Source organism: Sturnira hondurensis, unplaced genomic scaffold (genome assembly GCF_014824575.4).
Source record: "Sturnira hondurensis isolate 20B ecotype Veracruz unplaced genomic scaffold, ASM1482457v3 Scaffold0013063, whole genome shotgun sequence".
In the NCBI taxonomy this organism is placed as follows: Eukaryota; Metazoa; Chordata; class Mammalia; order Chiroptera; family Phyllostomidae; genus Sturnira; species Sturnira hondurensis.
In genome coordinates, this window is record NW_028085694.1 from 63 (window position 1) to 258,977 (window position 258,915).

At 39.7% G+C, this 258,915-nt stretch overlaps 6 protein-coding genes, 1 long non-coding RNA gene and 2 pseudogenes across 13 annotated transcripts; 8 read left to right on the forward strand and 1 right to left on the reverse strand.

The window, feature by feature from the left end:
* The first annotated feature begins 1,751 nt into the window (after nucleotides 1–1,751).
* On the forward strand, nucleotides 1,752–19,902 carry LOC118997330 (guanylate-binding protein 2-like). 2 transcript variants are annotated; one of them, XM_037060905.1, is made up of 11 exons: nucleotides 1,752–1,992; nucleotides 5,921–6,129; nucleotides 6,678–6,805; nucleotides 7,763–7,872; nucleotides 10,169–10,365; nucleotides 10,708–10,950; nucleotides 13,025–13,305; nucleotides 14,853–15,065; nucleotides 17,755–17,857; nucleotides 18,146–18,339; nucleotides 19,604–19,902. In XM_037060905.1, exons 2-11 carry the CDS (start codon nucleotides 5,940–5,942, stop codon nucleotides 19,718–19,720), a joined length of 1,776 nt encoding a protein of 591 aa, XP_036916800.1. In that variant the 5' UTR covers nucleotides 1,752–1,992; nucleotides 5,921–5,939; the 3' UTR covers nucleotides 19,721–19,902. The 2 variants fall into 2 exon arrangements, with proteins under 2 accessions (XP_036916800.1, XP_036916801.1); XM_037060906.1 differs by lacking the exon at nucleotides 1,752–1,992 and adding an exon at nucleotides 2,891–3,164.
* A 6,754-nt stretch (nucleotides 19,903–26,656) lies between these two features.
* LOC118997375 (cleavage and polyadenylation specificity factor subunit 5-like) lies at nucleotides 26,657–29,686 on the forward strand (annotated as a pseudogene).
* A 1,404-nt stretch (nucleotides 29,687–31,090) lies between these two features.
* LOC118997376 (guanylate-binding protein 7-like) lies at nucleotides 31,091–50,961 on the forward strand. Its single transcript, XM_037061010.1, is given in 15 exon segments — nucleotides 31,091–31,134; nucleotides 33,559–33,705; nucleotides 33,925–34,077; nucleotides 34,079–34,116; nucleotides 37,510–37,755; nucleotides 38,586–38,720; nucleotides 38,723–38,835; nucleotides 42,604–42,675; nucleotides 42,678–42,821; nucleotides 43,924–44,026; nucleotides 44,307–44,375; nucleotides 44,378–44,499; nucleotides 46,145–46,235; nucleotides 48,483–48,608; nucleotides 50,858–50,961. Coding segments are annotated over 15 exon segments (1,707 nt in total).
* LOC118997328 (guanylate-binding protein 7-like) lies at nucleotides 48,521–81,509 on the forward strand. Its single transcript, XM_037060904.1, has 11 exons — nucleotides 48,521–48,608; nucleotides 52,537–52,732; nucleotides 57,049–57,176; nucleotides 65,910–66,019; nucleotides 66,239–66,435; nucleotides 67,808–68,053; nucleotides 68,945–69,225; nucleotides 76,555–76,767; nucleotides 79,775–79,877; nucleotides 80,174–80,367; nucleotides 81,255–81,509. The coding sequence occupies exons 2-11, from the start codon at nucleotides 52,543–52,545 to the stop codon at nucleotides 81,426–81,428; spliced, it is 1,836 nt and encodes a 611-aa protein (XP_036916799.1). The 5' UTR covers nucleotides 48,521–48,608; nucleotides 52,537–52,542; the 3' UTR covers nucleotides 81,429–81,509.
* Nucleotides 59,235–60,175, forward strand: LOC118997333 (cleavage and polyadenylation specificity factor subunit 5-like; annotated as a pseudogene).
* Nucleotides 81,510–90,786: 9,277 nt separating the features above from the next.
* Nucleotides 90,787–111,194, forward strand: LOC118997331 (guanylate-binding protein 1-like). Of its 2 annotated transcripts, none has more exons than XM_037060908.1 (12): nucleotides 90,787–91,422; nucleotides 93,557–93,765; nucleotides 95,200–95,327; nucleotides 96,241–96,350; nucleotides 96,608–96,804; nucleotides 99,317–99,559; nucleotides 100,419–100,699; nucleotides 101,479–101,691; nucleotides 102,082–102,184; nucleotides 102,418–102,611; nucleotides 103,870–104,025; nucleotides 104,599–104,691. In XM_037060908.1, exons 2-11 carry the CDS (start codon nucleotides 93,576–93,578, stop codon nucleotides 103,981–103,983), a joined length of 1,773 nt encoding a protein of 590 aa, XP_036916803.1. In that variant the 5' UTR covers nucleotides 90,787–91,422; nucleotides 93,557–93,575; the 3' UTR covers nucleotides 103,984–104,025; nucleotides 104,599–104,691. The 2 variants fall into 2 exon arrangements, with proteins under 2 accessions (XP_036916803.1, XP_036916802.1); XM_037060907.1 differs by lacking the exon at nucleotides 104,599–104,691 and adding an exon at nucleotides 110,631–111,194 and having other exon boundaries at nucleotides 90,788–91,422; nucleotides 103,870–103,987.
* On the reverse strand, nucleotides 95,225–112,574 carry LOC118997334 (uncharacterized). Of its 2 annotated transcripts, none has more exons than XR_005068648.1 (3): nucleotides 112,488–112,574; nucleotides 108,266–108,398; nucleotides 95,225–95,309 (listed from the first exon to the last, which is right to left on the reverse strand). It is a non-coding gene; the product is annotated as an uncharacterized LOC118997334 (long non-coding RNA). The 2 variants fall into 2 exon arrangements; XR_005068649.1 differs by lacking the exon at nucleotides 95,225–95,309 and adding an exon at nucleotides 107,891–108,152.
* On the forward strand, nucleotides 100,292–171,139 carry KYAT3 (kynurenine aminotransferase 3). 4 transcript variants are annotated; one of them, XM_037060910.1, is made up of 15 exons: nucleotides 100,292–100,296; nucleotides 112,541–112,594; nucleotides 116,325–116,424; nucleotides 140,187–140,245; nucleotides 140,827–140,971; nucleotides 145,267–145,416; nucleotides 148,825–148,911; nucleotides 149,859–149,984; nucleotides 150,085–150,205; nucleotides 157,559–157,635; nucleotides 158,604–158,693; nucleotides 162,267–162,453; nucleotides 166,150–166,226; nucleotides 166,490–166,576; nucleotides 170,744–171,139. In XM_037060910.1, exons 3-15 carry the CDS (start codon nucleotides 116,326–116,328, stop codon nucleotides 170,804–170,806), a joined length of 1,368 nt encoding a protein of 455 aa, XP_036916805.1. In that variant the 5' UTR covers nucleotides 100,292–100,296; nucleotides 112,541–112,594; nucleotide 116,325; the 3' UTR covers nucleotides 170,807–171,139. The 4 variants fall into 4 exon arrangements, with proteins under 4 accessions (XP_036916805.1, XP_036916807.1, XP_036916804.1 ...); XM_037060909.1 differs by lacking the exons at nucleotides 100,292–100,296; nucleotides 112,541–112,594 and adding an exon at nucleotides 112,781–112,890; XM_037060911.1 differs by lacking the exons at nucleotides 100,292–100,296; nucleotides 112,541–112,594 and adding an exon at nucleotides 114,702–114,711.
* Nucleotides 171,140–194,308: 23,169 nt separating this feature from the next.
* Nucleotides 194,309–222,529, forward strand: GTF2B (general transcription factor IIB). The gene is made up of 7 exons (XM_037060913.1): nucleotides 194,309–194,446; nucleotides 198,894–199,000; nucleotides 214,054–214,187; nucleotides 218,371–218,517; nucleotides 218,650–218,779; nucleotides 220,082–220,363; nucleotides 222,313–222,529. The coding sequence occupies exons 1-7, from the start codon at nucleotides 194,430–194,432 to the stop codon at nucleotides 222,444–222,446; spliced, it is 951 nt and encodes a 316-aa protein (XP_036916808.1). The 5' UTR covers nucleotides 194,309–194,429; the 3' UTR covers nucleotides 222,447–222,529.
* The last annotated feature ends 36,386 nt before the right edge of the window (nucleotides 222,530–258,915 follow it).

The window sequence follows — 258,915 nt, forward strand, 5'->3', positions numbered from 1 at the left end:
TTCACTTTTATTTACCTTTGCATTTTACACAATTCACAGGAAGATCCAAATGTTCCTGGAATTATTTTTTGTTGGCTAAAATAAACAATAGACTTCATTGGTCAGAAAAAGAAGCACCTGATTTCTCAGTATGAACCCTATTTCAAAGTAGCCGTGCCTTACTCTCACTTTTGATTTCCTACTAACAGAAAGTGAAGTTTCAAATTGAACAGAATTTTACATTCATGAAAAAGATGGGAATGAACTATAGACTTTATCACTGACCGAATATTAATCAGACAGACTAAACTGGAGAAGGCAAAGAGACAGGAAGAATTGGTGCATCTTTGTCCAATTTCTCTCCAATTAGGTTTAAAATAACCCTGAACTCTATCCACACACTCACTGGCTATTTCAGAACATGAGTCTACACTTTCTGGAAGTGTGAGTCATTTTGGATCAGACTTTCAATTTCCTAATTATTTCACAAAGGGCTCAAAATATCATCAGCTGTCCACGGCTTCGGAGAAGAAGCAGTGCAAGGCATGTTCACTGTGTTTTTCGTTCTATTGGGGAGAACACATGCATGATTATAGCCCAGATGGCCTTTTTATTAGTGCAAAGACTGCTCCAATAAGACTAATTTTTTGAAAATAATATATGTGCAATATGAGTAAAAAATTGCTTAAATCAAATATAAGCAGTAGATGAAATATCACAAAATGAACACAACCCTGAGTAGGTAAGATATCAACATTTGGGACTAGCAGTATTGCTAATTTAAGCCATTTTAGTAGGTGAGCACTACAATATCAGAGTGGTGTTCACTCGCATTTCTTTCCTGATCCATGTTAGATCCTTTTCTAGTGTTTATGGCCATTCAGATATATTCTTTCCTAAGGGCCTAAGTTCATACCCATTTTTCCACTGAGTGTTCTGTCTTTGTGGAAGTTATTTATATTTTCTGTATATGGGTCATTTGTCTTTTTATGCTTTCTCACATATATAGCTTGCCCTTTTCTTTATTAATGGTGTCTTGTGATAAAAAAAATATCTTAATATAGTCAATTTGTTGGTCTTTACAATTGTGTTTAGTACATTTTGTGTCCTAACAATTTTTTTCCTATTTTCAAATACTTAAAAACATTCTTCCAAGTTATTTTCCAAAGGTTTTATGGTTTTGCTTTTTATATTTAATTCTACAATCCTTCCAGAATTGCTATTTGTGCACGGTGTAAGCAAGGAGTCATTTTCTTGTTTTTCCTAAGGATAGCTGATTCACCCAGGTCTACTCATCTAAAAGATCATCATTTCTGCCTATAATGGTTTTAAGTGATCACCCCTGGCCCGCTATTTCCTATATAGGCGAATGACATTAGATAATGTTTTAAACCAGCATCTAACAAAGCTTTAGTATTACAATTTGTTTAGTTCACTCGCTGATTTCAATTCTCTCAGTACACTATATGTAACTTTTTCTTCAAATGAAGACTCGGTATTATTTAAGGTAAAGATTATTTTTATTCATATTTGTATTATAAATATAAACATTTGCACCTAAGGGGAATCACACAGTTCAAACCAATGTTGTTCAATGGTCAATTCTATATTAATTTTTCCAATGGGCCTTTTATTTGTATTGCAGGTAGTCTCTAGTGATAAACTTTGTGGATTCCAGTTGACACATCATATCAAACCCTCTCACTGGCCAAGCTCTCAGCAGATGTTTTCCTGAGTGGCTGACTGATCTCGTCTCAGCATTTTCAGTTTCATTTTCATCTATTTAATTGCTGAGATTTGATAGTTTGGGTTTGTAGCCACTAGGTCTCTGAAGGAAGAGCAGAAAGCTCTAGGATATCGAAGGGGTAAAATTAAAAGGACAAATTGCCAGTGAGAGAGAAAAGTGAGAGAAACCAGTACAGTAAAACTCAGAAGAAAAGAGAAGAGGCGAGGCACTTATAACTTTCTCATTGAAGCTTCTGTCTTCTCAGCTCCAAAGGATCTCTTCTCCTGGTAAGAGTGAGGCAGGGTGGGAAGAGATTTGCAAGGGTCCGTCAATGTGTCTGAAAGAACCACTCCAGCGACAGGCTGCAGCTGGAATCCTGACCCTGGCAGGCAGCAGGGTGTCTGCTCAGGGCACCGCCGCTCCAGCTCTGTGTTCAGTGAGGTTCCAGCAGAGGGAGCGCCCACATCGAGTCAGGAGTGCTCTGAGATTATCTCTTTTTTGACACTGAAATTACATTTATCTCTGCTAAAACCCACTTACTAAAGCTCAGACTCCATTTCATTCTTTATTATAAACTTTTATATGCCAGGTAAGTAAGAGTTGGGCAACTTGGAGTCTGCAAAAAGAAGTAACAAGTTTTTGTAATTCAGAAGCTGACAAAATCTTTGTACAGCCACTATTTTTCTGAGGCAGTTATTGAGTGATTCTCATTTAATGGAATTATGTCTCACATTATAAAATCTGACAGAACATCCGCTTGTCGGCAGTCCCTGTGGGCTATCGTTGTAAGAGAAAATGGGTCCTAATCATATGAAAAACTAATATAATGTTGTATATTAACTATATTTCATTTTTAAAAAGCCTTTCTTTGCATCTTCCCCTGGAGAGATAGGAAGCCAGAGAGCAGTCAAGACTGGCATTCTAATAGATGTGAGCCTTCCGCAAGAGTAAATCAGAGGTAACCAACTTTAAAATAGGACTTTTCGCTCCTTTTAATTTTATAAAATTATTAAAATTATCAAATAATCAAGCTCTGGTCATGTCTATAATTGTTTGAATAAATTATGTAGAGCAGAGTTTAGAGAAAAAACAAACTTTGATTTATAAAGTAATGTTTCATAATTGTAGCTTTGTTCCCTAAAATAATTAAAAGCGTTATGCAAACAGATAGGTGGAAACAGGGAAGAATCAACCTGAAAACAAAGGGAGTCAGAGTCTATAACAAAACTGAGTAAAAAAATCGACAGAATAAGGGTGAGGTCTAAGATATCAAGTCTTGGGTGAAAAAAGTGTAAAGGCAGATGCAAAGCAAAGATGAAGAACCAGTGAGTGGGTAACCAGAACGAGCTGGGGCAGCTGCGGGGCCTCCAGCACAGTGGGAGCAGGGAGCCGCTGGGGAGTCTGAGTCCCTCCATTGGACCCAGACGCTGCCCAGGAACAGCCCTGGGAGAAAGAGCAGGTAAGCCTGGGTTAGGGCACTATCTGTGTTTCAAGGCACAGGCATATGCTTTACACAAATTTATCCAGATGCTCCATACAGGGGCTCAGAAATCCCCCATTCATTCCATTTAAACATCTAAATGTGAAAGTAAAAAGCTTTGAAAGGAAGTTTTGTAAGAAAGTCAGAAGATAAGAGGCATGATAAAAATCTCCATTTTCTGGAAAATGAGGTACAAGAAGAGCTGGTGGGAAGGCAATCTGGTGCACCCTTCCAGAAAGGAATTTGGCAACATATAACAAAAGGGTGTGTTCTTACTTTGGATGCAACAATCCCACCTCTAGGAGTCTCTATTGAAGAAAGAGCTAAAATGCAAAATAAAATATAAACAGGTTAGCAGAGTTATTCATTGCAGCACTGCCTGTAATTTTAAAACATTTTGGAAGCAATTTAAATGCCCTTACATAGGAGATTGGTTGAGTAAACTGTGGCCTATAGGCATAGCGGAGTAGGAGTGTCATAGAGAATGAGAAAGCTTTCTATGAAGTGACGTGGGGTGATTTCCAAATATCTACACCATTTGATCTTTCATGTCAGAAAATGTGCATCAGGTAACAGACATGCATTTGTTCATTTGTGAAAAAGACATCTAGGAAGTACAAACAAGAAATTAATGGGATCGGGGACTATGGGGGAGGAATAAAGGGGGGATAAAAATAGAAAGAATGGTAAAAATGAGGATGGTGTACTAAATGAAGGAGAAGTGATATTTCTCTGAGTACACTTTTTTGGAAATTTCTGACTCTTAGAAACATGTAATGTTTCACACACTCAAAGAGTAAATACACATTTAAAATCAGCCAAGATGTTGGGGGTGCTGAAATGAAAAACAAACAGTAACAAATGAACCTGGCTGCATTACAAGTGAAGAAATTTTTGAATACAGTGTTCTGACTGTATACATAAGGTTAAAGACACAAAGAACTGCATACTAATAATGTACTCTAGTTAGTAGATTTATTTGTCACAGAAGTATGAATTTAGAATTTAGAAATTTCTTTTCATGTATACTAGAATGGAGTAAATAATGAAATTTATTACAGATATTGAGAACCAGAGCTCTCATAGTAAGAGAAAGGAGTAAAAAAAAAAAAGGAGAAAAGCTTGAATAAATTGTGTTGTGTTAGATTAGAATTAGAAATATAAACAGGAAGTCAAAGTTGTGTATAAAAATGGATAGATGAAGAAACAGATGTTTGTATACCTGTGTTAGTATATATACATACATACATATATACACCATATTTTAACCTTGCCCTTGAGAAGCCTAAAAATGATGTATACACCTAGTATGACATCTTGACATCTAAGTACTAAATCAGAGACAATACTAGGTAGGATACCTTGTGGGCCCAGAAAGAAGGAAATGATCAGAATACAGTGGGTTCATGCCAAAAGGACATGGGAGCCAGCCTTAAAAAGTATCAATAAAATTTATGGAGCAAATTAAGCAACAAAATAAATAATGACAGTAAAGTATTTAAATCCATAGAATAAAGTAAATAACTATGAATTTATACAGATACAACTAAATAATTGAATGACTAAATAAATAAAGTGAGGAGAAAGGACAGTTCCTCTTTATAGTAGAACTCAAATTAATAAATGTTGAAGGAATGGTGAGAATACAAAATGAACCATAGGCAAACACTACGGTAATAAACTACTAAGGGCAAGAATCATTGTCAGTGGATGCTAAAATTAGCATTGAAAATGACAGGAAAGTATGGTGAGAATATAATTTCACAGTCTCAAAAATATCTTCCCAAATGGTACTTTGTAATCACAAAGAGGTGAGTAGGAACTTTACAATAGAAAAACCTGGCAGACACAACCTGGAGTAAGTGATTAGAGTTAACATCAAAGTGCCAGTGTCATACTGACATCATGAATCCCATGATGCAATGCACTGAGCCTGGCAGAACCCCATTTGGATGGCATTACTGAAAAGGTATGACCTCAATATAATTATGAGGAACTGCCAAAAAAGTCCCCAAACTGAGGGATATTCTACAAACTAAAAGGCCAGTTCTCTCCTAAAATATCAAGGTTATGAAAGACAAAATAAAAAATGAGGACCTATCGAAAATGACAGAAGGCTAAGGAAACAATGACAGCGATGAGATCCTGGATTGGGCTGTGGATCAGAAAAAGACATCAGTGGCGCCCTGGCTGGTGTAGCTCCGTGGATTGAGTGCAGGCCTGCGAACCACATGATCGCGGGTCCATTCCCAGTCAGGGCACATGCCTGGGTTGCAGGCCAGTTCCCAGCAGGGGACTCACGAGAGGCAACCATACATTGCTACTTCTCTCCTTCCCTTCCTCTCTAAAGATAAACAAATAAAATCTTTTAAAAAAACTAAAAAAAAAAAAGACATCAGTGGCAAAAATGGTGAAATGTGAAAAAAGTATGCACGTTAGTTAACAGTATCGTAGCAACATGAAGTTTTGTATAAAGCATTTACATTACAGATGCTGTGGAAGTTGTATATGAAAACTATTCAAACCTGTTGTACATACAAATTGTTTCAAAATGTATTTATTTGTAAAGAGAACCAGTAGACTAATCTATAGGGCAACTTTAAATGGGCCAGAGGATTTTTAAAAACACATAGGGAACAAAGATCAAAGACAGAAAATATAGTTTCAGTTCATTTGCAAGTTCTTACTCAGCTTTTGACTAGAAATTGTTATCTATTCTGTTTCCTCTCTTGCAGACACAACTGCACCCTGGACATGGCCTCAGAGACCCACATGCCAGGCCCCGTGTGCCTCATTGAGAACACTAACGGGACACTAGCAGTCAATCCGGAAGCTTTGAAGATCCTGTCTGCCATCACCCAGCCTCTTGTCGTGGTGGCCATTGTGGGCCTCTACCGCACAGGCAAATCCTACCTGATGAACAAGCTGGCTGGGAAGAGCAAGGGTGAGCGTGCCTACAGAGATGTGAGGAGAGAGAGTTAGAGAGGGAAAGAAATATCGAAAACTAACTTTTCAATATTTTCCTGGTGAGCTCCCTACATTTACTCCGTTCCAGAGGATCTGAGTCACCTCACTCTTCTCATTTCCCCTTCATTTCCTCTTTTAAACTATAATGTGTCTTTCTGGGAAGAATAAGGTCGTGATAAATATAATCAACATACATAATAATAAAGTATAAAACAATGACTAAAATGTTTGGGTATTAATAACAAGCTTGCACTGTTCTTTATTTTTCTTTTTGTGGTGTTTTGTTGGAAATTTATGTTTTGTTTTTGTCATCCCTTTTAAAGCTTTCATTAATCTTTAAAGTAAAATAAATGTTTCACTTTGTATTGGATACTCTAACCCCTTTTTCTGGTTATAATTAAGGTTAACATTGATTGTGGTTTCATTTATCTTTTTAACTTTTGATTTCATTAACTTTGATCTCCATGTCCACAACCATTCAATATTAGAAATCCAAGTCCTGTTACCTCCTCTCCCCCTTGGCAGGCTTCTCTCTGGGCTCCACGGTGCAGTCTCACACCAAGGGAATCTGGATGTGGTGTGTGCCTCATCCTGAGAAGGCAGACCACACCCTCGTTCTGCTGGACACCGAGGGCCTGGGAGATGTAGAGAAGGTAAAACATGAATTTTTAAGTCTTATTTATGTTAGGTCACTAGCCCCCTTTTACCTCCTCCCCCACTCCTTGATGTAGGCTTCCAGCATATCATATCAACATATTATACCTTTCATTTACTTAGTAGTGGTAAACATCTGACCTTGAATCCAGTCTGAATCCAACCAAAGTAAGATTTATGTAAGGAAAGTGAACATAAATTATGACACTAACAAGCTCATTGAAGAGTCGTCGCATGCTTTAAACACTGAGCTTCACCTGGCCACATTCCATCCATGAGCATTGAGAGTGGACACTAGGTCTGTTGATGGGTTATACAACCTGTAAATAATGGCCGATGACAGTTTAAGTTATTTTTCTTTAATATCATAGAAAAAATGTTTTGGTGAAGCTGTGAAGATGCCTTTAAACCTGACTAGATACTTTATAAACTTGTCTGACTTTTCACAATGGGAATCCTGAAAGCTGGTAAATATGGTCTTATCCACAGCTGTGCTATTTACGAGAGAAGCAAAGGATAAGATTTGATGTCAATGTCCTTGTTCAGAAAGGGTTATGCATTATCACTCTCACAAATCCTAGACCTATAAAACTCTTATCAAAGGAGCACATGTTAACTGCTGAGAAGTTCCTTACCATTGTATGTAAGTTCCTTACAAATGTAATAGGATCACAGTCTAACTTCAGGAGGCCTGTTTGAAACGTACTAAGTGATCATAATACTTATTACTATCACTCTCCTACGCACTTATATGCATTGCCTTCTCTAAATTTCATGACACTCTGAATTTAATGTTCATAAATTCATCGTATAGATGAGAAAAATTTGCATTGGGAAATGACTAACCTAAGTTTCCACAGATAAAGAGAAACAGAGGTGGTTCAGACTCTATCTACCTGAATTGAAAGCATGGCGCTTTTACTGTCTATTTTGTGTGGCTCTACAATGATGTTTAGGGAGACAACCAGAATGACTCCTGGATCTTTGCCTTGGCCATCCTCCTGAGCAGCACCTTTGTCTACAACAGCATGGGAACCATCAACCAAATGGCCATGGACCAGCTGCAGTATCCTTTTTGTGGTCCAGAAAAACTTAAATCCAGAAAGTCACAGCTCCGTGTTTTCACCAGGTAGAGTGGTGGGCAACGGCAGAAGAATTTATAAGTGCCCTCCTTAATGAATCTCATTATGCTCAATATCCAAATTCAGTTCAACCAGCCCCAGAAAGCCATGCCTTTCTTGTGTCTCAGATATTATTTTTGTTTACTTGTTTATCATCTGTGTCCCTCAGTAGAATGAGATTACCATTAGACATTATCCTAGACACTTAGCTGCACAAGGCTCTGTATATCCCCCATCTGAGTTAATCTCCCCTCCCTTGCCTAACCCTCAACATCCTCTAAAATTCATGCTCTCATTCAGCAAATCTCTATATCCTTATCATCTCCTCCAAATATTTCCTTCTAACTGAGTTCTGTCTATACTTTGTGGACATTGTTTCCCCAACAGGCCTCTTCAGTGATTTTAGTGGTGATTTTTTTTCTCCTATAAGTCTCCTTGCCTAAGTCCCAGAAAATTTAGGTAACCTCCTTGCTCCTTATGACAGCTTCCAGATACTTCCCCATTCTTCTCCCATTAAAAAGAGAAAGTCCTTTGAATGACATGCACTGAACGACAGCATCCCTCGTTGTTGCAGTCATCCACCAACCTCCCTGTGAACAAACCAACCTCCCTGTGAACAAACCCTTCCTATGTTAAAACTTCTAGCTCTTAGTTCACTGTATTTTTAGAAATGTTAACAACCAACACACATCCTTTTAGCACTCTGATCTCTCCGTTTCATCACCTTCTCATACCTTACCCTGTACTCTCCTTCATTCCTAGTTTTGGTCATTATCAACGACTTCAACATTTCTATAACTTACCTTCAACCATTGTCATACATTAGCGTTTGTAAAGATTTACCTTCATGGTCTTCCATCTAATGGATACTTCTCATACTCTTTGACTTCACGATAGCATTTGATAGTTGATGTTTTCCTCTTTTCTGAAACAGTTGGTTCTTTTAGTGTCTAGAATGTCAATGCATCTTAATATTCCACTTTCCTAATTGTTCCATGTTCTTGGTTTCTAAATATTATTGCTATTTAATTCTTGGCCATGTTCTAGTCTTCCTCTATTGTCAATCCTTAAGTGATCTCAACCAGACTGAAGGCTTTTAGTAGCATCTGTATGTGGATTACCACAGCAGTTGTATGTGCAATCATGACTGCTGTTCTCAGGTACAATCTTGTGTATGTAGACACTCACACAGTTTCTTCATTTGGAGGGTAAGAGACATCTCAAACAGCAAGTAAAATGAGCAGAACTTTTAATTTTTCTGTTCAATAGCACTGCTTCACTATCACAGTAAATTCCCGCAGCATTTACACAGGTCCTTCAATCAAACACTTCGAATTCATCCTGGATGACTTCTTTCCTCATATCTTAGAAACTACTAGTTGGAGAGTTTTGTCAGCTGCACTGTCATAGGTATTGGCCCATGCTGACCAATTCTCACCACTTCCTGCACCATAATTGTAGCTGAAGCTTCCATCTTCTCTCATCTGTGTTACCTCCTTAACTACCTAACCCCTCTCTCTGCTTACACTCCTGCCCCTCACAGATGCAACACCAACCAGAATGATCTCTTAAAAACCAGTATCAGGTCATATCACCCCTGAGCTTAAAACTTCCCAATAGCTTCCCATTAAATTTAGGTCAAAATTCAAACTCTTTCTGTAGCTTACATGGTCTGGACCCTATCTATTCTAGGACTTTGGCCCTAGCCACACTGGCCTGCTTGCTATTTATCAGACACACTTAGTAATTTTATGTCTAAGTGTTTGCAAGTGCTATTTTCTCCTTCTAAAATGTTCCTACATTGGATTTGTGCAGAGTTGACTCCTACAATTCATTCAGATCTCTGCTCAGACAACCTCAGAGAGAATTCAGCTGAACAACCACACTAACCAGCACCACATGCAGACATAGTTATTCTCTAACCTTCAGCATGGTTCACTTTTCTTTGAGATCATTATTATTAATATCTCAAATTTTATTATATTTTTGTTTACATATTTATCTGTCTCTCTGACTAGAATGTAAACTTTATGATACCAGTATTATCTCATTTACTGCAGTATTCTTAGTCCCTAGAACAGTGCCTGGTTCATAGTAGGTGCTTAATAGATATTTGTGGAATGAACAAAAAATGAATGATTGAGCTAATTAAGAGAAAAAAAATTTCAGCTGAGCTTTGGGAGAAAGTACTACATAAAAAGTGCTCTTCTTTTCTGCAGTTTTCCTATGTTAGCATCTCAGTTATGTAACAGAGCTGACTGAACGAATCAGGGCAAAACCCTCACCTGTTAATGGCGGAGTTGAAGACTCAGCCGACTTTGTGAGCTTCTTTCCAGCCTTTGTGTGGACGCTGAGAGATTTCTCCCTGGAGCTAGAAGTCAATGGAGAACCCATCACTCCTGATGAGTATTTGGAGTTGTCCCTGAAACTAAAGAAAGGTGATTGGGACTTACCATTGGGTGACAAATAAAGAGAAAACAATATTTAAATGACCACTTGTGTGTAGATGTTAAAATTATAATTTTGTAACTGTGATTCTGACTGTTCTATTATAGGATAGGAATGAAAACATTCCTTGGCTGAACTGATGGATCTAATTTAAGATATCTTTCTCGGAGAAAGAAATTTTCTCTACTCTTCAATTTCTTAAAAATTCCTGATCCATCATGAGTTTATTTTTGTCTCTTTCCATAGGATTTGTGCACATTATGAAGTTGAAGTATCATATATTTGAGACAGTTAGTGTAATGTTGTACTATTTCTAATTTTCACTTCTCTAGGTACCGATAAAAAAACTAAAAGCTTTAATGAGCCTCGGTTGTGCATCCGAAAATTCTTTCCAAAGAAGAAGTGCTTCATCTTTGATCGTCCTGCTCGAAGGAAGTATCTTGTCCACCTGGAGCAGCTACAGGAGGAAGACCTGGACTCTGACTTCAGAGAACAAGTAGTGGAATTCTGCTCCTACATCTTCAAATATTCTGAAGCCAAGACTCTCACAGGCGGCATCATAGTCACTGGGCCTCGTGAGTTCTTCTCACTCCCCACTTCTTACCTGAACTTTCCTTCTGTCCATTGAAGAAAAGAAAAGAGGGAGATATAAGTGTACTTACGACAAACACATAGTCTAATGATGCTCAGGAAAACATACCACGAGGATCACATTGTGAACTTTATGTGACAAGTAAAACTATTTCTGGTGTTATCTAATATTTATATGAGCAAGATTAATAGAGGAAAACTTGAGTCCCTTTTTTGCAGTAATTTCCCCACAAATTATCAGCTCCCTATTTATGAAAGATTCTCCTAATAGATCTATATAGATTGACAAAGTCTAGAGAAGGCAAATACCCCAATGCTGCTGACCTTGGCACCAGCCCCTTATTCAGCAATTCAGGAACAGGGAAATTGACTAGAAGAAACTCGTGAAACGCACCAATGACTGGGTATAATGGTAGATAGAAAATATTTTATTTCTATCCTTGTTTCAGCACCACAGGAGTGAAGGTACTTAAATTTTTAAAATTATGATGATAAATAGTGAAAAGCACAATAAATTGAAATAGTAGGCTGCTATGAGAAATTAAGGAGTGTATGCACGTAGGAGATAATTTGGAGTCAAAGACAGAGAATGTTTGTCTCTGAAAGTGACATGAAAGATGATCACTTACTGAGAGTGCATCAAGCAGGAGACTAGAGAGAATGCTTTGCAGACAAAGACGGTATCATGCGGAAAGGTCTGAGACAGGAAGTAACTCTGTAATTTCAACAAAGGAAAAGAAAGAGGGCGTGTTAAATAGCAGTAGAAAGCGCAAGAGTGGGATCACAACTGGAGAAGTACATAGGGGCCAGTACTTGAAAGGATCACAGATGACTTTAAGGAGAATAGAGTTTAAATTCAATGGGACAGTCTTGAAGAATTTTAGACAGAGAAGTAAAGTTATCCCATTTATATTTAAAATGATCTTCCCGCATGTTTTGTAGATGTGATGGAGGGATATAAAGAAGACAATGAGAAGATAGACAATATTTACCAGGTTTTAGTAATAAAGGGGGATTTTGTTAGGCTAAGATTATGATAAATGGTCAAAATGGACAGGATCCCCACATCTTTTGAACGTTAAATCCATAAGGCACAATGATGGATGTAAGCAGGGAATTAGAAGGACTCCAGGGTTCTGAAATTAAGCAACTGCTTGAATGGGTGTCAATTACTGTGAGGGATATCTGAAGGAAAAGTAGTTTTTCAGAGTAGATGAAGTTATTTAGATTTAGATTATTTAATATTAGTTTTACTCTGATGTGTAAAAGAAGACGTAACATGCAGATATTCAAATATACAAATATAAAGCTTAAACATCAAGTCAAAGCAGAAAATACAGTTCACTAGTATCCATATAGATATTATTTAAAACTGTAGAAACAGAAGGGAAGGCCCAGGATCGAGTCCTAAAGAACTGTTGCTTGTTGGGTAACCAACCACTCCATTTTCCCAAGGCTGGGATTTCCTGGGATGTAAGATGTTCTATGCCAAAACCAGCAAAACTCTGCACAAACCTGGATGAGTCGGTCACTCTGCAAGTAGCTCAGATAAGGCAGTATCTAGGAAGATTCCGTATCTAGGCCAAACAGGACTAGTGGCCTATAGCAGATACACACACACACTCACACTCACACACTTGCACACATAAGCAAGCTAAGTTTTCTCCTTCGCCTTTTTCAAAAATTAGAACTAAAGAAGGAAAAAAGAAGGCAGAATAAAGGGAGATGTAGAATGGTTGAGAAAAGATCAAGACCTAATATCTTAACTACAAAATATCCTTTTCTGATCCACTCACTGCACCATCTTTCTTTTGGAGGAGGAAAAGAGAAAGAGAAATGTAAACTTCTCTAGAGATAATCAAAATATTCCATCACTACTCTCCCTCAGAAAATTCCTAAACTATTGTTTGTGGTATTAGAAAAGCATTACAAATGTTCTAGCCCTTGATTCTAAAAAAATAAATAATTAAATTCATATTCTCAGGACTAAACAGTTGATGGTTTGTTCCTCTCTTCCACCAACTGATAATTGCTATTTTGTTAAATTCTCTTTTGCAGGCCTGGAGAACCTGGTGCTGACCTACGTCAATGCCATCAGCAGTGGGGATCTGCCCTGCATGGAAAACGCAGTCCTGGCCTTGGCTGAGATAGAGAACTCAGCTGCAGTGAAAAAGGCCATTGCCCACTATGACCAGCAGATGGCCCAGAAGGTGAAGCTGCCCACGGAAACCCTCCAGGAGCTGCTGGACCTGCACAGGGCCACTGAGAAAGAGGCCATCGAAGTTTTCATGAACAGTTCCTTCAAGGATGTGGACCAAAAGTTCCAGAAGAAATTAGCGGTATGTGTGCTATTCTAGATAACAAGAGGCAGAAAAACCTGGGCTTTTCTGGATGTGAGTAGTTCTTCCTAGATCCAAAGACAGAAGCACTCAGTGAATGCATATTCATTTGCAATCATTACTAAAAAATAGAATGAATACTCCTAGCCTCAGCCCTACAGACCGTGGCACCACAACCAACTATGTTTATTACAGTTACTCTCTTCTGTAGTCCCTTTCTGGATGCCATATTTGAAGTAAATAAGTAAATTGTAAAACTGTATTTATATAAGATAATTTAAATTTATTTTCCTTTTAAAGTGAATCAGAGGCACAACACTTTCATGTTGCCTGTAAATAACCTGATAGGATATGATTCTTTGTGAAAACACTAAAAATGCTTTGTCTTTATTGTAAAGCACTGGTAGAATTTTTTAGAAAACCAAGAAAGTCAAACCAATCATAAGAATGCTGTTTGAGAATGTTTCTAAGTCTGTGTCTTTACGAATTAGGGGAGGGTTGTTGTCTGACCATCACTGGACAAGTCAAAATCCCTTCCTTGGCTTGCAAGGCAGGATTTTACAAACGTCACCTCCCTGCACTTAAAGGTTCTGATGAAATTAGATAGTCAAGGTCAGCAGACAATGGACATCCTTCTGGACTAATGTAAAAGTTTGATATGTAAGTTCTCCTGAATGACTTAACATAGGTAAATAAATAAGATCCAGCAAAAAATAATACCACCTTTTTATTACAAAATCATAAGCATGTAACTCTGTAACATAACAATATTACAGTCAAGCACACCATTTGACATTTTAGGTGAAGTGTTTAAATTAAAACTATAAATTATCACAGCCATATTAATACCCTACCAATCACACTTAAGCAGGCCTTACTTCTGCCAGACTCTATATTTTTGTTAGGTTTTCTCAATACTCAAAATACCTGGGATACAATCTTCATTATCTTCCTTAGCCTTGGATTGAGAAAATCTGCAAAAATATTCTCATCCAAAGTGTTGTATCAATAATCATTGACGGTTTACTGAGCAGTTGTAGAAAAGTCACTGAGGTTGATACTTTATACCACTCCATCTAATCCTGACATAAAATCTATGAAATGGATATAATTTCCCCTGTTTTACCAATAAGAAGACCTCAATTCACAGAGGTTGGGTGTCACAAATCCACAAAGGGGTGGCCCCAGGAACACAAAGGGGTACATCCACCTAGGCCTTCCTAACTCCACAGGTTGTACTCCAAGCTCTTCTGAAATTGGACTTCAAAGGAGGAGTTTCCCATGGGACACTGTCTGTGCTTTGGAATCATTCTCCGTAGCAGGAAAAGTAGAGAAAAGAGCTTCAGATAATCACAGCCAGAAAGATAGATGTAGTTTTTGTCAATCTGCACCCTTCTTCTAGACATTCTAGAGCCTCACAAGGTGATGGTGTGGCCCAGGTTATATACCACAGTCTCTGGAGGAGAAGCATTTCTCCATAGTCTATGTGTGGTGAACATCCTCCTCATGGCTGACTGTACCATCTGTGCTATTTTGTCACTTCACAGGAATGTTTGCTAGCAAAACGAGATGACTTTTGTAAGCAGAATGCGAAAGCATCATCAGAGTGTTGCATTGCCTTACTTCAGGACATTTTCAGTCCTCTGGACAAAGATGTGAAGGAGGGGACATTTTCTAAACCAGGAGGCTATCATCTCTTTATTCAGAAGCAACAGAAGCTGAAGAATGAGTACCACAAGATTCCCAGAAAGGGGACAGAGGTAAATACCTACTGAGTACTATTTCTGAGGACTTGCTCAGATGACTCTTTCAAACTACAGTGGGGATAACCAGAATGGGATTGGGACAGTTGCCTCTGCCTCTCACTCATCCACTCACTGACTCATTTAGGAGAGAGACTGCCAGGGGATCCAGTGCATATGCCCCCTGGGAATTACAGGAGAAGCCCTCAAAAATGTATAATTAATTCATTAATTTAGTCATCCAGTGATCCAAGAGTGATCTATTCAGGCCTAACGATATGTCAGGTCTCGTCAAGTTTCTGGGACTAAGGCAATTTAAAAAAAAAATTTCGCACAAAGCACTAACCAGAAATAAACAAATTATATAGCTTACAGACAAAAACAGTACCAGTTAACACATATAGACCTTGTTGTGCTTCGGGAAGTAGATGGGCTTAACTCATTCAATTCTCAAAACAACCCTAAAAAGTACATGTTGTTCCTATCCCCAGTTTATAAATAAGAAAATTGAGACACAAGAAGTGAAAGAACACCCAAGAACATATAGGTAATGAGTGGTACAGCTGGCATGCTAATCTCAATAGCAGGCTGTTCTCTTAATTACCCCTTTATGCTGGTGTACTCAGTTTGTGTCAGTTAGAATTAGGCTTGGGTAAATATTATTTTAAAGATTTTTTATTTATTTATTTATCTTTAGAGGGGAAGGAGAGAGGGAGAGAAACATCAATGTATGGTTGCCTTTTTAAAAAAAATATTTATTTATTTATTTATTTTTAGAGGGGAAGGGAAGGAGAGGAAGAGAAAAATCAATGTATGGTTGCTTCTCATGCATCCCCTGCTGGGAAATGGTCCCTGCCCGGAACTGGCCTGCAACCCAAGCATGTGCCCTGACTGGGAATCGAACCGCGATCGTCTGGTTCGCAGGCCCGCGCTCAATCCACTGAGCTACACCAGCCAGGCCTTATGGTTGCCTTTTTTGTGCGTCCCCTGCTGGTAGTTAGCCTGCAAGGAACCAGCCTGCAACCCAGGCATGTGCCCTGACTGGGAATCGAACCGTGATCGTCTGGTTCGCAGGCCCGAGCTCAATCCACTGAGCTACGCCAGCCAGGGCGGCTTGGGTAAATATTATTTTAAAAGAAGTGGCTTAGAAAAGACAAACGTTTCTCTCTTGCGTGCAAGAAGTGATGAAGAGGCCCTGACTGGTGTGGCTCAGCTGGCTGGGCTTCCTTCCGCAAAGTCGGGGTCTGCCAGTTAGACCCCTGGTCAGGGCACACGTGAGGTTCCACTGATCGATGTTTCTCTCTTACATCCGTGTTTCTCCCCCTCCCTTCCTTCCTATCTCTCTAAAAAATTAATAAAATGTTTTTTAAAAAGAGAAGTGATGAAGAGGGGGTGCAGGTTGGTAATGGAACTCCATGATAACCTTGTTCACAGGCCTGTTCCTTTGTTCTGCTCTAGCATCCCAGCACAGACTCTCTCTTCATGGTCAATTTGTGACCTGAGCTGGCTCCTAGAGTTTCATCCACTAGTTCCACATTACAGGTGGAGGGAAGAGGGAAAACAGAAGTTAAACGGGTTGACTCTCTTTAAGGTGATTTCCAAGAAGCACCATAGGCCTCTGCTTAAGTGCTATCGGTGCTAATGAATTTCATCATTACGGGCACTGAGCTACCAGGGATGTTGAACAGAAAATACAAAGTTTTATCCTGGTCCACAACCTGTCCAGGTGAACTTAGTTCTGTTACTAGGAACAAAGGGGAGAATAATATTAGGATGATTCTAACAGTCAAAAACTGCCCTGAAGAAAAAGGAAAGTAGGATATAGGTATAGAAGAGAAATGAAATGTGATGCTATTTTACGTGTTCTTAGAGAAAGAAGGCTTTTGTCATGAAGTAATGTTTCAGCACAGTCTTCAAAGAAGTGAGAAAGTGAACCAAATGGGCATCCAGGGGAACAAAATTTCAAAGCAGAAAACTCAAAGTATAAATTGGTTTATACCCTAGGAATCGCAAGAAATGTGGCAGGAGGGAACTGGGCAAAGGAGGAGGTGGTAGGAGACGATGTCAAAGGGGTGTTTAAAGGCCACAAGCCAGACAAGGTAGTACCTTGTACCTTGGAGGCCACTAAGAAACTTTGAATGGTATTTGGAAAGAGTAAGAAAATGAGTAGAAGATTTTGTGCATAACAGTGAGCTGATATTTCTTAAGTCATAGAGCATAAACATTAGGTACCCTGAGAAGAATGGCCTGTAGGGGAGCAAGAATGAAAGTAGGCAGACCAATTCTGAAGCTAATGCAATCGTCCACACAAGAAGTAATGATGCATTGGACCAAAGCATATGGGAGGAGCTGGTGACAAGTGATGGGTTCTGGTTAGTTTTATGTGAAGACGGAGCAAAAACCATGAGCTGATGATTGCATGTGGGATGTGTGAAAAAAAGAGATATTGACTGTAACTGTTAATGCTATTAACCCATAACAGTTAGAAAACCAGAGTTATTAATTAAATTACTAAAATTGAGGTGATAGGGAATGAAATAGGTTTGAGAGATAACCCAAAGTTGGCTTTTAGAGCAGTTAAGTTTGATCTGCTACTTGAATCCTACAAGGGTTGTTATATGCATGATAAAATTAACACATGTGTTGCTGGATTTTGCCCTAACTCATAGTCTCCATTTCTTAATTCTAACTTCCTCTGTATCACCAGGCAGAAGAGACACTGAGGAAATACTTGGAGTCCAAGGAGGCTGTGGCTAATGCCATTCTACAGACTGACCAGTCACTCACAGAGAAGGAAAAGGAGATTGAAGGTGAGAACAGGTGCAAACACTCTGGATAGGTGGAAAGCCCTAGAAATGTTCAGATTAGCCACATTAGTCCACCTGAAACATTATTGTAGAGCAAAGAATAATAAGTATAGTTCATAGTTCCACCAGATCTTTTTAACTGTTAGTTTTGGCCAGCTTTTGGTTACTCATTGCAAAAATTATCACAAAAGCTTTCTCTATGGCATATGAATAAAAAAGGTGGGGATTAAAAGCAAAATAAGGCTCTAACAATGTAATCTTCACATTTCTCTGCTCATTTTTCTTCCTTAGTGGAACGTACAAAGGCTGAATCTGCAGAAGCAGCACAAAATATGTTGAAGGAAATGCAAAAAAAGACTCAGCAGATGATGGAAGAGAAAGAAAAGAGTCATCAGGAACATTTGAAACAACTGACTGACAAGATGGAGGAGGAGAGGGCCCAGTTAAAGGCAGAGCATGAGAGGGTTCTCAATCTTAAACTTCAGGTATCCTGTTCTGTCATCACCATTTTATCTGCCACAGCACTGAGCCAAAAACATGGCTTAGACGGTAGAGCTTTATGTCAGATTAAGGGCTTTTCTAGCCCAAACACTAGTAGACATTTCATTTTCTTACTGCTTCTGTCTGTAATCATCTCTGGTTAATTAATGGTATTTACTTGCAGGATAAAATCTCATGGAATCTTTTTATTAAATCACTAACAATATTTAGTGTTAGTGATTTAATATTAAATCATATTTGTGATTGTTAGTGATTTAATATTAAATATTTAATATTAACATTTAGTATTAAATATTTGGTATTAAAATTTAATATTAAATATTAATGTTAATATTTAATATTAATATTTAGAATCACAAACAATAGCCATTTACTGACCGGCTCTGAATGTTGGTTTTATAGTCATTCTGTAACCAAATCCTCATGTATGTTGTAGGTGCTATTATATTCTAATTTTCAAATAAGGAAGTTCTAATTTCATGAGAGTTAACTGATATTTCTGACTCTTATTGTGTGGAAGAATACCTAGCCTGTCTACCTTACTGAGTGGAGTTCACAGTGATTTCATTTCTGCCATACCTCGTACAACTTTATCCCTGCAGGCACCCTGTGAGCGGGAAGACTCCCTGACCATCTAAATAATTAATCATGTCATTAAATACCCAGGCTGCCTGTATCTTCCTCTTTTCCAGGCTCTATTCTGAGTCATTGTTGAGTCCAGATGTTCACCCAGAAATAAAGTATGGTCCAGTGCAGACCCTGATCTCTTCAACTTATTTCTGTCACCTTGTCACCAAGTTTTGGAAAGTTGTACTAAGTGCCCTCATCAAACACCTGCCATGATTCTGAATCATGTAGTAACTTTCCATTGCAATTCATCTCTCTTCCCTTTTTAGATGTATATTTGTGAGCCCACACTAACTGCATCACAGTTGAAGGGAAAACACGGTAGATTTTCCAGAGACACTGTGTTGCATGTGGATGAAGAGGGACAAGAATATGATTCTGCTTCACTAATGTTTTAGAAACCATAAGAGAAGTTTCATGTAGCTAAATAAATCCCAGAAAAATTATTGCCAGCCATGGAAAATTCCAAAGAGGGTGATTTAATAGAAGTTAAGAAAGGCACAAATTTAAAAAATAAGTTTCGAAAACTCATGAAGGATGAGGTATGGACAGGGGAAATAATTTGGCAAATGTGGGAAATGTTTTAGATTGTGTGAGTTCAGTCTACGCTTTCCCTTTCAGGAACATGAACGGCTTCTCAAGGAGGGATTCCAAGAACAGAGCAGGAAACTTCAAAAAGAGATACAGGATTTGAAGAGGAGACACAGTGAAGAATCCTCATCATGTAACATACTCTAAAAATCCAAGGAGCAGCATTTCCTCACCTGCTCCCCTCCCCTCCACCAGGAAACCTTGAACGAGCAACTTCAGAATGTCGAACAATTGCCCCTACATTAAAATGAAAATCATGATATTTTGCCATGTTATTGCCATAAAGTTTGCAAAGACTGAAATAAAGTGCAAAGGCAATGTTTTCTTTACAGAGTGATTCAATTCATGCTTAATTATAGTAATAATGATAAGTATGATTCTTAACTGGATCCTGTATTTGAAACCATATTGAATCAAGAGATACTTGAAAGTGTATAATGAGGAGAAATCAGGATGGTTCTGTTCAGAGTAGAATTGCTTTCCCCTCACATACATCACACTTCTAAATATCCTAAGCCCCATTCTGTTGCTCAAAAGCTTACTTTGGTCTTGGGATAGAATCAGAGTGTTGTGAACATAGGGCAAAGCTGAAGGAAGTGAACAGTTGATCAATTCCATGGGGTGCAGTTAATCGTCGCTCCTGCCAAGTTGTCATGCTCGTGGTCTGGCTGCAAATACAAAAGACCCGGGACAATTGACTGCAAGGTGCACACAGTGTACAGTTCTTTACTGGATGGCAGCTGCATGGCCTGTGGACACAGGTGGGATTCTGGGAAAATGGTAGAAGAAGTGCTTGCCTCCGTTGCAAAATGAATTTGTGTGTGGATGCTTTATTTTCCCTGTCTACAAAATTCTTCTAGATAATTACTCTCTTGTTTATAGGCCACCCTACCTCTCTCCTATTCTTCTTTCCCTAGTCCTTTCCCTCCCACAGTTCAGAGAATAACTTCTAGAGTCAAAAACAGAAGATATTAACACAAAACTGAGATAAATTTATTTCCATTCCTCTTAGAATCATACCTATAATTCTACAAAACATTAAACTGGGTTCTATTTTTCTCCATGCCTTTGTGCTTTTGTTTTGGAGCAAATACCATGAAGAAGAAAAAGAACATTGACCCTCCATTCACACCATATACAAAAATAAATTTAAGCTGAATCATAGTCTAAAATGTTAAAACTAATATCATAAAGCTTTCAAAAAGAAAACATAGAAGAACATTTTTATAATTTTCAGGTATGTAAAGATTTCTTAAATGGGCTATTAAAACACACTATATGCACAAGAACAAAATACTAAATTACACTTCATTGGAATTAACATGTCCCGCAGCTGTTATCAACAACACCGGAGATAACAAATGCTGCTGAAGCGGGAAGCCTAGTGCTCTGTTGGTGGGACTGAAATGGATGCAGCCACTATAAAAACAGTGCGTAGAAACCTCAAAAATGGAAAATAGAGCTACCACATGACCCAGTGATTCTACTTCTGGGTATGTATCCAAAGAAAACAAAACCTGGACTCAGAAAGATGTATGTACTCCCGTGTTGGCCACAGCATTATATACACAGTTTGTCCAAGAGGTAACCAGCCATGTACTATGAAACATAGTGACATTTATTGAGGAAGACACAAGATACAAAGAACATTATGCATAGGACAATGACACCTCAGTCCCCTTCACAGTAGGCACCTTGGGACCTCACACACTTCTCCTAGCATCTCTTCTACTGTTCATAGTACTCTGCAAAATCTTTTGTTGGAATCACCATCATCTTCCCTGTTGTATTTTCCTGAAACTCATCAATGGTCTGAAATTTCTTCTTTTTCAAAGGTGATTTTAGTTTCAGGAAAAGCCAGAAGTCACAGGGCTCTAAATCTGCAGTATACAGGGACAGAATCACCTGGGTGATTTGATGTTTCACCAAAATACTATGCACGAGCAGTGATACACGAGCAAGTGCATTATCATGATGAAGCTGTCAATCACCAGTTGCCCTTTGCGCCTTTTGAATCATCCAGATAGTTTCCATGGAGGAATGCTCAAGCTCGATACAAAATTTCATGCAGATTTGTTGCTCTACTCACTCAGTCATTTTGAATGTAATGGCCACACAGTACACGTGTTCACTCAATCGTGCCTATGCCCCAGCTGACTACTACAGTGAAGTCATCATTGTTCACACATGCTCATTCCAGTCCATTGTCCTTGGCTGCCAGGTTACAGTGATGTTGTGCAAACCTTTCTCATTATATTAACAATGGCTGCACTCTTTCTAGACAGAGCTCATATATGTGATGGAATATTACTCAGCCATAACAAAGAGGGAAGTCTTCTCATGTGCAATTATATGGATGGACCTTAAGAGCATATGCTAAGTTAAATAAGCCAGAATAGAGAAAAACAAATACCTTATAATATTACTTATATGTGGACTCAAAAATAATGAGCCCATATATAAAGAGAACAGATCAGTGGTTGCCAGAGGTAGGGGGTGGAAAGTGGGAGAACTGGGTAAAGAAAGTCTAAAGGTAAAACTTTACAGTTACAAAGTAAGTCATGAGGATGTAATATACAGCATGGCCACTACAGTTAATTATCCTGTATTGCATACTTAAAGTTGCTAAGAAAGTGAATCTTAAAAGTTCTCATCACACAAAAAAACATTCTGTAACTATGCATGATGATGGATGTTAACTAGGCTTATTATGGTGGTCATTTTGCAATATATGCTAATATCAAATCATTGTGCTGTACACCTAAAACCAACATGCTGTATGTCAATTATAACTCAGTAAAAAAGTTAAAGTATTCTACTCATTAAAATATGTCATAATAATAGCAATAACAAGTCAGCAAACAGGAGGAAATATTTACAATGTAAATATCAATCAAGGACTCATATCCAGATTATATAAAAAATTTCCTTTAAATCAGTGATTTTCAACCTTTTCATTTTCTCATGGCACACTTAAACTGAACCCTAAGGGAGAAGAGAGGTCAGAGCCCCCCTTTTTCCTTAGCAAGTAGTTGATGTGTGCCATGAGAGGAAAATGGTTTGAAAATCACTGCCTTAAATCAATCTTATATACTGAAACTTTGTGCCCTTTAATCACACCTCCGGGTTAAACTGCCAGCCCCTGTCAACCACCAATCTCCTCTCTGCTGCACTGAGTTTTGTCTTTTCAAATTCTTCATATGACAAGTGGTATCTTATAATATGTATGTCTGGCTTATTTTATTTAGAATAATGTATCCCAAGTTCACAAAATCATAGGATTTTTGTAAGGCTGAATTATAGTCCATTGTATGTAAATACCAGGCTTTATATTATCCGGTCTTCCTTCAAAAGATATTGAGGTTGCTTTCACATCTTCTTCATTGTGCATAAAGCTTTGGCCAACAAAGGTGTGCAGATTACTCTTTGAGATACTGTTTTCATTTGCTTTGGGTATGTTCTAAGAAGCGGGGTGCAAGATCATATGGTAGTTTGTTTTGCTTTGTTTTTTTTTTTGAAGCAACTTCATACTGTTTTCTACAGTGGCTCCACCAATTATCATTCCCACCAAGAGCGCACAAGGATTTGCTTTTTACCACATTGTTACCAGCATTTGTTTCCTTTTTCTTTTGTTTTTTAATGCACAGTCTGGAAAATGTGAGGTGATATTTCATTGCTGTTTTCATTTGCATTTCCCTGCTGATTAGTAACATTCGGAATCTGTTCATGTACCTACTGGTATCTTTTATGTCTTCTTTGGAGAAATGTCTATTCAGTTGCTTTGTTCATATTTTAAATTGGTGTATTTGGGTTTTTGCCATCGAGTTATAGAAGTCTTTATATATTCTGATTATTAGCCCTTTATTAGATGCATGGTTTGCAACTATTTTCTCCCATTCCATAGGCTGCATTTTCACTTATTGATTGTATCCTTTGATGTGAAAAAGGTTTTTATTTTGAATTAATCCTAATTGCCTACTTTCCTTTAGTTGCCTGTGGTTTGGGTGTCAGGTCAAAAAAATCATTGCCAAGGCCAATGTCAAGAAGCTTTCCCCCTATGTTTTCTTCTAGCATTTTAAAAATTCAACTCCTACATAAGTATTCAGTTCATTCTGAATAGTTTTGGTGTATGATGTACAATAAGGGTTTTTAATCTTTTTCATGCAGATGTCTAACTTTCCCAGGCCCATTTGTTGAAGAGGCTATTCTTTTCCCATTGTATATTCTTGACAACTTTGTCAAAAATCAGTTGACAATATATGTATGGGTTTATTTCTGTGGTCTGTATTCTGTTCCACTGATCTGTCTGTTTTTATGCCAGTACCATACTGTTTTGATTATCATGGCTTTGTAATGTATTTTGAAATCAGAAGGTGTTATGCCTCAAGCTTTGTTCTTCTTGCTTACAATTGCTTTGGCTATTCAGGGTATTTTGTGGATCTATATAAATTTTAAATTTCGTTTTATTTTGGTGAAAAAATGTCATTAGGATTTTGACAAGGATTACATCAAAACTTTAGATTGTTTGGGGACGTATGGACATTTCAATAATATTAATTGTTCTAATCTATGAATGCAAAATGTCCTTCCATTTATTTGTGTCTGCTTTAATTTCTTTCATCAGTGTGATAGTTTTCAGCCAACAAAACTTTCATCTCCTTGATTAAATTTAATACTAAGTATTTTGTTCTTTTTGATGCCACTGTAACCGAATTATTTTCCTAGTTTCCCTTAGTGGAGTTTGTTTTTAGTGTATAAAAATGCAAAAGTCTTTTGTATGTTGGTTTTGTATCCTGAGACTCCATTGAATTCATGTATTAATTAGTTCTAACTGTTTCATGTTAAGTCTTTAAGATTTTCCATGTATATTGGCATGGGCTACCATTCTCTCCCCTTGTAATTATTAGTCACAGCTCTTTCTTGAGCTACTTCATGATGGACTTACTTTACTAGGATCACCTGTTCAAGCAAAAATATTTCTCTAACTGAAATATGATATCTAAACTGTATACTCTCCTCAAAGGGAAAGTATCTGAAGAAACGATTTTCGTAATTTTTCTGCTTACATTTGACTGGTTTGCAAGGGCAAGCTAAAGTCATGCTGAGTCATGCTTCCTCCCAGCATGACTAGTAAAGGCATGCAAGGGGATCTCTCCCTTTGGGGATGGTAACCCAATTGAGAGAGAGCTGTTGTAAGTTTCCGATAACACACTCAAATTCAGGACTATGTAAAGAACACTTCTGAGTGTAGTAGTTTTATTGAAAATATAGGTGGAGGAAGATCTCTTTATTCCTGTTTTCCTTTTTTCCTTAGCACGACTTTGAGAGAACTGCAAGCCATTAACTCCACAGTAACCCAGCCCAGACTTACTCAATCCTCCTGAATCGCTTCTGTCTTCTCCAGTATTGTAATTTTCTCTTCTATGACAATTTCACTTTTAAAATCAAACAAAATTATTTTAAGAAATAAATTCAGTCATCTTGTGCCACTTGTGTTTTGTTGATACTTAGATTTCAGTCACCCTAGTGCTCCAATAGCCCTTTCAAAGTATTTTTTAAAAACATATGTTTCTCTCACTCTCAAAGAGTTTGGGGGCCAGATATTAAAGCAATAAATTTTGTGTTACTTTTTAATACAATATCCCAGTAGCTAAAAGTGAGAAGAGGCTGTGTGTAAAAACTGTAAGAACTGCAAGTATGCACTGAATAATAACCCTGCTTAGAACTTAGAGCATCATGTCAGATTAAGGACTTTTCTAATCCTAACACTGGTAGACATTTCATTCTCTTGCTGCTTGTACCTGTGACTGTCTCTGGTTAATTAACAGCTTTCACTTGCAGGATAAAATATCACAGAGTCCATTAGAATTAAGTCACTAAAAAACAATAGCTATTCACTGCCAGGCATTGCCCAATGGCCTTAGTCGTATTGTGACCAAATCCTTAAACCCTCACGTTATGTTGTAGGTACTATTATATTCTCATTTTCATAGGAAGAAATTCTAATTTCCTAAGGGATAAGTAACTTTTCTGAGTCCTACCTTGTGAAAGAATATCTGGTTTGTCTCTTCTACTTCTCCCCGGAGTTCATGGTGATTTTGTTTCTGCCACACCTGGTACAACTTTATTTTCACAGGCACCTTAGTAAATAGGAAGACTCCATGACCATCTATCTACAAAATAAATCATGTAATTAAATACCCAGGCTACCTATATCTTCCTCTTCTCCAGGCTCTATTCTGAGTCATTGTTGAGTCCAGATGTTCCCCCAGAAACACAGTACAAGACCAGTGCAGACCCCAATCTCTTCACTTATTTCTGTCACTTTGCCACCAAATTCTAGAAAGTTGTACTAAGTTTCCTTATCAAACACTTGTTATGACTTCACATAATGTAGTTTCTTTTCCATTGTGATTTATTCATCCTTCTTACCTCCTTAGCCTCTTACCTTCTTACCTCCATTTGAGAGTCCACACCACCTAGATCAGAGTTGGTGGGAAAAATGGTGTATTTTCCAGAAAGACTGTTGCTGCATGTGGGTGAAGAGGACCATGAACAGGATTCTGTGTCACTACTATCTTAGAAGCTATAAGAGAAGAACATTCTAATTGCAATATACCATCACTATCACTTATTACTTACTGTTTTCTTGAGTATAGACATCCTGGTGGTGTAACAGTGCGCATGCAGCCAACTCCCCACCCAGAGAGGGCATTGAAATGGAGTCCAGAACTTGGAGTGTCCTAGAAAATATAGGATGGTCCCTGCCCACCCCTCCCCCCACCACCACATAAGTTTGGCTGGGGATGGGACCTGGAGCAGGGCCATTGAGAGTTACTTTGTTTATCAATAGCAGCAATCTGGCTTCATACCTCATATGCAAAAATGGTTATTTTACATACCAATAACAGCTGGCTAGCTTCATAGATATGTTAAGTGGCTATAGGTCATGCTTGGAGCCAGGGAGAAAGGATTGACTGTGACCCCTGGTGTAGCTGGGAGGCACCTCCCCTTACAGTGCCTGTGGGAGAATTTGGAGATGGTTTGCTCCATGTCCTGGGGCCATGCCTGCCCAGACTAACTATGGCAGCCAAGAAGGGCCGAAAATACAAGAATGATGGCAGGTATTGTCAGTTGTGGGAGGAGTCGGAAATGGGGTTACAGAGGAAGATTCCCACCCCACCAGTATTTAAACCCAGGCCTGGCAGCCATGCTGGAGTAGAACCACACAAGTTTGGGAGCAGAGAGGGGGCTCCCTTGACCACACATCTTAGGAAGCAGGAAAGCAAGATGTAGCAAACATGCAGAGCTCTCTCTTAGCGGTTTGAAAGAATATAGAGAAATGGGGAGACAATGGGCGGGGAGACAATGCGAGACCATGGCTAAAAGGACTGTTGCTGGTGGGCCATGAAGATGTGCCACATAGTTTTGAATTAAGAGCTGGAGATCTCAGAGGTGACACAGCTGATGTCTTTGGGGACTGCAGATGACCTGCCCAGCTGAGCATGGATTACTGGAAGGAACCAGAATTCTAACTGAGCTAAGGACTGCTATTTCTTTTTCCTGAGATATGGTACCCAGAAACTATCCCAACTAGACAAAGGGAAGGCAGGACTGTATGTGTTTGTGGGTGTTTTGAAGGGACTTTGGGATTTTAATGGCAATATTCTGCCATCACTCTAAACCTGTATAGCTTTTGAATAAATAGTTCCTTTCCTTTTCACTAACCTCTGGCACTGAGAGTCACAATTCCTAACACCTGGGAATGATGAACTCACAGTGACAGAGAGACCCCCAGGGAGGGTGCTTGTTTCGATAACAGTGTCTGGGTTCTCTCTCTTCCCCATGGGTTAGTTCGGTAACAGTAGGAGTGAAACTGGAAAAGCCGGCCTTCATGCTGCCTGTCACATACCAAACCCAATGAGCAGAGACAGAGATTGAATCTTTATGGGAACTTTATTCAGATGGCCAGTGATCTCAGAAGACGGAGGGTGTGTACCCTAACAGACCATCTTACGTCTCCTTCTAAGCCAGCCTTTTTATAACCGAGAACAAAGTGGGGTAAGGGGTTTTGAAATTGAGGGAAAATTAGATTAAACAACTGCAGGTTCTTGCCCTGGGTGGTTAGCTATCCCAGGTAGTGGTCCTTAGCCTCCTCCCCAGGAGGTTGGCTGCCTTTCCCAGGAGTGGTGAGCTGTCCCTTCAGTTCCTGAAACAGTAGCTTTAACATATGCACCACCTACTAGGCTTGTTAACTACTTACCTTAAACTAAAAAATTTCCAACTCTTGAGTCCCCTATCAGGAATCAAGGACTGTTGTGTCGTGGCTTAAATTTGTAATTCCCTAGTGGCTACTAACATTAAGCAACTTTTCATGTGCTTCCTGGCAACTTGTTGTCTTTGATTTTCTAGACATATATGTCAAAGGACAAAAATTTTGATAATGTTTAATGTATTGTTTTTTATTTTGATACTTGTGTTTTTCTGTCGTATCTAAGGGACTACTGCTTAATTCAGGATATAAAGATCTACCTGTATGGTTTTTCTAACATCGTGGTGGTTTAGCCTTCACAGTTCTGTCTTAGATTAGTTCTGAGTTATTCTTTTGCATAAGTGTAAGGTAAAGATTCAAATGCATTCTTTTGCACATTAGCTCTCAGGGCTGATACAAAAAAAAAAAAAAGATCGCTAACTTGGTGGTTTAAAAGAGTGAGATTTACTGTTTAACAGTTCTTGAAGCCTGAAGTTCAAAATCAAGATGTCACCCGGGCTATCCCCCATCCAGAAGCTCCGGGAAAGATTCCATTCCAGGCCTGCCTCAGCGTCCAGTGGCCGTCAGCATTCCCTTGTCTGTGGCTGCTGACCCCAGGCTCAGTTTCATCTTTACGTGACCACCTACTCAGAGTCTACCATGTTTCTTCTTTCTCTTGTAAGGACACTTATTGTATTTGTTCTCATCACCTGTAAAATAGGATAATCTTATCTCAAGATTGTGAAATTAATTATATCCGTGAAGACCTTTTTTCTAAATAAGTTCATACTCAGAAGTTTTAAGTGTTAGAACACAAACATATTTGGAGGGTACTGCCATTAAACTCACTAAAATATAGTTCTGCTTTATTTTATCTGTCATATTTTTTTATTTTCTAAATTCTCATGCACCTCTTGAACTTTTAGTTCTTTTCTCTGTTCATTAGTGTGAAATGAATACTTTTAGTTTAAAATTTAGTTCCTTTAATGACTCTTTCACCATACTTTGTTCTTATTTTCTTAGTGAAAATAATTAAAGCTCTGAGCTTACCATACACATTTCAGCTTAACTGAATTTACATCATATTTATAGGAAATTTTTTTTCAGTGAGAGACGTAAGTCCTGTAATTCTAATAGTTTCTTTTTGTGGCATTGTTCTTACATCTATGGTGTGGGAATTTGGTTGCACATAAAACCGCATCTGCTCAAAAGCTGAGGGAGCCTAGAAATAAAGGGTCCCTGTCGAGGCGCTCCAAGCGCCTCACCTCTGAGCACACCATCAACCTGGACCTTCTCACCAAGAATACTTTTGCTACAAAAGAGCCCCTCTATGAGAAGAATGGCTCAGTTGCAGCCGGATATCAGCATAGAAGGGAGGAATTTGATAAAATTACATGAGGACTGTAGAAGGGGTTTGATTGAACATGAGCACTAGCTATATTCCATGTGTTACTCCTACAGCTGAGAACAAGGTTCTTAAAACTACCTGGGGGTGAAATTAACCCAGGAACAGATGATGTTGAAGGTCTGAAACGCTTAATGATAGAGACACTGGGTAGGTGGATAGAGTCCTGAAAGACTGGGTCATGGATGATCATGTTGGCAACTGGCTGAGAACAAATTTTGAACCTCCTCAGTATCCATCTGTTCCTGCACATGTTACCAAACCTAAGGAACATAAGTTGTTTTGGATTCAAATTCAAGAGAAAGCCTTGTTTGCAGCCCCTAAAAATTGCAAGCTGCTAACCGGACCATCTTTTGAATTACATGACAAAGCACCAGGATAGGGACCCTTTATTTCTAGGCTCCCTCCGCTTTTGAGCAGATGCGGTTTTATGTGCAACCAAATTCCCACACCATAGAGAAGTAGAAGAAGTGGTCTCTGTGAGTACAGCTCTACCCGGTATAAAATAAACTTGGTAGAAAATGTTGTTTTTGGTTTATTTCCTTTCCAAGTCCCTAAATTGCCACTTGCTTTTTATTGTTTAATAATAAAGTTAACATGAAGGACTAGTGTGTGATATAAATATTCATGATAATGTTTAATTTGCTTTCGTCCACTCACATGCTTTTGTGACACATTAAATAAAGTAGACTTCCTTCTGGTTTTTTTTCTTTTTTCTTTTTTAATTTCACATTAAACTTGTAAAATTCTTACAAGCAAAGATCACTTTTTTCTCTTCCACAGGCTGGTGATGTTAAAAGACAATGCGGGTTTAGGTCAGTTCCGTTTGTGGGGCCCTGGCTCTGGCACCATTCTTGGCGGTTACACTCCAGCACTGTGTATGTTCCAGATCTTTGTGATGAGGATCTTCTGTTACTTTTGGGAACTTTGTTTGCCTGAATGAGTCAAAGGTGCCATTCCTTCATCAAATTTTACCCTCTGATGAGATGTATTACAGCAGAATCCCCAGGGCATTACTGACTGGTACTTTTTATCCTGGTAGAGCCGAACGTCAGTTCATAAGCAACAGACCTGAAATATATGGGGATTAACTACAATGGATTAGGTCATGGAAAGTCATGGGAAATGGGTAGCAACTAATCCAAAGCTCATCTAGAGTTTTTTCTTCACAGAATGGATATTAATTATCTGTGCTGTTGTGAAATCGTGTCTTAGTTACTTTTAAGACAATGGTAAAATGGTGGTCTGTTAAAGGGTTCCCAAATTAGGTCTGTTAACTTTTGAACTCTTGGGTTGCAAAGTTAGCTTTTTCAATTAACTTGAAGTATGTCCACAGAGATACATATTTTATTTTAGCAAATGACACAAAGCTTTTTCAAACCATGTTTGAATAATCTGAAATCTAAGGACAGGATAAGGGATGCATTTTATCAGCCTAATAGAAAAATAGGAAATTTTTAAAAACTTTCAAAAATAATGGTAAAAATTATTATTAAATTTGGAAGAAGAAAAAAAGAATCATAGGGTAAATATGTTTGCTGAATGGTCACAGCACACTGTGTATGCCTTATTACAGACTTGCTGACTGTGGGCTAAATGTAAAGGAACTCTTGTAAAGTACAGTTCTCTAAAGAAAAGAGATTGGTGTGGCTAAGTTTTTAATAGATAAATAGATAAAAATGAACATTTGAGTAGCTCTTACATCTTTATAGTACTGATCACAGGACTAATGCCCTGAGTATTGGGTGATCTGAAAGTTATGCATTTTCCCCTGTTTAGACCTGAGAAAAACAGATCAAGAGAGGCTGAACAACTGTATTCATAAACACTCAAGTTAGTTAAGGTCCTGTCACACCTTCACATGGTGAGGAATCCAGTAGTGACGGTAACCGTGCCTGTGCTCAAGTAGGTGAACACTGGTCCCCAGGATCAAACATGACCAGTGATTTCCTTTGAAAAAGCCATTCGTTCTGTGGATAGTCATTTTTACCTCAAGGCTCGCAGTCCTGCTCTCTGGTTTACAGTAGCATATTTCTAATTTACTACAATTTTACTGGTGAGCTCACTGATTATTTCGGTCTAAAAGGTTGGGGAAGGCAGAGATGGAGATGGCTTGATCCAGCCCACCTTCCGGGATTGCTTCTGGCAGCCAAGTGAAAAGCTACGGAGACCACGTTTCCAACGTGTTAGCTCTAGCCATTTGGGGAGGGTGGGAAGAGGTGGACGTTTTCCTAGTGGCAGGTATAAAGTGCTGTTAGCAAAGGAGTACTGCAGTCGAAGAGTGATCTGATTCAAGGCCACTCGTGTGGCGAGTAACTTAAGCTCTGACCCAGAAATGCCTTCTTGGTCAGCCTTCCCATTATAACTAGTACTGAGTCAGTCATCTCCACACTGTGGCCTAGGTGAGAAAGTCCTTTGATTTAAGCTGGCTGGGTTACTAACCTTGGAATGCAGGAGATAATTTTCAATGTAAAATTCATAACACACAAACCAACTTTTAAAACTGTGTTTGAACTGGTCAGTTGTAGTTATATCTCAATACTCTATCTGTGGTTTATTGAGAAAAAAAATAGAAATCAGGAAATTCAAATCTGATATATTCCTACAGCATTAGAAGAAGGTACAGGGGCATTCTTAATATGAGGTCTTTTGATAAATAAATTTTAATTACATTTCTTCAAGAACTAACCGTCTTTAATTGTGCATTCCAATCCTCTATATACTAAATACTGAATAGTTTTTTTTATTTTTTTAAAGATTTTATTTATCTATCTTTAGAGGGGAAGGGAAGGACAGGAGAGAAATATCAATGTATGGTTGCCTCTCGTGCGTCCCCTGCTGGGAACTGGCCTGCAACCCAGGCATGTGCCCTGACTGGGAATTGAACCGAGATCATCTGCTTTGCAGGCCCGCGCTCAACCCACTGAGCTATACCAGCCAGGGCTAAACACTGAATAGTTTTTAAATGAGCTCTTTGGTGACATATTTCTGACTTCCTTCTATGTTCCAGGTTTGCTTATAAATGAGAGACTCTTCAGTATTGTATAACTGCAATGTTTGCCATGTTAATTTCCCAGAGTGATCCAAATCGTGCCTTATCCTATAAAAAACTACTAAATGGCACTGGAAAATATTTAGTAGATTGAGGAAACAATGAAAATAAGTTCTACTCAAATGTTTTCAATCAAATTTAGCATTGGCATCACCTTGAAGACAAAGAAAAGTTGTTTTTTTCCTAAGTGATGAAGACTTGTGATTTTTTAAAAGGAAGGTAGTACTTAAAATGACCTTATGATGATTCTGTATATGAGTCTGTACTTTTCACAGCAGGTCGGGATTGTTATCATCATCTTACCTTGTGTCTAGCATGTGTGGTTCAGTTGTTACTTTGGATATTTAGTCATTTCATGAAGTTAGCATTTTATTTGGATAGAACAGCTGAATTAGCCAGTCTCTTTTTCCTTCCATGCCTGATTAGAAGTAAAAAGTAAAATCCCCTACATTCAGCACACCAGCAAGCAGTTGGTTTATAATTCCCTTTCTTAAATGATGTGGCTTTATGGTCTCAGGTTTTTAATGAATTTGTTCTTTAAGTACCTGCTTAATCTACTTGAGATGAAATGCTTGATGTAGATTTTCCACATTGGAGTTTCCTCAAACATAATGTTTTCACTCATTCATAGTATTTGGGGCATTATGTGCCGATTGCTAAGGCTGTTTCAGAGAGGGTACAGCTTAGTCCATCACATGGCCAGGGAAGGCTTAGTGGTTTCTGACTGTTAGGCAAGTCGGCTTCTGTAGCACAGGTTTCATTGACCATGATCGTTTCACTTGTTGTATATCACTTATTAAACAGGACTCGTGTCACTTTTATTTTTCTTGTTTAAGTATATGATGAGAAGCATAATACTGTAATATGGCTTGAGCCATACAGCAAACTTTAACATTAGCTTATATTGCATTTATCAAGCTTGATTGCAGGAAAAACAGGCTAAAACCTGAGTCAGTCTAGAGTAAGCCAGTTTAGCTATGATTTGTACTTTAGTGATAGATTATATCATAAGATGAGAGACAACTTGGGAAAATATATCTGTTGAGAGAAAGATCAGGGCATTTGTAAAGTTAAACTTTGGGTTACTCTGTTTGCATGTTAGAGTGCAGGCATCACATAAATTTGGCTTTGAGAATTTTTGTGTATTAAACTTATAGTAAAATGATTAAAAACTGTCATTTTTATATTTGTAAAGTAAAAGTTCAATGAAAATTGTAGTTTCAAAATTTTATTTTACTGTCATTTCGATTTTAACACTTTAAAACAAATAAAAACAGTAAATACCTGAGATGCCTGCTGTTCTGCACTTCCTTGGGTGGCCCTAAGAATGACTCGTGGATCTTTGCCCTGGCCGTGCTTCTGAGCAGCATGTTCGTCTACAACAGCATGGGCACCATCAACCACCAGGCCCTGGAGCAGCTGCAGTATCCTTCCAGGGACCACTCCACCATGGGTCCTGGGGTCTGGGGGAATGGAACTGAGACTGTTTTTGTTGTTGTTCTTGTTTTTTCCTTGTGTCCATAATCATCATGGTTGAGGAGATAGGGGTCACAGGGCTAATGGGAATAGTTATCAAACTTGTTTCTGGGTGACACACGGAAGTGTTTCCGTGGGGCACTTCTCATTCCTTAGCTGGAGCCCAGCTATGTGACTGAACTGACACAGCTAATCAGGACAAAATCCTCTCCCAGCCCTGGTGAGGAAGATGACTCAGCCGAGTTCATGAGTTTCTTTCCAGATCTTGTTTGGGCCGTGCGTGATTTTACGCTGGAGCTGGAGATGGACGCCCCGTCGCTGCAATGAGTGCCTGCAGAATGCCTTGAAGTTGGTTCCAGGTATCAGAGAGGGGTCTGGGTAGTGAAAGGGTTTACTAGGATCGGCTGAGCTTTGTGATTCAGCACTTAAGATCATTCTTTATTTCTGATCACATTGAGGCCCTTGCTAATGATGTGATGCATATAACAGGTGGGTATGGTTTCAGTTGTTATTACTGAAAAATCTCTAGTGACCAGAATTTAAGCTGGCTGAGAATATATACAATTTAATGTTGGACCAAATGATTTTAGGAAAACTGGTGCTGTGAAAAAAATGAGAGGACTACAAGCAGTCCAAATCTTAAATATTTGTGTTTCTGATTAATTTCAGAGCTCCTCCATTTCTTTTTAGAGAAAAATGCCCATTAGTATAGAAAATGGTAAACACAGAATCACAAATATATGAAATTATTTTGCTTTTGGAATATGTATCATGTAGTCTATTTAAATAGCTTGCATAATTATATCCTTCATATAAAGGATATTTATATACTAAATGTTTCCTGAAAAAAACACTGACATATTCTTCCAGCAAGAATATCAAATCCTTTATTATTTGTTTTTTATAGCATTACTCCTTTCATTCTATATCTTCCTACAATATGTTACTATGTTGCTATAATAAATTCAATACACAAGTACATTTAGCAGAGAGGATAATAGGTGGTACCTAAGAGCATATTCATTTTTGGTTATTTAATTATGTATTTATTTGTACAAGAATCATTTATTAAACAGATGATATACGGCCAGAATCCCTCTGTGTGACATTGTCACATTCAAAATAATCTAATATAGGAAACAAGGGAGATTTCTAAGTGGAAATAGCTTAAAGGTGTCTGCTAAAAAAATTTAAAAAAAATCTCTGAACATATTTATACTGTGTGTATTTGTTTACTCTACTTTTTAGAAGTTCTTCTTTTTTAAGTGCACTTTATTGATTCTGCTATTACAGTTGTCCCATGTTTTTCTCCCTTTTATCCCCTCCACCCTGCACCCTCCTCCCACCAGCATTTCCCCCCCATTTAGTTCATGTCCATGGGTCGTACATATAAGTTCTTTGGCTTCACCATTTCCCATACTATTTTTAACCTCACCCTATTTTGTACTTATCATTTATGCTTCTTATTCTCTTTACCTTTTCCCCCATTCTCTCCCATCCACCTCCCCACCTCCACATGATCTCGATTTCTGTGATTCTGTTCCTGTTCTAATTGTTTGTTTAGTTTTGCTTTTTCAGTTGTTGATAGTTGTGAGTTTGTTGCCATTTTACAGTTCATATTTTTTACCTTCTTTTTCTTAAATAAGTCTCTTTAACATGTCATATAATAAGGGCTTGGTGATGATGAACTTCTTTAACTTGGCCTTATCTGGGAAGCACTTTATCTGCCCTTCCATTCTAAATGATAGCTTTGCTGGATAGAGCAATCTTGGATGTAGGACCTTGCTGTTCATGACTTGGAATACTTCTTTCTAGCCCCTTCTGGCCTGTAAGGTCTCTCCTGAGAAATCAGCTGACAGTCTTATGGGAACTCCTTTGTAGGTGACTGTCCCCTTATCTCTTGATGCTTCTAGGATTCTCTCCTTATATATAATCTTAAGTAATTTAATTATGTTTCTTGGTGTGTTCCTCCTTGGGTCCAGGTTCTTTGGGACTCTCTGAACTTCCTGGACTTCCTAGAACTCTGTTTCCTTTGACAGATTGGGGAAGTTTTCTTTCATTGTTTTTTCAAGTAAGTTTTCAATTTCTTGCTCTTCCTCTTCTCCTTCTGACTTCCCTATGATTTGGATGTTTGAACATTTAAAGTTCTCCCTGAGGTTCCTAAACCTCTCATATTTCTGAATTCTTGTTTCTTCATTCTGTTCTGGTTGGATGCTTATTTCTTCCTTTTGTTCCAAATCATTGATTTGAGATTTGGTTTCCTTCCGTTCACTGTTGGTCCTCTATATATTTTTCTTTATTTCACTTTGTGTAGCCTTCACTTCTTCTATTTTGTGACCATACTCAGTCATTTCTGTGAGCATCCTGATCACCAGTATTTTGAACTCTGCATCTGATAGGTTGGTTATTTGCACATTGTTTAGTTCGTTTTCTGGAGTTTTGATCTGTTCTTTCATTCGGGCCATATTTCTTTTTCTCAATGTGCCTGTTACATTGTATGGGGCAGAACCTTAGGTATTTTCCAGGGTGGGGCAATCCAGTTTGCTGAGTTGTGGCAGTGTATGTGAGGGAGGACTTAGAGACAGAACAATGCCACTTACTCAGCTGGCTTTCAGTCATTTACTCTGCTTCCCACTAGCAAATTGTGCCCTTTTAGTGCTGATTCCTAGGTTTGCGTACATTTTAGGACCCCATGGGTCCCTCCAGCAGACTCTCCAGTGAGGCTAGGAGTTTCTCCTACCACCACAACTGCCACAGGTTTTTACAGTCAGTGGTTTTGAGGTCTTAGTTTTCCACACTGGAACCTTGGATTGCATGCCTGTCTGCATGGTATGTCTTGCTCCTCAGTTGTTCCTCTCAGTTTATCAGCACAGAAATGTGGGACCACCAGCCACCACCTGGCCCATCTAGTCCTCTAGTTGCCAAATTGCTGTGTGTACTCTCTGCCCCGGCTGCCCATCTCTGCCCTTCTTACCAGTCTGTATAATTTTTTTTAACTCCTCAGTTGTCAGACTTTCATACATTTTTATTTTCTTGCAATTTTGGTTGTTTTTTGTTTTTATATTTGTTGTCTTTATTTTGGTTGTGCAAGGAGGCAAAGCATATCTACCTATGCCTCCACCTTTGCCGAAAGTCTAGAAGTTTTTCTTTATTGTTCTCAGTGTTCTCTGTCCTTCACATGATATTTTCCCTAGAAATATCATAAATGTTTTTATGTCTACCAGGAAATTATTTGTCCTTATTTTAGAGCTCAAATTTGACTTTTTTATTAATATTTAATTTGTTACTGTATTTTTGTTCATTGCCATGTAGTCCCCTTGAACTCCCCTACCCCCACCACACAGTTGTTCATATTAATGAAGAGCTCAAATTTTATTTCTGACATGAGGATTTAATAGAAAATATATTTCTGATAGTTTGGTGGATTAAGCTCTCATTTACAAAAAGTCTAATAATCATGTCACTAAACACTGTGGAATGGCTAAGGAAAATAATCACGAGTGTTTTCAGTTGGAATAGATGCCTCTGCTTCTTCTCCAAAAGTACTTCTTTTACTTTTGGCTCTGGCAAAAAAGAAATACGTATAATTTCTATGTTTGGGTAGATTAGCCCTAGGCTGCTTTGCATGATTAAATAAAAGAAGACTAACAGTCATCAGTGTTAAAGTGTTGCAAAGATCCCTTGAAATGAAAGTCTTCAATCTCCTTGTCTGCAGACTGTCTCATCAATGATTGCTCTTTTTCTTTTTGCAGGTGAGGATCCTCAAATCAAGAAATCCAATATGCCTAAATTGTGTATCAAAAAATTATTTCCAAGGCAGAAGTGCTTTGTTTTTGACTGGCCTACTAATGACAAAACATTATAACGCCATATGGAGGAGGTGTCAGAAAACCAACTAGATTTGAATTTTCAGGAGCAATCCAAAATATTCTGTGGCTATATCCTCACACACTCAAAAGCCAAAACCATAAGAGAGGAAGTAATTGTCACTGGAAATGGTGAGTCTTGTTACAGCGTGTTCTTGGTGGTGTGATGTGTATGACTGTACTCTGAGTTTGTTGATAATTTTGTTTCCTCCTCTATGTGATTTATATGAAGGATAATTGAACCTTACTGTGTCTCCTGAGACTAATATACTGATAACATAAGCACAAGGTGCTATAAAAGGTAGGAATCTACTTCATAAAGAGAAGACCAATGAGATGGGTATGTGTTGGTGAAAATGCACAAAATATTTTGTGAATTTATATCAGTTAGAAAACATGTAGCAAAATATTATCCTCTGAAAGTTCATGAAGAGTTTGAGAAGCAAATTCCACAGCCTTATGTACAGGGTTACATTCACTGGTATGCCACCTGGGCAGACACACATACCTGGGGCTGAGATGGGCCCACTCTTGGTTTAATATTTGTGTCACTGTCCTGTGATTCTTGATGATTTTTAAAGGACCCCATTCATTTTGGAGTAATGCCCACATTATCTACTTTACTTACCTATAAAATAAATGGATTTTTTTACATTTCAATGGGAAAGTATTCTAGGATATCCTTGAACACATTGAGATTACTATTTTAATATTAAAACATGATGAATTCATGAATCAAAATAGAGTGAATAATGTGCACAATGATGTTATCATTAGAAAGTGAACACATAAAAAAAGGAGGAAGAGACAAGGCACAAAGAACATGGGGAGAAGAAAAAAGAGAAAACCAAAAACTTCATTTCAATAAAATTGTTGTGATTTTTAGAAAGCTGATCACTAAAACTTGTAAAACAATGAGTGAGAAGTTTCTGTTTATTTCCTAAATATCACATGCAATGCAGGGCTGGGGACTGTGGCAAAGGCCTATGTGGACACCACCAACAGTGGAGCAGTGCCTTGTTTGGAGAATGCGGTGACCATGCAGAGGGCAGCCGACCACTACAGCGAGCAGATGGCCCAGCGAGTGAGGTTCCCCACAGCTCCCTACAGGAGCTGCTGGACCTGCACTCAGCCTGTGAGAGGGAAGCCATTGTGATCTTCACTGAGCTCTCCTTCAAGGATGACAAGCACCTGTTCCAGGGGAAGTTAATGGTAATATGGCTTATCCTACATACTTCCTGAAAACTATCCTTCTAAAATGATTACCTTTTTGTGACTCTACAGTTTACGTGTTTCTCATTGTAGAATGAGCACAGATTTTCCTGAGTGATGGAGCTCTATAGGCTATGGTCCCTGCTTTTTCTAAAAGATTAGTTCTTTATGTTCTATTATTGCAAAGTAAAACTGTGTGCTTCACAGCTTTAAACAACACACGTGTATTAGCTCACAGTTCTTCAGGTCAGATTCAAGGGCAAGGTAAGTATGCCTTGTACCACAAGCTGAAAACAAGTTTCACATGGGCTTGTATTATCAGTGGAGGTTCTGGAAAACTCCCCTCCATCTTTAAGCCAGCAATGGTGCAACTATCCTTGTACTGTTTCTGTATTTGTGTGACTACCTTCTGTGCCATCAACTGGAGAAAACTGCTTTTAAAGGGCTCATTTAGTTAGGTGATGCCCACCTGGAAATTTCCATCCTAAAGTCATGTGAACTATATAACATAATCTGATCATAAGATTGATATTCATCATGTTCACAGGCCCAAGGGCTGTGTAGAGAGTGGACACAAGGGGAGAGAACTCATAGAAAACATCATAATTCTACTTACTATAGGCACCTTTACTGCATTTGTCTGTGAGTCTGTCTTTGACTATCATACAAGTTACAAAAATCTCTTCAGTACATAAAGAGGAAAATCAACTTCATTAAAATGAAATAACAGCGAATAAAATTTGTTTCTATATTTTTTCTCAATTAAGCCCTCATTGAAAAAAGTTAATAACTGGTTCAAAACTCTCTTCAGAGACCACTTAACTCATTAGTGGGCAATTGATTTGCTATGTATGTATTTTTATCCATAGCATCGCAAGATTGCAGAGGAAATGTATACCGAACTTTCCATTGCTTGTTGTCAGTTAAACCTGCTACTGATAAAGGAGCCATGTGTGTAACACTGGGTTGCATATTTGGAAGTTGCTAGAGAGTGAATCTTACAACCTCTCACACACAAAAAATAAATATTTGTAACTATGCAAGGTAAGGGATGTTAACTAGAATTATTATGGTGATCAGTTCACAATGTGTACAAGTATGGATTCACTAAGTTGTGTACCTGAAACTAATATGTCAATTAAATATTGGAGGAAAAAAGCACCATGGAGTTTGGGTCTACCAGCTCCATCACTTCACAGGTGTTAATCCTGAGCCAAAGGGAATATGGGACTTTCCACATGATGCCTGGTCAGTTCAGTTCCCAGTCCACCTTCATGCCATCAGACTGCTTCTTTTTTTTTTAAATTACAGTTGACATATAATATTATACTAGTTTCAGACATACAACATAGCGGTTAGGCATTTAGGTAGCTTCCAGGGCGATCACCCTGATAAGTCTGGTACCCATCTGACACCAGACAAAGTCATTACCGTATAAATGATTATATTCCCTATGCTGTACTTTACATCCTCATGACTCTTTTTACAATGGGTAATTTGCTCTTTTTAATCACTTCCTTCTTTCACCAATCCCTCCAAACTGCCTTTCATTGGGCACCCATCAATTTCTTCCCTATAGCTATGAATTTGCTTCCTTTATGTCTTTATGTTTATTTTGTATTTTAAATTCCACAGATAAGTGAAATCATATTGTATATGTCTTTCTCTCTGTGACTTGTTTCATTTAGTATAATACCCTCTCAATCTATCCATGTTGTCATGAATAGCAAGGTTTCATTCTTTTATATGAATCAGTAATATTTCAGTGTATATATACCACTTCTTTACCAAGTGTCTATTGACGGACCCCTTAGTTGCTCTCACATCTGGGCTATTGTAAATAATGCTTCAATACATTATTTACAATATGATATGTCTTCTCAAATTAGTGTTCTGGATTTTTTTCAGATAAACACCCAACAGTGGAACAGTAGGGTCATACAATAGTAATATTTTTAATTTTTTGAGGAATTTTCTTCCTATGTTCCATGGTGGCTACACTATCTTAAAATCCCACCAACAGTGCACAGTGGTTCCCAGTTCCTCCAAATCCTGGTCCACATTTGTGTGTTTTTTTATTTATTGGTGGTAGCCATTCTGATAGGTGTGAGGTATATCTTATTGTGTTTAATTTACATTTCTCTGATGATTAGCGATATTGAACATCTTTTTCTGTCTTTTGGCCATCTGTATGTCTTCTTTTCTTATTGTGTTTTTAATTGTATTTGTGTGTGTGTGTTAAGTTGTATGAGTTTCTTGCCCTGGCTGGTGTAGCTCAGTGGATTGAGCGCGGGCCTGTGAATCAGAGGATCTCGGTTCGATTCCCAGTCAGGGCACATGCCTGGGTTGCAGGCCAGTTCCCTGCAGGCCAACTCTCAGCATGGGACGCACGAAAGGCAGCCATACATTGATGTTTCTCTCCTTCTCTCCTTCCCTTCCCCTGTAAAGATAAATAAATAAAATCTTAAAAAAAAGTTGTATAAGTTTCCTTTCTATGTCAGATATTAACCCATTATTAGATGTAGTGTTGGTGAAAATCTCCTATTCACAGTTTTTTTTTCATTTTGTTGATGGTTTTCTTCACTTTGCAAAAACACTTAAGATTGATGTAGTCTCATTTGTTTAATTTTTCTTTTGTTTCCCTTGCATGAGGAGACGTATTAAAAAATATTACTAAGGCCCTGGCTGGCGTAGCTCAGTGGATTGAGTGCGGGCCTTCGAACCAGAGGATCGCAATTTGATTCCCAGTCAGGGCACATGTCTGGGTTGCAAGCCAGTTAGTTCCCAGCAGGGGACACACGAGAGGCAACCATACATTGATATTTCTCTCCCTCTCTCCTTCCCTTCCCTTCTAAAGATAAATAAATAAAAAGTTTTAAAAAATAAAAATAAAAAATATTACTAAGAGTGATGTCAAAGAGTTTACTGCTTATATTTTCTTCAAGCTTTATGGCTTTAGGAATTAAATTTAAGTCTGTAATTCATTTTGTGTTTGTCTTCTATCTGTCTGTCCAGTTTTTTTCAATACAATTTACTGAGAAGACTGTCATTACCTCCTGTGCCTGCTGGTTGGAGGGGGAAGGGTTCACCCAAAGAACAATGGTGTCTGCCTCCTTGCTCATCCCCCCAAAAAAGCCACCCTGAAATCTAAACCTCCCCTGTAGCCCTGAAGCTAGTCATTTAAATTCCTCACTGTATATCCCTGGAGTCTTTCAGGCTCCTGCCCTGCAGTGTCACAGCAAGCGAGTTTGAGAGCAAGTGGGTTCTTTCCCAGGTCCCTCACAAAGAATGCTTGACAGTCTTGAAGCCTTCCTTCTTATTCATTCATAATTCTTTCAGGTTTTCACAGATGTGTGGGAACTTGTCTTCAAGACACTGGTGTCTTGGGCTGGGGATCCCAGTGCAGGCTGGGACCCATCGTTACACAGTAGGGGCTCAGCAGCTGAGATACCCCTCCCAAACCCTAGTTGCCTAGTAGACGTTGGACCTGCTTGTACATCTCTGCCCCTCCTACCAGTCTTATTGTGGCTTCTTCATTATGTCCTTACTGGTAGAATTTCTGTTCAGCGAGTCCACAGGTAATTCACAATGATGGTTGTTCTATAATTTAGTTGTAAATCTGATGTGGTCATGTGAGGAGGCAAGCACAGCATTTATCACCTTTGTCATCTTGACTGCAAGTCACACTGCATCTTCCAAGAGGATGACAGCTGGACCTTCCCTTCTAATGGCTTATGTTCTTTGGGTTTCTCCACATTTACCTGGCAGGAAACTATAGGGAGGAGGAAGGAAGGTTTCTTGCAACAGAATGAACATTCATCTGTCAAATATTGCCAGGCTCAGAGCAATTTAAGCAATTTACAGAGCCCCCGATGGAAAGCATTTCAAAAGGAACTTTCTCTGTGCCTAAAGGATATAATATCTACTTAGAAGCAATGGACAAGGTTGAACAGTCTTATAACCTGGCGCTCAGGAAAGGAATTAAGGCAAGAAATAGAAAGAAGAGAGAAAATAGCAGGTTAGGGTCAAAGAGTCTTTGTGGTTTCTTTTCAAATCCAATACCACACCCCACCATTTGTGGAAACAAAGCAGAGTGTGGTGAGTCCTACATTTTTAGCTTTTATATCCATAATTACCTAGATACTTGTAAATGAACCAGAAATATTTATACCCAAATGTAGGATTTATTATCAGAAACCTAGATAAAAGAGAACACTTGTTTTATTTAACAGTTTAATAGTTTTTTTGTGCTAAGTATCAGAGAAACAACACTCTCAAAAAGCTTATGCTCTTAACAAAAAAAAGGACATATATATATATATATATATATATATATACACNTCTTAACAAAAAAAAAGGACATATATATATATATATTCTCAATTGGATATGATGGGATATGATGCGATATGGTTATCATACAAGTATACACTGACAATATCATGCTGATGATGGCTAACATATTTTGAACCCTCACTTTCTATTACAGGCATGATATTAGGTGCTGTGCTTAGATTATAAATTTAATTCTTTGGTTAGTACGAATGTAGTTGCCACTGCCATCCTATTATATAATTGAGAACTGTGATGCACTGAGAAGCTAATCAGTTGCCTAAGAACACACAGTCAGCAATCAGTAGAGGTGGTTAGACAGGTCTGCAAACCTGACATTCATTCAGATTTCAGAAGAAAGCTTAGCAAAGCTTCCTGGAAGGGGAGATAGAAACTATAAGTTGAGGTATCAATAAATGATATCCAAGTAAAGAAAGGGTTAGCGATATATAGTCAGAAGAAGAAGAATGTGCATCAGATACAATGAAGGGTTAGTGTTTGTGGGACGGCACATGAACCTGGTTGTCTGTGTCCTAGGGTGGGTGATGCCTGTCCTCATTAGGATAGGAAGCTGGGAGGTTGCTATAGAGGGTATTTTTTTCTAGAGAGGTTGGATTGTTTTTTGTTGTGGCCAGTAAAGAAAGGGAACTACTGTGGGATACTTGTCAGGATGAAGAATTTGCAGGGTCTAATTTGTAGTTTTATTGAATAACATTATTTCAGCAAGGCTCTTTGCTCCCTCTTTTTGTTTTTCAGGCAAATGAGGTCCTCCAGGGCTTCCTGCAGGCACAGGCTGTAACAAAAGAATCCATCCTGCAGGCAGACAGAGCCCTCACTGCTGGGGAGAAGGATCTGGCAGGTACAGGGAAGGGCTCTGATCACAGAGGGGAGGGGAGGTTCCTGCATGGTCCTGCAACAAGTTTGAGAGCAAATCTGTCCTAAAACAAAGTGCTTCTGTCTTTCTTTTCAACAACTCTAGTAAATGAAGAATAATTCATTCAGACAATTGATGTTTTTCTATCACATTCTGAAGCAGAGATTTATTGTTAACATTTTGAACTCATTTTAGACTCTGAAAGGTGAAGTGTACAGCTCAGCATAACTTATACTCTTTCCTGTGTAAAACCCTTGGGGAACAGCTGAGCATGCCAAAAAACTGGAGGCTGAGAAGATACAGGAGCTGTTCAGGTGGCAACTTAATGAAAAGCAGGGAAAATGAAGGCTCAAGAGAAAAGCTTCAAGGCAAACATGGCTCAGCTGAAGAATAAGTTAGAGAGAGATCACGAGAACAGACTGAGGGAGCAGGAAGAAGGACTGGAGAAGAAGCTCAAGGTGAGTCTGTGTGGGGCCTGACTCAGGCCCACACAGAGTGGGGCAGAGCCCAAAGGACAATCAATAACAGGGTTCTTCATAAATGAAAGAACAAAAATTTTATCTAAAGTTACATACCCTGAAGAAAATCTAAAGGTATATGATTCAGTGAAATGTGGAATTAATAGGATCATTCTAAAGCCCTAAGATGTAATACTCAGCACTTTCTTTACTATTAAAGACAGCAGAGTAGAAATAACATGCCCCAGGCTCCTGAATTTCTGTTTATGGAGACAATAGGGTGTCATCTTGCCCCCAAGTAAATAGGACCTCAATCCTGTAGTCCTGGGGTGTTTGCTACAACCATCAAAGGGACAATGTAGATCCATCTGGTTGAAAATATCAGATGTGCCTGATGTGATGTATAGGATCCTGAAAGCTCTACAGTTTGTGCATTTGTTTCCAGATCTGCCTGATTTATTCTCTACACCCAGAGTACAGTTTGTTCCTTGCCCTAACAGGAGTGTATAACCAGTATTCTCTCGAGAGTTAGAGGTTCCCATTATGTGTTACAGGTGTGTAGTTATCCTACTGTTATTAATGGAAAATGAGTTCCTGCAGTGTCGAGAGGGAATTTCCTAAGACCTGCAAGAGAGGATGGGGCTCTGTGGTAAACTTCACTGATGATATAAAATGAAGGGGGTACCCCCTTGACTTCCCAATGTCCCCTTTCCTTCTGTCTTGCCATGGAAAAAGCCCAATCCTGTCTTTAGTGGGGCCACTATATAGGCCACTGCCCAGAGTTTCCGCTCCATATTACAGTCCAGTATCCAGCCAGCTTAGCTTGTGTCCTCAGCTGCAGTTCATTACTGTGATGGCTTTCTCCCCAAGTCTTCATGCAGAGCCCACATAGGCATAGGCCAGGTGGCTTCTAAGGCCACATGGCTATGGCAAGAGGACATGTGGGTGCACGGGGTGAGTGTGAGTCACCTGGATGAGAGAAGGAGAGTTTCTTTCCTTCCCTGGGATTATATAAATTTAGACGTGGAAAGACAAAAATTGTTTTCAAAATGAGCAATCCACTTCCCACGTTTCTGTGTCCTCTTGACAGGTCTATATACACTAGTTCGACTGACAGGCCTCTATGGCCCAGCACCTCCCTCTGTGCCCTCCAACAATCTGGTTACAGATAGGAACAGCAGGAGTGTTAATCCCCTGGGTGAAGTAATGCTATTATTCCCTGGAGTGTGAAAATCAGTAGCTTCCTGGTGAAGTAAACAGGCTTATGCTTCCCAGTTTATTAAGGTCAATGCTTAATTCCGTTTTGCTCCCCATTCCCATCAATAATTAACTAAATACCCAAGGCAACATTACATCAATGAAATTAAGAAATAATTAGAATTAAACTTTCATCCTTCCCAAAGAGCATCCTTTAGACTGAAACACATTCCTGACATAGTTCTCAGTCCTGTCCCAGCCCAACTCCTCCCCAGCCCCTGTTGATGTGTTGAGAGAATTTAGGAAGGTATAAACCATGGGTACTACCACTACCAAGAGCAAAGTTTGGAAAATTTTCACAAACACATCAAAGAGCTTTTAAATTAATTGAGCAATAGATATGGGCTGATAATCTAGAATTTTCAAAATGGAACTTTCTTTTTTACAGCTCCATACAGAACTATGTATTATAGCTTATAAAGAGGAAACTAAGAAGATGATGAAAGAGATAAGACAACGTAAAGAAGAGATTAAAAATGGTAAAGAAGATTGGTGTCAACTACTGAAAGACATTTGTACTGGGGCAGGTTGTGTATTACTTGCAAGAGACGCTTCTATGGCTGCTTCAGTGGTGAAAATGAACCCATTACTGAATAGACTTAGTAAATTTGGGCAAATATATTTAAAAGGCTTCTTATGTGATAATAGCATAATATTGTAGATCATTTTTGAAGTATGTGTATCATGTTAGTTTCTTCCAAGACGAGTTTAAAAATAAAGAGTGTGTACCAAAGAATATCAGGGCCTGATACACCAAAAAACAAGATTTTACTGCCATGTTTTTTGTATGACTTTTATTTTGGGGGGTTCAACATTTTAGTCTTAAACCCATTTTGAATTTATTCTCATGTATGGTGTAGGTGGTGGTCTAATTTCACTTTTCTTCATATATCTGCCCAATTTTCCCAACACCATTATGAATAAACTGTCTTTAGCCCATTACATGTACTCATTCTTCAGTCAAATGTTAGGTGTCCATTAAGGTGTGGGTTTATTTCTGGGCTCTCTATTTTGTTCCATTGATCCATGTCTGTTTTTATGCCAGTACCATGCTGTTTTGATTACTATGACCTTGTAGTATAGTTTGATATTAGGTAGTATGATTCCTGCAGCTTTATTATTCTTTCTCAGGATTGCTGTTGCAATGTGGGGCCTTTTCCAGTTCCACATAATTTTTAAAAAATATTTGTTCTAGTTCTGTGAGGTACAACATTGGAATCTTGATAGGCACTGCATGGAATCTATAGATTGCTTTGGGTAGTATAGACATTTTAAGGATGTTAATTCTTTCTATCCATGAACACAGTATGGATTGAGCACAGTCCTGCAAACCAAAGGATCGCGTTTTGATTCCCAGTCAGGGCACATGTCTGGGTTATAGGCCAGTTCCCAGCAGTGGGCACATGAGAGGCAACCATAAATTTATATTTCTCTCCCTCTCTCCTTCTGTTCTGCTCTAAAGATAAATAAATAAAGTCTTTAAAAAATAAATAGAATAGTAAAGAAAAAAGTAGCATTTTGCAGCCTCATTTGTACCATAATTTTTCAATGTGTTTAAGGTACTTCAGTAAATGAATGGATACAAAAGCTGTGGTATGCATATACAACAGAATACTACTCAGCCATTAAAAGAATGAAATCTTACCATTTGCAACAAGATGGATGGACCTGGAGGGTATTATGCTAAGTGAAATAAGTCAGTCAGAGAAACACAAATATGATATGATTTCCCTTACATGTGGAATCTAAAGAACAAAATAAATGAGCAAAGAAAATTGAAACTGACTTAAAATGAAGTCTCTACAACTGATTTTTTGTATTTATCACTGTTATTATCAAAGAACCTATCTCACAGAAATATATGGACTAATATACAATAGACACTCAATGCTATTTTTGTTCTGTAGTTAAGTACAATAGAATGCAATTTTTAAATTGAATTAAATTTCTTCAGGTATGCCACTAAAAAATATATGCCAGCATTCTGGCTTACACTGAAATTCAAATATGATAGGAGTAGCTGAACAGAAAGTAAGCAAAATGATAAGACAAAATATTTGTAGCATTTGTCTCATTTGTAGCATTTGTCAGCTTTTTAAAACTGTTGCTACATGGTTTTGGCCATTTTGAATATTCATTTATTAATTTCTATTCTTCTGGTTTTTTATATGAAGTAGACTCTCAAATTATATTCAGTCATCAATCCCTTGCCCACTAAATCCAATCCACTCTCCTATAAGCAAGAAACAACTGTAAGTATATGCAACAAAATAATAATGAATTCATCTGGGCTATAAAATCAGGAAATTTATGTACACTCACACCGGTATTTTTGATGCTAATGAAACAAGAACACATTGAATGTAAAATACTCTGAAAAAGGATAGAGAATAACAAGTAAAAAATTTAAGGAAAAGAAAATAATAGTAACGAAACCTTTCCTCACAGAACTACGCCTGCTGTTCTTTGGCTCACATTCAGCCTGCTGCTGGGTAATCCTTGTGGGTGCAGGGAACACAGCCAATGGAGGAGAGACCAACCCTGGGTTCTGAAGGCAGGTGTGGAGCAACCATGACGTTCCTCCCACCTCGCCTGCCTCAGCTGAAAAAAAAAAGAAAAAGAAAAAAAAAAGGGACGGGGGCACCCAATGATTCACTTCTCAAAAAAACACATGTCCTTTCCATCTGGGCTCTTATCAGCCTGAGCCATAACTGCTTGCCCATAAGAGCTGGCACGTGTTCAGCTCCTGAAGAGAACAGTCAGTATCCGGAGGAGCCAGACGCTGGAGGAGCACGCGTGGAAAGAGCGAGGGCAGCTAAGAACGTGTCCCCTGTCTGCAGGTCCCGAGACAGGTAAGTTAGCTTCTAGACTTGGTTTTCCATAGCATGTTCTCATATTCCTTAAACATCGCCAGTAACAACATGGGCCCAAAGGTGCATCCCGCACCAGAAGAGCAGGGTGGGCACTGGCTGGCAGGGAGGCAGTGGGAGGCTACTGCTGGGGCCAGGCTCCCAGCTGCTCAGCATCTCTGTTTGAATCAGAGGCCCCTGTGAGGTGACCAGCCCACAAGTACCTTGTCACCAGGATGAGCTGCTCTTCTGACACTCACCTAGTGCTAGACGAATAGCCCCGCATGGGAGGAGGAGGAACGCATCCTGCCTCAAATGTCAGAAGGGGCTCAAGTCCTCCCTGGCGCTGACCTAGTAAATCCCATCAGCTTGCAGAGATGCTCCATGGAGTCCTCCCGCATCCGGCTCCCTCCTCTCTCCTCAGACTGTCTCTGCTTCCCACGCCCCCACCACACCCCCCGACCCCCACCTCCACTTCCAACCATTGGGGAAACTGAGGGAAAAGAGGGTTCTTGATATACAGACAATTGAAATCCTGAAAGATGGACTCTGCTTATTTTTGCATAACAATACTTAATATCCCAAAGATAGTACAAAGCTGCATCATATAGAATAATTCAATCCCATGCTCACTGATCAAGTGTTAAACATAATTATAAGATCAAGTAGTGTTTGTTCACGATGCCTTGTTTCTAATGTGTGGTCCACACGAGAAACTGTGTCAGAGCGCACTGTGACACTTGCTGACACGCCAGGGCTTGGGGCAGTTCTCACCACCACTGCAGATGACTGACTCTCCTGAAGAGTAAACTTTGGAAACCAACTGCACACAGTAGCACTATTTCATTTTACTTGTCTGTTTGAAGTTAATAGTTTCTGGCTTGGATATTCCAGTATACTCACATTTTTTTAAAGTTTTGTTAATGCATCTATTCCTACCCCAAAGTTTGAATGTTCAGTCCAACAAATAAGCTCTGCAAGTCCTCCTGATCATTATACAGCAATAAACGACTCATGTTTTACTCCCAAATTCTGCTCCCAATTGCCTAGAGAAAAGTAGGGAAATGGTAAAAAGGATGTCTGTTAAACAAATACATGTTATTTTCTGACAAGATTTTAGACACCTTATTATATCTTGGCAATTTGTAGTGCACCGAATATATCAACACATTTTAATGCATTGCTTAACTTGCTCGTTGTTAAAATGCTACACTAACTCTGGAAAATTTCTCAATTTATTGAAACCCTGTGTGGTACATACCAGCCTGTAAAAGAAAGAATCAGGCAGGAATCCTTCCTTTATCTCTAACACTGGTGAGAAAATGGAGGCTCACACAGGTAAGTTCCCTTTTCAAGGTCTCACTGACAGGAAGTGATTGGAACCCTAGGGTTTGAATCCAGCAGCCACTCCAGAATCTGTGCTCTGACACCCCAGGACCGCCCTGGGCTCTCCCACAGGACTCATCCTCCCTCACTGTCCCTGCTTCTAGCTGTCCTGCTGGTCCTGTCCTGCCTGCTCATCCCTGTGATGGGATGCGTCCCCCCACCTGCTTGTAACTGGGAACGGAAGTGTCACTGTTTCAGTCCAAAGTCAATCCTTCACCTTCTTTTTAGAACCTACCCTCCCTGCTCTCTAAGAGTCTCAATTTCTCATCAGTACTTACGTAGGATTCAGTATGTAGCACATCATTTTAACAGCATTATAAATTTATCATATATTTAATCTTCCTAATGACCCTAAGGACCAATTCATTGTTATTTTTAGTGTTGCCATTTTATGGAAGAACAAACTGAGGCACAGAGAAGTTAATCTTTCTAATGGTCACACAGCTGGGAAAGTATGGGTATGCCTGAAAGTTGGTTAGAATTGTCTTTGAGAAAATAAAGGGACAGTCAAAGCATGTCACTGCTCTCTGTCCCTTGATTTCATGAAATACCCACTGTAACGAAAACATTCAAGTAGGGCCTCACCCAGCTGTGGGGCTCTGGCAGGTCTGGACTCACCCCGAAACACCCTGGCCTCTCTTTCCTGTCAGCACACAAATAGGAAATGGCCTTTTATTACAGTTAAATAAATGAATTCTTGCCCTCATAACTTTAAGTCCTATAAAGGTCTGTCCCATGGTGTTTTGAGAACAAGTCACATTCTTTCTTCTTCTTCTTCTTCTTCCTCCTCTTCTTCTTCTTCTTCTTCTTCTTCTTCTTCTTCTTCTTCTTCTTCTTCTTCTTCTTCTTCTTCTTCTTCTTTTCAGAGTCTCCCCTCCTCCAGCTGCTCTACTCCCACAATTCCCTAAGCCTGCCCTGCTCAAGGTCACAGGTCACATTCATTTCTCTACCCCCTGAGAGCACTCTCTGACCACCGTCTATACAATTCAGCCCCACACTCCCTGTCACAGTCCCTGCTTATTTTCCTGGGGAGCACTTCCCATCATCTAATACACATACAACATGCATGTTGCTCATTTGCTTTACTCAGCACCTGTCTCCTCCCACTAGACTAGAGCTCCTTCCGACAGGAATTTGTATCCCTTTTGTTCACTACTTGATAAGAGTACCTAGAACAGTGCCCGGCACATAGTAAAAACAGAAAATGCATGCAGTTAATGAGAAACCAAATCATTCTGGAACTCCAGGTTCTCTGGTCACCCCTCATCTCCTGCATGTCCCTTTCTGCCTCTACTTACCCCTAATGTGTTAGTGTTCTCAAGGCACCATCATTAGTGCTTTGCCTTTCTCTCTGTTCCTTTTATCCATTAGATAAGCACGGTTGTTTTGTCACTGGACAAGGATGGGGCCCAGAGTGGGTCTTTCTCAGGCCAGCCTGTGGTGTGTGGGTTGTGACTTTGAGCAGAAAAGATTTCATAACAGGAGTCCAGGTGATTTTGAGAGAACGTTTATTAAAGCTGCAGACAGTGAAACAAAGGAAGGACTTCGGGTAGAAGAAGCAACAGGGAGAGACTAAGCAGTGCTCTGCTTTCACTCTCTAGAGACATTATCAGAAAGAAGTGAGCTGAGGTGGGGCTGCTGTTAGCTCACTGGAAAGTCAGAGAAAAGGGGGGACTTGGAGACAGGATCGCGAGGAAAGATCGGGACAAGGAGCCCACTGCTCCCCTGATTGTAAGTCTCTTGGGACCCTTAGAGTTTAGGAAGAAGGCACTAAAAAGCTCATGCCCTAGAAAGGGCATGGGCATGCTCTAGAGTGAGCCCACACTGGTACCCTTTGTCTTGAAGGTTATTTCTCACTTTTGTGGGCAAGAATCTTAAAGGGGGCTTTCAACAGAATAGTCAACAGCTTTCCAGATGTGTTTTCAATATACTGATGCTTCCAAATGAGCATATAGGAAGTTCTGGATTATTCTATGATCTGCTCTGCTGTTTTACTTTTATCTTGGATCCGTCTGGCTTAATTGAGATTTTGTTATTTGTTCCTCGACTTCATCTGTTTTGGCATCCAACTAGAACACATGGCATTAACTGACTCTGTTCTCCATTTCCCCAACCAGGGTGATTAAAGCTATGTATCTATGGTTAGGGAGGAGAGACCTGAACCATTCACTTTCAAGTGTCCTTGGTTAGGGAAGATAAGGTCTTCCAATTCACTAGCTAACTGTAAGTTGTTCGAGTTGTTTGGCCTTATTTGATTTTCTTGTCTTAGTTTCCAAATTCCATTTGCACAGGAATTTTTCTAACTTCTTACTATCCTGCCTTAGTTTGAAGGTTCATTTATGGATTGATTTGATAATGTACATAAAGTATCTCTACCAGGCCTTGACACACTAGGCTAAAAACTTATCTTTTAAAAACACACAAAATGTAGGAAGCTGACATATAAGCTCCAGTAGCAGAAAGTTGATAATGCAAGTGACTTCTGTAACCATTAGATATGACGCTGGGATCTTGCATTTGACTGAGTTCTTCCTCTGGGTTACAGCTTACCATGGCGTCTGGATCCACGACAATGAACCTCATCTGCCTGGTGGAAAACCAGAAAAATCAACTGAGATTAAATCCAAAAGCACTGGAGATTCTTGACAAGATCTCTCAGCCTGTGGTGGTGGTGGCCATTGCAGGGCCACACCAGACGGGAAAATCCTACCTAATGAACCGCCTGGCAGGGACTAACCCTGGTGAGTGTTGCTTTGGGACATTTGCTTGGAAACAGTGATAACACAGGCTGACCACACCTCCTTCATAGTCATCTTAGGGAAAAACCTAACTCCTCCCATTGAAGAAAAATTAAATTTTCATTGAAAAAATGTATAACTTTAACTTCATCTGTCCATAAAAATCTCACTAATTTGTCCAGGAATTAAGAGATCCCCCAACTTATCAAAGATACACCCTGCAAGTCGTCTTCAGGGCAGCTCAGCTCAAGAAATTATTCTTTTCCTTTCCCCCACATCACTTCAACCCTAAGCTATACGGAAATTTCAGTTACAACCAAATAGCTTTCAATATTTCCTATTTTTTAAAAAGGGTAGGAAGCAGAATAAACAGCAGTATAGTCTGTGTACTTTATATCTCAATGGGGATACTGCCTAATTGCTTCATTTCAAGCAAAACTTTGATGCATTATTATACCTCTCTCTCTCTCTTCTTCTCCCTCCCAAGTCTCTTTTAATATGTGAACTGTGACACATGTAGAAAAGTACATGCCATGTACATATACAATAAGACTAATAAATGTAAAAATAAACACCTGTGTAATCACTGCCAAGATCAAGAAGTAAAACATCATCAACACCCAAAAGCTCAAGCCGTGCCCTCACACACCTCACTGCAGTTCAGCAATGTTTTGATTTTCATGGTTCTCTCTCTGTCTCTCTCTTTCTTTACACCTCTCTCCCTCTCCCCCTTCCCTTCTTTCTTCCTCTTTTCTTTTTGCTTCTTAATATCCCTTTGAGTTTTAACAAAAAAATTTGTCTTTGTATTTCTTTTAGAGGAATTCTTAACCACCAATCAGGGGAGGACACTTTTCCTTGCATTGCCTGAATTAATTATAGAGGTTTTAGTTGTTGTTGTTGTTTTTTTTGAGTGATTAAAGGTTAAGAACTCAGAGAGAGATTAGTCAAGTGGTTTCAACAGTGTCTTTTTTCTTCTACGTAAGATGACATCAGGTGGGAACCAGGTGATTTCCCATTGCTGAGGAAGTTTCTACCCTTAAAATATGTTAACATCCAAACTGTGCTTGTACCACCCCACTCATATCACAGGAAGAACAAAAAGAAAGAGATTTGCATCCAGTCAAGTTCTATGAGCATGACCAGGTCCCTACTCTCTCTCTCTGTTCATGACTTGCTTTGTATGTTGTTTACCTCTCATAACTGAGAGCAATAACCTCCAAATACACATTGCCTTTCCTCACTAGGGGAATAGGAACTTCAAATTACTTTGTACTAGTCAGAAAGCAAACAAACAGTATCACATGTAAAAGACTGCTGACCATATCAGGCTTTGTATCCTCTTTATGGACTACACCCTGAATGTGGAAATTGAATGGCCTGAGCCGTGATGTATCAACCTCTCCTAGATATTTTGTTACGTTAATTTCTATTCTTCATTGAAGGAAACATTGACATATGGCAGATGGTCAAAATCCTGGACTGTAGAACAAGATACATCGTCAGCAGGTTTCTGGGAGTATATCTCACATCCGCTCCCACTGTGTATTTAATTTTAGCTTTTGGAAAGAGGATCTAGAAAATTTCACAGGTCTTTTCTGCTTTCTCTTTCATTTTATCCCCACCGGAGGCAGTGAGCAATGAACTCATTATTTGTTTCAAAAAAGACTTCTAGTCAAGATGGTGGTTTAGGTATACATGACTCGCCTCCTCCCACAATCACATCAAAATTACAACTAAATTATAGAATAACCATCACTCAGAACCAGCAAAAATCAAGTTGAGTGGAAGTCAGACAACTACAGAATTACAGAAACCACATCCATCCAGACTGGTAGGAGGGGAATAGACAAGGAACAGGCTGGTCCCATATCCACATGTGGTGGATAAAAATTTGGAAGAGATATCTCCAGAACTAGGAGTCCCAACCCTACACCAGGCCCCCAAGCCTAGGCTTCCAGTGCAGGAAGATAAGTCCCCATAGCCTCTTGCTGCAAAAACCTGTGGGAATAGAGTTGATGAAAGAAACTGCTGGAGCCCTAAGCAGTGCCTCTTAAAGAACTCTCACATGAACTTACTCAAACTCACTCCCTTTGTGATCCATCACGGGCTAGCAGCTTGGAAGGCACCACTGGCAGACAGGTAGGAACTGAAGCATCTGGCATCAAGGCAAGAGCTGGGAGACAGCTTTCTCCCATACAGAAAAGCAACCAGAGCCACAGAACCAGCAGACGGGTGCCATATCAGAGTCTCCATCAACCTAGCTAACACTGCCCCACTCTGGAAATTCCCTGAGGTTCATGCTTCCCAAGTTCCTAAATCCTTTCAGACAAACAACAGCTGGTCTCAGTGAACTCTCAGGCCCTATATCTCTTGCTAAGTAGCCCCAGGCACAAGACTAACAGCAGTCAGCCCAGATTCACAGCTTGGCTTCATCTGGAAATCTCCAAGTCCAGCACAAGTAGCAGCCATCTCAGATTGCTCTGAAGTTCAGGAAGGGTGGTCCTGGGCAAAACACAGGTAGGGACTGACCTTGGCCTGTACCAACCAGGAAAGCCCAAAGCCTGTGCACCCAGTGGACAGCTACATACCACATCGGAGTACCACCACCCTGCCCCTACACAGCTGATCCTTTATGGAGGGTGGTAGTTGGTGGTCAATGGTCAAAGCCAAGCCTTGCAACTGGCTGGCCTGGGTAAATCCCTCCTACTGATCTGCTAACAGCAACCAATGCTCGAGCAACCAAGGGAAGAGGGCTCTTATGTTGAGCCCATAAGAAGGGCACCCCTTGAGTGCCCAGCTTGGGTGATAGGGGAGGCTGTCCCACTGGACTATACTGGACATCTACTACGTTAGGCCATGATACCAAGACAGGGAGTCATAGCAGCTCTACCTAATACATGGAAACAAACACAGGGAGGTTGTCAAAATGAAGAGATAAATAAACATGGCCCAAAAGAAAAAAACAGATCAAAACTCTACAAAAAGAACTCAATGAAGATAAGCAACCTATCAGGTGCATTTTGAAACACTGGTTATAGGGATGCTCAAGGAACTTAGCGAGGACCTCAACAATATAAGAAGATCCAGTCAGAAATAAAGGATACATGAATTGAAATAAAGAACAATTTACAGACAAATGACAGTAGTGTGAATGAAGCAAAAAATCAAATCAATGATTTGGAACTTATGGTAGCAAAAAACAACCAATTAGTACAAGAAGAAAATGGAATCCAAAAAAATGAAGATTGTATAAGCATCCTCTGAGACAACTTCAAGCATTCTAATATTTGCATCATAGGGGTGTCATAAGGAGAGAAGAAAGAGCAAGAAATTGGAAATCTGTTTGAACAGAATAATGAAAGGCAACTTCCTTAATTTGGGGAAGGAAACAGACATGCAAGTCCAGGAAGCACAAAGAGTCCCAAACAAAGAGGCCCACTCCAAGACACATCATAATTAAAATACCAACAGTTAAAGATAAAGAAAAAATCTTAAAGCAACAAGAGAAAAGAAGTTAGTCATTTACAGGGGAGTTCTATAAGACTGTCAGCTGGTTTCTCAAAAGAAACTTTGCAGGCTAGAAGGTTTTGGTAGGAAATATTCAAAGTCATGAAAAGCAGGGACCTACAGCCAAGATAGCTCTACTCAGCAAAGCTATCATTTAGGAGTAAAGGGCAGATAAATAACTTCCCCGACAAGAAAAAACTAAAGGAGTTCATCATCACCAAACCATTATTATATGAAATGTTAAAGGGACTTATTTCAGAAAAAGAAGAAGACCAAAACTGTGCACAGTAAAATGGCAATAAATACATACTTATCAAGAGCTGATTCTAAAAAAATGAACTAAGCAAAGTACAGAGACACAATCATGGATATGGAGAGCATTTTGATGGTGGCCATATGGGACGGGGTGTGGGGCAATGGGTGAAGAAGTGAGGGAATTAAGAACTACAAATAGGAACTTATGGAATAGCCATGGGATGTAAAGTACAGTATAGGAAATCGAGTAGCCAAAGAACTTACACACATGACCTATGTACATGAACATTAGTGTGAGGTATGCCTGAGGGAGTGAGGGATGCTGGGTGGAAGGGGTTAAAGGGGGAAAATTGGGACAACTGTAACAGCATATTCAATAAACTATAATTAAAAAAAGAAAAAATGAGGAACATACAAGAATGAAGGGGAGGAAAAAATTCCAACAAAAGCTGCTCTATTGTATGCATCCCAGCAGGACACAAATGACCCACACAGAGCCTGGACTATCTGCTGCTACTGTACATTACTATCTGCTGCTCCCTCCTCTTCTTTCGCAGATTTCCCTCTGGGGTTCATGATGAAGTCTGAAACCAAGGGCGTCTGGATGTGGTGTGTACCCCACCCCTCAAAGCCAAACCACACTCTGGTCCTTCTGGACACGGAGGGCTTGGGCAATGTGGAAAAGGTGAGGCAGAAAACCTTCTTTCTTCTTGGCACCCTACTTACATTTTAATTTGCTATCTCAGTTCGAATTTTATGACACATTCCTCTAAAATACAAATTCAGTTATGAACAATGAGGCTAACTTCTGTTGCATTGAATTAAATATCTTGGTAAACTCAACACTTTGATTAGGAATAGATCTTTTTTTTTTTACACTGCAAATAACACATATCAAATACTTATTGGGCAGCTGCAGTTAAGGATTTGTGTTAAGCACTGCAGCTATGACAGTGAATGAAGTGAAGACCCACAGCCTAGTTGAGGAGATAGATAATATGCTGTATTATCAGAGCAGGGTATCGTGGATACAAAAATTGAGAACCTAATCCAGTCATCCTTAAAGGAAGTTGTAACCCATGGGATCTACTTAGTTAAGATATGTGGGATTAATGTGGTTGGAGGTAGGACCCATGAAAATGGGTTGCAGTAAAATAATCTACTTAAATAATCTCCAAAAACGCTTCAGCTATACCAGGGATATTTATTATTTGAAGATGAATTCTGCACTGACTTCTATAAAAGCATGAGTTAGACCTACCAAAAGCACTATTAGGGGATAGTATAATAAAGTATTTTGTATTTATAGTGATCCTTGCAAATATTTTCTCATTATTTATATTAGTGTACATCTAAGTTGAAAGTTGCACCAGTGAATCTCCGGCTTCCATTTTTTACTGCAAAAAAAAAAACTTTTATTTTTTTTAAAAGAGGGAGGGAATAAATTTAGAAAAGTATGAGTGTAAAAAATTCTCAGTAATCAGCTCAACATAAACCCATGATGGTCTACTGATGTCTAACAGATTGTAGTTTGCATAAACCTTCTTTTTTTACCTAATCACATTTGTCAAGGAAACAAGACATATTAAATAGAACTGCTAGAAGCAGAAATACATGCTGTCCTTACAACTCTAGTGTATTTCCATAGTATCTAACTCTATTGCAGAGTCATTCATGACTTGCCCTGAATCTTGTTTTTAGCCTCGTCATCTACTCCCACCAACCACACACATAACCACCACTTCAATCAAATGAAATAACCTGTAATGCCTTTAAATGGCCACACTTCTGACAATTCTGACTGGCTTCTGTTGGTCCTATCGTCTGCATGGTCTCTTTCTCTTCACAGTTCCACATTCTGTTTTCAACCTAATGGGATTGTACTGCATTCAGACATAATCACTTCTTGCCCTGAAATCACAGAGTACTTTTCTGGATTTTTCATCCCCTTTGTCTTTTATGGTATAATGCTGGGTTTCACCCCTGGCAGAGTTTATCACCTTGGATGCATTTACATGCTGCCTTGTACATCTGACCTTCCAGCAAGACATCTCTGGAGGTCAGGGCCTACCCTATGGAACCGTATATCCACAGAAGCAAATGCAGTAGCTGGCATTTTTTAGATGCACAATGAATAGTTTGATGAATTTAATGGAATAGCGTTTTTGTCCCCAATAAGCCTGTGATTGAGAAAAATTTGCAAAGCTATCATTGCCCAAAGCAAGCAATATTTATTGTAACAAGCATATCAGTAATTAGTTTAGAGAAAAAGGGATTATAACAGGGGAGGGAGACAGTCTGGGCTTCTAAAGACATTTATAATGTCTCTTCCTTGGTGGTTAGATGAGCGTTTGCTTTATGATGTGTTAATTTATATATTTATGTTTTATATGCCTTTTTATGTACTATGATGCTAGTGAAAAACATTAAAAAAGAAAAATCGAGAAAAAGAGAGAAATTATTAGCCAATTATTATAGCATACCTCTATGTTTTAGGCACTGTATTACACTTGACACATTTTTTTGCTTACTTCCTGTGATTTACTTCTGTTCATAGCTAAACAAACTCGGGCCACAAGGGTGGTCAATGTAACTATCCAAAATGAGGCTGGAATTCAGCATTGTCTTCAGCATTGCTGGTACTCAGCATTGTTATTGCAACAATTCAGCATTGTTGTTATTCACTCCACTATTCAGTCAGAGTAGAGCTGGAACAACTGAATGAGTGGATGAGGAGTAGACACTTAACTCAGTTCTGGCATTCATACACCTCCTCTTGCACTCTCAAATTGATGATGGGCAATGGCTGCTGAGTGGAATAGAGATAACTGCTTCCCTCACCAGGAAAGTCTCCCTGCCACCCCCTTCCCGCTGGCTGTCAGTGCTCACGAGGCATGTCCCACTGCCACCAAATTGCTGGCAGATGATTTGGCTTGGCATGGTGGTGGTCAGTAACAAGTACATCTAGCTGACCAAGCGCCTCACCTGGGAGCACACCAACAACCTAGGCCTTCTCACCAAGTATAGTTTTGCTACAAAAGAGACCCCTGTGAGAAGAACGGCTCTGTCACAGCCAGATTTCAGCCCGTGAAGGAGGAATTTGATAAAATTAGATGATGACTATAGAAGGGGTTCTGATGTATGTGAGCATTGGCTACTCCATATGTTACTGCCGCAGCTGGGAACAATTTCCTTCAAACTACCTCATAGTGAACTAAACCTCGGAGAAGATGAAGTTGAAGGACTGAAATGCTTAATATCAGAGATACCAGGTGGTCAGATGGAGTCCTGAAAGACTGGGTCATGGATGACCACACTGGTAACTGGCTGAGAACAAATTTTGAACCTCCTCAGGATCCATAAATGCCTAATCATACCAGCAAACCTAAGGAACATAAGTTGTTTGGGGTTCAAATTGAAGAGAAAGCCTTAAATGCAGTCGGTCCCTAAAAATTACGAGCTGGTAACTGTGCCATTGTTTGTATTGCATGACAATCCACCAGGATAGGGACACTTGGTTTCTAGGCTCCCTCAGCTTTGAAACAGGTCCAGTTTTATATACCACTGAGTTCCCGTCCCCTGAAGAAGTAAAAGCAGCTGACACTGTGAGCACAGCTCTACACTGTGAATGACAAACATGGCAGAATGGCTTGTTTTTGTTTCCGTCTCTTTCCCAGTCCCTAAATTGCCACCTGCTTTCTATTGTTTAATAGTAAAGTTAATATGAAGGACTAGATAGTGGTGCAAACAAATGTGATAATGTTCAGTTTCACATTTGTTTCTTCTCACATGTTTTTGTGAAACATTAAAGAAAGTAAATAAAGAAAGTAGACTTCCTTCTATTTGTATTTTATTTTAAAGTTCACATTAAACTTGTAAAATTCTTATAGGCGAGGATCATTTTTTTCTCCTCCCCAGGCTGGTTTAGAGACAATGATAACTGTAGGTGAGTTGAGTTTATGGGACCCTGGCTCTGGCACCGTTCTTGGGGGTCACGCTCCAGCACTGTATATGTTCCAGATCTTTGTGATGAGGATCTTCTATCACTTTTGGGAACTTCCTACAGATTTGCTCGAACAAAGCCAAGGCACAATTCCATTATCAAATATTACCCTCTGATGCGATGTATTACAGCAGAACCCCCAGGGTATTACTGACTGGTACTTTTTATCCTGGTAGAGCTGGACATCAGTTCATAAGCAACAGACCTTAAACACATCGGAATTCATTAAAATATTAGGTCAGAGAAAGTCATGGGAAATGGTAGAAAAAGAGACTAATCTAAAGCTCATTTAGAGCTTTTTCTTCACATAATAGGTGTATTAATTATTAGGTGCTGTTTTGAAATTAGGTCTTAACTATTCTTAGGGCCATGGTAAAATGGTGATCCATGGATCGGGCCTGCATAGCTTGGTTGATTGGAGTGTCCTCTGTTGCTGGTTCGATTTCTGGTCCCCGTACATGCCCAGGTTGCTGTTTGATCCCAGGTTTCCAGCTCCATCCCAGACTGGAGTACATGCAGGAGGCAGCCAATCACTGCTCTCTCTTCCATCGATGTTTCTCTCTCCCTTCCCTGCAACCTCGAATGAGAATAAAATAAGGCTTTAAAAAAATAGTGACCTAGGAAGGAAGTTTCTAAAAATGGGTCTCAGGTTATGAACTCAGGTTACAAAGTTAGAGGGTTTTTTGTTCGTTTGTTTGTTTTTAGCAAATGAAGGCTTTTAAAAAAATTGTATTTATTTATTTTTAGAGGGAGGAGAAGGGAAGGAGAAAGAGAGGGAGAGAAACATCAATGTGTGGTTGCCTCTCATGTGTCCTCCATTGGGGACCTGGCCTGCAACCCAGGCATGTGCCCTGACTGGGAATTGAACCAGCGACTCTTTAGATTGCAGCCTGCACTCAATCCACTGAGCTACACCAACCAGGGCAAAGTTAGGTTTTTAAAATTAACTTTAGAGGGAGGTGGGGAGCACTGGGGGGTGAGCTGGGTTGGGAGTAAAAGACAAAAAACTGTACTTGAACAACAATTAAAATAATATATATGTGTATATATAATTAACTTTAAGTTATACTCGCAGAGATGAAAATTCTATTGTAGCAAGTGACACAAAGCTTCTTCAAAAATGTATTTCAATAATCTGAAATCTAAGGACAGGATATGGGATACATTGTGTCAGCCTGATAGAAAAATAGGAAATCAAAAAAACTTTTTTTTCTTTTTTAAAAATTTTAATTGTTGTTCAAGTACAGTTTTCTACCTTTTACTCCCAGCCCCGTCCACCACCACCCCCAGCCTTCCCCACCTTCCTCCCATTTAAAAAAGTTTTAAAAATACTGATGATTCATGTTCAAATTTGAGAGACTAAAAAAAGAATCTTAGTGCACAGGTGTTTGCTGGCTGTGTCATCACTGAATGGTCACAGTACACTGCGTATCCCTTATTACGGACTTGCTGACTGTGGGCTAAATGTCAAGGAACTCTTGTAAAGTACAGCTCTTTAAAGAAAAGAGATGGGTGTGGCTAAGTTTTTAATAGATAGATAGATAAAAATGAATGTTTGAGTAGCTCTTACATCTTTATAGTACTGATCACAGGGCTAATGCCCTGAGTATTGGATGATCTGAAAGTTATGCATTTTCCCCTGCTTAGACCTGAGAAAAACAGATCAAGAGAGGCTGAACAACTGTATTCATAAACACTCAAGTTAGTTAAGGTCCTGTCACACCTTCACATGGTGAGGAATCCAGTAGTGACGGTAACCGTGCCTGTGCTCAAGTAGGTGAACCCTGGTCCCCAGGATCAAACATGAACAGTGATTTCCTTTGAAAAAGCCATTCGTTCTGTGAATAGTCATTTTTACCTCAAGGCTCACAGTCCTGTGCTCTAGTTTACAGTAGCATATTTCTAATTTACTACGATTTTACTGGTGAGCTCACTGATTATCTCGGTCTAAAAGGTTGGGGAAGGCAGAGATGGAGATGGCTTGATCCAGCCCACCTTCCGGGATTGCTTCTGGCAGCCAAGTGAAAAGCTACGGAGACCACGTTTCCAACGTGTTAGCTCTAGCCATTTGGGGAGGGTGGGAAGAGGTGGACGTTTTCCTAGTGGCGGGTATAAAGTGCTGTTAGCAAAGGAGTACTGCAGTCGAAGAGTGATCTGATTCAAGGCCACTCGTGTGGCGAGTAACTTAAGCTCTGACCCAGAAATGCCTTCTTGGTCAGCCTTCCCATTATAACTAGTACTGAGTCAGTCATCCCCACACTGCAGCCTAGGTGAGAAAATCCTTTGATTTAAGCTGGCTGGGTTACTAATCTTGGCATGTGAGAGGTATGATTTTTGAATGTAGAATTCATATTACACAAAACAACTTTTAAAATTGTGCTCAAACTAGTCACTTGTAGCTGTATCTTGTTGTGGCTTCTTGAAGCAAAGAGTAGACCTAAGGACACTCAAATCAGATGTACTCCTACAGCATTAAAAGTGGGTACAAAGGCATTCTTAACACTAGATCTTTTGATGAAAAAGTGTCTTTCAGAGATCTTCAAGAACTAGTAGTCTTCAGTTGTGCATTCCAATTCTCTACATACTAAATACTGAATACTTTTCAAATGAGCTCTTACCAGATATATTTGTGACTGCCTTCTATGTTCCAGGTTTGCTTATAAATGAGAGCCCTCTGTGATCGTGGATAACTTCAATATTTTCCATGTTACTTTCCCCAAGTAACCCAAGTAGTGCATATTGTATATAAAACTACTAAATGGCACTGGAGAGTATTTAGCAGGTGGAGGAAAAAATGAAAAAAGTTCTACTCAAATGTTTTCAGTCATATTTAACATTGATATTTCTTTGAAGACAAGGAAAAGTTGTTTTTTTCTAAGTGATGAAGACTTGTGATTTTTTAAAAGGCAGGTAATACTTAAAATGGCCTTATGATGACTCTGTATATGAGTCTGTACTTTTCACAGCAGGTCAGGATTGTTATCATCATCTTACCTCGTGTCTAGCATGTGTGGTTCAGTTGCTACTCTGGATACCATATTTTTCGGACTATAAGATGCACTTTCCCCACCCCAGATTTGGGAGAAAAAGGGGGTGAGTCTTATAGTCTGAATGTAGCTTACTGGCTTGCTGTGGGGGGTGGGGTGCGGTGGCCTATGTTTTTTATGTTATTAAATATTTTACCACATTTTACTTCAAAAATTTTTTAAATATTTTCCTCCTCTAAAACCTAGGTGTGTCTTATGGTCCGGTGCATCTTACAGTCCAAAAAATTCAGTATTTAGTGGTCTCATTAAGTTAGCATTTTATTTGGATAAAACAGCCAAGTTAGCCAGTCTCTTTTTTTCCATCGATGCCTGATTAGAAGCGAAATGTAGAGTCATCCTACATTCAGCACACTAGCAAGCAGTCAGTTTAAAAAGTCCCTTTCTTAAGAAGCTCCTACCCTTCATGACAGCATGGATAAAACTGGAGATCATTATGCTAAATGAAATAAGCCAGGTGGTGAAAGAAAAATACCTATGATCTCACATTTAACTAGAACCTAATCAACAAAACGAACAAGCAAGCAAAATATAAGCAAAGACATTGAAATCAAGAACAGGTTGACAGTGACCAGAGAGGAGAGGAGAGGGGATAATGGGGGGAAAGGGTAAAGGGTTTGCAGGAACAACTAGAAAGGACACATGGACAATAACAAGGGGCGGGTGGTGGAAATAAGGGAAGGAGGTGAAGAGGGCTTGGGTGATGGGGAGGGGTGGAGGGAAAAGGCAGAAAACTGTACTTGGACAACAATTTTTTAAAAGTACCAAATAATAGAAAAAAAGAATAAAACAATATTTTTTAAAATTCCTTTCTTAAATGACACAGTTCTTATTGTGTTAGGTTTTTAATGAGTTTATTTTTTAAGTGTCTGCTCGGTCACTTGAGATGAAATGCTTAGAGGAGCTTTTCCACATTGGAGTTCCTCAAACATAACATTTTTCCTTGTTCACTGGGTTTGGGGCATACGTGCCCACCACTGTGACTGTTTGAGAGAGGGTGCGGTTTTGTCCATCAAAACGGCCAGAAAAGACTCAGTGGTTTCTGACTAAAATGCAAGTCTGCTTCTGTAGTGGAATGTTTCATTTGCCATTGTTGTTCCACTTGTTTTATATCACTTATTATATGGGACTCACTTCAGTTTTCCTTCATGTTTAAATGTGTGATGAGACACTAATACTGCAAAATGACCTGAGCCATAAAATACATTGTAATATTAACTCCTATTTATCAAGCTTGTTTTTGTGGAAAAAAAATAAACTAACACCTAAGTAAGTCTAGATCAAGCCAGTTTGCGTATAATTTGTATCTTAGTGATAGATTATATTGTAAGATGAAAGACAAATTTGGAAAATGTATCTGTTGAGAGAAAAATCAATGCATTTGCAAACTTAAATTTTTGGTCACTTGTGTTCACATCTTAGAATTCAGGTATCAATTATAATTTGGTTTTGAAAAATTTTCTCATATTAAGTTTATAGTAAATATAGAAAAAACTGACAGTTTCATTATATTTTTGAAATCATTTTTTAATTTTCAATTACAGTTGACATACATTATCATATTAGTTTCTGGGGCACCCTGAGTGATTAGATATTACATAACTAAGTGATAATCCTGATAAACCTCCCACCCATGAGATGCCATACATTTCTGGTTATTAAAATATTATTAACTATATTTTCTTTTTTTTAATATTTATTTATTTATCTTTAGAGGGGAAGGGAAGGAGAGAGGAAGAGAAACATCAATGTATGGTTGCTTCTCGTGCATCCCCTGCAACCCAGGCATGTGCCCTGACTGGGAATCGAACCGCGATCGTGTGGTTCACAGGCCCGCGCTCAATCCACTGAGCTATACCAGCCAGGGCTTATATTTTCTTTTTTAAAGATTTTATTTCTTTATTTTTAGACATAGGAGAAGGGAGGGAGAGAGGGAAAGAAACGTCAATGTGTGGTTGCCTCTCACATGCCTCCTACTGGGGACCTGGCCCTCAACCCAGGCATGTGCCCTGACTAGGAATTGAACCAGCAACCTTTTGGGTTGCAGGCCGGCGATCAATCCACTGAGCCACACCAGCCAGGGAAAAAATATTATTAACTATATTTTCTAGGCCATACTTTACATCCCCCTCACCATTCCCTAACAACCAATTTGCACTTCTTAATCTCTTTATCTTCCTCACTTATCCTCCGAATTGCCCTCCATCTGGCAACCATTAAAATGTTCTCTGTATCTATGACTCTGTTCTGTTCTGCTTGTAAAGTAAATGTTTAATTAAAATAGTAGTTTTTTATTTTATTTCTTGTCATTTCAATTTAACACTTTAAAACAAATAAAAACAGTAGTTGCCTGCTGTCCTGCACTTCCTAGGGTGACCCTAAGAATGACTCATGGATCTTTGCCCTGGCCCTGCTTCTGAGCAGCATGTTCGTCTACAACAGCATGGGCGCCATCAACCACCAGGCCCTGGAGCAGCTGCAGTATCCTTCCAGGGACCACTCCACCATGGGTCCTGGGGTCTGGGGGAATGGAACTGAGACTGTTTTTGTTGTTGTTCTTGTTTTTTCCTTGTGTCCATAATCATCATGGTTGAGGAGATAGAGATCATAGGGCTAATGGGAATAGTTATCAAACTTGTTTCTGGGTGACACACGGAAGTGTTTCCGTGGGGCACTTCTCATTCCTTAGCTGGAGCCCAGCTATGTGACTGAACTGACACAGCTAATCAGGACAAAATCCTCTCCCAGCCCCGGTGAGGAAGATGACTCAGCCGAGTTCATGAGTTTCTTTCCAGATCTTGTTTGGGCTGTGCGTGATTTCACGCTGGAGCTGGAGATGGACGGACGCCCCATCACTGCAGATGAGTACCTGCAGAATGCCTTGAAGTTGGTTCCAGGTATCAGAGCCGGGTCTGGGTGGTGGAAGTTCTAGTAAGAGTAAATGAGCCCTATGACTCAGCACTTAAGGTCATTCTTTATTTTTGATCACATTGAGGCCCTTGCTAATGATAATATGTGTATAACAGGTGGGTATGGTTTCATTTGTTATTATTATTGAAAAAACTCCAGTGACTGGAATTTGGCTGAGAAAATGCAATATCAAATATTAGACCAAATAATTTTTAAAAATTGACATCATGAATAAACTTAGAGAATTACAACTGTTGCTAAAACTTCCTAAGGCTCAAAGTTTTGTGTTACTATTAAGTTCAGAGCTTCTCTATATCTATTCAGAGAAAAAAACCCATTAATATGGAAGATGTTAAACACAGACTCACAAACATATCAAAAAAATTTTTAATATATTTTTATAGTCTATATCACTAGCCTGCATAATTATATCCTTCATATAAAGGGTGTTTATACACTAAGTATTTTTTAAAAAATTATTGACATATCCTTCCAGTAAGACTTTCAAATCATTTATTATCTTTTTTATGGTATTATTTTCTTTATTCTATATCCTAATATAATATGTTACCATGTTGAAATAATGAATTTATTACACAGCGTACATTTAGCAGAGAATAATAGGCAGTCCCTAGAAACATTTTTGTTTATTTAATAATTTATTTATTCATACAAGAATAATTTATTGAAGAGCTAATATATGCCCAGAATCCCTCTGTGTGACATTGTCACATTCAATATAATCTGGTATAGAGAACAGGTAAGAAAGCCTCCAAGTGGCTTTAGGTTAACCTTACTTTTTGATGGCATCTGCTAAAAAAAAATTCTCTGAACATTTTATATTGTGGTTTTTTTTACTCATTTTTAGAAGTTTTTCTTTACTGTTCATTGTATTGTCTGTCCTTCACATGATATTTTTCCCAGAAGTATCATAAATATCTTTATTTATACCAGGAAACAACTTACTCTTACTTGAGACACATTTTATTTTTGACATGAAGACTGTAATGTCAAAAGTATTTCTGACAATTTTGGCGATTATCATTCAGAAAAAGTGCCTAGTAAATAGTCAAGCCACAGAGCACCATGGCAGAGCCAAGGAAAATAGTCATTAGATTCTTCACATGGGATGGCGCCCCTCTCCAGAAGTAATTCCTTTACTCCTGGCCCTGGACAAAAATAAATCAATAAAATGTCTATGTTTTGGGTAGATTGGCCTTAGGCTGCTTTGCATGATTAAATAAAAGGAGACTTATAGGCATCAGTGTTAAAATGATGTAAAGATCCCTGTAAATGGAAGTCTTCAGTCTCCTTGTCTGCAGACTGTCTCATTGACAATTGCTCTTTTTCTTTCTACAGGTGAGGATCCTCAAATCCAGGAATCCAACGTGCCTAGAGAGTTTATCAGGAAGTTCTTTCCAAGGAAGAATTGCTTTGTCCTTGACCAGCCTACAAATGACAAAAGGTTATTGCAGCATATGGAAGATGTGTCAGAAAACCAACTAGATTTTAATTTCCAGGAGGAATCCAAAAATTTCTGTCAATATATCTTCACACATGCAAAACCCAAGACCATAAGAGAGGAAATAATTATCACTGGAAACGGTGGGTCTTCTTTGCAACAGCCTGTCTGCCTGCACTTCAGTGTGTGTGACTGCACTGTGGGTTTGCTGGTACTTGTGTTTCTGAATCTCTGTGTGATGTGGAAAAGCAGAAATTCACACCCCACATAGGGGTGCATGTTTTTTCATTCAAGTTTCTCTATATGAAGGATGCATCTCATGAAACGAATACAATAATGACATAAGCAGAAGATACTGATAAGGATAAGAATCAGCATGATGATAAGACTATGAATTCAATGTGCCTTGGTAGCATACGCTAGATATTTAGTGAACTTACACCATTAAGAAAATATATAACAAAATATGAGCCTCGAAGCTCACTAGAGTCTGAGAAGCAAATTTAACCATAGCCTTATGTACAGGGCACCATTCACGGATATGCCACCTGGGCAGACACAGTGCCCTGTGCTGAGATGGGCCCATGCTCGGTTTAATGCTTGTGTCACTGTCCCAGAATTCTTGATGATTTTTTAAAGGGGTCCCACATTTATTTTGGAATAGTGCCCACAAATTCTCTACTTTACTTACCTATAAAATAAACAATTTTTAAAATTTTAATGGGAAAAGTGTTCTAGGAAACCCTTGAACATATTTGTTGAAATTATTATTTTAATATAATGATGTGATGAATTCATAAATCAATACAGAGTGAATAGAATATATAGTAATGTTATTATTAGAAAGTGAACACATAAAAAAAAGGAAGATGAGTCAAGGATGAAGACAAAAATGGACATGAGAAGAAGAAAGAGAAAACTGAAAACTTTATTTCAATAAAATCGTTGTGATTTTTTAAATGCTGCTCTCTAAAGCTTGTGAAACAATGAGTGAAAACTTCCTGTCCATTTTCTAAATACCACATGTCATTCAGGGCTGGGGACTCTGGCAAAGGCCTATGTGGACACCATCAACAGTGGAGCAGTGCCTTGTTTGGAGAATGCGGTGACAACTCTGGCTGAGCATGAGAACTCAGCGGCCGTGCAGAAGGCAGCCGACCACTACAGCGAGCAGATGGCCCAGCGAGTGACGTTCCCCACAGACACGCTCCAGGAGCTGCTGGACCTGCATGTGGCCTGTGAGAGGGAAGCCATTAAAGTGTTTATGGAGAACTCCTTCAAGGATGACAACCAGGTGTTCCAGAAGAAGCTTATGGTAATATGTCCTAGCCTCCATCCTTCCTGAAAACTATCCTAAAATGATTCCCTTTTTGTGACTCCACAGTTCGTGTATTTCTCATTGTAGAACGAGCATGGCTCTTCTGAGTGACGGGGCTCTACAGCCTATAGCCCCTGCTTTTTCTAAAAGATTAGTTCTTTATGTTCTATTATTGCAAAGTAAAACACTGTGTGCTTTGCAGCTTAAAACAACACACGTTTATTAGCTCACAGTTCTTCAGGTCAGATTCAAGCACAAGCTATGGATGCCCTTGTATCACAAGCTGAAAACAAGTTTCACATGAGCTTGTATTATCAGTAGAGGTTCTGGGAAACTCCCCTCCGTCTACATGCCACCAATGGTGCATCATGTCCTTGTATTGTTTCTCCATCTGTCTGACTATCTCCTGTGGCATCAGCTAGAGAAAATTGCTTTTAAAGGGCTCATGTAGTTAGGTGATGCCCACCTGGAAATTTCCATCCTAGAGTCATGTGAACTGTAAAACATACAGGATATTCATCATGTTCAGAGGCCCAAGGACTGTGTAGAGAGTGGACAACAGGGGAGAGAACTCCTAGAAAACACCATAATTCTACTTACTGTAGGCACCTTCACTGAAAGGTTGCCTTTGAGTTTGTCTTTGTTTAACTGGCAGGTTCCAAAAACCTCCCAGATCATATAGAAGAAAACCACCTAAATTAAAATGTATGAATGCAACAAATAAATTTTGTTTCTACATTTCTGCACAATCAAACCCTCGCTGAAAAAAATTCATGGTAGTTTTGCCCTGGCTGGTGTAGCTCAGTGGATTGAGCGCAGGCCTGCAAACCACACAATCGCAGTTCGATTCCCAGTCAGGGCACATGCCTGGGTTGCAGGCCAGTTCCCAGCAGGGGACTCACGAGAGGCAACCATACATTGATATTCTCTCCTTCTCTCCTTCCCTTCCTCTCTAAAGATAAATAAATAAAATCCTTTAAAAAATCATGGTAGTTTAAAACTCTGTTCAGAGATCACTTAACTCATTATTGGGTGTGTGATTTCTGATGTATATATTTTTACCCAAGTTTGCAGAGGGAAGTCACATTGAACTTTCCATTGTACATTGCTGATTAATCCAAGTACTGATAAAGGAACCATGAGCAATACCGGATTGCATATTTGAAAGTTTCTAGAGAGCTAATATTACAAATCATCAAAAAAATATTTGTAACTATGTAAGGTGAGAGATGTTACTAGACTTGTGATCATTTCACAATATATACAAATATCAATTCATTAAGTTGTACACCTGAAACTATTACAATGTTATACTTCAGTTACACATGAGTTGGGGAGGAAAACACACCATGGACTTCATGTATACCAGCCCCGTCATTTCACAGGCGTTGGTGAAATTTGGCCTGAGCCAAAGAAATAAGAGATTTTCACAGTGATGCCTGATCACTCCAATCCCCAGACCACTCTGATGCTGTCAGACTGCTTTGTTTATTTTTCTTTTTATTTTTTAAATTATAATTGACGTACAATATTATATTAGTTTCAAGCATACAACATAGTGGCTAGACATTTATATAACTTGTAGAATGATCACTCCTTATTTATTTATTGAGGAGATCACCACTATTTATTGAGGAGACTGTCTCTACCCCATTGTATATTCTTTTCTCCTTTTTCATAGATTAATTGACCACATAGGCAGAGATTTATGTCAGGGATCTCTCTTCTCTTCTAGGGACCTATGTGTCTGTTTTTATGCTATTACCATGCTATTTTGATTACTATAGCTTGTTCTATACCTTTATATCAAGTAGCACGGTACTTGATATGAAGGTATAGAAGAACTTTGTTCTTCTTTCTCAATGTTGATTTGCCTCTTCAGTGTCTTTTATGGTTCTGTATAAATTTTAGGATTATTAGCCTTTTGAAAAATGTCATTGGTATTTTGATAGGAATTGCACTAAATCTGTAGATTGCTTTGGATATTATGGACATTTTAATGATGTTAATTCTTCTGATTTATGAGCACAGTATATCCTTTCATTTGTAAGTAACTTCTTTAATTTCTTTTGTAAATGTCTTACAGTTTTCCAAGTATAGATCTTTTACTTCATTGGTTAAATTTATTTCTATGTATTTTATTCTCTGTGATGCAATCACAAATGGGGTTGTTTTCTTAATTTATCTTCCTGAGATTTAATTATTAATGTATAAACATGCAATTGATTTCTCAATATTTGTTTTGTGTCTTGGTACTTTCTTGAATTTATTTATTAATCTAATAGTTTTTTTGTGGGATCCTTGGGGTTCTCTTTATATAATATCATGTTATCGGCAATTAGTGACAATTTTGCTTCTTCCTTTTCAATTTAGATGCCTTTTATTTCTTTTTGTCTGATTGTTGTGACTAGGATTTCCAATACTGTGTTGAATGACAGTGGTGAAAGTGGACATGCTTGTCTTTTCCTGATCTTAAAGAAAAGCATTCAACTTTTCACCATTGAGTATGATGTTAGCTATGGATTTGTCATGTATGCCCTTTATTGAGTTGAGGTATGTAATCTCTATTCTGAATTTGCTGAGAGTTTTTATCATAAATGAATGTTGGGTATTTTCCATTGCTTTTTCTGCATTAATTAATATGACCATATAGTTTTTATCTTTCATTTTGTTTATGTGGTGTATCACATTAATTGATTTGCAAATAATTGAACTGGCCTTGCATCCCAGGAATAAATTCCACTTGATCATAGTGTAGAAAGTTTTTAATGTATTGCTGAATTTGGTTGCTAATATTTGTTTAGGATTTTTGCATCTATATTCATCAGGGACTAAGGCCTATTTGGATACCATCAATATTCTATTTTTGTTTAGTTTTGATATTAGAGTGATACTGGCTTTTTAAAATGTGTCTTGGTGTCTTTACTCCTCTTCAATTTTTTGGAATAATTTGAGAAGGATAGGTATTAATTCTTCTTTGAATGTTGGCTATATTCACCTCTGAAGTTAACTGGTTCAAGGCTTTAGTTATGAGTTTTTTTATTATTGATTCAATTTCATTAGCAGTCATCAATCTGTTCATATTTTCTATTTCTTCCTGATTCATCTTTGGAAGATTTTATGTTTCTGGGGATTTCTTCAAGGTAGTTCAAATTATTAGCATATGATTATTCATAGTATTTGCTTATTATAATCTTGTGTATTTCTATTGTATCACTTCTCTGCTTTCATTATTTTATTTTATTTTATTGGGTCCTTTCTCTTTTCTTCCTAATGAGTCTGGTTACAGTTTTATCAATTCTATATATCTTTTCAAAGAATTTGCTCTTGATTTCACTAATCTTATCTATTGGCTTATTAGATTCACATTTATTTCCATTCTGATCTCTTTTATTTCCTTTCTTCCATGCACTTTGGGCACTCTTTGTTGTTCTTTTTCTAGTTTCTGTAGTGTGATGATAATTTGTTTATTTTAGATTTTTCTTGTTTCTTGAGGTATGCATTTATTCCTATAAATTTCCCTCTTAGAACTCCATTGTCTGTATTTCATAGATTTGGGGTAGTTGTGTTTTTATTTCCATTTGTCCAAGGTATCTTTTTATTTGTTTTTCTTTGATCTAGTTGTTAACCTTTTTATTGTACGGTAACATGATTTTTGCCCTCCACACATTTGTGTTTTTCAGTTTTCTTCTTGTAATTCACTTCTTGTTTCATACCATTGTCATCATAGAAGGTGCTTGGAGTGAATTCAATCTTCTTTAAGAGAAATGTCCTAAAAATATCAAATTAGTCCACCTGGCCTAATGTGTTACTCAAGGTTGCTGTTTCCTTGCTTATTTTCTTTCTGGAAATCTTCCTTTGATGTCAATGGCATGTTAAAGTCCCCTACTATAACTGTATACTGCCAATGTCTCCTTTTATGTCTATTAATACTTGCTTTATGCACTTGGTTTCTCCTACTTTGGGTGCATAGATGCTTATGAGAGTTATATCCTCTTGCCTGATTGATCCTTTATCATAATTAAATGCCCTTCTTTCTCTTGTTACAGCCTGTGTTTTAAAGTCTATTTTGTCTGATATAAGTATTGCTACTGCAGGTTTTTAATCTTGTTTGCATGAAGTATCTTTTTCCATCCCTTTATCCTCAGTTTGTATGTGTCTTTCTATCTGAAGTGGGTCACTTATAGGCACGATATGTACAAGTGTTGTGTTTTTATCCATTCACTACCCTGTGATTTTTTATTGGAACATTTAGTCTGTTTACACTCAAAGTAATTATTGATGAGCATATAGTTATTGCCATTTTATTGTTTACTGATTGTAGTCTTTTTCTGTTCCTTTCTTGTTCCCTTGGCCTCTCCCTTGTCTCTTAATAACTTTCAAGAGTGTCGTGTTTGCATTCCTTTCTCTTTAATTCTTGTATATCTCTTATAGACATTTGGTTTGTGGTTACCATGTGCTCCATATATACCAAACGATGCTCATACCAGTCCACTTTTAGTTGAGCTGCTTAACTTCTAACACATTCCCAAACACATAATCTTCCTACTTTTGCATTTTAACCTTTGTACTAGCTTTATATTTGGCCAATGCACTGCTTTTACTAAGTGTTTGTAATTGCCAGTGAGATTTATTTTCTTTCCTATATTTCCTTACTCATATTTTTCATGTATTCTTTTCCAGTAAAAGAAATCCCTTGAACAATTTTGGAATACTGCCTTGTTGATGATGGACTTCTTTAGTTTTTTCTTGTCAGTAAAACTCTATCTTGTTCAAGTCTAAATGAAAATATTGCTGGGTAGAGTAATATTAATTTAGGTCTTCACTTTTCCACTTTGACTATTTCATGCTAATTGCCACTAGCCTGCAAAGTTTGTGTTGATAAATCAGTTGACAATCTTATGGAGCTCTTTTGCATGCAGCTAACAGCTTTTCTCTGGTTGCTTTAAAATTTTCCCTTTATCGCTTACCTTGGGCATTTTATTGTAATTATGCTATATCTTAGTGCAGGCCTATATTGTTTCCTCTTGCTTGGGACTGCATGCACTTCCTGGACTTGTATGTCTATTTTTTTCACCAGGTCAAGGAAGTTTTCAGTCATTATTTAATTACATACGTTTTCAATATCTTGCTTTCTCTTTTCCTACTGGTACTCCCATGACGCAAATATCAGTGTGTTTGATGCTTTCTCTGAGGTCACTAAAATTATCCTCATTTTTGTAATTTAATTTTTTTGGTATTCATATGGGAGTTTTCTGCTACCTTGTGCTCCAGATCAGTGATGTGATCCTCTGTTTAACCTAAATGGCTTTTGATTTCCTTTCATGTATTCTTCATTTCATTTACTGTATTCTTCACTTTCCATTGTTTTTTTTATGTTTTCTATCCCCATTTTTATGTTTCTTATCTCTTTGTGTCATTTCTCACTGAGTTCATCTACTCCTTCCTTAAGTTCATTAAGCATCCTTATAAACAGTGTTTTGAATGCTGTACCTGGTAGATTGCTTGTCTCCATTTCATTCAGATCTTTTTCTTTCTTTTGGGATATATTTCTTTGTCTCTTCATTTGTGCTGACTCTCTGTATTTGTTTCTATATATGAAGTAGATCCTCTACATCTTCCAGTCTTGGCACAGTGGCCTCAGGTAGTAGGTGTCCTGCAGGGTCCAATGGCACAGTCCTCCTGCTGACCTCAGTTGGCGGTTCCAGGGAGATACATTGAGGGTTGTGTGTGCCCATCTTTTGTAGTTGAGCCTTGATTGCTGTTGGCACATCAGTGGGTGGAATGGACCCTTAGGCTGACTAGCTACAAGGGCTGCATGTAACTACAGGAAATGAGGTGTTGTATGAACACTGTTCTCACAGTACAGAAGTCTCATTAACAGGGCTCTGGTGGCAGCCAAATCTGCCCCTTCAGATGTGTCTTTTTTGGAGCTATTGGGTGGTACTCTGGTGTGATCTGAGCACCAGAGTTACCAGGTGTATTGCTTCTGAAGTCTTTTAGAAATTCCAATGCAGGTCAAGGTCAACTGTCATTTGTACTTGGTTTGGGGTCTTCTGGTGGAAGTTAAAAAGTGATCTGCAATTGCTTTCTACTTATACTGAGCTTGGAGATTCTGTGAATAGGTCAGCTGCCACTACTTCCAGGCTTGGAACACTTTGGTGAGCACCATAATGTGAACTGAGGCCTGCCACCAGTTTGCTGGGCTTATGGCTGCTTAGTTGAAGCTAACTTTTAAATCATCAATAGCCACAGCTTATGCCAGTCTTGGTGGCACCTGATGGGAGTTACATGTAAGTTGACACTGGTCTCTGCTTATGCCACACGGGGAGCTGCTTAGCCAGGGGTACGGGGCATGCCAAGTCAAGCCACTGCTTTTTGGAGGTTTCTGGGCCTTTCAGAGATTTTTATGAAGCTATAAAGTGTGAATTGAGAACACCTGTTTGTGTGTAAAACCTGATGGAAGCAATCAGTCCAGGTACAAATTAGTTGTGGTAGTGCATCAAAAAATTACCAGCATGGTATAAACTGTGCTGGATTATTTGAGAGCTCAAATTGGTTGCACACATGTGACTGCTGGCAGTCAGGGTGAGAAGGCCTCATTAAAGGAGTAATGGCACCTGCCCGCACTTCTCATCCCAGAGAGAGCCACACTGACATCAGCTTCTCCACCCTACCCCCAACAGTAGTCAAGTAAGTTCCTCCCTGTATATTCATGTAGCCTTTTACGCTGCTGCCCAAACAAGGTTAGGGAAAGTAAGTTTGTGAGTGAGTCCTTATCCACTACCCAGGCCCCTTAGGAAGAACACCTGGCACCCAGCAGCCCTCCTCATTCACTCATAATCCCTTCAGGTTTTCACAGACATTGTGGGAAGTCCTCTTCCTGGCACTTGTTCCTTTGGCTGGGGAGACCAGTATGAGCTAGGGCCCATCATTCCTCAGGGTGGGGAACTTAGCAGCTGAGATATCCTTCCTTGCTCTTAATGGCCACACTGTGGGTGTGGGACCTGCCTACTCCACATTTCTGTCCCTCCTACCAGTCTTGTCGTGGCTTTTTTTCCTATCCTTAGTTGTAGTACTTCTATTCAGCTAGTCTACAGATGGTGTCCTGCAGGGTCACAAAGATGACCCTACAGATGGTTCTCAAAGATGGTCATTCTATATTTTAGTTGTAAATCTTATGTGGTCCTGGAAAGAAGTTAGCACAGTATTTACATGCTTTGCCATCTTGACCACAAGTCAGACTGCTTCTTTCAAGAGGATTATCATTGAGTCTTTTCTTCTAACAGCTTCTTTCCTTTGGGTTTCTCCACATTTCCCTGACAGGAAACCATAGAGATAAGGAAGGAAGATTTCTTGCTGCACAATGAAGAGGAATCTGTCAAATATTGCCAGGTACAGCTTAAGCAGCTTTCAGAGCCCTTAATGGAAAAGATCTCAAGAGGAACATTCTCTGTACCTGGAGGATACAATCTGTACTTAGAAGGAATGGACAGCATTGAACAATCCTATAATCTGGTGCCCAGGAAAGGAATTAAGGTGAGAAAAAAAAGAGGGTAGGACTGGTATGGCTCAGTTGGTTGGAACATTGTCCTATAGCCCAAAAGATCATGGGTTCAATTCCCAGTCAAGGCACATGCCCAGGGTATGGGCATGATCCATGGAAGGACATGTACAAGAAGACAGTGTATCAATGTTTCTCTCTTTCTCCCTTTCTCTCTCTCTAAAAGCAATGAAAAAATGGAGAGTTCAAGCCAAGATGGAAGCATAGGTAGATACGCTTCACCTCCTTATACAACCAAAAGAAAGAAACAACCAATTTAAAAACAACAACAGAAAAACAGAACTGCCAGAAAACTGAACTATATGGAGGTCTGACAATGAAGGAGTTAAAGAAGAAACATTCATACATCCTGGTAGGAGGGGCAGAGACAGGCAGCCAGGGCCCAAGACATGCACAATAAGGTGGCAGCTAGTGCACCAGGCAGCCCCACATTTGCATGCAGATAAGAGGAACAATTTGGGAGCAGGACAGACCATACAACCCAGGGTTCCAGCGCAAAGAAAATAGTCTCAGAACCTCTGGCTATGAAAATCCGTCCAGATTGTGGTGGTGGGAAAAACAGCCAGTCTCTTGAGAGCTGGGTGAGAGATGAGCAAGCAGCATTGTTCCCTTTCTGACCCCTCCCCCACATACAGCAACACAACTAGGCAAAGTAGGTTGTTCCACCCTGGCAAATACCTAAGGTTCTGCCCCTTACAATGTAAAAGATGCATCAAGACAGAGATATGTGGCCCAAATGAAAGAACAGATCAAAACTCCAGAAAAACAACTAAGCAACAAGGAGATAGCCAACCTATCACATGCAGAGTTCAAAACACTGATAATTAGTATGCTCACAGAAATGATTGAGTATGGCCACAAAATAAAGAAAGAAGTGAAGGCTATACAAAGTGAAATAAAGGAAAACATACAGGGGACCAACAGTAAAAGGAAGAAAACTGGGGCTCAAATCAACAATTTGGAACAAAAGGAAGAAATAAACATTCAATCAGAATAGAATAAAGAAACAAGAATTCAAAAAAATGAGAGGCTTAGGAACTTCAGGGACAACTTTAAACATTTTAACATCTGAATCATAGTGGTGCAAGAAGAAGAGCAAGAGCAAGAAATTGAAAACTTATTTGAAAAAATAATGAAAGAAAACTTCCCCAATCTTGCAAAGGAAATAGACATACAAGTCTAGGAAGCTCAGAGAAGCTGAAGTTGGGCCGAAAGAGGAACACATCAAGACATACCATAAGTAAATTGCCTAAGATTAAAGATAAGGAATCTTAAAAGCAGCAAGAGAAGAAGAGAGTTGCCTACAAAGGAGTTCTCATAAGACTGTCAGCTGATTTCTCAAAAGAAACCTTGCAGGCAGGAAGGGGCTAGAAAGAAGTTTTCATAGTCATGAAAAGCAAGGATCTACATCAAAAATTACTCTACCCAGCAAAGCTGTCATTTAGAATGGAAGGGCAGATAAAGTGCTTCCCAGATAAGGTAAATGAGTCCATCATCACCAAGTCCTTATTGTATGAAATGTTAAAGAAACTTGTCCAAGAAAAAAGAAGATCAAAACTATAAATAGTAAAATGACAACAAACTCACAACTATCAACAACTGAACTAAAAGAAAAAAAACTGAGCAAACAACTAGAACAGGAACAAAATTACAGAAATGGAGTTCACCTGGAGGAGGATTACTGGGAAGGAAAAAGGGGGAGATTGGGGCAAAGGTACAGGGAATAAGAAGCATAATTGGTAGGTACAAAATAGACAGGGGGAGGTTAAGAATAGTGTAAGAAACAGAGAAGTCAAAGAAGTTATATGTATGACCCACGGAAATGAACTAAGGGGCGGAATGCTGGAGGGAATGGAGCTACAAGGTGGAGGGATATAAAGGGAAGAAAAATGAATGGGACAATTATAATAACATAATGAATAAAGTATATTGCAAAATAAAAACAATTTAAAAATGCCCTCACATGAGGATTTAAAAAAGAGGGGGGAAGAGTAGCAGATTAGGGTCAGAGTCTTTGTTGTTTTCTTTTAAAAATCTAAGAACACACTGCATCATTTATGAAGTTAAAGCAGAGCACGGTGGGTCCTACATTTTTAGCTTTTATATCCACAATTAGTTAGACACTTCTAAATAAATCAGCAATATTTCTTCTGAAATATATGATTTATTATCAGATATCTAGATGAAAGAGAGCATTCTTTAATTTAACCAACAGTGTGATAGTTTTTTTGCTAAGTATAAGAGATAATTGAAGAAACAACATTCTTAAAAAGCTTATGATCTCACTGACAAAAGACATAAATAGTCAATTGGATATTATGGGATATATGATGGCAATGATAATAATGGCAGTGATAGGTAACATATATTGAGCACTCACTTTCTATTACAGATATCATCTTAGGTGCTGTGTTTGGATTATCAATTTAAATCTTAGAATATGATTTAGATGCTACTGTCATCTCCATATACAACTGAGAAATGTGATCCAATGAGAGGCTAACAAGTTACCTAAAAAACACACAGCCAACAAGTGGTAGAGCTGGTAAGGCAGGTCTGTGTACCAAGCATCCATTGAATTCTCAGAAGAATATTTAGCAAAACTTTCTGGAAGAAGAAGTAGAAGCTACTAGTTGAGGTACCAGTAAACTATATCTGAGTAAAGGAAGGGTAGACAAGTATCCAGTCAGAAGATAAAGAATGTGCAGATATTACAAACCACGGAGGAGGAATGTTAGAACTGCGCATAAACCTGGTTGTCTGCAACGTGGGTGGCTGGTGGCTGACACCATTAGGACAGGAAGCTGGAAAGTTGAGGAAGAGGTTGCCAAAGAGGGTTTTATTTTAACTGAAGAGGTTAGATTTTTTTTAGTTGTGGCCATGGAAGGAAGGGAACCACTGTGGGGTCCTAAGCAGTACAAAAATGTAGAGTCAAATTGGTAGTTTTGTTGAACGAGAGCCTTTGATTTATTTGTTTTTCAGGCAAATGAAGTCCTCCAGAGCTTCTTGCAGGCACAGGCTGCAACAAAGGAATCCATCCTGCAAGCAGACAAAGCCCTCACTGCTGAGGAGAAAGATCTAGCAGGTACGGGGAAGGGGTCTGATCACAGAGGAGAGGGGAGGTGCCGGCATGGTCCTGTAACAGGTATGAAAGCAAAACGTTCCTGGAACAGGCACTTCCTGTCTTTTCTGGCCAACACTCCACTAAACTGAAAATAACTATGGGAATTCTAGTAGCTTATTCAGCCAATTAATGCCTTTCCATCACATTTCTGAAACAGAGATTTCTCCTTACCATTTTAAAGTGATTTTAATTTCAGCTCAAGAGGTACAGCTCGGCATAATGTATATTCTTTCCTCTGTGAAACTCTTGGGGAACAGCTGAGCGTGCCAAAAACTGGGAAGCTGAGAAGCAACAGGAGCTGGTAAGGCAGAAACAAAAGGAACAGGAGGAAAAATCGGAGGCTCAAGAGAAAAGCTTCCAGGAGAACTTAATCCAGCTGAAAGAGAAGATGAAGAGAGAAAGCGAGAATCGACTAAGGGTGCTGGGAGGAACACTGGAGCACAAGCTGAAGGTCAGTCTGGCTGGGGCCTGGGCAAGCCTAAAGGCAAGTAACCTGGTTCCTCATGAAGGGAAGAAAAAGTTTTAACTGAAGTAATAAACCCTGAAGAAAATGCAAAGGCGTGATTCAGTGAACTGTCAAATTAATCTGAATCATTCTAAAGCCCTAAATCTTCAGAACTCAGCACCTTTTGTAGTGTTAGAGTTTGCAGAGAACAAATAACATGCCCCAGGCTCTGGAACCAGTCTGTGTTGACAATAGGGTTTCATTTCATCCACAAATGAATTGGGATCTCAGCCCTATAGTCCTAGGATGCTTGCCACAACCATCAAAGAGACTCAATGTAGATCCATCTGGTTGAAAACATCAGATTGTGCCTGGTATGATATATAGGATGCTGAAAGCTCTACGATTTGCTGAATCAGTTTCCAGATCTGCCTGAGTTACACTGAACACCTAGGGTACAATGCATTCTTGGTCTCAGCGGGAGTTTGATAGCTGGTGTTCTCTAAAGCGTCGCCAGTTCCCATTATGTGTTGCATGTGTGTGTGGTCATCCTATTTTAGTGGAACCGAAAATAATTATTAGTTAATAATTTTACACCTCCATTCTTCCTAAACAGCATCCTTAGAACTGGAACACATCTTCGGCATAGTTGTCAGGGCTGACCCAGCCCAAGTCCTCCCCACTCCCAGTGAGGTCATGCTGAGGCATCTTAGGAAGGTGCAAATCATGGATACTCCCACTACCAAGTCCAAATGTCTGGAAATTTTGGACAAACACATCAAGGAGCAACTAAGTTAGTAGAGATATAGAACATGTACTTACCTGCTACGGCTGTTAAATACAATGTGCCAATAAGTGGGACTTTCAAAAGGGAACTCTCTCCTTTTTTACAGATTCAAGAAGAACTACGCATTGAGGGATTTGAAGAGGAATCTGAGAAGATGAGGAAAGAGATAAACCAACTAAAACAGGAGATTGAAGAAACCGAAAACTTTTGGCCCTCAATATTTATAGAGCTCTTTTGTCTGGCAGCCGGTGTACTGCTGGGGCCCTCCACGTTCCAATGAAGAAAGGAGGCAGAATTTTTTTCACGTTGGCTGAGAATTTTTAGTGAATATGTTATAAAAGGATATATGTTATAATAGCATCACACTGTAGCTCATTTTTAAAGTATGTGCGTCATGCTGATTTCGTCCAAGAAAAGTTTAAAAATAAAGAGTGATAGAAGATAACAATTTATTCATGCTCACAGTATAAGGAAAGCAAAAAGACAAACGGGTCCATGAGGGAAACACTGGTGATCTGCGTCACAGTCTCAGAGATGATTTCCTCATCTACACGGTCCCCAGGAATCTGGGCGCAGAGAACCACCACCACATGTTTTAAATGGGTGTAAATATAAGAAGAGATGAAAACATTTAACGTTACTGATTATAAAAGATGTACAAAGTAAAACTAGGAGGTACCTGTGTCGCCTGACAGACGGTCTAGAAATAACAGTTTGGGTGGGAGGCTGGGTTGGCAAAGGCGTCAGGAAACTGGCGGCCACTCCTATTTGCTAGTGAGAAATATAAACTGAGGCAAATACATTTCAAAATGTCAAATGCAAATACCATTGCTCCAGCGAGTCCACATTTAGGAATAAACCTTAAGATTTATTTACTCAAGTTGAAAATGACATATGTAGTATGGTATCTGTGGCAGGATTGCTGCAATTCCAAAAGACAGAAAACAACTTCAAATTTCTTCTCAGATTAGTTAAGTAAATCTTGAGACAGACTGACAAAGGACTCCATAGTCACTAAAATGAAAACAGCAGCTTTATTTTTTGCTAACATGAAGAAATCTACACAATTTATCATAAATGAAAAAAGATGCAGAATGTATGTATAGATGTACCAACAAATTTAGAAAATAATATGTGCATTTATGATCATCTGTCTGGAAAAATATAAAAGAAGACAGTATCCATGAACACAAAAGAAATGAATGTGCATAGTTGAAGTTAGATATGAGAGAAGAGCTAACCTTACATTATATATTTTTCTGTGCCTTTTATGTCTTGTATAAATTATTACCTATTTAAACATAAATAAATATAATTAATAGATTAAAATAAAATAAAAATACATGGAAAGGGAACCTTCCCATGACAGGATCAAAGTAGAAATACCATACGTCAGCTCAACAGGAAGGGTCTACTTATCACAGCAGGAAACAGAAACTGCAAGATGTGTATCTTAACCTTGTCGCCTTTTGGGCCTCTCAGTAAGACCCTGAAATTCTAGTACCAAATTTAGGTTCAGATATAAAGTCTACTGGAGTGTCAACTGGAATAATCTCCAAATTCCTGCCCCATATTTATAAAGAAGGTGAATTAGAGGAAAATTTTTTCAGAGTCAGCTCCACATTTTAAGAATTCTTTTTAGCAATGTAAGGCTTAAGACTCTTGTGGTTAGAATGAGTTGCTTGTAATTCCACACACCGTGTGTATTCTGTTGACTCTGGACATTTGCACACAGGACACAGATCTCCTCAGACACCTTGGCTGCTTGCCCCCTGTCCTTCATTTGCATTCTTCTGTTTCTCCTTACCCTCTGCTATTTCCTGATTTCCCAAGAGTGCATAAGATTTCTTCCTTGGGCTCTTATTGTTCTGTGACATCCCTGCTAACACAGCACTTTTAGAATAATTGCGAAATTGAAATGACCCCTTTACAGCAGTCCCCTTAACTGCCTCATGATCTCATCTACTTGGTGATCTTCATCATCGTCTCTTTGGCTCCCATCACAAAGCGCACCCTGTGAACACCAGGTGTGCAACACATAGTGGTGAATATATGAGCTGCCATCTAACGGGGCCCCTGCTAGCACTTTCTTACTATACTAACTGCTCCATTTAGGTCCTCAAAATAAAGAACACAGTTTTAAGAACTAGTGCATCAGGGACTTGCTGGGGCAGAAAGGAAACATGCCTGTCTCCACCCGCTGCCCTGTTCCGTCTGAGGATCGGGACACTCCAAGTGCTCTGGGTTCTCCAAGCTTCTCCCCCAAGACATTTACCCAGCATGAGGTCACCACCTTTGCCTTGCAGTGCAATTATATTTAAAGTAGCAAGGAAAGACTCAGTATTTTTGCACCCTCGTTTTATCCATAATTGTTCTATGCATTCAGGGTGTTTCAGCTGAAAGAAAACTATGCTTTTGCTATGAAATTCTCACTGAACATTCCAACAGAGAGGTGGAATCAACAGCACAGCTCTTTCTTCTTGAGGATTGTGAGATAATGCTCAATGGCCTTTCATTTTCCTCATTCAAAGCCCCACACCTGGTCCAGTCTCCAAACCCACCGGGACCACCAGGGGAGCTGTCTGAACACTGCACACCTGGATGGTGTGTATGGGGACGAGGGGCAGTGGCGAGTTCTCCCTCTGTATCAAGTCTCTCCAACACGCGTGGCCAGCAACACAAATGAGAAAGAGTTACCACAAGAATGCTGACATAAAATGATCCTCACGTAGAGAAAGGAAGTTCAGGAGTGAGGTAAAGGACGATGAAGGCAGAGAAAAACACCTTCATGCACTTTACAGTTCCACCAGAAACCACCATCTCCTGGAAGAAGTTTACACAATTCTCAAGATTAGGCTTCAGGGAAAGGCCTCTGCTCCACTCAAAAATTAATCATTATTAAGTTACTGAAAGAATCAAAGGTCCATCAGAGACATTTCCAACAATCGTGGGAGAAGGCAGTTTCACACGTATGCTTCCGCATTCTGAGAAGTGAGCCGCTTGGACGTGTCTGTATATATTCCTTTCCCTAGTTCCTCAGATCTGTAGCCTGCCTCACCAGTGCTGCTCTCTCACCTGCTACTGGTGCTGCACTTATTTATCATGGAAAGTCTCCAGTGTTGCAAAGGGGATAAGATACAGGAACTCATTAGAAACACAAAGAAAACTAGAGGAGTGTTTTTTCCCACAACATAGGAAAAGGCGTAACAAAGCAGGAAGGCTGACAAAACAGTGTTAGGTGGTTTCTTCTACACTCTGCAGTCTCAGGCTAAACACTGCCAGTGACTGTACACAGAATATAACAAAGAGCAAAAACATTAAACAATGTCTGCAGCCTGGAGAAGTTCTTTTCTGTACAACACAGGCTCACTCCATCATGGATGTAGGAGCTTCCATGGCAGGTTCTCTGGCCTTGAACTTACTATATCAGGGGTTAAGTTTTCTCTGGAATGCAGAGAAGCAGGGCAGCAGGTGCAAGCTCTGGACCACGCACAGCTGACAGGAGCTACTGGGCCTGCGTACCCATGACTCGTTCACATCAGAGTATTGGGAACTGACCAGTTCTCCCAACCCATCGCATATTTTAAGCCCCACTGATTTCATCACCTACTGACTCTTAGGCCAATTAACAAATTCTTTCTGTTAATTTAGAAAAGAATAATTCCTGTACTAAATCACCAAATACAAGCGAATTTTTCTACGTTTGGCCAGTTCCCAAGCCTGTGAACCATCCCACGGCTGTGACTGGAGTCAGCATGGAAACATACCCAGCACCGTGTGCGTCCTAAACTCGATGAAACTACTTCCCAGACAAAACAGTTTTACCTAGTTGCAAACTGCTTTTGCCTGAGCCGTGTCTCCTTATTTCCTCACCAGGATAAAACACGTTTATTGGATCCTGCAACCTGCAACGTTATCAATTGCCCACAGTTCCTCTCCAGACCAAGCAGACTAGGAAAAAATCATTATCGCAAGTCTCCTTTTCTATCTCATATGCGCTAATATAACTGATCTGTGCACTGTTGAACATTGTGAATACATGACTGACTGTATACATCATCATGGATTACTAAATACTTGTCCAAGAAATGAACGAACAATAAATCACAATACACAATACATAGCAGAGAATGTTTCCTGATGAACGCTTTTTGTTTTTTAGAAGAAAATGTAAAAAAAAAAAAAAGAAAATGTACTTTACTGTTGTGCATTTGTTTTTTTATTATTTCAAAATAATTTACAATCAATAAAAAGGTTCACAATACACAGAAAAGTAGAAAATAAAAAAGACACATAATAATGCCAGTGAATGAGAAATGCTGTTGACAAAAATGCTTTCATAAATAGAATAATACTGTACCCATCACGGATTGAATTGTTCTTAACAAGGATGTCAATTTATGTGCTTTGTTCATTTTCAAAAGAATTTGAAGCATTGGCAGGAAATTTATTTCTTCATATTTTTTCGTGAGTTAAAAGTCTTAACAAAGAAATTCTTCTCCACAGCAATGTAAAAAAGAAAGAAATATCTTTAATTTTGAATAAGCAATACCAAGTATATCCCTATAGGTAGACAGAAAGTGACTACCAAATCGGGATAAAATTTCACATTATTTACATATTAAAACTGATTAGATCTTTTTACACTGCACAAATTTTAGCAAGTATATGTCTTCTTAGGATGAAGAATACCCTGTTTTACCATAACAGGACTGGACAGCACAATTTCCTGTTACAGCCTGAACTTTCTGTACCCTCCTTCATTGACTGCACCCTACACTTGCTTGGAAAATATAGTAGCCATTGTTTGGTTAACTGCCTTCATCTGAAATAAATCCAAATTCTTCCATCTTCCTGAGAAGAAATGGATACACCAGGATAGAACCCAGATTCAGCCCCCAACATGTCAGGGAGCTGGGAGCTCTAGCTTCTGGGGGTGTTCACATTTCAAAACGATGGAGCCCAGAGACTTGGAGACAACTCTGGATTATACATCTGCCAATATTTGATTAGTCCTGTACATTTCTATTGCCATTTAATATTTTAGAAATAGGACTCTTGCCCACTTGTTCCAACAAAACACTCTAAAAAATAGATAGGGAAATGGGCTTTTTTCTGCATATACATTTATAAAGAGTTCATCTTTTTTACCTTTCCATTATATATAATTCACCAAAAAATTCAATTGTCCCTGGAATCACTTTGATTCCCCCACAGAAACAATACAGTTTACTGGTCAGGAGAATACGCAGCCGACAGCATAGCATTGACCCTATTTCAAAGTAACCCTGCCCTACTTCCACTTTTGTAACTGGAAAAGACACGGGCATTCAGGCCAGTTCACTACCAAACCCAACAAGCAATGACAGCCATTGAATTTTTTTTTAATATATATTTTATTGATTACACCATTATAGTTGTCCCCCTTCCCCCCTTCAGTCCTCTCCACTCTGCACACCCCCACTCCACCACTCCCCCCCTTTTGTTTATGTCCATGTGTCACAAGTTTTTTAGATTCTATATTTCCCCTACTATTCTTGTCCTTCCCCCCCCACACACACCGTCTATTTTCTGCCTACCATCTATGCTACTTATTCTCTGTAACTCTGTAATTCTCTCTAGGGTAGGGTCAAGCTGCTTTGATACGTAGGCAACTGGGCAGCGTGCTGGGCCTACCGGTTGAGCTAAGACTCCCACTACAATTCTCTGTCTCTCGTCTGTAAACAGATGGAAAGGACGGGAGGGTTTGGGAAGACTCAGGGAGGGCGCCTGTAACAGCATGTCCCGCAGGACAGTAAAGGCTTTTTGCACTTGGGGGATGTGAGGGGGCCAGTAGGAGTGTCTTTGGCTGCTTCATACAGCGGCTTGGCGAGTAGGGCAAAGTTGGGGACCCAGTGTCTGAAAAATCCAACTAGCCCCAAGAAAGATAGAATTTGATCTCCTGTTGTAGGTGGTTGGAGATTGCGGAGTTGCTGAGCGCGGTCCACTGTGAGACTACGTGAGGTAGTCGAAAGGGTGAGACTTAAGTAGGTGACTTGTTGGCTTGACAACAGCCTTGTCAGGGGAGACTCGGTATCCTTTTTGGGCAAGGAAGTTAAGGAGATCTCCAGTATGTTGTCTAGAGTCCCATAAAGTGGGGCTGCAGAGAAGGAGGTCATCTACATATTGGAGGACTTTGCTGGAACCTAGGTCACAGGAAGCTAAGTCCCAAGCTAAAGCCTGACCAAATAAATGGGGGCTATCTCTAAACCCCTGTGGCAAGACTGTCACGTGAGCTGTTGTGATAGAGCAGTGTCAGGGTCTGTCCATGTGAAGGTGAAAAGAAACTGGGACTCTGGGTGTAGGGGGATAGTGAAGAAGGCATCTTTGAGGTCTAGAACTGAGAAATGGGTTGTATTAGGAGGAATGTGAGAGAGAATAGTATAGGGGTTAGGAACTACTGGGTGATAGGGATGACTGCTTCATTGATGAGTCTAAGGTCCTGGACCAGGCGGTAGGCTCCGGACAATTTTTTAACTGGGAGGATGGGAGTGTTGCAGGGAGAATTAACAGGAACACGAAGTTGATGATAGGCTGTAATCCTTTTAAGTTCATGTGGGAAATAGGAAATTGGGGTCGAGATGGGAAAACGTCTGGTCGTTTCAGGCGAATGACAACCGGGGGGTGATGAGAAGACACAGTTGGGATAGAAGTGTCCCATACTTGTGGGTTGACAAGGGAAGGGGAAATGGGCGGAGCTGAAGGAGGAGTTGGATTTCCTAACAGCAGGAGGATAAAGGGGGAGGAAGCAGTTGGGTTTTGCATGATCTGAAGAGTGGTACCTAATAATTGCAGAACATCTCATCCTAGGAGCAGAATAGGGCAGGAGATTATGACAAGGAATGAATGGGAAAAGGAAAAGCCATCCAGACTGCAGCTAAGTGGGGGGGTTCGCCACAGGCTAGACGGGGTCCCATCAACCCCCATGACCAAGATCTGGGAAGGAGTAAGAGGTCCTGAAAAGGATGGTAAAACAGAGAAGGTAGCCCCCGTGTCCACTAGGAAAGAAATGGACTTACCCTCTACCTGTAGCATTACCCTGGGCTCAGTGAGGGTGATAGGGGTCTTCGAATCCAGGCTGCTTCAGTCACCTAGGAGTCCAAGAAGACCCAGAGCGACCAGGGAAGAGTCCACACCTTGATCAGCTGGTCCTCCATGTGGAGACACTGGGGATGAACCTCTAAGGGGACAGGCATCCCTCCAGTGGCCAAGCTGCTGGCAATCGGGGCAAGGCTTCCTTGGTGGCTGGGGTGAGGACACTGAGAGCCCAGTGCCCTTTTTTGCCACACTTGAAACAGGCCCCCCGGTGGGGTGTTCTTTGGCCTGGACTTAGGCTTCACCCCCGCGCCGGTGTTTGTCGCTGGCCACAGGGCCGCTAGTATGGCCTGGGTTTGCAGGGCTACTTTTTGCTGTAGGTGAGCCTGGTGGGCAGCCTCAGCCTCTGCTTCCCAGTTATTGAAAACCTTAAATGCCATATTTACCAGATCTCGGATGGGGGTTTGGGGGCCATCCTCGGCCTTTTTCAGTTCTCTTCTAATATCTGGGGTCAACTGGGAGATAAAGTGAGTAGCTAAGACAGGGCCCCAGCGTTAGAAGTCGGGTCAAGGCCAGTATGGAGCACCAATGCCTCATTTAATCTGTTGAGAAACAGTGCTGGATTTTTTCCAGGGCCCTGGGTGACCTCTCTGAGCTTATCGTAATTGACTGCTTTCTGGGCAGACTGGTGCATACCTGCTATCAGGAACTTGACCATTTGGTTGCGGCGTCTCCAACCCGCCTGTCCTACGTGGTAGCCCCAGCCTGGTTCTGCCTCTGGCACGGCTTCAGCCCCTACTGGCATGAGAGGATTGGTGGTGTGGGTTTGGTCTGCATGAGCCCTAGCTGCAGTCCAGACACAGTTGCACTCGTCCGGGGTCATAATGGAAATTAAAATGATGTGCAGGTCATGCCATGTGAGGTCATAAGCCTGGACTAGGTACTGGAATTCCTTGATAAAATTGGTAGGGTTAGTGGAGAATGAGCCTAGGCGTTTTTCAGTTGAAGAGAGGTCAGCTAGTGAAAAGGGAACATGGACCCAAACTACACCTTCTGCTCCCACCACTTCCTGGAGGCGGCAAATGCAGGAGTCTAGGGGCTCTAGATTCAGGTGGGAGCGAGTATGTGAGCTGACAGGGGAAGAAAGGTCTTCAGGGGGAGGGGGAGAATCCAGTTGAGAAGGGGGAGCCAGGACTGAAGTAGCTGATGGCAGGGACTGATAAGGAGGAGGAGGAGGAGGAACAGCAAGGCCTTCAGGGGGAGGGGGAGAAACTGGTTGAGAAGGGAGGGCCCGGGGCTGTAGTGGCTGCTAGCAGAGAGCTGATGAGGAGGAGGGGTAGCAAGGTCTTCAGGCGAGTCAGAAAAGGGGGAGGAAAGCTCTGGGGCAGCAGGCTTAGGAGGCTGGACGGGGTCAGGTTTCGCTACGGCAAGGGAACTTGCCGGGGAGCTGGGCAGGAGCGCAAGGCCCAAAAGCTCTGAATGTGGGGGACCTCAGACCATTTGCTAGTCCGTCTGCAAAAATTATTTAGGTCAGTCAGGGTAACGAAATTAAAAGTGCCTTTAGGAGGCCATGTCTCACGATTGTTGAGCTGATATAACAGCCAGGCCGTAGTGGATAGAAAAATCAGCCATTTTCACTTGAGGCCAAGATCAATTACTTTCAAATTTTTCAGAAGGCACCCTAGAGGTGATTCAGGATCTGGCTTGGACTCCTGCCCCCCCATTTCTGGTCCCACGAGGAGCAGCAGATGGGAATCGGCGTCCCTCAACCCAATCTGCTGATTCGGTCGGTAAAAATGAGCATCCAGGCCCAGGGACGTCTCCTTCAGTGCCTGGGGCCTCTCAGCGGAGGGGAGAGCAGCCTCTCCTGGAAGGGTCACCCCAACGCAGCGCTGCAATTTGGTGGAGACTCTCCAGCAGACGGGGGCCTGGAATCAGTGTTTGGGGACCAGAAACTTAAGGGCAGTGGCACTTACCCTGGTTCTTCGTCCAGACTGGTGGGGTGGCCATGAGGCTTTCTCAGGGAGTAGGGAGAGGAGCGGTCTTCAGCAGACAACCCCTCCCCGGTTTCGGCACCAAATGAGAGGTTTTCTTAGGCTCCTCCAAGAAAGAAATGCCAATCAGCCATAAAGCAGGCAATAAAGAGCTTTATTGGGGTTTGTGCACCCGGGTGAGGTTCCCCAGTCTGCAGAGTGGGGCCAGGGAAGTCATGCCCAAGCAGGGAATGTAGTGGGGTTTTATTTTCATTGGCTCCCCGTGGGAGCTGGGGATTGGTGCCCTCTGAACAAAGCAGCAATATAGCATTGGTGATCTCTTCCTCGGACTCAGGTTACTGTGAGGATGTCGGTCTTGGCAAAGTCCAGCCGGAGATTCCTCCTATTCCTGCCCACCCTAACAATACTATCTTTTATAATTAAATAATTCCCTAACTGGTGTTCTTTGTTTTCCTAGATGATTTTGTATTGCCATCTGGGATCACTTGCTTCCCTCCTGAAAACATGTTTTTGCATTTTTTGTAAGGTCAATTTGCTAGAAATAAAGTTTCTCCAAGCCCCACACCCTGAAGCCAATCTCTGTGTTTATGGACTGCCTCTCTCCCCCGACAAAAGTCTCTGAACCACTGCTCCTCTCCTCTGGTCTTCCCCACTTTCTCACCCAGTGTGAAGCTCCATCCTACAAGTGAGCCACAGAAGGGTGGCCAGACCAGGCGACCTCAGCCTGCTCTGCATCAGACACAGCCTTCACTCTGTGTGGGGGGCTGGGTGGGGAATGGGAGGCCCCAGCCCCTGGTCATTCAAGCCAGGAATTTAGTCTCTGCAACTCAGTGTCTGAGGGGATTTGGCCTGCCCCTCCCAGTAACCTAGCTTACCCTGATTAAAAGACGAGGAAAGGGGAAGCCACACCTTACCCACCAAAAAGAGTGGAGTTTATTGTCAAAATGAACTAGTTGAGAAATCGTGTGAAACCCATGCACCCTCCCATCTGTGCAGCTTTGGGAAGTTCCTTGTTTGCCAAGTCACAGCTCTGTACTCAGTGCTTTCAGTTTCACATTACTCTAAATCCTTCACTTAAAATTCACGGTCTTTAGGAAATCCAGAAAGCCTCATGACACCAGACGGGTCACTTGAAAGTCCAACCATCCAGTGAAAGACAGACAAGTGACAGAAACCACTCCAACCTAAACAGAGGAGCAAAAACAGGTAAGAACTTTACTTTCTCATTAAAGCAGCTTTCTCTCCAGCCCTAAAGGACCTGTAGTCTGAGAAAGGGAGCCCAGGATAAGGTCGGGGCAGGGATGGGAAGGGATTTACAAGGGCCGGGTTGTTTTCTAAAAAAAGGCCAGCATGAAGATAGGCTTCCACTGAGGCCAACATGGGACATGAGGTCAGGAGAATTCCTGGCGATATCAGGTGGCGGCACGTCCCTGAGCGTCCCCTCTGGGATGGTGTGGGATTAGGCACCAGCAGACATGAGGCTAAACAGTCTGAAGTGCATTAGGATCGTCTTTCTCTTTGCCAACACCGTCTGTGTTGGCTGAGGACACAGTTAATTTACCAATGTCTTTGACAAACCTGCTCAGTTCTGATTACACTGCAGCTAAGTCACTGAAAGGGCTACAAGTATGTTATTTTCATGAGAAAGAAAGAAGAGTAAATGACATGCAGTGTCAAACAGCTACCTGACACTTAAAGACAAAAGAAAAAGAAAACCCTGAAACCCAGAATAAAAGATGAAGATTCACAAAAACACCATATTTTTGAATCATATGTATGAGCTTTGTTTAAAAGTAGATTACTCATCTTAGATGTAACCCAGGTTCTGGGTGCCAGATGGGATGGGGGATGGGCGAAAAAGGAGAAAGGATTAAGAAGTACGAATCAGCAGTTACAGAACAGTCACAGGGATGTAAAGTACAGCACAGGGGACATAGTCAATAATACTGTACAGTTGTGAATGCTGCCAGGTGGGTACTCGACCTATCGGGGGGATCACTTCTTAAGTTATATAAATTTCTAACCACTATGCTGTACATCTGAAACTAATAGAACACTGAATGTCAACGGTAATTGAAAAATAAACTTAAAGAAAATAAAAACACTTCAAGTTCACTAAATTCAATTTCTTAGTGCCAACTACCTTTTTACCCCTTACAAGTAGAATTTGGCCCCACTACTTTACTAAGAGGTTTTCTCTTTAAAAAATCTGCTGTGGTCATCACTGAAGCCAACATTTGGTTCACCTGACCCCTCTGTGCTCTCAAGCAATTTTGTTCTTGCTTTCCAGAAACTCTGCCTCTGAATTCCTGGGCGTGGCTGGAGCGTCACTGGTCACCTACCTGTCCAACAGCTGTCTCTCTTCTTTCCTCTCCTTCCTCCCTTTTCTCTCCCCATCCAGCCCCTCTCCCGTTCCGCCTCCTCTCCTCTTCCTGTTTCTCCTCCTCTCACACCAAATGGGAAAACAGGAAAACCAGAAGTGTATGGGTGAAAGTATATTTTCATTGAACAACCTCCTCTCCAGCTCTCCTGATCTGCTGCCTGATCTTTTAACCTATATGTAATAGTCTTTAGTTCCCTTACACACACGCGCACACACACGGATACAGAAACATGGTTTTTAGCAACACTTAGTTGGAGGCTTATTGTGAAGCTAATGATGTTGAGCTAGCAGGACCTCTTGCTTACACAAGCCCACACCTAGGCTTTGGGAAGGTCTGTAGTCACGTGTTTCATATGGTCATACATTTTTATAAAATGTGCAAACGTTAAGTCATATTGGTTCCACTTCTGGAATAGCAGTGCAAAAAGTTCTACAAGCCCTCATTTCAGAAGAAATAAATACAAATAATAGAAAAAACACACATTTAAAATCTGTGAAAATTATCCAAAGACTATATATCAAATGATAAAACCTTTATTCACAAGTCTTCATAATAGAATTAATGCATAAATACATTAATATTGAACTGCTTACTTATAGCCAGGATGCAAAATACATTCTAAACCCTACTCTACTTTACATTTAATGTCTAGCGTAAAAATTTTAATGAAAATCCAAAAGGAAAGCTTTCTATAGAAAATTAAAGATTTTGTTAACAAAGTGCTTCAACGTCGATGTCACTGTCGTACCAATATTTTTTAGTGGGCTACTTCGATTACATTTCTGTAAGTTTCTAAAATAATGCAGATCTTCCTCTCCTCTATCTCACTACTAACACAAAATTTTTGGCCATATTGGGGAATTCTGACTCCACTTTCCGAATGCAAAATAACCTGCTGAAAGATCTTCATCTACTGAGACTGGAAATTCTAATGCAACCCATCTCCTCTCTTGCAGACAAAACTGCACCCTGGACATGGCCTCAGAGACCCACATGCCAGGCCCCGTGTGCCTCATTGAGAACACTAACGGGACACTAGCAGTTAATCCGGAAGCTTTGAAGATCCTGTCTGCCATCACCCAGCCTCTTGTCGTGGTGGCCATTGTGGGCCTCTACCGCACAGGCAAATCCTACCTGATGAACAAGCTGGCTGGGAAGAAAAAAGGTGAGGGGCCTCAACAAAGCTCTGCCAGATCCCTTCTGTCCACACACACTCTCAGCACTGAGTATGGCGTTGCAAGGAGAGAAAATTGGAGATGGGAGGAATACTGAAAACTAACTTTCAATCTATAGTTCTGCTCTTATCTGAATCTGAAAGAGTCAACTCACTGTCTCTTCTTACTTTGTCTTAATTTCTCTTTTTAAAAGCACAAACTTTTATTCCTTTCCTAGAAGTATATGCTTTAATTTTTAAAGGAAATCACCATATCATTTTCCCTGGCAATTACAGCATTTTATACTTCTCCCAGAAATGCACAGAATTCTAATTTCTCCACATTTTGGCCAATACCTGTTATTTTGCTTTTTGGTATTGGTCATTCTAATGGGTGTGAAATAGTATCTCACTGTGGTTTTGATTTGAATTTCCCTAATGGCTAGTGGTGTTAATCAACTTTTTATGTGTTCATTGATTATTTGTATATTTTCTTTTGAGGAATCTTTATTCAAGTCCTTTGCTCATTTTTAATTGCAAAAAATTTTAATTGGGTTGTTTGTTTTCTGGGGTTGCACTTTAAGATTTCTTTTTTTAACTTAGTATTGTTATTATTCTTTTTTAAATGTTGTTTAAGTACAGTTGTCTCCATTTTCACCCCACCTCAGCCCCAGCCCCACCCATCCCCGATTCTCACCCTCAAACCTACCCACTCTGTCTTTGTCATGTGTCCTTCATACGTGTTTCTTGGTGGACCTTCCCCTATTTTCCCCCATTATCCCTCTTACCACTCCCCTCTGGTAACTGTCAGTTTGTTCTTTGATTCAATGTTTCTGGTTATATTTTGCTTACTTGTGTATTCTCAATATCAATCCCTGAACAGATTCATGAGTAAGAAACATTTTTCCTCGTTCTATAGGATACCTATTAAACTCTGTTGATCCACAGAAGTTTTAATTCTGAAGTCCAGCTTACCTACTTTCTCTTGTTGTTTACGCTTTTGCTGTCATATCCACGACATCATTGGCAAATACAATATCATGAAACTTTTTCCGTATTTTTTCTTCTAGGAGTTTTATAGTTTTGGCTCTTACATGTAGCTCTTTGAACTGCTTTGGTTAATTTTTATAAAAGGAAAGCTTTCTGCATTTCACCATTGAGTGCGATGTTGGCTGAACATTCTTCATACATGGCCTTTACTATGTTGAATTAGTTTCCTTCCAGTCCTGGGTTTGTTTGTTTTTTAATTATAAAAAGGTGTTGAATGTTTTCATATATTGGATATTCAAATTCCCCTATTTCTTTAATTATAAGTAAGATTCAGATTAATAATGGTTGTGATCTTACTTCTCTCTCCTTGCCTTGAATATGTTAACTTTCATCCCAATTTCAACACACATCTGCTATTAAAACTCTCCTCCATCTTGTTTCCTCTCCGGCCGGCAGGCTTCTCTCTGGGCTCCACGGTGCAGTCTCACACCAAGGGAATCTGGGTGTGGTGTGTGCCTCATCCTGAGAAGGCAGACCACACCCTCGTTCTGCTGGACACTGAGGGCCTGGGAGATGTAGAGAAGGTAAGTATTAAAGATTCAGTTTGGGGACAAGCCTCTCATCTTTGGATATCCTCTACACTATTTAACTTTTATTCAAATATGAGTTTGCACTGAACCAAAATATGTTTTTTTTCATTTCTGTTTATGTTTTATGAGACCAAGTTTTGCAATCATGGGTCAGAAAAATATTCATAAGGCGGAATCCCAGAAGAAGCACATAGTTGTCAATAGACAGTGGTCTAGTTATTAACAACAAGCTATAAGCTAAGCCAGTTAATCCATATGTATAAAGGCAGTATCAAAAAAATCAATGCCATGAGTCTTATCCTGCAGAGAGCTTTAGTTAAAGATTTATGTTCAGAAGTCCTATACTGTTTAAACTTAAAGTCTGCCATTAACACAGTTGCCCTAATGAATTACAGTATTTTACCTCTTAACCTCAGCTTTCTTATCCATAAAACAGATGTAAATAATCTATATCTGCCTCATAACATTGTTTGGAATATGTGAATATTTAATAAGAATGGGAAGTGTTAGGTACATAATAATTCCTCAATAAAACAGCTATAAGTGTTATTGCTATTATATGTGTATTCTGCTGTAAAATAGAGAAAATTCAATAAAATTATACTTAAGGCCTAGAGCACCTATCAACCTTGACTATTATTTTGCAATTATCTGCCAATGATCATAAGAGGACCTAGTGAAAATCAGTGTAAACCAACAACAGTAATCAGAAAAGTATTCAAAGTCCAAGTCCAATTAACAGTCATTTTCATTTGGATTTGGTTTTCTCTTACAGGTCATCAATCTAAACACACACACACACACACACATACACACTCATTAAATGAGCATCTTTTTACTACTGCTGATCTGGAAAGTGCCAGGAGAATGAAACATAATCCTGGCCCAAATGTGTTCTGATTTCTAGGGTGACAACCAGAATGACTCCTGGATCTTTGCCCTGGCAATACTGCTGAGCAGCACCTTTGTCTACAACAGCATGGGGACCATCAACCAGCAGGCCATGGACCAGCTGCAGTATCCTTTTTGTGGTTAAGAACAGCATCAAAATCAGAAGGAGACCTGTTAAAAACAAGCTACCTAAATGTGAATCCTAGTGAATCATGCACAAAAAGAGAACATATAAAGAAATAACTCAAGTGCAAAAGAAAGATCCTATGTGCCTACTGAAGAATTGACTCTTGAGTTAGAAACAAAAGTTTTGAATATGTGGGACTAATATGGGATGAGTGGCAATATTCTTTTATACCAGTTTTCCTTAGTTTGCTACTCAGCTACGTGACAGAGCTGACAGATCGAATACAGGCAAAATCTTCAGCTGATGCAAATGAGGCTGAGAATTCTGCTGATTTTGTGAGCTTCTTTCCAGATTTTGTGTGGACACTGAGGGATTTTTCCCTAAGCTTGGAAGCAAATGGACAACCCATCACAGCAGATGAGTACCTGGAGAATTCATTGAAACTTAAGAAAGGTAAAGGGGACTTAGAATTGGTTATTGGGAATGACAAGATATTAGAAACTATCACTTTTAAAAAATTTTTTCTACTTAGTTTTCCAGTATTTATAATTTTCTACTTTTTCTCAGCTGGATATTACTGAAATTAATGCTTGCCTATTTAATATCTGAATTAGTTGATTTGACACTGAATTGACTCTTTCCTCTTCTAAGAACAAGTTTCTCTTTATTTCAGCTCTCTCTGTGCTGTGATAAAATTAATTTTATCTCCCTGCTTAGAGCTTGTAATGCTGTAATTAACCAATGAATATGAAGAACAGTGAGCATTTATTTAAAGAAAATAGATTAGGCTTCTGGCCAGGATGGAGGTATAAATACACTTTACTTCCTCAAACAACCAAAAGAAGGATAAAAAACAATGTAAAAACAGAAAACAACCAGAACTGCCAGAAAATTGAACTGTATGGAAGTCCGACAACCAAGGAGTTAAAGACACATTCACCCAGATGGGTAGGAGGGGCAGAGACGGGCACCCAGCAGAGAGGACAGCAGCAAGGCAGCAGCTGGCAGACCCAGACATCCCATGTATATATGTGGCTAAGCCGGGAGGAACAACTCGGGAGGGAGACAGACCACACAACCCAGGGTTCCAGGGCAGGAAACTAAAGCCTCAAGACCTCTGGCTGTAAAAACCTATGGGTGTTGCAATGGTGGGAGAAACTGTCAATCTCACAGGAAAGTCCATTTGAGGGGCCCACAGGATCCTAGAATGTACACAAGCCCACCCTTCCAGAAATCAGCACCTGAAAGGGCCCAATCTGTTTGTGGAAAGCAAAGGAAGTGACTGAAAGTGGGGTGAGAGCCAAGCAAGTAACATTGTTCCCTCTCCGATCCCTTCCCCAGAGACAGCCACAATGCAGCGAAGGGGGTTGCCTGGCCCTGGTGAATACCTAAGGTTTTGTCCCTTACAATGTAACAGGTGCACAGAGACAAAGAAATACAGCCCAAATGAAAGAACAGATCAAAACTCCAGAAAAACAACTGAGCGATGAGGAGACAGCCAACCTATTAGACGCAGAGTTCAAAACACTGGTAATCAGGATGCTCACAGAAATGATTGAGTACAGCCACAAAATAAAGGAAGAAGTATAGGCTATACTAAGTGAAATAAAGCAAAATATACAGGGAATCAACAGTGAAAGGAAGGAAACTGGACTCAAATCAATGATTTGGAGCAGAAGGAAGAAATAAACATTCAACCAGAATAGAATGAAGAAACAAAATTCAAAAAAATGAGGACATGCTTTGGAACCTCTGGGACAACTTCAAACATTTCAACATCTGAATCACAGGAGTGCCAGAAAGAGAAGAGGAAGAACAAGAAATTGAAAACTTTTAAAAAAAATTAATGAAGCAAAACTTTCCCAATTTGGTGACAGAACTAGAAATGCAAGTCCAGGAAGCTCAGAGAGTCCAAAAGAAGTTGGATCCAAGGAGAAACACACCAAGACACATCACAATTAAACTATCCAAGATTGAAGATAAGGAGAGAACCGTAAAAGCAGCAAGAGAAATGGAGACAGTTACCTACAAAGGAGTTTACATAAAACTATCAGCTGATTTCTCAAAAGGAATCTTCCAGGCAAGAAGGGGCTGGAAAGACGTCCTCAAAGTCATGAAAAGCAAGGGCCTATAACTTAGATTATTCTATCCATCAAAGCAATTATTTGAATGGAAGGGCAGATAAAGTGCTTCTCAGATAAGGTCACATTAAGGGAGTTCATCATTACCAACCCCTTATTATAAGAAATGTTAAAGGGACTTATTTAAGAAAAAGAAGATTAAAACTATGAACAGTAAAATGACCTCAAACTCACAACTATAAACAATTGCACCTAAAAATAAAAACAAACTAAGCAAACAACTAGAACAGGAACAGAATCAGAAATGGAGAACCCATGGAGGGTTATCAGCAGGGAATGGGAGGGGAAAGAATGGGAGCAAAAGGTACAGAGAATAAGAAGCATAAATGGTAGGCACAAAATAGACAGGGGGAAGTTAAGAACAGTATAGAAAATGGAGAAGCCAAAGAACTTATATGGATGACCCATGGACATAAACTAAGGCGGGGGGGGATGCTGGAAGGAGGGGGTGCAGGGCAGAGGGGGATAAAGGGGAGTAAAAAATGGAACAACTGTAATAGCATAATCAGAAAAATATACTTAAAAAGAGGAAACAGATTAAAGCATAAACAGTGAACTAGTCCAGTGATTGGCAAACTGTGGCCACAGGCAAATGATGGACAATACAGCCTGCCAGCTATCTCATAAATAAGTTTTATTGGACTAATGCTCTGCCCATTCACTTGTACATTGTCTATGGCTGCTTTCATGCTCTAATAGCCAAATTAAATACTTGGAAAACAGACCTTCTGACCTTCAAAGCTTAATATATTTACTCTTTGGTCCTTTATAGAAAAAGTTTCCAAGCCCCTATATTAAGCAAAGTCCTTTTTGTCTTTTTCCAGTTACCAGTCAAAAGGATACAAATTTTAATCTTCCTCGACTCTGCATCCGGAAGTTCTTCCCAAAGAAGAAATGCTTTATCTTTGACAGGCCCACTCACCGGAAGAAGCTAGACCAGCTTGAGACGCTACATGATGATGAGCTGGACTCCGAATTCGTGCAACAAGTTACAGACTTCTGCTCCTACATCTTCCACAGTTCCAAAGTCAAAACGCTTCCAGGAGACATCAAGGTCAACGGACCTCGTGAGTCCTCTTCCCAGTCTTCACTCTCACTGTTAGGACTAAAGGGAGGTGAAATAACATCCACCTAGCATCAGCTATGAAAAGTGCAAATCTACTACTACATCTGTGGTACATTCTAGATGGCACCACATTTCTAATAGATTTTATTAGTCAAATTTCTTGGGTGAGGAAAGATAGGAAAGGACAAAGAAAAAAGCTCTATTGCTTAAAATCGCTTTATTGCCTAGTAAACTGGGCCTGTACAATCCACTAAGGTAGCTATTGGACAAGTGTGGCTACCTAAATTTAAATGTAGATTAATTAAAATTAAAGAAAAATTAAAAGTTCTGATTACACAGCTATATTTCAAGGGCTCATACCTACAAAGGGCTAGTGCCTACACTATCGGACAGCATGTATAGAACACACCCATCATCACAGAAAGTTCTCTTGGACAGTGTTCTGTTAGAGTAAATAACATGAAGGACTCCTTTTTCATGGTTTCACAAATAATGATTTCACAATTGCTTGCCATGGCCAGGACTGATGATAGAGACATAAATGAGAGACATTTCCTGTCCTAATGGGGCTTGGCAATAAATCCCATATACTTAATAAACACAGGTCTATAGTATCCAGAACAGAAGTTCTCACCCTTTGATACGTGTTCACATCACACAGCGATCTTGCCGGAGGAGGGTCTAATTCAGCTGATCTGGGACAGAGGCTGAGAGTGGGCATTTCTAGCCAGCTTCCAGGTGAGGCTGAGGACACTGATGCTGTGAGGCAAATGAGTGGCAAAAGAGTATCATCAGATTGACACAGAAGAGACTGTTTCCTCACCCCAACTACAGCCGTTATCATTTGTTCTCTTTTGCAGGCCTGGAGAACCTGGTGCTGACCTACATCAATGCCATCGGCAGTGGGGATCTGCCCTGCATGGAGAACGCAGTCCTGGCCTTGGCGCAGATAGAGAACTCAGCTGCAGTGAAAAAGGCCATTGCCCACTATGACCAGCAGATGGCCCAGAAGGTGCAGCTGCCCACAGAAACCCTCCAGGAGCTGCTGGACCTGCACAGTGCCATTGAGAAAGAGGCCATCGAAGTCTTCATCAAGAACTCATTCAAGGATGTGGACCATTTATTCCAAAAGGAATTAGCGGTAATTTTTTTCTTGTGTTTATATGAATTAGGGTCTCAGAAAGTGAAATATAACTAGAACATAAAATGGGTATTTGTTATGAGAAGGAATTTTTACTAGACTTTAAAATGATAAGAACCACTATTATTATTATAAGAACCAATTTTACTATGATTGACTCAAAGTCTTGAAACTTTTTTCATTCAAAAACTGATATTCTTTCTCTAATTTAATTAAGTGCACATAGGTAATGATCAGAGCTCCTAATCAAATTACATACTTGCTGATATCAGACTGATTTAATGTTATAGCCAAAAGCAAAGGAATGTGTAGTCTTAGTTATCTTAAGCAGGCTTATATTGAGCCACATTTATTCCATATGCAATCATTGGTCCAATTTGAAAAGCAGAAGTTTATTTCTGAAGGTGTATTTGTAGGACTACAGAGCCTAGTGCTGACCTATGTCAATGCCATCAGCTGTGGGAATTTGCCCTGCATGGAGAATGCGGTCCTGGCCTTGGCCCAGATCAAGAATGCGGCTGCAGTGCAAAAGGCCATAGCCCATGATGATCAGCAGATACAAAGCATAAATGCTAACATAAGGATAGCAATCTCTGCCATAAACTTTACCTCCAAGTGGAAAGGGACTTCACTAGAAACACAGGGTCAGGAGGAAGGATGTGGTCCTGTGAGTTTATATAGGCGCACGGACTTTGTTTTTTGAGAAGCTTTTCCAAAAGTTCTGAGGTCAAGCTAACATTTTCTCTCCATAATTTTTACTTCCTACTTTCACATTAAAGACCGAGCTAGAAAAAAAGCAAGAAGACTTTTGTAAACAGAATATGAAAGCATCATCAGATCGTTGCTCAGTTTTACTTAAGGATATCTTCAATCCTCTGGAAGAAGATATAAAACAGGGGATTTATTCTAAACCAGGAGGATATCGTCTTTTTATCCAGAAGATGCAGGAGCTAAAGAAAAAATACCTTCAGGAGCCCAGGAAGGGAATACAGGTAACCAACACTTATCTACCTGTCTGTTGCTCCTTGAAACCTCACACTTCCCTCTCTCCATTCCCCCTCCACCTCTTTTCCTTAGATCTGCGTTCTCCACGGTGGGTTCATTTCCTAGCAAGCTCACCCCATACTGGACCACAGCACCAACAGCTCCAAAATTAGAGTCCTCACTCAAAGAACAGAGACTCTCCATCCACATTTATCAGTCTCTTAAAAGGAATCTGCTTTGTAGAGTGCAATGCTTGGATGACCTGGAGCATATGCATCTTGACCACCAGACACATCAGGACCAAGGGAAGCAATTTCCAGAGGAAAAGATGGTAGGCAAATAGGAATAGGCACTTACAGATATTTCCTGTTACTAGCTCCATCTTCTCTGGGTCTTAGAGTGAAGAAATTCTTCAGACATACTTGGAGTCCAAGGAGGCTGTGACTGAAGCAATTCTACAGACAGACCAGACTCTCACAGAGAAGGAAAAGGATATTGAAGGTGAGGAGCAAAAGACCAGATTGCCTCAAAAGCTTTTAAAATTTCAAATAATTTTGCTGGATGAACCTGGGATCCTTAAACAGCAGCAAAATGAGCAAAGATGCCTCTCACTAGCTGAAGGGAGCTCTGACTAGGGCAGATGGCAGCCAGGAGCAACAGCAACAGGTAAGTGTAGAGAAAAAAAAAGCAATGTGGTCGCAGATGAGCTTTTCTTCTTCCTTTCCTCCTGACAGAGCAACGTATGAAAGCTGAGTCTGCAGAGGCTGCCAAAAAAATGTTGGAGGAGATGCAGACACAGAATCAGAAGATGATGGAGCAGAGAGAAAAGAGTTATCAGGAACATGTGAAACAACTGACTGAGAAGATAGAGAAGGAGAGGGCCCAGTTAGTGGCAGAACGAGAGAGAGATCTCGCTCTTAAACTTCAGGTATTGAATTGCATCACCTTGAGGTTTCTCTTCTTGTGTTCCCTGCACTCTCCCTGAGCCCTCTGTGGGGCTGTTAGACCATGAAGCCCTGAAGAACCTTTCTTACCCACTTACATGTTTCAACCCCTGTCTGTCTGCCTGTCCTAGCCCTGCCTATGTCTGGTTATTAAAAATTGTATTTGAATTTATATCACATCTACTCATTTATCAGTATAGTCTTCAATCAGTGGTAGCTATTATCTGCTAGGCATTATAAAAAATGTCTTATCTGTATCTTTTGCTTAATATTATACGAAGCAAGGACTATGTTTCATGACTTAGCAGAACAAATAGGGGTTCAGAAAAGAGTAAATAACTTTTATAGGGTCACACAGCTTGGTAAGATACTCGAATCACCTTCACCATTCAAAGGAATCCACAATGACTGTTTTTCTGTCACATGTGGTACGACTTTAGTTCTAAGAGAACCTGTGAGCAGAAAGACTCCTTAACTCTCACCCCAGCATCAGTCCGCCACTCCTGTTTCCTCTGCCCTATTCCCAGTCTGTGCAGTGAGCGACATGCAGAAACCCCACATGGTCAGTTTCTGGCCTGGATTCCCTTTTTTATATTCTGCTACCTTTGCCCCCAATCTGTAAGGCCTAAATCCAATTCACTGACCTAAAATTCAAACACTTCATTTGATTTTGAGAATTTATTTATTTTTTTAATATAATTTTTCTATTTAATTCTTGTTCAAGTACAGGTTTCTGTCTTATATTCCCAACCCTGCCTGCCCCCCACCCCATGCTCCCCCCCTCCCTCCCCTTTACGCCCCCCACCCTTAGTTACTGTCCATGTGTCCTTTATACTTGTTCATGTGATTTTGAGAATTTATGTGTATGTTACATGTGTGTATATAAGAGTCCCTGTGTGTGTGTGTGTATAAAAGTATATAATGCACAGGGAAGATTTGAAAACAAACATATGATTAAGATTGCCTACAAATGCTGTATAGAATTAATGGGATAAAAGACCAAGACTTGAGATTTAAGCTTATCGATATATCAGAAAGTAAAAGCCAAAAATCTTTCTCAGCTAAAGGAGGCTCAGGAAAAATAGCCACGAGGCTGGGATGCCCAAGAGAAAGTACAATAAAAATTAATGGAGAAAAGTTCAAGAAGAAATTAAATACTAAAAAAATCTATGAATGTGAAAAATAGAAAGAAGTTAGGGATTTGCTTGCTGCTACACTTTATTCACGATTTGTCCTTTTTAGGAACAAGCCCGGTTACTGCAGGAAGGATTCAAACAGGAGAGTGAACAACTTCGTAAAGAAGTAGAGAATCTCCGGAATAACATGAGAAGAAGGAACAAATGTATCTTAAGCTAAGAACTTAAGGAATAGAGGTTTCCTGTTTACTCTCTGGCAAAGGCATTGTAGGGAACCAGATTGTCTTGGCCTGGCAAATGTGACTCAGCTCTGTATGGAAAACCTACAGATGCGAAGTGGTGGGCAGGAGCCAGATCTTCAAACCAAGTTTTCCTGTGGGAATCAGGCCTAGAAAATGCATACAGACTGTTATGGCTTGCTCTTGCTAAACTCCATCACCCTGGTCTAAAACAACAAATGTGTACTGTCTATCTTCAAGGTAATATCCAAAGCCTGTATAAATTTTCCCAAGGACAGAGCTAATTAGCTCATCGCCATTCCCCTCTGCATGTTATTTTCATTTCCTTGATTGTACTGAAAATGGAGACAATAATGTTCTATGTGATAGATAATCTTTCTATGATGTAAGACCCCAGGAAAACAATAAAAGCCTGTCTAGGCAGGGGTCGGGGCACTCCCCTCTTGAGGGAGTGGCCAAGGCACCCATAGGCACTGTCCCCTTGAGAGAGTAGTCGTGCCTGTTCCCTTTTTCCACACAGGATTGTTGTCCCCTGTGCACTGATTCTCGTCGTCAGCCACAACAGGCAGACTCTGCTGGACAGGGTCTGCCACAAGGCATAACGCAAGCAGTTTTAGAATTTGGAAAAATGTCACTACACTTAAGAAAAAGTGACCTCTTTAAGTTGATAAAAGGAATCTACAAAAAAACCCTTCACCTAACATATTTAATGAGGAAAAATTGAATGCTTTGCCCTTAACTCAGGAACAAAGCAAGTATATCTAGTCTCTCCAGTCCTATTAAACATTATACTAATAGGGTTAGTACAATATGGGGGAAAAAGGAATAAAGGCATATATATCAGAAATGATAAAATAGCCCTGGCTGGTGTAGTTCAGTGGATTGAGCGCAGGCCTGCGAACCACACGATCGTGGTTTGATTCCCAGTCAGGGCACATGCCTGGGTTGCAGGCCAGTTCCCAGCAGGGGACTCACGAGGGGCAACCACACATTGATATTTCTCTTCTTCTCTCCTTCGCTTCCTCTCTAAAGATAAATAAATAAAGTCTTTTAAAAAAAGAAATGATAAAATAAAGCTGTCTTTATTCACAGGCATTATTATTATCCATATAGGAAAATATCAGGAATCTAAAAATTAAAAATAAAACCTCTTGGAATAAATAAGTGAGTTTAACAAGGTTGTAAGACAAAAGACAAGGTTGTAACACAAAAACCAATTTTCGACTGTATTTCTTTTTTTTAAAGATTTTATTTCTTTACCTTTAGAGGGAAAGGGAAGGAGAGAAGGAGAGAAATATCAATATATGGTTGCCTCTCGTGTGTCCCCCACTGGGAACTGGCCTGCAACCCAGGCATGTGCCCTGACTGGGAATCAAACCGCTATCCTTTGATTCACAGGCCCGTGCTCAATCCAATGAGCTACACTAGCCCGGGCTTAACTGTATTTCTACATAAAAGCAATGACCAATTGGAAACCAAAGTTTAAAAATGATATCACTTACAATGGCGGACTTTTTAAAAATGAAAAAGGAAGAAATCTAACAACACATTCACAGGATCTCTGTGTGGAAACCACTCTAAGACCAAGGGGTTATGGAATCAAACACAGCCCATGAATCTCCTTAGATTCCAACTCCCTTGCAGTTTTTATGATGTTCCTTTTACTCGTTGTAGAAGATTTACGAACCTTCTTTAAAGAGTTAGCGCTGACAAAGCATATTCATTAAGTGCCCAATATTCATTAAGTTCCACTGAGCACTAAAAATATTAAAACACACATTGTGTGTGTCAGGCTTTTATCTAAACAGAAAGAGGAAAAAATATGGCCCAGAACTCAGAGTGCCACATAATATACCTACTATACACATGCACACACACAAGCACACAAACACACAAGCACATCCCACCCTTCCCACTGAGAGTTCTTTGACAGACAGGATTTCATAGAACACAAGACAGCCAAACTTACCCAGTTTTTATTGTGGAGATTTTTCCCCACTTAACTCCAAAACGGAGTCCCTAAAGAATTAGATGACTCTACCTTATAGCCTAATTGTTTGGGCTGTAAGGATCATTCATTCAAAAAATATTCATTGAGGGTCTATCACATACTCTTCCAAGGAGTGGGAACATAGTTGTAGTCCCTCTCTTAAGGAAATATTCTGTGGTGAATACAGAGATTAAACAAATAAGTACAGAAAACTAAATTCCCAAGAAATTGAGGGGAGAAGATTTCTAATTTAGGAAGGAGTTGATCTACCCGCCTTGCCACAAGATATCTCAGAGGCCTCCTTGGTATGTCTTAACCATATTCCCCTTATCAGTCAATCAGTAAAAAAAAAGAAGAAGAAAAGAAATTAAGTTGAGAGGGGGAGACTGGAAGAGAGAGAGCACCCAACACCTGGCCCAAAATACAACTTCGATAGTGTATCATGCTCAAGGCACCTCTGTATTAGAGTGGACTGGTAAGTGAAAGAAATGAAGAGAGCAATGAGCTCCATCTAGTGGCCAATAGTTTTATTTCTCTTCACAGTATTTTATCACAACATTTTATCACCTGAGTTTGTTCTTATTCATTGCCTGTCTCCCCCACTGGACTCTGAGCTCCACCTGGGCAGGAACATTACCTATTTTGTTCATCACAGACACAGGCAGAAGGGTTCAGAGCACATGATAAACCATAAACAAATATTTTTAAACATACAAGTGAACATCTTACATGAATGGTTTATCATCCCAGCACCATTCTTGATACTTCTCCCTGAAAGTTTAACATTTGATGATTTAATACTCTATTGAACATTACAAGAATTTTATAGTTATTTAAATTTCTGTACTATTTAGAGTAGAATAGTCTCCCCTTCCCTCACCAAAAATGATTTCATCATTACCCCTTCTTTGCAAACCTAGAGAACCTGGTGTTGATTTACATTCCCACCACTGCTCAGAGGATCCACCTGACATAAAGCACATTGTGCGGACCAGTGGCAGCGCCAAAGGGCATTGCACACTGCGACACGCTGAAGGAGCAAAGGGCAGTCCCCACTGAAACCCTCCAGGAGCTGAGAACCTGCATCGAACCTGCAGGAGCCTCTAAAAGCTTAAGAGCTCCATCATGAACGCAAACCAGGAACTCCAGGGGCACAGCCAGACTGAGAAAGGGAGCCTCACACCTTCCTCAGCAGAGCAATGCCCACCAGGGTCCAGCAGAGTGATACTCACTTATATAGTGACATTTTCTGATACTGTTGGTCAGAAGCCACACACTCAGTCCATGTCTTGAAGGACACAATACTCGCCAAAGTTTCCACAAGGTCAATTTTTATTATTATATCCTATACATGGACCTGATGTTTTGAGTAATTTTTTTCTACCAATTTGATTTGTAACATCAAAATTCATTTTCCTTTTAGAAATTGTTCAAAAACTATGAAAAATTTCTCTTAAGTGACTCAAGTAACCAGTGCTAAAATTAGACTGCTATAAATCCAGCATATAAATGTGCATGTGGATAGACAAACAGGTGGCAGACCCGAAGATAAACAGATACATAGTCACCCTGAGCAGCCTTTCTATGGGTAAATATACAATTTCTCTTATGATTTTTTAAATATTTAAACTAGTGGTTGTACAGATATTAGTATCTGACTGGAAAGCATTTACTTTAATAATACATACACACATAAATCTTGTATTTAAAATAGCTACATGGGGCTGAAAACTGGACATAACTCTTGACAAATGTAACTGTACATATTTAAAGTGTACAATGTGCTGATTTTATACACATATACATTGTGGAATGACTTCCAAGATCAACATGATTACCACAACCATCATCTCACACAGTTAACAGTTAACTTGTGTGTGTGTGTGTGTAAAGAGAATTATAGCAGGAATGTAATGTGGGAAAGGCTTTGGGAACGTCAAACCCAGACTGAATCGCCTTTTTTTCCTAGGGCAGGTATTTCTTAGTACAGCTCTAGGTTATAAGATAAAGGAAAAACGCCCTGCCTGCCTCATTCTTGCATCCTTAGTACCCAGAAGTGAGAGCCACCTCTTGAGAGGCATGTCCAGAGGACGAGGCATTGCCAACATCTTCCACCTTCATCTCCTCCCTGTCACTTGTCTACTGTCGCCTGGAAGGCCCCTGTAAAAGTAAAGGGGGATGCCTTTGCTCAGCAAACTAAAAGAGTCACTAAACTATCACAGCCATACCATGACCACATATCCAAAAAAACCATACAAATAAGTTAAACCAACCTGATTTCCCTCTCATGTAAATACAGTCCAGGGCTGGAGCGGTGGCTCCGTGACATTAGGGCTCAGGCTCCTGCTCTGCCATCTTCAGTTTGCCGATTCTTCCCGCAGTTCAAGGCGGCTACGGTCATCATGTCTGCAACAGCACAGAAAACCCGGGAACTGATAAAGGCGTACTCTAACCCTTTAACACATTTCCCGGATGCAGCATGTCCAGCTTCCACTTATGTTCTATGGGCCAGAATTTGATCTTATGGCCGACCAAGCTACAAGGGAGGCTAGAAATGTAGTCTTTCTACCAAACGCCCGTGTGCTCTGATGAAGTTTGGAGGTTCTATTATTACTGGACAAGGGAAAACTGAATACTGGAGAATAACCAGCCCCCCTCCTTAAGATTCTCTTCCTTTTTCTTAAAAAACAACTTTATAGCACTTACTAAGAAGCAAGTACAGCTCTACGTGTTTCCAGGTCTGTGAAATCAACTAACAGCAGCATAAGTAAGGTTCTAGTATCCACATTTTACAGCCGGGGAAACTGCAGCACAGATAAACGAAGCAGCTGGCACAAAGTCACTCAGCTAGAAAACTGCGGAGTTGGGATCCGAACCAGAGGGTTTGGCTTACCCACTACCCTACACTGTCCTCTCTCTGCTGTATTTCAGAATAGCTTTAGTATTTTACAAGACATAATGGAAAAGCTTTCATCTATCTATGAGATAAAGCCTTTTATCTTACTGATAAAAAGATAGTATTTTGTTTTTATTCAGAATAGAAATCAGGAGAAGATATAAGGGAAACACATTTACCAGTTATTAATTCTAGGGAGTCACTTATATTTCCCGTTACACACCAACATGAGTATAGAGATAACACAAGGCTTAGCACATGAACAAAGCATGCAGATGCCCAGCATTTGGTCAATCCGTCATGTAACGAACATGTGTGTAAACCAGTAACAAGAGATGGCAAATTAGACATGTTTACATTCTCTCTCTACTTAAGTCCCACTAGTATAACAGTAAGGAGATTCTTTTAAGTCCCATGAGAAAAAAAACAAGAAGCAAAACACAGTGGCAACAAAATCATAGAACTTCTAAAGCAAATGGGCAGGTGATACCTGACAGCAGATTTAAACAAGCTGAATCCTAGACCGGTCATGAAGAAAGCCAAAAAGCCAACTCAGTTCACCCCCACAGAACTCTCCAAAGGCCCAGGAGTATATCCAGGAGAATCATTTAAAGGCCTCTCTAAGAAACAAGCATCTCCGCCCCTGGTCTGCTGTGGCCCCACCGATAGGCCCATCTCCACCTCAGCAGATCAGCAGTTCACTGGTAGACTCTGGAGAGGGTAAACAGTGTCTGAATTTGGGAGAAGGCGGTGGTAAAGACAAACTGGGACTTTGAGCAAACATCATCAGTTGGAGGCAGGGGGTCTCTGGGAAGAACTAGAACTTAAGGTAGTTCTCACACGCTCCTGTAGTGGGAAGAACCACACACGTGAGAACCCTAGAGGAAAAACTATGTTTCTAGTAAAGCTCTATGGTTCTAACTTTCTCTGCCTTTAACTTCCTTTCCCTTTTTTTAAATACCCCTGCATCTTGGCATTCAGGCCAATGAGTACAGGCCTGAATCTTTTTTCAGACTCAGTCCTTTTTGGTGACAAAACACCTGGTCAATTATTATCTTTCAGTTGACACCAGGTACAGGTGATAGCTGAAGTGCTGAAATCAAGGAAATAAGTGCATGTCACCGTAAAAATGTTGAGATTTTTAGCCCTCTTTCCCTCCACTGCCAGCACCTGAGCCACCAGCCTCATCTCTCACTCTAACAAACAGATCTTCTTACTCCTACTCTTGCCAACCCACAAATCTCACCTCCAAGGCAGCTAGACTATCGTTTTTAACTTGAATTACGATCCCATTATTCCTCTGCCTAAGATTTTCCAATGGCTGCTTCAGCATAAAATCCAAACTCCTTTCTGTGGTCTTCAAGACTCTGCAAGACCTAGCCCTGCCCTCCCCTCCACCCTAATCTGGAAGCACTTCCTTCTGCATCACTGTTTTAGACACACTGGTCTCTCTTATTCCTCAAACATGCCAAGTTTGCTCCGATCTAAGGGCCTTTTCAGCTGCCATTTCCCTTTCCAGAATATTCTTTGTAGGCCTGATTCCTCACCATTCAATTCTGGGTTTAAATATCAGGAAAAAAACAGTAATAAGCCTTTCCTGATCATCCTATACAAACTACCTGCTGTTTTTACCCCCCATTGCTTCTTTATAGTACTTATCACCTTCTGAAGTCAGTGTGTATCTCTATCGTTTCTCCTCCTCAAAGGTTTAAGACACACTTTCTCTGCCTCATTTTCCCCAGAAGCCTCAGCACCTGTCTACTCAAGTCATTTTTGTTCAATGTAAGAAAAAGAAAGGTGGCAGCTGGCATTGGGAAGGGAATGGCACCTTTATGGCTGGTGTTGTTAGGAACTAGCTATGGCGTGTCCCTGTAAAACACAACCTCATACAACCCCTGCATCGGACAGGGTCACGCTGTGATCCTGATGGAGTGAGACGACAGCCAAGATCACTTCATAACCTTGCCTAAACACAGATAAAAACAAGGTCACTCTGCAACTGCAAAAATATTAAACTTCCTCCTCTCCCACCTGGTAAAACTGTTGCTTTTTTACCAATTACAGATTTTGCCTTGCAATTCTCCTGCCTTCTTCCTCATAAGCTGTATTATGATACCCAATCTTACAAGTACCCCACATCTTGACAGCACCCAAAACAGATTGAATCTTCGTTTCCTTGAATCCCACCCCCAAATCATCCAAATCCTATAAGTCATTCTAATACTGTCATTAAAATGACCCACATTTGCCCAAGGTGTGTGTTCACCCTCATTGCAAGGACAAATAAACCCAACTTTCTGACTACAGGTGTGTTCCTGGTGTTTTTTTTGTCTGGGGATTATTGAGTAATGAATGCCTCTCACAACAACTCAAAACCTAAGAGTACATTATGTAGTGCACACAATGATTTCTCCATTCACTTACCATCTTCTGAACCTCCTTTAAGCTAGGTGAACAGTATATTTCTTCAACCAAAGATGATCTTTATTCTTTCCTCCAGGCCTGAAAAACAATGGTACTGCCAGGCCCACACCACCTACCCTCTTAACTTCTTAAAATAGGAGGGGAAGAAAATGTAATTATGAAACTTTTTTCCCATTATTTACACTGTTACAGATGTTCCCCCGTTTTCCCCTCCTTTGTCCCTCTCCAGCGGCCCCCTCCCCCTGGCCTTCACCACATGGTTGTCTGTATCCATGGGCTACGTATATACGTTCTTTGGCTAATTTCTTGGAGTCCTCGCCCGGCCTTCCCCTCTGAAATCTGTCAGGCTGTTCCACATATCCATGCCTCTGGTTTTATTTGGTTCAACAGATTCCATATATAAGTGAGATCATATGGTGTTCGTCTTTCTCTGGCTGTCTTATTTCACTTAGCATAATAATTGGAACTATTATCCTTTGCAAGGATGGATGAAAACTCCTTTCTTAACAGAAGCTCTCCTTTCGATAACAACGCCTTCCCCAAAGGAGTAATCACGGCATTCCTTTCCTCCTAGACGATTTGCATTTTTCATTTTAAAGTGTTATGTAAGTTGGGCAGTCTCACACCTTCCTTTCATTTTCAGTTCTCTGATGAAACTCATTTCTGCCTTTTTTCTTCATCCTTATCACGGGTGATAAAAACAACTTTTTTGCACTCTCTCTAGCCTTGCCCTCTCCCCGGCAACATTATTCTAACTACAATCCTCCACTTGCCTAAACCCGGTGGCCTCGGAGCTTGCCTTTCTTCCCAATCAATCCTCCGCAAATAACCTGCCCAGCCCAGTCAGTCACACACAACCAATCAGTGGCCTGAGTCGAAATTTTGTACCCAATCCCGAACCACATGTAAGTCCCGCCCCACCCCTTCACTTTGACTCGCCTTAATCACGCGGACCTAAATCCGCCCAAAACCTCTACCCTCCCCGCCCAGTCTTCACAGCCCGAGTACAGACCCCATAAGCTAGCCCTTGGCCGCAACCAGGTACACCTTCATCCCTACCCCCGTACTCCCTCCGGCCCTGCATCTTTCACCGCCTCCCAGCCCATTCCCGTCCAGTTCCATCCAGTCCGCGGTCCCGGCCGCCTTCAGCCAATCCGCACTCGTACTCCATTCACCTGCGTCATCCCCGCCCAGGCTTCGTCTCCACCTCCGAATTCCGCCCCACGAGGCCCTGGATCCCTGGTGGAACTAGTTCTAGAAGCAGGGTTGTCGCGCGAAGGAGGTAAGTGGGCCGCGAGAAATTCCGGTATGCAGTGAAGCTAGCGTCCGGGCGAGTGGTGCCCTGCGGAGCCAGGCCAGAAGGAGGGCGTCGGGCGCCGGAGGCAGGAAGGAAGAGCCAGTCTGGATTTCCTTAAGGAATCGGACTCTCCTGAGCTGGAAATGCCCAGACCTGCGCACGGGTCCGGGTTCCAGATCCCGGCTCTGGCGGACCTCAGGGGAGGCTGCAGAGGGGCAGCGCTGGGATTAACGGAGTTTCCTCTGGAAGAGGGATGGCACCAAGATGACTGGCCTTTTAGGGTGAGGGATTTGAACCCGGGTTATCGATTGCCCTTTTTGCTGTTGATTTTGCACTTTGGGTGTTCTGAAAACAGCGTGGCATGGATAACATCGACTCTAGTTTATCCATAACCGGTATTTCTAATAAAATGAAAACAAAGGCTATTAACCTGTCATATAAGTGAATCTGAAGTTTTTAGTTAAAAGAGAAAAGCAGTCCAGTCTGTCACTTTTGGAATCTGAGCAACTCTGGAACGGGGGGCCCCGCACCCAGTATAAAACCATTCCTCCACCCCCGCCTAGTTACCTGAAGTAAGAACTGAGACTGCTTGCTCACGTCCACACCAGGCACCAACGGTGCAGATCAGCCATTATGAAAACTCTATTTTCACAGAACAGCCCGTTCAGCAGTCTCAAGGTCACGTCTTCTTAAGTATTGTGCCACCTAAATATAGTTAATATTTTCCACCCTTGTTCCAGTGGCTTAACTTTTGAGTCTTGTCCCCATTGCACCTTGTTCACCTCCTGCATGCCCTCTGTTGCGTCACTGCACTTTATAAACGTTCTAGCAGCGGATAAACAGGTAGGGCCCGACGTGCACATGATCTTTCCTTTGGTCAGACTTTTAAAAGCACAAACCTTTTTTGCAGTCACATAAAATCTTTCTTGAGCTTGCAGTTAACCTGAATGTTCTTGTTTATGTCAAATTAACGAATTCTCTTCCTACCTCTCATTCCCATATACAGAGTGGTTATAAGTTGATCATTTGGATCCAAGTGCAGAGCTTTTATCTTTTCCCAATTCATTTTGACTACCTTGCTTACATTTTAGCTCTTAATTCTGCCCTCCCCATATTTACCAACCTTCTCAGCTTTAGGTCACCGCTAAATCTGCCACACATACTTTCTATACCTTCATTTTATACAATTGACTCCAATGATGATAGTTAAATTTTCTATTAGCCATGCATATTTGAATATGGAGTTTAACTTATATGTAATATGTCATATTCAGGTTTTCTAGATCACCCTGATTCACAATTGCCTGGTGTTCTTTACAGAACATTGTTTTAAAAGGAAAAAACTAGGAAAAAATACAGTGAAAATATTGTTCAGACTTAAAGCTGTATGCCTTATTTTCTGCCTTTTTCAAGGCCATCCAAACTTATTTATTCATTCATTCATTATTTATTTAGCATACATGTTGAATGGTAATTGCATTAGAAAAGCGCTGCTTAAAATGTGTTTATTTAAAGTGCAGAGGAAAAATAGCTTCAGAAGTTCTGAATCTGCATCAGCCTGCTTAGATTTTGGAACCATTTTTTCCCCCATCACCCTCACAATTCCCTCCACAATGAGATTACCTAGTGAGATGAGAGCCCAGATCTGTATATTGAGGAATTGCATCATTTCATAGGTTGGGGACAGGTAGGAGGAAAATGAAAGGTGATCCTATGTCAAGAGCTAAAGGAACATGGTGTTTCTGGAAGGAGACGTGGCTTGACTAGCAGTACTGAGGCCTTGCCGCCAGAGGGCAGGGCTCACCACCTGGGGTGAAATCTCGCAACAGCTGCAGTCTGAGCTCAGTCAGGCACGATCAGCCAGGAACTCACCTTCTGAGGTTACCTTCAAACCAAGGATTCATTTATTCATTTGTTTTGAAATATGGAAAAACGGAGGCCCAACAAGAGTCAGTGACTGTCTAACAGTAGTAGACCCCAACCCTTTTTAAAATAGAATAAGGATTAGAAGACAGCTGTCCTGATTCCTGGTCCTGTTCACACACACACACACACACACACCCCACACACTCCCCCACCCCCGCCCGTTTTATCTCAAGACGGTAAAAGAGGTTTCCCTCATTTGTCTACTTGCAAGAAAACATTTTGCTTATACTTTGCTTAATATCAAAGAAATTAGGCTGAATTTAAATGACTGGATGTTTATTTGCTGGAAAAAAAGTCCTAAATCAAGTAAGTCCATGATACTGAAGGAAGATTGCTTCTGTTGTTTGATAAGTTTTTGTAAAACTCTACTGCCTAACCCAGTTAATATTTTACTGTTGATCAGAACAACTAATGACACAAGAATAGGCATGGGGTTTTTAAAAAGATTTTATTTATTTTTTAGATAGGTGAAGAGAAATATTAATATGTGGTTGCCTGGCACGCGCCCCCTACTGGGCACCTGGCCCACAACCCAAGCGTGTGCCCTACACTGGGAATCAATCCACTGAGCCACACCAGCCAGGGCAGCATATCTTGATATAAGAGAACCTGATTGTTGACTTGAAAGGCATAAAACACAAGGGATGATTATATACTTTGCAAAAAGAATCAATATCTTGTAACAGGACATATAAATGTCCATTTAAATTATTAATTTATAATGTGATTTTATGTATTCATTCAGTCATTTAATACTTTTATTTATCAAATACCTACTATATACCAGAGAATACAGTAGTGAACTATACTATTACAAATTTGTGAATGAGTGGCCAGCCACACAAACACACACAAAAAGTGCAGAGAATTAAAGTAGTCTGATATGATATAGACTGGCTAAGAGACTCCTATTTAAGCTGAGATTTTAATCACACGACGGTCAGGATTTTATAGTCCTATTTTTAAGAAACATCCAGTATATTACTTTTTTACATCTAAAGCTTTCTATAGCCTTAACATTTGGTAGCTTCAATGTTCTTTTGAATTCTTAGAGTCTCTTTTTATAAAAATTTGATCAGAGATAGAGGAAATGCCATCCTGATTCAGACCTCATGAGAAATGTCTGTTTGGCTTAATGTCTTTAGAAAGCTGAGTTTTCTCCCACTTCTAAATGGCAGTATAACAGAATTTCATTTTGCTTTCATCTCCCTCCCCATAATTGATAATGATGTCCTACAGGTGTAGAAGTAACTTAGAATGCATGCTGGTTATGCAACTGGAAACTCCTGAAATGACTCGCTAGTTATGGAATTGTTGAGGGAAGTACCATCTGAGAAAATAACCTAAGAATCATTCATATATTTATATTTATCAGGAACCAGATATGATCCTTTCTAAATAACATGTTTTTAGTAACCTTACTGTTATAGATTGTGCTTTTACTAGTAACTTATTCAAACAAGTAGGTTTTAGACTGAAATATTCTAGATTTTATAGCTACTAGAAATGGAACTTTTACTTAATGCTCTTGACTAAGTTGGGGCCCTATATTTTTAATGCACAATATCCTTGCAGATGTCCAGCTTAAAATAACATGCATACATTTGTGTATGAGGATTTTATTAGAATGATTAGATTGATTCCAGTAGTAAGAAATTATATCATAGAGAAAAAACTATCAAAACTTTATATATATATTTGATATAAACTTATGGTCTTCCAGTTAACTTAACTGTCTGATAGCAATGTAAACAGCACTCTCTTTAAAAGTTTTTCTTTTATTCTGTAGCATGTTTTTGGCCCAGAGGGGACTCTGCTCCCTCGGCAGTAGAGCTAAACTCCTGAAGATGATTTATTCTCCAAAAATCTTCAGACGCTCCACTTCTGCTGTAGGTATCGCTTAATCTTACAGATAAATTATTGTACATATTCTGTGATGTCAAAAAAATACAACTTTTCAGATACTTTATAAATATTTTATTGGAAGGAGTATTTCCGTTATATAAACTAAAGTCACTGCTTGTCATTGGTGAGAACTGACATTCACTGTGCAACTGCTTGCCTGTCTGTGTATCAGGCATAATACTGGGCATTATGTATTCAATATCTCATTTTATCTTTACAGAACTCTTCAAGTTATTGTTACATTCCTATCTTATAAATGAAAAAGCAGAGGCTTAGATAAGTTTGGTAACTTACCCAAGGTCACACAGCTTGTGTCATAACCAAGATGCTTACCCGGCTCTAGCTTTGGCACACTAAAGGACAGGCTCTGTATACTCAAGAAACAATACACTGACTATACGTACAGATCCAGTGACTTCATGATCACAGGAAATATGGCAGATTGAGGTCCAGATTATATAACATCAGGAAAGAGCGCACAAATCTCATTGTTAGCACCATGACTATCATAACCCAGGGTCAACAAATGACCCAGTTTCTTCAAGTCAGTGGCACGAGATAAAAGAGGAGTGTTTTGGAAGGACTGGTCTGGAATAAAAAGAGGGCTTAAGAACCACAACCACCAAAACAATGTGTTCACCTTGTTTAGGAATTCGATTCAATCAGTCAAAATATAAAAAGATATTGTTAAAGACAATCAGAGAAGTATGAATGTGTATTGGGTATTAGGTGTACAAAGGAATTATTGTTAATTAGGTGTGATAATCACAATGAAATTGTATAAGAAACTTATTTTTAGGGCTATATGCCAAGTATATATGGGTAAAATAACTTAAGGTCTAGGATTTCCTTTAAAATTACTCAGTAATAAAAAGTAAAAAGAAAAAAAAAAGGAAAGACGAAGCCAGTAAGGCAAAATCTTGATAATTACTGAATCTAGATAATATGTATATGAGTGTTTTAGATTATGATGAATCATGAATTGTCATTCTGTAGGTCAAAACTGGGTGAATACTGGCAGTTTTATATTGTTCAAGCTTATAGTAATCTCTCGACTTTTATGTAAGTTTGAAATTTTCATAAGAACCATGGACTTCTCCGTCTGTTTGTAAATACTATTTCTACCTCATAAATGTTTGGGTTCTAGCTCTCATCTTTGTTAGTACCATGATACCTTAGTTGAAGCCCTCCATACAGAGGCTGAAGCCAACGGAGTGGGGACGATCACTCAGGGCGATCAGATAAAAGCATGGGATTAAATAAAGGCTGTGTGTGCAGAATTATTCTTTATCTTCAAGCTCAGTTAGAATGTCCATGCCCAGGACCCATCCTGAGAGAATCTTGTTCTATAAGTCTGAAGTGTATATTGAAAAAATTTTCCAGGTGATTCTAATGTTCATCCTGGATAACAATGACTGACAATACTTTTATTCATATTTACAGATTATCTGGGGTAGAATTCAACGCTTTCCATCTTTAACAATCACATCAGAAAGGTCCCTGCATTCCGTCAGGGCCTTTTCAGTTAAAATGGTCACGCAGATAAATGTGTTCTTCCCGCTCTTGGACACAAGAGAGCGCGGACTGATCAGCCCTGTGGCGCTGTAGTGTTGGTTACTGCACCCAACCAGCAGGGGTCCGAGGCTCCCCGCCAACGGGAAAACTCTGGAGGCAGAGTTCATTGGAAATGGGAACTTTTTATTTAATTAGCAAAATATCTGGCAAAAATAGCTGTTTGAATATTTGTTATTACTACTACAACATAGATTCAGGAGCTGAAAATAACATACCAAAAATCTGCGCAAAAACTACAATGTTAAAACTACATAGTACATATTTCCTAAAAAGCAAGGCCCGAAAAGAAAGGAACCGTTTTTTAAACAATCACATGCCTCTTCCTCCCGTGGCTGACAACTGACAGCTCCGCGCAGGCCTGCAGCCCGAGCCTCTTCCCCTCCCCGTCTACCTCCTCCAGGCCCCGGCGTCAGGAAGCCAGGGGGGTGTCCACCCAAAGCCAGTTCCCCGCCAGGCTCTCGCCTTAGCAGCCATTCGCAGACCACGTGCAGCACCCCTGGCCTCCGTCTGACTCCAGCCCGCAGGCCTGCACTTCCTCATCGCCCCACCGCCCGCATTCTCAGGCTTCTCATCCGCCCACCTGCAGGCTCAGACTTCCCCATCCCCTCCAGCAGCTGGATGTTCTGTGCGCTGTGCCCCGCCCCTCCTGGGGCCCCCAGAACCCTTTGCGCAGCTGCAGGCGTGGCCCTGGTTGCCAGGGTGATGCACGCCTTGCAGTCGTGATAAGTCTAAATCCAGAACTAAGTCAGTCTTACCAGAACCAGCCTGACTGCTTACTATGAACTTGGTTTCACAAGAAAATCCTCCACACCATCTTTTGTATCAATAAGAACTTGATATGTAGGTTACTTCAGAGGAAGGAAATGTAAAGGATATGTAAATATCTGGATCATTTGGGGTTTTTTCCTCAAGAACGTTTGTATTGTTTTTGTAATTTTAAATAATATTTTAAATCTTAAGGAAAAGCATTACAGTTATACAGCAAGAAAAGAACCAAGACGAACCCAGGATGAAAGTCACTATCCTCTGTTTTAGCACCTAGATCTTAAAGGCATAGAAACTTGAAAGCTTATATTATCCTCTGGTGCTGGAAAACCAAAAAACTAAACTAGTAGATGAGAGAGAAAGCTGGGTGGGTGGGAGGTAAGAATGAAGAAGGGAGGAAATAATTGTTCCTGAGAGGGCTTACGGAGCACCAATTCCTACTGCCTAGAGTGTCACCCTTCTTTAGACCAGTCTTCATTTAAGGCTTAGACATTCAGCTTGCAATCTGTAGTCCATTAATAACCTGTTATCTACTTATCTTCAAAACAGCCTTCCTAAGTGGGACTTCTCAGGGAAACTATTCTGTGTGCTCTAAGGGTGGATGTATGTAACACACCAGGGATGAAACCTAATGTGAACCTCGGACATTTGATGAGGTGTTCGTCCGTGGTGGCTCTCAGTTGTAACAAATGTACTGCAGTGATGGGGACCGTTGTTGGTGAAGGAGGTTGTGTGTATGTGGGTACCGGGAGTATATGGGAACTTTCTGTACTTTGCACTCAGTTTTGCTACAAACCTAAAACTGCTCTTAAAAAGTCTATTATTTTTTTAAAGCCTTCTAAAATTTACATGTCCACCAGAGAAGCACAAAAACCAGTTTTTATAGTAACTAAGACAAAAACTTTCCCTTCTCAGTCCTTTTTTCCCCAAAGAAATCACAGCCCTCTTTTTTGATATTAAGTCATTTTCTATTGTACATTTAGTTTATATGCAACAATTGTCTTACTCTCTGTGATATAAAGTTCCTTGTCCTACTTGTGTCTAAGAGAATCTTTTCTACCTTCTGAGTGGGCACCATATGGTATATACCAAGAACTTTGCTTTTCCACTGTGGATTTAACTCATTTAATCATCATAGCAATTGCACAGGTTAGGAATTCATTTTCCTTTTTAAGAAACGAGGAAACTGAGTTTTAGAGAAGTCAGGTTATTAGGATAGGTAGCTACTTAGGCATGAGTTGGGGCAGGCAAAGGGAGGAGAAGGGATAGATTATCCTCGTGCATTCCTGCATGTCTACAAGTCCTAAGGCAATTCTTTTAAATATTGTTACACATATCGGGTGCATAGGTGCAAGGTCATGACTAGCTGTGCATTTGTAGGTGACTAATGTTAACCCATAATGTTTAAGCCATCAATTTGAGTATAACATGTTTCAGTAGGGTGTGTGATATTTGACCTATGCTGTTAAGTTTTTGACCTCAACTTCCATAGGGTTAAGCTGAAACAGGCTTTGCCACACTTGAGCTTGTGGTCACCAGATCTCTGATTCAATCTTAAGACACTGTTCAGCCTTATAGGTCACCGGTTTCGGTCACATAGCACATGCGTAGACAGGTAAGCTAGATGGAGGAGCTAAAGAGACAGGAGCGAAGAAGTTCAGGAAGAAAAAGCCCATAAGTATATGAGCTCTGTAATCGATTGGGGAGCTCTCACTGTCCCGAGGGGCCCACTCAACCCCTCCTGAGTGTGCTTCCACACTGCCGATAAATCCTTGCTTATTTCGCTGTAGTTTGTCTCTTGCTGAATTCTTTCCTTCAAGGAGACAAAGGTCGCGCTCTCTTCATTTCACCAGTAACAAAACAACCAACCTAGAATCACATAGTTAATACAGCTTTGATGTTTAAATTTTAAACTAAGATTGGTCTGGCTTGAAGCTCTTTACATTAAACAACCTTAGAAATTTTTATTAGAACATAGGCATATATTACAGGGCACAGAGCTTGGCAGGGCTGTGAGGGGCTGTGCCCAGGCTTCCTCCAGATCTAGCTTTCCATCTCTTCTGGCAGTGAGTGCCCCGCAGAAGCTGCCTTGTCTCAGTCTCAAGTCCAGTTTCCATGAATTGCCCTGATGGGTTTAACCTGACTGTCACATGGAGATGGAAAAACAAATGTTTGGTAAATAAATGTTTGCTAGGTTGTCTTTAACAGTGGGCTATAGAGAGGATTTTATCAAAGCCTTGCTAGGTTCCTCCCTGTCTATCACATTTACTTTATATTAAATTATAGTTTTTTAAATTATATCTCCTTTCTTGGAGGAGGTCCTCTATCTAAATGGTTTTAGGCAGTTTGAGAGTAAGTCACAGCTTTTTCCTAAGTCTTTCTTTTCTTACAGATAACCTGAATCAATATCCCAAAGGCATTTGGGGGATGGCAAATACTGCCTTCTCTCACTAAGCTCCCTGGTACTCCAGCTATGTACTCACCTGCTCTGTCGGCTGGCAGGTTTAGAGAAACCCGCATTTCCTACTAGGTTGTTTGTCTAAAGGTATTATTGTTGAAAGGCAATTTTCATATCGTAAACGATAGCCAAGAGTTGGAAGCAACCTAGATGCCCATCGGTAAATGACTGGATAAAAAAAACTATGGTACATTTACACAGTGGAATTCTATGCTGTAGAAAGGAAGAAGGAGCTCCTACCCTTTGCAACATCATGGATGGAACTGGAAAGCATTATGCTGAGCAAAATAAGCCAGGCGGTGAAAGACAAATACCATATGATCTCACCATTAACAGGAATCTAAACAACAAAACAAACAAGCAAGCAAAATATGACCAATGACACTCAAATACAGAACAGGCTGACAGGGTCCAGAGGGGAAAGGGGAGAGAATCACAGGGGAAAAGGGGAAGGACTCACATGAGCAAGTATAAAAGACACATGGACAATAACTAAGGTGGGCGGTGGAAATGGGAGGGAGGTGGGGAGCACTGGGGGAGCCGGGCTGGGAATATAAAACAGAAAACTGTACTTGAACAAGAATTAAATTTAAAAAAAAGCAATTTTCAGAAAAAGGCAAAATCATGACTTATACAAGTATAAAAATGAACATGTACCAAAAGACTTTTATTTAGGTAATGAGAGAGAACGAAGCAGAAGTTATAACCAGTTCAAAGGAAAAGTCAAAAGCACAAATTTTTATGTAGAAAAGGAATTACATTGCAAATGAAGTCAAAACCAGTTTTCCATAGATTAGAGGGAGCTAATCAAAACTCTTGGACCAGAGTTTGCATGCCTACCTATATTACCTTCAGTTTACAAGATGCAAAATATCTCAAAGCCCAATTCTGGCCCTACTAAAACCAGATCTGAGGCTGTACTACATCCCCTGCATATTTTCCATTAAAGTACAATTTTTTCTACATTATATTATCACTTTGAGGGAATCTAAATTCTTTCACTTTCACTCACTTGCTTAGTCAGCAAATATCAAAGAGCTCCAACACATCAAGCACAAGTCATTGCAAAATAAAACACCTAAGTGTATGTTGCTTAAAAGTCCCAGTGAAATGTGTGTGCCTTTGAGTTCATCGTAATTGGGGGTTCCCCCTTGTGTGTCTTAAGTCAGCTGCCCCTCCTTTGCATTTCCACATCAGTTTTCAGTTCTTCCACCTTTACAGGAACATTAAGTATAATTTGTCTTTTTTTAAATGTATTTTCCTACCTTGGAAAACATCCAAAATCTGAGAGCATTCTGTTAGGCAGCCTGCTTGAGGAGCATTTTGTCCAAATGGAGAAAGAACACGATTTCAGGATGCCCTGACTACTCTTAGTTTTTATTTACATTTACTAGACCATTTTTAAAGCATGTTAGGTTCCGAGCAAAATCGAGTAGAAGCTACAGAGTTCTTGGATACCCCGCTGAATCCTAACGTGCATAGCCTCCCCCTTTACCAGTATCTGCCACCAGTGGTACAGTCAATGAAGCCACATTGTCTGTCCCCTAGACATTGTCACCATTGACATTCTTGTCACCTAATCCATAATTTACCCTATACACTGGTGTTGTACATTGCATGGGTTTTGACAAGTGTACAATGACGTGAATCCGTCTTTATAGTATCACACAAAAAATATGCTCTGTGCCCTAAAAAATTCTGTCTTCTGCTTGTTTATTTCTTCTCCTTCCCACCCCAAGCCTTTAAAACCATTGATCTTTTTACTGTCCCCATGATTTTGCCTTTAAGATTTCTCCAAGTATGTTTTTTTCTTGGTAGTTTATTTATTTTTAGCACAAATGGCATTCCTTGTCTGGATGTTGCGCATTTTATTTATCCATCAACCTACTAAAGGGTATCTTGGTTGTTTCCAAGTTTCGGCATTTATGAGTGAAGCTGCTGTAAACATTTGTGGGTGGGATTTTATATGAACTTGATCTTTCCACTCCTTTGGGTAAAATATCAAGGAGAGTGATTGCTGGATTGTATTTTAAAGTGTCTTCAGTTTTTATAAGAAATTACCCTGGCAGCTTTTAATTTAATTTTGTTTCATTTTTATTTTATTTTGAATTTACTGGGATAACCTTGATTAATAAAATTAAATAGGTTTCCAAGGTACAATTCTGTAATCATCATCTGTGTATTGTATAGTGTGTTCACCAGCCCAGTCTCCTTCCATCACCAGTATCTTCCCCTTTACCCTTTCCTACATCCCCATCCCCCTTTCTCTCTGATCATCGCCATACTGTAAACTCTGTGTTTTTTCTTTCCTTTGCTTTTTTTTTTTTTCCTTAATCCCGTCATCTTATTTACCCAGCCCTCCAGCCCCTTCCCTTCGGACAGCTGTCGGTCTGTTTTCTTTATCTATGAGTCTGCTTCTATTTTTTTTTGTTAGTTTATTTTTTATTAGATTCCGCATATAAGTGAAATCATATCGTATTTGTCTTTCTCTGCCTGGCTTATTTCACATAGCATAATACCCTCCAGGACCATCCCTGCTGTCACAAAAGGTTGTTTTCCTCATTCATGGCTGAGTCGTATTCTATTGTATAAATGTACCACAGCTTTTTTACCCACTCATATATGATGAGCATTTGGGATGCTTCCAAATCTTGGCTATTGTAATAACACTGCAGTGAAACATAGGGATGCACATATTCTTTCAAATCAGTGTTTGGGGCTTCAAATGTAGTCCCAGAAGTGGATTCCCTGGGTCATAAGGCAGTTTCATTTTTACTTTTTTGAAGAACCTCCATACTGTTTTCCATAGTGGCTACACCAGTCTGCATTCCCACCACCAGGGCACTACGATTTCCTTTTCTCCACATCCTCACCAACACTTGTTTGTTGATTTATTGATGGTAGCCATTCTGGCAGGTGTGAGGTGGTACCTTATTGTGGTTTTCATTTGCATCTCTCTGATGGTTAGTGAGGTTTGGCATCTTTTCATGTGTATTGGCCGTCTGGATGTCCTCTTTGGAGAAGTATGTTCAGGTTCTTTGGCCATTTTTAAATGGATTGTTTGTCTTTTTGGTATTTTGTAAGTTCTTTATATATTTTGGATATTAAACCCTTATTAGATGTGTCATTGGTGAATATGTTCTCCCATTCAGTGGGTTGTCTTTTCATTTTGTTGACAGTTTCCTTTGCTGTGTAAAAACTTTTTAGTTTGATGTAGTCCCATATATTTATTTTTTCTCTTGTTTCCCTTGCCCAAGGAGATACATCAAATATATATATAATATTATATGTACTTGTATGTAATATAACATATATTATATGTAGCCATATGTATGTATATGTGTGTGGGGTGGGGGCTACAGGAAATGTCTAAGATTTTACTGCCTATGTTTTCTCCTAGGATTTTTATGGTTTCAAGCCTAACATTTAAGTCTAATCCATTTTGAGTTTATTTTTGTGTATGGTATAAGAAGGTAGTCTAGTTTCATTCACATAGCACATGTATAGACAGCTAATATATATATGTTCGATTACCTCAATCCCATTTATTGAATTGACTATCATTCCCTATTGTATGTTTTGGCCCCCTTTGTTAAATGGTAATTGACCATAAAGACTTGGGTTCATTTCTGGGCTCTCTATTCTGTTCCATTGATCTATGTGTCTGTTTTATGTCAGTACCATGCTGTTTTGATTACTAATGGCCTTGTAGTATAGTTTGATATCAGGTAGCATGATTCCTCCAACTTTGTTCTTTTTTCTCAAGATTTCTATGGCTATTTGGGGTCTTTTGTGGTTCCATATAAATTATTGGAATATTTGTTGTAGTTCTGTAAAATACACCACTGGTATCTTGATAGGAATACATTGAATCTATAGATCGCTTTGAGTAATATGGACATTTTAATGATATTAATTCTTTGTATTCATGGCATAGTTTATTTTTCCACTTATTTGTATATTCATTTCCTCTCTTCAAGATCTTATAATTTTCCAAGTACAGGTCTTTTACATCCTTGGTTACATTCATTCCTGGGTATTATTTTTATGCAATTGTAAATGGGATTGTTTTCTTAGTTTCCCTTTTTCATAGGTCATTATCAGGGTATAGAAATGCAAGTGATTTCTGGATATTTATGTTGTATGCTGCTATTTTACTGAATTTATTAGTCAGTTCTGTTTGTCTTTTATGGGGTCTTTAGGGTTTCCTATTTATGGTAAAAGTCATCTGTAAATAATGACAGTACTACTTCTTCCTTTCCTATCTGGATGCCTTTCATTTGTTCTTGCCTGCGGCTGGGACTTCCGGTACCATGTTGAATAAAAGAGGTGAAAGAAGACATCCCTGTCTTGTTCCTGATCTTAAGGGACATGCTTTTAGTTCTTGTCCATTGAGTGTGATGCTGGCAGTGGCTGTCATATATGGCCTATATTACATTAAGGTATGTTTCTTCTATTCCCACTTTGCTGAGAGTTTTTATCATAAATGGGTGCTGGATTTTATAAAGTAAATTTTCTGCATCTATTGATATGATCATGTGGTTTTTACCTTCGTTTTGTTTATGTAGTGTATCACAATTATTGATTTGTGGATATTGTATCAACTTTGCTACCCAGGAAATTTGGTACGTGGTGTACCAACTTTGATCATGGTGTATGATCTTTTTAATGTGTTGCTAATATTTTGTTCAGGACTTTAGCATTTATGTTCATCAAGGATATTGGCCTATACTTTTCTTTCTTTGTATATCTGTATCTGTTTTTTGGAATTAGGATAATGCTGGCCTCATAAAGTGAGCTTGAGAGTCTTCTCTCCTCTTGAATTTTTTGGAGTAGTTTGAGAAGGAGAGGCTTTATTTCTTCTTTGAATGTTCGGTAAAATTCTTCTGTTAAGCCATTTGGCCCAGGAATTTCGTTTGTTTGAAGTTTTTTGGTTAATGCTTCAATTTCAGAAATTGTAATCTATGTAGTCGAATTTTCTGCTTCTTCCTGATGTAGTTTTGGAAGGTTGTATTTTTCTAGGAATTTTTCCATTTCTTCCAGATTGTCCAATTTGTTTGGTATATAGTGGTTTGTAGTATTTTCTCATAGTCCTTTCTATTTCTTTGGTGTCAGTTGTTACTTCTCCTTTTTCATTTCTGATTTTATTTATGTGAGTCCCCTCTCTTTTTTTCTTGTGAGTGTTGTTAAAGGTTTGTCAATCTTGTTTATCTTTTCAAAGAACAAGTTCTTGGTGTCATTGATTTTTTGGGGGGTTATTTTTTTAGACTCTATTTTGTTTATTTCTTCTCTGACATTTTTTATGTCCTTCTACTAACTTTGGGCTTTGTTCATTGTTCTCTTTTCTAGTTCCTTTAACTGTAAAGTTAGATTGTTTATTGGAGATTTTTCTTGTTTCTTGAGGTGGGCCTGTAATGCTATGGATTTCCTCCTCTGGACCACTTTCACCGTGTCCTCATTTTTATTTGTTTCAAGCTCATCTTTTGATTTCACTCTTGATATTGTTGTTAACCCATTCATTGTTTAATAACATATTATTTAGCCTTCATATCTCTGTATGTTTTCAGTTTTTTTATTGTGAGTGATTTCTAGTTTCATGTCATTGTGGTCAGAGAACATGCTTGATATTATTTCAGTCATTTTAAATTTATTGAGACTTGTTTTCTTTCGTGCATGTGGTCTATCCATGTGCATTGAAAACAGTCTATATTCTGCTGCTTTGGTGTGAAATGGTGTGAATATATCAATTAAATCCATCTGGTCTATTGTATCATTTAAGACTGTTGTTTCCTTATTGATTTTCTGTCTGGAAGATCTATCCATTCATGTCAATGGGGTGTTAAATTCCACTACTATGACTGTGTTACTGTTGATCTCTCCTTTTATGTCCATCAAGAATTTTTATATATTTAGGTGCTCTTGTGTTGGGTGCATAAATAATTGCAAGGGTTATATCCTCCGATTGGATTGTTCCCTTTATCATTATGTCATGTCCTTCTTTGTCTTTTACTATAGCCTTTGTATTAAAGGTTTAGCTGATATAAATATTGCTGCTCCAGCTTTTTCTTTTCTTTCCATTTGCATTAAATATCTTTTTCCATTCCTTTAATTTCAGTCTGTGTGTATCTTTTGTTCTGAGGTGGGTGTCCTGTAGAGAGCCTATATGTGCATCTTTTTAAATAGATTCAGCTACCTTGTGTCTTTTGATGAAATTATTTAGGCCATTTACATTTAAAGTGATTATTGATAGGTACGTATTTTTTGCCATTATATATTTTTAACTATGTGCCTCTGTATTGTTTTCTTTTTTCTTCTTCTTAACAAATACTTTTTAAACTTTCTTGTAATACTGGTTTGGTGATTTAAAAAAAACTCTTTTAGCTTTTGCTTGTCTAGGAAACTCTTTATTTCTTCTTCAATTTTAATTGATAGCCATGCTGGGTAAAGTAGTCTTGGTTGTAGATTCTTGCTTTTCATCACTCTGGATTTTTCCTGTCAATTCTCTGTGGTCTGAAATGGTTCTGTTGAGAAATCAACTGACAGTCTTATAGGAGCTCCCTTGTAGGTAACTGTCTTTCTTTTTCTTTTAGAATACTGTCTTTATCTTTTGACCTTTTAATTATGATGTGTGTTGATGTAGGCCTCTGTTGCTTTATCTTGTTTGGGACTCTCTGCAGTTGCAAAATTTGTGTGTCATTTTCCTTCAGTAGGTTAGGGGAGTTCTCAGTCACTATTTCTTCAAATAGGTTCTCGATCCTTTGTGCTTCCCCTTATGGAACCCTATGATGTGGATCTTGATACGCTTTATGTGGTCCCCAAAGTCCGTTAAACTATCTTTATTTGTTAAAATTATCTTTCCTTTTTGCTGCTGTGATTGGCTGTATTATGCTACCATGTCTTCCTAATTGCTGATTCAATCCTCTGCTTCATCTACCCTATTTATTGCTTCTAGTGTAGTCTTCATTTCAGATACTATATTCTTCACTGACTGGTTCTTTTATAGGGTTCCTATGTCTTTTATTATGAAGCTGTAGTTCTTCCTAAGTTCCTTGTAGTTCCCACTAAGTTCCTTGTGCATCCTTTCTTTTGAGGTGTCTATCTGGTAATCTGTTTGCCTCCATTTCATTCAGCTATTTTTCTGGAGATTCCTCCTGTTCTTTTGTGTGGGATGTGTTTGTTTATCTTTCCATTTTAGCTGCCTCTTTGTATTTACTTCCATATATTAGGTAGATCTGCTATGATTCCCAGTCTTGGTAGGGTGGCCTTAGGTAGGAGGTGTTTTGTGGGACCCAGTTGTGCCGTCTCCTTGGTCGCCTGTGTTGGGTAATCCAGGAATTTCCCTTGTATGACTGTGAGGATCCACCCCGACCACAGAGAGTGAGCTGCTGTGCAGGTGCTGACCGCGTGGAGCAGAAGTTGCCTTAGGCGGGTCTGGTGTTTCCTGAGATTGTCCTTTGGATATGCTGCGTGTGAAGCTAGTTTGATTCTGCTCTGATGTTGTCTGAAGGTGGCCACTGGATGTGTTGGTTCTGGGTCCTCTTAGGAGGGACTCTTGTGTAGGCCAGTGTCAGACACTCCCTGTGACTGGCCCTGGGCAACTTGCTTGGAGCCACAAAGTGATTCACAGTGTGTAGCTATCTACTGGGCTTGAGGGTGTCCCAGCAAAGATTAAGCTGCACACCAAAGACAGGTTTTACTAGCAACAGTCTTAGGGGCAGATCAGCAAAACTTTCCAGGAACCCTGAGATTTGCCTCTGCCTACCTCTGCCCGCTGGCTGCCTGTTTGGCTCAGTCACTGAAGAGCCTCTGACAGTACTCTAGTTGCATGAGGTATACTCTTAGTGAGTCACCAGAAAGGGGTGAGCAGTGTTCTCCAGATCTACACAGTTCACACCTAGTTCCAGTGCTGTGTTTGAGGCTACTCGGCTAATATTCCAAGGTATACTAAGTTTAGCTGCTACCCACTGGGTGCTCGTACACCACTATTGTTGTGCAGGGTCTCCAGGACTAATCAGGGTGAGGCCAGCAGAGTTCATCAGGCTGAAACAGACCAAAATTTGGCCATGAAACAGACCAAAATTTGGCACCAGTCAGGCACATAAGGGGAAAATGGCCCTTGTCCTAGAGCCACACAGCTCAGTCCGTCCCAGCTTCTGCCAGAAGCCTGAGCTCAGCAGCTTGGGGCCACTTGGAGTTGGGAGGGTGAGGCTACTGGATCTCCTTTGAGCAGGTGTGCTGGTCAGGCTTGGGAGAAGGAGGGAGGAATGGTCCCTGTCTGAGATCCATACAACTTAGTCACTGACGTCCTTGAGTCTGCCAGGACCTCTTTACCCCTGCCTAGGCAGCTGACGGCTCAGCAGGGTGTGAACTCTGCAGTGTAGGGTGACAGGGAGTTCAGGGTGGAACTATTGCATTCCCCCAGGCTGATAGTTTAAGGAAGAGATTGCTCCACCCAAGAAATACGGCATCTGTGGTGCAGGAATGTGACTCAGGGCAGAGGACTCAGTGGCTGTGCCCCAGGTCTCTCCCCAGAGCCACAAACTCTGGTCTCTCCTCACACAACTCTAGTCCACTCTGCCTTTCCTCCCCTGGAACCCATGATGAGTGGCCGCGAATAAGATTCTGTGCTCTGGCCCTTTAGGAGGGTGCATGCGTCTCTAGCAGGTTTCCTGTCTCTCCCTGGCAGACAGAATTCCCACTGATTTTCACAGCCAGAGGTTATGTGGGTGCCTGTTCCCAGCTTTGGTGCTCTGAGTTGGGGAGCCTGGTGTGGGACTGAAACCCCATGCTACTCAGTGAGAATCTTTGCAGCTAAGCTATGCCCCCAGAGTCTCTGCCACCCCCTGTGGGAGTGGGGCCAGCCCTTTTTGTATCTCTGCCCTTCCTATCAGTCTTGGTGTGGCTTCTTCTATAAATCCTTGGTTATAAAATTTCACTTCAGCTAGTCTTCAGTTGGTTATTCAGATTGATTGCTCTATGTTTTAGTTGTAATTCCAGTGTGGTCCTGGGAGGAAGGAAATGTGACTTGCACCTACTCTCCTGCCATCTTGGGTCCTCCTGGCAGCTTTTTATACCAGCTTCATCAAGGAGCAATAAACTGCATCCATTCAGAGTGTGACACTCGGCGATTACACCGTGAATCCACCACTGCGGTCAACCTGCAGAACTTCCCCGTCACCCTTAAAATCCATCATGTCCCTCTGCAGTCCATCCTTCACTCAATGTATTTGCTCTTCATCACCATAAATTAGTTTGCTCTTTAAAAAATTATATAAATGGAGTCATGTAGTATCTCCTCCTGTTTATGGTTTTTTTTTTTGCTTGCATAATGCTTTTTAAATTCATCCATGTTTTGATGTAACAGTAATTCCTTCCTTTTTGTTTGTGTGGATCTACTACCATTATTTATTTGTCCATTCATCTGTTGATGGACTTTTGAATTATTTCTAGTTTTAAACTACTGTGAATAGCCCTGGCTTGGTGTAGCTCAGTGGATTGAGCGTGGGCCTGTGAACCAAAGGATCATGGTTTGAATCCCAGTCAGGGCACCTGTCTGGGTTGCAGGCCAGGTCCCCAGTAGGGAATACGTGAGAGGCAACCACACATTGATATTTCTCTCCCTCTCTCCTTCCCTTTCCCTCTAAAAATAAATAAATAAAAATCTATTTTAAAAGTACTGTGAATAAAATCGTTATGAATACTTCTGGACAGGCCATTGTGTGGACACGGGTGTTTGTTTCTCCTGGGTAAATACCTAATGGAGGAACAGGTGGGTTGTGTGGTCGATCTGTGTTTCATTTTCAAGTAACTGTTAAGCAGTGTTCCAAGGTGGTTTTACCATTTTACATTTCCACTAGGAATGTATAGGAGTTTCAGCTGTCCCTTGTCTTTGCCAACACTCAGTATCCATAATTTAGCCATTCTGATGGGTTTCTCTTGGTACCTCACTGTGGCTTTAATTTGCATCTCCCTGATGACTGATGATGTTGGGCATCTTTCATGTGCCTCTTGGCCATTCCTGATCTGGGCAGTGGCTGTCAGGTGTTTTGCCCGTTTGGAACTGGATTCTTTGCGTCCTTGAGTTGTAAAAGTTCTTTATATGAGTATATTCTAAATAAATCTTTTGTAAGGTGGAGGTGTTGTAAATACTTTCTCCTAGTCTGTGGCTCTGTATTTAAGAGATATTTGAGCCACTGAATGATATTGTAGGAGAGGAAAAAATACCACTTTTACCTCTACCCTCCTAGGTTTTCTGGCTGAGGCCCTGCAAATTAGACTGACAGAAGTCAGATTAACAAAAGTAAAATGTTATGACCCCTATTATTTACTATTAACATGTGCCTGGGTGCATGCACGCAGTAGAACTCAGTGATGAGGAACTCAAAGGGGTGGTTAGTGGCATTCTGACAAGGAGCCATCCGTTTGTAGAGAAGTGACAAAACAAAGGGAAGGGGGTTCAGAGCAGAAGGCGAGGGAATCCGTCTGTTCCGCAGACTCCCCTGGTGCTCTGGCGCTGTCTCGGCGACTTGCCCTGCCCCCCTGGGAGGGGGAGAGAGCAGAGGGGTCTTCTGTATGTCTGTTTCTTCTCAGTTGCCTTCAACCCAGACTGATCCTCTGTCAAAGTAGCATATTTTGGAGCGGCTTTTTGTAGTTTTCTGTAATATATCACATTGTGTGGGTCTTTAATGTCAAACAATAAACACTTTTTGTGCATTCACCTTGTGTTACTGTCTTATATTGTAAGTACTATTTTTATCTCTAATTTACTGATAAGGAAATATATTTTGGAAGCGTTCAGTGGTAATTTTTTGAGCCATACTGGTAATGTCTTTACAAATACAAAATATGCCCCTAAGCAAAATTATTGTTAATTCAATACATATTTTTCACTGAGAATCTAATATATTAATATAAAGATGTAGAGGGACACAGAGATGTACATATACTTTTTTTCTAGGCAATATGTAAGATACAAGGAATGAGACAAAGTTCAGGTTCTAAAAGAAAAATTCAGAAAAGACACGGATACCTGCACCATAGAAATTGTCAGAAGAAGAGAGGTCTAGGGGAGAATAGGGAAAGAAGTGGTTAATTGTAAGAGGGAATCTGAAAACATTCCTTGGAAATCCAGTCTCAGTTATATCCTGTCGGGTAGGTTGTGTTTAAATGTTGTCCAGGCAGATGTGTTTCTTTCCTGTGGCTGCTCTAACAAATCACTACCAACCTGATGGTTCACTACAACAGAAATCTATTCTCATTGCTTCTCGGCCTTGTGGCTAAGATCAAGTGTAGAAATCTATTCTCTCACAGCTCGAAGGCCAGAATCCAAAATTGGCATCACTGGGTCGACATCCAGGTGTCAGTCGGACCACACTTCCTGCAGAAGCTCTAGGGGAGAAGTTGTTCCTTGCCTTTCCCAGCCTCTGGTGGCTGCTGATATTCCTTGACATAAGGCCACCTCGCTTTAATCTTCATGGCCAGCATCTTCAAATCTCTCCCTGCTCCATCTTCACATGGCTTTCTCCTCTGTGTGCTTAACCTCCCTCTTGTAAGTATCCCTGTGAGTAAATTTAGGGCCCATCTGGATAGTTCAAAACTATCTCCCTATCTCAAGATACTTAGTCACATCTGCAAGGCTCTAATGATATATATTGCCATGTAAGGTAAACATGCACAGGTTCCACGGATTAGGATGTGGTAGCTTTGGGGGGGGGGTCATTTCTGAGCCTGCCACAGTGGGGATTGTGGAGGAGATCGTATCAAACAGAGAAAAGAACTTGAATAAAATCACGGGAAACAGAAATATGCTGAATGCATTGAGAAAATAACAAGCAGTCCTAGGCTATTGAATCACTGTATTTGAGGGAATGGATGGCATGGTGGGAGCGAAGCTCGGAAATAAATTAAGGGCCCTTAAATACCAGGTTGAAATTGGAATTACATTCCATAGATTAAGGAGAGTCACTGAAGATTGTAGAGCAAGACAGGAGCATCCCCTGATTGGTGTTTCAAGTACGCATTCTGAAGCACTGCAAATGATGGGTTAGAAGCAGTGTGCCCCTGAAGTCATTCCAAATGAGGATTGCCTTCCTTCATGTGTTCAGAAGATGCTCTTGAATGCATTACCAGCCTTACACCATTTTAGGTACTTGAGATATAGCACTGGACAAGATAAGTCCTTGTTTTCTGAGTTTTACATTTTAGTGAGAGAGACGTAATTAACAGGTAAAAATAAATAATTTGAAATAGTAGTGAGTGTTATAAGAATAATTAAGTGGAGAAGAATGTGAAAACTCGTGATGGTACTAGGGAGAACGGAGTTGGGTGGCCAGAAAAAGCCACTCTCAGGCCCTCTATGGTGGTGAAATTGGGAGGTGTAACTGTTCAAGCTTATGTGGAGAAAAGCAACAGGCTGACACTGGGTAGACACACAGATGAAGCAAAGCCCTGGTGAGGTTCAGCTTCTGGTTTCAGTTACCCTTGAACCTGGCTTCAACTCTTTCTCATGGTTACGTGAACTATCCAATACATTCCTCTTTTTCTCCTAAGCTGTGATCAGATTGAGTTTCTGTCTCTGCAACTAAGAAAGCTGGTTCATATGGCTGCGGAGCTTCAAAGGCATGTGTGCAGACGTCTGCTTCTCACCCTCAAAGCTGGGAAAGAGTATAACAAAGTTTCTCTTCAGTCAGGTTGGGGAACTGTCAAATTTCTAGCAGATTTTGAAACTGGTAATATATCAATAAATTACCTTGCAAAGGGAAAAAGGCACAAAGTTGTTGTTGTTTTAATAGATCTGTATTTAAGCAAATAGACTTTAGGAAGTCGTATCAGTGCTAAGGAATGAAAGGAGAGAGAAAAATCTCTCTGTATAAAGTTTGATTATGTATGTATGCATCTACTCACACACACACACATATGATACATGATGAACCTGCAATATTAGTTACCAATTAAAAATGAAAATTTTATGACTAAGAAAATATGTCTTGTATTATATATGAATATAAAATTTCATAGAAGTAAGTCGAAAGTTATCATGTTTGGTTAATTTAGATTGAACTAGATGGCTGTAACATTGAACATCTATGTCATCTTTCTTGTGGTAATTAGCACTTATGCTACAACAGGGCATTCCCTGCCCGCATCAAACTTTAGAACAAAGGGAATAGAGCAGGCACCGTGTAATTAAATGTACAGTAGATACACTCAACCTGCAATTAATTGCAAAACACTGGGAAGAACAAATACCCCCAAAATAGGAGAATGAAGGAGCAAGTGTGGTACGTGATCAACCTACTACCTACCAGTTAACAGTGAAAATTTTATGACTAAGAAAATTGATAAAATGTTTATGCTACTTTTAAGAAAAAAAGGAGAGCCCTGGCTGGTGTAGCTCAGTGGATTGAGCGCGGGCCTGTGAATCAGAGGATCGCGGTTCGATTCCCAGTCAGGGCACATGCCTGGGTTGCAGGCCAGTTCCCTGCAGGCCAACTCCCAGCAGGGGACGCACGAAAGGCAACCATACATTGATGTTTCTCTCCTTCTCTCCTTCCCTTCCCCTGTAAAGATAAATAAATAAAATCTTAAAAAAAAAATACTCAAACACCTTTCTCTCCCACTTTCAAACTGATATTAGCTATATTTAAAAAAAAAAAAAAAAAGGAGAAATATAAAAAATAAGTGATTACAACTATAAATACTTAATTCTTAGAGCTAAAAGATAATAGATGTTTTGGCTACCCCAGCAGCCAGGTGCCACAGTAATGGGGTACCCGTGATGTGGGTGCTCGCCTTCTGCTCTGGCCTCACTCCTGATTACTACCTTCACCTCACCAGCCATTAGCTGTGTTATTCCTGTTTCCGGACTTTTCTTGCACTTTATCTTTCTTATACTTGACTCATGGCTCCTTCTTCCTGGATATCAACAACCTTGATTTCCCCAACTTCAACCTGCCAGTTGAGAGGACCTCATACACCTGTTCTATCCTATTTGAATGCATCAGGACTTACAGGCAGAGCCCTCAAAATATACACAATCTGAACTCTAGTGTGCTCAGGACGTAGAAGAATAGGTAATATTTTTTCTGCATTCCAAACTTCCTCGTCCCAGCACCATTGCAGTGAGCAGTTAAAGACTTGGTAACAACCAGCTTTCCCCACATCTGCCAAGGTTGGCACCTAGTGCTGATTTGACAGAACTGTGCATTTCAGCCTTGAAAAAAATGCTTGTTATTTCACTAGCATTTTGTATTTATAACATGGCAGAACTATATATATATATAGAGAGAGAGAGAGAACTATATATATATATATATATATATATATATACATATATATATATCAGGTATTAGTCTGGGAACAGAATCCACTTCATGGAATTATCTAGTCCATAAATTATGCAGGCCTTATGGATATTCTATTTTACAGCTGGGGCTCGTAGTTAATTCCCCATAGGATTCCATGTTTACTTTCCTAATATTAGATTTATTCTGGAAAGTAATTCTCAGGCTGTATTTTTACCTACTGGTAGATCTTGATATCTTTAGACACTGTGGGGTGTCTTGCACATTTTCACCACTGTATCAGCCTCATCAGGCTTCCTTAACAAAGCATCTCAGACTAAGTGGCTTACATTTATTAACTCACTGCTTTGGAGGCTTGAAATCCAAAATCAAGGTGTTGGGCGGGGTTGGTTCTTCTCTCTGAGGACTGTGGGGAAGACTCTGTTCTGTGTCTCTCCACTAGCTTCTGGCGGTTTGCTGGCAATCTTTGGTGTCACATGACGTGCAGAAGCATCACCTCCGTCTCTAGCTTCACCTTCATGGGGCGTTGTCCTTGGGTGCCAGTGCGTCTCCAAATCTCCCCTTTTTGGAAGGACATCGGTCACACTGGATTAGGGTCCACCCTAATGACCTCAGTTTATAACAACTGCAATGAACCTATGTCCAAGTGAGTCACGTACTAATATATTCGTGTTAAGACTTTAATATGTGACTTTTGCAGGAGCTACAATTCAATCCATCACAACTAGCAATCTTATTATAACTCCAGACTTCATTTCTGCCATGTTAGTGTCAGGGTTAGTCACGAAATTGCTTTAGGCAACAAAACGTGAGTCGAAGTAACGTGCGTACATCTGAGCGGAATATAAGAATTTTATCCCCTCTGCCGTCACACTGGCAGCACTGCAGATGGAGGCTGTTTCATCGGCCTGTGTCTCAGAGTGACAGTGATGTGGCACAGAGCAACAGCTGACCCTCGTGTATGTGTAGCATGAAAAAGGAATAAATCTTTATGGTTTTAAGCCACCACAATCTTGGGGTCCTTTGTTACTGAAGCATAAATTAAGCTAACTCACACTATAAGTATCTGACTGAAGCTAAGGGACACCATAAGCTCACTAGTGTATGGGTTTTTCATTCATCATTAGATACTTGTTAAAAACTTGCTGTGTGGCAGGCATAGTATTATGTTGGGCACTGTAACAGTTAATTTTATGTGTCAAATTAGCTAGACCACTGGACTCAGAGATTTGTTCAAGTACCAGTCATATGTCTCTGTGAAGGTATTTTCCAGAGGAGATTAACATTTAAATCAGCAGACTTTAAGTAAAGCAGATTACCTTCCATAATGTGGTGAGCCTGATCCAATCAGTTGAAGGCCTTAAGACACAAAACACTGAGGTCTGCTCCTCCACCTCCCAGGAAGAAGGGGTTCCCCCTGCAGTTACTCTTCAGACTCAAGCTGCAGCCTCAACTCTTCCTTGGGTCCCCAACCTGCAAAACTGTTCTGTAGATTTTGAACTTGCCAATCCCCACGAATTGCATAAACCCATTTCTTACTAATGGTTCTCTAGAGAAACAGAACTCATAGGTTTGTCCAGAAGGTATCCAGCCATGTAATATGAAAAATAGACATTTGTTGAAGGAGAAACAAGATACAAGAAACATTGTATGTAGGACACTTATGTCTCAGTCCTTTTCAAAGTAGGCACCTTGAGACCTCACACAGTTCTCCCAGTTGCCGTCAGCTGCCCCCTCATATTTTTCTGAATCTCATGGACGGTCTGGAATTGCTTCCTTTCAAAGGTGATTTTAGTTCTGGGAAAAGCCAGAAGTTGCAGAATGCCAAATCTGGGCTGTAGGGGGCTGAATCACCTGGATGATTTGATGTTTTGCCAAAAAACTGCACAAGACATGATGCATGTGTGGGCACATTGTCATGATGAAGCTGAGAATCACCAGTTGCCCATAGCTGCAGCCTTTTGCAATCAACCAAATAGTTTCCACAAAAGAATGTTCAAGCTTAATGCAAAATTTGATGCAAACTCATTGCTCTACTCACTCAGTCATTTTGAATGTGATGGCCACACAGTACACATGCTCACTCAACAGCAAATACCACTCCCACTGAGTAGTACAGTGAAGTTGTCATTGTTCACACATGCACATTCCAGTCCACTCTCCTTGGCTGCCAGGTTACATCGATGTTGCACGAACTGTTTTCATTATATTATCAATGATTGAACTTTTTCCAGACAGACCTATTGATTCTGTTTCTCTAGAGAATCCTGATTAATATGTACCCCCACCAGTGAACAATCTAGCAATAACTCTATAGAACTTACAGTTTAAGGAAGGATACAAACAAGCAGAAAAATTGTAGTGTTAGGTAGTAGATCCTGGGAAGTACTCCATTTAATAGGAGAAGTGCCTAACCTTGGCTTGGGCTGTCAGAGAAGGCTTTCTGGAGGAAAGAAGTCTAATTTGGGAACTGAAGATGGCAGGTGGAATGTGAGCTAAGTACAGGGATGGGGAAGTGGGGACCAGGGGTTAGACTGATGTAAAACATGTATTCTCAACAGGGATATTATTGCCCCAAAAAGAGAGAAAATTGATGCTTGCAGTTGAAATAAACCTTAGCTATTACAATGTCATAACCTTAGTTATGACCACGCGGAGTTCAACTCTGTGACAAAATTGTATTCCTTAATACTCAGTGAGGAAGTAGAGGAGATGATTAGAACAAATGTCTAAATTGTCTCCTTGGGTGGGGGGCACTGATGAAAAAGATGTTGAGAAACATTGGTATGGAAAGACCAGCTTGGGTAGATGAGTGATCACATGTGAAGGGAGAGAGAACAGGGAATATTTGAATTATTGGAACAGTTGAGGCACGGAGTTGGGAAGGAGTGGATGTAGGGAGAGTACTGAGAGGAGGCTGTTCTCGCCACACATTCTAAAGAAAATTAACCCTGAGAAGACGTTTGCCCTCAATTATCTAAATAGTTGAAGTAAAATTAGACTTTATGTCAAAATTATCTGCTGCAGAGTGCTTACTTTTTAATGTGTGAATATGTACTTTGTGTTTGTAGTCACATACTGAGTGAATCATTCAATTTTAAACATTTTTTTAGAGATGGCAAAGGATAATTGTTAAACTATCTTTATCTATCATTCTGGGACATTTTAGTTTTATAATTATAGTCTCTAGAATAGCATCATGTTCCAGCGAATACCTAATCGTAATGCTGTTCTGGAAGGCACATTAACCTCTGGAGAATTTGCATGTGATTTACTTCACTGGAGCTTCCAAGATTAAAAACATGAGAGTAAAAAGGTATTTTTCTTGGCTCCATTATTGGGAATAGAATGAGAACAATGATCTATTTAATAACCATTATCATTATCTTCCCCACAGATTGAATTAAAATTACTTTAATATTCTATTAGGGTAATCTTTATAAATACGCTGCCAATCATATTTTTTTATTTCCAGCAGCGTGTTAACAATGAACTCAAAGCTAATTCAATCCTTTTGAGAGATAGCATAAACTTAATGCTAGAATCTAAAGATCTAAAAAATTGTATGCTGTACTATAATTTTGACTTTGAGTGTTTTTTCATGATGTTCCCTAGCCTGCTTAATGTTAAGTAGAACTTATCTAATGTCTAATACAATTTTTTAAGAAGCAGCATTCTAATAATATTTTAGAAGGTCTTGTTATGAAAAAGACAGTACATGTGAATAGTCCTGAGTATGTGTTCTAGAATCTTACATCCTCGGTTCAGATCCTGAGCTGTATCCAGTTGGGTTTAAATGTAACTAGCTTTTCTAAATTTGGGCAGATGTGTAAAAGTTATGCGATCTTATCCTCTCTGTACCTCATTTTCTCGTATGTGGATACTTTCTTGTCATGAATACTATATGAGTTAATTATGTAAAAACACATAGAACTGTGCCCAGTACATGCCCAGTACTCAATTATCTTAGCTATTATTATTATTATTACTTGAAACCCCTCATTAAGTAGTTTTGAAATCATTTGTTGAGTGCTTCCTGTATACCATAGAAGAAACTGTTAGTACATCTTACATGAAGTGACATTCAGAGTCAAGGTATTTTTAAAACTGACTTTTTTATCATTATTATTCTCTTCAGCACATTTCAGGTCTTTAAATTGATTGATTTTTTAGGCAAGGATGATATTTTGGTTCTTATGTGAGAAGATAAATATCTAAATTCTGTAAGAAAAAGCACTCCTTGGCACAGTAGGTAGGAGATGAATTCCTCTTCAGAATCATTTATTGAAGCCTGGCTTCTACATTTACGATGCTGGTTTTTTTCCAGGTCAACAATAGGGTGAAGAGTCATCCGTGATTTTCTGGCATTTTTGAACTTTGATTAAAGAAATTTAGCCGTGGCTGGTGTAGCTCAGTGGATTGAGCACTGGCCTGCAAACCAGACGATCACGGATCAATTCCCAGTCAGGGCACATGCCTGGGTTGCAGGCCAGTTCCCAGCAGGGGGCTCATGAGAGGCAACCATACATTGATGTTTCTCTCCTTCTCTCCTTCCCTTCCCCTCTAAAGATAAATAAATAAAATCTTTAAAGAAAAATAATTTTAAAAGAAATTTAAACACTCTTTTAATATTTATACCTTTCAGAGAATGTCTTTGAAATTTAAAAATGCCAAACGAATCGAAGGCCTTGACAGTAACGTGTGGTGAGTACCTCAGAATCAGCAATAGCCACGTGGTGAGTTTCATCTTGCACGTTGTTCTGTCGGGACTTGGGAATTTTTAGCCTTGTCTGTAGTCTATCAACAAACCACCTTATTTTAATTCATTCATTCAATGGAAATGGAAGGAAGTTAATGATCCATTTCTTTAATTTGTTCATTGAGCAAATGTGCCGAGCCCTGTGCCAGTCACTGGAAATAGGCAGAGAAAAGACAAGTTTGGTTGATGCCTTCCTGGAACCTACCTTCTAATCTCTTCTTATTAGCTCTGGTCTCTAACGGTCTATGGGAGAACACAGCAGGACTGGTGTGACTAAGGAAAAATCTATATGATTAAAACTCGGGTATCACAGAATTGAGATTTGTGAGAAGCAGTATTTGTTCATCTCTCATTTCACTAAGTGAAGTCATTTTGTAGATGGTAAAATATTTTTGAGAACTCGTAATTTTTTAATCTATTGGACTACAGCAGGTCTTATTTTTCAGCTTTATAATAAGATCATGAAGTGTAAAAAGGTAGCATTATAATTATAGTGCTTATTAATATTAGTATTTGTTTATCTTAGGATTGAATTTACCAAGCTGGCCGCAGACCCCTCTGTTGTGAATCTCGGCCAAGGCCTTCCAGATATCTCCCCTCCTGAGTATGTGAAGGAAGAATTATCAAAGGTTGCAGCTGTGGACAGCCTGAATCAGTATACACGGGGCTTTGTAAGTACAGGAGGATCGTGTGGGGCACAAGCTTGTATTTTATGCTGTATTATGTATGAACACCTATCACCTCTGTGCAGTTGGCTTTCTGGGACCAATGTCCCGATCTGATAACCAAGGAACCTTACCCATTCCCTCATCCCCCGGGATGAGCCGCCGTCCTCCACTTCCAGCCCCTCCACGGTCCTGTCTCGGCCCTCCCTTTACACTGTTGTTGGAGAATGGCAACAGGGGAGGCAGGATGTTCTTCTGAGACACAGGTTGCTTTCCCACTAATGCTGGTGCTGCTTTATCGCCGGCCTCTTAATTATCCTTTATTTCCAGCTAGCTACCTTCTTCTACTCTACTCAGCCCAACTCCCATTCCTCTGTGATTAAATGTGCAGGATATCCACAGATTTCCTAGATTCTTAAAAAAAAATTATGAAGTGAATTGAGCAAGGTTGTAGGACACAGTCCAATATACAATAGTCCAAAAATCAATTGTATTTCTTTTTTTTAAGATTTTTATTTATTTATTTTTAGAGGGGAAGGGATGGAGAAAGAGAGGGAGAGAAACATCAGTGTGCGGTTGCCTCTCATGCACCCCCCTACTGGGGACCTGGCCCACAACCCAGGCATGTGCCCTGACTGGGAATTGGGCCAGTGACCCCTTGCTTCATAGGTCGTCACTCAGTCCACTGAGCCACACCAACCAGGGCTCAATTGTATTTCTGTATACTAAAAATAGATGGTTAAACTGTAAAAATTGTTTAAATATCATTTGCAATAGCATCTAAAATCATGAAATATTTAGAATTGTGATGCAGACTCCAGCCTACAGTGTCCACAGCATTGTGGATGAGACATATTCACACAGACTACTGAGTCCTGTGGAGGAAAAGGGACGGCCCGGCCGCTCTCTCAAGAGGAGAGCACTCCGACCCTTGCCTTGACAAGCTTTTATTGGGTTTCAATTTTCACAGGAATACAAGTAAAGTTCATTAATCATTGTCAGGCAGTGAGGATCAAACAATAGATAGCATACAAAGAACTACAAGGGCTTAGTCTGAGTCAGGGTCTGTTAGTTAAAGGGCTACAAAACAAAACTCATTACCTGCTTGGACCTTTATCATTTAATTAAAAGCATTCTTAGCAAAGCAGGTTTCACAGGATTTTATGTATTTTTTCTTAGGCCTGATCACCCAGGGAACCTGCCTTTTCCAACACACGGCTGCACTGCCCTCTGTCATTGTTTCAGGCTTAAGTCAGGCAGGGGAAGTAAGGCAGCCAAGAGATTAGGAGTCTTCTTGCAGACAGAATGAGGACTCGGGCAATGTCAAAGCCAGGGGGTGGAGGGTCCATCACCCCCTTTTGCTATAGCCCCCCAAGTCCTTCCCTGGGGGTTCCCTGTGAACATGCCTGTCTTAGGTTGTTCCTCCCTTGAGGAATCTTATTCATCACTGGCTGCCCAATCATGCACTGGGGGCCAGGCAGGGTGAAGTAAAAGGAGCCGAGGCGGTGCCTCTGCCAGGGAGATAAGCTCTGTCTCCTTAGTGGCTTATGGTCACTCAGCCTTAGCCATGGGGGTGGTTACAGCTCTGAAACCAGGCAGGGCGGTTCCCAACAGAATCAAACTTTTAAAATAAATGTAAAATCTGTACATTCCTGAAAGAAATTAAATAATACCTAAATAAATCGAGTGATATATGATATATGGGATAAAAGACTAAATATTGTTAAAATGACAATTCTTCCTAACTGATTCATAGCAGAGTTTGTCAAGCTATGGCTTGTGGCTGAATCTGATGCACTCCTGATTTTTTAAAATAAATTTTTATTAGAATATAACTGTGCCATTCATTTACATGTTTTCCAGTTTTTGTAAATATATGAGTGTATGTGTATGAGGAGGGACCCCATATTATCTTCTGGAGGCTGGGCCCTCCAAACTCGTAGTATAGGCTTCCCCTGCTAGATGAATGTGCTAAGAACCCACATGTATCAGTGTACCAGCTGATGTTGTTGTGAAAGGCTGCATTCAGCTTCAGTGAATTTTTTTTTTGAGACTTAACTTATTTGCCCATTTCATGATGGGTGATTATTTTTTAACACATCAGCCCATACTGTGCTGAGTATTCAACAGTGTTTGACCAAAAATGGCATGACCCCTGTACCCTACCTTTCCTATTCACCAGACCTTGCCCCAAGCAACTTTTTTTTGTTTCCCCAGATAAAAAAAAGTCCTCAAAGGGAAAGGTTTTGCTGATGTGGGAGAGGCGAAACAAAAAATAACAGAAGCACGAGAAGACATCAAAATTGAGGAGTTCAGTAATTATTTTGAGGAGTGTGAAAACAGTCTTGATAGGTATATTGCATCAAATGGAGAGTAGTTTGAAAGTGACTGAAATGTAAACATGTAACAATAGATATACAATTTTTTATAAATAAGTTTTGTTTTGGGAGGAGTCCCCCCTCATATATTGGTGTAAGCACTGGGAATGGTATTTAACTAATACCAGGCTGAGGACGTTACACTTCAGGGGACGGGAAGAAGTGATGTTGAGGAGAAATCATAACTTTGTGCATGTCTTTGCCTAGTTTAATTACTATATGAAGCATGAATTATTTTTATAGTTAATAATATTTAAAATCACAGACCCTATTATTCTGAGAAAAGATGTTTAGTGTTTATTATAATTGCTTTCAAGTCTCCCTTTGCTAGGATTTGTTAGGCCTGGTATTAAAAGGAAATTTTGGCCCTGGCTGGTGTAGCTCAGTGGATTCAGCGGGGGCCTGCAAATCACACAATCACAGTTCGATTCCCAGTCAGGGCACATGCCTGGGTTGCAGGCCAGTTCCCAGCAGGGGACTCATGAGAGGCAACCATACATTGATATTTCTCTCCTTCTCTCCTTCCCTCTAAAGATAAATAAATAAAATCTTAAAAAAAAAATAAAAAATAAAAGGAAATTTTGGGTTTCTGGGAATAGAGACAAATTTCTGTTGCTCTTTCCACAACTCCTGTATATTTTTTAGCTTGAATTTATGTCATCTTTTTCTCTCGCTGTTGTTTTCCAGTTTATTGCCTATGTTCTAGTACTTTTTCTATTATTAGTTATTCCCAGGTTCTCTAATATTATGATATTTTCTATCAAAATATGAAAAAATGTATGATACCTTTACATTTATTAGTTTTAACCCGGTAAGGGTCTGGCACATACTAGCCAATATTCTCAAAGGAATAAAAATGTGATAAATAAATATATCTTTGACCCCCCAAAATATGCCTCATTTTCTTCATTTGAACTGGGGTGGTCAATGTACAAGGAACCTCAGGCCCTTTCCCTCACAAACCTGGGGTGTATCCAACCAGCCTCCCTTTTCTCGTATGTCCTAATAACCCCATTTGTTCCTCTGGAGCACAGGGGTTTTCCAAACGAAAGCATATGACCTGCTCTTGGACACTCATTGGCTTGTGACAGAAAATCAGGGTGGCTCCCCAAAAGTAAAATGGGAAAGTAAATGCTGGATAGAAAAAAAAAATACTGACTTTAATGCCTAAAATCACAAGGAGGGGAAGAGAGGGACAAGAAAGAGAAGGAGAGAAGAAAACAGAAGAAAATGGAAGAAAAGAGTGAGGAAGAGCTCATCAAGAAGCCAGGCCTCCCCACACTCTGACTTCTGATTTACAATCCTCTCAGTCCTCCTGTTCAAGTTGTTCTCCTGGGTAATTACTGCTCTCTTGGCTATCAGTAGGAATAATGTTCCACTTCTCCCTTGCATTTGCTGTTAACACATCCACACTAATGTGCATGGCTTTGGTGAATTTGCTTTTTCCCTCCTAGTTCATGGGTTTGCATAACCCTCTTTCCTGCAACTTGGAAGAACAGGATCAAGCGATATATAGTTAATACAGGTCTTTGGCTCAATTTATCTGGGAAAAATATCTAATTCCATTCAATATGGTTTAATTACTGTCAAAAAACAAATATGCTCTGATTACTATCAAAATGTAGTGTCAAAAATATATTTGATGTTGAAGTCAATTTTTATTCAAAACAAATAATTTGATATTTAGTATTCTAAAAACAGTCACTTCATAGGAAGTTTTCAATCATTAGCAAGTCTTTCATAGTCATTCATATAGGAACCTTTGAATGTAGGGAAAAAAATTAACTGCCAATTAAAAGTACATATCTTCTTTGGGTATTCATGAAAACCTGTATTTTAAAAATTCTTGCATATTTAGAACCAAATTATTTCAAAGAACTAGGTTCTATAATTCAAGTTTTTGTCTTCTGTTTTATTCAACAGGGTCATCCATCACTTGTGAAAGCTCTGTCTTGCTTGTATGAAAAGTTTTATCAAAATCAAATCAATCCGAATAAAGAAATCCTCGTGACACTAGGAGCCTATGGGTCTCTTTTCAATGCCATTCAAGGATTCATTGAGGAGGGGGATGAAGTAAGTGTGTTAACACAATTACTTACCTATTTTCATCATTATCATTTGTCCTGCCTTTGAATCTCTTACTTATTTTATGTTCTTTCTTGTTTTTTATTATTTTTGAAGTGTAATGCACATGCATCAAAGTTCACAAATCTTAAATGTACAATAAATTTTACATGTGTGTGTATTTATTCCCATGTGACCACAAAGGAGATGAAGATACGTATTTCCTCACCCCTTTGCCTCTTCCTTGTCTATATTCCCCCAGAGGTACTCACTCCTCTGTCTGCTATCACTTGCTCTTTAACTTTATATAACAGAGTCATGGGGTATGTACTCTTGAATCTAGATTTTATTTTGTCTGTGAGATTCATCCATTTTGTTGTGCATACTTTATTTTTTATTTCTACAGCTTATTTGAATAAGGACAGGTGGAAGGGGCCAGCAGTGATGGGGAAAATTAATCTTAGTTTTCACCGCTTTAATCTGAACTCAATCAGCAATATTTGGTCACTGTCCTTTTGTGCCCAGTATTGTTAGCAAGATAGTGTGAGGATGTATAACAGGAAGGTTGAGTGCTTTCTGCTGTTTAGTCTTGTGATGTCAGATCCACTTGGGCACCACATTCAGTCAGCTCTGCCCCTACTTTTCCATTATCATTCCAATACCCTGGCTTCGGGATTTTCTGGCCTCTTTCATACTTTTTATTCAAAAAGTGTTGAGGATCTCCTCTATGCTAGGCACTATGGGAGAAGAGATTTTTAAAAGGCAGTTTATACATGGAAGGAACTCTGTCAAGTAGAGGGGACAGACCTGTAAAGAGATTAAGAGGAGTGCACTGTGATTGTCAGTGGTGCATTGAGTTGTGGTGGTAACCAAGGGAAGGGATCCACTCTGCCCTGTGGGTCTGCCAAGCTCCAGAGATGTGTTGCTTACGCCGGTGATGGGGAAAATTAATCACTGAAGGATGAATGCTCACCGTGGTCTGTGTTGTTAATTCCTTTCTTTGAATTCTTGTAGCACTTTATCTGTACTTTTTCCATGGAAAAAAAAAACCACCACTATTACTTTGAGTTATACTGTTTTATATCTTATATAAAACAGTATTGCATTGCCTGTACTATACCAGACAATAAAGAGAACATGTTAAGAAAGTACAGTCATAATTTTATATAAAAAACACCGTTTACTCCTATAAAGGAGTTGAAGTTTCACCTCAGACATTGATGTCATTAACCCTTTGTTGCTTCTGCTTCTCCACGCCCTGTGGGAGTGCCAGAGGCTCAGCCCTCCGCCCTCTTTTCTCTAGTCCTTTCTTCCCCGATCACTTTATCTAATATTTTGAAACCACACACAAAGTGACCCTGTAGCATGCTGACCTATTTTACTGTCTTTCTAACACTGAATACTGTCTGAAATTATTCAATTTACTTCCTTGTTTTCTTGTGTATTATAAGTCTGTCTGAGTAGAATGTGAGTCCCAGAACTGGTTTGTTGCTGTGCTGCCTGCACCTGATATAGTGAGTGCTCAGAAACTATCCTTCACAAAGGGAGGGATTGCTTCTGTTGTAACAATGAAGAAGTTACAGGGCAGTGTGTCAAGTACCTTCTCTGAGTTCTGCCTCCCTGCCTCCCAGTAGTTTCCTTTTCTTTGAGCTCTCGTTCCATAGCAGGCACTATGTTTCTCACCAGGGTTGCACAGATAGGTCGTCTTAGTTTCCGAGAATTCACAGACTAATTAAAAATTTGCAGTCCACTGGAGGGAAAGTTCAGTTCCTGGTTCATTTCTTTGTCCTCCACAATACACAACCTCTAACATGGCACATTAGGTAGTAGGTGTGCAATGAGAGCTGAATGACTAGTGTAAGCAAAGGGGCGTAAGAATGAAGGGCGTTTTGATGCCAAAGAGGAAGAACGTGGACGGATATTTCACATTATAGAAAATACAAACAGTAAAAACTGCACATTTAGAACAATCATTAGGAACCATTAATTTAACCAACATAAAGTTTAATAAGACATCTTTGTGTTGACCTGTGTTGACCTATTTATAATTTCATCTCTGTGAAATTATAAATAGTTGTTGTCAGATTTTTCAAAAGCAGCTTGGCTATATATAGAAAGTGCCAGAAGGATGTTTATACCCTTTAATCTAGCAATAGCAATCATCTGAATTTATTCAGCAAACTATTTTCAAATAGAGAAACTATGCTTACAAATGGACATAGCATTGTTATTTATAAAAGCAAACGATAAAATTCTAGAATGCAATAGGCTCTCAAATTGCCACTAAAATAATAAATACTAAAACTAATAATATGAAATTCTTGTGAAATATTGCTGGGTTTAAAAAAGAAAGAAAAGTTGAATGTATATAATGGTTATAAATTGTGTATTCAAGCTCTCCTATACAAAGCAAAAAGTCAGGATGCTAGATCCAGGCTGGCAGATTGTGGGAGGGATACTGGCTGGCCTTGCATGGGATTGGCCCACTGACCCGAAAGCCACCCATGAATGATTGGGAGAGAGGTCATGTGAGACCAAAGGGACCAGGAGTGCATTCCAGGGACTAGGAAAGAGACAGAATCCAGATATAAGTCATGGGAAGATATGGTACCAGACCATAACGATGGCATCCTAACTAGTCTTCCTGCACCTGCTGTTTCAGGATGCTTTTGAGAAAAGGGAAAGCAGCTTTAATCTCAAGAAAATGCTTACAAATTAGTACTCCACAACAGAAAGCATTGCAGTGTTCTCTTTAGCGCCTGGCTTCTATCCTCTGGTATTTTATTTTCTAACTTTTGAAAGTTAAATAAACTCCATGTTTTTGGCTGGAGCATCCCTTTGAGAAGGTGATGACAGCTGAGGCCCTTTTCCCCTCAAAAATCTACCTATGCACATAGAAAGCTTTGCATACAATTCCAAGGGTCCCCTCTGCAAGCCTAAGTCTCCCTTAGAGATCAATGACTCCAATTAAGGCTCCAGATACGTTTATCCCCAGGGTCTCTTCCACTGATGTCAGGTCCCTGAAGTCCACGCCTGCTTTTTTCACTCTGCCCCAGTATGCAGTACTACCTCACGCACGGTAGTTACGCAGTTTTGTTCAGTGAATCAGNGAAGGTGATGACAGCTGAGGCCCTTTTCCCCTCAAAAATCTACCTATGCACATAGAAAGCTTTGCATACAATTCCAAGGGTCCCCTCTGCAAGCCTAAGTCTCCCTTAGAGATCAATGACTCCAATTAAGGCTCCAGATACGTTTATCCCCAGGGTCTCTTCCACTGATGTCAGGTCCCTGAAGTCCACGCCTGCTTTTTTCACTCTGCCCCTCAGTATGCAGTACTGCCTCACGCAGGGTAGTTACGCAGTTTTGTTCAGTGAATCGGTGATTGATATGCTGTGTTCTCATTTGGTTTTATTTCAGGTCATAGTGATAGTGCCTTTCTATGACTGCTACGAGTCCATGGTGAGAATGGCTGGAGGAACACCTGTTTTTGTTTCTTTAAGATCTGTAAGTTCGCCGGTCTCATTCACATGCTTTAAGAAGTTTTGAAAATACCAATTACTTTGTGTCCAGTAAAGTTTCTACTTTAATTACATTTTGGGATATAATATATTATCTCTACTTTCACAGAAGTTAGTCAACAACTATGTTAAGAGGAGCACTTTTATTACTTTATTGTGTCTTTGCCTTGTGTGTCTGTTACATTAGCATCCACATGCATGTAGCACTGTCTTTCATGGTCATGTGTCTCCCCCACTGACTGAGCACCACCAGGTAGAGCCCACTTCAGGCTGAGTTTATAGCACTGCACCCCAGTGCACAGGGCTGCTGGGTGCTCTCCCCCACTGACCGAGCACCACCAGGTAGAGCCCAATTCGGGCCGAGTTTATAGCACTGCTCCCCAGTGCACAGGGCTGCTGGGTGCTCTCCCCCACTGACTGAGCACCACCAGGTAGAGCCCACTTCGGACTGAGTTTATAGCACTGCTCCCCAGTGCACAGGGCTGCTGGGTGCTCAGTAAGTGCTTGTTGAATTCCAAAAGAAGTGATTTTTTTTGTTCTACTATTATATTCAGGAATGTAATATAGTACCGTTGTGTTTTTTTAAATTATATTAAAATAAGTAATACACTAAGCTGACTCCTAGAATTTTCTACTAGTCTTATAGTATGAGACATGTTAACCATGGTATAGCTGTCCCCTTTGAAAGAATATAGGCACTCTAACAACTGTTAGTGTTGACAAAGTTCATTCTTCTGTTTAACAGGTGTGAGTATGAGACTCGAGTCCTCTTGGGCTCTTGAGGCTGAGTTATTTTTGTTTATTTTTTTGTTAGTCATTTATTCAGTTATATTTGCCACACTTTTCTCTATTTTTTATTTATTAAGTTATCTATTCCTAAAACAGCAAACATGATTTAATTTAATTAAATCACATCTCATTCTTCACTCTTAGAAACCTGTTGATGGGAAAAAATGGTCCAGTTCTGACTGGAAATTGGATCCTGAAGAACTGGCAAGTAAATTTAATTCCAAAACCAAAGCTATCATAATAAATTCTCCACATAACCCCTTTGGCAAAGTAAGTGAGTTTTATAAACTCTTTACATAGTTTTCTGATCCAGCATTTGCTCACACATTGGGTAATAATTGCTGTGCCCCTGCTTGTTTGATACGTACAGGTGTACACCAAAGAGGAACTCCAAGTAATTGCTGACCTGTGCATCAAATATGATACGCTCTGCATCAGTGATGAGGTTTATGAATGGCTTGTGTATGCTGGACATAAGCATATAAAAATAGGTACTGATCACCACACAGAGTCACAAGTGTGTTTGGGCGTGTGGGGCGCAACTGTTGGAAAGGATCCCAGAATAGCTTTAAAATCATCTTTGTCATGTGTGTCTGTCTGTATGAGTACTTAAAAATGACATTTGAATAAATGGTGCTCAAGTGAGTTAATGACCTGAAGATTGAAGGCCGAATAGTACAAATGTAAGGGAGGAGCTTTTGTATCGCACCATAAAGCTGTGAACCTGGAGCAGTGGTGTTGCAGCTCAGAATCAGGCTCTTCCCTGGATGACAAGGAAAGAACTCCGAGGATCCATGCCCTGGAGGTTGTGTTGTGGCAAGGTTTGTTCAGGTGGGAACAGAAGCTGCCCCAGGGTTTTTAATTTTTTAAAAAATATTTTATTTATTTATCTTTAGAGAGGAAGGGAAGGAGAAAGGAAGAGAAACATCAATGTATGGTTGCTTCTCATTCATCCCCTGCTGGGAACTGGCCCCTGCTGGGAACTGACCTGCAACCCAGGCATGTGCCCTGACTGGGAATCGAACTGCGATCGTCTGGTTTGCAGGCCCGTGCTCAATCCACTGAGCTACACCAGCCAGGGCTTGGGTTTTTAATTTTCACATCTCCCTTCGTCCCACTTTGGAAAAGGTCCAATCTTGTCTTCAACTGGGGAAACACAAAAGCCAGAGTCCAGATTTACTGATTCATACTAAAGCTTAGTCCATTTTGAGCCCACACCATCTGCCGGTCTCAATAGCTGCTGGACCCACATGGTCACGTGCTCCTGGGTGAGAGAGCATGAACGCCCAGGGCGAGTGTGGTACCGGTGGGCTAGAGAGAGAAAGAGGGCGAGAAAGCTTCTTGGTTCCCCTGGAATTACATTAGCTTGGGTTTGGGATAGACTGGGTAGGTGCTTTTCAAAGGAACCAATCAAGTCCCCGAGATTTCACAAACATTTGATAGGTTTATACTCTCTCATTAGAATGATAGGCCTTTGTGGTCAAGCACCTCTACCTGCGCCCCCACACCGCACCATTCGGTATCCGGTGTCCGGGTGGGGGACTGGGGGGCGGAGGAGTGTTAATCCCCGTGGTGGAGCAGTGCTATAATCCCCCAGGTGTGAAGCTGGAGCTTCCTGGTGAAGCAAACGGGTTTATGCTCCCCAGTTTATCCAACTCAGTGTCTAACTTTCTTTGCCCCTCTTTCCTTTATTACTAACTAGATAAAACGAGCAGTAACATTAGTACTGCCCGTATCATTGGCTTCCATCCAGAATCCAGCTATAATATAACTTGGTCCGTAAGACACAGGAGCTTACTTGCCTCCAAGTGGACTTTCTCCGCAGAGAAAGTTGCCACAATGTGAGGTCAGAAGGAGGAGATTACGGGGACAGTAGGCTGTTACCGCTTGGCCCTTGCCTAGGATTTTGCCACTATTTGGGGGCCATCCCACAAAGGCCATATTGCCTTCTGGGGTAACCTGCCTTTATATCAGCTGTTTGCACTTGCCCTTCCTATGCCTAAAGGCGTTTTTCCCCCAGATCGACCTGGAGCTCAGTCTCTCACCTCCCTCATGTCTTTATTCAGGTGTCCGTTTTTATGACCACAGTTACACCTCTCCTTCCAGCATTTGCTTTGTCCTTTTTCTGTTCTGTTTTGTTATTTTTTTCTTTGTAGCAAATATCAGGATCTATATATTTTATATCTACCTACAAGAAGAAAGGGATTTTAGTTTGTTTTGGTCTCCTCTGAATTCTCAGTCCCCAGACTAGGGTCTTGCACACGGTAGATGATCAGAGAGTAATTGTTGAATAAATAAACGGGAGGTATGAAAAGGCTAAGGGAAGGATAACTAAAATCACTGTGTCAGAAGCCAATAAATTTTTTAAAAAAATGAGTGCATTCACATGTAAATGGCTGTTGCCAGCGTGATGATTACCCACACGGTGCATCGCAAATTGTTGCAGAGACACAGAGGAGACAGCAAGAATTTGAGGGGCTCAGCAAAGGAGTGGGCATGAGACAGAATTAGCTAGGCAACAAAAATAGGTGGAAAATTTCCAACAGACAAACTGATGGGTACGGAGGCAAAAAGGCCTGAAAGAGCAAGATAAACTTAGAAAATTAAGTGGTTTATAAGGGTGTGTGGTAGTAGCTGATAGATATGAAAGCGAAAAAGTAGGTGATTCTGAGGGACATTGAAAAGTATATGAAAATGGAGTCTAAACTTTGTTGAGGAGTGTTAACGACAAAACAGCCTTTCAGAGTGAGAGGCAACAAGCATTTATTGAGGTCAGTATGGATAGCTGTACTGGAATTACTACTTCAGGCGAAAGCCCAAATAATGTTCTCATTAAGAGACAAAGGCAATAAGTATTTATGAGAAAGGGAAGGGGAATAATTACATCAATAGAAGGAAGGCATTTCTGTTGGTGCATATGACATGTTAATTTTAAACAATGTTTTAATTTTCAGTCCAGTAGTCAGCCCAGCGGTCTTAATACCTGCTTTCTTGTCACCTTTGCAAACTGCTTTTTGAGACACCAGTTTGCTTAGTTCCAGTCCAAAGGTTACCTTGCCCTGTTTTAACTTCCAAAGATTTGAGGCAGGAGAGGTGCCAGGTAGTTTCTCTGGCGTGGCGGCTCTGGCTCTGTTTGTACACGTTGTCGTTCACAGGAGGTCCGTGGTGCTGAAGTTTATTTTAGTGGAAGAGCCCCTCGCAGCCTTGATATCTGCACTGTGAAGTAGTGATAGCCTTCCATCCTGAAACTAGAAACAGTTTTCCTGACAGAAATGAAATAGCTAGAAGTCAATACGAAAATCGCAGTTCTGTGCATATTTTTTCGTGACAAAGAGCTATTGAAATAAACACATCTGAGTTTTTCTGAATCTGCCATTAATAATCACTTACTAGATGCTCCTTGGTTTCACTATTGAGAGCATTCGTTATTAGACCAGTGACGGCATTTATCTTAAGTGCTCAAGAAAATTTCGTGGAGGATGATGGAGTTGATCTTTTTAAATTCTATACATTAATTTGACCACCAGAGAGAGTACCAGTGCGCATTCTTTGAGAACTACTGCAAAAGGTGTGACAACGCAGGAGAATTGGTTACATGATTGGATTTGTTTTATGAAGGTAAGAACCAGCTGCAGGTGAGATCTTAAGCGAATCAGTTGCCCCAGCAGTGGAGATGATACTGCAAGCTGTTTATGAGGAGAGACTGGGGCACGGAGGACGTCAGCAGAAGGCGGGAAGGGCCCGAGCCAGTTTGACTCTGAGAGCTCCAGCTCGGCCCCCTCAGCAGGGATGGGGCCCTCACCCCGAGACGGAGGTGAAGAGAGGAGGAGCACACCTGCGGGGGAGAGCTGAGCCGAGGAAATTCCAGCTGCCTGTGCTTCAGTCTTGTTAAATTTCAGTGTCTGTGAGACACAAAAGTCTGAAAACAACTCAATTTATAGGCTTGATGGTCAAGATGAAATTACGAGGGAGAATGTTTAAACAGAGTAGAAGGCCAGAGGTTTTCGAGGTGTGGTGTCTGAAGACAGCACACTGTGGTTCTGTGTGAACACGGCATCAGAGTCCGCCCTCACAGGGCTTGTGGATGACCTACCTCTGTCCTGGGTCATTTGAAGTAGTCCCCAGTGGACAATCATGCCAATATGGACAATTAATTTTTGCTGGATTTTTTACATGAAATTTTATCGAATTACTATTTATTTTTAAATATTTTAAATTCATTTGATTTATTTAAAATAGTTAAATATTTTTAATAAAATAACTTTAATGGACTGAATTCTGTTAAACTTATCACAGTCTTTTAGATTAAGCACAGAGGGAGAGGCATCTATCTATAATGAATGAATAGGATTTTACATTCTACCTACAGCATATGTTCATGCCTGTGTGAGAATGACTCAAAGCTTGAGTTTTAGTCAGCTCAGTTTAGCAATATTCTTTCCAAAAGATTACTTTAGATAATCTTGAAATTATTTTTTAAGCCTGTATCACATTTAAACCTTGTTATATTGTAAACCCTTCATGGTAACCGTGTAACTGAAAATATCATTTACAAGAGACATCAAGACACATACTTTTAAGTCAGATTCTTTAGTTGTTGTAACAGCCCATAAAGTTGAAACAAGAAAAAAAATGAATTCACTGTTTCATTATTTAGAGAATGCAGTTTGGTTGCATGAGAACTTATTCGATCAAATAGAGAGGTCTTTGTTACATGAAAGACTCAAAACCACTGTTCCATCAATTTGTAGAGCACAATAGTATTTCTTTAATATAACACAGCAAGGCTCTTCCAGCCACACTTCATGAAATTAGCATCATCTTCCTGTTGTCACTTAAGCAGTTTTCCCTGGTGTAGGGCTCTTCACCATGCCTCTAATCCGATTTCTATCAAAGGCCTAAGTTGCCTGTGAATAACTGTTACAGCTTCTGTGGCGACAGAAGGACCATGGGTCATAAGTGAGACGTGCAAAGACCAGTTGCCTTTCTGATGCACTGGAAGCTGAAGTTACTGATACTGGGTATAGTCATTAAGTAATCAGACCTGCCAATACTTTTTTTTTCTTACTCCAGATCACTGTGGTTACAGCGCTGTGATCACATGTTCTGCCTATCTGTTCACATCAACTTCTGTGGCTCCCCGAATCTCTGAGATTGAGAGGATATGAATATACGGGTGCTTTAAAATTATTTAAGACCCCTTCTGTTGAAATAGACAAATTTGTTCTTATTGGATCAGATTCTTGATTCACATAATATCTCTAAGTTTCCGTAAAAAAGCATTTAGTTGACAAAAGAAACCTTTCTTATATAAAGAGGTTTCTAATACACTGATATTTGTATACTAATCCATTGATATTTGGAAAATTAGTATAAAATTCTTTGCAAGCTATTTATCTGCTCAGCTTACATCCATTTTTATTTTGCTAAAGTAGCCATCAACAAATTGCTCTTTTTTAAAATATTAAATTAGATTTGATAGTTTGTGCATAAAACCTATGTTTGACTTGAGTACTTTTAATTTCTTTCATATGTAACTTATAGTGAAAACATTTTAGGATTATACTAGTTTCTCTGAGTAATTTTTATTTTCAGAGATTTTATTTCCAAGTATTGTTCTGACTAACAGGCCTTTTTGATTTTGGATATGTACTATTACTTTGAAGGCAGCGATACTTGCATTTTACAGAGTCAGACAGTAGAGTGGCACATGGGACATGGTGTTCTTTTGGAAAACTTTGGAAGTCTAGAAATGTCTCAGAACATGAAGGGTTATAATTATTTATATCAAATATTAGAATATTCCTTCTTCGAATAGACCCTCTGAGTATTTTCCCCATTTGTCTTTTCGGGGTTTTTTATACTCCACAAAGAATATAATTATAACTCTTTAGTTTACACAATTTTTTGTACCTTTACAAATATTGGCAGGTGCTTCGTGATAGCCTGAAATTATGTATACATTTATTTGGGAAATTTCTTTAACTACCTTACATTTTAGTAAGTACTTTACTTGCTCATCAGAAGATTAAGCAAACAGCTTGCCCCCTCTCCCAGTATTTATTTTTGTGTGTACCAACACTCTTAGAATGATACAAGAACATCTCTTTTATCTATCATACCTTCAAAAAACAAGTGAAAAACTTGTGGGATTGCATGTAAAGAACTTCACAACTGAATTATGTGAGGAATCCAAAAGGCAGTGTTGTAGGTAGCATTCTCAGAGGATTACCAAGAAATAATGTACCACTGTCCAGCAAAAGACACAAACTCTTGCATTTATAACTCCAGGACTTTGTTTTACACATTCCCTTTGCCCCGAATTTACCTTTCTTTCTCCTTCCCTGCCTGGCAGGCATCTTCCAAGTCTCTTACCCAAGCAAGAGACTAACCAGTTTAGTCTCTTGCTAAACCCCTAACACCTTCCATCCTTGCGTAATCCTCCTAGCCAGTTGCTATTACAGTGTCATGCTCTATTGCAAGTGTTGCCTTACTCATCTCCCACCCCCACTAGACACTGAACTCCGTGAATATACAAACTGTATCTTTCTCATCTGTGCTTCCTCTAGGCTTAGCTTAGTCCCTGGTGCCTGATCGTTACTAATAAATATTTAACGAGCAGATGAATAAATGATTTTATTAAAGATACAAATCAACTTGAAAGCTTTCACAGTTGTTTCTCATTATTCATGGAATCCATATTTGTGAATTCACCTACTCGCTAAAATATATCTGTAACCCCAAAATCATTGGAGTGCTTCTTTCTCAGACATGTGCAGAGGGGTGAAAAATTTGTCACCCGATACCCATGTTCCCCGTTGGGGTCAACAAGGCAACCCTCTGCCTTCTTGTTTCAGCTTGTACTATAAGTAAGTGTCCTTTTAATGGTGACTTTGCTGCTTAGAGTGTCTTCTGTGTGTGGTGCTGAAGTACTGTCTAATGTTTCCAAGTGCAGGAAGACTGCTGTGCATTACGGAGAAAATACTTGGCGTTAGACACGCTGCTCTGAGGCCCAGGGTCTAGTGCTGTTGGCCATGGGGATTCTAGGGGCTGACATCTAAAAGGCGTGGAGCTCCTTTCAGGGTGAAAAAAAGTTCTAAGGTTGATGGGTATACTAAAAACATTGCTTTGTACACTTTAAATAAGTGAATTATATGATGGGGGATTTATAATTCTGGACTCAGTAGGTCTGTGATGCAGTCCAAGAGTTTGCCTTTCTTATAAGTTCCCCAGTGCACTGACGTTGCCGGTGTAGGCCAGGACAGAGGTGAGCAAAATGATAGCCAGAATCACAACGAAAACATGCCACAGAATCCTTGCCTTGACCACACAGCCACTGCTAGCACTGAGTGCTGGGTGCCTCAGCCTGTGTGGCCGCCACACTGAACCAGCCCCGAACACTTCCTGCTGGCACTTCCACCCCTCCTGCCCCTGGAAACAATGCTGCTACTTAAGATTATTCAACACATTACCTATTATTGGGGGGCAATATTACAGTGTTTATAAACATTGCAGCATTTTCAACTATGCTTGAAGTTAAAGTAATATTATCTTTTAAAAAACCTGTTGAAGCCCTGCCTGGTGTGGCTCAGTGGATTGAGTGCCGGCCTGCAGACTTGGGTTCCATCCCAGTCAGGGCATGTGCCTGGGTTGTGGGTATGCAAGAGGCAAATGATTGATGTTTCTCTCCCTCTCTTTGTCCTTCCCTTCCCATCTCTCTAAAAATAAATTTAAAAACCGATTGAAATAACTACTGATCACACTATAATACATTTATATTTTTAGACTGTACCATACGTACATTGATTGGAAGCAGTTATTTAACTGTTTTTTGGTCTGTTCAGCCACTTTTCCAGGTATGTGGGAGAGGACAATAACCATAGGAAGTGCTGGGAAGACTTTCAGTGTGACTGGCTGGAAGGTAAGATGAAGAATTTAGTTGCTTAAAAACAAGTGTGTAACTTCTTGTAGAGTTTTTGTATATTGAATGCACATACATTTAGTTTACACAGGTGTTTATACTTACCGATCTTTTGCTTGTTATTTACTTGTTCCACTTTCATGTTGGGCTTTATTTTCTCTGAGAATTAATCATTTCTTTAAAATAAGAAAACTAGGTAATTTTTCATCTTATAAGTACCCAACTAATGACATTTTTTCTTGGCAAAGAATGTTCAGATTGCTGCCATTAGTATAAAAGGAGAACAAATAATAAAAGCAGTATTTTGGCACTTACACTGCGTGCCGGGTTTAGTGCTGTGTCTGCACTGGTTCCTTTCATCTTCATAACCACACTAGGAGGTGGGTGTAATCTTTTACCTCCATCTTCCAGACAGTAAAACCATAGCACAGAGAATTTAGGGAACTTGCCTCAGGGCCCACTGCTAATACGTTCAAGGCAGGGAACGCAGGCTGGTGTCTACGTCCCTGCCCTGAACCCTGCTCTCTGACCCACGATTTATCTGGTCGAAACTCAATTATCTTCAAATCTCACCTTCTAACCATGGCTGAAAAGCAGGGATCATCAAAAATGAGGCCTGCGGAGCCATTGTGGAAGATGCCTCAGGCCCTCATCCAGAGTTACTTTAATCTGTATGTCATTCGAACCAGCTTCGGTGCTGTTTCTCAGAGCTTCAGAGCATCAGAAGTAGTGAACTCACAGAGAAGAAGATAATGACTGCAGGTACCTTCTGAGACCAGAGTGTAGTGACTCCAACTGGCAACTTTTACACAAAAAGAAGGGTTGAAATAATTCTAAAACTGAACTCCTTTCATAATGTGAACACTTTAGAATTGAATATATTTAATAGTTGCATTAGGCTTACATACTCTAACAGATTTGGTACAGATGATTAGATTAAAATTTGCTTTTATCTTTTTCTTCTTCAGCTTGGCTGGTCCATTGGTCCTAATCACTTAATAAAACATTTGCAGACAGTTCAACAAACCAGCATTTATACCTGTGCAACTCCTTTACAGGTAGGTGTCACAGTACCTGGGGTTGAGGCGTGGTCTTTTGGTGAAGGTGCTGTGTTTACGTTGTGTGTTGTTTGGTTCTTTCCTCATGCCCTCGTTGAGTAGAGCTCCTAGTATAGTTTGGGGATTTAGGAGCAGACACATAGCCATTGCCATTAAGAATAGTTTGGGTTTTTTGAAATATTAATACATCAAGTTTTAATTTGGAACACTCCTGCTTGGCTGGTGGGGTCACAAAGCACTATAACGTCTCCAGAGGACGGTGGCAGCTCCGAGCCAAGTGAGAGGCGTTCGTGTGCTGTGAGGCAGCAGCACTCTCTCTCCTGGGAATGCCCGCCATAACTATTATCTGCATGTGTAAGAAGCCCTGAGTGCACAGCCATTTATTGCAGGAGAGAGAGTAAAGTTATTTTCCATCCATAGGCAGTTGGTTTAAGTAAGCCATGATCTATCTAAACATTTAAATAGTGTAGGACTGTATTAGCATCCTGTTTCTCCATAACACATCACCACACACTTAAGGGCTTAAAGCAACACAAATCTGGTATCTTACAGTTCCAGGGGTCAGCAGTTGAAATGCGTTTGGCAGGGCTAAAAGCAGGGTGCCAGCATTGCCATGTCCCTTCTGGAGGCTCTAAGGCGGGGTCCAGTCCTTGTCTTTCCCAGCTTCCAGGGGCTGCCTGCATCCTTGGTGCACGGTCACATCACTCCAGCCTCCGCTTGTGTCAGCACACACCCTCCTGCCCCCTGCTTTCCCTTACAAGAATCCATGCCGTTGAATGGGAGCCCAGATATTCCAAAATCATCTCTCCATCTCAAGATCCTGAACTTAAAGCCTGTTTACACAGTTCACTTTATCAGACAAGGTAACATATCAGCAGGTTCTGGGTATTAAGACGTGAACATCTTTGGGGGCCATTATTCTGACACAATGGTTGTTTAAAAATTGGAGAAAGGGGAATAGTGAGGAAGCTCTATAATTATTCATATGAAAATGTTTCCAGAATATAATGTAAAGTAAAAAAGCAAGGTACAGAGCAGTGTATATTTATTTATGCTACATTCTGGATAAGAAAGGGGGAAACTATTTGCTTATATGTCCTTAAAGGATCTCTGGAAGGATCCAAAATGAAACTAGTAAAAGTGGCTGTCTGTAGGAGTAAGGGGAACAGGAGAAGTTAATGGACAGGGAGAGGGGTAGGTGAAAGGATTTTTATGTGTATTTTTCTGTATTTCCCTTTTTAAAAATATTTATAAAGTACCATCACTGTATGAATAATCAGAACACTGAAAAAAAATATTTTTCTGGAAAGCAGTTAAAAGGCCAAAGAATGAAATATGTAGTCACTTTAAAATAATACCATGATAAAGGCTAGTTCTGACATTTGCTTTTATTATATAGAATTAAATTCATTTCTTCCTCTGAAAATAAATCCATTCTCTTATTCAACCAGTGTTCACTGAGTATGGAAGACAAGCAGATAAAGATTCCTGCCCTCATGGACCGTATAGCACAATGGGGAGGCATAAATAATAAACAAATAAATATCTTAATAATATAATATTTCAGATGTTGATAGATGCAATGGAGAAAAATAAAGAAGTGAAGATATAAAGTGCGAAGGAGGAAATATACAATGCTAATTATAAGTGCAAAGGCCCTGGGGTGGGCAGCCTGGTTGTGCCCATCAGTGAAGAGCACTGAGGCTGAAACAGGATGATCAGGGGAGAAGAGCAGGAGGAAGTAAGTCAGAGAGGGAGGTGGAGGCCAGATGAAGGGTGTGTTCCTCAGGGTGGAGGCTGAGTGAGACAGGAAGCCACTGGAGAGTTTAGAGCACGGGAGTGACATGATCTGACTTATCAAGGGGACTCTGGCTGCTTGGTTGAGTTAGAAGAATGTTGAAGCGATGAGGGAGAGAGCTAGCGATGGACTAAACCAGTATGTGGAGGGTGGAAGTGGTGAAAAGTGACTGGGTTCTGGATATTTTTTGAAGGTGGATGCTGATGATTGCATGTGGGTTACGAGGAAAAGAGAAGAGCCCAGCATAATTCCACAGTGAGGACATATGTTCGTGTCTCCTGGGCTTTGAATTTCCTGGGGTAGTACCTCCTGCTGTAGGGAATAGATGTTACTAAGGAAAAGAAAGATTCGGGTGAGAATCTGGAACAACTTTTTGAGAACCGTCTTACTGTCCATTTCAGCTAAGTGGCCTGTTTTGTTTTCCATTCCTTCAAAAAACCGTATTTGGAAACTGGCCCGGTTTTCAGGGGAACCACAGATTCCTAGGCTGAAGCAACCTGTGCTTATTTATCCAAGGTTTTTTCAGTACTGGGGAATCGCTACTATTAATCCTTTTTTTTTTCTGCTGAATTTTTTTGGCATGCAGTCTTCTCTGATTTAGCTCTTCCCCGTCTCTCAGTGTTAACTTTTGCCATGCCCTCTCTCTTGCTGCCTACCCGCAGCCACACTAGACTTCTCTCCTTCTTCCAGAAAAACAAATGGTATCCTGTTTTGTTCATGGAATTGTTTTCCGTCTCATCTCTCCCCCTGCCCTCACCAGTACACACTAATCGGAGGCTTCATGAAGGCAAAGACCATGTTTATCTTGTTTGTCATTATAGCACCAGCGTTTATCACAATGCTGGTTTTAACATACTCAGTTCATTTACTAAGTAATTGAATGTGTCCTCTACTTCTTGATACCTCTTGATTGTGATTAATTTCCTTAAAATTTGGCCACTTTGCTCTGCCTTTCTGTCTCCTAACTGTCCCAAGTTCTTGGTTAGTTGCTTGGATCTCCTCATTTGCTCTGAGAACCAGTATCTCTAAGTTGAACCAGTTCACACTTGCCCACCAAGCCTCCGCACTCCTGGTTGGGTAGGTCCGTGTTCTTTTTGTGCGCCCTGGTTTACACATGTTGACTTGTTCCTGACCTGTTGCCCTCTCAGACACCTGCCTAGTAGCCTTGGCTTTTCTCTGGGCCCAACTTCACCCTTATGTCTTCCAACTTTCCTGAAGAAAGGTGAAGAAGACACTGGCAGGCCCCAGAAACTTATTTCTAATACCTGTGGCACTGAGACCCTCTTCTTAGAATATGGATGGTTAGAACAGGGATTTGCACACCTGTGAGGAATGACACAGGGGGTCAGCTTTCCTTTCCACTATGTCCTCCAAGGTAAGGGGGAAAGGCTGGCCAGTTCCTCATTTCTGTCTTCATCTTTTAGACTTAGGTCTAACAGTCATTCTGCACCTCACCTCAGAACAAAATAACATGATCTCTTTTCATTTCCAAGTGTGTCATCTTTACATAATACCACTTTTTCCATTTGAATTTTCATGGCTTATTCTCAGTTCTTCACACTGCATTTAATCATTGACTTGCAACTGATTCCTCCGTTAATTCCTCCATTAACCCCTAGGGTTTAGCATAGGTTCCCAGGGATTCAGCTGTAATTCCCTGAATGACTGTTTGGCCAATAATATTGTTACTTGGTATTTATTTATTATACTAATAAACTCAGTAATAAATAACATTTCCATATTTCCTTGTCATGTTTTTTAATCTCAAAATACAGGAAGCCTTGGCTCGAGCATTATGGATTGACATCAAGCGCATGGATGACCCAGAGTGTTACTTTAATTCATTGGCAAAGGAGTTAGAAGTAAAAAGAGATCGAATGGTACATTTACTTGAAAGTGTTGGCCTGAAACCCATAGTTCCTGATGGGGGCTACTTCATCATTGCTGATGTGTCTTTGCTAGGTTTGTAAAAGCTTTTATTATTGGAAATACATGGAAACTCCATGTGTGAAGTTCTATCAGAATTATGGAGAAAAATGGGTGTCGAGGCAATATCAGCATTTTATCTATGAAAAAATGGATTTTCACAATGTTAGTGTTTTCCTACAGTCGTCTGGACTTTCGAGTCCTTGACCTGAATCGTGAGGGCTGTTACACAGTTGTGGAGCGAGCTGTTTTAGGTGTTCTACTAAATATTGACCTTGCTGTCGTCTTGTGCCAGTGTGTGACTTAATCACAGGTTCATGAAATAGTACAGGTGCCCCGTGTCCCTTTGAGTAAAATTTTAGTTTTCTTTTTACTTGAGCAAAACAAGATTTCTAGACTGTCAATGCCACCGGGGAATATTTGCCACTTTAGAATATACTGAAATGAACTAAAGAAGGAAAATCATATTTATTGAGCGTCCACTACATGCCTATCACTCTCAAACACCCTTTTGAAGAAGGCACCATTAGCTCCATTTTTTAAAACACAAAGACTTAGAAAGTTTTAAATAACTGGCCTGAAGTCACACAGCTAGATTCCACATGATTTTGTTTCCAAAAAGCAATGGTCCGTTATACTACCCAAAGCTGTTGTATGTGTCCTGGCATGTCATATAAATCTAAAGTTAGAAACACACTAACATTTTATATGTAACTTATTTTCTTCAAAAAGTATAATGTTAGTAATAGTTCATTTAAAAGCATAATTTATTCAGACAGAAATTATAGCCATTATAAATACTTTTTAAATGTTGTAAGGTTTTTATTTCAATGAAGCTATACGCCACTGAACTCAAAAGCCTTTTGTTTATTCCAAATTCTATAAAACTGGAAAATCCTAATTTTATAATAAAACGATGATTATTATTATTTCTTCATTTGTTGGGAGAGAAGCAGAGGCCATGATGACCAGAGATTCTTGCAGTCTCCTCACCAGAGAGCTGTATTTGTCAGGCTCCTGAGCTTTGTTTTTATTTAAACCCCTACAATGTCGTATACTCTGAGGTTTGGAAATTGGTTTCTTTCTATTGGGTCTAAATGTGCAGCTTATTTCATGAAATGACAGAAAGAAATAGCACGGTTTTCATTGCTTGTCTTTTTGCTTTTAAATTGGAAATCCAAAAGATTTTCAACATGAATTACTTTGAAAAAATTGATTTGTACTTTATCTGCTCTCCAAAACAATTTGAGCTAACTCACATTAAAAGTCTTTTATGCAATAATATATAAATAGAAATGTTTATAGTAGAAAATCATTATTACATAGGACAAGGAGGAAGCAAATATTTCAGTCACATAGGTGTATTCAGTATTGTAATTAGCATTAACTTGACAATGGCAAAGAGAAAACTAGAATTAGTTACTAAATTGTTGAATAAAAGGAAGCCGAACAGCTTTTTAGATAAGAAGAATTCTTCCCTGGAACCCAAATTTTCCAGATAGTAAATTCTAAAAGGAATTCATCACATTGTGACATTAAATATCAAAAGGACAATGATGCAACTTTTGCTTGGATTATTGCTTTAGGCTCTTAAATAGTTTCCCATTTTATCTTTAGTCAATCTGTTCTGCAAACCATACTGGTTTAGGTCTTAGATCTTGACATACTGTGGTTGTACTAAGAGCAGAAAGGATCTGGGTTAGAAAATATTTTGTACTGATGGAGAAAAGAGAACTCCATTTTTATTGTTCTCCTTCACCTGTGGGAGAAAATGTAGTATCTCTAAGACTGTTCTACATATGAAGACAAGTTCATTTCATTTTACTTTTTTATCTGCTCAGACTAATTTGAATGTAAAACTTCTTCCATGTACTAGAGATTTGTCCTACCATTTACTAAAGACAAAAGGAAGCAACAAACTCATTTGATGGTGGCTTGAAAATTAAAATGAAGTATTAAGTGAATGAACATAGTATATAGTTACTTACCTTTAAAATGGATAGCAGTGGTTAACTGATTAACATTTTTGAGCACTTATGATACAGTTGGTATTATGCTAAGGGCTTTATGAGTGTTACATTCTCACTAAAGCCCTAGGAGATATAATGGTGCCATTCCATCCTCTTGGTAGGTGAGAAGGATGAAATACAGAGTTAACTAGTAAGTAGCAGAGCTGGGCTCCAAACCCCGAGACCCATGTCCTCATCAGGGAGCTTATCTTTGTTCTGCCCTAGTCAGCAACTTCCTAGACCAGTGAGTTTCATCCTAGGTCTAAAAAAGGAGACATTTGATTAGAAGACAAGGTAGCAAATAATTATTACAGTTGTTTTAGTGAGATACTAAGGTCCAAAATTGTGGAGGAGATAGTGGAAATAGAACAGCCAATTTTGATTTTCGTAGGTTACTTAAATACCCAAATGCTATTATAATATGTTTCAAACTTAAACCTTTAGTAAATATTTTATTTAGTTCCATTGAGGATCGCTGACTCAAATATTCAAAAGAAATAGTTTTCAACTTTCTTATAACTAAAAAATCTTCAGACTTGTATTTATTCTCTTCTTTTCTTTTAAGGACCATTTTTTTCTTAACTTTCAAAGTGATCACTTTTGTTAGAGCCAAACCTGAATTAAATGCACATACATATATATAGTGTGAAATAACTTGAAATAGTAATTTAGCTTCCTCATCTATAAAGTGAAGATTATAGCTACCTCGTAGAATTGTGGGACAAATAAATGAGTGAATCATGTAACATACTTAGCATATATTAAGTGCACAATAAATGGTAGAGTACTATTAGCATTATCATATGGAATCCTTACATTCTTAAAGCACAAGGGAGATTGGAAATAAAAATCATGAAATAAATACATAGTAAGATTTTTTTGAATATAGGTAAAACTTTCTTCAAGGTTTTTACACCATTAATTCGAAGAGACCCAGTAAATGTTTATATTTAGCAAATAAAAGAAACAAATAACTGTCTAAATCTGCTTTAAGCAAAAATTTCATTGATGACAGTAACCATCAATCTTAGTAGCTTTGGTCCATGCAGAAAGGTCTCAGAGTACAAGTTGATAAAGTTGAAACAAGACCAAATCCAGACGGCTGAAGCTGAATGCCAGACCAATATCGCCCAGCCCTTAAAGCAAGATTGGAGTAAGAGACAAAAATAGGAATATCTGTTTGAAGATTTTCCCCAAATTTAACATTTTTAAAAGCATAATATATGGAAGAAAGAGGTAAACAATAAGAATATCACTTGGAAGAGCCACACCGATACTTTTCCTTTTATAAATAAGGAGTAATATTAATTCCTTCAACAAACATGCTTTTTATTACTTATGTGCTAGACACTGACCTAGGAGTTGGGGATAATGATAGATGGCAACACAGACACTTCACCTTGTGGATGACTTTTGGCGGATACAGGTGTTACTAATGAATAATCTTTAGACGTCCTCCCCTTAATAATGATCATAGAGTTTGTGCTCTTTGTAGATGGAAAGGCGACCCTCTCCTTTCCTTCCCCTTTCCTGCTCTCCTCCAGTGCTAAGATGTGTTTAAGTTCATCCACGATACCTCGCTTCCCACCTCGCCATGGGCAATGTGAGACACCAGCAGATTTTTTTAATATCTTTTAAGAAAACTTTGAATTTTGACAGATTTAAATTAAATACATATTGCCTCAAATATAATGCATAGGTTATCGGATTTTTGTTGTTTTAGAGGCAGATCTCTCTGATATGAAGAACAGCAATGAACCTTATGACTATAAATTTGTGAAATGGATGACTAAAAATAAGGTAATGTTTATTGGCCCTTACAACAGTGTGCTGTATTTTATAGTTAATTTATGAAGGAAAGCTACTGACATGCTGTGAATAGTGTTAACTCTTGTTTTGTTACATGATAGCCTATTTGGCTATTTGGAAGATTTTAACATAATTTTTGAGGGCAGGAGAATTGTGAATACTTAGAAGTACCAATTTTTTCTAATGTTTATTTCTAAAATTAGTATTTGAAGTATAAGTGCTTTTTTAATTTTAACTTCCTATTTACTTTTTAGAAACTGTCAGCCATCCCAGTTTCAGCATTCTGTAACAAAGAAACAAAATTACAGTTCGAGAAGTTTGTGCGATTTTGCTTCATTAAAGTAAGTTTTATGTTCTACTAAAAAACATACTTATAATGTTCTTCCTCCTTATTTATAAATCACCATTTTTTCTATTGCTAGACAGGATGTGCTTCTAAGCATTTTTGAAATTTTGTCTTGCTGCTCTGATATTAACTGCCTACCAGAACAAATGTTGAGTTTACAACGTAATCAGAGTTCTTACCATGTAACAAAACAATGTCAGACATGCAATCAAAAATTACTAGACATGGGAAGATACAGGAAATTGTGACCTGCCCTGTCGGGGTGGCTCAATTGGTTGGAGCATTGTTCTGTACATCAAAAAGTCTGTTATTTTGACCCCTGGTCAGGACGTGTATGATAGGCAATCAATCAGTGTTTCTCTCTCTCTCTCTCTCTCTTCCTGTCAAGTCAATTTAAAAAATATCCTCATGTGGGTAAGGATTGAAAAAAGAAATTGTGACCTTTATTGTAGGAAAAAAGCAGTCAGTAGAAACAGATCTCATATGACTCAGATGTAGAAATTAGCAGAAAAGGACTTTGAAGCAGATACTACAAATAGGTTCAAGCAGTTAAAGGTAAATATGGTCATAATGAGTGAGCACATTAAAACTATTTTAAAAAACAAGTGGAAATTTGAGAACTGAAAGGTGATAACTGATGTGAAAATGTATGTGGCTTAACACACAGAGCCCTGGGGATGGCGGTGAAAAGGGGTCCATTGGAATATAGATTCAATCAGAAGAACAGGGAAAATTGTTTGTAAAAACTGAACAGAGCCTCAGGCAATATCAAGTGACAATGTACATGTAATCGGAGTCCAAGAAAAAGAAGAGAGAATGTAGCAGAAAATATCTTTTAAGAAATAATGGACAAAATTTTCCCATATTTGGTGTAAAGCAACTTATAGATCTAAAAATTTAGTGAACCACAACAGGATTTAAAAAAAACCCACACCAAGAAACGCCGTAATCAAACTGCTGAAAACCAAATATAGTGATAAGATTTTGAAAGCGGCCAAAGAATACCTATATTTCACGTGTACAGGGGCAGGTATGAGTGTTAGCTAACTTTTAATTGAAAACAACAGAGACTAGAATACAGAGAAATGGCATCTTCAAAGTGGTGCAATGAAACATAGACCAGCCCAGAATTCTGTATCTAGGAAAGTATCCATTAAAACTGAATATGACATATACATCACTGATATAAGAAGCTAAAAGAATTCATCATCAGCTCTGTCAAAAAATCTGAATGTATTATTGCCATTTTTAGTGTGATTGCTACTGAGACAATCATTCTGATGTCAAGGTACTCTCTATACCAATATATTCACCTGTAAAGCCAGTCAGATTGATGTAAACATTGTTTCCAACTTTTAGAAACAACCTATGGACTATGAAGGACTTATCCATAATAGAATATAAATGTTAACAACCTAACAATGTCAACACTTCATTGACTAAAATGTAGTCAAGTAAAAGAAAGGGTAAGGCTGTTAAAATTCTCATCTCGCAGTGGTATCTAGAAATAGAGGTATATTATTTGAATACTAATAGAACTAGTAGGAGGAAAAAATAATGTTAGACTTCCAGTTTTAAAATGATAAACACAGCTCTTGTTTTCTTTCTTCATGGAAATTATTTGTATTTTTTTTTAATTTTATTTATTTATTTTAGAGAGAGGGGAAAGGAGGGAGAAAGTGAGGGAGAGAAACATCATCAATGTGTGATTGCCTCTTGTGCGCCACCTGCTGGAGACCTGGCCCACAACCCAGGCATGTGCTGTGACTGAGAATCAAACCAGTGATCTTTTGGTTCACAGGCTGTCACACAATCCACTGAGCCACACCAGCCAGGGCATGGAAATTATTTTTAAAAATCAACTAGAACAATGCAGAACAACTTCAAAAATTCCTCGTTATGATAAAGAGTTGCCAAAAACAGTAAAGGTGATGGTAGAGAGAAGAAACCTAGAAAGGCTCCCCTTCTACATCGTCAAATTACAGACAAAGCCATCAGGTTGCATATTCATTGTGCAGAACAGTAGGAACAGCGAGCGCGTGGGCAGTGAGAGCTTCTGCAGACCCACCTGGCATCGTGGTGGAGGTGAGGTGGAGACACACAGGCATGCCATCTAGGACCTATGTAAGGGTCCTAGAGGTTCTCATTGGGCCATAAATTTGCCTATTCATCCTTGTCATTTTTGCTAAAAGTTGTTTTGAGACAATGTGGAAGAACTAACATTAAATTGGCAGTAGCCAATTACTTAGTTGACAAGAAGTACAGCCTAAAAGAACTCTACATCAATCGTGTTACATTTTATGAGAGTGTTGGAGAATTTCTGCTCTCTTCTAGTGCTAGTCTGGCTCCTCCAGAAATTTAAAAAGTTCAGGGAAGATAGAGTAAGGTAATATAAGAAAATGAAATGGTAGCTGTCTGAGCTCAGATAGAAAATTCAAGGGAAAAAATAAAGCTATTGGGAATTTATGCTAAGATTGGAAACAGCCCAAAAAACACTAAATACTTGTGTAAGCAGATTAAGGATAGAAAAGAGTGAGCAAAAAGAAGTGAAAAAGAACAAAGAATTCTTAAATATTTGAAAAATTATATGTGGAAGACAAAATATGTAGTCACTGAAAAAAAGCAGAACAAATGGAACCAGGAAAGAGTTTTATAGCTTTGTCTTGAGAATGTTTGTTTCAAAAAACAAACAAATCTAAAAATTGAAAAGGAATGCCTTATCTGAGGAAAAACTGTCACAGAACAGTTAACACTGAGATACACCTTAGTTAATATGTTGGACTTTAGAGGTAAAGAAATAATCCTTTGGCATCTAGACCAAAAGGTCAAGGCCTCCATGGGGCTGGATACGAGCACCTGTGTGGACTCACCTCCTTCACACCAACATTTAATATCGGAAGATAGTGGGGCAGCGCTGAGGGGTCCCTAAGGGAAGCTGGCACAGTTGGAGAGACTAAAAAGGAAAGGATGGCAAAACATGCCAAGAAAATGGAAATTAAAAAACAGATTGTTCGATTTTATGAGACACTTTCATAGACTGAGAATGGAAGTGTAATGTGTACTCTTTGATTTGTTTCTGTATTTATATATTAATTTGATTGTTTTCCTTTTGGAGGTCTGCCTTTGCCTTTGTACTTTGGAAGTGCTTTCTACTTGAGATCACATATCGAGAGTAGGATGAACTTGAGGGTATTAGACTAAGTGAAGTCAGTCAGTCAGAGGAATACAAATACCATGTGATTTCACTTATAGGTGGAATCTAAAGAACAGAGTACACAAACCAAACAGAAAGAGACTCATAGATACAGAGAACAGAGGGATTGTTGCCAGAGGGGAGGGTGGTTTGGGGACTGAGGGAAAAAGGTAGAGAGATTGAGAAGTACAGATTGGCAGTTACAAAATACTCATGGGGATGTACAGGAAGTATAGGAAATACATCAGTAATACTGTAACAACCATGTTTGGTGCCAGGCAGGTACTGCAATATCAAGGGGTATACTTTGTATGTGATTGTCCAACCACTGTGTTGTACACCTGAAACTAATACAAAATAATATTGAATGTAAACTGCAATTGAAAAAATTTTAATGTTTTTAATCTATAAAAAAGTAGTAGGTGTCTTTGATATCAGGATAGTAGCAATAAAGTGCCCAGAATTGGCAGCCGGCATCATAAAATAGTATGAGGCAGTGATTGGCATCACACTTCTCTAGTTCCTCTACTATTGAATTCTCTTGAGGTTCATTCACTTTTCTAGCCAGATAGCAAGGGGATAAAGCATTACAATAATTGGTTTGTTTGATTTGCTACTGGGCTCCTTAAAGAGCTTGGGACCTGTGTACCCGGCTACCAGAGTAAGGGAAGGCACTGCAGACTTGCTTTACCAGGCTTTGTCAGCACTGCTGCTGAGGTGGTGGCTTAATATGGACAAGGCTGCTGGGAAGGGGTGCTCCGTAAAGAATGCCCTGGGGCTCTGTCATACATGGAGGCCAAGGTCAGGCTGGGCTCAGTTCAAGGTCCCAAGAGTGGGAGAGCACTTGTTTCCCAAATCACTACATGACTCTTCCTGGTCAATGGACTATGGCATATTTTTTAGATTTAAATCTTTACTTCATCTTAATTTATTTTGATATGTAACAATGATTATTCCATTTATTTACAGAAGGACAGTACACTGGATGCTGCTGAAAAAATCATCAAGGCATGGAGTAGACAGACGTCTTGATAAATGCAAACTGCTTTAATGGTTCTCTTAAATGACCTAATATGGAATTGGTATTAGTACCACCACTCACTGAATTGTGCAAAACAAATATTTCAGTACAAATGAAATTTAAAGAAATATTTCCATTGATTTTCCAAATAGGTTAATCCCTAACAATATTCGGAAGATTTGCATTTTTTTTCAGTTGAACTGTATTAAAACACCTCCCACTAGTATTTTATGAGCATCAGTACAGCATTTGGATAAGAACTATGAGATTCTGGTTTATGCCTAACCTCTCTGTGCTGCAGTTTCCTCATCATAAAAGGGGAATAAAGAATAGCACCTACTTTATATGAAGTTTGTGAATTGTATGTAAGAATGAAATGGACTGAATGATGGAAAGCCTAGCAAACACGCTCAACTAATGTTAGCCAATTTTACTTCTCTGCCACTTGTAAAGACTCTTCACCAGTTACATTCCCCTGACTCCATATTTTGGCTTTATGTACCCACCCATAGTTCCTTCCTTCATTTAGTATTGACTGAATTCTGCTCACAGTTTGGCCTCTATGCCAAGTACTGCCATTACCTGGGATGGCTTCAAAGTCCATGTGGATTACCTAGGCTTTTGGCACTTAGAACATCATCTCTGGTGATGGTCACCTCCACCTCGGCCACCCACTCCCTTGGCCGCACCCTGAACCTTTCATTATCCTGGGCTGTTTCACCGTGAAGATAATAAATTAGTCATCTCACACTGTGACCTCCTATCTACAATATTCTTGTTCAATCCATGTACGTCTTTCTCCTTCCCTCCTCTCAAAATATCACTTCTAACTCAATATACTGGTAATTTTGAACCTATTATTTCTCCAAAAATGGTCTGTGGCCTTCTTACATCATAATCAACTAGGATCCTTGTTGAAAATGTATTCTGGTCTTCACCTGAGACCTACTTAATAATTATTTCAGAATCTGGCCCTTTCCAGGTGATTCTCATATCTACTAAACTTTGGTAACCACTGCTGTGGTCTGTAGAATGCCCTATTTTATTCCCTGCAGCTCCCTTATGTCTTCACTTCCTTTGTCACCAGCTTTGATGTTATCATCTACCATTCGGGCTGCTGAGAGCACCACTGTAGCAGAAGGCACCCCGGGGTAGGTTCTGACAACCATGAATGCACACTGTTGATGTTGGCTCAGCCTAACTCTCCTGTAATCCCCTATGAGCCCTCTCTACCTTTTACTGCAGCAGCAATTTCTCACATTCTCCCTAATAAAAATATCCAACCTTATCCATTCTAACACCTCAAAGCCTGCCACCACCAGTATAATTAAGTCATGTCACCTCCCACTTTTGTGAAAAACAAAACAAAATTTAAAAAAAAAAGCAACCAGACTAGCAATCTCAGCTGGGGTCCTAAGAATGAGTTTTGACACATACATGAGCATCCATCCTTTTTTCATTTCCTCCTGGGGGTGGGGACAGACTCCAGTTGATGGATGGTTTAAACAGTACATCAGCCATCCAAAAGGAGGCCAGAACCTCAAGGGCCAACTATTACATAGCGATACAAATCCCATGCGCATTTTTTAATTTGTCCTGTCCACTCTAGCTGGGGAGTTGATAAGATGTTTATTCTTTTTGGGCTTAGACTAGCCCAGTGCTATTCCCACTCCCTGTGCTTCCGAAACTCCCATTCTCGGAAACTCCGTTCAGCCCGTTTGCCTGTGTCATCCGCCTGTACGGGCTCCCTTCCTCAGCAGTGAGACGTGTCCACACCTTCCTCATTGTAGATCACTCCCTGATTCTATCTGCCACCTTATCATCTCTTCTTCTTCAGAGCCAAAGTTTTTCTTTTTTCTCTCTCCCTCCCTCCATCCTTCCTTGTTCCTTCCTTTGGTAAATATTCACTGAAATCCTACTGTGTGCCAGGCACTATTCTAGGAACTATACATTCCCTTAGGATGTATCAGTGAACAAAGAAAGATCTCTGTCTCTAGGGCTTCTGTTCAGGGGAGAAAGACTAACTGAACCACTAACATAATGAGATACATTGCATGTAAAATGTATACATGGTAATTTACAAAGAGGGGAAACAGGATAGAGGGAACCAAACTGGAACTTTAAACAGTGTGGTCAAGGGTCTCATGGAGGGACGTGGAGGCAGACTTAGAGGAGGCGAGGGAGGGAGCCTTGTGAAGGTCTGGGGAGGAACATTTCAGGAAGAAAGGACAGCCAGTGCAAAAGCCCTAAGAGGAGGGTGCCTGGCACATTTGGTGAGGACCAGGCATGGCTGGACGGAATAACCAAGGGACAGAGCAGTGGGTATGAGATCAGAGAAGTGACACAGGACCTTAAGAGCTAGCGTCAGGATGATGGTTCGATCAGAGAATCAGGGTGCCCTACCGTCCATAGTTTTATCAACTATGTAAGATAATATTTTTACAGCATGGTTTACAGTTATTTCATACTGGGGACAACCAAAATGTCCATCAACAATCTTAGAATTAGAGACTATATTAACACGATAGAAGACCATGCAACAGTAAAAATTCACACACTAGGTATACACAGTAACCTGAAGGAATTTCATCCACACTGTTTTCATAAGGTTTCCTCATAACAGCTTCAAAGAATGAGCGGGGCTTGTCAGCAGACAGTGTTCTGTACCACTGTGGTCACTGACACCTCAACCCTGGGGCTCTGGAAGTCCTGTGCCCACTGGAGCGAAGGCTTCTTTCTCTTTTGGCCTGACAATCATGCCTATAACTGGCCCACAGGGAGTTCATGTCTGGGTGGTCCAAGAGTGAGGTTGCTATCCTTTTCACGTGGTTGGCATGAGGAGAACTGTCTTGGGAAAAGAGGAAGGCATGCATTTTAAGTAGGGGTCTGCAGGGAAACTGCAGTATTGGACCAAGGAAAATTGTGCAGTTTGGCCTAACATCTCTTGAACTTTAGGGGCCATGGCCAGACCTGAGACTTCCAGATGCCTCACTAGACACCTAGGCTCATCTGTGGTTAGAGGCAGTGCAATTACTGCAGTGGGAAACCCAAAGGAGTTGTACAGAGGGCTCTGAAGAAAATTGAGACTCCAGACAACAGCATCAGCTCCGCGTGATATGCCCAGCTCAACCCAGCTCCTACGTCCGTGTCTTGGACTGGTTCTGGTGATCACTTTGGGGCTGCTGCTGCCCAAAGTATTTGGCCTTCTAATTTTTAAATCTCACCTTTGCACTCATCTAGATTCAAGGTCCTAGCCTCTTCCTCCCTTTTTGAACATTGGGTAATTTGTCTTCTTAAAAGAGACTTCAACCTTATTTTCCTCTTTCTGCTTCTGAGAATACACTCCTCAGGATTTCTTCTTGAAGGAATCCCAAGTCCTTGAGTCTCTTGCATCTGAGGATCGCTCTGGTTGTTAACATTGAGAATAAACTGCAGAGGCAGCAACGGTCAAAGTATGGAGACCTATTATGGTGATTCACATAAAAGATCAGTGGTGGCAGTGGAAGTTGAAGAAATAGATCTGGATATATTTTAAAGGCAGAGTGAACGGAGTTTGCTAACAGGTTATAAGGGGCTTGAGAAAAAGGCTCGTTTTGGCCCTAGCAACTGGAAGGATTGCGTGCCATCGTTGAAGTCATCAAGAGGCTGGAGGCGCAGGCTTGGGGAAGATCAGGAGGCCAATTTTGAACATGTTGAGTCTGAGATGCCCATTTATCTCTTAGACTGGATAGTCAAGGATGGAGTTTAGGAAAGAGCCTGGATATATATACATTTGAAAGTCTGTGGCATATTATGATAGTTATAGACACGAGACAATAAGAGTACCAGATATGTCAGAATTAGCAACGAGAAGACTCATGACTCAGCTCTGGGTTTTTGGAAAGTCTTAATGCAAAGTGGAGTAACTTGAAAGAGTTTTCCCCACGTGATGATTCTACTTTCCCTCTCTCTTTCTCCCCCTTCCACTCACACGTGCACTCATTCCTCGCTTATCCTCACCCCTCTGCCATCTGGATTCCACATCCAACTCTATGTTCTCTGATGACCTCCACACTCCTTGGTTTGCAGGTAACTCCTCAGCCCCTCTGACTTCACCTCTTGGTCGTTACCCCTGCAGTGCATTCAGGCCTTCTTAAACCCGACCCTTTCTCGTTCCCGTGATACTGCACTTCTGTGCATTCCCTCTCACCTCTCTGGCTGCTCCTTTTTTGCCTGCTTTGCCTGTTCCTTAAATGTTAGTATTTTGTTTTTCTCACTAAATAACTTAATCTGCAGTCTATGCTCGTGCAATCTGTATCAGCTGAGTCCTACTTGTTGAATTCCAGGCCTATATATATGTCCAACACCCCATCTGGCATCTCACATGAAGATTTCACAGGCAAACTGTATCTAGTCCTGTTTCATCTCAGGGAATGGTACCACCAGTCCAGTTGTTCAAGTTAGAAAATTTTGAAGTCATTCTTAACTTTTCTCCCACATCCTAAATATCTAAGTATCCTAAACGTTGATTCTAAATATCTCTTAAATTAATTGCTTCTCTCCACCGCAGTCAATATTATCTCTCAACTAGATCACCAGCCAACATCCTAACAGTTCTCCCTGCTTTGCTGTTTGCAACCTGCATCTCTGTAGACCTAACGAGTCATGTAAAATGTGATATGATCATGTTACATATATTAGTTAAGAATATTCACATTGCAGGTTACAGAAAGCCGAACCCATGTGGGTTTAAATAAAATAAAAAGGAATGGTCTGTCTCAACTGAAGACTTTAGAAATAGTTAGTTTCTGTTAGAGCTTGATCCTGGACTCAGCGTCTATGTCACCAAGCTTCATCTAGCAGCTCTGTCTTCTTCATGTCAGCTTTAACTACAGGTCCGCTCCTCCTGTGACAGCAACGTGGCAGCAGCAGTTGCTAAGCATCATATGGTAACATTAGCAAATCCAGCAAAAGAGGACACTTTCTCTCTGAAGCTTCAGCAAATGGTATGTATAGCATGTCTTACTGGCCCTTGCCTAAGCTGCCTGCTGTGGCCAAGGAGGTTGGACATGTGAAAGAACTTCTGCAAGGTCAACTGACCCAAACTGCACTGGGACAGAGTGATGATGGGAGGGACAGAGTGACGAAGGGAGGGAATGGGTGAGTGAACATCTTAAGTGACTTTTAAATTCTTTTAATTACTCCCCACCACACTTCCCGTGAAGGCTGGTCTCCATCAGTGCTTACAATGCCTACCCGACGTGGTCTATCTTATTTCTCCAGTCTCATCCTTCCCAGTCATTTTTTTCCTACTCAAATGTGTAGCTATAGCAAACTTATTTTAGTCTCTGAGCCCTTTTCTCTCTGCCTTTTACTGCACATTTCCTGACATTCAAGCATACTTAATTTAGGCAGTTTATTAGTGGTACTTAATTTTATCTGTCAGCGGGGCCTCAGTGTCCAGATATGGGGTCAAACATTATTCTGGCTGCTGCTGTAAGAGTATTTTTGGATGAGATTAACATTTAAATTGGTAGACTATAGGTAAAGCAAATTGCCCTTCGGAAGGTGGGTGGGCCTCAGTCAGTCAGCTGAAGGTCTTGATAGACAAAAGACTGACCTCCTCGGAGCAGGAGGGAGGTTTGCCAGCAGGCTGACTTCAGACCTAATTGCAGAATTGTCTCTTCCTGGGTTTCCAGCCTGCAGACATTGCAGTTTGGACTTGCCAACCTCCACAACTGTGGGAGCCAATGTCTTAAATGTCTTTCTGTAGACACTCGGAAGCATACCATTGGTTGTTTCTCTGAAGAGCTCTCACTAATGCAGGTGGACTAGCAAAAAAATGGCAACAAATTATCTACAAATTCCCTAAGTTATGAAAGAAGTCCTTCTATGACATTAGACTGAACAATAATGAGATAAGAACTGCACACAATAAACCCTAATGAATTTTTGAAGATCTTTTACACAAGATAGGGATTACGGCAAAAACTATGGTTTGAGTCTCCAAAAGTCAATAATACCTGCCTTCTCCTTCGACTAGTTCTCCTCTAGAGGCTAAAAAGCCCCAACACCCTACTTCTCAGCTTCTCTTTCAACTAGTCAAAAGTGTTTGGGAAGAACTTCCCTAAATGGGGAAAGATAAAAGGCAAAGTTAGCCTGAAACATTTTTGTCTTTTTCTCAACTAGAATGAGGATGCAAGCCTATGTAATAAAGATGGCAGAGCTGAAAAGGGGGAAGAGACCGAGACCCTGGAAGCAATTTGGAGCCACCATAGCTAACCCCAGAATCTGTAATGTGCAAGAAAAATAAGCCCCTATGTATTTAAGCCATTGTAATAGAGTTTTCTCTTATTAATGGGTGAATGCAAGGATGCCTGATATAGAGGGCATGGTACAAAGAACATATTTTCCTTCTGGAAGATAAATTGACCTGATGAAAAGACCTGGAAGCAGAGAGAGAGGCCAACCAGAGGGCTCCCATAGGAGCCTCGGAAGAAGATGAGCAGGGCCTAAAGGATTTAGTGTGAGAGAAGGGTAAATCATCATAAATCTTTGTCAAGTTCATAAATTTTTCTCATCACTCTTATGGTGAAAAAAATTATGTACCAACACAGTCACCAGATATTTTAAATAAAAAACTATTCCTACCCAAAACAAGAACTCTCCTTGGTTTCAGTTGGGTAAATCCATGGGTAAAACAAAACAAAAACCTCAGCTTTGCTCCTGAAACATAAGAATTTCCTTTTATTGCTGCTCTGAGAATACACCTCTTTACTCAATCGTGCCAATTAAATAGGAAGTTCACCTGCTGACAAACAGCTACCTTGGGATACATCAAAATAAACTGTAGAAATAATTGGATTTTCTAATCAATATTAACTTAATCACATTATACAGCTGCTAATTTCTTTTACATTTAATTCACCATTATTTCTTATAATATGTAAAACTTTCATTTGTAGCTAAATCTCATGATTAAAAAGGTAGATAATCATTTGTCGTTTTGTCAATAAGAGTGGTTTTCCTGTCTACAGTATTATTTTCATAAACTCTTTTATCCTCATTAGTTATCCATTAAAAGTATAAAATCATATTTTAGCCAAACCTTAGTGCTATATCTTCTAACACCATAACTTCATTTACTGCATAAATACCTGAGGTGACTTATAACACTACTTTCATTGTTTTTTTTACTTTAAATAATTTTAATTTTTTAATTACACTTGGCATACAAAATTAGATCAGTTTCTAGCATATACCCCAGTGATTAGACATGACATAACTTACTAAATGATCATCCTGATTAATCTACTGCCCATCTGACACCATTCATAATTACTACATATTACCGACTATATTCCCTATGCTGTACTTTACATCCTCATGGCTGTTCTGTAACTACCAATTTGTGCTTCCTAATCCCTTCACCTTTTTCTCCCATCCCTCCCACCTGGCAACTGTCAAAATGTTCTCTGTATCTATGGGACTGTTTCTGTTCTGCTTGTCCATTTATTTTGTTTTTCTAGATCTATTTTGCCTGGTGTAAATACTGCTTCCCCAGTTGTTTGTTTGTGTTTTTCCATTTCCACGAAATATGTTTTTCAATCCCTTTACTTGTCCAGTCTGTGTCTTTCCATCTGAAGTGAGTCTTAGACGTGGCATATGCAAGGGTCTTGTTTTGTTTTCCACTCGGCCACCATGTATTCTGATTGGAGCATTTAATTTATTTGTATTTAGCATTTAAAGTAATTTTTGATCGATATGCATTTATCACCATTTTATTATTCATACTTTGGGGCTTGAAAAGATCCTTTTTAAAAAAATTTATTTAACATTTCTTTTAGTACTGGTTTGGTGGTGATGAACTCCTTTAGCTTCTTCTTGTCTGGGAAGCTCTTTAAATTCTAAATGATAGCTTTGCTGGTACAGTAATCTTGGTTGTAGGTCCTTGCTTTTCACCTCTTTGAATATTTTATGTTCTGGCTTGCAAAGTTTCTTTCAGAAATCAGCTGTGAAGATCATATTGGACCTCCCTTGTAGGTAACCAACTGCTTTCTCTTGTTGCTTTTAAGATTCTCCCTTTGTCTGTATCCTTTGTTATTTTAAGGATATCCTTTGTTATGATATGTCTTGGTGTGGGCCTCTTTGGGTTCATCTTATTTGGGACTCTGCACTTCCTGGACTTGTGTGTCTATTTCCTTCACCAAGTTAGGGAAATTATTTGTTATATGAAAATATAATAACAATAAAAAATAACAATTATTTCAGGTTTTCAATTCCTGTTTTCTTTCTCTCCTTCTGGCAACTCCATGAGGCAAATGTTGATTTTCTTGAAGTTGCCCCAAAGGCTCCTTATACTATCTTCATTTTCTTATTCTTTTTTATTTCTGCTGTTCTGGCCAGGTGTTTTCTGCTTCTTGTTTTCCAAATCTCTGATGTGATCCCTTGCTTCATCCACTCTAGTGTTGATTCCCTATAATGTATTCTTCAGTTCAGTTAGTCTATTCTTCATTTATGAATGGTTCCTATTTATGTTTCCTATCTCCATTTTTGTGTTTTCTACCTCTTTGTTGAAGTTCTCACTAAGTTCATCAAACTTCACCTAACTTCATGGAGCACCTTTGTAATAAGTGTTTTGAACTCTGCATCTAGTAGGTTGTTTGTCTCCATTTTGTTTGGTTATTTTTCTGGAGTTTTATTCTGTTCTTTCATTTATGACACATTTCTTTGCCTCTTTTGCTGCCTCCCTGTGTTTGTTTCTATGTGTTAGGTGGAGTTGCTATGTCTCCAGGCCTTGGTAGAGTGACCTTATGTAGTAGATGACCTGTAAGGTCCAGTGGCACAGCCTCCCCAATCACTTGAGCTTGGCATTCCAGGTGCAGCTCCTGTGTAGACTGTGTGTGCCTCCGATTGCAGTTGAGTCTTGATTGCTCTTGGCACATTGATGGAAGGGATTGGCCCCCAGGCTAATCAGCTGTGAAAACTGGCTGTAACTACCATGGAGGATCATCTCTGCAAGGGCCCACTCCATGGTCAGGACTTACTTCCATGGGACTCTGGTGCCTGATGAGTTCACATCTTGAGTGTGTACATTTAGGAGGAGATTGGGTGGTGTTTTGATGTGGTTTGAATTTGTCCACTGAGTGTGCTGGCCCTGAGGCCTCTTGGGAGGTGCAGGCCAAAGTCAGCCACCACCTGTGTCCAGCTCAGGGCCACGTGGCATGAGCTACAAAGCAAGCTTCAGATGACTACTACTTGTGCTGGGTTTGGTGGTGCCCAGAAGAGGCCAAGCTGTGAATAAAGGCCAGCTGTCACTAGTGCTGAAGCTGGGTCCACTTAGCTAGAGGTCCATGGCACACTGCTAGATTCTGCTTATGTGAGAGAGTTTAGGAAAGTAGGAAGCATGAGCCAAGAAGGCTGTTTGTATGGAAAAGCCACTGGAAACAAGTTGGGTGGGTCACAAGTTGGGTGGAGCAGGGTCTGAGAGAATCGCCAGAGCAGGGCAAACAGTGATAGCCAGGTTGATGGAGACACAGTTATACTGCTCACCCACAGGCTCTGTTGTGGGGATGATGTAGAAAAGAATCAATGGCTTCTGTCAGCACTTCTGCCTGGGACAAAGTTGCCCCTCTAGGTCTTGCCCCTATGCCAGAGCACTCAGGTTCCTTCCTGTGTGTCCCTACTGCCTTTTAAGCTTCTCAGTCAGTGATTCTGAGTAAATCCATGTGCAGTCTCATTAAGAGGAATGCTTGGTACTCCAGGAGCCCTCTGCCTCAGCCACAGTCCCTGCTGGTTTTTACAACTAGAAGGTATGGAGATTTGTGTTCCTGTCACTGAAACCCTGGGCTGGGACCCAGGTGTGGCACTGTGACCCCTTGCTCCCCAGGGGGCCCTCTGTAGGCTAGATATCCCTCCCAATTTTTATCCACCTTTCTGTCTCCACTCCTCCTACCAGTCTCCATGTAGCCTCTTCTTTATATCCTTAGTCATAGGACTTCTGTTCAGCTAGATTTTAGGCTATTTGAAATGATATTTTTTTCTATAGTTGAGTAGTAATTTTGATGCAGTTGTTGGAGGACCTGAGCACCACATTTACCTACACTGCCATCTTGCCAGGAAGCCAAGACTACTTTTATAATTATTTTTGAAGCAGTGTGCTGACTTACATGCATAAAAGAATACAAAACTCGTGAAAAAAATGTTCAGTTTTCCAAAAATATTTCCTCTCTGAAATCCCCTTCCCTTGGTAAAACCCTGGTCTGCCTGCTGTACCCTGGGGCGTGACCATTTTAAAGTGAAGTTAGATCATAGAAGTTCTCTATTGAAAACCCTTCAATGCCTCTCTATCTCAGAGTAAAAGCCAAAATCTTCACTTTGACCCTTGAGCCCCTGTGTGACCTGACTCTTCTCTTCCATAACCTCATCTCCTACTTTCCCCTTCCCTCAATGTACTCCTTGAAGATCACTGAACACCAGCTTAGCTCCTTTGCACCTGAGGTTCTCTCTGCCTGTGCCTGTCCCCACCAGCGTCCACGTGGCTACCTCAGATCTTTACTCAAATGACACCTCAGGAACACTTATCTGACCTCCCATTGAAAATTGTGAATCCTGCCTCTCCCCATCTACATCCCTTCCTTATTTTCATTTTTTAGCACTTACCACCATTGAACTTACAATAGGTTCATTTAATTTATCATCTATGTGTTCTCCTAATATAAGTTCCATGAGGCTAGAGATTTTTAATGTTCTCTTTGCTGCTGTATCCCAAGCACATATTGGCAAGTCTGGCGTACACTGGGCACTCAACAAACACTTGCTGAATGAATGAATTTCTGCTCATTGAATTTGGCCCTCAGAACACCATTGAATTTTACTGTTTTGCTTTTAACCTCAGGTCTCTCTGTGGCCCATGATTTTCTATGTGCTTTATTAATGATTTCCCGATGCCCCAAAGTTTGTTTGTAAAGTTTCAGATATGATTGGCAAGTATCACAGTCACTTCAGCCAGGCTCTGGAATCCTTTGCATGGAGGACTTCAGCTAAATTATCATGTGGGACTCTATCTGACCTCAGAGCCCAATCTCAGGATGCAGGACTCAAAGTTGCACTTAATTCTCAGCTCCAAGATACTTATGTTGAATACAGTAGTGGTCTGCAAGCATCTTTAAACCATGTAACGCATATATACACAATCAATTGTTCTCAATTTAAAATGATTTTGAGTGGGTGTCTCAGCCTCTGTTTCCCAAACATGGGCAATGGGCATTTAAATCAATGCAACCTTACTGAAGGGCAATTTCACAATATTTGTCAAAATGTTCTACGAGTGTACTCCTCAATGCGCTGATTGTATTGCTACGTATTTACCCTTTGAACATGCAAATGTTCATTGACAAATTCAAACAAGGAAGATCATGAGAGCATTGTATATGTTTTATTTTATTGTTTTTAATCCTCAATTGAGGAAATATTAACTGATTTTTAAAGAGAGAGAGAAACATCAATGTAAAAACAGAACATCGATCAGTTGCCTTCTGTATATGCTGTGACTGGAAATGGAACCCACAACCTAAGTATGTGCCCTGACCAGGAATCGAACCCACAACCTTCTGGTGTACAGGTTGATGCTCCAACAAACTGAGCCACCCAGCCAGGGCAGAGTATTGTTTACAATACCAAAAAGGTGGAAATAGTCAGCTGCTCCATTATTGGTGATGTAAAGTACCTAGTCAAAGAATGTAATCCATCTCTTACTTGGAAAAAAACTTTAGTAGTCTATTGTATATGATCTGTTTGTGCAAATTAAATAAAAATACACCAGTAGATTAATATACATAGGTACAATATGTATATATTCTACGTGAATTTGAATTATGCAAGTTAGATGTTGGACCGTTAAAAATATTAATATAGTCTTTCATGTCCTCAAAATTTTAAATGATTTTAATTTCCCAAATAAAAAATTTGCTTAAAGTACATAAATTCAAGACTGGCAGGCCTTATGTTTATACAATTGCAATAAGGCATTGTCACCTGAGCTATAAATAGTGCCATCTTTTGGCCAAGATGCTGAGATGGGAGGAGGGTTGGAAGTAGGAACTCAATGAACTCCAGTGTAGTGAGAAACAACATTGACATCTCAGCACTGCATTGGGACATAACCTTTGGTTCAGGAAATGGGAATAGCTGTCTGCAGCACTCAATAATTGATTTTAGGCCACATAATCTCTCCTTATTCATAGTCAATTAAGTGTAATATTAATAGATCCAAATACTTTCAAGTTCCAAATAAAAGGACTCAAAGGTGTATGATCTATCATAGTGTAGTTCAGTTACTTGAAAGTAAGCCATAAGTCAATTCTCATTAACTTAAAGTATAGCTCATATCATGTTACTATGGAACAATTTTATGAATATTCGAAAGAATTGAGTCTAGTTGTGTATACTAGATGTAGCAATTTGTGATCTTTTAATTCAGTGGGAAATTCTCAGATTATTATGAAATCAAACATGTGACCTTGGGTTTGTGGGATCTATTTTTCCTCATTTTATTATTTTCTTTTTACATTTTGACCCCCTGTTCACCCATTCTTCACACTTCTGACAACCACCAACATATTCCCTGTACATAGAAGCTTGCAGGTATTTTTGGTTATGTGGATGTGTGTTTAAATGTCCATATATAAAACAGATCATATGGTATTTGGCTTTTTCTGTCTGACTTATTTCATAATGTCCTTGAGGTTCATCCATGATGTTGCAAATGACAAGATTTCCTTCTTTTTTATGGGTGAATAATCTATTACATATACAATATGTACAATTTCTTTATCCAATCATGACATAGATCCGAACTCCTGGGGTCTGCAGCAGTATGCATGAGACAAGACAAATTGACATGGACTACTGAGTCCTGTGGAGGAAAAGAGATAGTGTAGTTTCTTTCCCAAAGGGAGAGCAACCTTGGAGCACCCTAGCCACTATCTCAAGAGGAGAGGACCTTGACCCTTGCCTTGACAAGTTCATATTGGGTTCGATTTGCACAGGAATATAGGGTGTATACATAAAGCTCATCAATCATTGTCTGGTAGAAATAATCAAACAATAGATAACATTCAAAGAACTATGAGAGCTTATTCTGAGTCAGGGTCAGGTAGCTAAAGAGCCATAAAACTTTGGGGGAACAAACTCAGTTCATGATTGGACTTTATCATTTAAACTGAGGGTATTAGCAAAGCAGGTTTCATATGATTTTATGCATTCTTTCTTAGGCCTGATTGCCCTAGGGAACCTGCCCTTTCCAGCACAGGGCTGCACCCACCTCCAGCATTATTTCAGGCTTAAGGCACCATTCAGGCTTAAGTCAGGCAGGGGAAGTAAGGCAGCCAAGAGATTAGGAGACTTCTTGCAGACAGAATGAGGACTCAGGCTATGTCAAAGCTGAGGGATGAGGGTCCATCACCCCCTTTTTCTATAGCCCCCAAGTCCTTCCCTGAGGGTCCCTTCACAACCATGCCTGTCTTAGGTTGTCCCTTTTTTTGAGGAATCTTACAGGTCATTGGCTAACCAGTCATCTGCCCAGGGCCAAGCAGGATGGGGTGAAAGGGTGCAGAGGTGGTGCCCCTACAAGAAAGATAAGCTTTGTCCCCTAAGTGGCTTATGATCCCAAGGTCCTTTACTCAGCCTTAGCCATGTGGGAATTACAGCTTCTGAAACCAGGCAGGGCAGTTCCCAACACAATCATCCATTAATGAACACATAAACTTTTTTCATGTCTTAGTCTATTGTAAATAATGGTGTAGTGAACATAGGAGTGAATATCCTTTCAAGTTAATTTTTTTGTTTTCTTCGGATAAATATCCAGAAGTGCAACTGTTGGACCATATGGTAATTATATTCTTAGTTTTTTGGGAAACCCCCATACTGTTTTCCACAGTGGCTGCATCAATTATCCCACCAACAGTACACAAGGGTTCTTTATTCTCCATACCCTTGCCAACACTTGTTATTTCTTGTCTTTTCATTCTAACAGGTGTGAGGTAATAGCTCAATGTAGTTCTGATTTGAATTTCTACGATGATTAATAATGTTGAACATCAATTCCTGTTCCTGTTAAGTCATCTGCTTGTCTTTGGAAAAAAAGTGCCTATTCAGATCTTCTGCCCATTGTGTAATCAAATCATTAGTTTTTTTGTTAGTGAGTTCTAGGAGTTCTTTATATATTTTGGATATTAGCCCCTTATCAGATACATAATTTGCAAATATTTTCTCCCTTTCAGTAGGTTGCCTTTTCATTTTGTTGATGGTTTCCCTTGCTGTGCAGAAGATTTTAGTTTGATATGGTCTTATTTATTTTTGCTTTTGTTGCTTTTGTTATTGCTGTCAGATTTTAAAAAACCATCACCAAGACCTATGTCAAGGAATTAATTGCCTATGTTTTCTTCCAGGAATTTTATGGTTTCAGGTCTCATGTTCAAATTTTTAGTTCATTTTGATGTAATTGTTGTGTGTGGTGTAAGATAGTAGCTGAATTTCATTCCTTTGCATGTGATTATCCAGTTTTGAGACTGTCTTTCTTTTTATTGTATATTCTTGGCTCCTTTGTCATAAATTAACTAACCACATGTGGGTTTATTTGTGGTCTCTCTGTTCTGTTACATTGATGTATGTGTCTGTTTTTATGCCAATACTATACTGTTTTAATTACTATAGTTTTGTAATGTAGTTTGAAATTAGGGAGCATGGTCCTTCCAGCTTTACTCTTCTTTCTCAAGATTGCTTTAGTTATTCAGGATTTGGGGGACTTTTGGGGCTCCACATTAATTTTAGGATAATTTGTTCTATTTCTTTGAAAAGTGACATTGGAATTATGATAGGGATTGCATTTAATCTGTAGATTACTTTGGGTAGTGTGGACATTTTAACAATATTGATTTTTTAAAGCCCGTGAGCATGGAATATCTTTCAATTTATTTGTATCTGCTTCAGTTTGTCTCATAATGTCTTGTAGTTTTCAATATACAGATCTTTCACATTCTTGGTTAAATTTATTGTTAGTTTTTAATGTACTTGTAAATGAAATTGTTTGTCTTTCTGAGAGTTTGTTATTAGTATATAGAAAAACAACAGATTTTTGTGTATTACTATTTTCACCTTGTAACTTAGCGAATTTGTTTATTAGTTCTAACAGTTCTTTTGTGCCTTTTTGGTTTTATATACAAAATATTATATTAGCTGCAAATAGTGACACCTCCACTTCTTCCTTTTCTATTTGGATTCTCTTTCTTTCTTTCTTTCTTTCTTTCTTTCTTTCTTTTCTTATTTGCTCTGGCTAGGTCTTCCAATATTATGCTGAATAAAAATTACAAGAGTGGACATCTTGTCTTGTTCTTGATGTTAGAGGAAAAGCTTTCAGCTTTGTACCATTTCACATTATATTCCACATAACAGGAAAAAAAGCAGGACATATAACCGATCCCTTCTTTGCAAAATAGACAATAATGTAGGACTACAAAGAGAGTTTAACATATCGAAGAGTAGCGACAATAATCCATAAACATGTTAGGAGAAAGCCTTTGCTGAGAGTGCCACAAATGTAGTCCGAGTGGTCAAACCACTGGGTTAGAACACATGAATGCACAATGTGTCGTGGGCTTTATGCAGTTTTTATACTGCTTCTTGATGCACATGACATAGAAGAGCATTACTAACATCAGTAGACGGTGGCTAACACACTGTGGTTTCGGTGCTTTTAATAGAAAAGTTACATTCAAGCTAACTTTCATTTTTTAACTTGGAAAAACCCACCCCAGTAGAAGTGTTCTACATGAATGATGGTGTACCAAACACTCCCTGGATTAAGTTATATTTGGGGAGTGCTTATCTTACTGTCATTTAAAACACTCACCAAAAGACTTGGTTTAGCAGTGAGAATGTTGTTGACACTTAGATGATAATAGTACTGGTGATGATATCATGGACTCTGGTGATGTCTGCCATGAGACACTGTGCAGACTACCCGATTTAGCTAACAGGAGTGGTCGATGGTGAATGGCAAATGTTTTTATTTCACAGAAGTTGGGGCAGGGTTCATCCATCTTATTAAGTGAAAGAGCAAAACCCAAGGTAGGAAAGGTCAGAAAATAGTGAGAATAAAAAGGTATAGTTGATAATTTTGTAAAAGGGAGAAAGCACATAGGAGAAAAAGAAAAAAGCTAACTATAATGGGAAAACTCCCTTGGTAACCCTCACTAATTTGGTTTAGTTATTGTGAAGAACAATCGGAATGATGATATTTTAAAATACAGTCTTTCAATGGTGAGGCCATGTACTGGTACTGGCATAAAACAGACACATAGATCATGGAACGGAATAGAGAGCCCAGAAATTAACCCACACCTTTAGAGTCAGTCAGTATTCAACAGAGGATGCCAGCACATACCGTGGGCTAAAGATACTTTATTCAATAAATGGTGTTGGGAAAATTGGACAGATACATGCAGAAAAATGAAATTAAACCATCTTCTTACATCACACATAAGAATAAATTACAAATGAATCAAAGACTAAAATGTTAGAACCAAAACTATAAAAATTGTAGAAGAAAACATAGGCTGCAAAATCTTGGACATTGCTCATATCAATGTTTTATCAGATATATCTCCCCAGGCAAGGGGGAAAAAAAGAAAAAAATAAACAGATGGGGCTACATCAAAATACAGGTTTTCATTCAGTCCACCAATAACACACACAAACGAACATTTATTGGGTGTCTTCTGTGTGTAAAAAGGTTAGTCACAAAGGTCCAAAAAAAACAGGATGCTTCAGTCCTCAGTGAGGTCACTACGGTTACTTCCAAGCGCTCAAAGTAACAGAATCAGCCTGGGTGGAGCATTGTTTACAAAAGGTCCTTGCTTCGCCGGTTGATTTCAACACCTAAACTGTGCTAAGATTTTAGGAACTTTTTGTATATCATTCTTCTACTTCACAGGTATAGGTTGCTTCCCGTCTTAAAACTGTATAACCAAAGTTCCAATGTTTCTATTTTTAGAATTTTGTTTATTTCTAACTTTTAATTTTAGAAATTACATTACAGTGGACATCTTCATGAACACAGTATCCCATCTTCTAGATTATTATTTTTTAAAAGACTTTATTTATTTATCTTTAGAGGGGAAGGGAAGGAGAGAGGGAGAGAATATCAATGTATGGTTGCCTCTTGTGGGTCCCCTGCTGGGAACTGGCCTGCAACCCAGGCATGTGCCCTGACTGGGAATTGGACCACAATACTCTGGTTTGCAGGCCCGCACTCAATCCACTGAGCTATACCAGCCAGAGCCCATCTTCTAGATTATTTTTTTACTCCAGTTCCCAGAAGGGGGTTACTGACTCCAGAGGCTTTAACATCTAAATTTTTTTTAAAGTATTGCAAGATTGCATTCTAAGGTTTGTATCAATTTATAATACTGTGAGCAATTCATGATTGTAATGAGAGAAGCAATTCTATGTTCTCTTTCCTTGGTCATACTTTATAATTAATAGTATCAGAGTTTTGATTTCATATTCAAAGAATTTGAGATTATTTGAAAGTAGGTACATATTTTATACAGTAAGGTTTTTACATGTGATTTTCATGGAAATTATAAACATCCAATGTTGAAATTGAGTCTTTAAGAAAGTGTCAAGTAACAAGTCACGTAGATATGGACGTTTCATGTTTTCATCGCCCCCAGTAGTTCATCAGGGCATTTGAAAACCATTAGTAGTACCTTAAAAGCAAATGTTATTTACACTAAAGTAAACATAATTAAGTAGTTCCTGAGCAACAATAAAGTAATTAAAATAAAAGTAAACATAATTAAGAACATTTTTAGGAAATTACAGTCTCATATATTGTCCCCCCCCCAGTGTTTTTTATTGTAGAATGAAAAAGCCATTATTTGGGGAAAAATTATTAGCTTTCAGACATAAAATGAAACAACACTAAATAATGCAGCTTATCTTTTAAAGTCATATATGATGCCAAATTATATCTTTTTGGACAAATATTAATTTAAAAAGTCACAAGCTAGAAATAGAAACCATTTATTTATTTGTTTGTTTATTTATTTTTTTATCTTTAGAGGGGAAGGGAAGGAGAGGGGGAGAGAAATATCAATGTATGGTTGCCTCTCATGTGTTCCCTGATGGGAACTGGCCTGCATCCCAGGCATGTGCCCTGACGGGGAATCTAACCACGATCCTTTGGTTCGTAGGCCTTCGCTCAATCCACTGAGCTACACCAGCCAGGGCGAGAAATAGAAACCATTTAGAATTATTTGGGTTTGCTTTTATCAGAGTGATTTAGAAATTTACAAGAAAACTTACTGCTTGCTGAACATTGAATTAAAAATGAATTAACTGTTATCAGTCTTTCTCCCTGATTCTGTAAGGAGTAAATGATGGTTAATATTTTCTATTTATTAATGTTTTAAGCCTCTATTCTACTTTCTAGCACTTCTGAGAAGTTTCTGGCTTTTCTCAGTGAAAAACTGGATATATTCTTAAATGGAGGACAAGCTACCAATACTGGTGAATCAAAGATTTCAAATAAATTAACAAACAAACAAATGGAAACGTTAGGTTCTGGGTCACATATACAAGTGTTTTTAGCAATGGGATATGAGCCAGGCACATGTCAGTTTAGGTAGCACAGGACCTGACAAACACAAGTGTCCTTACGTGGACGGCTGGCCAGAATATTTTAGAGCAGAGCTGTGCCCTAAAACAAAGCCCACACGATGCTGGGGGCCCACTACCTGCTGAATCCATTCCCTGACCTTAAAGTCTGTAAATCTGCATTTTCATATATCGAGTTTCTATGAGGAAGCGTACTTCACTGATCTGGAACCAGATTGCCAGACCTCAAAGCCCTGTTCTGTCATTTACTGGCTGTGTCACTTCAAACTAGTTAGCCATTCTGCGCCTCAGTTTTTCCACCCATAAGATGGATTTGGACAATAATAGTGTCCCAGTCATGGAGTTGTTGGGAAGGTCAAATAGGTTAATGTATAAAACGTGTTAAAACAGTACTCCACACATAGTAAGCACTACGCGAATGTTTGCTACTATTATTATCATTAATTCTTATTACTACTTTAAATTGAATTTAATAAAGGTTTATAGCTATTATTGAAGGATCAAAATGACAGTGAATGCCAATCCATATTTCTCAGGGAATGGTAATTTGGGCCTAAAAATACAATCTTGCAATAAAAGTTACATAGTAGGCAAGCAAAGAAACCGGAAAGTTTAACGTCAGTCATTTCTCACTCTGAACTCTACCTCTACCTCTAACTTGTGTGAACCCGGGCAACTTACCTATTCAACCTCACTAGGCCTGGAAAAGGAGAATGATAACACTTGCCTGACAAGATAATCAATAATTTGATAAGATACTGAATGTGAGGTGCCTGACAAATGGCCTAATGCGCCATCAGGTCTACTGCGGACCTTAGGTCTCCGTCCAAGAACCCGACCAGCTCTCCCAGCTCCATGCGGAGCCCTCCCTTTTCCCTCTCTGGCTCCTCACCACCTTCAGCAGAGTCTTCCCCTGCTGCCTGCTGACACCAAACACCGAGAAGCAGACCCAGGATAGTCACCGACGAAGAACTTGGTGTGTAAAGACACCATTGGTAAGGTAGTCTGCATTATAATGCTATGTTTAAAAGGTTGAAAGTCATTATTTTTTAGAAATGTACATTAAAGTATGTAAGGGTCAAGGTGATATATGGGATTTGCTTTTAAAATACTTTAGCAAAAGGAGAAAAATAGAGACATAAAGGACCCATGAAACAAATGTAGAAAAATCTTGATATTGTTTAAGAATGATAGGTACATAAGGATTTACTATATTATTCTCTATTAATGTTTAGTATATTTGAACTTCATACATGATTTAAAAAACGGTTAAAACCCTCATATTTCTAAAAATAATACATATGGCTTCTTAACCACTAGGTGTATAAATCTTGTCTAATATTCTAGACATTTCATCCCATTTCCAAGAGTCCAAGTCAGACCCTGTCATACATTTCACTGAATCCCTTGTTTTTCCTACTTTAGCAGAATATGCCATATAATTTCCAAACAAGTATTTGTCAAACCTTCCTTAGGTTCGGAAATTTTCATCCTTTCCAACATCACCATAAAGACAATTTTATAAGACACTATTCAAAGTTTCTAAGAGTGAGGCCACAAGATAAACCTAACGAATCTCTAGAATATTATGCCAAGGGAAAGAAGCCAGACACAAAACACAGCATATTTATCATATGATTCTATTTCTACGGAAAGCCCAGAAAAGGCGTATCTGTAGAGACTGACTGGTAAGTGGTTCCTGAGACTAAAGATGGAAGGGGTGTTCACTGTGTTGTTGTCTGAGTGACCTCATTGGGATGATGGAAATATGATAAAACTGGATCGTGGGTATGATTGCACAACTTGGTAAAATTACTAAAAATTATTGACTTCCAAACAGATGAATTCTATGGTATATAATTATACTTCAATAATTTTTTTTAAAAGTAGGCAACAAACTTAAAAAATCATTTTTAAACTATAAAAACTATTTTATAGTTTAGAATAACTTTAGCACATCAAATTGTGATTTCACAGTAATTATATAAACTTTTGTCTTTTATTTTTTTAAAGATTTCATCCATTTATTTTCAGAGAGTGGAGAAGGGAGGGAGAGAGAGGGAGAGAAACATCAATTGATTGCCTCTTATTCATCCCCAAATGGGGACCTGGCCTGCAACCCAGGCATGTGTCCTGACAGGGAATCAAAGTGGCTGTCTTTTGGTTCAAAAACCGACGCTCAATCCGCTGAGCTACACCAGCCAGGGCTAACTTTTTAATAAATTTTTATATCTGCAACTAACGCAGAATAATACTGAATGTAAATTGTTGGGAACCACCCTGCCTGGTTTCAGAAGCTGTAATCTCCCCATGGCTAAGGCTGAGTAAAAAGACCTTGGGACCATAAGCCACTTAAGAGACAAAGTTTATCTTCCTTGTAGGGGCACCACCTCTGCACCCTTTCACCCCATCCTGCTTGGCCCTGGGCAGATGACTGGCCAGTTAGCCAATGACCCGTAAAATTCTTCAAAAAAGGGATGATCTAAAACAGGCATGGTTGTGAAGGGGCCCTCAGGGAAGGACTTGGGGGCTATAGATAAAGGGGGTGATGGACCCTCATCCCTCAGCTTTGACATAGCCTGAGTCCTCATTCTGTCTGCAAGAAGTCTCCGAATCTCTTGGCTGCCTTATTTCCCCTGCCTGACTTAAGCCTGAATGGTGCCTTAAGCCTGAAATAATGCTGGAGGTGGGTGCAGCCCTGTGCTGGAAAGGGCAGGTTCCCTAGGGCAATCAAGCCTAAGAAAGAATGCATAAAATCATATGAAACCTGCTTTGCTAATACCCTCAGTTTAAATGATAAAGTCCAAGCATGAAATGAGTTTGTTTCCTTCAAGTTTTATGTCCCTTTAGCTATGTGACCCTGACTCAAAGTAACCTCTCATAGTTCTTTGAATGTTATCTATTGTTTGATCATTACTGCCTTACAATGATTGGTGAGCTTCAGGTATATGCTCTGTATTCCTATGCAAATAAACCCAACAAAAGCCCATTGAGGAACAGGCTCCTGGCCCTTCTCCTTTGAGAGATCGGCCACCTTTCCTGCTCACGCAGATCACATCTTGATAGACTTCTTCTCATCCAAGGCAGATGGCCAGCTTTGTGGGCAGAGCCCCCCCACCCCCCACCCCAGTAAATGGTAATTGAAAAAAAGTAAATATAAATTAAAAATAAAATAATGAAATAAAATTTTAAGTTACAATAGATGAGTGAACTGAAATAACTGATTTAATTAAATGTTTTAATTAAGTCACATAAGTCAAATAAAAGTGATGATACTAACAAACTAGTAGTTCTGGTACACGCTAGTCTGGGTCATCGATTCCTAGGTGATAAAACTCCAGTTGTGTTTGTGTGTGTTTTAATCTCAGGGTTAGATACAAAGATTAAATGTGAAAAATGTTGATGAAAATGCTTTATAAACTGCCCATGCTGCACTAACAAAGGAAGAACAATGGTCTACCTAAGTTGGCTTTATTTCAATAATAAAAGAAATCCTAATTAGGTTATGACAGATAGGTGACTCTCCAGGTGGGGCAGGAGTAAATTAACCGGTTACCCAGCTTCCTTCCTCTGGGGTTTCAATTTCTGTAATGGTTTCTTCCTTCCACAAACATCGAATGCCTACCAGGAATCCACTAGTTGGTAGGTCCTTATTCCAGATGCTCGAGAGGCGCCCAGTTGCACTCCTCCTCTCCCTCTTTTTCCCACACCAAAGGGCTCTACCACAGCAGCTTCCTTCTTTATTGGGTTGGAGCACCCCTAACCCTGGTCCTGGTTCTGGGTTGCACTCGGCACAGGTGAAATGAATTGGCATTTCTGAAGCTTTTCCAAGTATTACGGGGAGAATACCAGCTGCCCCCATCCATAATAGTAAAGTTTTTAAACTACAGATTGGGAGGTTGAAAAAAAAAAAAACCCTTCTCATCACCATCCTGATTTCAGCTCTTAATTCCTGTGTCTTACACTCCTTTTTCTTTCCCAGGAGTGCGTCTTTCCCACCTTTCAGGAAAACAATGGCATTTAAGTCCCATGCCCACATGAACAAAGTAGCCACTATATTCTAAGTTTCCATCCTCATAAAAACCAGGAGCAACCCTCTCTCAAGGGTGGTTTGTCTTCAGCAAAGTGGTGGTAGTGTTCTTTTTACTATTATTATTTTGACGTTAGCTCAGCTAATAAATCTGTGGTATCTAAATGTTTTGCTAAGACCTCTAAACTTCAACTACCAGCCACATTTGCGAAAGGCCATGGGGGAAGAAATCAGGTTAGGGCCCAAACATCTTTCTGCTTCAGGAGGTGCACAGGGCTTACCCATCGTTTTGTTTAATTTCCTGCCAATTCTAAAAGAGTAAGCAAGGCAAATACTATTACACTTTGCACCGAAGGTAGAAGGGATGTACCTAAGGAGACACAGCTTGCTAGCTGATAACAGAGCCAGAATCGACGCCTGTCCTACCTGACCTAAGTGAATTTCTCTTTTCATTGCAAATTCCTTAGCGGAATTACCCTCTAGGCAAATAAAAACTGCAGTTCTACCGGAGTAACTGACTTCCGGGTGAAGAGAGGGGTAGTTAGCCCTTGGGGGTGTGGGCTTTGCATCCAAAACCAAACTAAGGTTGCCTTTGTATTTTAACTCAGTCCAGTTACGGTATCTCTGGAACAGCCCGTTTGTAGGGTTCCTTGGAAAGTTTTCCTGGGTAGTTCAGATGATTCATCCAGCAATATAGCAAATTACAGAAACGGATTAGAAAAGTAAGAAAACGCAAAGGACGCGCCATACGCTTCTTGGCCTCTCTCCTGATCCGTAGCCGCATCCTATTACGACTGCGTGGGCCTATAAAAACCCGGCTCGGCGCGTCTCGCCGCCACAATCGCTTCCTGTTCTCTGTACGTGTTTGTCTGTTGTTGTTGTTGTTGTTGTTGTCGTTGTCGTCGTTCCTCTTCATTTCTGCTGGAACCTCGGTGGCAGTGAAGATGGCGTCTACCAGCCGGTTAGTATGTGTGGCGGATCCCTGCTAGCTGAGGGACGGGCGGGGCGTGCCAGGCGGCCGCCGGGGCTGCGGCTACGGGCAGAGCGCGCTGGAGATACGGGGAGAGCCGGTTAGTGTGTCCGGCCGAGGCGGACAAAGACATTGCCAAACCGCAGGCAGGGTTGTCGGGTGTCGCAGGGGCTACCGAACTGTCGGCGTTAGCTCCCCGGGGTCTTAGATCGCCGTCTCACCCAGGCACCACTCTGGGGGCGGCGTCCCTGCGTCCCTAGCCCTTAGTTTCTCGTCCTTTGCGGATATTCCGATCGTCTTTTTTTCTTGTTACTTTTTGCTACGCTTGTTTTTCTGCCTCGGGTTCGATCAGCCCGAGGGACCGCTGAGTCCTCTTTTCCTAAGAGCGGGAAAGGGTTAGTTCCAGGTCGCGGTCAAGCTGACAGCTAGAAAGTTGGAGACATCAGTATTGGTGAGCCCGAGGGAAACGGCGTACTATCCCAAAGGCTCTCCGAGTGGAAGTTAAGTCATTTTCGAGAATTCGATGTTCCCTTCCAAGAGGTTTCTTTACAAAGGCCGTCGCCTGCATTTTCCTGAAGAAAATGTTGCCTGTAGAAAATTATTTACATATGTGGAGCAGTCACTGTAATATATTTTAAAAATATATATTTTAAAAATTTATACTCACTTCTGTGGGAAATGCACGTAGTGTCCTTAGAGAGACAGCCTTTAGTTCTGTGACCTGAAAAATGCTTGCAGATCCTCATTATAGTTCTCACGACCACTATGAAATAGGTATTAGTATTTTTGGATGAGTGTAAACTGAGTCATGCCGATATTGGCTTTTCCAAAATGAGTGTTAGAACAGTGTAGAGACTCATATGTCTTTTTTGTTACCACAAGTTAGTTAACTCAGAATGTAGTAAAAGTGTCACACTAGGTCTATAGCTTCTTGGAAGGCAACTGGCATACATTTTCGAACTTGTTATAATCTGTCCGTTTGAGTTCCCAACGAATACCATTATCACAAATAGTGAGCTGGAGAAGTCCAGGCCCTTTCTGGTAACTTCCAAGATTTGCTATTTTGTGTTACTGAATTTATTAAAAAAGGGGGCCTCGAGGCAGCTTTAGCCAATGGTCTGTTTGAAAACAACTCTTAAAGTCACTGACACGCTTGTTTACCGATTCTAACTCCGTGATTGAGTGTGCATTCTGTCTGGGCATGGCTCTGTCAGGGGAGGTTTCCTTGTCGGTAAATGGAAAACATCAGCGTCCCAAAGGCACCTAAATACAACTTGGGGTCTCTCACGGCAGTAGATCTGAAAGGTGCGCATATTTGGCACAGCTGTTACATGTAAAGAACAGGAAGTTGGCCCTGCCTGGTGTAGCTCAGTGGATTGAGCACTGGCCTGTGAACCAGGGGGTCGCTGGTTTGATTCCCAGCCAGGGCACATGCCTGGGTTGCAGGCCGGGTCTCCGGTGGGGGGGTGTGTGAGAGGCAACCACACGTGTTTCCCTCCCCTTCTTCCTCCCTCCCCCTCTGTCTAAAAATAAAATAAATAAAATCTTAAAAAAAAAGAAAGAACAGGAAGTTGTATTTGTAAGAAATGTTACAGTGTAAGTCTAGTAAATTCACTTCATAAATTCTTTACCCACTAAGTACACTTTACTTAGTGTGCCTTTATTGTCTTCGTTTGTTAAAAAATATTTGAAATAGATTTTTTTCTAGACAGGTGCAGTTCTATGTGCTATTGTGGTTGTTCAGCTCTTGAATTTTTCTACCAGTGAGAACAAAAGTAAAGTATTTCTACCTTTAGCTATTTTTTTCCTTGAGGAAGATGTACAGTTTCTAGGCTGTGAAAGTGCCTGGTTTTTCACAGAGAAGAGCACAAATGTTGTGAGTTCAAATTTAAGCTCCATCACTTAATTCTGTGATTTCAGGCAAATCATTCTCTGAGAATAATCTTTAAAGTGGAGATAATGATGCCTTTCTTGCAGGGTTGTTTCAAAGATTAACACTGTGTGTATGGCACTAGACCCACAGGAGGCACCCAGTAAATTTTAGCTATAAAATGAGGTTGGGATTATCTGGCTTCTTAGGTTGTATCAGTTGTTTTAAATTTAGGGATGATTATTTCCACATTTCTTCCCTATTGTTTTTGTCCCTTACTTTTCCCTACAACCCCACCTCGTGGTTTCTCTTCTGTATTACTCTTGTGGGTAATTTGTTTAAAAGGTGACTAGCATGATTTCACTTTATTTTGGATAGATAACGCATACATATAGTGGGAAAGCAAAAAGAAAAGTGAAAAGCAGTCTGCCTTCTCCCTTAGCTTCCAGCCATCTAATTCTCCCCCAAAGCAGTCATTGTATCCAATTTCCTGGTGTTTTTGCCCAGTAAGTCTGTGCTTTAGCAAACATATGCACATAGGTCTAATCACCACCCCCGCCAAAAAAAAAAAAGGTAGTCTAATGTAAATAGTGTAATGTAAACTCGGTGCCTTGCTTTTTACCTTTTTTATGGAGTTGGCACACACATTTTAAGTGCAGAGCTCAGTTACAAAGTGAACATATAAACAGACCTACCACCCAGGTTAAGAAATCAAAACCAGTTAGTCATTACCACATCCCAATTTCTAACACAATAGGGTGGTAAATGGCACTTTGATACTCATCCATTCACCCATATTTTACTGCATATAACTGTAGTTCATACTTTCTCCAGTTTTATATAAAATCCGCATTTTTTCATTTAGCCTATCTTTGTGATGCTTATCATTTATATAGATACACTACATGATAGTCTATCTCCTTTTTAAGAGTGCAAAATACATCAACCCATTTCTTTGTATGTCATGTGCCACCTGGCTGCCCATATTATTATGCATTTGTAATTACTATTACTCTGCTAACATTTTCCTTCTTTTCAACATAGCTTTTCAGCATTTTTGCTTTCTTAATATTTGTCATAATTTCTTAAAATATTTTTTCTATAGGAATTTATGAAATAAGCATGAATTAAAGCCAGCCCCACACTCCCATTTTTCAATGAAAAGATCAACATATGTTCTTGTTACCTTGAATATATAAATTTTGAGACAAAATTTTTTCAGTTTTCCAGTGGGAATTGCCTTTTATTTTGAGAGTTACCATTCTCAATTTTATTTGCATAAGAAACTTTATCCAAAACCAAATACCTGTTTACATGGATATTGTCTTTTAGATGTATACTTGTGGTGGCCATAACATAATCTTTTTTTTACTGCATTACTGCAAGTGAATTTTTTCCATAATTAAACATTTGTTTTACTCCACATTATACAGAAAACATTCTCAGAATAACAATACCTATGCTACCACTGATATGAGTACCTAATAGTTTTTACATAGGCCCCCATTCTTTTACAGTTGTATTTCACCTGGTTCCTTAGGACATAGAGCCTTTATATAAGTTCTGTGTCTAAAGCAGGTTGACCACAAATCTTTACATTGATGTCCCTCCTGCCATATTGGGGGTGTAAAACTCAGTCTCTAGTAAGTTCATAGGAGAGAGCTAATGGAATTGATATTCTTTGAGTTCTTGCTTGTTGTTAAAGTTTATAAACGGTCTTTTTGTTGAAAGCTTTTTGTTAGAGTTGCTATAAAGTCCAGATATAAAATTTCTGGATTACGATTGGATCTTTTTCTTTGTATATCTTTATTATAGTTCATTATTTTATGGCTTCATGTTTTCCTGTCTCAAGTGAACTTCTAAAAACAGCTAATTTTCAGTGATACCAAACATTCATGATTGTGAGGTGATATCCCCTAAATAAGGACTAAATCTATGCCAAATATCTTTGTTGTTTTTGAAACTGATTCTGTTAGGTCATTGAAGGCTGATGTGTCTTCCCCAAACTACTTTATTTCAAAGTAAGATAATTGAGCAAATTATTAATACCACAAATAGATTAAAAGGCAGCTCTAGAAACCATTTCTTGACTGCTAACAAACTCAGTCTGCACCAAATGAAATCATCAGGTCTTAAGCAGAGCCACCCTCTTCCATCCCAGTTGGATTTAGTGTGGTTCTAAATCTAGCGGCAAGGGGCGCATGCTGGGTGATTATTGGTAAATGTCACAGGTTATTACCGTGGCTAGCAACTTCTATGCTAATAAACATTTTTTTGAAAAACTCAATAACCTGTTAAGAGGATAAAACCTTGTTTTCTAAGTTTTTATTCTTTTCATGTCCGCAACCCAGTAATTGTTCTTAAAAAAATAATTTCAATGGAATCTACCCCTTAATAACTAGCTAGAAATTAAAATAATTTAGCTGGGCTGTTTATTTTGAAAGTTTAGCTTAAATGTATTATAAATATATAATATTGGAAAAGTGTTCAAAATTTTCCTATTTCAAAGACTACGTTGTTACATGTTGAGTGGGAGAATATTAAAAAATACCCCTTTTTTCCATTTAGTTTGGATGCTCTTCCAAGAGTCACATGTCCAAACCATCCAGATGCGATTTTGGTGGAGGACTACAGAGCTGGTGATATGATCTGTCCTGAATGTGGCCTGGTTGTAGGTAAGCAGTTATGGTAGTTTTAACTAAAATCCCTATTTTGGACAGTTTGCTTTTGTGTATTTTCCAAACTATCTTTTAGTGAATACATTTTGACTGTTCTTCCCTATAGGTAATTCATATGTATTGTGAAACAAAAAATTAGGGGAAAAAAGTAAAATAATTCAGTGATACTATGTTTTATTGTCAATTCACGTGCTTATGTTTTATAATGTTGGTTAGGAGGGAACATCAAACTGAGACAGCTAATCCACACACACACACACACACAAAAAGGCCCTCGGTCTCCTGAGGGGGTTTTTTGGCTTTTTTATTTTTGGTGCTATTGCAGATGTCCCCCGGGCCCTGACTTTGCCCATTCCACCCAGCCTCTGCCCCGCCTTCCGAGTATTTGATGGGACTTTGAGGGTGGCAGGATTATACACATACATAGGAAATAATAGATGTAACCTAACTTTTGTGGATTTTAAATATGATTTATTTCAGAGTATAAAATATCTGTTGAATCATATCCAAGGCCTTTTAGTAAAAAAAAAATTTGTTGTGATTTCGTTTGCTCATATGGAACGATTTATTTATGTTGTTCTAGTGTATAGTTGTTGTCAAAAATATGACTTCTTAAAATTACACTTTGACTTATTTTTTTGCTCACTAATCTAGACATACAATAAAACTTTAGAATAGAGATGATCTATTTAAAAGTTATTCTTATGGCGGGGGTTGCAGCCATGCTAGAGAAAAGGAGTAATGCTGAGCAGTTTGAAATACTTCAGAACCAAAATGCTGATATACCATGGATGTGTTTACTTGGAGAACATCTGTAAGATGCATCCATGTAGGCTGCTTGCCTCAGGTCTCCATTGGGAATTTTAAATTATGCAGAGTTGCTAATAAGAATTGGAATCCATTTGCAATTGTATTACACTCAATAAGAATATTTATAGCTTGTGCACTTACTGTACAGTAGGCACTGTACTAAATGATTTGCATATTTGCTCAGTTTATCCTCAGGGAAATCGGTGAGATGAGTACTAACATTGTCTTCATTTTAAAGATGAGGAAACTGAAGTTTAAATAATCTGGTAGTGTAGTTCATCGGTCTACATGAGAGCCAAATTTCAATCCTACTTTCTTTCATGATAAAATGAATTCAATCTGAGATTGGCCAACTATGATCCACCACCTGTTTTTATATGGCCTGTGTGCTTAGAATGGCTTTTACATTTTTAAATGGTTGGAAAAAATCAAGAATAATATTTTGAGCACGTGAAAACATCAGTTTATGTTTTAGTCTCCATTAATAATTATTGGAACACAGTCACAATCATTTGCCTATATATTGTCTGTTGCTGCTTTCATGATGCAACAGCAGAATTTAGTATTTGAAACAGAAACCATGTATGTTGCTCTCATCACTTTATACTGCTGCAAATCCCAGTTGGTAGTGAAAACTCCAGCCAAGCATTTCTCCATACTGCAACATTTTATTTGTATTTGTTACCAGTGCATTTTACCGTGTGAAACAAAAAACAACTTTGAATGCCATGCTTTTAAGGATAGAGTATTATGAGTTACTTTGTTATTGAATTAGATGGTGAAGCATTATATTTATTATGCTTTGATACTTTAGCTGTGCTAAAAGAATACAATAAACATTGAGATTACCAGACAAAGCACTGTCATAGTACTCCCAAATGAGGAAAACAATGGTCAGAAAATTTTAGAAATGTAAAATACAGTGTTTCATCACAGCAGAATTTCTTCATGAAAATAAAAAAGTAAAATAAAGCTACCCCTAAAATAAGTTTCTGAGTGGCTCGTTTGTAGGTCAAGCAGGGAAAGCCATTTATCAGTTATGAGTTAATTAATTTGTGTGTGATTTCAGTAGCTGAAGACATATGTGCAAAGAAAATAAACTTAAGTCAGTCTTTAAGCAAGAACAGTTTCTTCAAGACTTGACATTGGGAGTAACATCAATACTCAAAGTACCAGGCAAATCATTTCAAGTATTTTTCCTAGACTCTTTATGACTAGACAGATGTTACTGTTGAGCTGTTTATTCAGGGAGTCAGTGCAGAGTTTACAGTTTGGAGTGACTGCATGGAACAACTACAGGAGAAGGTTTTTTGAAAGGAGTTCTGAAGTACTGGTTCAGTACAAGCTGAAGTGGAATCTGCTATGATGTATTATAACTGATGGTGGTGAAAATACATGGGGAGCAGACGGCTTAGTTGGAAAGATTTACAAAGTGCACAAATGTAAGATTGAAGAAACCCCTATGGTTACTCATTCAGCAGATACATTGTAGAAAAGGTTTGAATCTATCATGTGTTGTTACTGATCCAATAGTGTCAGTAGTGGATTTCATTCAGTCTCATGGACCTGACTATCATCATTTCCGTGAATTTTTTTCAGAAATAGAAACTGAATATCCTAATTTGCCCTACCACATAGTAATGTGTTTGCTTAGCGGTGGCAAAATTTTCCTGCAATTCTTTGTGTTTTTTTTTAAGTGATTCTTTTTTTTTTTTTGAAGCTCAGGTCACGGTTGAAATGTTGAAATTTTTCTGAATCTACTGCCTTCAACTACCATTAAAAACTGAATGGCTTTGGTAATTAGCTATTGCTTCAAACTTGCTAATATTCTTAATGAATTCAATATACAATTGCAAGGCAAAATAGTGCCTATATGTTAAGCATGATGATGAAGTCAGTTTGACAGCAACTAACATTTGAATCACAAGTAATGTCAGATTGCTTTGTGTAGTATTTTATATACTTTCATTGATGTCAGAAGTTAAAAACTAAGATCTTAATTTCCAAACAGATCTGCAGCGGATATGTTTCCAGACTCAAACTATATTTTTATCAGTGTTTTTCAGACCTAGATGCAAATGCAAAGGAAATCTTCATCTTTTAAAATCTGTTTAATTGTACAATTAAGTAGCTTCCACCAAACCTTTAATTGGAAGTGATTAATCTACAGTGTAGTGACAAAAGGCAAATATCAGATGAATATAATAAAATTTTATAAATACCTATCAAGCACTGAATATACTCAATTAAAATCATATGCTTGTGGATTACTATCAGTAACTGGCAGTATTTGTCTGTGTGAAAGGGTGTTTTAAAAAATGAAATACATAAATAAAATATTTTTAAAAAATAGCCCTGGCTGGTGTAGCTCAGTGGATTGAGCATGGGCCTGCGAACCACACGATTGCGGTTCAATTCCCAGTCAGGACACATGCCTGGGTTGGTTGCAGGCCAGTTCCCAGCAGGGGACTCACGAGAGGCAACCACACATTGATGTTTCTCTCCTTCTCTCCTTCCCTTCCCCTCTAAAAATAAATAAATAAAATATTTTAAAAAATAAAAATGAAGTACATAAAATCTTGTTAACAAAGCACTGACAGATGAACATTTATAATCAATGTTGATGGTAGGGAACTCTAACTATGGATTCCAGTTAAGTGAAATGTTACCTCCCAGGAAGAGAAGTCCCATTCTGCTCAGTAGTAGGTATGTATTACAACATTATATTTATTATTGTATTATACTTTTAATTTCATCAATAAAAATTAGAGGATTTTTTCTCTTTTTATAAAAATATCTACTTAATACCCTCGGTTTGATCTCTTGAGTCAAAGTCTACAGTATTTACTATACGGTCCTTTACAGAAAATGTTTGCTAACGCCTAAGTTAAATGAGAGCATCCTGATTCTTCCAGAGTATTAAGATCAAACTGATAATGAGTAAGAGTGTGACAGACACAAGAGATTGAATATAATCTCATCTTCTTGGCTCTCCTAATTTCTATAGCCACTTAAAAAGTAGTTTAATAATATTTCATTATATTTCCAGCCCTTCATCAGCTTCACTTCCACTGTGACCAGCAAAACAGTTGGGTAAGATTAACCAACTGCAAAATGAAGATAGAATTTACCATGATTATATGTTTTTTGTGCTTGGAGTCCTTAATTTTTACTTGCATTTTCTTGCTATATTAAACTAAAGTTAGTTTTCTTTTAGTTTTACTTTATTATTAGTCCTGAACACCAGCATCAGAACTACTATATCTTATTTTATTTTTTAAAGATTTTATTTATTTTTAGAGAGAAGGAAAGGGAGGGAGAAAGAAAGGGAGAGAAACATTAATGTGTGGTTGCCTCTAATATGCCCTCCCCACCTCGAACCCAGCCCACAACCCAGGTATGTGCTCTGACTGGGAATCGAACTGGCCATTCTTTGGTTTGCAGGCTGACACTCAATTCACTGAGTCACACCAGCCAGCACAGAACTACTGTATTTTATTCTAAATAAAGCTACTAGGCTAAATTATAAAGCTTAGAAATATAATCTGATTAAACTATAGCAGTTTCTCTTTGTAATGTTTTTTCTGACATAAACAGAATGTAACAAATTCTGTTAAATACACAGTAGCCTCATTCACAGATATTTGCGGTTGAATGTGTAACTGATGTCCTGCAGGTGAAGAATCTATTCCATGACCAGACAAGGGCATGTCTGCTGATGAAGTTTTTTTTTGCTGATGGTATCATCAAGCAAATTATGTTAAAAAACAGCCTTATTGAACATGGTACTCCCTGAATGTCAGTGTTAAAGAGATATATATACACACATATATAAAAATGTCATTATCATATATTAATAATAAATTTAGATTATATTATATATTTAATGGATTTTCATTATCTTGATGGTTTAAAGGCATATGCTCTTTGTTGCAAGCTCAATCCAAGCCTTTCTTAGTGGAGACAGGGAAGAAGTTAAGCTGAGCAGGTACTCTGCAGTCCACTTAAAGCATGAACTTGGTGGCTTTTTCCTTATTTGAGACACTGATGTTCGTAGGAATTTAAATTCGTATATGTAACATAATCTGTTTTCTAATAAATGATCTTGGCATAATGGATTGATTGTATTTGCCATAAAATTTTTACACTGTCTGAAACTTTGTAGATTATACCGTATTTATTGAATAATCACCCATCAAGGTGAGAAACTGAAACTCTTTTTAGAATTGTTTTTGGACAGCCCTGTAATTAATGTTTAATTTGTGCTTAAAGTTTATGACAACTGTCACTAACTCCTCTTAATTTCAAACTCAAGGCTAGATAATACTCAGCTGTCATTTTCAAAGCCATATATTACTCCTCAAATAAATAAGTCAGAAAGTACATGAGTGCATTCCTGTCATCTTTTTAATGAAATTATTTAGAATATAAAAATTATATTTATCTCACATGCTGTAGACTACTTTTTCTCCAGTCTTTAGTAGCACTTGTCTCACTGTCCTTCAAACCTGCACTGACAGGCTCTGGGAAGTCCACCATTCATTCGCAAAACCAGCACCACTTGTTTCTGGGATTTTCTTAAAAGCAACATCATACTTTCAGGAAATGATTTCTGTTTCAATTACATGACAAACTACCTTAAAACTTTGTGTCTTATAACAACCGTTTTGTATTGCTCATGATTTCATGGGTTGTTAATTTGGGAGGGACTCTTCTGGGCTGTTGTTTCCACATGGCACACACACTGAACCTGGAGGATCCACTTCCATGAAGCTTCTTCACCTGCCTTTCCAGTGCCCCTGTGCTCCTCTGCACCCCAGCGTCGGTCTGTCATCCCCTAGGATTCCCTGTGGTTGTCTCAGTGTAGTCATATTTCATGCATGGTGGTTGGTTTCTAAGAGTAATATCCCAAAAACAAGTGTTTTGAGGGAGTGGAAGTTGGACTTGGGTAGTTAAGGACTATGGGTAGAACATAATCACTTCTCTATTTTATTAGTCAAAGCAGTCATAGGGCCCACCTAGATTGGAAGGGCTGGAGAAGCAGGCTCCACCTGGCTGTGAGAGTGGCCAGGCCATGCAGCAGGAGAGCGTGTGGCTGGGAGATCCTGCTGCTGTGTTTGGAAAATACTACACATTTAATTTCTTTTGTTTCCTTTCTTTCCCAATATTTAAATGATTGTGTAGCATTTAGTCTGTCCTTGTAACTTGAGGTTGTTTAAAATTTTTGTGCCTATTTTTAACATTATTTAGCATGTAACTGTTGTTTGACTTTCCTTTTTTATTTGAATTACAGGATTTTATTTTAAACATGACATGTTATGATTTGATTGGCTATCTCACCATATAGTAATCCTTAAAATATTGGTAGTGATCTCTAAAATAGGGCTGATTTTTAAAGCAAAGTTTTACCGTTTCTATCATGAAACTATTGCCTGTAATAGCACTTTTTATTTGTGGGTTCCCCCCCACCAAATCCTAACTGTAATTGTGACATTAAAAAGTGAGCACTAGGTGGCAGTATAATCATGTTTAGATCATCAATTTGTATATAAACTTTACCTTGTACCTTGTTTATATATTGGCTTATAGTCAGCAAAGCATTAGATTAGTAACCTGCTGAAATAGCTGTTAAAACATGAAACTGGTTACCATGACTTTTACAGTTAGGATTTCAGAATGAAATGGTGTCATTTCTAGTTAAAGCCATTTTTGTGTACCACTTAAAACTGAGTTCTTTCATTGTTCTTAAGAACAATTAAGGAAAATATTAGAAAATAGCTTAGGTAGACTTGAAAGAATAAATGAGTCCATTTCACCTCTCTCTCAAGCTCATTCTGGGTGTTGCTTATACCAGCGAGCCTGAAACATGAGTGTATGGATATACATTAACAATCAGCTGTGACTAATCATGTCGAGTTCACTGCCTGTCAGAGTGTTGTTGATACAGACCTTCTGTAAATAACTTTTTTTGAGAAGAAAATAAAATCAGCTGGAACTGAATCCTTAAAAAAAAAATCAACTGGGAAATATGTTTTAAAAGGTTCCAGGTTTCTCTTCCAGAAATTCTGGATTAGGTCATATACATCATTATTAAGAAACACAAATGTATGCTCTTAACTTGACAATGTACCATTCCTCAAGATGTTCTGTATTTTTAGATATTTTAATATTTACTTTCACACTTTCCATGTCTGCAGACCAAGACTGCAGATTCCTGCAGGGCAGATATCGTGTGTATATAACCAAGAGTCAGTGGCCCTTGAGTCTGGACTGGGGTCTACTAAGTAAAAGCTGTATAACTGTAGTCAAGTTACATAAGCTTGCCAAGTTTAATTTTCTTATTTCATTTAAGTGTGAAATAAGTCCCTCTCACTAGCTGGGGGATAAGAAAGAATGGGTACATCTTAGAATTGTTAGAATCAATTGAGATATGTATAAAATATATAGTATAATTTTAGTATGAAATTTTAGTGATATATAAGTTGGAAATACAAATGATTCTTTCTGTTAACTTTGTAGAAAAAGAGGGTGATTCTAAGTCCGGGGTGCGGTTCTTGTAGTAAGGCAGCTGTGACCTGTGAGTGACTGCCGTGGGTCTGCTGTGTTGAATGCTGCAGCTGTATTGCAGAGACTATTGGGGTATTAGCTTTACATTCGCATCAGCAGTATTTCCTACAGGGGCAAGTACAGCTTTAATTGAGTTCGAGCAAGCTATATTTTTAAATTAAGGAATATTTGTATTCACTGTCAAAATTCTTGCTTTGGCTTAAGACAGCCTTCTTACCTAATTTTTAATTTAAATGCTGCTTTCTTGTAAGCTTGAGAAACTTACTAATTTTACTCAGTTAACACAACCATTCTTTGAGATAGTTTTTTTTTTTTTTCATTTTACAGAAAGGTAAGCTGAGGCTTGCATTGCTTAGATAATTAGCTCAAGATTCTGTATCTAGTAAGTGACAGCTACTTAAATTCAAATTGTAGGACTTTAAAAGCTGTCGGTTTCTGGGAAGCACTGCTGGTCAGAGAGAATGACAGGAAGATGAGATGCTGTAAGCAACCTCTGGGACAACTATTTAGCTAGTATGTGGAAGGGAAGAGGTTAAATTAATAGAACACAGCATGTTAAATGCTCTGTTACTGGTTTTCCAAATGTGGTGAGAATACAAAGGAATGTGATGGTGACTTCCTGGGGAAATTACTGTAGAATTCACCTTGAAAGATCATTAAGAATGAGTAAGGGTTAGAGCCCTGGCTGGTGTAGCTCAGTGGATTGAGCGCGGGCCTGTGAACCAGAGGATCGCGGTTCGATTCCCAGTCAGGGCACATGCCTGGGTTGCAAGCCAGTTCCCCGCAGGCCAACTCCCAGCAAGGGACACATGAAAGGCAACCATACATTGATGTTTCTCTCCCTCTCCTTCCCCTCTAAAGATAAATAAATAAGTAAAATCTTTAAAAATAATAATAAAATTTCTTTAAAAAAAAAAAAGAATGAGTAAGGGTTAATGGAGGGAAAGTCGTTCTGAGGAGAGGCCTGAAAGTATCAGTATATGACTAAGTTTATTGTCACCACGGTTAGAATACACCTTCCTCAGAGCCACAGCTCCCTACCTAAGAACCTGTGGCTGCTGCACTGGTGCCTGTAGTCGAGGAAAAGCAAGGTGTGTTCAGGTAGTCAGGGATGGTAGAAAAGCTCCTCTTTAATACAAATGCAGTGTAGAACAGACTCTGGAATTTGATGCACGTTTCAGTTCTAGCCATGTAATCGTAGAGAAATTAATTTTATTTCTAAAGTGGCAGTAAAAGTGACACCTACCTTTAAAAGAGAACAGGGATGGAACTTACAGTGCATTTTTCTCTACAAGTGGTAATTACACTGTTGATTTATATAGGGTGGTTTTTGTTAATTTTTTTAGGATGTATTTTATGGGCCAGTCTGGGAAATTAACCACGATGTGGTTTGTATCTGAGGGATAATTCAGTTTGAGTTCCTACCTAATTTACATTATGGGAACATAAACTGATTTTTGAGACTGGCTATATTAGTAACAGTGTTTCTTTCTAGAATGTCCCTTGATCATAGTTCCCCTCAAAAATTTTCCCCCTCAAAATTACTTTTAATGTAAGACTTCTGTTAAGAGTACACAGTAGCCCTAGGTTCTTTGAGATATCCTGGGAATGGTAGAAGGGGCTATGACTGAGTTAATAGCTATGACTGGATCTAGGCATATAAAATATTACAGCAATTACGATTTAGGAAATGGGATTATTTTAGGAAGTGGGATTTTTAACAGAAAAATAGTAGTTCTAGTCTTAAATGTGAAATGCATATAATCTGAAACGAGAGAGTGTATTTCCTCGGCCAAGAAGATTGGTAAAAATTATTCCATCATTTCCCAAATGTAAGGTTTGGTGAAGCTTAATTCAAAATCAGCAGTATTTTGGTTGGGAAGATTATAATTCTTAGTTTATTGAGTTATAATTGTATACAATAAAATGCACGGATCTCAGCTCTACTGTCTGAGTTTTGACATTGCATACACTGGTATAACCAACACAGAGGAAGTGTGTAGACCACTTCCTCTACCTCAGGCGTTTTCTCACCCCTCTTCCTAGCCAGTCACCTTCACCCCTCACCCCCACAACACAGCAACCACTGTACTGAGTTCTAGCCTCAGATTATCTTATCTATTTTTGAACTTTATATAAATAGAATCATAGAGGATGTTCTTTTTCATAACTGACTTTTTTGGTGTAGAAGTAGTATTTTTGAAATGTGTCAGTAGTTTATTTGCTGCGGAGTATTCCATTGTATACATTTTACTGTTGATGGACATTTGAGTTGGTTGGGTTTTTTTTTTTTTTCAGTTTTTTAGCTAATAGGAATAATGCTGCTATTAACATTTTTGTGTGAGACTTTTGTATGTAGATATTTCAGTGGAATTGCCAAATCATAAGGTGATAGGTGCCAAAGTAGTTGAACCATTTTAAAGTGGTATGAATGATTTTGGCAGGTACTCTCAGTTTCTTGAAAGAGATGAAACTTTTTCTCTTTAGATACGATTAAAATATCTTAGTTAATACTCTAGACCTACCACTCTGATATATGGATTGAATACTGTATGTGTGTAATACATAAGTACATATAATGGATGTGTTTACTTTTCTGGGTGGGTAACTTGATCAGAGTGTTGAAGGTCATAGACCATAGATGGAGGGAGGAGTAGTCCTATCGTATGTTATAGTAACATTATTTTAGCTATTATACATTTTTATGTTTCGACTTTCTGGTGGATGTTAATTTTACAAAACTCTGAGTGGTTAAAAAAGATACTGATAAAAATTAACCATCTCCTACTGTGGTCTGGTGAGCAGATTCAGGTTGTGGTTCAGATTGTGGACTTGCCCCTTTAGAAGATCTTACTCCACTGTCATTTCTATTGGCCATGGAAGGGGAATGGGTATTGGACCACAAAGAAAAATGGTACTTTCCTTTGCACAAAAGGTAGATACTCAAATAGTGTTACTCAAAGCTTGGGGAGAACACCAGAGAAACACAAGAATACTGTGACCCAAATACAAGATGGCAGGGCTAGTGCAGAAATTCAACTCCAGACAGGTTGAACCCATTCTACTCAGACTGAAACCTAGGGAGACAAACACGTAGGTCACACTCTCCTTCTTGGACACCATCTTCTGTCCCCAGCCATCTTTCCAAGTATGGACTGAGAGCAGCAGTCTTTCCTTCTAATGCTTCCCGGTTTTTAGTGATTTTCCTCAAAACATCCTGTTCAGTAGACTTTCTCCTCCAGCTGCAGCCAGTTAACTAAGTCTTAGTTATTTTTGCAATTACCAAAGGTTAGTACATGCACATTATTGAACATTTGGAAGTAACGTCAATCATGGTAAAGTGAGAAAACTCCTTTGTTCTCCTTGTAAATCCATGTTTCTCCTTTCTAGAACATTAAAAGGTGTGTGAGATTGTGGGTATGTGTGTACACATGCTCATGGGCAGGCAGCTTTGTCAGAATATACCCAAACATTATGGCTGCCTTGTACAGTTACCCTTAAAAGATTCTGTATTGCAGTTTCCTTCCTTCCAGAGCAATTTTTTAAATGCCCGTCTCACTTAGGTGTTTTTCCAAATGAATATCCTTTATGTATTCTGACTTTTTCCTTAATGGTCTGCCCTATTGCTTCTTACTTACACACTTAATCTGATGGTCTAGTTATAGTTCCATCATTGTTACTTGAGTTATTTTGAAAAGTGTATTTCTTGTAAAGTGCTGTTTTGAGCATTAAAATATAAGAAGAGGCAGTGGCTCTTGGCACACATCAGAGATTGTTGAGTGAGTCATGTAGACTGTTCCCACACATGTGGAAAAGTTACATCACCACTTAGTTCTGATTTTCTATTTATAATATCCTAGGCCAGAGTTCACCCTCCCTAATCCATCTTGTCTTTTAATAGGCTTTATAAAGCAGGCAGTAAAAGAAACTCACTATAAGTTACTCTGGACCAAAAAGAAAATGCTGTGAAAAATGAGACATTTTGGCTAAGTAATACTTGAAATTTCTAGGGGTTTAAAGATGTGAGAATAACTACCTGCCTTTTTATTTGCACTGTTCTCTTAATACATTTATTGTGTTAATTAAAATACTTCAAGGTAATTATGACATTTGATACTTTTTAATACTCACCCAAGCATATGGTTTTATTTATTTTTAATTGATTTTATAGAGAGAGAGAGGAATGGGGGGCAGGGGAGAGAGAAACATTGATGGGCTGCCTCCTGCGTGCTCCCGACCTGGGGTGGAACCTGCAGGCTAGATAGGTACCTGACCAGACCGTTTGATGTGCAGGGTGATGTTCCAACTAACTGAGACACCAGCCAGGGCTGATTTTTTTTTCTTTTTTTAACTTAAAATTTAGTAAATAACTCCAAATGTGAAGGCTGCAGGAGTTTCTTGTTTTGTGCATGTTCAGGTTTTTATTTCACTATGAAAATGTTAGATTTACTTCTCTTTCTTTGAAAACGTAAGTGTGTGGAGACATTGTAGTATCACTTTAATTGCTGGATGCTTTTTAAAGGGTTAAGCTTTATCTAAAAATCTTGCTTTGATGTTTAAATATAAATTTAGTGAAAAGATCTTGTCGCTCAGCAAGCACAGTGTGATCAAATTTTAATTTTGGGGAAAATCAAAACATTTATAGTGGTTGTCTTCTCTTATAGTGGAATACCCATTCCCTGGGTATTGTGAATACAAGTTATTATGTTTTGTATACAATGAGGACTATCCAGAAAGTATCCAGCGAAGTAATATGAAAAATAGAGGCATTTATTGTAGGAGATAAAAGATGCTATAAATATTGTACATAGGACAGTGATGTCTCAGTCCCCTTCAAAGTAGGCACCTTGGGACCTCACTCAGTTCTCCCAATCACTAACAGCTGCCCTGCCGTAATTTCCTGAATCTCATCAACGGTCTAAAAATCTCTTCCCCTTCAAGTGTGATTTTAGTTTTGGGAAAAGCCAGAAGTCACAGGGCACCAAATCTGGGTTGTAGGTGGGCTGAATCACCTTGTTCACTTGATGTTTCACCAAAAACCTCTGCACAAGACGTGATGCATGAGCGGGGCCATTGTTGTGATGAAGCTGTCAATCGTCACTTGCCCATAGCAACCTTCTGAATCATCTGAGTAGTTTCCACAGGAGAATGTTCAAGCTTAATGCAAAATTTGATGCAGATTCGTTGCTCTGGTAGCTCAGTCAATTTGATTGTGATAGCCACGCAGTACACATTCTCACTCAACAGCATCTGCTGCCCCCACTGAGAAGTACAGTGAAGTCATCATTGTTCACACATGTATATTCCAGCCCACTCTCCTTGCCTGCCAGGTTACATTGCTGTCATGCAAACTGTTGTCATTATACTAACAATGCCTGGTCTTTTTCCTAACAAACCTCATGTATACTTTTTTAAAAAGATTTTATTTATTTATTTTTAGAGAAAGGGGAATGGAAGGAGAAAGAGAGGGAGAGAAGCATCTATGTACGGTTACCTCTCATGTGCCCCTACTCATACCTCTCATGTGCTACTAGAGAGCTGGCCCACAACCCAGGCATGTGCCCTGACTGGGAATCGAACTGGTGATTCTTAGGTTTACAGGCTGGCACTCAGTCCACTGAGCCACATCAGCCAGGGCAGTATTTTTTAAGTAAGCAAGTATTATTCTTTTATAAAAGGAAGAAAAAAATCAATCTGTTTAGAGTTCTCTGTGAGATATAGGCCTACTTTGATATTATACTAAGACTTCATTGTACAATTACAGTTTTTATATTATTTTCAGGTAAGTTTTTTTCATCTTAATTTATATAATTATAATTGATTTCCAAGTTTAGTAATGTTTGTTATTATGAGAAGAAAGCAGCCAAATTCATTATGACAGTCCCATACATTTAAGCTTCTTTTTCTCCTTATTTTGGGCCAACTGCTAAATTTGTAATGTGTGAAATTGCCTTATAACTCATCTGCCTGCTTCTGTTTCCTTGGTCATTCTTGTTGCGTAGGGCCACAGAGGCCCTATAACTGGTCTCAGTTCTCTTGTGATGTGGATACCCGATAGTCCAAGTAATGTATGGTTACTCCCAAGTGATTTGAGTGTTCAGAGAAAAGCTAATTTTTCCAAATTGTCAGGAATTGTTCTGTTGTGTATGTACCTGTTTATTTATGACAAATCATTAGATTATGATATCTCTTGTTTATGAGCATTTTAATGATGAGTAATTAAAATGGTCATAAAAATAGTACCATATAAAAGTAGTTTAGAAGGTTTAGTGCAGTGTACATTGAGTTCCTTTCTTCGTTTTTTTGCCTACCTCTTTAAATACTTGCAGCAAAGTACTCTGATACTCTTAAAGTGAAATGTGGAGATTAATCTTGATAAATGGTGCTGCTTATTTCCCATACCAGAAGGGGGGAAATGTCAGAATGTCTGCCATCTTATTTTCTTTTTCATGGCAGTAAATAGCTAATATCAAGCACTCATTTCAGCTGCTTTTAAAGCACTTTGCATGCAGTATATCTGTATTAGCGTACTGTTTTTAATCTTTACATCTTTAAAATATGAAGTTCCTGGGGAGATTTAAAGCTGAGAAAGTAAAGGCACAGAAATGAGGTAATTTGTCCAAGAGTAAGGAGCAAATGGTAGAGCCCACACTGCTAAGTATTTGATTAATTTACTGACAGTACCAGAACTTTTTTTGAAGTGCTGAGATAACTGATTCCTGCTGTTCCTTTCTCCTGTTCTGTATAAGCACAGAGGAAGAGGCCTGGTTCCTGCTTTCTTCTTTATCACATATTGGTAGAAAAGCTCATCTTTAACACAAATGCAGTATAGAACAAACTCTGGAATTTGATGCACATTTCAGTTCTAGCCATGTAATCGTAGAGAAATTAATTTTATTTCTAAAATGGCAGTAAAAGTGACACCTGCCTTTAAAAGAAAACATTTATAAAGGTCACGGTGAAAAGCATATGCAAATGTTCAGTTTGTCTGAATATTTTGGTTCAGTTAATTTTTGTCTACTAGCCATTGAGCATTTCCCCAAAGCAGTAATTAACGGGATCCATTCACGGCTGGTTTATTGGCGTGACATACTTAGTCACTGCCTAAAAAGGAAAAAAATGCCTACTTGGTATTTTCTCACTGATTCTAGGCTTAAAGTTTATTTTTTATAAATTACTGGGTCAAAATATTTTTCACTATATACATACTAAAACATAGGTGTAAGCTTAGTTCTTTGCTAAGCATTTCCCTTGAAAACTTAGTAATTTTTATATTAAACCATGTGCATTGGTACCATTGTGAAGTGTTTTCTCCCTTTTCCCTTGCCTGTTGCACATTTCGTGCAAACTTATATTCAGAATCATTGTTACTTTATCTTTGCATGACATGTGAATAGGTTTATTTTACTACTTGTCTTTAATTCTTCTTCCTTCCAAGAGTTAGAATAAGACTGATGATGATAACATAAAGTGTTAGAGGGGTGTTAGCCGTCTGGCACGACGATTAAAGGAATGCTTGCCGACCAGTCTGAGCCGCGGTACTGACTCCGGAGCCCAGATGCCCATGCCATGTTCGGATTTCCTGGGAATAAACGGGTTGAGCTGGTCTTTTAGGTGGTGTTAAGTAAACTCTGTCTTGACAAGACTGTTTAGACTTGTGCTTACTCTCTTAGGTGACCGGGTTATTGATGTGGGATCTGAATGGAGAACTTTCAGCAATGATAAAGCAACAAAAGATCCATCTCGAGTTGGAGATTCTCAGAATCCTCTTCTGAGTGATGGAGATTTGTCTACCATGATTGGCAAGGTAATGTCAAGTGGGGCCTGACCAAAGATGTGGGATTTTGGGAAATTTGCAAAAGTGTCAGTGAGTAATCTTGGCCTGTGAGTGAGATTTGCCAGTAATACCATTGTGATTGATGGTTGCTTTATGCATTGCTTCCATCTTAAAGGGGAGGCCAACAGATCAAAATTAGAGTCTTTGTATTTCAGGCCCTTGTTTTCATGAAGCACATTTTGCACAAAAATTAAGTTAGACATAGTGTGGTCTCTATGAATTTATATTGATATGTTCTAGAACATTAGTAATGTCTTTCCTCTTTATACCACCTATAAGATAAATTGGAGCTCAATATATCATATTTTCTAGTATTGAAAATACCTTTTATTGTTAATACATTTATTTTAAATGTAAAATACCTTTCACATTTTTTATCAGTATAGTGAGAATAATAGTACTTCATAGTAATGGTGGGTTACACGGGAATATACATAGAGTACTTGTAACAACATGTAGTGTGTAGTATGTGTTCAGTTAAGGTAGCCACAGCTATTATGTGAAACGGTAGCATAGTCTTCCTACCAGCCTGGCTCTTTTTTACTCTGGTATCTAAATGGGAAATAATACTGACATTATTCCAAAGGAAATGTATGCTATTTTAGTACTTAATCTATACACATTCATAGTCTATTTTTAATAAAGTATGAAAAAGGTCATTAATTATTTTTCATGCTCTGTAAGTTACATCAGATTTGAAAATGCGATGTACAGTAGATTAAAAAGATTACAGTATTCAGAAATATCTTTAGGTGATTTCTGCATTTGCCTATAGTCTTACAGAATGGAAAAAACATATACTAAGGACATTTTCCAGATGTAAGATTGCAACTAATGGACATGGCAACATTTTTTAATGTTTGATTTTTTTCCCAATAGGAAATAACATGACTCAAAAACAAAAATGTAAAAATAACACAGTAAATTTTCCTCATCATTGGTCCCCAAACTCTCTCAGTTCCCACTGCAGCCCCTCTTTTCTTTGTCAGAAACAAGTAATCACTGTTGTAAGTTTATCCTGTGTCCTCTGAAAGTGGTTTATGCCTACATGGCAAAAAAGAACTTTTTTAATGCCACATTTATCATATACAGTTGAATAACCTGGGTTAGGAGCACTGACCTCTTGCTCAGTTGAAAATCCACACCTAACTTTTGACTCCCCCAAAACTTAACTACTAATAGCCTTCTGTTGGCTGAAACCTTACCAATAGTACAAAGAGTTGATCAACACATTTTGTATGTTATGTGTATTATAATAAAGTAAGTTAGAGAAAAGAAAATGTTAAATCTTAAGATATATTTACAGTACTGTATGTATATATTGAAAAAGTCCACATATTAAGTGGACCTGCACAGTTGAAACTTGGGTTACTCAAGCATCAAGTCTACTAAAATTTTCTTTTTAAAGATTTTATTTATTTGTCTTTAGAGAGGAAGGGAAGGAAAGAAGGAGAGAAATATCAATGTATGGTTGCTTCTTGTGAGTCCCCTGCTGGGAACTGGCCTGCAACCCAGGCATGTGGCCTGACTGGGAATCGAACCACGGTTGTGTGGTTCGCAGGCCTGAGCTCAATCCACTGAGCTACACCAGCCAGGCCTCTACTAAAATTTTTAATGTGTTGATATGGCCAAAAAGTTTGTTTGTTTTTTTCCCTGTAAAAGAAAAGACATTTTTTCATTTTTACCCACAACTTTATTGATTTGGGTATTTTGAGTATGTAGTTATCTCCAGAGTGGTATAACGTTGATCGTTCTCAGTGGATGTCTTGGTTTGGTCACTATCAACTTGAAATGGTCTGCCTGACCGTGGAGCGTCGTCCAGCGAGAAATCTTCTGCAGGAAACTTCAGAAGTGATTTTTGACACGTTAATCAGTCACAACACCTTCTCCATACACTGCACAAATCTCTCTCTCTATTTTTTTTTGCATTTCACTTGCATTTTTACTTTTCTTGAAACAATAAATCATAATATGCTGAAAATATCACTTGTTTTTTCCCTGTTCAATATTAAAATGGCTACACAAAAATTCATCAATTATAATAAAAAAATTTTAAATGTATCCTGCTGATAGGACAGCTGTCACGATATAGTCTAACAGAATTGTTTCGAATGAGCTTAAAGACAACTAAGTTGCTACTAAAGCTGCCTTACAGAGAAAACCAAATGGACTTTTTGGCCAACACAGTATTTGGGAGCATTTCTGGAGTTTCTATCCATTCTCTATCCTTAGTCAAATGCATTGTTTTAAATCCTGGTAATCTTAGCCCTCCTTCATTGCTCTTATTTTTCAGCATTTTCTTCACTAATCATTTCCACTTAAAAGATCACTTTTTTTAATGAAAGCAAAAAACAAAAAACTTTTGTTTTCACTGAGGTTTTGGTTACATTTATTTGCAAACTTACTTAGGGAAAATTGATGACTTTTTGATAAATTTTCCCATCTAAAAGTTATGCTTTCCCTAGGTCGTATGTGTTCTTAAAGAGATGTTTTCAAGTTTTTTTCTTGAAGGTCTTACATGTCTCTTAAGTTGATTCCTAGATATCTTTTTTGTTGTTGTAATTGGGATGCTTTTCTTTCATTGTCTTCTAACTGGTTGATTACACATATAAAACTCTTGGTTTCTATTTATTAATGTTGGTCTTCTCTGATGAATTCTCTTCTTCATAGCAGTTTTTAACTGATTTTCTTGAGTATTGTCTGTAGGTAGACAAAGATAATATTTGCAAAAAATTTTTCTTTTCCTTCCTTGATTTTGTAACAATTTTTGCCTAATTTTAATATAATCATAGTAATATAATTTATATATTTATGCACAATAATTGTAATGACATTATATTGGTTAGTTTTTGTAGCACAGTGTAATAAAGTGGTAGGGGGCGTGGGGGAGCTTTGCCCACAGAGCCCCCCATGTGCTGAGGATGAGACTAAGTCTACCAAGACTTGATCTGCTTGGGAAGGAAAGGTTGCGGAACTCTCAAAGGAGAAGGGCCAGGAGCCTTTTCCTCAGTGGACTTTTATTAGGCTCATTTTGCACAGGAATACAGGAAAAGTTCACTAATCATTGTCAGGCAGTGAGGATCAAACAATAGATAGCATACAAAGAACTTATTCTGAGTCAGGGTCTGTTAGCTAAAGGGCTATAAAACTTTGGGAAACAAACTCCATTTCCTGCTTGGACCCTTATCATTTAATTGAGAACATTCTGGGCAGAGCAGGTTTCACAGGATTTTATGCCTTCTTTCTTAGGCCTCATCACCCAGGGAACCTGCCCTTTCCAGCACAGGGCTGCACCGCCCTCTGTCATTGTTTCAGGCTTAAGTCAGGCAGGGGAAGTAAGGCAGCCAAGAGAGTAGGAGGCTTCTCGAAAACAGAATGAGGACTCAGGCTATGTCATAGTTCATTCCTCCCTTGAGGAATCCTATCCATCATTGGCTACCCAGTCATGCATTGTGGGCCAGGCAGGGTGAAATAAAAGGAGCCAAGGCGGTGCCCCTGCTAGGGAGATAAGCTCTGTCTCCTTAGCGGCTTATGGTCACTCAACCTTAGCCATGGGGGTGGTTACAGCTCTGAAACCAGGCAGGGCGGTACCTAACCAGGAGGTGCCTTTGTCCTCTGACTCTACTGTAATGTTGCAAATGTGTCTCTGTTAATCCTGTTGCTGGCTTTAGGCCTGGGATAGTGATTTTCTAATATGAAAAATACCCATTTGTAGTATTTTACCAGATTTTTTCAAAAAGCAAATTTTGAGTTGTGTTTACTTGCCTTTTTCTAACACCTTTGGAGATGATCAGTTGGGTTTTCCATTTGAGTCTGTTAATATGATAATTTATATGATTACATTCTCAAATAATATTCTTTTTTAAATTTTTATTTTATTTTAATTGTTCAAGTACAGTTTTCTGTCTTTTACACTCATCCCAGCCCACCCCCAAGCCCTCCCCAAAATAATACATATTCTTATTTAAAGTATTTGATAGAAAACATCTCTAAAGCCACGTTAACCTGGTACTTTTTCTGTTGAGGAGTAGGGAGGTTACACACAGGGTAGGTTTCTTGGGCGTGTGGAGTTGTGTAAGTGATATTTTCTTAGAAATTGTTCAATTAGGTTTTCAATTTTTTTAATATAAAGTAATAAAACTTTGTTTTATAGGGCACAGGAGCTGCAAGTTTCGATGAATTTGGCAATTCTAAGTACCAGAATCGGCGAACAATGAGTAGTTCTGACCGGGCGATGATGAATGCATTCAGGGAAATTACTACCATGGCAGACAGAATCAACCTCCCTAGAAATATAGTTGTGAGTACCTGTCTAGCCCCATTGAGCCATTCTGGCATTGACTTTGCATAATTTAATGAACACATGAAATTTTGATACTGCATCTGATTAAGTGGCCTGGAGTTAATTAAACTTAGTTTCTCTGCTTTGAAGGATCGAACAAATAATTTATTCAAGCAAGTGTATGAACAGAAGAGCCTGAAGGGAAGAGCTAATGATGCTATCGCTTCTGCTTGTCTCTATATTGCCTGTAGACAAGAGGGGGTCCCCAGGACATTTAAAGGTAAGCAGTTAGTTGCACAGATAAAAAGTGTTATCGATGTCATATTAAAGTGAGAGACCAGAGTCGAGCAGCTTTGATACCAGGTAGCTCTGTGAGGTCTTTGTCCTTACATACAGGAAGCCACCTGAGGACAAAATGCCCACTGCTTTGTTCCTTGACAGGAATTCTGTGCACTTACTGACCATGTTTTCTTATGTAAAGTCATTTCAGTTCATGCAAGCCCTGTGTTCTTGGTAGTGAGGTCTTCCTACTGACAGTACTTTGTAAGTTTTGAGGCCCGCTATTAGAAACCACAGTAGGACTTTGTACTGAGTCTGTAAACACGCTTCTTGGGAAACAGTTTCTGCTTCCAGCCGGGTTTCCCCAAGCAGGGGAGTCAACCCTTAGAATGCATCAGTGAAGTTGTTTCCCTTGAGTTATATAATTTGCACTCCAACTTCAGTTGGAGGCCTTGAGAGAACTAGTATTTTTCTCCCAGTTTGCAGTTTACCTGACAACCTGTTCAGTATTGCTGTGAGACTTAACCTGACTTCAGCTGTCAAACTTCATTTGGTCTTAAGTCTGTGATCACCCTTATCTGTGAATGTTTGTTTTACATTTTCTTACGTCACTGTGAAGAGGCAGTGATCCTTACCATCTTTTTCATTACAGCTAAAACTACAGCTTTGGTTAAACTTATTTTAAAAGAGTTTAGTAGTTGGATTTTCAGACTAATTGGGTCGTGTATTTCATCTCCCACTGTAGCTTGTCATTGCAGGGGTGGTGTGTACATGGACGTGGTGTGAGAAGCATTCTTTATTTACCTTGAATGTTTTCATGTCCTTGATATTTTACTTGTTATAGATAAGTAATTATTTATATTATATAGATATCAAAGAAGTTTTTTTTAAAATATAATTTTTATTTAATTCTTGTTCAAGTACAGGTTTCTGTCTTATATTCCCAACCCTGCCCGTCCCCCACCCCATGCTCCCCGCCTCCCTCCACTTTCCACCCGCCACCCTTAGTTATTGTCCATGTGTCCTTTATACTTGTCAAAGAAGTTTTTGATTGGTTGAAGAAACTTGCATAAATTAAAACTTCAGAGATGTTAATATTTTGAAATACTAAGATCTACATTTAACTTTTGAGAAAACTCTTTAAAGTTTGATAAACATCTAAATTATATAACAAATTTTAAGCTCTAAGGGAAGTATCATGGAGACATTTTTGCTGTTACAATGTATTTTGTAATCTGGAATGATAGATTTTAAAACAAACTATATAACTTGTGATTTATTTATTTTTTTTTTTTATTTTTAGAAATATGTGCTGTATCACGCATTTCTAAGAAAGAAATTGGTCGATGTTTTAAACTTATTTTGAAAGCTTTGGAAACCAGTGTGGATTTGATTACAACTGGGGACTTCATGTCCAGGTTTTGTTCCAACCTCTGTCTTCCCAAACAAGTGCAGATGGCAGCTACACATATAGCCCGTAAAGCGGTGGAGTTGGACTTGGTTCCTGGAAGGAGCCCGATATCGGTGGCGGCAGCTGCCATTTACATGGCCTCGCAGGCGTCGGCTGAGAAGAGGACCCAGAAAGGTAGGAGAGGGGGCTGTAGTACTAAGTTGTATTTCCATTTAAGTGCAAAGCAGGTAAATATCCAGAGCTTGCCTTTGAAAGTCAGATCTCCTTGGCATCAAAACTAAAAAAACACAGCATTTCCCTTTTAAGTGGCTCATAAATAAAAGTGTTTGGAGGTATAACCCCTTGTAGAGACTTGACTTTTTTCCCATTTGAATTATTTTATTTTAGTTTGTACATTTTATATCTGTAGAAGTAGCACCGCGCCTCTCCCCACCCCACTCCCCCGCTACATTTTCCTGATTATTTTGAATAGGGTCCCCTCCTCCAAAAAAAAAATTAGCTTTTTAAAATTTTGATGGGAGGGAGCCATGCTTTGTTTCCCACTGCCTGGCCATCAAGCTGAAACATTCTGCAAAGCCTGTCTGTCCTCTTTCTCCTTTAGTACAGAATTCAGTTTCTTAATGAGAACACCCGGCATAAGTAGTTCCCACCTTCTAAAGCTGTATTTGAATTTAATTTTGTTTTCAAACAGAAGTATTAAAGTGAATTTTTTTACAAGCATGCATTCATTAATTCTGTTATGCTCAAAAAGATTTATAAAGAAGAAAAGAGCAGTTAATTCTAAATTTTAAAGTGTGGTAGTGAAGTTACTTGCTGCAATAGCTTTATAAACCCAGTTCAGAACAGCCCTTCACCCTGGCCTTAGGCGATGTTTCTACATCAGTGAAAGTAGATTACAAAGAAGAATGATTAGAAAGAAGCAGCCAACCATTAATTATTTAAATGTGCCATTATTGATTGTTTTTGGGCTTCGCTCATATTTCCTAAAGAAATTTTGAGTCTTCTGGTAGATTTTATAAGGTAAAGCAAGGCACAGATGGTCCTTAGTTTCCTAGTTGTAAAGTTTATTCTAATCAACAACAGAGAAATGTTTATATTGGCACTTTCTTCTGCTTGTGCTTTACATTAATGGTTGCATTGAAATTTAAGGCCTTTTTCTCCCTAGCAGCCAGTTTATGTTCACATAGCTGACATTCATCAGTATCTATCTGAATAATGTCATGTATGGAAGGGAAATTTAAAATCAGTTCATTGCATACTGATGGCAGGCATCCACACTGAGATCTGCAGAGCCTCACTCATTTGAACTGACTGTGAAAGGTGGTAAAATAAGTTCCTTTTAAAGGGTGTGTTTAAAAGATCTGCTTTAATTGGGCATTTATAACTAACTGAACATGACAAGTGATAGTGCTTTCAGACTTCTTTTAATAAAAAGAAGGAAAGAAGTGATACCTTCAGAGGATTAAAGTGTACCCACTGCTAGGATTCTGTAAGAGACTGCAGAAGTCGCCACATGAGCAGTCCTTGTGTGCGCCCAGTGTGTGCTGAACCGTATTGACAGTAGTGAGAAACACACACATTTCGTTGTAATGCACAGCTTTATGGTGTCAGGTGTACTAAGTAGGAAAAAGAAGCTATAGAACCATACTAAGAGTGGGATTCCATTTTGCTTTTAGCTGTTTAACAGAAGTTAGCTAGGGGAGATGTTGCAGGGGAATTCAAACACAGTGATACAGTGTCTTCCTAAGAATGCACTCACGGGTTGCTTCTGGGATCCTCAAAAAGATGTCCTGTGAAGGAAAAGGAGATGTCAGTTCAAACACAATGGCCAGTATAACGGTTACCGCTCACAGTGCTCTGCCCTGAGCACTGGTCGAACGTGTCACACATAGTAGAGGTGTGATGACCCTTTGAGGCCATAAATACTGCCACCGTTAACTAACTTCAGCCCTGCTTCCAACTTGCAGTATGTAATTACGTTGTCAATTTTTAAAAATCGATAGTTTTGGTTTCGTTTTTCATTTTGGCACTTAATACAACTTTCTCCCAGAAATTGAAATTTAGAGCGTAGAAGGTAGTAGGATGGAAGTTATACTTTTAATATTTTGATTTTTGTCTTTTAGAAATTGGAGATATTGCTGGTGTTGCTGATGTTACAATCAGACAGTCCTACAGACTGATCTACCCTCGGGCCCCAGATCTGTTTCCTCCAGACTTCAAGTTTGATACCCCTGTTGACAAACTACCACAGTTATAAAAACTGAGGCAGCTAATGGAAAACTCCTGTGGTCACTGAACTCGGCCTGTTGTACATAGCCTATACGAAGTGCTGGATTGAGCCTTTAATAAGGAAAAACAAAAGACATGGTACGCATTCCAGGGCTAACTGTTAATTGCTTGGCTTTATGTATGTATATACTAGTAAAACATATTTAATGATTTAAATTTCTTACTGAATTTTGCTTTCTTTTGTAGCAGCTTAGGAAACTATTTTGGAAGATATTTGAAATTATGTGTAATTCTTGAATAAAACATTTTCAAAACTATAAAGTTTTTGTTATAATTACATGTTATATGTACTTTATAATATGTAATTATAAATAATGCATATTATTACAGCTAATAAAGCTGTTAGAGGTCCTTGTTCTCTGGTTTTCTTTTTATAGATAGATTGATTGATTTTTTAAAAATAAGGTCATTGGAATAGCAAAGGCTGGTGACATGAAGAGCATAATTAGTTTGCAGTTTAAAAGTTTGTGTGAGGTATGTATATATCCCACGCTTGGGCACCATCTCGGTCCCCAGCATCACACATCTCCATCCTCACCAGTCTGGATTCATGGCAGCAGTCCTTCCTTGTAATGCTTCCCAGTTTCTAGTAAATTGACCACAAAACATCCCATTCAGTAGACTTTCTATTCAAGCTTCAGCCAGTTAACTAGAACTCAGAGATTACTTTTGCAGCATCAGAGATTAGTACCTGCACATAACATCTGGAGGTGACACTCATGATGGAGTGAGAGACCCTTTTAATCTCCCCTTTAAAACTAGTTGGACGTCTATAACTCAACAAACTTCCTCTGCTTAACACACTAGTGTGCCTGAGAAAATCACACAGTGCATTGGAAGTAGGCACAGTAGGACACAGGGTGGAGGCTGTGGGGTGGGAAGGATGGACTGCCCACCACAAAGGCTTCACTGGCAGTGGCAGTGGCTGTGCCTGCAGCCACAGCTAATGTGTATGTGGGGGGGGTCAGGGTGTGGCCCTATGGTAAGCCCAGTGCAGGATGAAGAGCAGGAGCAGTGTCAGCACCAGACAACCCAGTTTTCTCTTGCCGTGGTGTTTGTAGCGGTTGCAACTGGGCTTTGCCTTCCAAGCACACATGTTATATGGGTGATTTAACCATAGGGAACAGGGGAGAAGCATGGCAGGCTCGTGAGCCCCAGAACCTCTTCACCCACCACGTCCACCCACCATGGTGGTAATGCCCTGAGACTCAAGTGACCAGGACACAGCAGGCGCACCCACCACCCCATGGACCATAATGCCCTGCCCTACTGTGACCCTTGAAGTGTACAGTACAGGAAAGAGAACACAAAACTTGTGCTATATTGCCATCTACTGGAAAAAGGAAAGACCTATCAACCTGAATTATTAAAGTCAAACTGGTATTTGTGTAAGAGTTACTACCTCAAATGTTACTACTTGAGAACAACACATCAAGCAACATGATGACAGTTTCCAGAAACCGAACTTGAAAGTCATGAAAGACTATGATGCAAGTGATAGAAAATTCAAAATACTCACAAACCCAATGATACAAGAAAGCTCAGAAATGTAGTAAAATAAGTTCAGGAATAAAATTAATGAACAGAGGGAGTGCTTTACCAAAGAAATGTAAATTATAAAAGAGAACCAAAGAAATTCTGGAGCTGAACGCAATAAATAAGATGAAGAACGCCTTAGAAAGCCCTGGCTGGTGTGGCTCAGTGGATTGAGCACCAGTCTATGAACCAAAGGGTCGCCAGTTCGATTCCCTGGGCACATGCCTGGGTTGTGAGTCAGGTTCCTGGTGAGGGGTGTGCAAGAGGCAACCACACATTGATGTTTCTGTCTTTCTCTTTTCTCCCCTTCCTTCTCTGTATAAAAAGAACGATCAGAGAGCACTGGAAATAGAGCAGATGGCAGAAGGGGAGAATTAGCAAGCTCAAAGATAGAAATCTGGAAATAATTCAGTGGGAAGAGGAGGGAGAATTAAGATTTCTTTAAAATGAGAGAACTCTATCAGACTATCGGACGTCATTAGAAAGGGTACCATGTGGCAGAAGAAGGGAGGGAAAAGGGAACAGAAAGGCCATTCAGAGGAATAATTGAGAATTTCCTAAAGTTAGGGAATGAACTGGGTATTCAAGCATGAGAGGCTAACAGAACACCTAATTATCTCAACACAAAAAGGTGTTCTCCAAATGGAAATGATAAAGAATTCTTAAGCTGGGGGTGTGTGGACACAGTAACTTACAAATTAAACCTCATCAGTTTATCACCAGATTTCTCAGCAGAAACCCGACAGGCCAGGATCAAGTAGAATGATATATTTAAAATATTAAAAGAAACTGCCAGCCAACAATAATATTTCCCACAAAGTTACTCTTTCGATATGAAGAGGAAATAAAAGCTTTCCCAGACAAAACCTGAAGGAATTTACCACCACAAGATGTGCCTTCAAGAAATGTTGAAGGGAGCTCTTTTACTTGAAAAGACAAAGTACATAAACTTTAAATGACAAACAGAAGCAGAAAATTGCTACTCTATTTCATTATAGAGCATTGAATATTTAGTTATAATGTGAAGGTTAAAGGAAAATAAAGCATTAAAATTAACCATGCCCTGGCTGGTGTAGCTCAGTGGATTGAGTGCTGGCCTGCAAACCAAAGGATCGCCAGATTGATTCCCAGTCAGGGCACATGCCTGGGTTGCAGGCCAGGTCCCCACAGCGGGACATGTGAGAGGCAACCACGCATTGATGTTCCTCTCCCTCCCTTTCTCCTTCCCTTCCCTTCTCTTTAAAAATAAAATGTTTTTAAAGATTAACTATGGGTAGTGCAATTTGGTAATGAATGCACAACACAAAAAGGATAATTTGTGACAAGACAAAGGGGGGAAAGAAAAAGAATGAAACTTGTTTAAGTGAATGAAGATAGATATTATCAAAATAAAAAGGATTATTTTATCTGAGGCATTTTATACAAACTGTGGTAACCACAGCACAAAGATTCAGCACTTGAACAAAATAGTAAAAAAGAGGAAATGGAGGAAAACATCATAGAAAACCACCTAACTAAAATAGAAACACAAGGGAAAAGAAATAGTGGAGATACAGAGCAACCAGAAAACAAATGATAAAATGGGAGTAGTGAGTCCTCATACAGCAATAATTACTCTGAATGTAAATGGACTGAACTTACCAATCAAAAGTCACAGTGTCCTGGCCAGGTGCTTCAGTTGGTTGGAGCATCGTCCTTTTGGAGCACCAAAAGGTTGCAGGTTCGATTCCCAGTTGGGGTGCATATGGGAGGCAGCCAATCAATGTTTCTCACATCAATGTTTATCTTATTGCTGTTTCTCCCCACCTTCTCATTCTCTGTGTGTCTCTCTCTCCCTTCCTTTTTCCCTAAAATCATTAAATATATCCTCAGGCGAGAATTTTTTTAAAGGTACAGAGTAGTTGAATGAATTAAAAAAGAAGACCCAACCCTAGGCTGCTGCCTTCAGCAGATGCATTTCAGCAACAAAGACAAACACAGGGTCAAAGTGAAGGGGTGAAAGAAAGATGACACTCCAGGGATAGAGTGGCCAGAGGAAAGCATATGTAGCCACACTTACATGAGACAAAATAGATTTGGAAACAAGATAGATACAAGACAAAGATAGATATTGTATAATGATAAATGGGGAGATCCAGCAAGAAGACATAGCATCTAGTAATATATATTCACTCAACCTGTGAACACCAAAATGTATAAAGCAATTACTAATAGATCAAAAGAAAGAAACAGATACCTACACAATAATAGTAGGGGACTTTAATACCCCACATACACCAATAATAGATCATCCAGACAGAAAACAAGGAAACATCTGCATTACATGATATTAGACCAGGGGGGACTGAGGAGATACAGAACTTCCTATCCCAAAGTGATATAATACACAATCTTTTCAAGCATGCATGGAACATTCTCAAGAGTAGACCAAACACGGGAATACAAAACAAGTCTCAGTGAATCAGTGAATTTTAAATAGCATGCTACTGAACATCTGTTGGGTCATTGAAGAAATCAAAAAGATAGATAAATCAAATTTTAAAAGAAATCAAAAGATAGATAAAGACAAAGGAAAATATGACACACCAAAGTATTTGGCATGCAGCAACATGGTACTAAGAAGTTCATAGCAGTGTAAGACTACCTCAAAAAATGAGAAAAATCTCCAGCTAACATTACAACTTAAGGAACTAGAAAGAGAAAAGATGAAGCTCAAAGTTGGTAGAAGAAAGGAAATAAAAGAGCAGAAATACATGAAATAGACAATAAAAAGACAATAGAAAAAACTAATAAAGAGCTGGTTCTGTGAAAACAAAATGGACAAACCTTTACTAGACTGGGTAGTTAAAAAAAGAGAAGATTCAAATGAAACAATCAGAATTGAAACAAAAGTTACAACTATGACACAAATACATATGATTATAAAAGAGTGCTAAGGAAGGCTATCCACACCACATTGGACAACCAAGAAGAAATGGACAAATTCTTAGAAATACACAACTTTTGGTGTTTGGGAAACTGGGCAGCCATATCCAAAAGAATAAAACTACACTACTATGTTAAACTGTAGACAAAAATTAACTCAAAGTGGGATGAAGACTTGAAGGTAACAAAAAAAAATATGTGGGAGAAAACATAGGCACAAACTTCTGGATATTGGTCTTAGTGGTGTTTTTCAACAATTTTATTCCAAAGGCAAGAGAAACAAAAGCAAAAATAATCAAATGGGGCTATATCAAGCTTGAAAGCTTTTGCACAGCAAAGGAACAAAAAAAGCAACAACCAAATGGAAAAAGATACTTGCAAACAATATTTTATAAAAGGTTAACATCCAAAATACGTAAAGAATTCATACAGTTCCGCAACACAAAAACCAAACAATCCAATTTAAAAAATGGGCAGAAGATGTAAATAGACATTTTTCAAGACATATACATGGCCAAGAGGAACATGAAAAGATGTTCAACATCACTAATTATTAGGGAAATGCAAATCCAAACCACAAAATGTGACCATACACCTGTTAGATTGGCTATTACCAAAAAGACAAGAAATTAACAAGTATTGTAGATGATGTGGGGACGAGGGAACCCTCGTGCACTGTTAGTGGGTTGTAATTTGGAGCAGCCACTGTGGAGAGCAGCATGGAGGGTCCTCAAAAAACTAAGAATAGAACCACCACGTAACACAGCACATTCTCTTCTGGGTATTTATCTGAAGAATAAGAAAACACTAATTCAAAAAGATAGATGTGCCTGTACGTTCGTTGCAGCCTTATTTACAATAGCCAAGTCATGGAGACCACTTCACTGACCACAGATGGCTGAATGTATAAAAAAAGTCATAGTACACATATACACGGAATATTACTCAACCATAAAAAAGATGAAATACTGTCATTTATGACATGGATGGATCTTGAGGGTATTACACTAAGAGAAATAAAGCAGATGAATAAAAGGACAAAACCATATGATATCATTCATATGTAAACTATAAAACAAAAAGAGTGCTGAGCAGAGTAACAAAACAAAGCAAAAACAAACTCACAGAGGAAAACAAACAGAATGGTGACTGCCAGCAGAGGAGGGTTGGGGGGAGGGCAAAATGGATTAAGGGGGTCAAACATATGGTAACCGGGGGAAACTAAACCTTAGGTGGTGAGCATAAAATAGAGTGTACACATATTGAATTATAATGTGTACCTGAAACTTATATAATGTTAATAACCAATGCTACCTCAGTACACATTTTTAAGTTTTAAAAAAGAACATTTGGAAAGTACATAATGGAAACACCCATAAGCCACCCAGTAATAATCACCAGTATTTTGATATTTTTCCTTCATGCTGTTACGTTACACTTTATTTTTTTTAAGTACAATTGTGATTCAGGTACAATAATACGATTTGTTTTTTTCATTTTGCTGATTACAAAAATGTATGAGAGAACTAGAAACATGCAGGTAAGCATAAAGGGGGAAGGCTGTAGACCCCCACTCTCAGATGTGTCAACATTGTGGTCTATTTTTTATCGCTATGCATTTGGAAAGCTTGGATCAGCAGCACTGATTGTAAAGATTCATCAGGGCAAAGGGTATGTTTGCTTTCTTTTAGGGAATGGACCTCATATTTTTGTAGCTGTTTCTTAAAAGTGAAAGAAGTAAAACGCTAGATACTCTGAATTCTTCCTAAGCCACTCGTAGTTTAATCAGCTCAGCTCAGTTCCGGGTGTGGAAGGAGGAGCAGGCCTGAGAGAGGGCGACAGAGGGGCTGTGCAGCCCGGGCCTCGGTTCTCACCCCCCCCCCGTCCCGCCCCCCTCCACCCCCCCCCCACCAGACCTGCCACACAGCACGAGTGGTCCTGACAGAGGCAGGTGTGTTTGGAGTTGGATGTGTCCTTAATGACAGTTTCGGGGAGTCACTTAATCTGACTGGGACATTGTCCCTTACTTGGGAAGGGGGAGTCAACAGCAATTTCCGTCCAGGGCTCAGTCCGTGATAGTGTTCCCTTCCCGCCTGAATCAGACAACGTCCTTCTGTCCATCCCCTTTATTTCGTTTTTTGTGGGATTGACTGGCACAGTATTGAAGGATTTGTGTTCCAGTCACCCTCACTCTACTTGATGACCTTTAAACACAAACAGCGATGCTGGAAATTCGGATATGCCTACGAGAAGCTATAAAGTGTTCCCTTTGACTGAAAAGGAGAGAGTTCTCAACTTAATAAGAAAAGGAAAAAATTATTAGGCACTGAGGTTGGTAAGATCTACGGTAGGAAGGGAACACCAATCTGAAACTGTGGAGAGGGAAGAAGAAATCGTGCCAGTTTTGCTGTCACTCAACAAACTGCAAGAGTCACAGCCATGGTGCGTGATCAGAGCTCAGTTAGGACGGAGAAACGCTACATTGGGGTCGGAAGACGTGAACAGAAACACGTTCCAATAGATGGCACTGAGCTACATGAAGACTTCCACACGGAATCCCTGAAACAAGAGTACAGAAAGGAAGGCACGAATACAGTAAGATATGTTGAGAGATCACATTCACATCACTTTTATTACAGTATATTGTTGTAATTGTTCTATCTTATGCTATGGTTCTTCATCTCTTACTATGCCTAATTTATAAATGAAACTGTATCATAGGTGGGTATGTACAGGAAAAAAACATGGTATGTGAAGGATTAGGTACTATCTGGCAAGCACTGGAGTTCTTGCAAGATGCCCCCACAAATGCGGGGAGAAGTGCCGCACTTTCAAGACAATACATTCTACCCCAGCAATTGCTCCTGACTCTTACTCCTTACCTTGAGGTGTGAGAAACTCCCATACAGAGGCGGACACTCACCTCGTTCAGTGCCAGTCATGGGAGTTGGAGCCAGCTCCTGTCTGGGCCTACATTTTCACAAGTTACGGATGCTACCAGTGAGCCACACAAGGTCATTTCTATGAGGACCAAGCGGGTCCTTCCTGCACTTGCTGGCATGTTTAAGGAGTTAGAGTATTGGTTAACATGGCCCTTCCACATTCAAAACAGAGCCACTGGAGGCCACTTGCATCAACAATCTCTGCTATTACATGACGAGTCGAGGACTGGATTATAAGCATCATGGAACCGCAGTTTGAGCCTCCGGTCCAAGGTCTCTATGTTCTGTAGATCAGAGAGACCCAGAGAAACCAAAAGACCTGTCCAAGTTCACCTAGAAACGAGAGAGGGGACGAACTCAGGGCCTTGATCACTCAATCCAGTGCTCTTTCCACTGAACCATACTATTGAATCTATTTCAGAGGAGGGTGCTCCAGGGCCAACTTTATTCTACTTTTTAAAATTTTATCCTCACCCAAAGACATGCTTATTGATTTTATAGAGGGGAAGGAAGGGAGAGAGAGAGGGAAAGAAACATTGATGCGAGAGAGACGCATCAATCAGCTGCCTCTTGTCTGGGTGCTGACCGTGGACAAAACCCACAGCCTAGGTATGTGCCCTGAACAGGAATCACACCTGCAGACTTTTGGTTCATGGGGTGATGCTCCAACAAACTGAGCTGCACCGGCCTGGACTCAGGACCAACTAGTTGTAGCTCCCAAATACGATTCTGTTCAACTACTCAGTGAACAGATTTAGTCAATGCAATACCTGTGTTTGGCATCTTGGGAAAAGCTCTTCAGAGTGAGTTTTTTCTTTGTTGTTGTTGACGCCATCACAGATGTTCCCATTTCCCCCTCTGTCCCCTGCCCCACCTCAGCCCCCCTTCCTCAAGCCATCCCCACACTGTGTCTTCAGGTCCTGCCCTTCGTTCCTCGGTTAACTCCTTCACCTTCTTTCATCCAGTCCCCCCTCCCCACCAACAGCTGTCAGCCTGTTCCAGAGTGAGTTTTGAAATTCTTTTAAAATGAGTCCAGGTGTCAAGGAGTTAATAGCTATAAATCATTCTTTAGCTTTTCTAAACGAAATGCTGCTTTAACTAGAGGCCTCTTGACAGCAAGCCTTTGTGTTCAAAGCAACAAATGCACTTTACCCGTGGTTGTCTTTGGTTTCTGAGCTAATTTTGTATCACAGGTGCAAGATTTACTTTAATTATCAAGAAGAACAGCTGAGGGGGTCAGCCTATTACCCATCTGGTCCTAATCCAACCAAGAGGCCTCTGTGCCCACTGCCAATATTTCCAATTGTCTAAGGCCCTGACTTTTCCTGTAGCTGGAGTTTTAATCTCATCCGCCAGTTGTGAGCTTCTGACAGGTCCCCTGGCCCCCTAAACACCTCTTCGCTCTCTCCCTCTCTGGTGTTCACAAGCACCTACTCCTTTCCTGCGGGTCTGAAGATGGCGAGGTGTCACAGGAAGCGCGGTTCAGCTGCGCTCCGGGCCCCAGCGCCCAGCGTCTCTCACAGCACAGACTCCCGCTGCAAACCCCGCTGGGCTGGCGAGTCTCTGGCTGGGGGGCTTTCCACTGCCATTCCGGGGGGGGGGGGGGGGGGCGGCGNTTTCCACTGCCATTCTGGGGGGCTCACGCTCGCACTTGGTGAAAGCGGAGGAGGGAAAAGGTGAGCGTACAGCTTTTCTTTTCCTCGGCAGTCTCTCAGAACAATTTTCGTGCTCTTTTTCAGATCTGCAAACAGCCTATGTCTGGCACAGCCATTATTTGAAATGGTAAGTGTTTTGAGAGCTTTGAGAAAGAAGGAATATCACTGGTATGCAAATAAGATTCTGCCAAAGGATAGTTTGCTTTAAATTGACAGGGGTGACAAAGTTCAGAACCATAAAGGACTTGGGCCTGAAGCGCTTAGAGATGTTAGAAAGGCGAATTTGCTCTGTTCTCTTCCAAAAGGCAGGNTGAGTCCAGGTGTCAAGGAGTTAATAGCTATAAATCATTCTTTAGCTTTTCTAAACGAAATGCTGCTTTAACTAGAGGCCTCTTGACAGCAAGCCTTTGTGTTCAAAGCAACAAATGCACTTTACCCGTGGTTGTCTTTGGTTTCTGAGCTAATTTTGTATCACAGGTGCAAGATTTACTTTAATTATCAAGAAGAACAGCTGAGGGGGTCAGCCTATTACCCATCTGGTCCTAATCCAACCAAGAGGCCTCTGTGCCCACTGCCAATATTTCCAATTGTCTAAGGCCCTGACTTTTCCTGTAGCTGGAGTTTTAATCTCATCCGCCAGTTGTGAGCTTCTGACAGGTCCCCTGGCCCCCTAAACACCTCTTCGCTCTCTCCCTCTCTGGTGTTCACAAGCACCTACTCCTTTCCTGGGGGTCTGAAGATGGCGAGGTGTCACAGGAAGCGCGGTGCAGCTGCGCTCCGGGCCCTAGCGCCCAGCGTCTCTCACAGCACAGACTCCCGCTGCAAACCCCGCTGGGCTGGCGAGTCTCTGGCTGGGGGGCTTTCCACTGCCATTCTGGGGGGCTCACGCTCGCACTTGGTGAAAGCGGAGGAGGGAAAAGGTGAGCATACAGCTTTTCTTTTCCTCGGCAGTCTCTCAGAACAATTTTCGTGCTCTTTTTCAGATCTGCAAACAGCCTATGCCTGGCACAGCCATTATTTGAAATGGTTAAGTGTTTCGAGAGCTTTGAGAAAGAAGGAATATCACTGGTATGCAAATAAGATTCTGCCAAAGGATATTTTGCTTTAAATTGACAGGGGTGACAAAGTTCAAAACCATAAAGGACTTGGGCCTGAAGCGCTTAGAGATGTTAGAAAGGCGAGTTTGCTCTGTTCTCTTCCAAAAGGCAGGTCTAGGAGGTTGGAGTTACAGGGAGCTCCCAGACGAACTCGCCTATCACGTTGAACGTTTCACCGAGGCGTTTTATCACGGACTTGCTGTAACTGTCAGAGGTTTCTCTGGAATGACCTCACTGCCTCAGTGGTGCCTTCTAGCTCTAGGGCTATGAGACACCGGGAAAGTTAGTGATGGACCGAGATCTTTCAACCTTCTCCTACTTTGCTGTGGCCCGACCAGTAGTGCCTGCTGCGCAACCGTCTTTTCCAGTTGTTCTAATCTGTTCAGCCGAGGGGTGGTCTGCTCTTCCGTACACATCGGGGTCCCAGCTGTGGGGCCCCGTAGCTCATCAGCTGGGACTTTGCGTCTGGAGGTGCCAATGTAAGAGGTCAGACACGCCCCGCACTTAGACAAGTGTGAGGTGGAGGAGGCGTGTGCAGAGGCCAAGGGGGTCGGAGAGGAAGAAACACTCATTCTGCCCGTGTGGAAAGAGCAGGCGCAAAGTGTAGAAAGCAAACGAACAAGTAAAAAACAAACAAAACCCCTGTTACTTTTTTATTGGAAAAGACCCTTGGAGTACAGGTGGAAACCACATCAGCAGGAAGACGTTCCTGTGATGAGGTCAGTACACCGCCCCTGAGGCCGCACGTGGCGGGCTCAGTCCCTCGTTCCTGCCACCTGAGCAGTAGTTCTGCACCTGTTCTCTCACTCCTGCGTGCCGCACACTTGCTGAGGAGGCTCCAAGCTAGTGCTCCTGCCTCGGTCCGTTCTCCACCTGGCGAATCTAATCGCAGCGCTGCCGGCGGAAGATGTTTCGGTGGCTCTGAGCAGAGGGGGACTGATCAGAAATTTCATGAAACTTGAGGTGTGCTTGCACGGGCCCCTCCAAGGCTCTGACTGCAATAGCCATAAATACATATCACGGATTTCTTCAGGGGGACTCCCAAAAGTGCCACTTCCAGCCCCATGCAACTCACACCTGCCCTGTGATAAATAACCGTTTCTGAGTAGTGCCTGCAATGTCTGCACAATGGAGTCTTTTCTTTCCTAAGCTCTACCTACCTACTTTGCAGTTTGTAGAAATGCTCCAGTGTGATGAGACTACATCAAACTAAATAGCGTTTGCACGGCGGAACAGCCAACAAAATGAAAAGGCAACCTACAGGATAGGAGAAAATATTTGTAAACTATTTCTCAGATGAGATACAAAATATATTAAAAAACTCATACAACTCGGTAACAAAAAAGTCAAGCAATCCAATTAAAAAATGGTCAGCTACACCTGGCTGGTATAGCTCAGTGGATTGAGCGTGGGCCTGCGAACCACACAATCGCGGTTCGATTCCCAGTCAGGCCACATGCCTGGGTTGCAGGCCAGTTCCCAGCAGGGGACTCACGAGAGGCAACCATACATTGATATTTCTCCCCTTCTCTCTTTCCCTTCCTCTCTAAAGATAAATACATAAAATCTTAAAAAAAATAAAAATAAAAAATGGTCAGAGGAACTAAAATAGACATTTTCCCAAAGACATACACATGGCTAACAGGTACCTGAAAAGATGCTTACCATCTCTAATCACCATGGGAATACAAATCAAACCAGGATGAGGTGTGAGCCACACCCTTTTAGAATGACTGTCACCAAGAAGACAAGAGACAGCGAGTGTTGGTGAGGAGGTGGTGAAAAGGGAACTTTTATGTGCAGTTGGTGGGAATGTAAATTGGGGCAGACACTATGGAAAACAGTACGGAGGTCCCTCAAAAAATAAAGAAAAACAAACTACCATATGACCAGGCAATTCCATTCCTGGGAGTGTCCACAGGAAATGCAAACAGGGCACTGGAGACTTCCTGCAGCCCGTGTTCACAGCAGTGGTACATTTACACAATGGAATTCTACATGGCTGTTAAAAAGGAAGAAACATACCTTTATCACAGTATGGATGGACCTGGAGAACATTATGCTTAGTGAAATAAGCCAGTCAGAGAAAGACAAAATATCATATGATCTCACTCATATGTGGAATCTAATGAATGAAATAACTGACAAGCAAAATAAAACCAGAGGCATGGATACATGGAACAGACTAACAGATCTCAGAGGAGACAGGGGAGGGGGTAGGAGCAGTGGGAGAGATTAGCTGACAAACACAGATGCATATAAGCACAGCTCATGGGCCTGGACAAAGTGTGGTGAAGGGGGGTTGGAGGGTGGGGCATGGTGGGGATGGAGGGGCAGTCAGTAGCTTGGTGCAGGGTTGGGGGATAAAATATAAAAAGTAAGCCCTGGCTGGCATAGCTCAGTGGATTGAGCGGGCGCCTGCAAACCAAAGGATCGCAGTTCGATTCCCAGTCAGGGCACATGCCTGGGTTGCAGGCCAGTTCCCAGCAGGGGACTCATGAGGGGCAACCATACATCGATATTTCTTTCCCTGTCTCTTTCCCTTCCCTTCTAAAGATAAGTATAAAAAATCTTTAAAAAAATAAAAAATAAAATGAAACAAAACAGAAAGAATGGGGGTTACCAGGGGATGGGGTTGGGAAATCAGGGAGCTGCTGTTTAAGGGCACACACTTGCAACCAACCAACCAACGGTGCCATAGATCCGATGCACAGGGGACGAGTGCAGGTGGTGAACTTCGAAGTTCACCTTGCCTCTGCCGATGGACTGGACCTTAATCGTTCCCGTCACACCAGAAAGAATAAAAATGCCAAGACAGAGGTGTTTGCCGATGCTACAGTGGTAATCATGTAGACACACTATGCACTTTACACGTACACGTTACATGTCAAACACATCAAAATAAAAATACATTTTGAAAAAGGAAAAATGGCAAGCCATGGCATCGAATGATCTAGTGTCCCATAACTTGACGAGCTAAGTTTGTTTGTTACAGGCTTTAATGAAGACAAAAATACATTAAACTTGTATTAAACCGTTGGAAGACACAAACAGTGAATGTGTGCCTACATAGTTGGTCACACATTGTGAGAAATGAATTTTTCCACCTTTCTCTTGGGTACTCTGGTGAGAAGCCAGTTAAAGTTTCAAGAATTTTCAAGGAAAATTATGATGACACACAATTTTTGCTTTACTTAATCTGTAAATGAGTTTATTGCATAAGGTTAGACTCCAGTTACATGCACATTCACACACTGTGAGCTACTCCAAATGCTGCTGAGTTATGGAAGTGTCGCTGTGTATTTGTTTTAGTTTCTTTCAGAATTGACTGCTCCACCACATTGTCGTACAGTTTACTTACATAAAAACATTAGTACATTCCTCTGCTTTTTCCTTTTTTTATATAGTGTATTGATTATACCATCACAGTTGTTCTATTCCCCCCTTCATTCCCCTCCACCCGCACACTCCCTCCCCCACCCTTCTCCCCCCTTAGTTTATAACCACGTGTCTCAGCTTCTTTAGATTCTATATTTCCCCCACTATTCTCGCCCTCCCCCCTATCTATTTTCTACCTACCATCTATGCTATTTTCTGTGCCTTCTCCCCCCTTCTCCTCCTCCCACTCCCCTGTTTCTAACCCTCCATGTGTTCTTCATTTCTATGGTTCCACTCCTGATCTAGCTGTCCTCTTGGTTTGCTTTTGTTTTAGGTGTGGTTGTTAATAACTGTGTGTTTGCTGTCCTTTCACTGTTCATATTTTTCATCTTCTTTTTCTTACATAAGTCCCTTTAGCATTTCATATAATAAGGGCTTGGTGATGATGAACTCCTTGAACTTGACCTTATCTGAGAAGCACTTTATCTGTCCTTCCATTCTAAATGAAAGTTTTGCTGGATAAAGCAATCTTGGCTGTAGGTCTTTGGATTTCATGACTTGGAATACTTCTTTCCAGCCCCTTCTTGCCTGTAAGGTCTCTTTTGAGAAATCCGCTGACAGTCTGATGGGTACTCCTTTGTAGGTGACTGTCCCCTTATCCCTTGATGCTTCTAGGATTCTCTCCTTCATTTTGGTCTTGGCTAATGTAATTATGATGTGCCTTGGTGTGTTCCTTCTTGGGTCCAACTTCTTTGGCACTCTCTGAGCTTCCTGGATTTCCTGGAAGTCTATTTCCTTTGCCAGACTGGGGAAGTTCTCCTTTATTATTTGTTCAAATACGTTTTCCACTCGTGGCTGTTTCTTTCCCCCTTCTGGTACCCCTATAATTCGGATGTTGGAACGTTTAAAGATGTCCTGGAGGTTCCTAAGCCTCTCCTCATTTTTTTGAATTCTCATTTCTTCATTCCTTTCTGGTCGGATGTTTTGTTCTTCCTTCTGGTCCATTCCATTGATTTGTGTCCCTGTTTCCTTTCCATCACTATTGGTTTCCTGTGCATCTCCCTTCATTTCAATTAGTTTAGCCTTCATATGTTCCTCTAATTTGTGACTTTGTTCCTCTAATTTGTGACTATAATCTACCAGTTCTGTGAGCATCCTGATAAATAGTGTCCTGAATTGTGCTTCTGAGAGGCCGGCAATTTCTCGGTCACTTAGAGTTATTGGCTCTGGGACTTTGAGTTCTTCTTGCGCCATCTTTTGGGTTGTTCGTGCCTGTTCCATAGCAGGATCAGAGCCCTAAAGTGTTCACTAGAACAGGGCAACTAAGTCGCTGGGTTGTGACGTTGTATGTGGGGGCGGGGTCAAAGAGGGACAATGGCTTCCCTCCGGCGCCTGCCTCCGCGACCCCCACCAGCACCGCAGCCACCACCGTCACCAGGGCCACGCGCCCCGCTCCATGGCACGCAAGTGTGCCACCACTGTCAGCCCTCCACCACTGGGTTCGCCCCCTGGGGCCTGCGTGGTCCATCTCACTGCGCACGAATGTGCGTCCTTGGTCAGTCTGCCCCACACCCCGACTAGGTCCGGGCTGCCTGCGCTCCTAGGTCTGTCCTTCCCGACCCTGCTCCGCTGCTGGCTCTGCCTCTCTTACCGTCCCCGTTGAATGGTTCGTAGCTGTCGGACTTCCGTATAATTCGGTTTTCTAGTCTCTGGGTGTGTCTTAGTTCTCCAAAACTTTTGTTGTATCCAAACTTGGTTGTGGGAGAAGGCACAGTGTTTCCACCTATGCCTCCATCTTGGCGGAAGTCCCTGCTTTTTCCTTTTATGACTTTAACTCTCTTGCTGACTTTAGCAAGAAAAATGTGTGACTACTGTATTTTTCAAGCACATAACATATGGATAGGTTAACAAGGAAAATCTTATCTATTTTCTGGATTTTGCTTCTTATGTAAATAGCTTGGCTTCCTTCTAATGACTTCATAATTAACATGCTGATACCCACTTTCTTCTCATTGTTACTACTTTAGCAACAAAGTCATCTGATGCAAGACAATTCCCACATAAACATATTATAATTGTGAAACTGTTTAAATATCAGATGTTGATAAAATGATCTAATCTTTTAAGAGACTTGTTTTATGGCCAGACCAGAGGCATCATTACCTGGAAACTCATTAGGAATGTGAATTCTCAGGCCCTACTCCAGGCTTCCTGAGTCAGAAACTGGGGGTGAGGCGGATGTACAAGTTCCTCAGGTGATTCTGACACGAGAGAAAGTTTAAGAACCACTAGATAAAAGAAATTTTATATTGGCTCATTTATGATCGTGAGAAGAGTTAGTATAGTTGTTTGGATACAGAAATAGATTTAACAGTGGTTTGGGTGGTCCCTTTTTTTTCTTCGAAAGTTTAAAAGAAAACAATTTAAGAGGAGATTAGGATGCAGACCCATACCAAAGAAAGACCATTTGAGAATACAGGAGAAGACAGCCTACAAACTGAAGATAAAGGCTTCGGAAGGAATCAGTCCTGCTGACACCTTGATCTTGGTCTGCTTGCCTTCAGAATTCTGAAAGAAATAACTGTCTGTCACCCGTGGTACTTCGTTATGGTGGCCATAGCAAACGAACACAGTGCACCTCTAGCCAACTTTTTAACCTTTGTTTGGGCACCTGGCTCGTGATCTGCAGGTGGATCCCTTCGCTGCTCAGCAATCCCCGAACGGTGGCCACCTCCTGCCATCTCACACTTCACAACCTCCTGATGCCTGGTGGGGATGGTGGAGGGTGCTTCCCTCTTTATCCCGGAAACAAGCTTTCCTGCTATTCCCAAACTGAATGCGTGGACCCTAGACTCTGAGGGAAGTTGGAGCAGTTCTCTGCTTAGGATTTGGGGCTCTGCTGCAGTGCCCTGGGCCTTAATTTGATGGCCCTGGCCACAGGTAAGGTCGCTCAGTGTGCCCCAGGCCTATACTTCGAAGCACCTTCCATGTGGATGCTCCTCCCCTAATGCCCTCCTTTCCCCCACCCTTCCCCAGTCCTCTCCCTTCATCCCCTACCTGCTAGAGCAGCCTGCCATTTCCCTTTCTGGGGAGGGTTTTTTTTTTTAAGATTGTTCAAGTACAGTTTTCTGTCCTTTACTCCCATCCCAGCCCACCCCCCGCCCAGTGTTCCCCACCTCCTTCCCATTTCCCCCCACTCCACCTTAGTTGTTCTCCATGTGTCCTTTATACTTGTTCCTGTGAATCCTTCCCCTTTTCCCCTGTGATTCTCTCCCCCACCCCTTCTGGTCCTAACAGAGGAGGTTGTACAAAGAAGCAAGAGAGGAACAGTGAGGTGAGAATATGTGAGTGATGATGGATATGTGAACTGAAGCTGGAAAAGGGAAAAAGACAGGATTGAAGGGAGTACGGGGTACGTTGTTTACTTATTAATATAATGAATACTGATGAAATTCCCACCTAACCTGAACACCTAAAACAATACCAGTAACTTCTAACTACCAGTGTATTTTGCCACCAGTGTATTTCATCGTACTTTCCCGTCTCCTGATCAGATAATCACTATTTTAACTTCTGATCAACATTGCCGTGCTTAAAGAGAAAAAAAAAAAATCAATGCTTCATCACATTTGCTTGGTTCAGCTTAAACTTTAAGAAAGGTTATCAGGCGAGTCTTCTTTGATGAGCGTCTAATCACACATTTTGTTCTTTTGTATTGTTCCCGGGAGCTGCAGTTATTCTCATCACTCTGTATTTCACAGATAACCTATGACCTATGTATCTACAAACACCAGGTCTGGCACAAACAAGGCCCCCTTTTTATTACACAGTCGTAAACATGTAATTCTGTAACACAACCATACCACACTCAAGCACACCATATGACATTTTAGGTGAAATGTTCCAATTAAAACTATAAATTATTACACCCATGTTATTATCCTACCAACCACACTTAATCAGGAGCTACTCTGCTGGACCCTGGGTACGTATTTCACTAAACATTGTCTCCCGTGCAGGGCCAGCCGGGCTGTTTCCAGCCTTTGCGATCACAGTGCTATGAGCATTCTTGTTCAGACTCTAGGGGCAGCCATACAGCGTTTCTCTGGGATATAGCATTCAAGTGGAATTGCTGGGTACCAATCAATGTACGTAAATGTTCAACCTTATGAGATAAATTGGTTTTCCAAAGTGGTTCCACTTCTTTACATGACCCACAGCAATTTGTACAAGATCTCATTGTTTCACTGCATCACCAACACTTGAAATGGTCAGGAATTCAAGTTTTTGCCAATTGAATGTGTGCAAATTTTATCTCAGTTTTGTAGCTAATTGACTGTTGAGACTGGCCATGTTATTGGCCACGTGAAATGTATGTTCATAGCTTTGGGACTTTTCCATGTTCTTCTCCTTATTGTTTTAGTAATTTTTAATATGCTATTATGCTTTTTCATGTGATATAATCTTCACATGATTTATGGCTTGTCTTTTTACTTTAATATTTTTTGATAAACAGAAATTTCCAATTTTATTGTTGATTTATCAAATTTTCTTGCATTTTAATGCTTTCTTCTTATATACATACTTTCAGTATTTGTAAGTTTTGCTTTTGAATTTTGTTTTCAATTCATTTGAAATTTTTATGTATGCTGTGAGACAGAAATTCAATTTATTTTTCTTTTTTCATATGGATAAACAATTTTCCTAGCTCTATTTCTGAAACATTTTCTTCTTTCTGCAGTGAACTGTCACTTCTTGCAATTATCAAAGTTTCAGATACATGGAATTCTGTTTCTTGCCCTCTTTTGTTCTATTTGTCTTTTACAATAATTCTACATGTGTATAATTCTTGCTTTCTGGTAAGAAGTTCCCTCTCCTCTTTTGTTCTTAAGGAATTCCTTAACTGTTCTTTGACTGTTCTTGACCTATGCACATCTACAGAAATTTTAGCATAAGCTTGTAAAGTTCCACAAAGTATTACTGGGATTCTGATTGGAGCTGCATTGAATCTACAGAGCAATTTGAAGAAACTGACATCATTCATAAGATAGGATATTTCTACGTTTTCTGACTCCTATCATGGAATTTCCTTGCCCTGGCCAGGTTGCTCAGCTGGTTGGAGTGTCATCCCATGCACCAGAGGGTTGTGGGTTCAATTCCCCATCAGGGCAAACGCCTGAGTTGAGGGATCAATCCTCAATGAGGGCACATGCGGGAAGCAATCGATCAAGGTATCTCTTTCCCTTTCTGACTCTCTAAAGATCAATAAATGTATCCTCAGGTGAGAATAAGCAATTTTTGTAAAAAAACAGGCATTGCGTATCTCTTGCTAGATTTATTTCTAAGTAGATTTTGTTGCTACTGTAAAGGTTGTATTTTTAAAATATTTTGTATTCTAATTGTTTGGTGATGGCATATAGGCGTGTCACTAACTTCTGTGTCTTCAACTCACAACTGGCATCTTAAGTAAAATGTGATTGCTGGCAAGTTGTGGTCTTTTCAGTTTTCTAGGTAGGCAATCATCTACAAGTAATTTTCTTTTCTCCTTACATTACCGAGAATAGGACAGTTCAATGTTGAAAGTAGCAGTGTAGGCACTGTATCCTGTAAGAGGCATCCGAAATTTAAAGGAAAACTTCTAATGTTTCCTTATGTGGGACGATGCCACTGACTTCTGCATTTTAAATATAGATACTAGTGTCAGTTTAAAGAACTCCCTACCCTTTTTTATCAAAAGACAGAAGTGTTCAGCTTTTTCTAAATTTATTATTTTTCTCCTTTAATCTGATAAAATGGCAAATAACAATGATAGATTTTCCAGTGTTAAACTATACTAGGATAAGCCCAATTTACTAATAATGTGTTTTTCATATGCCACCAAACCTGATTTAACATTGCTAGCATTTTTGTATCAATATTCATGAGTGAAATTTGCTAGTAGCATACTCTGGTTGTATGTTCTGTTATTTAGATGATACTGATCTGATAGAATGAGTTGTAAATCCCCATTAGTTCGTAAATAATCCAGACTATGTGTTTTCTTTGTGGGAAAACTTTTAACTTCTTCTTTTATTTCTTTAATAGTCTTTGGTTTATTCAGTCTTTAATGTTTTCCTAAGTTAGTATTCTTTTATTGTTCAACAATTATTTCCACTATTTTGTTTTTTAATTTACTTGCATAATGTTGATAGTATTGTTTATTTAAAAAGTTCTTGCTGTATTTGTATTCTCATTAATAATAGATAGTATTTATGCCTTTCATCTTTTCAGAACTGTGTCGATTTTGTCAGCATTTTCGAGGGAAAATTTTTGTTTCTATAATATTAATTGTATTATTTACTTTCAGCTAATTCTGTCATTCTTTTTCTAACTTCTTAAACAATTTGATCATTTTTTCCAAGTATAAGAACTATTTATCTTTTAAATTATATTTTATTAATGATGCCATTACAGTTGTCCCAATTTTTCCATGTTTGCTCCCCTCCACCCAGTGGCCATCACTCCCTCAGGCAATCCCCACATCACTGTTCATGTCCATGGGTCATGCATATGGGTTCTTTGGCTACTCCATTTCCTACACTGTACTTTAGGGATCTCTAACCCCTGGGCCGTGGGCCAGTACCAGTCCATGGCCTGTTAGGAACTGAGTTGCAGAGCAGGAGGTGAGCGGTGGCTGAGTGAGCAAAGCTTCATCTGTATTTACAGCTGCTCCCCATCGCTCCCATTTCTGAGCTCTACCTCCTGGCAGATCAGTGGTGGCATTAGATCCTCATAGGAGTGCAGACCCTGCTGTGAACTGTGCACGTGAGGGGTCCAGGTTGTGCCCTCCTTCTGAGAATCCAGTGCCTGATGGTCTGAGGTGGAGCTGAGGTGGTGATGCTAGTGCTGGGGAGGGGCTGCAAACACAGATCATCATTAGCAGAGAGGTCTGACTGCACAGAGGCTGTAATACATCAATTGCTTGCAGACTCATATCAAAACCCTATCAGCAAGAGGGAAGTGACAAGTAAGCTGCATCGGTAGCAGGCTTTAAGTGAGAATCGGACACTTATTTCAGTCTGTGTGTGGCCTGCACATTATTTTACTTGCCACTCCGTCTGCCCTCTTTCCTGCCCTGTGTTCTTGTCTCAGGCACAGTTTTGGTGAGCCCACATGCTCATCCTCGCCAAAATGAGTAAAAAACAAACATCGCAGGAGAGCTCCTTTGAAAAGGGGGAAAGACCCAATGAGGGGACAGCAGAAGACTCTGAGACTGCCCACAAAAAAGAAAGCTGCATTTCAAAGGAAATACCAAGAGTCCTACTTAAATTGTGGGTTCATTGCAACAGGTGATTGGCATCCTACAAGCCCACTTTGTATGTGGCAACCAGCTATCAAATGAAGCCATGAAACCTTCAAAAATTCTTCACCACATGGAGACCAAGCACCCTGCATCAAAAGACAAGCCTTTGGAATTTTCCAAAGCCAAAAACCATGAACTGTTCTGTCTCTGTTCTTCTATTTTGCTTAGTTTGTTTTTTAGATTCAATTGTTGATAGATACTTAATGCGATTTTATTGTTCATAGTTTTGATCTTTTTCTTAAACAAGTCCCTTTAACATTTCATATAATAATGGTTTGGTGGTGATGAACTCCTTTAGTTTTTTTTCTTGTCTGGGTAACTCTTTATCTGCCCTTCAATTCTAAATGACAGCTTTGCTGGGTAATCTTGGTTGTAGGTTCCTGCTTTTTGTGACTTTGGAATGCTTGAAATTGTCCCAGAGGCTGCTTACACTATCCTCATTTTTAAAAAATTTTTGAGTCATTTTTTCCTTGTTTTGATTAGTTGTCTTTTGCTTCCTTATATTACTTATGATATGATTCTTGGCTTCACTCACTCTACTGCTGCTTGCCTGCATATTGTTCTTTACTTCATTTAGTGTATCCTTTCTTTCTTCCTGGATGGTTTTTTTTTAAACTATTGAGGTCCTCCCTAAGTTCCTTGAGCATTCTTATCACCAGTGTTTTGAACTCTGCAACTGATAGATTGCTTCCCTCCATTTTGTTTAGTTTTCTCTAGTTTCGATCTGTTTTATCATTTGCACCATGTTTGTCTCCTCATTTTCGCAGCCTCCCTGCATTAGTTTCTACATATTAGGTAGATCTGCTGTGACTCCCTGCCTTGGTAGTGTGGCCTAATGTAGTAGATGTCCTGCAGGGTCCAGTGGCACAGCCTCCCCTACCACCCAAGCTGGGTACTTGAAGTATGCCGTTCTTGTGGGTTGATTACACCCTCTTCTTGTAGTTGAGCTTGATTGGTGTAAGTAGGTCAACAGGAGGGATTTACCGAGGCCAGTTTGCTGCAAGGACTGGCTATGACCACTGTCCCTCCCCCTCCACCCTCCCTTGAGAATCAGCTGTGCAGGGGCAGGGTGGTTGTGCTCTGATGTGGTGGTCTTTAGCTGTCCACAGGGTGCACAGGCTCTGGGGTTTTCCAGGTGGTGCAGACCAACCAAGGTTAGCCATCCATCTGTTTTGCTTGGGGCCACCCTGCCTGAGCTATAAGCAACCTGAGATGGCTGCTAATTATGCTGGACTTGGAGATTTCCAGGTGAAGCCAAGCTGTGAATCTGGGTTGGCTGCTGCTAACAGGGGCCACTTAGAAAGACCTATGCGGGCTGGGGTTCCCTGAAGTTAGTTGTTGCTTGTTTGAGAGGGTTCAGTAAGTTGTGAAGCATGAGCCAAGACTAACCATTCACATGAAAAAGTAGCTTGAGTGGGCCCATAGCTGGATGGGACTGAGTCTCTGGGGATTTCCAGGTCAGGAAAAACAGTGATAACCAGGTCGGTGAAGCCTCATATGGGCACCAGCATGCTGTGTCTGTGGCTCTGTGGAGGAAGGGTTCAGGAAAGGGACATTAACCTCTGTATGCCTTTCTTTCTGGGAGAAGGCAGACTCCCAGCTCTTGCCCTGATGCCAGACACTTTAGTCTCCCCATTTGCCCCTGGTGCGTTTCAACCTGCTATCCCAGTGGTTGAGCTCTGAGGGAGTCTGAGTGTATTCTTTAAGAGGAACTCTTGGGACTGCAGCAATTCCTTCCACGGACCCAATCCCTGCTGGACTTTGCAGCCGGAGTTATGAGGATTGATCACTGGGATTCTGGGCTGGAATGCCTATGTGGAGCTGGAACTCTTCACTCCTGAGATAGCCCTTCTGAATTTTTGTCCACCATACGTGGTGGTGTGGGGCCAGCCCATTTTGTGTCTCCACCCCTTCTACCAGTCTGGTTGGATGTGGCTTCTTTAATTCTGCAGTTGTCAAGACTTCCAATCAACATGATTTCTGATGGTTCTGAGTAATGGTTGTTCTATACTTTAGTAGTAATTTTGATGTGGTTGTGGGAAGAGGCTAGCTGTGTTTATCCATGTCATCATCTTGACCCACAATACAATAAATTTTTAACCCTCCTTTTTCTAATAAGCATTTAGTTTATAAAGCTCTCTGGAACAACTGTTTCTGCTCTATATCAAATTTTGGTAATATTTTTAGTAAATATTTAATTACCCCTATTATTTAAATAGTTAGTAAATATTTAATTACCACTATTATTTCTCTATTATTTAAAGTACTTAAAAGTGCTCCATCTGGGCCTGGCCCAGTGGCTCAGTTGATTGGACAGCTCAAGTGCTGTCCTGGGAGGCAGGACAATAAAAGCTGTGATTTTATTCCCAGTCAGGGCGCATATGGGAGGCAACCAAATGATACTTCTCACATTTACATTTCTCTCTCTCTTCCTCCTCCCCTACCTAGGTGCCCATCAGTAAATGAATGGATCAAAAAACTATGGTACATTTACAAAATGGAATTCTATGCAGCAGAAAGGAGGAGCTCCTAACCTTTGTGACAGCATGGATGGAACTGGAAAGCATTATGCTAAGCCAGGCAGCGAAAGACAAATACCATATGATCTCACCTTTAACAGGAACGTAAACAGCAAAACAAATAAGCGAGCAAAATAAAAACAAAGACACTGAAATACAGAACAGGGGGACAGTGACTAGAGGGAAGAGAGGAGGGAATTTCAGGGAAAAAGTGGAAGGATTTGCAGGAACAAGTATAAAGGACACATGGACAATAACAAGGCGGGGCTGGAAACCAGGAGGAAAGGTGAGGAATACTTGGGGGTTCCTGGAATGGGAGAAAAAGGTAGAAAACTGTGCTTGAACAATAAAAATAAATAAAATCAATGAGTAAATCCTTGGGTGAGGATTTAAACAATGTTCCATGTGTGCTTGAAAAGAATGTAGAATCTCTTAGTTGCTGGATGCAAAATTCTATTTGTCCACTAGACAAAACTTGTTCAAATATTCTACATTTTTGCTGATTTTAAAAAGTTCTTTGTCCAATAATGTACATAGAAATCTTCTACCCTAATGAGTATTTGTTAAATAAACTAACAATTTTTTTCTGTATGTATTTAGACTATTTAATTAGAGACATACATGTTTGAAATTATTATATCTTTTTGGCTAAATGAATCTTTTATCATTATGTAGAGATACACGATGATGCTTGTTGGTGGTACTTACAGACCTACAATCTCTTTTAAGTAGAGCTTTATGTTGATTTTACATCATATATTCTCCCTCATATTTTTACTTTCAACTTCTCTATTACTTATATTTTAGATGGACATTTCATAAATATTATAAAGCAGATTAAAAAAATCTATACCTTGCATTTAACTGTGAGTTTACTTTATTTACATGGTGAACATTAATATATTTGAATTTAATCCCACCATATTAGCTTTTACTTTGGAATTTATATGCGCTACATTCTTTGAGTGAATATTCTTGAAATTTTGATGTACCTTTAACTAAAGTGAATTAATTCCCTGACACTCCAAAAATACAAGACTACCTTAGCTCTGACCTGCCCTTTCTTAATTTTTTATTACTGCTGTCCAAAAGAAAATCATCTACCTATTGACTTGGTTCACTGAGAGGTACTCAAGTATTTATAACTTTGTTTCACAAGCCTTTTTTGTACCTTAGGTCATCATTCTGAGATCATTTTCCTTCTTGTTAAAGTAGGAACCTTGATAATGAACTCTCCTTTAAAAATATTTGCTTGCATTCTTAATTTTTTTTTTACTTTCTACATACACAATTCCAGGCTGACATTTTGTTTCTATGCTCTTAAGACAATATTCCACTGCTTCCACTGTAGCTATTGAGAAGTGAGCTATTAGTCCTTTATAGACTAGCCCTTTCTCTCTGGGCAGTTCCAATGTTATGTTTGGTTGTCTGTAGTTTCAATTGTTCCATACATATTTATATATATCCTATGTGGAGAACATTGTACTTTTTGAATATTTTCCAGCTGTGGACAATTTGCAGCCTTTATTTAATTATTGCCTCTTTTACATTCTTTCCTCCTGGGTCTCAGTTCTGTCTGCTGTATCTCTTAACCTTTCTTTCATATTTTTCATTTCTTTGTCTTCTATTTGATTTGCGGTGATTTTACAAATGTATCTTCTAGCTTTACAATTTTCTCATCTATCTAATCTGCTATTAACCCTTCCACTCAGTTTCAAATTTGATCAATTATATTTTCCATTTAGGATTTTAAACATGTTATTTTTTTAAATTTAATTTTATCCTAGTAATTTTAGGTATATAAACATTTTATTTTTTAAAGTATACTTTATTGGAGAGATAGGGGAAGATGGTGACAGAGTAGGATGGAGCAATTCCAGTTCCCGTACCCCTGGGAGAAAATCTGGCAGATCTACTGAGGAACAGCACAATCAACCAACAGTTCCCCAGAATTTATGAAAATAAGAGACGAAAGATTGTGACGGAGAGACCAGACAGCTAAAGGTCAGTGGGGACTCCGGGACGTGAGTAAAGACAAAAGCGGCAGCCGGGGCAGGAGCCGGCCCCCTCGACCAGCAGCTTATGGCCTCGGTGCTGCCGCTGCCATGGTCGGGGTCCAGAGGCTTCGGTCTGCGACCAGCGCCGGAGCATCTGCTGAGGGTGCTTCGGAAGCCTGGCACCTGGTGGGTCTACAGCAGACTCTTTGGGAGCCTTGGGCCTGCTACATGGTCCGTGGGAGAGAACTGACTCCCTCCCTCCCTCCCTGTCTAAGCAAGGCTGGGCAACACTGGGAAGAGACCTGTCTGCTTAAGTTTACATAAAGGGTAACAGGAGAAAGGGCCCTGTTCAACTGCAGACTCTGTGGTCGCCAGCCCGTCAGCCGGGGAGAATTGAGAAGAGCATTGTCGTCACCGGTCTGGCTGGGGATTGGGCTAGGCTGAGAGGCAGGCTTCGTGGAGAAGTTTTATTGGAAAGTGAACTGAGGTGTTCTCCTGTGACAGCAGCTTGCTTTGCTTCCCACCCAGCCCAGCAGCCACCCAGAGGGGCGGAAGCACTTGAGTCCCGCCACAGGACTGGGAAGCACCGTGCCAGATCCTGCAGGGCACAGGCAGCCTGCTGGGTGTGTGGGCGCCCACGTCCCAGTCTGGTAGCCTGGCTGGCGCTCATGCGCGCCTGCACCCCAGCCCACAGAGAGGCCCTGCTGCAACCAGAAAAACAGCTTTGGACAGTTTGAAACCAACAAGGGAAGGTTTTTTGTTTTTTTAAGCAACTTTTAAAAAAGTAATCTTATATATTTTTAATTTTATTATTGCTTTATCTTTCAATACTTTGTTCCTCTCTTTTTTCCTGTTTTAGTCCTTCTTCCTTTCTTCCCAAACTTATCGCTTATTCCTCCTTTCTCCTGCTTTTTGTTTGTTGCTTTGTTTTCTTTTACCCACAAGAGACACAAACAACTGGGAACTGCGAAAGGACCAGAGTGGAACCCAAAGAGGGGGCATCTCAACAATAGAAACAGAGACAAATTTCACTTTGCTATAGCAGAGAAGCCTCAAGTTGCTGAATAGTTTTATTATTATTTTTCATTATTCTCACTTCTTTTATATTTTAATAGTATCTTTGTATTCCTTCTCTTTCTGTATAGGTTTCTTAGTCTTGGCTAGTTATATTGTATTATTTGACAGGTTTCCCCTGTCCTTTCCTCCACAGTGTATTGCTAATTTTCTATACATCACACCACTTGTTTTCCTTTGTCACACTACCCAAGCTCTATAACCTCCATTCAGACAGATCACATAGTGTCTGTCATGTGAATGTTGTTCTAATATTACTGTAAATAATAGCTGTTCTATACCACTGTAAATACCTCACAACACATCTCTCAGATCTTAGCCCACTTTACAGGTTCCTGAATTCTATTACTGTAGTGATTAACTCTATTTGCTCACACGCTACACCTAGCTACTATGCTTTACTCTCACCTTACCTCAAAATCTGACCACCCGCAACCTCACTGCTTTCTAGATCCAACTCACAAGCCTTCCCTTCCCAAAAAGAGACTTACCTTTTCTCCATTCTTTCTTAAAAGTGTCAAGTTGGGTTGAAGATTATGGTTAACACTATATATAGCCTAAAGATTTTCTATCTCTTTTCTACCGGCTGTGACTGTAAATTTCATAAAATACTCTTCTGCTGTCATAAACCATTTTGGCTCCCCCTCCAACTTATCACACATGCACAAAAAAAAGGAGTAGGTGGAAGCGGAGAACATCAAGATACCTGCAAGAGACTGCACCACTGAATTTCACAGGTATTCTACCACAGAAGTTCACACCATAAACCCAGGGAGTCAGAACAGACCAATTTCAGAAGCTGAGGCTAACAAGAAGAGTCTCACAAACAATGGTAAGACAAAGAAACAATGCCCAAATGAAAGAAAAGGTGGAAGTCTCAGGAAGAAAGTTAGATGAAAGAGAGGCAAGTCAACTATCAGATATTGAATTCAAAGCACTGGTTATTAGGAAATTCAAAGAGCTCACAACAAGCTACCAGAAACTAGAGGGGAGCTACAATGAACTCTCCGCAAACTATATCAACATGAAAAAGGAAACAGAAACCATCAGCAAAGGCCAAGAGGAAATGAAGAATACAACTTCTGAACTGAAGAACACAGTAGAAGGAATGAAAAACAGGATCGATGAGGCAGAAGATTGGATCAGTGAGTTGGGGGACAAAGAAGAAAAAAACTCCCAGAAAGAGCAAGAAAAGGAAAAGAGGCTCAGAAAAAATGAAGAGGGATTAAGAGAAATACAAGACAACATGAAACATAATAATATCCGAATAATAGGAATACCAGAAGGAGAAGAAAAACAAGGTGTAGAAAACCTATTTGAAAGAGTAATGATGGAAAATTTCCCTAATTTGATGAGAGAATAAGTCACACGAATCCAGGAATCACAGAGTCCCAATCAAGAGGAACCCAAAGAGGCCCACTTCAAGACATATCATCATTAAAATGGCAAAATTCCAAGACAAAAAGAGAATCTTAAAGGCAGCAAGGGAGAAAAAGGAAGTACCATACAAAGGAGCCCCAATAAGGTTGGCTACTGACTTCTCAATGGAAACACTCCAAGCAAGAAGAGAATGGCAAGAAATATTCCAAGTAATGAGAATCAGAGGCCTACGACCAAGGCTACTTTACCCAGCAAGGCTCTCAATCAAGATAGAAGGCCAAATAAACAGCTTCCAAGACAAAAGAAGTCTAAAAGAATACGCCTCCACCAAACCAACTCTACAAGAAATAATAAAAGGGCTGCTTTAAGGAAAGGAAGCAAAAGAGGGAGACAGAGGAACACATAAGTGGCAATGAAGAAGTACCTATCAACAATAACCTTCAATGTAAATGGATTAAATGCTCCAATCAAAAGACACAGAATAGCTGAATGGATAAGAAAGCATGACCCACACATATGCTGCCTACAAGAGACCCATGTCAGGACAGAAGACCACCACAGACTAAAAGTGAAGGGCTAGAAACAAATTTTCCAAGCAAACAGACAAGAAAAAAAAGCCAGGGTAGCAATTCTCATATCAGAAAAAATAGACTTCAAAAAATATTTGACAAAGGGAGCAGTAACATAAAATGGAGTAAAGATAGCCTCTTCAAAAAATGGTGTTGGAAGAACTGACAGCTATGTGCAAGAAAATGAAACTTGAACATGGACTTACACCATACACCAAAATGAATTCAAGGTGGATAAAAGACTTAAATATAAGCCATGACATTAAAGTCCTAGAGGAGAACATTGGCAGGAGAATCTGAGATATTTCACGCAGCAATATTTTTACTGATATGTCCCCTAGAGCAAGGGACGTAAACAAACAAACAAACAAAAAACAAATGGGATCTCATCAAAATTAAAAGCTTCTGCATGGCTAAGGAAAACAATATTAAGGTAAAAAGAGAAGCAACTGTTTGGGAAAATATATTTGCCAATGATACCTCAGACAAAGGTTTAATCTCCAATATACAAAGATCTTAACACAACTCCACTCTAAGAAGACAAGCAGCCCAATTAAAAAATGGGCAAAGGACTTGAACAGACACTTCTCCAAGGAGGACATACAGAGGATCCAGAGACACATGAAAAGGTGCTCAATATCGCCAGCTATCAGAGAGATGCAAATTAAAACCACAATGAGATACCACTGTACACCGGTCAGAATGGCCACCATAAACAAAACAACAAACAACAAATGTTGGAGAGGTTGTGGGGAAAAGGGGACCCTAGTTCACTGTTGGTGGGATTGCAGACTGGTACAACCATTGTGGAAAACAGTATGGAATTTTCTAAGAAAACTAAAAATGAATATGCCTTTTGACCCAGCAATTCCACTGCTGGGACTATATCCTAAGAACCCTAAAACACCAGTCCAAAAGAACCTATGCACCCCAATGTTCATTGCAGCACAATTTACAATAGCCAAGAGTTGGAAGCAACCTAGATGCCCATCAGTAAATGAATGGATCCAAAAACTATGGTACATTTACACAATGGAATTCTATGCCGCAGAAAGAAAGAAGGAGCTCCTACCCTTTGCAACATCATGGATGGAACTGAAAAGCATTATGCTGAGTGAAATAAGCGAGATGGTGAAAGATAAATACCATATGATCTCACCTTTAACAGGAACCTAAACAACAAAACAAACAAGCAAGCAAAATATGACCAAAGACACTGAAATACAGAACAGGCTGACAGGGACCAGAGGGGAGAGGGGAGAGAATCACAGGGGAAAAGGGGAAGGATTCACAGGAACAAATATAAAGGACACATGGACAATAACTAAGGTGGCGGGGTGGAAATGGGAGGGAGGTGGGGAGTGCTGAGGCGGGTGGGCAGGGCTGGGAATGTAAGACAGAAAACTACTTGAACAATAATTAAATTAAAAAAGTAAAATAGAAAAAAGTATATTTTATTGATTATGCTATTATAGTTATCCTAATTTTTCCCCTTTCTCACCCTCCACACAATACCCCCCTCCCTTCAGCAATTGGCCCTCTTAGTACGTCCATTGTTCATGCATATAAATTCTTTGGCTTCTCCATTTCCTACACTATTCTTAACAACCTCATCTGTTTGTACCTACCAATTATGCTTCTTAATCCCTGTACTTTTTCCCCCATCCTCACCCTTCCCCCTCTGCAATGATAACACTAAATAATTTCCATATGTATGATTCTGTTCCTGTTGTAGTTGCTTAGTTTGTTTTGCTTTTTAGATTCAGTCGTTAATAGTTGTGAATCTATTCTCATTTTAATGTTCATAATTTTGATCTTCTTTTGAAATAAGTCCCTTTAACATTTCATGAAATAAGGGCTTGGTGATGTGAACTCCTTTAGCTTTATGTTGTCTGGGAAGAACTTTATCTGTCCTTCTATTTAAATGAGAGCTTTGCTGGATAGAGTAATATTGGTTACAGGTCCTTGCTTTTCATCACTTTGAATACTTCTTGTGAGTTCCCTCTTACTTGCAAAGTTTGAGAAATCAACTGATAGTCTTATGGGAACTCCTTTGTAGGTAACTCTTTTCTGCTGCTTTTAGAATTCTCTATCTTTAATCTTTGCCATTTTAATTATGACATGTCTTGGTGTGGTCCTCTTTGGGTACAACTTGTTCTGGACTCTGTGCTTCCTGGACTTCTATGTCTATTTCTGTCACCAAATTAATAAAGTTTATTTAAAAAAATATATTTTTGCCCTGGCTGGGGTGGCTTGGTGGAATGAGAGTGGGCCGGTGAACCAGAGAATCGCAGTTCGGTTCCTAGTTGAGGCACGTGCCTGGGTTGTGGGTTGGTTCTTGCCAGGGCACCCAAGGGAGGCAACCATACATTGATGTTTCTCTTCTTCCCTCTCTCCTTCCCTTCCCCCCTAAAGATAATTTTTAAAAAAATCTTAAACCTCATCTGGGAAGCACTTTATCTGCCCTCCCATTCTAAATGAAAACTTTGCTGGATAGAGCAATTTCGATGTAGGTCCTCGCCTTTCATAACTTGGAGTACTTCTTTCCAGCCCCTTCTTGCCTGTAAGGTCTCTTTTGAGAAAACAGCTGACAGTCTGATGGGAACTGTAGGTGACTGTTCCCTTATCTCTTGCTGCTTCTAGGATTCTCTCCTTCATTTGAATCTGGGTAATGTAATTATGATGTGCCTTGGTATGTTCCTCCTCGGGTCCAACTTTTTTGGGACTCTCTGAGCTTCCTGGACTTCGTGGATGTCTATTTGCTTTGCCAGATTGGGGAAGTTCTCCTTTATTATTTGTTCAAATAAGTTTTCCACTTGTTACTGTTCCTCTTCCCCTTCTGGTACCCCTATAATTCGGATGTTGGGATGTTTAAAGATGTGGTTCCTAAGCCTCTCATTTTTTTTTTAATTGTTTCTTCATTCTTTTCTATTTGGTTGTTTCTTTCTTCCTTCTGGTCCTCTCCATTGACTTGAGTCCCAGTTTTCTTCCCATCACTATTGTTTCCATGTGCATTTTCCTTCATTTCACTTAGTGTAGCCTTCATTCTTTCATCTAATTTGTGACCAAATTCAACCAATTCTGTGAGCACCCTGATCACCAGTGCTTTGAACTGTGCATCTGATAGGCTGGCTATCTCTTGGTCGCTTAGTTGTATTTGCCGTAGAGCTTTGATGTGTTCTGTTTGGGCCATATTTTTTGGTCTTGTCGCGCCTCTTACATGAGGGGCAGAGCCTTAGGTGTTAACTAGGGTGGGGCAACCCACCTCCCTGGGTTGTGATACTGCATGTGGGGGAGGGGTCTGAGAGGGAATGATGGCGCTTGCTCTGCTGTCAGATTTCAGTCCCTTCTGCCGCTTCCCCCAAGCAAACTGGGCCTTTCTGGTGCTGATTCCCATGTGAGTGGGCTTGTGTACTTTGTAGGACCCCGTGGGTCTCTCCAACGAACTCTTCTCGGAGGCTAGGAGTCTCTCCTGGCACCTCAATCCCCATAGATGTTTAAAAAAAAAAAAAATATATATATATATATATATATATCTTCCTTTCTTTCTTTAGAGGGGAAGGGAAGGAGAGAAGGAGAGAAATATCAATGTATGGTTGCTTCTTGTGAGTCCCCTGCTGGGAACTGGCCTGCAACCCAGGTATGTGCCCTGACTGGGAATCCAACCGTGATCATGTGGTTCGCAGGCCCGCACTCAATCCACTGAGATACACCAGCCAGGGCTTCCCCACAGATGGTTTTAATCGTTGGTTTGAGGCTTTATTTCACTGCACTGGGACCCTGGGTTTCATGGTCTCGCTCCCCAGTTTCTCCTGGTTTATCTATGTGCAAATGTGGGACTGCCCGGTAAGCCAGCCGCCTTGCGTGCTGTGCCCTGCTTTACAATCACTGCTGCCTCACGGGGTATGCCCTTTGCCACCCCATACCCAGGGTCTGCCAGCTGCCAGCTATGCGCTCAGGGTCCGCTGCCTGCTGCTGTCCGGCATGCCAGGGGTTTGTCAGCTGCTGCCTTGTGCACCTGGTGCCACTGCTTTTTTTGCCGTAATCCCTCTGCCTGGTTCCCCGACTCTGCCCTTCCTCCTGGTCTGGATGAATGTGTGTACTTTAACTCCTTGGTTGTCAGACCTCCATACAGTTCAATTTTCTGTCAGTTCTGGTTGTTATTTTGTTTCTAAATTCTTGTTGTCCTTATTTTGGTTGTGTGAGGAGCCACAGTGTGTCTACCTATGCCTCCATTTTGGCTGGAAGTAAGTAATAAAGTTTTATTGTTTCAAATAAGTTTTTAATTTCTTCCCCTTCCTCTTTTCCTTCTGGTACCCTATGATTCATATGTTGGTACTTTTGGAGACGTCCCAGTCTCCTCATTCTCTCCTGTTTTTGAGTTATTTCTTCATTCTGTCCTGGTTGGTTGGTTGTTTCTAATGTTACAAATTGTTGATTTGAACCCTGGCTTCCTTCCCTTAAACGTTGGTTCCTTGTAGATTTTTCTTTATTTTACTCAGTGTAGCCTTCATTTCTTCCCTTATGTTTTTGCCATACTCAGTGGGACCTCTGAGCATCCTTATCATTAGTGTTTTAAACTCTGTTATCTGATACATTGGCTATCTCCATTTCATCTACTGTAGTTCTTTTTCTGGGTTTTTGTTCTGTTCTTTCATCTGGGCCATATTTCTTTGTCTCCTCCATTTGACAGGCTCCCTGTGTTTGTTTTTGTGTATTAGGTAGCACCACTTTAACTCCCATATAGTGCACCTTTTAAGTTGTGTGGGGCGGAGCCTTTAGGTTTCTGCTGGGTGGTTCAGCCTGCTTCACTTCTTTCTGGCTCTGTATGTGGGGGAGGGGTTGGAGAGTGGACAGTGCCACTGTTTGGCTGCCAGAGGCTTGCTGGGTATTCACCTCATTTCCAGTCACTTCACCCCCTTCCCATATACAACTGGTGCCCCTCTACCTGCTGCCCTGGTAGTGGTTCCCAAAATGGGTGGGTTTCTGTTTGTTTTAGGACCACGAGGGCCCTTTAAATAGACTCTCTTGAGACGCCAGCAGTCTTTGATTTCAGGGCTGTGCACTGCGGCCTGGGGCTGGGGAGAGCTCACTCCCCAAGGTGTCCCTCCTGATTTTATCCATCATACGTGAATGTGGGACTGCCTGTTCCACTGGCTGCCGTCACCCCTGCCTTGCCACTGACAGACTGTGTCCTCTCTGCCCTGGCTCCCTGTCTCTTCTCCTCCCACCGTCTGGATGAATTTGGCTTCTTTAGATCCTTTGTTGTTGGACTTTTTTTTGCAGTTCTGGGTCTTTGTGGTTTTGAAGTTAGTTGTGATCCTTTTTATGGTTGTGCAAGGTGGCCAAGCATGTCTACCTATGCCCGTCTTGACTGGAAGTAGTCTATATAAATATTTTATATATAACTCCTTTATATATTGTATCTGAAAATTCTAACATTTGAATTCTTTGGGAGGAGTATCTAAATCTACTATTTTTTGTTGGTTCTTCAAATTGGCTTGCTGTCTGTCATGTGTTTGGTGATCTTTGACTGTGTGTTTCTTAACTTTACTTTGTGAAAGACCTTTGTTCCATTTTGGAGAAGCTTTCCTTCAGAAAGTATTGATTCTATTGTAGAAAGAGAGTGACTTTCAAACTAGAACTTGAGGCTTTCAGAGGGTTTGACCACAAAACAGAGATTCTACTGCAGTTGCAAGATTATCCTCATAATGGTGTTGCGAGAGGAATCCATCCTTGGCAACCCCACTTCTTCTGGGTGCCTGCATTTCCAAAGCCAGCTCTCTGCCATTCTGGCCTTTATTACCTTCTCCAACTCCCTAGGTCTCTGGCTACTATGTGGACTCAGCTTCTAGTCCCAACCTTTGAGCAGTCTCACTTTTGTGTTCAGCACTCCCTAACTCTTGGTGCTGAAGCCTTAGCTTGTCCAGATAAATGCTCATGTTTGCTGTTTTGGGGTGAAGGGTTGACAGACGCCACTCTTACCTTCAATAAGACCAAAAACACCTCAAATTATGGAGGTTTTGGAGCTTCTAGTTAGTCACAATTCTCTAAGTAAAAATTATACAAGACTTTTGACACTTAAAAGCTATTTAAAAGCTTACCTCTTAATACATGTATATGTTTATATACATGTTTATAAATACATACATATACATATATAAGGTTAATTTCTTCCAGAGATAGCATACTTCAAAATATAGCTAGAAGGTAAATAAGAATTCTAAATTATGATTATGATCCATGGACTGCCATTTGCTCCTTTGGGTTTCTCATACCCTAAGTTTTTGGGGAAGACTGGTAATACCTGTAAAAATTTGTATTAGATTGGAATCTATAATGGAGTATTAACTTAGTCAACATACAATAACAATTTCCATTATGACCCCAATTTCTGTTACAGAAATAGCACGGGCCATTTTGTATTTCTAAAATACTTCATTTGTAATTTTTGAATGAGTAGAATATGGTTAGTATTCTGTTTACATTCACTATTTTCTGAAAGGTCAGGTCTTAAAATTAAGTATGTTATCCCCAAACAAGAAAGTACATAAAATACAGTGCTTACATTTTAGCATTAGTGCATACCATTCTTTATTTGTGAAGGCTCTGATGCTTCTCCTACCTTTCTATCCTCAGTGTACAGCCCAGGGAAGGCATTTCATTAATACCCATTGAATAATAAATGCTACTGACCTTACAGGAGTAAGATATTCCCATTATTACCAGTGAAGAGAACAACTTGCTGTGAATCTTCATGATTTTGTTCTTCCCCAGGACAAAAAGTAGTTGTAAGAAAGGTAACTAAAGTTAAAGTCTTTGAGATCTTGACTATAGTAAGGCTAATGCATAGTTGACCAACAGGAAGTTTCCAAAAAGAAATAATACTTAAAACCAAAGGTACAAATTACAATCTATTTAAATTTTAATTTGTGCATTTGTGGTAATTTATGACTGCAAAACACTTTTTTTTCTTAGAATGACATAGTTAAAGGCACATTTCATCTGAATGCATAGTGTACCATTCTAAAATATCCAAATTTCCTCACAAAGTGCTTGAGCAGTCACTTATACATACAGTAATAGCAAAATATATTTACATTCTATAGAGTTTAAAATTTTAAAATCTGACTAAAATATATATATATTTAAAACTACAGAAAAAAATTAGTGCTTTCTTCAGCTTAATTGTGTGAATATACCCTGCCCTCTAATTTTTTTAGTGATTGGCTTCAATTTATAAAAATTTCTGTACATTGTGTAGTTACAAAAACGCTGTCAGTTTTTAATGCTAAAAGCCTACTTTAGACATTGCTTTTTATACATTTTTGAGAACCAGAAAAGGTGAATAGACTGTACCTCAAAAGTATTTAGTGTTTTTTAAATGTTGTGTTAATACTGTTTAAATTAAAGCCAGACAATTAAGCTATGATCCTCTATTGTCCTTTACCAAAAGTTAACTGGCATTTAAAAATAACTTGAAACAACATACTGCTCTGTTTAGAATATTATCCCCCAAAGGATCTTGGGCAATAATCAGTTTGAAAGGAAATATGAATTATCTCTGAACAATTTTAATTGCTCTGAGTACAACAAAAATATGCCAGTGCACCCTAGGAAGGCTGAACTATTTATAAACGTTTTTAGCTCAACTCTCTATAAACAAATGTGCTTTCATGTTTCTCAAATTTAAACTTGAACAATTTTTTAACACATGACATCACTGCGATTAAATGGTTAATTTAGTAGGGTTAGTTAACAACCTGCTATTCCTGAGGTATGATGACCCTAATATGCTAAGCACAGAATCAAAGATGTTACTGAACTAAAAAGAAACAATGAAGTTATGGACTGGGGAGAACAAATGAACAAACAAATAAAAAAACCCACAAACAACTCCAGGCAAGTGGAAAAGTCATGGCTTACAAAAAGACTTTCCTGTAAGAGCATTACAAAAGCCACAGAAGGATCCTCTGAAGAGTTGTAAAAAGTACTTGATCAAATTGTTTTTGAGACTTTTGAG

What these genes read in the sequence shown, in the direction of transcription:
- LOC118997330 (XM_037060905.1), top strand. Translation starts at nt 5,940, where the DNA reads ATGGCCTCAGAGACCCACATGCCAGGCCCCGTGTGCCTCATTGAGAAC. An exon ending in GCTGGCTGGGAAGAGCAAGG is followed by an intron (nt 6,130 to 6,677) that starts GTGAGCGTGCCT and finishes CCCCCTTGGCAG; the next exon opens with GCTTCTCTCTGGGCTCCACG. An exon ending in GTCCCTGAAACTAAAGAAAG is followed by an intron (nt 10,366 to 10,707) that starts GTGATTGGGACT and finishes TCACTTCTCTAG; the next exon opens with GTACCGATAAAAAAACTAAA.
- LOC118997328 (XM_037060904.1), top strand. Translation starts at nt 52,543, where the DNA reads ATGGCGTCTGGATCCACGACAATGAACCTCATCTGCCTGGTGGAAAAC. An exon ending in TGCCTTGAAGTTGGTTCCAG is followed by an intron (nt 66,436 to 67,807) that starts GTATCAGAGCCG and finishes TTCTTTCTACAG; the next exon opens with GTGAGGATCCTCAAATCCAG. An exon ending in TGAGGAGAAAGATCTAGCAG is followed by an intron (nt 79,878 to 80,173) that starts GTACGGGGAAGG and finishes CTTGGGGAACAG; the next exon opens with CTGAGCGTGCCAAAAACTGG.
- LOC118997331 (XM_037060908.1), top strand. Translation starts at nt 93,576, where the DNA reads ATGGCCTCAGAGACCCACATGCCAGGCCCCGTGTGCCTCATTGAGAAC. An exon ending in TATTCCAAAAGGAATTAGCG is followed by an intron (nt 100,700 to 101,478) that starts GTAATTTTTTTC and finishes TTCACATTAAAG; the next exon opens with ACCGAGCTAGAAAAAAAGCA. An exon ending in ATCTCGCTCTTAAACTTCAG is followed by an intron (nt 102,612 to 103,869) that starts GTATTGAATTGC and finishes TGTCCTTTTTAG; the next exon opens with GAACAAGCCCGGTTACTGCA.
- KYAT3 (XM_037060909.1), top strand. An exon ending in TCAGACGCTCCACTTCTGCT is followed by an intron (nt 116,425 to 140,186) that starts GTAGGTATCGCT and finishes TATACCTTTCAG; the next exon opens with AGAATGTCTTTGAAATTTAA. An exon ending in TGCTGATGTGTCTTTGCTAG is followed by an intron (nt 162,454 to 166,149) that starts GTTTGTAAAAGC and finishes TTGTTGTTTTAG; the next exon opens with AGGCAGATCTCTCTGATATG.
- GTF2B (XM_037060913.1), top strand. An exon ending in TGAATGTGGCCTGGTTGTAG is followed by an intron (nt 199,001 to 214,053) that starts GTAAGCAGTTAT and finishes TTACTCTCTTAG; the next exon opens with GTGACCGGGTTATTGATGTG. An exon ending in ACCTCCCTAGAAATATAGTT is followed by an intron (nt 218,518 to 218,649) that starts GTGAGTACCTGT and finishes TCTGCTTTGAAG; the next exon opens with GATCGAACAAATAATTTATT.